This window comes from Poecilia mexicana, unplaced genomic scaffold (assembly GCF_051168715.1).
Source record: "Poecilia mexicana isolate PSO_F unplaced genomic scaffold, ASM5116871v1 scaffold_16, whole genome shotgun sequence".
NCBI classification, from domain to species: Eukaryota; Metazoa; Chordata; class Actinopteri; order Cyprinodontiformes; family Poeciliidae; genus Poecilia; species Poecilia mexicana.
Genome location: NW_028263385.1, coordinates 23,482,316 through 23,770,673, shown reverse-complemented (window position 1 = coordinate 23,770,673; position 288,358 = coordinate 23,482,316). Strand labels below are relative to the sequence as shown.

Genomic DNA, 288,358 nt, shown 5'->3' with positions numbered 1-288,358 from the left:
CAAAAGCTGGGAGGGAGAGACAGTGAGAAGAAAACCAAATATGCAACAGCCCTGAGCTGCAATAACTTTGAGGTAATTGTCTTTCGAGTGACCTTATCAGTCTCTCTCATCATTCTGGGGGGAAATGGGACACTTCAGTTCAGTTCCTTGAGGTTTGCAGATTTTCTTGTGCACAGCTTCCACAGTGGTTGAGGCCTTGAAACGATCCTCGGCATGAAAATTCTGCATTTGGGTTCCACCGGACTTGACACTTTTAAAAATCCCCGTCCTGACTACGTCCTCTTGTTCACAGGACAGTGTTCTGAAGGTCTCGTGTTTTATTCAGGTGCAGTTGCTGCTCCATCTAAAGTGTATTCTCTCGCCAGTCCTCTTTAACTGAACTCCAGTCTGCTTGTCTAGAAAGTCTGGCTTGTTTGGGGAGACGTGAATGCACAATCACACTCTGATACGGACTAAAAAAAGTAAACTGGTCTGCCTAAAAACCCAAGGTTCAAATGCATATGTGAATGGCAAGTGAACCAGAAACCATACCAGAAGCAGGAAGTGGACTAGAACAGGGCATTCTGGGTAAATTCCACCAAAACAAATGCCCAAGTCTAGCGTTGGCGGGAGAATTTGGCTTGTGGTCTTTTGCCAAAGACAAACAAAAATTCTGCAACCATTAAAATCTGATGCCACTTCATTTTTGTTTGTGTTCTGTGACGAAGAAAGTTGCGCTCAGTTGCGGGTTTCTGTCATTTCCTTCGGTGTTTCTTGGTTCAGCACCACCAAAGTGGAGGAGATAGAGGTTTTTCAAAGGGTTTGTTTCGTTCGTGCAGTGTGAGAGCAAACCACACTAGCTGAAAATACAACAGATGTTGCAATTTTCTGGTCCACAAATGAACAGAGTCTATCAGACTGTCGGGTGTGAAAACACCTTAAGTCACACCATGGTGAGGGATCAACCTGGCTTCCAAACAAGCTCTGCCATTTCACATGCTGGACCTACAGAGTCTGTGCATGTATTTTATCTCAGCAATTCAAGGCCTGACCTCTAGGTGGAAAAACCCCACCGTAGAGATCATCGGCAGTTCCCTTAAATGCCATTACACTAGAATACTGGAACTATATCAGATTGATCAGAAACAACAATAAAAATCCTTACAAAGGAGACACTTGATGCCAGTTATTTTGTTTAGTGAGATTGCTGATGTCTGTCTTTGCTCCAGACTGGCGAGTTGCCAAACTTTTGCTTTTATGGAAAGAGTGATTGCTGAACCTAGAAGAATTAACAGCTTATAGCTAATTATTTCTGCCTCATTTCTTGTCCAAAGATATAACATGACTTCAATTGAGAATCAGTGTAAGCTTATAAGCTATATTTGAAGATACTCAACATTCAATCTGACTGATCTTGAGAGATTTTAATAGCAAAAAATTTTAAGTTGTTAGATTAGCCAAACTGGTGAACACAATAGCTCAAGACTTGTAGCTGTAATATTCCACTAAACACACAGACTAAATACAAATCCACAGCACATTTTTCAGATGTTCAGTCGAAAACATTAAACCTGCTGTATGCACTCCTCTCCTTCTACTTCCCTGTTATAAACTGCTTTGTGCTGGTCTATCATGAGTCACATAAAAATCCTTGAAGAATGCTGAAACATGACAACAAAACGTGAAACCATGAGAGGGGTACACATACTTTTCAAGTAATTGGTCACATTCTGCCTGGCTGCTCTGGGTAAGGAGACTGCGTTGTACAGCTATTATACAGTTACATCTATCTTCTTTATGACCTGAGAAAAACCTGTTGAAAGCTGGTCCTGTACTCCTGCTGTGTCCAAGCTGTTCATCTTCTGTTCCAGCTGGTAGTGAGCGTCCACAACTGCAGCTCATCTCTCCGTAAAGCCGACCACATATCTACTCTGGCGTCCAAACTACTTACCAGCAAACTGTTGTTGGCTCCAGTGGTAAACGCTCACCACTGGCATCTGTCAAGTCGGTTTTGAAACCTTGTTTGATCTTGATTTAGTTGACCTTCGCTTTCTGTGCTGCCTCCCTAGGAATCGGGCCTGCCTGTTATTCTGCCACTAAAATCCCGTCCAGCCTCCTAAGCGCTCTTTCAGGCATGCTAATCTGTGCTGAAATTAAATCCCTGTGCAGATGCATCCTGCCTCTACGTCTTCTGCTGGATCCTCTTTTTGATTTTGACAGAACCCAATTATTTCTTATTACTATTTTCAGATTCATAAAACGTTAAAGACGATCGAGTGTGAAAGTATTACTCATCGTGACTGAAGTCAAAGCTGGATTGCAGTCTTCTTTTTATTTAATTTTTTATCTAACCACATGCGAGTCGTCTGGTCATGAAGTTACCCAATGTGTTAACCTTTGATGTCATGTTGCATCATGACGTAAGAGTTACTTCTTATGTCAGGTTCGAAATCAACTGGGCAGAGTAGCCGTGAACAAAATGGGCTCAGGCAGTTTGGGGGAGAAAAAATATGTTACATGTATATAGATGATGATACAACTTAGAGTTCTGATAGAATTTTAGATACAACATGTAATACTTTTTAGGGCTTTCAATTATTTATATTAACCTCACTTTATTCATGGTAAACATCTATCATGTTCAGCTATGAATATTTTGAATACAAGAACTGGCTGCTCATGTTGAATCTGTTTGCATGTTGATCATGTAAACAGACTGAAAATTATATAAAAGCTCAAAAATATACGTTCAGAGTTCGTTGTCGATCACAAAAAGATTTTGTTTGACGGCACTCAGTGAAGAAGTCTGACGATGTGAGAAGGAGAATTTATTATTGCAAAAGTTTAGATTGTCCTTTGAACCATTTCTAAACTGCTGGCAATTACAAGATCACCAATTTAAATTACAAATGAGTTCAACAGATGTGTTCCCACTTTGCCAAGGTGTGGAAAAAAACCCTCACAAATAGTTACCCGTAAATGAAAGAAAATTGGTTTAGATGTATGGGGAGAGCTGAATGTTACTGGAACACCAGTGTTTCATAGTCAGATGAGACAAAGACCGAGTGTTCAAGATTGTGATGACTTCAATGCTCTTGTGTGTCTTTGGGCCCTAAAAAACACAGTTTGTTCTTTCTTGTCTTACTTTTGGAGAACTACTCCTCTGTTGCTACCTGAGATCAGCTTTTGCCTTTTTTATTACATGAACACAAGGAAGTATCTGTAGTAACAGCATTGCCCATCACTCATTTAACTCATCGTAATGTGCTATTTTCTAATTTCTTATCCAAACTGTAAGCTAATGTGCAGTTGCCCACCTAAATCTTATGTATTATTTTAAAAAAAAAATTACCTGCCTTGTGTGCTGCTCTGCATCTCGGTGTGCCTGAAAGAATATGGCAATCTGAAGCCGGTTACATGCTGAATGGTTTAGATGCTGCAGTTCGTGCGGTGTCACTCTGGATTATACCTTCCACTTCCCCACAGTCCTGCTTTGAAGCCCTCCTGCTTAATGTCCTGCTAGGGCTTTAGCTCACATTTACCACGTCCCATCGCGTTAGTCTCACTCTTCCCCTTACCTTGTGGCTCGACTCAAGATGCTGCTGCCCAACTGTATTTTCGTCTGTCAGTTGCTTGCTTTGACATTTGATATTTCTGCTGCCGCTTTTTTTTTTTCTGGAGTGTGCGTCAGAGCACACGTTTTTAATTGTAAGAGAGTCTCGTCATCAAGGCTTACAGCTGTGATCAGTGAATTCATTTGGAAGTTCAAAGTGTTGCTAATGCTCTTGGCTCACAGCTTAGATCAAGAAGGAAGTGTGCAAACAACTTGACAAGATTAATGTTGCCACGTGGAAGGCAACATGTCGTTTCTGCTTCAGTACAAAAAAAAAAAAGGTATCACGAGTCTGGATCATGAGTCGGAGGATTTCAGCGAGAAACTTCAACAGTCTTGATCTGTGATTAAAAAAAAAAAAAAGTTTTCATAGGGCACATTTGTTTTAAAGTAATAGAAAAACTGCTGTTGAATCACCAAACCCAAACTGCAATGTCTTTTGTCCTCGTATTGATTTAAAAAGCTCTGCTTTGGCTGCCAACTGCAGAGGTCAGTGCAGGTCCATTAGAAATTTCCATTTCAAATCGGGTTTTCTCATTAGATGCATGATCCTACTGGGTTGTGTTGCAACAAGTGTTCCCTTTGGAGCTCTGTGAGAACAAAACATGAAGGTATGCGGGTTATTTTACCTTCTAAAACGATTCTGTGTGAAGATATTCAGTCAAGTCTCTGTTATAAATGGAAACTCATTCTCAATCGATCCACTTGGATTATAAAAAAAGGATTAAGGTTACTGAGCAGATATCACGGTTATGTAATGATGTATCCAGCTCATTAGATTAGGGGATACTCTGGTTTCACAGGACATGGATCTTACTTTAGTTTTTACAGGTTTGATTGGTTTGTTTGTTGCTCACATTATTATTATTATTATTATTATTTTATTTTCAGGTCTGTCTAAATCTATAAAGGTCCTGAGTAATAAGATGACTGATGAAGAGAGGAATAGGCAGGCACCCCAACAAACAAGAGTTACCCTGGGACATCTCATTCATGCTCTCTCACATCTGCACATGAATTATGTTAAATAATGTAACTGAGCTATAGAGTCAAACATGAACTGATTTGAACTTTGACTATGTACTCTAGAAGACTGTGTACGATTTCCAGAAGCTATTTAAAACACGTTCCTCTGACGATACTTCACCATGAGCTTTAGCTTCAAGTAGTGTTTCTCAGTCTTCATTGCATGTGATGTCTTCATGTTTATAAGGCTGCATGCCTTGATGAAGCACAAACAAAATCGGTTCCCTCACCTACTCGAGTATTTCCAGGTAAGATTTAAGACGCAGTTCAGAAAACTAGAGCTGCGTGACTGGAAGTCTTACTCCAGCAGCTGGAGTCGGTGGTAATTAGGTTCGTAGGTGGATACATTTCATTATGCCCACTGAGTGACGAGCCTATAAGCTCTGTGCTCCCATGTAATCCGTTCACCGCGCTGCCCATTATGACTCAGTCCCAATCCGCAGCACAGAAAGACATCTCTTCAGTCTGGCCGCAGCGGGCCGGATGAGCTGGGTGCTTTAGGCTGACTGACACCGGTCCAGTCTCCAGTGACCGAAGTCTTCTCAACCCAGAGCTGAAGTGGGCTTCTCTCCGGCTGAATATGGACAGAGGCTGTATGGCTAAGTTTCCCTTATTTAAAGATAAGATGAGGCTAACGAGTGTAATAGCCCCGCAGGGAGCAGGATAGTCAAGATAATGGAGATCTACTTGAAACATTAGGTATATTGGACTGGGCAGAGATTTCTACCTCGGGTGAAGTATGAACTGTTTTGCATTTTAAGCGACTTTAACGACTGTAGTAACATTTGTAAAACACGAAAACGAGATGTCATCGCCTCTGATTTTTGCTTTCTTTTTAGGATTACTTTCTCGTACATGCATGTTCTACTTCTTGAGGAGGGAACATAATGAAAAAAGTGATATCAAGGGACCCTGTGTAGTTAAAGTAAGTTCAGTCCAAAGCATCCCTCGTCTTTCTGTTCTCTAGCTTCGTGAATCTTTCATAAAGAACAAGGTTCCTTCTGCAAAGTCAAAGCTCTGCAAACAGTTTGGTGTGGAGACTTTCTGGAACACAAGTATAAATCTAAGATGAAGGTGTAGCTCACCAAATGCCAAAGGGCTCAGAGGGAAATGAATTATGAAGCACTTGTTCCAGGTGACTTCTGCCTGATTTTCCACCTCCTGCCTTCATTTGAGTTTTAAGCCAGAGAAAAGACTTGCTGAGTCAAACGGGTCTTACGTGGTCATGTTTGCACCGTTTATAAAAAAAAACAGAAAAGAGCCTGTTGCACAGCTCCCAACAAAACCGTTACAAACCATTATATTTTCTTTCATGTTATTCTACAAGATACTCCTTTTCTGAATTGTAATACCATTAAAATGGAACTGGAAACGTTGCAAAGACAGCATGGAAAACAGTCATTTCACCACATTATTATTATTATTATTATTACAACAGGTTTGACTTGAATTGTGACTTTTTCAAATAGCAACTGACAGTAATTTGCAGCTACATATAGTATAAATACATTAGTAAATATTGGCAGACCTTCACAGAAGCAGGCACAAATGGAAAGTAGCTAAACATCCTCTGGTTGATCACTTTTTGATATTAAAAAATCTTTTATCACAAATTGTGGCCCCTGCAGTTGTTCCACATATAATGTTGTTATACATATATTGCAAAAAAGTGTTTTTCCCATCATGGTCAGAGGCAAAAAAAGATAAAATAAATTCTATTCTCTGACCCATCATGTGTGCAACATGTTATTTTCTCAGAAAAGATGTGAATTCTGAGTTTTTGTTTCATAACCTACCTAATCGTTACTTGAGGTACGGACATAGCTTTTTGTGCTTTATGCAAAAATATCCATTTATCTTTTTTCTAAATTCATTTTCAAAGTGCATAATTATAAGCCGCATCTAAAATTACAGATTTGTGTAGAGATTCTTTAAAATGTGAGCTATGCTTTAAAGTGTTCAGCCTTCAGTGGGTGGTCATGAAAAGGCCAAACTATAATCTCCATGACTAAAATGTCATTCTGTCTTTTTTCTTTTTGGTTTGTTTTGCAGCAACAATAGTCTCATCATTTTGACACCAAACCTCCGTCTAGAGGAGGGATTTTGGAAAAGTCAATGAATCAGTGCTCTGAGCTGGACTTGCTCTTATGCCTCTTTAGTAACTGGCATTATATGATGGACTGAATTTCATAGAATCTGAATTCTCTACCTATGACTAGATCTGAACGTTACTGTGTGATTACTGTGTACTAGAATGAATCCGACTGATTTGAGTTAAATTCACACCAGACTAAATTCCATTTAACTCTCTGTTAATTAGACCTTTTTGAAAAGTGGCCCAGATCTGTCGCATCACTGTATCACAGTCTCTCTCTTTCAGTGTTTTTCTTTCTTCTCCGACAAACACTGAAGATATTGAAGAAATGCAAGAGTCTCACGGTGTTCTAGCATCAGTAACAAGTGAAATCCAGGGACATACTTTGCAAGAAATTCTTTATGAATGATTTAGTGCTTTGGTCCGTTCACCATGATCCTTTGGGGCCGTGCTGTGAGATTTGTGGACCTGCTGATTTCCACCCTTTGTTACATAAACTAAAACGTCCTATCAAACCCAGTGTTGCATCTCTTCCCTGCTGGATAAATACACAGACAAGAACACATCGAGCCTCACTTCACTTTTCTTTTGAAAAATAGATGTTTATAGACCTAATATAAAGACATTAAAATGTAGATTTAACCTGTTGGTCTCAGGTTGTCATTCACAATGACAGGGGTGTCAAACTCCAGTCCTCAAGGGCCGCTGTCCTGCAGTGTTTAGATGTGCCACAGGTAAAAAACAGTGGAATGAAATGGCTTAATTACCTCCTCCCTGTGTAGATCGGTTCTCCTGAGCCTTCCTAATGACCTAATTATTCTTTTCAGGTGTGGTGCAGCAGAGGCACATCTAAAAGTTGCAGGACAGAGGCCCTTGAGGACTGGAGTTTGACACCCCTGTCAAACGTCAACCAGAAACATCTGTTGTTTAAAAAAAACAAAAAACAGGCAGTTGTGATCTGAAAACATCCATCAACATTGCATGACATTTTACTGGGTAATTATAAGTAAGGACACTGGTTGATTTTGATTATTTTAAAAAAATAAAAGATGAGATAAACAACAATAAAGACAAAGTAAAAATGTGAGATCTGCTCATTTTGAAACTGTCCTATGTCCCACATGTCCTCCATGTTTTTATGAGGATTATATCAAGTGTTTTAGTATATTTCTAAATAAATGGTTCTGTGTATGGAGAAGTCAGACATAAAATCGTCCAATGGTAGCAGACCGTACACGACTCTGTTTAGTATCAGCTTTACGATTTTGGCCACAAAGGAAGATTTTGGAAATATGAATTAAAGATGGATTCTAATTTGAGCAAGTTTCAAAATAATCCACCAGTTTTGCAATCCCATCAAACTTATTTAACTCATTGTTTACTCGACTAGTTTTTGTCTGCTGTGACTTTAAATGCACGGCTGAGTGTACATATAAAAACACAATACACAAAGTAAGCAAGCAGCAACATGTGCATTTTGGACATTTTCTTTCATCAGTTTCTAAAAAGTTGTAAATAAATCACACAGTCTATAAATTCTTAACAAACTTCACAATCTGGATAGAAAAGAACCTTTTGAGGCTGTTTGTTGTTGCAAAAGCAGCCGCATGTGGAAAAAGGGGGCAGGAAAGGTAACTCAAGCTGCAATTGAATGAATTTGACAACTACCATTGGTTTTGTTACTCACTCACGCCAGTTAGGCGGACTAAAGCAGAGAGGAGAAAAGTGAGCATTTTTTTTTCTTCAATATCACGAGTGAAAGAGGTACATTTTGCATTAAAGTAAGAAAAATAAGAAAGAAAGGCAAAAGCACTTTTTGTGCCAATAAATACACGGTTGCACTAAAGCCACCTCTTGATAAACCCTCAAGTGGAGGCTATCAGTTTTCAGAGTACTGGGGTATCTGTGTTCTCACAGAGAAATCACAGTTATGCAGCATGTTAAATATAGTAATTTAATGATGGAGCAGAGAGAAATGGGGAGGGGGGAAGAGCATGTAATTCAAAAATATCAAACATTTTCCACAGTCATGGCAATGCTTGTTGATGGAGTGCTCATTGTATAAAGGTGATACGTTTTAGGGTGTGAAAATGTGTTATACGAAAAGCACAATCTTCACATTTTCAACTGGCTAGGGTTAGTATTAGGAGACAGCACATTTCAGACATTTTGTTTTATTTTTTGTTTTACATTTTGTCATGTTGCAAACACACACCTCCGCAGATTTTTACAGAAATATTATGTTACAGATCAAAGCAAAGTAGAAAAAAATAATAATAATTGCAAAGCGGAAGCAAAGAGGAAAAATGGTTGTGGGGGGGAGAAACTTTAAAAAATAAAATCTGAAAAGTGAGCTGTGTGTATTTGTATTCATTGCTTGGATGTAATGTTAAACCTGTGGAGGAAGCTACAGGTCAGGACTGACGGAGAGGAGACCTTTTAACCTCAAAGACTTGGGAGTTCTTCAGAGTTCACTGCATGAGACGAATGGTGAAAAACACCAGAGGAGACATGTAAAAAACATGAGTTTTATTAACCTAATGAATGCCTGTGCTCTTTCAAAGCAAATTATTTCTAGAATAGCACTAATATTAAATCTAAATCTGCCAAGGGTATGAACAATTGTGAACTCAAGTGTATATTTTTCTGTTTCTGATTCCCTGTTAAATTTTTTTCTTGTTAATTTATTATCCTGTTGGCATATTCCAACCGAAGCATATATTGGTTTACAAAGATGGTTTATTCATTAGTTAATGAAAAATATATAGAACTTCAAAGTCTCTCAAAACGGCATTAAAGAGCTCCTTCTGTGTTGATTTGTAGCACCAGGAAGCCATGAGCGAGTCGTCGTGTGGAGCCGTTGGAAGAGGATGTGTTCAAATTCATCAACATTGCGCATGCTTGTTAAGCAAAATGCTTTTGAACGTCTGACCTGCCAGCTCCACGGGACAAATGTCTTTTTCCTCCTTTTTGGATTCCAAAATGAAGACTTTGACTAGAATAGGGCATCACGCTGAGCCCTTTTGCCCTGTTTGTCCCATTTAAAGCTCGATAAAAGGCTTTAACTTTGACTGTATGTTGCAACAACAGCAATAGTGAATTTCCCCGGCCCACTGGGGCGTCTGAGCAGCGCTTTGATCACCACAAGACATCAGCCGCAGTGGGCATGTTCCCTACCTTTACCTCTGCCCGTTCTCCAGGAATATATTAGCATATTTTTGCTTTTAAAAGAGCTGTCATGTATGACTGCGTGGCTGTAGGTTAACAATATCCTCAAACATTTTTTTTTTTAAATTTATTGCATGAAATCAAAGACCGTTGCTTTTAAGCCTCCTATTAGAGTTTCAGCTTAATGTCATGAAAGCCACGTTTTGGTTTAGGGCAACATGCAGGGAAGCTCAGAGCAAACAAAGGACTTTGTGCTATTTGGTAGACCTCTGTTTCTGTTTGCAAAACTTATTGCAGCTAAGTGGGTCTTAATTAAAATTTATACGCAGCAGGTCGGACTGGACTTGACCTCGTACCCGCTGGCTGGACGCTGGCAACAAATGCTGTAGAGGTTTACATGTCTGACTCATGAATATGCAAACTCCAAGCACAAAATCTTTGCCCCAATGCACCGCCTTAAGCAATGTCAAGTTTATTACGCTTTTGTTTTGTGTGCGATAGAGCTCGGTTGACACACAAGGATAAAGGAGAGAACCTCCCCGGGCTTTGGTTATATTGGGCCCAATACTTGTTGAAGTGTTTGAAAAGTTTGGGAGGCATTTGGAACAATCGAAAGTTGTTCCTGTGCCGTCAGCGCAGCACAAAGCAGGGGAGGGGATTCCTAACGAGACTTCAGGTGGAGAAAACATGTCCAAATGTCAAGAACATCAGTGATTAGCTATGTTTTAAACACCTCCTTGGCATTTCATACACATTTACCTGTAAAAGAAAGGAAATGCGAGGGATTTCTGAAGATTTCATCACACACTCACAAGGTATGTGATTGTGCATACGCTGAATTTATTTGACTTGAACTTTCATTGCTGCGACTCAGCCGGAACAACTGAATTCCCTGACGGCGCTGTATTTCTTAAAGGTCAGTGTACATAAACAGCCTTAAGTGATATAATTTAAGCCCAAATTGGACATATTCGGAGCTTGATCATTTTCAGCACCGATATTCTCCTTTGCAGCATCACCGACAACCTCCACCCCGAACCCCCAAACCATCCAGACAGAGGAGGAAAATATTTACAGCCACATCTCACTGCATTTGCACTTGAGGACATTGCTGAATCATGCAATTATGGTTTGGATGAGGAAAGTCGATAAGTCCCCTGGTGGATACGTGCGGGGATGGCTAAGGTCACACCTGTAATCATGTGGGAGCAGCACTCTCCATTGACACGATGATGAGACTCCGCAGACAGCACTGAGACGGCTGCTGATTGCTCCTTATTGGAAGATTGAGCCGGGCTGACATGAATGCTGCTGTCGGACAGATGGAGTTATGCACCAGCAGTCGCATGTTTGCACAGGTCAAGCTTTGACGTCTTGCTAGAATATCTTGTGGATCAGATGCATCAAGGCCACCGTAAACAGGTAACAGTTATCGGCAGGAGGATGTGAGAAGGATTTTTTGTTGTTGTTGTCAAATGAGACATTTAGCTCCTTTTTCTTCAGTTGACAAAATGTGACCTTGGGGGAACAGTCGGTGCACTTGACCAGAAAATAATGAAATAAAACTTCATGACCTGGTGATTTGAATACCATTTACTTCCTAGACATGTTATGCGTTGAACTAAAATTGAATTAACACAAATATCCCTAACCTGCAAAATTTGCACATGCAAAAATCCATGTCCACTGTTCCATCACAGTTTGCAAATGTGTTTTCAAATTAAACTGGAGTCGCACTATGCTGCACCATTTTACTACCCGTCGGGAAAACCTGTGTCAGTTTGTGCTGGTTGTGGAAAGTCGGCACAACAATCTGTTAGTGTGAATGGCGCCAGGCCAGGAATCTGCAGGTGTGTGAGGGGAACCGACCCAACCTCAGTCACAGTCAAACAGACATATCTGAATTTAAATTTTTTTTTGGCAGAATCTGGACACAACTGAAGGTGTGAACTGATCACCGACACAGCTACACATCGACACCCAATGAAAAACAGAGGCTGGGGGATGGCAACGGCTGTGAGTTTTTTTTTTTTTTTTTTTAAGATTTCCAAAATTGTTTGCAAAAATCAGATGGCGCATGTTCCATACATAGTACTAAATCGGATAGTTTTCAAAGCATTTGCAGACTGAATGGTCATGTCGCACTTTAGCCAACTTTTATATCAATGATGTGAGACACATATCATAATTCAGGACCAGAAGAAGCCAAATGTGGACATAAGCATGACTGAAGCAAGCAGTGATTATTATGACAATAAGATATGAAAAGTCTGTCACTGAAATTGTCACATTGCAATTCTCCTGGTTCCAACTAAACATGCAAGCAGACTTCTCTCTAGAAATTGCAGTCAATGCAAAAGCAACAACAAAAATCGTGGTGACTGTGTCTGCAAATTAGCCTTTGGCCAGAGGATGTAAGGAAAGAGCAGCAATTTATTTTAAACTTCATTATTTTATCTTGTCCCTGCTGAAATAAATGTAAATAAATAAATTGTTGTCATTGAAATTGAGCATTATTTCTTTGTAAATTCCCATCCCCACACTTTATCAGGTCATTGTGCTGCTGTGTGGTCCCTAAACCCTGGTATATAAAATATTAGCCACGGGACGAGTGGCATGAAAATAGTAAAAAAAAAAAAGTGTTATATTTGTGTGGACAATACTACAGAGAATAGAGGCACTGAAAAAAAAATTCTCAGAAAATCAGAACTTTTCTTTCTCAGAAGTTAAAACACATTACTAATTTATATCGTCATATAAAAAGGAAAAAAGCTCAAAGACAAAAATCCCACAATTAAAATAGTTGTCGTGTTATGATTTTGAAGCAAACTGAAGGCTTATCAAGGATTAGAAATATAATAAGCTCATCAGTACTCATGTTCTAAGTTGTTTTTGGAAATACTCCAATCTTGAAGAATCCATTTAATTTTTTACAATGCTCTCCTGTTCTTCTCTTTACATAGAACAACTGGCTATTCGTTTCCCCATCTTACATAAACACATTTTGAAAAGATTAACATCATTTGCAGTTTTATCTCAGTTTTCATAAGATGAATGATCACATCAATTACACAATGTCCATAACAACTAATGGAAGCTTTTCTCCAATTCAGCCATCAAAGAGTCTCATTTTTCTGTAACCTGAAGGAGACCAAAGAGACGGATGATTAACCAACAAAACCACAAATGTTTGCCTTCTTCTCCTCCTCCTGCAGGCAGTGGAAGAATCGCAATGAAATGACGTTTTGATTAAATAGATTATCACCGGTGTTCTATAATGCCTTTTTAAAAGCTTGCAAATTATTTGTTTATGCACATAAACTGTAGTCTGCATTATCATTTCAGTGGAGGCATCTGTGTTTGCCTTTTCTCCTGGGCTCCAGACTGCACAGAGATTCATTAATAAAATCTGTATTCACACACACACACACACACACAAAAAGGTGCAAGCAAAGAAAGAGATAAAGATTTTTCAGAATTGGAGAACCCACCAGGGTGTTGCTGGACATATTCTGTTTATTATCTGGCGAGTCAGTCTGCGGCGCCACAAAGGTGCAAACATCAAAATCCGACTCTCGCCATGCAGGAAACAAAACAACAACAAAAAAACCTGCGAGTGAAATGTGTGTTTTTAGATCGTAGGACCAGAAAGAGAAAGCAGTAAATCTTTTAAGATTTAAACGGTTCTGTACCACTGACACGAGTTGAGGAACATGCTTGTCAGCTCGTCAGAAGCCGCCTTGCCAAGCTACAACCTTTCCTGATAGATAACAGCTGAAAATCACTTAAATGTACATGAAGAACAGGCAGCTTGGTTGTCATTTCTGCTTCAAAAATGTGCCTGTGTTCCGTTTGTTCGGGAGCCAATGCAAATCCTTTATCTATTGCACTAAAGTAGATCGAGCCTAACGGCCTGGATCTAACAAGCGTATTTGAGGAGCTGTTGTTTCACTCGGATGACAGTCCTCCTTTGATCAGAGCAATAATCTGTCTCTCACAGTCTTGGAGCTATTTACGGAGGGGATTTATTTCACTGGTTCTCTGTGTACAATGAAGCATTTGCTGCCAGCTCAGGTAGAGAGGGCCGTTTTCAGACAAGCGCTTCACTGAATATGCACTAGTGCCTCTCTAATACAAAGAGGGGGTAAAAAACAATCAAATAGTCCACAGAGTGTCCTCTGCATGCTTGATGGTGTGTGTAGAGCTGTGCTCAAAGAGTTAAAGTGGGAGTAAAACTTCCAAGCATAAGCACATACCTTTTTTTCTTTTACTCTCTCTCTTTCTCTCTCTTTTTTTTTGGTCAGCACTACAGCAAAAAAAAAAAAAACCTCAGGAGAAAACTTCTATTCATTTTCTATCGATAGTGGATGCAGCCGTGCTTTTATCCGCTCCGCGGTGACAACAAATAAAGTGGAAAAAAGCTGTGAGAGGGGCTTTCCGTTGGACTTGTCTTTGCTTTTTACCTCTCAGCTCCAAAGTGAATTACACCGGCACCGAGCAGCGTCTGGCAGGCCTTCAGAGAATCCCAGGCCGAAACAGCAGGGGTCAAGGTGTGAGAGCAGCGCCATAAGCACGACTTGAAATTCTGCCAGTGTTGCTTCTCCCACAGGCTTACTCTCACTTCTCCACTCTCTGCTGCTCCGTCTCTCCCTCTCACTTTCACATCTCTCTCCTGTGGACGTTGCCTCTCTGTCTGTCTGTCTCTCCCTGCCTCCCTCTCTCCCGTTTCTTATTAACACATCTTTCGCTTTCTCTTCTTCCTTTTTATCTCTCGTCTTTGTACAGGTGCAGGAGTCGGTGCAGTCACAGTTGATTCACAGGACAACCATCTCCACGCGAGTCGCACCAGAAGTTTGTTACTGTCCATGCTGATCATGGATTTTTTATTTTTTGGGGGGTGGGGGATTACTAGTATAAATGAGCAATCCCCCATTCTTTCAGCATTTTTTTTTTGTTGTTGTTGTTATGTTGCATTGTCCTTCATGTCCCCTCCCCCCCCCCCAACAGTTCAGAAGCGTGATTATTAGGTTATTTTATGTCTACATTTTTCTTAGGTGTGTGTGTGTTTGTGTGTGTGTGTCTGCATGTTGTTCTGTGATAAGCTGCAGACCAGTCCGCTGTGAACCTCACCTTTCAGCTGATGACTTAACCATGACCCTGCAAGGATAAATAGATACAAAGGATGGATGTTTCTCTTTCTTTAGTGCACTAACATACAGAGGCATATTATTTGATTTTTATTGCACCTAAACCTTTGGACTCTGACCTTTCACCTTCAAAGACACCCTGCTCTTCTGCTCACCTGATCTGTCCAGCTTAATCTAATGATTTAGTGCAAATTAGCTCTCAGACAAAAAAATAAAAAATAAAAATCTCAATGTCCTCGAATTAATGAGTGTTTTTCTGACCTTCCAAGCTGCGGTTATGTGAAAACAGTCCGAAACTAGACTCTATTATGAGACAAAACAAGAGATCAAGAAGGTTGGCCTCTTTATTTCCTGTTTAATTAGAATATGCTGTAATTATAAAAGGGTCAATGCGGAATGTTCATTCAGTCGAAAAGATGGCAGCGAAACTGCTCTTATTTAGTAGAACTGCTGAGTGTTGAAATGGATTGAAAGTGCAAAACAGAACCCAGGAGACAAATTGTTATAGGTGAGAAGGAAGATATTCTACAGCTCCGTGATGTGAGAAAGGAAGATCTGCGACTGGCTAACTTCAAGGTCTCTTTTCCTCATTGACTCTTTGCCGAAAAAAGAGTCAAAAAAAAAAATCTGCTTTTGATTGATTGCCCCAGTTAAGAGGGTGGGAAAGAACCTCAGAATACAGCTAGCAACCAACCGGACGCAACAGAGAAAATGAGACATTGCAACTGTTTGGCGCTCAACTTGTGACTAAAGTTTGTTGTGCGTTTTAGTTTGTCCATTTTGAGGGAGGCCTTGCAAGATTTTGCTTGCTGTTTTCTTGTATGTCTCAGACTTGTGCTTAAATGACAAACAATGTTATTTTTATTATTACCAAACCAGTTTTGTGTTATCTATCTGGATTTGGTTTCAAAGCGACCTGAAAATCAGAGCTAAAGTCAGGTGGGCAGCCAACAAGTAGTCTCTTAATGGTTCAAAGTTCAGACGGCTGACCGGGCGGGCCTAACAGATCACGAAGCACATATGATGGGCAGCCGGGAGGCCGACCCTTGGCTGAGCACGAGGCACATCTGGAGGGCGACTGGAAGGCCGCAGCCTACCTCCACGATAAAGCAGCAACCCTTTACAACCCCTGACTGGAGACCAATGGCGGTGAAGATGGCGGTCATGAAGAAACTTTGCTGGAGGCCGATAACGAGACTCGGGGACCCCCATCATCTCCAACTCACGTTAAATTTTTTTTTTAATTTTTGTTATGGAAATAAAACTAAAGTAGCTGATATTTGGCACAAATGTTGTCTTGCTAAATCCGACTGTTTAGGCAGGATAAACTTATTGTATGAAGCCTGAGTAGAATTTCATTTTTAATCTAATTTTTCATACAGCTTGACATTCTCAAATGAAGCTATAGATTTTGTACATCAGTATAGAGACCTTGGGAGTTATTAAAATTTCTGCTTCAACATGTTGATTTAGACAGATGGAGCACGACAATGTTTTGAGCCTTAGGGGAGTCTCTCTGTGAGTGTGTGTGTGTGTGTGTGTGTTTTATATATTTACTCCATGTGGTGAACTCAATAAGAGAGGAGCTGCCACAGAACAAATTCCTACTTATGCGCTGAGTATCAGCAGGTGCTTGGACAGCACTTACTGTACAAATTACTGCCGGAGGTCTCCATCAGAATTGTTTTTCTTTACCTCATGTAGCATGGTTACTGCTGAGAAAGCTATGAAACAAGAGTGGAGGAGTCAACATTAACTTCTAATAACTTAGTTATAAATAACAAATTAGTTATAAATAACAAATTAGCTTCTAGGTTTTTTATGCTTCCCACTGAGCAAAAACGGCGCATAAGGCACTGAAATGTTAACTATTGTTGCACACTGACACTCCTATGCACTCCTTAATATGTGTATATAAGAATACCAGAATTTATATGGGTTTTTTTTATCTCTCCATCCATCCATTGTTCAAACAAAAATAGATTTTTAAATATGATAAAAATCCAAATATGGAAACATTCATACTACTTACAATTAAAAGCATCAAACACTCACAAATTAACAAGAAATATTAATTCTTTGTAACATTAATAACTTAAGAAGTACTTAAAATAACAAATTAACATTTTTATTTCTTCTACAATCTCATAAGTTTACTTATTGGTTTAAAGGAAACATAAAATATCTGATACTTTACAAACCTTTTGACTTACTGCTGCAATTTTAATGCGAATGTTTGAAAGTTATCGGCTTTTTGAGTTTAGTGTATTTTTCCAGCAATGTTGACATAAAAGTTGATGTATTTATTTGTTGCTAGAACAAAGTGATTAAAGCATCTCAGCATCGCCAAAGTTTATTTCTTGTAAATGATTTTGAAAAGCTACTGATGAATTAACCACGATTCACACTGTTGATTCTATCTACATATTTAGTTTCTAAGTACTTTTGTATCCAATGTTTTTATGCTGCAACTTCGATCTTTTTATTATTTATTTATTTTTTAAATCATAAAAGATCCCATTGTGCACACAGGCCTCCTAATAACCGGGCCATAAGCTGCTGATTGTGATCTGAGTCATGAACTCCTCAGCAGGAGATCTTTGTTCATGTGCCATTATGAAACAAATGAAAATTGCTACATACTCTTTCGACATCCAGAGCCAAATATGTCAAGCACGGCTGGCTTTTTTGACTCCAAGACAATACATGTGTCGCTCTCCGAGCAGCCCTCGACACCCAGCTCCGCACGGCTGATGGTTTATTAGTTTAAGCTGCAGAAAAATCCAAACGTGAGTCATGAAAACAAATAGCGATTCCTAATGCACAAACGCAGTCGCCACATAAATAGGAATCCTTACTAACAGATAATATTTTATACACAGAGATATGTTTAGTTGGCTGAAAATCTCTATTTTTTAAAAGTTTCATCAAGGCAGGTAATTTACAAAACTTGCATTAAACGCTGCTTACAATGCCAGACTGCTCCCGTCGTCTGTCATTTGACAGGAGCGTGCCTCACTCTTGTCAGGGTAATAATGAATATCAATAAAATCTGGTCCTTAGGACTGTAAGTTGATTTCGGTTTGGGGACTGAAGAGCTCTGTTTGGAATATGCGGCTTTGACAATTTAATGAAATAAGAAGGAGCTTGGCCGCATACCAATCCCTGAAAGTGAGAGTTAGCAGCATAGAGAGGAGGAGGAGAACATGATTCTCTACTGAGCTGAAGTTCTTCAAATCATAGTTGAAGTATGTTTGATTTTCTGCTGCTAATAATCAAATACAGCCCATCTTCTCTAAAAAAATAATAATAATAAAAAAAAATACATGAAATAACCCTTTAGTTTCACACTCATGGGGAGATGCTCTTTCTTTCTGAGGTACAATCAGAAACCCATTCACGCTTTTGCATCGAAAAATGTTTCTCAAACTTGTTTTCTCGTTCCTCTCATCCTTTTACTTTTGATACACACGAGGGCCACAGGTTCTGTAGTAAAGTCAACAGAAAAAATAAATTAGATTTTTTTCTTTTTTACTAAACAGAGTTGAGGACCAAGTTGCACAGGAAAAACGTTTTGCAGTTGAGATCTTGATTGGAAGCTGAGAAAAGAAAAGAGAAAAGAGCAAAATGCGGTCTCAAGACCGGTTTTGGTCACAAGTGCTGCAACACTCACAATGTCTCATTTGATGAGATGGAGTTTTGCTTGTGCTGACATGGACACATGGATGCTCACCAGTGGATTTCACAATACTTTCAAGCCAAACCTGAGACAGTGACGACTCCGAGAACTGAGCAGAATGCGGATCTGAGTTAAATTAAAAAGTAGGTGTGATGTAGGGGGAATGAGTTGCTCTCTGTAATAACCATCACCCCCGCTGTCCAATGAACAGGGTCAAACTGTTTATTGTGCTATCACATAACTGTACAGTGAAAATTCCCCAAAAATGTCTTGAGGAACTAACTCTTAAGTTTGAAGTATGATGTCAAGCACTGGAGTGAGTGAATCAAACCTCCAGTTGTTGAGTGTTTTTTTATCGTTCGATGTTGTCTTTGAGGAAGCGGAGACGGTCAACCAGCTTATTTGGATTCTGAGTCAGTGTGTCATAAAAGTGATGGCGCTCTAAAACTATCGAGCATGTGAGCGGAGGCTGCGTGAAACAAAAACAAAAATTCTTGCACTGACAAGTGATTTGAAAAATTAGGACAAATAAAGCTTGTTCTCTGTGTAAAAAAACAAAAAACAAAAACAGACAGCTGTGTTTCATGTCCCCATAATAAAGAAAAGCTATTTTTTGTAAAAATTGTCATGTAGACAGAAGATTTTGTGAAAGCAAAGAAGAGAATTGCTTATATGCCTGTCAAAATGTTGTGTATATGCCTTCAGTTTCAATTCTCTAGGAGAACACGCCATAAGAAGATAATGTTTCAGCATTGCCTGACTCCATATTTGACACCATAGCATACACAATTTGATCAACAAATAAGTCAAGCTGCCACAGAGTGCCCCGGCTCTTGCATGTCATGAATACTGAATGCATGCCACTTCTACAGAAATGATGCAACCGCAACTCAATTATGGAAGTAATAATCCAATAATAAAATAAATATATATGTATATACTTTTTGTCCGGATGATTAAAACTGAAAATGAAATCTGCTTTCATAATAATCAGCCATTAATCATCCTACTACTTGGGGACCCTTAAAGCATTGATTTTTCATTTCTAAATAATGGAGCTGTTAAAAAAAAAAAGAAGTTAAAACAAGAAAATAAAATTACAGTGAATTTCACACCCTTGACCCTGACAGACGCATTTTATTCGAACCATAAGTGCAGCAAAAGCAACTCAGACACTTGTGAAATACATTTTTCAATGTGGATTTTCTTAGTTCAAAAATGTTAAACCAAAAATCAACACCAAGATAAATATTTGATCAAATTGATGATACGGTGTAATTTTTTTAAAGGCATATGTTCAGATCAGAATATCATATTCAGCATAAAATCATGACAGTATTTTGATTGCCTTGAGATTGGACTAGTTCATGTTGATTCTGACACAAAATGAATATTTTTAAAGCATTTTTTAATATAAGTGTAATAAAAAAAAAAGACTATTTTTGAAAACTTACACCAAACTCCATGCAAGATAAGCCAGGGAAAATAAAACTTGTAGGTCAAAAATGAAAAAAATGAAAGCTTATGAGACGTTAGCCATCCTTGAGCTCTGCCTTGATGAAACTGACAAACAGAAATGGGTCCAGGAGATTATTTTTATTCCAAAAATTAATGCAGTTGACTTTCTAAATTGTTAAGCAGAAAGTGTCAGTATGGGGGGGGAAAAAAACAACAACAAAAAAAGAAAACTGATGTGACCCTAAATCTCTGCCAAATCACCTTTTTAAGCCTGCAGTGCATGAATCCAGATTGAGTCTAATTGTTCAAATCAGTGCACATTGTGAAAACGATAACAATGTTTGATGATGAGAGCAACACCAAACATCTCTCTGTGTCATCAGTGTCACAGTTAGAGTGTGAAGACAAATAATTTGCAATTAAAGATTAAGCTGCAAAGAAACAGGGCTTACATTTGTGGGATTATATTAACCTGCACCCAGAACATCTTTTATGTTGGATGATTGAAGGTGCATCAAGTTAAGCATTCCCATTAATTTCCTGGTGCCTCGCAAAGGGAAATGCTAAATATAAACAGTGTGCTTCTGGAATCTGTCATCTGGGTGACCTGGAATATAACAGTGTTTTACAAAAAAAGAAATTAATAGCTAAATGCAAATTCCTACTTTGGCTTTTAGTAGCAGGAAATGTTTAATAATTTATGCCGGTATTTCTGATTGGACCTGTTCTATTTCAAATAATAGCTTGTTTGATCAAAGCTGCCGAAACATAACCTGAACATGAACGAGCCGTAGAGCTGAGTAGATAAATCCAATCCTCCACTCACATAACCATAGCGACGGGAAATGTTTTGGGCACCAGATATTATTCATAACTTATCAGAAGTTATTTTGGACACAGAGAAAGAATATGATCTGACTTTTGCAGGAATGTGATCGAAAGTTTTTTTTTTTTTTTGTTACATGTATTTTGTTTTCTCTCTCAAAGAGTTGAGTTTCTAAACAAAGAAACTAATAAAAATAGTAACTGAGTATGGAAATATCTGCAACCTTTAGTGAGAATAAAAAAAAAGAAACCAAGAAATCAGGAGGAAAAAAGACAAACATAATTTTTAAGACTGCCAAGGAAATGGGTCATCCTGTTAGAGACGTTTGGTTTATTCTGAATGCAGATTACCTTTTATTTTTGCTAGTGTTAGATTACGTGGCAATTTAAAAAAAATGTTGGGAGAAAACCTCGATTTACCAAAAATACAAGAAAAAGTCAACAAAAAAAAATTTAAAAAACTGGCATTGCATAATAACTTAATCAAATACATCAATAAATTCACATAAGCATGTCTGAAAACAGGGCTATTTTTTTTACAGGAAATAAAAATATATATCTTTATTTGATGTGTTGTTACTGTTCCTAAGAAGAGCTGTTAAAGAAGTATAAAAACTTTCAACATGACGGGGACTAAAGCAACGCAGGAAAGTGATGTGGATAAAAGTGTCCTGCTGCTTTTATGTCACTATGCAGTAATACAATTTATAAATATGATAAGCTGACTTTATGCCGACTGTTAATAGATAAACTTTAGCTCTAACCATCTTTATTTATAGCCTTATAACGTCAGTGCTGCATCCGAACCGCTGTCTTTCATAAAACCTTAGTAAAACATGGAAATAATAATAATAATAATATCAAAACCTTTCTCTAGTCTCACTGCCACATCTCTTCCTGTTTCCTTATAAGAACTGTGTTGCTTGAAAGTAAATGTTTCATTATAAACTTTACAGACATATTTATATTTGGTTGAGGAACAATAGTTATTCCTTTTGTTTTGACAGGATTTTTGTTGTTGTTGTTTTTAACAAAGGGTATTTGGGAACTGGTCTGAAGTGCAATGGTTCCTTCAGGAATCCAGTTTTAAGTTTTTTTGCAACCTTCCATAACTCAGTAAAACATCAGGGAGGGGGGATAAAAAGTAGTCCTCACACATAACACTAATACAGCAAAGCATTCTGTCACTTCTTCAGTCTTGGTGTTATGCTGAAGGCTGCTTATCCCTTTGAGAGTCCGCAATATTTCATCTCAGAAACATTCCAAGAATCAAGCCACTGCTGTCTGGAAGACAGACACATGAATTCGATCCTCTCATCTGGGCTGCTGCAACAATCTCTTGACCTACCCAGAAAAAGCTCTAATGGGGCTTAAACGCAGTTCTCACTTGAACCAGCACATCATTTCTCACTTGAATCTGGTTGAGTCTCAGATCAATTACAAAACTTTCACTCTTCCTCAGTACCTCTGTGATTTTCTTCCATTTACAGTTCCATCCCATAACTTCAGGGAAGAAAAGTCTTCTATATCCCCCCCCCCCAACCCCTCACACACTTACTGGTATGTTTGTTCCTTGAAACTGTTGCCCTCTCAAGAGTTTCCAACCGGGTTTAATGTGTTTAGTCTGCTGTAGTTGGTTTGATAAATCCTGTAGTCTGTGATCCCTCAGCAGGCAAAGTTAGGAGCGTGATCCCCAGTCTGTCAGTCATGAAACAGAAATGTGCTGAAGCCACTCTGCTGGAGTAAACTTCAAGTCTTCTCAAAATCTGTGAAGACTGTAAAGGTTGCGTAACGTATCCCTCGCTTTAATTTGACATAATATTCAACAAATCAGGCATAAACTCCTGCCGTTCTGCAAAGCGCTCCGTGACGCCGTGAACGTAGATTTGCCAGTAGATAAAATGTGGTTACAGTCTGCAAGTTAAAAGGTGCAAAGGCTTCACAGATAAATGATAGATAAATGATTTGGGTAAACAGGCTCAGAAAAGCCTGACTTCCTTATCAGTACATTTTCAATGGCATCTATCCATACATCCATACATATAGATGATTAAAAATTAATACATGGACACAGTTTACCTGTCAATATTTTTTACAAGGTAGTTATGAAGAGCACACCTATTCTTTTTAATTATTCATCAAATCGAATGTTTATTAAGAGTAAAATGTTACTATTCAGGGTTTGCAAACGGTTAAATTTCTCCATCTCATGTTTTCACAAACACTGATGCTCTCAGTTTACTTGCCCTTTTCGCTTAGTGACCTGATTTTATTCACCTCCATTGTGTTCTGGATCAACGAGGTAAAACTTCAGGAAAATAATATTTTGCAAATCACATTGGAAAAGGATAATGCAATTCATTTCCTGCTCCCCTCCGTTATGAATAAGTATCAGCCTCAGTCACAGAAGCTGTGGTTTGTTGTCAGCACAACCTGGGACTTGACTCATCATTATAATAACATGCAAGCTGACTGGCCTGGAAAAAAAAAAACAGTGTAAAGCGAACATGTCTCTAAATATCATGGTTGATGGAAGAAACTTGTCCTTTAGTGTCATTCCTGCATGTAAATTTTCCACCTGGCGCAACCTTGTGTTTTATGAATGTCTGCTCGTTTTATGTACAGCTGTAAAGCCAGGTTGCAGATCCCGGTAATGACTATGGATTCTCTGACACATTTGTCTGTTACTCGCAATTTCAAAACTCACATTTTTGCTCTTTAATTGTGAATCAGGCCTGTATTTGTGTGATTTTATTTTTTTTCTGGGATTCTGTGATTTGAGGTTTCTTGTTTCACATGTTGTGTCCTTATACATGCCAGTAGATGTCCAGTGATTATGCCCAGATAAAAGTGGATTGTACATTTTAATGGTTTGGTCTGCCAGAGGGGGAAAAGAAAAGAGCCATGTCGTGATAGCTTCTAATCTTTGCTCTCTGAAATATTTGCCATCCGCCAGCTCAAACAAAACTCGCTATGAAACTCCACTAATCCAACCTGATGATGTGTGATAAAATCTTATGGTTTTTGATATCTGCTGCTTTCCAGCAACTTTTAAAAATGGCTGCAAAAAAAAAAAGTGTTGCAGAGTATGAACTCAAACCGTACAACAAGTTCAAGGTAATGTGCAAGAGAACTACTGAACTATGGACAGCTTGTCGTCACATTGAAGATTTTTATATTCAATCAGAGTTCAGCACAATTGAGTGCGCATACTTCTGAAGTGGAAGGAAAATTATTTCTGACTATTGCTAAAAGGAATAGGAAAAGTGGGAGGTATTTACTCCTATGCCCCTAAATAAAATCAAGTCCAACCAACATGAGTAAACAGAGTCCAAATGTATTTTTTTTCTTCTTCTTCTTTTTTTAATTCTCTGCACAGGCACTCTTATTCTGTAAAAGTTGTCAAAGGTTTTCGTGGTGAAAATTAGTGACCCAACAGTTTATCAAAGACCATGAAAGAGCTTAATGTATGGACTCAGGTTATGAAAAAGTATGGCAAGATTTAAGCCTCTCACAGAACACCGTTCAATTCGTAATCTGAAAGTGCGAGGTTAGACAAAAAGTGCGCTGCTCAGAGAAGAGGGCAACTCTGGAGGAGCTGCAGACATCAACAACCCAGGTGGGAGAAACTCTTTTGCAGCAATGACTACCAGATTAGAAAAGTTTCTGAAAGAGTGGTGAGAAGACGAACGCCAGAGCAAACAATCTCCATTGTGGGAAATTTCTAAAGTTTTCTTCCTGTTCGCTGTTCTGCACTACTTTGTGTTGATCTGTCACAAATCATCACCACATGATTTACTGAGGTTGCCGGCTGTAATTTTGCATATTGTGAAAAGTTTCAAGCCGTATAACTAATTTGCAAGACAATGTGGCATCAGTGGAGTAAAATCTGCTGCATCCTTCATAAGAACTGGACACGGGCACATTTCACCAGCCTGGCCAGACTAAACAAATGATTCCATCAATCACAGAAAGGAGGAGACAATTTAAAGAAACACCTCTTACAGTAAACTACGCTAGTTGTGAGTAATGTTCAAAATTCCTCCATTTGTTCCCATCTATTTAACATGAACTTGACTTTAGGAAATGAAAGCCATTTAATTGTCTTCTCTGTCCTCCTTCACACCTTGTTCTGCTCTAAGCTACTACATCTAATTTCCACCCCGATGATTATTATGTAGTACATGCTAATAGAATAATGGTGCAAGAAGAGGAGAGTGCAGATGTAATTAGGAAGCAGTGGGTCATCTTATTTGCCCCGAGGAAGATGCAGAGTAGGGAATTACCAGGTCCGTAGATGACTGGGGAGAAGAATGAAGGAAAATGAGCTGAAAAGCTGAGAAGCGGGATATTATTTAAATTGGGTAGGAATGGAGAAAAAAAAAAGGAATATATAGACAGGCACAAGAACTAGGTTAGGAAAGAGAAAAGAAATATAAGACCTTTTTCTCTTTGACATTATAAAAAGAAATTTACGCCACAAAGGTCTGCGCAATAAGCTGCCTTCAGTTCTCAAGTTTTGAAGGAGAAAGAGACGGAAATGAGGCACGAGCTAGGAGTAGAGACGTGTGTGTGCGTGTGGGGATGTGTGTTTGTTTCTGGGTCCAACCAATATTTCTATAAAGAGCATTAGTCCGCCCACTCTGATACGTTCAGTGCTGTTTCTCTCATCATCCTGCACGGCTGGTTATGATCAAAAAACATTAGCAGATGGATCTCTGTAGTCCCACGTTGAAGTAAAATCAAAGCTGATGACGTTCTCCTGTTCATGCAAAGGATTTTGTTGTTTCAATTGATATGCTGTCCAGCTTTTCACAAGCGTCGATCTCTTATCTGAATATTTATTTGGATAATTTGTCGAGTTCCTACTTGGACGCTGAAAACATCAGCTTTGACAAAGTTCGATGGATTGTTTGGAGTATATTAAGTACAAAGATGTAGTTTTACAATTGGTTCAGAAATATTATTGAGTGATGAATTAGGCTGGTTGGACTCAAATGACAACTCAGACAGATTCCAAATATTTACACTTATCAATAGGTTGATTTTGCTGATTTGAATTACCAGAACAGACTGTGCTGAATGCCAGCCAAACCCCCCCCCCCTAAAAAAACAAAAACAAGGGACCCACCTGTATATGCTACATTTCTATACCTGTATATTTATGATCATTTCTTGAGGTGTGCACCTTTTTCTGTTTTCTAAATTCTAAATCCAGTATGTGTTCATCTCCACACGCACCAACAAATCCATACGGCGCAGAGATTCCCCCGCTGCCTCCAAAACAGCAACTGTGAGTTCAGTCCCGGGGAGACCGAGCAATGATCAAGGCTCAAACTACACGGATTCATACCCGGTCTGCTGTTTACCACAGAAAATATAACAGCAAGAAGCTCATGTCAGAGTTAGCCTTAAAAAAAAAAATAAAAAAAGAGAGATTTAGAAAAATATAAACATTTTAAGTTGTTGATTCACAGCAGCCCCAGAATGAAGCTTATTTTCTTTGACTAATGGCAGCAAGCCTTCACATAATCCTGCTTTATTCCACAGCAACTTTAATAAAATGTCTAGTTTCACAACTCCTTAAATGTACCTAGAAGGATGAAAGGCTGCATTAAGAGTTATTAACTAATGCTAACAACATTCAGGGCCTAAATTCGGATTTGTTGTGCGTTGGTGGTCTGAAGTTTCTAAGCTGCAAATTAGTTGCATGACGCTGACAACATTTGGGGATGAAGCGACGTTTTTTTGCACTGCGAGAAAAAGCTATTAAAGTATTTTTGCAAGTTTGTTGAGCTTTCAGTAAGACGGTATCTAACAAGGGCATAAATGGCCAATTTTCCCTTCACTAGGGAGCTTCACAACATGGATAATGAGGAACAAAAGTATTAAAATAAACGTTCAAATGCATTTCTGGTGGGAAAAATCAAACAGAACTCTGGTGTTTTATGAAATTCGTAATGCAACCTTAAGTAATCTGTTTTACTAAAGTTATTTTCCCCACACCTTCTCATTCCCACGGTGGTAAACAGAGCATTGTTTTCCCAACGTTAAGGCATGGTTACTCCTGTTATTCACCACTGAATTCAAAGTGACTCTGCCAATTTATTTTTGATATTTTCTTTTTTTCACACTGTTTGGTTTATTGTTGTGACTTTAATTAAAAGGAAAAGTGAATTTCTCTTTAATATTTTTCACTGAACACATGCAAAATAAAACATTTTTGACAGTAAACCTTACTCTCAAGAAGCAAACAGCCATTAGAAAAACGACAAAGTATTACTATTTTCCTGCCTTTAACAGGATGAATGACTACATGTATCAAGTCTTTTGAAAGTATTTTTACCCTTTGAACATTTTCACATTTGTCACATTATGACCTCAAACATCAAAGTGTTTTCATGAGACTTTACATGGTGGCGAAAGACACTGTTATGACCTAGGTCATAACGAAACTGAAGCAAAGGACAGTATGTGTGGTTTTCAAAAACAGATATCTGCAAAGTGTTGAATGCAATTATATCCAATGTATATAGCTAAGTAATTATGTGAAACTTTATTTATGTAGCTAATTATGTATTTATGTAGCCACTGACAAGCTATAAAAACACAAAGTATTTTTACAAGAGCCAAGAATACATAACATAATAAAAATCTACACTTTGTAGAAGCTGCATTTTCATCTGCTTCTAAAGGCGTTAAATGTCTCAGTTCTTCTTATGAAATGGCTCCAAATCAGTGGGATTAGATTTAGGTCTGAACTTTTACTTGGCTCTGTACCAGTCTCATGTCTTTGCCTGTCTTCAGCAGATTTTCTTCCAGAGTTGATCTTTATTAGGTTCCATGTAGTTTTCCCTCAAGAACCTTCTTATTCAGAACATTCCTACTGCATAAGACATACAGCTGGTGGTATATGTTCAGGGTGATATGTTGTGTTACCTTTTCAGCACACATGTCATTTTATATGCCCAAAAGCATCTTTGGTATCACCAGACCAAAATACCTTCTTTCTTCCAAGTTTGATGCATATTTCCTACATAGCTTGTGGCAAACCAGAAAAGGAGCTTCCTTTGGGTTTCTTTGTTTTCCTCTACTTAAAGGGCAGCTACTTGGAGTCTACAAAACTGTGGAAAAAATTTAACCAGCGTGATTCAAGAGGTTAAACACATACATGAGTTGTGCAAATGGAACATACTCGGCTGAAAACCACCAATCTCTTCTAATCGCCTCTGAAATCAAAGCAGGAGCTTTTCCCAGAAGAAGGAAGCGTGCGACCGAGAGGAGAGTCCACAGAGGAGATGGAGGAGGCAGATGCAGAGGGAGCAGAAGGGAGCAGCATGACAGAGTGGGCCAAACTTATCAAATGAAATCAGTGCAACGCTAATCAACCAGGTCACAAACCCTGAAGAGGCACTTAGTGAGGCTGGACCGAGAGCTCAGACAAATCTCAGAAGTTATTCAGTGCCTTCAGTCATTTGAACGTTCAGTGAAAAAACAGAGCTAAAAAAAAAAAATGTTTATATACTCCTGCTCTGTCTCCAACAGAGTATTCAGCAACTTTACAGCCAATTTCTTTAAAACAAAAGACCATAGACCAGGAGTTTACACAGGATTATAAGTTTAAGACTGAACCTAAATTCAGGCCCAAATAATGAAGCTCAATTTAACCGAGAGCCGTTTGACTTTACTGCATCGTTATTTACTGTAACAGAAAATGTACAGATGATTTGCTTCTGTTGCAGCACTAACAAAGCACAAGTACACATATGTTGTTCTGACTTTCATGTTGACTAACTTGAACATGTAGCAATAAATAAAAATGTCCAGGTGTGATTTTTATGCATTCTCTGTATTTTGTATTTACAGTAAAGAAGTAAAGAAGGTCAAATTTGCTCAAAGTGTTTCAGGTTTGGCACCTCAGCGTGTTGGTAGAATAAGAGTTAGGAAAGGAATGAGTTTTAAAATAAGAATATCTTTGCCTTAATTGTAATGCTTTTATAAAATTATGTTGTTGTTTTTTTTTAGTTTGTTGTTTACCCAAATGCCAGCTGTTTTCCGCTAATGTAGTTTATGTTTCCCAAGTTGTTCTGAAGAGTTCATAAAAGTGTAAAACACCTGCATGAGTGTAGAAGTAATTCAACTATTTTTAAAGTTTGTGTGTGTAGTTATTTTAATCACTGAAATAAGTTCTGTATGTTTTAAATATCACCATGTTTTACCTGTTGGGGATAAATTAACTCATCAGCTTAGCATCAAAGTTACAAGAGAACCTGTTAATTATTACTTAACCTAAAATGTATCATAGTGTTTCAGCAAGAAAACATTTTTAACACAAATTTAAAAAACTCGTATGATCCAGAGTTCTAAAAAACAAATACTGATTTATGTGTTAATCAGCAGGTGAAATAGAAGAGAAAATACATTTACTCGTGTTTCAGAGGACCAAAATATCTCTGGTGGTATTAAAAGCTCTTTGATAAAGTCTTTGCAAGACTATCATTAGACGCTTTGATGAAAAAAAACTTTCATGAGTGTTTTTTTTTTTTTTTTGGGAGAGAAAGCTGCACAGAGAATTGAACTGGGCTTAAAGAGACAGCCACATAAAAACTAAGAGTCTTTCTACACCAAAGACTAGAGTCAAGACAGACAACCACCATCTTATGCAGTGTAATATGACACAAACGAAGCACTGGATCGCAGATTTTAACCATTGTTATCATCGGAGTCGTTTTAGGAAGTGTGGCTGAACTGCTAATGAGGTAAGGCATGTAGGATGTGTCAAGGAGGAGCCCAGAATAGCGCTGGCCCATTTTAACATCTGCTCATTCTAACTGTTTGGATAATATTTGTGACTGACGGTGAGATCGAAATTACACTTGCAGCAGTACGTTTTCATTTTCTTCAGTTGCTACGTCTGAACACGCAGGATTTTAAGTGCATGACAGAATGTGTGTCCCTGCAGAAATAAGCAATTTGGCCTATTGGCTCAATTTCCTGGGGACTGGGTTTGAAATTTGGGCAAATCTTTTGCTAGAAAATGAGACTATTTTAATATATTATATCATTCAATCTGCTTTCATGAACTCGTTTTTGTTTCTACAAATGTAATAGAGTAAATTAAAGCCACCTCGATTAAATCCTTAACATACCGCTCTGGCCTCACAGTACATTTCCATTTCCCTCTTGGTGCCATAAAGACAAATATATATATATATATATATACTGCTCAAAAAAATAAAGGGAACATTTCACTTTAATTTTGTGTGTGGCTCCAAATCCAGGCCTCCATTGGTTAATAAATTTGATTTCCATTGATGATTTTTGTGTGATTTTGTTGTCAGCACATTCAACTTTGTACAGAACAAAGTATTCAATGAGAATATTTCATTCATTCAGATCTAGGATGTGTTATTTGAGTGTTCCCTTTATTTTTTTGAGCAGTGTATATACACATATGTTGGAATACATTTTTTTAATGAACAAAGACGCATGTGACTATTCTATTTATGAACAAACAAAATGAAGAGAAATTGTCTGTTTGCTGCCATGAAGCCTCAGGAATTTTTATCCCTGCCAAAAAGGAAAAAAAAAAGATACTTTAAAAGATTTTAAAGTTTCAAGGTAACCTCAATTGGTTAGCTGTTCATCAATAAAAATGGTTGAAATCAACCCTAAGGAATCTGATGAATAGGAAGATGGTGTATCAGTACTGTGATGAATTATGACTGATGCAGTGTCTTGTCAAATCTGTGTTTCAACCTCAGTCCTAGTAGTTACAGTTCTATTATATAATTTGCAGTATATCTGATTTTGTTTTTGTGGAAATGAACCACCGGTGTTGGAATGTGAAACTCAATGCAAATAATTTTGTTGACCTTCAAATGTCCCTGTTAATACGTGACAACAGAGCAAAAAAAAAAAAAAAAAAAAACTGTTATGACAAAATGTAACTAGTTGTTTTATCAAGCTAAGAGATCAACACATACATTAGTATCTCAGTACATGCTGAGAGTTGTTTATATTTTTTCATATGAGTGCAACGTTTTTATATTGCCAGTTTGGCAGATGGAGACCAAACCTGTATTGAGCCATTTCAGGTAACTAGATGGAGGCAAAATTTAACAGTAGGCAGCTACAAAGGGAAAAAAAAGTCACCAAAAATGAAAGTGACACAATAAAAGTGTTCTTGTTAAATTTTGAAGCTCATCTTTAACACATTGGTGTTATGAGTCACATGGCTGTTGGCTGCAGATGCTCAGGAGGTCTTGATTATCTGCAGCATACTTCAAACTGAGCTAATTGTTTCAACTTAAAACAGGTGTCAGTTTCTTTTGAAATAACTTTAGCAAATGTTTTGAATACCGCCATCGGTCTCCTTCTCAGCTCACGTATAGATTTGCTACAATAGGATCTCAGTACTTTGATGACCTTCAGCCACAGGCAGCAGAAGCCTTTATTCTCTCTGGTAAAATAGCTTCCCCTCTGTTTGAGCTTCACTTTTGATGAACTCTGGCCATGAGAAAGATTTTTTTCCCCCCCTCCTTTCTCTAAAGTATTGAATTCAGGTTTCTGCTTTTGAACCTTTTACACATGAAAACATAAAAACCAGTTTTCTACAGCAGGACTGCATTAGTATTTATGCTTAAAAACAAACAAATCTATTTGGACGTTCATCATTTGGGGGTTAAATCTTGATTTCTGAAAATGTGATAGTAAGGTGAGACAGAAAATTAACCGTCATACTTTTCAGCTTATTTGCTTGTATGAGTTAAAAATGGAACTCTGTTTTACTTCATGTCTATTTGCAACCTTAAAAAAAAAAGGCAAAGTGTTACACTTGAAACATTTTGCTTTTCATTCTGCAGTGGAATATCAATATCATCCCTGTGAGGAAAGCACATCATGTTTATGGATTTTCTTTCTCCTCAGCATGCACTAAAACCACTTTCTGAATAATTTCAAATGTCTAATTTGTACACCATTTGTTTGTTCTCTTTTCTGTCTGCTTCATAATTCCACACAATTTTTTTTTATTGCTTGCCTACAGTTTGTTTTGAAATAATAAATGAATAGCTGCCTTAAACTCAAACTTTTGAACATTTAAATGACCACACACACACACACACACACACACTCACAAACAGGTTGTGCCTTTGTGAAGCAGAAGCTACGGAGTTGTGATGTTTTTAAAATGAAAATTCATTTAAATGTACAGGTTGAGAAAACAAACGTGTTTTTAACATGGCGAAGAGCGAAAAGCAAACAAAACCATAAAGCTGAGAATTCATCCATGCAGCACAATAATTTCACTAACGTTGCCGTCAAATGGGAGACGAGTAATAATTAGTTTCTCCAGGTTCTGTTCGTGTAGTTCTACTGCCTCCTTTTCCTCTTACAGTTCATTCAAGCTTTCATTGAAAGCTTTGAATGAATCGCTTTGGAAAAACGTCCTGTGAACAGATTAGTCTAAAATTCAATTATTTGGAATCAAATACAGCATTCTAGGAAAAAAACAAAATTGACCAACTTTGGAAGTGAAGAGCTGGAAGTGTTATTGTTTGGGGATGCTTTGGACCGAGCGCCATGAGGTGCATGAGGAAAGGCTGCTGAGGATCTTGTTTTTGTTGCAATGGAGCAAATTTTAACATGAAGTCTATTTTTAATTCAGTGCACTTTGTAAAGTGCAGTGAGGAACCAGCAAATCTCCAAAGATATATATATATATATATATATATATATATATATATATATATATATGTATATATATATATATATATATATACATATATATATATATATATATATATATATATATATATATATATATGTATATATATATACATATATATATGTATATATATATACATATATATACACACATATATATATATATATATATATATATATATATATATATATATATATATATATATATATATATTTAAAAAAAAGGCCAGGATCCTTGTCACTGTAAACACACACAAAAGCTGGTGGATGTGTTCATTTATATGGCGTGAATAGCCACTAATACATTAAATACTCTTTCTATGGATGCAGCTCGTATAAAACATATAGCAGAAAATCATTTCCCTCTCCACAGTACAGACGTATAGCGTGATTTCATGGCTGCATGTTCTCTTTTCATCTATTTTGGCAGCTTCACTTGAACATGTTCAGCTGCCACCTGTTGGATTTTAGGTACAGATGAGTTTGTTTCTTCGTGAAATGTTCCGGTTTGTACACTTTCTAAATTTACTGAAATCTACGTAAATCTAATCAGTAAGGAAAAACCGTCCCCAGCTTCGGTCAGCAGTCTAGTACAGGATGTATCCGTGTGCAGTGGATGACGCATCCGGACTGATCGCTCTCTCACGCCCCACTCATGTAATCACCAGACATCTGACATTCAGAAGGTTTAATTAAGCTTTCTCTTTAAAAAAAAAAAAAAGGAGTGCTGAATTGCTTTACATTTACGCAGAAACTTAAGAAATTCACATCCAAGCGATCCACTTCCACAGTTGAGCATTTCCATCAGGTCTCAGAAATGCGATACGCAGCTTACAGCCACTCATCAATGTCTTGTTAATCACAGGCCTTCAATGAGGACTTTGAACAGTTATTTCATGCAGGATAATAATACAACAACCAACTTTAATTTAGAGATTACAAATGTGTACACTTATATTTGATAAAATAAATATCTGTCACCAAGTTCAGGAGAAACCACACAGTTTTCGAAGCCATTGGCGTCAGACTGGAAGTATATTTGATGAGTCGTCTTGGCAGAATTTGTGGAGCTTATTTAAATTAGTTGCTTCCCCAGCATAGATTTGGCTTTAAAGGACAAAGGATATTCGAAAAATGTCTTGTGGGGTTAAGGCTGAAGTCATTTCAAAAGTTTAATGCCAGCCTGCTTTACCTCTCCCTAAATCATTTTTTGATGTGTGCCTGGAGACATTGCCCTGTGTGGACATCCGTTATCTCGCTAAATGAACTTAGTAAGGACATTCAAGAACAACCCGGGACCCATCGAAGCTCAGAACTACCAAAAACTAGAAGATGCTGAAACACCAGTGAGCATCTTCATGATCGAGTGAGTTAAACATCAACATATACTGAAATGCAGCTGCCCATTCAGAAAGACCAGATATCTAACTATGGACATATGTGAGCGACTGAGCCTTTTGTACCACTAGAACGAGAAAATATTTGAGAAAATGTGTTTGTGTAGATATCAGTTGTTTTTCATCATATTCAGTTATCGATTTTCTAAATACTTGTTTTTGTCTAGTTTTGCCACAATCTTTTTTTCTGCCTACTTTTTTTTCTGTCTGCGTATTTGAATAACAAATTTAAGAAATTGTGTTCCCTACACTGGACGACTTTTTCTTTTTTTAATCACTCGTCAGTCAATGGTTAAACATTGGTCTTTCAGGGTAAGCTAATGCAGCATCACACCACTTTCCTCGCCGAGGGCAGGGAAACACATTTTTATGATGTAATTTCCCAGAACTATTGATTTCTTTCCTTCCCACTTGATATTTTTCCATTTCTGAGCCGAAGGAAGGATGAGCAAAGCGAACACATTAACACCGGCAGAAAGGACTGAGCTGGGAAAATAAGTAGAGATGGGATGCAAAGCTGTCAAGGCGGAAATACATACTTTAACCAGTGTTTCTATTACCAGGCTCAGGTATGGTATCGAACCGCACGGCTCGTTCAAAGTGCTGTTCTCTGACAGACTGGAGCAGCACACAGCCGCACTTGTTAAGCTGCTTTGCAGGACACTTGACTTACCTCAGCTTAAAAGCGTGCGTGGAAATTTAATGGTAATTCTATAGATAAAACTTGTAATCTTTTACTTTTGTGGGATAAATGTTTCATGCTTAAACATGGAGTTTTACACCCTGAAAATAATCTTTGAACTGATTGATTGTGTTTGTGTGTGCAGAGAGAGGCGTGGAGATTTACTTGCGTGACGCAGACATTTAGGAGTAGTTCGGTTTTAGAGAGGCACGGAAGTATTTTGCAGTGGTTTCGGGTTTATAATAAGAAGGTATTTTACTGGACACATACCATTTATTTCTCTCCCATACTGCAGATAAGATTTTGAAAGTGTGGACACAGAGCACCGAACGCATCACAACACACTTTCAATGCAAGCAGTTGTCTTCCATTTCTCTTAAATGTGGTTTTAAGGCATGGCAGTATTTCAGTCAGTGGAGGTATGCTTGGCATGTCACAGTGTGATTAGCATTCCTGCCATGAATACAAGATTATGTTGTGGGCTATCTGCTGAAACCTATTTCTTAATAAAACAGGAGCATATTTTTAATATTGCTTTCCTCTTTCTTTTTTTCTTTTTTTTTTTTTTGGGCCGGTGCACACTCACAATCAGCCTCAACCAAAAACAGGAGGGGTTTAGCTTCCTTTTTTTCCTCACAGTGGAGTGATTCAAAAAGGCACCCTTTGCTTATTCTGTCCTCTCTCTCAATCAGCAATTTCTTCCTTTGATCTTTTATTTACATGATTAAGTGTTTGTATAGCCAGGATTTTCATTCTGCATTTTAATGTGTGATGAGAGCGTCTTTGAAGTCAGGCTTGTTGCAGTGGAGTCACTTTGGTGAACAGCTGTCTTCGGTTATTGTTGGGTTTGAAATTTTGTGTGAATTATTCAATTGTAAAAAATAAAAATCAGGATTTGCCATGATTTTCTTTGTTTTGTTTCGTTTTGTTCCCCACAGCTTCCACAGGAAAATGGAAAAGCTCCAGGCATTTTAACCGGTTTGTCAGCTAATGTTTCACGATACTTTATCATTTTAGTAAACAGCTTGGTTTATTTATTTTTTTGGTGTCCACATATTTTTGAGGTGATAACAATTTCTTCTGTAAACTCTGCCTCACAAAGCTTGGCAGTGAAATATGGAGCCATGGCTCGTAAAGGATGTTCAGTAACTGCTTTACCCTGTTGCAAAACGAAATACAAAACGCAGATATAGTTCATACCATAACTCTGGCAGATTTAGATTTAAAGTTGTTTTCATTCCTCCAAGAAGTTTGTGTGTGTTGGGAAATGACACCTCCTAAGATAATTGAGATCCAGGCTGTTTCCTGGCCGAACCATTAATTCGATCTGCCTGTCATGAAGAAAAGTTGTAATATTTCTTGCTTGGTGAACAGTTGCCATGTCATTCCAAAAAAACAAAAAACAAACAAAAACAAAAAAAACCACACTTCATTATCACCAAAACAACTTTTGATTGTTGGACAGAGAACATTTTAATGGTCACCTGCACATTCCCTGTAGAGATAACTCAAAAGACTGTCATCTGCACCGTTTCTTTACCTGACAGTAACATATTATTATTGACTGTGGATATTTGTTTGCTTTCAGACACTCGTCTTTATTTTGGTTTGGCTGCACAAAGCAAAATTCCAGCATGATCTCTTTGGCTACTGCAGATTTGGCATTTGTTGTTCAATCTAACTTTCATCCAATCATCCACATCACTGCTTCACTTCAACTCACCTTGTTTTATCCTGCATGAATGTTGACGACTACAGCAATGTTGTTGTTTTTTAAAGTAAATAAAAACAAATGGACCCTAAAGATTAAAAAAAAGAACTGAATAATGAGGTTTGCAAAATGTCATTTTTAAAAAGCACCACAGAGAACAAAATAGCTACTTCTGTTTTTGTGCATATATGGATTGACGATGTCACAAGAAAAACAAGAATCAAGCAGATCAGATGTGTTGTGGCAGATTTTGAAGTGTTTGAGTTGCATTACAGAGGCAAGAGGTTCAAGTTTGTGTGTTTAAGACACAGTTTGACTCTGATTACCTCCAAGCAATGTTGGCTTATGTAGTCAACTTCTAAGCTATAGCAAAATGTGGCAATTGCAGTGATATAATTTTTACTATAAAGGGCACAAATGTGTTTTTATTACTATTTGAAATTTTCTGTCTGACTAATTCAGAGCATGAATGCCACTTCTAAAAAGAGTAAAATGCTTTAATGCAGCTGCTTTTACATTACTTGTCAGAACAGTGACAGACTCTGCATGCAGTCTAAGTTTACACTACCTTACCGTACCATAACAACTTCAGTCTTCTGGACTGCCAATTGGTTCTTCTTCTCTCTTGAATTAACTGGGACGATGGGGAAGGCTGTAGCCTCTGCAGCAGGAGCTGGCACAATGTAGCTACCTGGTAGGTTTGAGCTCATTATTCGTTTTTCTTCCAAGAAATATGTTTTTTTTTTTTTTTAAGAAATAACAGATGATGCAGAAGTTCTGAAGAAAACACAAATGGGACTTGAAAACCTTCCTAACAGAATGTCAAACAGAGCATGCAGTTTTATGCAAACTTGGCTTACGTCAATCTAAAAAATGGATCTGCCCTGAATCATTTGACAAACAGGTATGTTGTTTATCACTGTTGCGAAACTTTCCTGAAATCATGAGATGCTCTTAAGCAACAGCACTGAATATGTAAGTCAGCACATCTGACAAATCTGATGAGAAATATGATAAAAACCCTGCAAAGCAGAATACATACTCAGAAGAACTAATCAATGTGATGTCATTGTCAAAGCTTGGGCAACTTTAATTTTGATTAAATAAAGACAACAACAACATAAAATACATCAACAACTGGAAAAACTGACCTTGACACGTTGTTCTTTAGGTGACAAATTGTTTCTAAAGGGAGTTTGATTGATTTCACTGAAGAGTCTGGCTTGCAGCTTTAATGATGTGTACATTTGACTTTTCTGTACATAAATCCATTTTATTTTAGCTTATTTTTTGTAGTTCACTCACAAACATCAACTCGTTTCTGCCCATTTGCCTTTCCTTTCTTCTGTTGTGCATTTCTGGTTTTCAAGACATTTTTTTAGTTTTATTTTTTATTTATTTATTTTTTTTGCTGTGAGCCTGCTTTCCTGATGCTGTAACAGTGAGTTTTGATTACCTGGTGCAAATTTAAGACACAGTTGCCTGGACACAAAGGAAACAAATCATAAAACAATCTGCGTCTGTCCGTCTTCATGTAAAGTTTGATAGTAGATTTCACTGTTTCCACTGAATGTTTTCTTGATGGAGACATCCTTGGTGTGAATCAGCAGCCGGCAACAAGACTTTATACGTCCAGAAGAGCTCACTGTTGCTCTTGTTTGTTTTAGAAATGTAAATTAGCGCAGGGTTCTGTGTCGTTCATTCAGCACTGAGTTGTGTTATTTTAAAGTGTGCATTATGTAGCTCTTTTTGATAAAAAGTATAAACTCACTTGGCTTCCAAGAGTTGTTTTTTTTCCCCTTCTCTTCTCCTCATCTTTAGGAGCCGGCAACCTTTATTCATCCTTGTTCTGCTCTCCTTCCCGTCTGCCCTTCCCTGTCACTCCTTCACATCCCTCACTTCACATCTGTTTTCTGTCTCACACCTTTATGTTTGCCATCATACCTCAGTCAATTCCCTTAACCCTTGTTTTCTCTGAACTCCTCGTTCTCTCATCTCCCGTTCCCCCCGTCGCCTCCCTCATATTCCTGTTTCAGACATTTCCTTGAAGATAAAAAGCCTTAAAAATGTTTAATGTCAAACGCATGAACAAAGCATATGAGCGGGTTGAGTCAGCTGGGATCAGACTGCAGTTTTCCTAAAACCTAATGAGAAAGGAGAGACAAGCACATTGTGCGAAAACTGAAAGTAATAAAAACACAAAATGAGGAGGGGGGGCGGTTCCAAACAATGTGCATAATATTTTCATGTGTAATCGACATGCTGCGTATAAAGACGGTGCTGCTCAAATTTCATGACTGTCCCTAACTATAAATAGATCAGAAATGTTTTTGATGTCCCTTTATATCCGTATTTATTCAGAGTGAACAATTTTGGCATGACTCATGGCCCTGAGCTGCAGTGCTTAAACTGCGCTGATGATCATCATACCAGGCGCGTCGGGGAAATTGTCAACGCGCATTTTAAAATTTCATCCCCAACTATCAGATCATACCGTGAAGGTGTGCTTTTGTTTAATTGCTAGCTTAAAAATTACAGCTCGCAGCGGGTTCTGCGCAAAGGGAAAAGCCTGTCTTGTTTTCAAATCCCACTTCAGTCTTTCATTTTTTTTTTTTCTGTTTCAGCCATAATCCATTAATACCCCATCATCTTAAAGCCCTGGAGTGGAAGAAAGGTCAGCTGGTGTGAAAATGGGATTCATAGCTTCCACAAATATGAAGAAAAACATAAACTAAGACCGCACTGTCTTAGTTTCTCCTGAGAAATTTCAGATTTTAATACGCTGCAAGTCAGCGCACTTTATTAGGATTTTGCGCTGCAAACAAACAAAACTTAATGCATGATTGTGAAGTGGAATGGAAATATTTTACTGTTTTATGCATTTTTTTTATTTTAGCAGTTTATTCTTAACCTCAGGACCAATGCTCCATGTTTTTCCTTCTGTTGCTGTTCAGTTTTATTTCAGAAAATATAATAAATATAACAAACACTTGCTCAAGTTTCTTGTAGAGGTTTGTTTGAAATCGCAAGCTTTAAAGTTTTCTTTGAAGCATGTTCCAGATGCTCACACATAGATAGACCCTTTGCTCCTTTGACATACCCCCCACTGCTACCCTTCACCCTTGATTGCTACATGTAGCTGGCCAGGAGAAGCTGAATCCAGTCGTCAGGAAGTAGTAGAGTGTGTGTGTGTGTGGGGGTGTGTGTGTGTGTGTGTGTGTGTGTGTGCGTGTGTGTGTGTGTGTGTGTGTGTGTGTGTGTGGGATAGAGGGAAAAAGAGAAAGAGAGAAAGAGAGAGAGGGAGGCCACTTTCAGACAAATTCCACCCTGGTAAACGAGTCAGCTAATCCGACCCCTCTGCTTACTCTGTTAACGCCCCACCAGCTGCACTTTGCCCCAGAACTCCAAAAGAGAAAATAAACACACACAAAATGTAACTCATGCGTGAAGATTTCCTCTTCAGTGTGTACGCCGGGGCATATACCGCTGTTGCATGTGTTCATGAAGACAGACTTACGCTAAGGGCCTCCAGTGTTGGATACACACAAATCAAACGCTTTTTATTCATGCGCCCACATGCACACACACACACCTATTCATGACCACCATAACCACATGCAGCATCCATACATACTGTATGAAGACTACTACTGTAGAGTCTGAAATCTCCCTCTGGGAAGATTTTATGTTGGTGCGTTGCACAGAAACTTCCTCCAGCAGACAAGGTCTCTGCTAATCAGAACACACCGAGCAGACTCAAAAGGACAACCTTCTGGGGCCCCAGGGGCAAAATCAGAGTTAGTAGAGTCACTAGAGTCATTTGACCGGCTGCTCGGTTGGGTGTCGCATTATCAGGCTAGTTAGCTGACCATGTCTTGTTCAATTAAATACAGAGATCAATGCTTCAAGGTGTATTAAACAGATTGCTTCAGTGTGTGAGCCACAGCGTGTCTGTTTGCAAAAATATATCACTCAAGACTCTCTGAACGACAGACAGTATGGCACGCACATACTGTGCAGTGGCATCATGTTTAATTCGGCATGTATGAATTATCGGTGCAGACAAGGACACACAATGTTTCACGTAGATCGACACGAGGGTCAGGCAGGACGCCGTCTCATTACTCATCAAGCATCAAGTTGGAGCTGGCAAACGGAGTCAATACGGCCAGAGCCCAGTCTCCTGGGCCCACCTGTCGATTACACTGGTAAAGACAAGCTGCCTGGCGCCTCAATCCATCGGCAGCAACTTCCACCGGGCCTGTAGACACCTGAAGAATTCTGATACCAGGAGGGAATAAGGGACCTTCCACTTCACACTGCCGGATACGCAGCGGCTCGCCTGGGCTGCATAAACCATTGTGATAAACAGCTCTTCAGAGGAATGGAGCCGGTTGGGGGGGCAGAGGGGGGTGCACATGTATCTCTATGTGGTGGAGAGGCAGTTTGTACGGGCAGAATGAGCTAGATTGGTATCAAGCTGTTCAGAGAGACATGCAAAATGTGATTTCCACAAAGCTCTGAAGTATATATTTTTGAGCTACTAAGGACTTAATAAATAATGAATAAAACATAAATCTGAGAAAACAAGTTTCAGAGGAATTTATACACACACACACACACACACACACACACACACACACACACACACACACACACACACACAAAAATCCCAAGTAAATCCTAAAGTATCTCAGCCTTACAGTAAAATGTTCCATTTATCACGGTTCGGTTTCTACAAGTTGAATTATTATTTCTACCCGTCATTCTGCGTTGCTCTCTGAAACCTTATTATGCCACAGGTGGACACAATTTAAGGTATAGAAGGGTGAATAGTGGACACAGCTCACATTTTGAGCATCATCAACAAAGTTATAAAGAACATTTTTGTTGGTTTTCCGTTTTTAATAAATTTGTAAAACACTCAAAAAAAATCCACATTGTCATAATGGGGGATTTGTGTGTAGAATCGTGAAGAAAGTCATTCATTAATACAATTTGGAATAATCCTGCAGCACAAGAAACAAGTGGAAAGGGTGAATACTTTGCTATTCACCGTATGTTTTTGGATCACTTTGCTGCTGAAAGGTGAACCACAATCTCAAGTCCGTTGTCACCTCTAAAAGCTTTTCTTCTTTCAGCTTGTATTAAGGCACATCCATCATCCCACTAACTTCTTCTTCTTTTTTTCTAAATTGATGATTTCTGTTTCTTCCAGGACTGTGTTGTAAATTATGTATCATTCTTATGACTTTTGTTTTTTTTTTTTTTTTATGGTGAAAACCTGTCAAATTAATATTGAAATCATCTTTCTCACGCTGCTTTATAGTTTCAGCACCATGGACAGCTCATATGCTTCTGTTATGATGTTTCATCGCCAGCCGTCTTCTCAAACCTAATTTATTATGGACTCTGCATGAACTATGTCTCGGCTGACTTGTCGCTTATAAATCCTCCTAATAGAGCACAGGATATTGATTCCTATGAAGGTCATTTCAACCACAATTATTAATTGGGCAATATTTAAACACAAGATAAATGGACATAATGGATTTAGTCTTTATCTGATGTCAAACTGCTGCTTTCGGTTGGTGAAGCCCTGAATTCAAGCCTAAATTTGATTCGTTTTCACAATATCGATAATTGTCATCCGAGATCATTTGAAAACAGCTAGAAACACAGTGCAGGTTAGAATTAAGCCGTGCAGCCTGATCACGAAAACCAAAAGAAAACTTTCTGGGCTACATTCAGTGGAGTATATTGGGGAAATCTGACACTGAACAACACCCTGAACGCAGCATTCTCATGGCGAATGCTGTGTGTGGAAAAAGGTTTCAGTATCTAGATGCGAAAATCTAGAGAAATTACAAGGTTGGTGGTTGTATGAAGTACCGACTCATTTAGTTATCTTCTTTTTTTAGATAACAAAACCGGAAGAAAGTATAATACCACCATTTTTGTTCCTAACAAAGCACAAACATGTTTCCGGTTTCCACGTGGTTAAATGTTGAAAAGTTCAAAGGATATGAACACTTTCGCATCTGAATGACCAATTGACGTTTACATGTGAGCACTCAAGACCTCCTTACGTCCGTCTGCCTCCCCCACTTTTTTTTTTTCTTTTCTTGACTCCCCGATTCAAAGTAAAGGTCGACGACTCTTCCGAAGCTAGATGGCAGAAGAGCCACACTGCAGCTGAGCAGCGTTTCTTTGCGCCGTCATCATCCCATCTTTTGCATTGCAAATTACCCAGCCCCATCACTCCCAATAAGGGATCCGCTCGATCTCCACAATGGAAAAAAAAATAAAAGAAAAATCAGAGTTATGATGAGGATTGCCAACAAGGCGGCTTTCTGCTGCGCACCTCTGAGCGTCACCTAACAGTCCGCTTCCTCCCCTGACACACGCTTCCATATGAACTACATGCTACCATTTAACAGGATTCATTTCTCTCTAAAGGGTTTACATTCCGCTCATAAAGACGCCCCCACCCCCTCTCCTCTCCTTTTCTCCGCCACCCACACCTCACTGTTCCCACTTCATGATTTGTTACCCACAACCAGCCAACTCATACTTACACAGGACCTTCTCCCTCTCTCTCTCTTTCTCTCTTCTTCTTCTCTCTCTCCCTCTCCATCTCTCTGTTCCTATAAGCCCCCCTCCCCACCATCACAATTTTTTTTCTCTCTCTCTCTCGGACTCAGCTCAGTTCGATTGCTGATCGATAAAGGTATAAGCCTCCCTACTGCCTTAGCCGCTTTTATAGGGAATAAGGAGAAGAGGAGATGCTGAAGAGCAAGTGTGGGAGCGTGCCTTCAGAGATCTTCGCACTTGAAGCCCCTCTCAGCAGAGATGGTTGAGCCCTCGTCCAGGTTGCTGTGGTCCTCTCCTAAAATCCAGACTCGCTCACTCCTCTGCTCTCAGCTGACACAGCGCGGCGGGCGGCTCTGTCTGCTGCTTCTCCTCTGAGGAGAGAGAATCCACTTCCACCGGCCGACAGGACGAGAAAAAGCAGGCTGCGCTCCGGCTTACATGCTGTAGCTGAGAACATGAAGGGGATTTACAGGGACGGATACTACGGTGGATCTATTGAGCTGCGGGACGTTTTCAACAGGAGATGCGTTAAATGTGGCCGGGGGCACTTTGTTCAAGCCAAAACGATGGGGATTAGGACCGGAATTGTTTTCTGGAATCTCGTCTTTTCTCTGATGTTCACTTGTGTGAAAGGTACGAGCCACTGCAGCAATTTTGGTGTGTTTTCTAATGCGCTTCTCCGGTGCGTATGCGTGCGTGGACATGTGCGTGCGCGAGCGCCCGCGTGTTTGTGCGTGTGCAGGAGTGTGTGCGCACAGGCGAGGAGTCAAAAGCGTTAATGTTCCAGACGTGCCCAAATGAGACTACAGCCGCTGTTCTGGGTCGAGTTTTTTTCTTCTTCTTCTTTTTCTTTTCTTTTTTTTTTTTTTTTTTTTTTTAAAGGGCGCAGTTTGGCGGTTTTTGCGCTCAATGCGGGCTTTGACTGAAGCGCTCAATAGAGATTCTTGCGGTAGCCTACGCTTCTTCTAATAGCCTACGTGAGCTGCTTTGCTTAGTAGCCTAACTAGTGAATTGTTGTGGCTCAAGTGCATGCACTGCAGATTTCTATTCAGATTCTGACTGATCAGGAAGGAGGGGCGATTATGTTTTATAGAAGAGATTGTTTTTAAAGTATTTATACCTGATTTGCGACAGGCCGGTGACTCTGAAACCACGCAATGGCCTAGGCAATAAGTGGAACCAATTTGGCTGATGGTGTGATTCTCCACTGTGGGCAGGTGAAAGGTGGGCTACTTAGTATTCAGAGGGCTCTTTCTAAAGCAGCTTGAATGCTTGCTGCGGCTGATGGAAAAACTACCGGTTATGTTTCTGAAATGACATAAATCTTAAAAATGTCAAAAGATCATTGAAATGTCCCCATGGATTATCCACTGACTAAAATGTTCTCACTTCAGGAAAAATAATGATAAAATAAAATCTATTGTCTAACCAACTTCTTCCCCAAAACTGTAAATCCTGCTGCTTAGTCAAGACAGCGTCTGTCAGATTAAACAACTGTTGCTTGTATTAAGTCTAAGCAGGACGTCATTAAGACTGAAAGACATGGCAGGGGGATGCTTGGAGAAGAAGATTTGTGCTCGGGAACCTTCACCAAAATCATTGTATCAAATCTAACTAAATTTTTTATTTTATTTTATTGTGTTATTGATAATTGTACAATTGAGCAGCAATTACAAAAGATTACATTTTCTGCTGCTACTTCTGCTCTCTGTCTCTGGAAACCTTTCCACCTGCCCTCTCCTGAGCAGTGACACTAACAGCTCCCACGATGGGCCCTTCTTTTTTTTGCACTATTTACATATCATTAAAGATATAGATTTTTGTTTTTCCTTACAATTCACTCCAGGTGTCATAGGCCTAAATTACACAGTTTTCATTTAATCTGAGGTTGCTATGGAAACAAACAAACAAAACAAACATCAAGACTCATCCATTTTGGATCTTTACATGCGGAGGAAATGTTTCATAATCTCAAATATTGTTTAAATGAATTTCTGTTCAGCACAGGATAATCCAATTTTAGCTTGTTCAGTGAAAGCATTTTATAGTTTGAACAACATATTACAAAGTGGAATCCAGAGTTCTGATAATTAGTGGAATAGCCCTTTAATTTAGTACCAGGCTGGTAGCTGTGAATCAGCAGATGTCATCTTCATTATTAGTTTTATTCACTGTGCAACTGAATTTTTCAGAACAGCTGCCCCCTAATAGATCTGTACCCACGGTGGGGAGCCATATTCCTTCATCAAAATGCTCCCAAGTATTTTGGATGAAAACACCATAAATTAGCATATTAGGTTTACCAACACACCATGTATGATGTGTACGTGGTACGTGGAGTCTGGTTCATGTTCAGGGTTTTAGATTCTGGGACTACAAGTGTGATCTGAGCTTTACTTGATTATAAAACTATTACAATCTAACCTGATGAGGTCCACAAAAACACACAACAGATCTCACACCAAATGACAACATATTTATTTCACTCTGTGGTTTTTGCTCCTTTGTATAAGCTGTGCATCTGCATATGAAACTACAGTTATAGAGGTTCTTCTGAACATTTTAGAGGGGCTTCAGTTCATGTGTTCAACCAACTTGGCAATAGTCAAATAACAAAACCTAGAAATATTATGTCTCTTACCAGTCAAGAGGGGCCTGTGCATGCACTTCTTGTGACTGCTGGTGTGAAAAGACTGGAAATGAACCCAAAAGGAATGAAACATTCAACAACGGCTCCTCTAAAGCTTTTTTTTTGTGCGTCCTCTGAACATGCGTGTGCATTCAGATGTAAAGAGAATGAGAGTGCATGGCTACTTATCTGTTGCATGGCTGTATGTGATTCAGAATATGAGCACAGATATCAATTTACATGCAGATTTCTCTCTTTTTTCTCTCTCTCTCCCCCTTGCTGTGAGTAATTCTCGTGTCTGTCTATTGGGGGTGGATGTGGCGCCTACCAAGAATGAGCCAAGTTGAGTTGAGCAGAGTCGGGCACTGTGCTGTTTCATCACCACCCACATTGAGGCAATGTCAAACCTTGAGGCCAGTGCCAATCCTCCTAGTTCTGTTACTTATTAGGGAGGCAGCCAGCCGGGAATTGGCTAGGGAAGTAGGGAGAAACGAGGAGGAGGAGAGGGCCCGGGTCCCATTTTTTTTTATTTTTTGGGAAAACTGTGTAGGAAATATCGAGCAGCTGTTGTTCCTCTGCTCTGACAGTTGACACAGTGTTTGCAGAGATAAAAAGATATTGACTAGATCTGGCCCATGACTCACTTTTCCTGCTAAGATAATGATGCCATTAAAAAAAGATTCCTATGCCGAGATTGTAGAGTGGCATTTTTCTAGAGTTTCTTTCTCTCTTTTTTTTTTTTTTTTTTTTTTACCTCCTGTGTGAAAATGGAATTAGATGAGTTGGGATCCAGACGCACGCTTTCAATTTGGGGTTGACAGAAAAACTCCACAATAGAGATGCGTTCGAGATCCTGTTACTCCGGTTGCTGCTGTACCAGTAAAAAAAAAAAAAAAAAAAAAAAAAAAAGGTGCAGAGTTCCCATGAATATACAACCAGATCTAGGATAGAGTGGTTCATATCAAATTATGTTTGTGTTAGATTGGCCTGATCAAAGATCAGACCTAAATCTACTTTGGAATCTCAAAAATGAATATCCACATGATACTGTTCCTCTGATCATGCTATTTATTTTTGAGCTATTTTGGAAAGAGGAATTGGCAAACATGTTCAGATTCTTGATGTACAAAGCTGGTTGACACTAGTGACATTCATTATTAAAGTTACACTCTGAGGGATGAAAATTGGCACATCGTCATTAAGTACACAAGTAAATAAACATGGTGACTGATCACAGCTTGTCTTCCCACTCTTAATATCGTATTCATAAATAAATTATTCTCATTAGACTGTTTGGCCCAGGAGGAAGAAGAGGAGTGATCATATTTGTAGGGACAGCCATTCCCCCCACACCCTTTGGTGGCATTGGAAGATGAGATGCATTTAAGTCTTTTTTTTTCTTTTTTTCTTATGTTTCTGGTTTTGATTATATTCCAATCATTTAACACAAGAAAATCTGTCATATTTCCAGAAAAAGTACCACTTTGTAGCGGTGAGTGCTTTATTTAGTTAGTGGTCAGAGCTTCTTGCTTTGTGTCTCTGAATGAAAGCAAGCCTAGAAGTAGCTCAGTCATTATGCTGAAAGCAGCATAATGACAGCAGTTTGAATGTAAGTAAAAGGTGTATTTCTACAATTGAGTGATTAACAGCAGTGATATGATGAAACTGTCTGTCTGTCAGCTTCCACTGTTTGAGTTTTGTTACTGGAAAGGTTACCTCAGATGTGCTTTCAGTTTAAGACTTTTTTTCACTTAAACTTTAGCTTAGACATAATATCACCTGGGTCATCACTTGTTTTCTTTTTTTTTTTTTATTAAAGTGGGTGATAAATGGATCTGATCTGCTTTTGAAGGGACTAATTGGAACTAATCAGGTGGGTTCTGAACAGACTGTAATCTGGTCAGTGAGACTCATGATGAAGGCTTTATCTCAGTGTGATTATGTAAACAGTCTGTAAAGGCTACTGGGGCTAATCGGGATTACAATTTGTCCCTGTAATTATACTCTATCTACAAGGAATGCAAGGCCTTATCACCCATGCCTTCAAGGTTCTTGATCTCCACACTACTACCAGCAGAGCAGAAAAAAACAGAAACTCTGGTAGACAGAGAAGATTTCCAAAAGGAACCATAAATGGAGCTGGGACCAACATCAACCAGCCTCTCAAACCCATTTCCCTGCTCTCCTTATGGTTTTCTCAGAGCTGATACCTGCGCGCACGCTCCATATGGACTTCCAAAGAACAATTCGACTCACTCACTGGCCTACTGCCCATGCCTGTAGGCTTGGGCCAAGCCCTTAGATGTTGCTGATGGGTCCCAGTGAAGGTCAGATAGAGTTTACTGGCCTTGCTTAAGTCACTTTCAATATAGACAGCTCTCCTGGCGATGAGATATTGGCAATATCTTGTCTTCAGGAAGAGAAATAGCAAATAGTTTGCTGAGATTAAATGTAATAAGTTCACTGGAGTCTGCTTCCAGAGACAAGGCCACAGATTCAAGGTTGAATATCTCTTACACCTAAGGAGCCAGGAGCCATTGGTTTTTTTGAGTGGATTAGACTGTAATCTGCCAGAGGCATATCTGATAGTAAAAACATGTTTGCTTGTTTGACCTTAATCAGGCGTTGCACTAAAAACAGAACCGGAGAATTGTGCTGGGATATAGTCTCCAAACAAGAATGTGCCATGAATACAAAAAGGAAGATACGTCTTTAACCTTGATCACAGATAGCACACTAGCAACTATTCTAGATGTAAAGTAAAGCTTAAAGTGTTATTCTGTGTATTATTGCTTCAACGGAAAAAGAAATGGGTGTGTTTGCATGTGTAAGTGGGAGGAGGTGTATACGTTAAGAAGCAACATAAATAAAATCCCTGGGGGGACACTTATTGCTACCCGAGATAACAACAACAAAAAAAACACGTCCATTTTTAAGTTTATTACTTCACCTTTTACAAAAATATCAGAAAAATACAAGCAATACATGGAAAGGTCCACATTTTTCTTGCAAAGGATTCTGGCAATCTTATTAGAGTGCTTAACCCAGTGAAAACTCTTTGACATACTCGATATAAAAAAAAAAAAAAGAACCGGTCACAAGAAAACACTACGTGCGTCAACACTGACCAAATCAACACAGGAAATGTTTGGCAGACACAAAAATCAACCTTCTTTCATGGCCACATTACTCTGTGGTTGAAGTGAAGAGAGCATAACAGAGGAGAACAGGATTCTGGGAAGAAAACTGTTCAAAGAGTAATATTGTCAAAGATCCGTCTCTATGCTGGTTCCAACCCTGTGGGTTGCTCACAGAGGGTTGTGCAAAATATTGACATAAGCTTGGCCAATAGTTGTGCAGCTGCTGTATTTGCTCAGCGCAATTATTTCTTGACATGGCAATTTTGAATTTTGTACAGCTGAATAAATGTACTTTAAGATTGATTTTTTTCCCTCCCCCCACCCTACAATTATTCAGTTGTGAATTATACCACTGTGATAAAATACGGAATTATTTTAAGTCATCTTTACCCGGGGTGCCAACAAATGAGGCTGGCATCACAAATGCCACCTTATTACATAGCCTTTCATCTAGCTAAGAATTGCAGCTATTATGCGTTACGTTTTTTTTTGGGTTTTTTTGTCTTATTTTGACAACCTGTAACTATGCAAATCCATGCAGCCTCATAAATCTTCCACCACAGAGCTCACAGCTGCTCTTTTTTGTTTCTGTGGCTGCTGGCTGCTGTTTTGATGTGTGACAGGAGAGCAGGCGGCGCCAAGGCATGGTCAGAGAAGCAAAGTGAGCTGACGCAAAGGTAACCAAGGAGGGAGACTGCAGCTCAAGGTTTCAGTGGTTCCACAACACGTGTCGGTATCGGTTAGGATGATGGGCGATGATGACAGACACCATTGGAGACTCTCAACTAATCCTGTCGCTGTGGTTCGCTTTGTTTTGCAAACAAAAATCAGTTTTCCACAAAAAAAAAAACAAAAAACATTTGTTCTGCTTCTTTCCATGCCACTGCTCGTAACAATCAGTGTTTATTTTAATTAGTATTTAACCTTGTAACAACCAATAAATAAATAAAAAATATGAGAAGAAGTCATATTTCTGAATTTTTATTCCCAGTTCATTTTAATACAGGTGGAGCAAAAACAGTTACAATATATATATATTTTTTTGATTTGGTCTTAAATGATTGTGACTAGAGGATCATTCGTGTTTAATTTTGGAAAGGGTGCTTAAAGTTAAACAACCATCAATGCTCATCAGTGTTAGAGAGGCAGAACAAAAGACAGCGTAGTCTTCTTGAAATCAGGCAGGAGGAGGAGTAGGAGGAGGAAGGCACATCGTGTCGTCTTAATGGTTTTTGAGTTGCATGCAGATAAACATTTTGAAAGAGTTGCGATTTTTTTCCATCATCGAGAGATTTCTTTTAATTAGTTTGAGTCTTTTTAATTTTTTCTGCGCTCCACTGGAAGAAGGAAAGTATTTTGTGGCACTGTTAAAGTGTTTTCTCAGCCGAGAAAACAGCGTCAGACTTCTGCTGTGAGCGTTGAAAAAGGAAAAAAAAAAATATTGATCCGCTGTTAATGTGGTTTCAGGGTGCCATGCTGCGCACATTAGCCTTTCATCCCTGCCACTAGAGCCACATGTCTTAAAGCACAGGCTCATCCTACTCTGTCTATTTTCTGCTAGAAGAAAAAAAATAAAAAAATAAAAAAATAAAAAGCCCAGCGTGCGCTATTCACCTTCCTGCAGTGTTTCATTAGTTAGAAACGTAACTCTTTGCAATGCAGATTTTAGTTAATCTGCTTGGTCCAAAAATGCTTTCTTCGAATGCTCATATTTTCTGAGTGAAACAAGATACACCTCCGGTCATGGGAGTATAAACACGGAGATGCAATGTCACTGGTACAGAGGTTGAACAAGAGTCCAGGCAGCCACTATCATCTCACTGCAGACCACAAATAAATGTGAGAGCAATCATGGCGTTGCACTCCCAGTCCAACCTTTGGAACCAGTGAGCTCTGGCAGCGGCAGGTTAGAGGAGGAAAATAACTTCTTTTTTACTCTGGTACATATAGGAAGATTCCACTGAGGAGAAAAGCAAGCAGCAATGCAATTCACGCTGCTGCGTGTGATATTTTATTTGTGTAGAATGGGGAAATTGGAAAGAATCTAAAATCTCGTGGGGTGAAGTAGAATCTTTTTGACTGGAGTTTAAAGTTTTCTAATTAAAGGTGCCAGGAAGGCATGTTTGTGTGTAACGAAGCAGCTGAATCGAAGGCTATGTTGAAATTAGAATACCACCGACGTCAATTAAATTAACGCGCAATTTGCTTTTCAGGAAGTAAAGATGAAGAAAATCTTGTATTCATTTAAATAAGCAGTTTAGATTCCCTTCCCCAATCAGAGTGTGGATATTTCTGCGCTATAAGAAAATTAGACCTACATAAAGACTTTTTCTGTACTTCGAGGTCGTTGTGATTTATAAATGCAAAATAGGAATTTGTGGTGGCCATTGCAATGTTCAATTGCTTAGAGGCTAAAGCCTCTCTGGAGACAGAACAAAACTCCTGCTCTTCAAGAATTAGGAACACAGCTTCATTTATTTTCATATTGTAGAAATGTTTGCAATTATTGTAGAAATGTTTGCAATTTCAAGGTTGAAGGTTTTGATTCATTTCCAGGGTTCTGATTGCTGTCCTTTGGTTCCTGTTTGTCCTAAAATGACAAAGGAATATAATGAAAAACAGTGGGACTCAGGCTGCTAAAATCTGGGAACTCACGAGCCCACCGTTGTAGATTGTCTTGAATTTAATATGGTTGCGACTCAGACTTCAGTCTAGTGGTTTCTAGTTAAACCAGATGGAAACTGATGTCCCTCGGGGTTTGTATAGATTGCTAGTTTGAAGTTTACATACTCAGTAAGGACACGAACGTCACAATCATTTAGGAATAAAGCAAACATTAATTATTTAGGATGCCTGATCTCAACTCTACTAAAAGTTGGAGGACTTATTCTTCAACCATCCAATGCAGTCTTTACAAATACTATTGGGGCATTTACCCAAATATTACTGTATTTGTCTGAACATATTTTTGTTTGTATGCCAGTTTTTGATTATAAGTGGATGGAAGAAAACTCACAGTTAGCTTGACCTCATTCTTGTTTTTGAAAATTCATTGGGATTGTTTGCTGTCTCCAAACTGGAAAATGAATTATTCAAATGAACCATTCGTACACAAAGAATTTTGAACATTTGGTCTTTATTCTAATGTCTCTGGTTAATGAGATGCCAAGGTCAGCCATCAATAAAAAATGTTACCAATTTGAATGGTTTGGATTTAATTAGCTATCATTTCATTAAACATGATGCGATGGTCATAAAGACAAAGATTTAAAAGCTCCAAGTGAGAAAGTTTAACAAAAGAACATTTTCCCAGCTAAAGTCGACGCTTCGGGACCCAGATGGATATCTATTTGTACCGTGCATTCATTACACAACAATGTTCAGCTTTTTACCATACATTTTATTAATCTAAGAGGTTAACACAACTGCAAAGGAAGTTTCTAAAGGATTTATGGGTAACCATAGCCTGCAGGTTGAGAAAGTGGTAAATCTGCTGCAGCTGTTACTTTTTTTGCATGGAGGATCTAAATCTGCAGTTCTAAACTGCTGCCTCCATTACTTTTCCTTCCTGGAGGGGCAGCAGGTTGTGTACAAATGGTCAAACAAATTAAGCAGAATATATAAGCAGCTAAACATTAATAAGGGCCTGTTTTTAGCCCGGAACTGTGTTTCCAGCAAGCTGAACGAGCAAACATGTCTTTTTTCCCCCTTTTTTTCCCCCTGTGAACAGCCTTTTAACTGGATGTAGATGTTTACCTGGAGAGTAAAAACTGTCCAGCAATGTTTTAGCCTCTGCAGTTGCCTTCAGATAGAAGAAGATAGATTGCTTTCGGAGCTTCTTTCCTCTTCCGTTTTCGGGGAAAAAGGAAGCGTTGACGTTATTGTTTGTTTGGGATATTGGAGGCTAGAGAGACAAGCATCCTATTAGATGTGCTGTTGGCACACAGTTCTGTGTTGTACAGCAGCTCTCACAGCGGTGGTCTGGCATCAGTTGCAACATGGCTCACTAGCACTTTGAGGAGGTATTGGTGTCTAGCCACAACACACTGTATCTGTTGGGAAGTAGCTAAAGCGCCGGCAGCAAACGGACTTGGGGAAATAGTCATAATGCTTGGCTAGCCAGGCACACGACCTGCTTTATCCCTGCAGTGGTGAGTGATTGGTGTGTGTACTTGTTTATGTGCCAGCTGTGTTAAGCGTGGCAGTGTACTTGATTTTAGTATTTTTCACTTCGGTGGTTGGCAATTTAAAACCACCAAATGGAATATTTCTAAACCCCTTCTCCAAATTGCACTGACACACTCATGAGGTAATAGTGATTCGCTGGGAAGCCTCTTTTTCTGTTTTTGTTGTGCGGAAGCCCATTTCCCTTTCATCAAGCATGCAGACAAGCGTGGTGAGGGGCTGCGATTATGCACATTCTATCACTATGAAATGTGAGGGTGCAGCACGCTCATGCAGATAAAATCCTTTTCTATGGGGACATCAGTTTAAGATTTCTCTCCACTAAGGTTGTTGATGTGGCCATTGAAGTCGTCACTGGTGAGCTCCTGGTTTCGTGGGTGAAAAATGGTTTTCTCTTCCGTTCCCATTTTAAGGCGACGCCTCAGAACACGATTTTTCGAAAATGTAGAAAAGAACGTTCTTGGACCTCTGAAGCCAAGGTTTTCATGTAAAGTAACTTCAAAGTGCTGCGTGACTGTAGCCGTGATGGGACATGGTCCCAAACAACAGGATTTCAAAAGTATTCATACCCGTTTGTTAGGGTATTGGGTTGTTTAGGGTTTATTATTTCTATGTTCCTTAGTTTCTTTTCTTTGATTAGGTCAGCAGTGTTTCTGGTTCACCCTAGTTAATTTCTTTACTTATTGTAGTTTTATTATGTTCCTCATGTCTAGTTATTAATGTTAGATTCATTTTTTCTGTTTACCCAGTTTGTGTGCTCTCCCTCGAAGCCTGTGACATTTTAGCTCTGTCCTTCTCCACAGCCTACCTTCTCCTCTCTCACCACACACCTGCAACCCATTTCTTGTTCAGTGATCAACCTGCTCAGTATACATATGTAACTCATTCTCAGTCACTCCTTGCTGGTTCCTCCCATTAGTTTCCTATTAAACCCTGCTACTTTCCCAGTTTTTCCTGCTGACTTGTTGTTCTGGATTCCTGTTTTTGTTTGTCTCTGGCTCCCTGTGGGGTTTTTGTAACTTTTCTTTCATCATTTTCTTTTTCAAGCTGCCTCTGCCTCTGCATTTGGGTCCACTTTTCAACAGCACTACATGACACCATTACACTATTATCTGCATTTGGGTCCACTTTTCAACAGGACAACATGACACCATTACACTATTATAAAAATAAAACCACAATTGCTGTTCATTGATGAATTTATTTGGAAATTTACATAATAGACCAACACAAAGACAAAGCAAATGTTAAGTGAGAGAAAAATAATTTATGGTTACAATGCTACACACAAATGAAATCTGAAACAAGCAGTGTGCAGTTGTATTCTGACCAGTGTCATTAATCCTTTGCAGGACTTAAACAAAACAATTTCTAACATCATCAAAGCTGTGAAACTTTGCAATTAGGCTAGATGAGACTAAATGGAGTTGCCAGTATTTTTTTTCACTTTCCGATTCTTTTTAATATTTTTACAAACTGTTGTGTTTTTGTGCTAAGCTCACAATATTGGTGAAAAGGTGAAAACTCTGCAGTGTTTTTCAACAGTGAAACAATAACCTTTGCAGAAATGAAGCTCACCAGCTGGTTTGTTGACCTTTGCTTTGTTAAATAAGGGGTCCATGTCCCTTTGTTCTGTAGGTCCATGTCCCTTTGTTCTGTATCCAAGTTATACTGATGGATATCTCTATATTGGCTGAATCATTTTTTTAAGGTCAGGTGCAAATCAATGCACCATTATGTAGCCCAGTGGTAAACTGAGGTTACGGTAATTACTGTATGTTAAGGCTCATAGAAATCTTACACGGTCAAGACAAGATGCAAGTTAAAAGTAAATTCTTGTTTACTCAGGCATACATTGATGACAACTAATTGTTCAGTATCCTTCTTTCTGAAAGAAATACATTGGCATTTTCCTTCACTTTAATAGTTAAATAATACAAAGGTAACTATAGAGTAATTACCTTACTTGGTGATTAAAACTATCGTTTGTAAGTCAGCTATTGTGTTAATATTGTAAATGAAAGAAGTAGTAGTGTGACGTAAGCTGCACAGAGAGTTCGTCCAAGGGGGACTGGTGATTGGTTGAAAGGGGGAGGAGGCGGGAGGAATGAGAGGAGAGAGAGAGTCGTAAGGGTGGAGAACGGAAGCGCGACAAGGAAGGCAAAAAAAAGAGAATAGATTAAAAAAAAGTAATAAAGACAGACGAAACGTAGAGACAAAGGGACAGTAGGACGAGAGGGCACGAAAGTCAGGAGAAGTTGAAGGAGTTCAGTCGACGCTGGAGGGACGAGCCATCGGGACCGGAGCAAGTGGTCACGACGGACTTTGTGCTAAGCTAAGTGGGCTAACGCTGTAGCGCCACGGTTCTGCTGCAGCCGTTGCGGCCCTGCGAAGTTGAGAGGAGGGAGTGCATCTCAGCATTTCCTGTTTTCCCCGAATTGCAACGCTCTCAAATTGTGTTTTTTTTTTTTTCTCGTCCTCCTTCTGGGATTTAAACTGCTACTCCTCGTTGGTCACAAGCCTGCAACGTTTATTTATTTTTTTCTCCTGTTTTTTCCCTTTCCCCCCCATCACTTGGAGGTCGTGAGTAGACTTTGTTCAGGACGATATACTAGCTTGGACATTGCTTAGGGTGCCCCGGTCTTAGGGAATTGTGCCCATTAATAGTTTAGTTGGTCTGCCTTATGTGCTGCCTTATGTGAGAAGTATATGTTGTTTTTTGTTTCCCTAAATTTTAAGAATATTCACAGCTTACAGTTCAACTGGTGATTAACAGTGAGGGTTCCCTGTCACCTTAGTTAATAAAGTGAAGGTGAATAATTTTGCCTGAAATTCTGTTTCTCTGGGTCATATTTGTTACAAACTAGGTCAGTGCTATTGCCTACATAAGGGTGTACCTGATCGATGTCGAACCCAAGCACCCACCATTTTAGTTTTCCTCATAGAGTGGTTTAAGGTGCTACAATTATATTTTCCATTCGTTTCCTTTTTCTTTTTTTTGCACCATAGCCAGGAGAGGTGCAAAAGTCTACCTTAGTATATGTGACAGACTGTCACGACAACTCAAGAAGAAATGCCATGCAGAGCGCCATCTGATTAAGCATTCAACAACATCAGTCATGAGAAAGAGGAAGCATGAGGCAGGTGTGTGGACATAAGATAGTACACACAAAAAACATAAATACAAAAGCAGAAGCTTTGGTTGGAAAAAGTCATTAAAATCGAGAAGAGGAAGATTTGTTCTAATCTTAATGAAGTTTAAATGGTGAATTGACCACCCATGGTGAATTCCCAGTGCTCAAAATAGCACTCATTACTTGTTTAATCTGAAAGTATGGTTTAGTTATTCATGCAACTTTTTATTAATTTCGCCTGCACTGCTGTGAATATTTATTTATGTATGAACAATTTGCATACGTCTTTTCGACCTCATACCCACGACTGTTAATACTGTGATCCATTGTAGTTTTCCAAGCGTTATTAATTAGATCATTAATAAACACGCTCTCCTGTTGGAGTCAGCAATAGTAACAAGTTGTTTACTGCAAGACAACTTTAAGGAAGTCTTACCCTAAGCTAATTAGGCGATGGATATAAGCACTGGGATTTTAAAAACAAACAGCCAATGATACATATTAGCTTCTTGGCTTAGAAAATAAAATAGCAAAGAATTGTAAAGTTAACTTTAATAGATCGCTTTAAAAAGAAAGTCAAACATCATTGGAACTGGGTTTTTTTTTTAATACCTCTGTACTGCAAGAAAGCACTCGGTAAAAGCTCAGCCCTCTCCAAAAGTATGTGTAATAGGGCTTGAAACATCTTTGCACGAAGTCAGAGCTCATAGAGGAAAAGAGTTCACCTCACCCATTCTCAGCTGCATGGCTCATGACACATGCACACAGTGCCTTCAATAACTCAGCGTGTGTATTTGTGTGGAAAAAATGTCCCGGCATCGACCAAATGACTTTGTTTTGCCATATTGTCCATTCTCCTAGCACTGCAGCTGTTTTAAAGGGTGCGTATTATGAAATTGTCACTTTTTCTGTGCTTTAAAGGCATATGTATTTGGAGCACCGTATCATTGTTACTTCAAAAACTTACACAATGCACCATTCTCTGTTTAGGTTTATAATTTTTTCTGGATTTTCTACTCATTGTTGTTCTGTGTTGGAAATTACAAAAAATTAATTAGTTGCACTGTTTACATTGCAGTTATTTGCAAGTTGCTATTAGAAGATTTTGGTTTCATTGTTTAAGTTGTCCATTTGGATAAAACCTTTAAAGAGAATCCAGAGGAAAAGTAAAGCCCAGAGTTTATGGAACCACAATATGGCAAAAAAAAATTATTAAGTTAATTGGCTTGACTGAGATATATGTAAAGGCTGAGATGTTTCATACAACTTTTGAAGTTCTTATCACTATGTGTTTTAATAATCTTGTTCAGCTCAAAGCATTACAAACAATCTATGCAGACAAGATAAACGAGTGTTGAAAAATACAATTAAAAACTTTAAAGGGTTTTTCGTAGCATTTTATGTGATAAACCAAAACCTGAAAAGGCCTCCGTGGAATTGCATTCAGGCTCTTGAGTCGATACGTCACAGAACCAACAAATGTAGAGCCACTTATCTGGCGTGGCACATTTAGATACTGTCATGTTTTCTTGTTTTCTTTGCAAAATAGCTGAAGCTCATTTAGACAGAGAGCATCACTTTTCAAATCATATTTCAACTTTCAAGTCCGATTTTTAAATCTGGACTTGAAAGGATCATATGTCACGAATATGAATGTGCTCACTTGGTTAATAGTTATCTGCGTTCTTTTATCAAATAAAATAAATTATAGTATGTGATCCAAACCAGAAAAAAAAATGTAGAAAAACTCAAGGGTTATGATTATTTTTGTAAGGCACTGTCTTTCTTAGAGGACTTGGTCTGTTTCATGTCCTTATTTCAGATGTCGTGCTCAATTTTGAAGGCACTCTTCACTCTTCATAGTTTTGTTTATTTGTGTTTTCACAATCTTCCACAAAAACAGACATGAGGCCAAAAAAAAAAAAAAAGAGGGCAAGAAAGAAGCCAAGCGTCATACTAACCCTTCAAAAACATCCAGAAAGACGAGTTTTATTGGACTGCTGAGACCCGGTTGGATAATTGAGCAAAGCATATCACACTGATTTCATTAAGACCTCCGAAAATTGTGTCAGCTGGTGAAAACGGGGATAATATGTCTGCCTTTAAAGCAAAGCCCCTTAACAGTGCACCGATGACCTGTATCTTTCGTTTCTATTTTTATGGGCAGATTGATTCATGTGTCATCTGCAATAAAAAACAAGATATAAAAAAAAATGTGAGAGTGAGAGAGCTGGGCTCAGATATTCATGTGAAAGTGAGCCACAGTCTGCGTCTCCGCAGTTTTTTCTCCCTTTTTTTTTTTCCTCTCCTCAAATATGACGACATTTAGACGTTTTTATTTAAGGACCACAACACTCACCGCACTAATGTGTCTTGGAAATGTTCAATTCACAAGTTAATTAACACTTTGATTTTAATGTGCTATTTTGTTATATTAACGCAACAAATTTACAAACACATTTGCCAAAGTGGGTGTAACCATATTTCTTGAATTGGCAGTCGAATGAATTCTATTAACAAGAGCACCAAATGTTTTCACAAATTTCCTTTATTGCAGCGATTACTGAAAAACAAGAGATACTGCCAGATCAGATAAATTTTATCGCCTTGCACAGGACGGTACATACGACAAAGAGGGGAAAGATTAGTCAACTGACTGGACGGATAAAATTAATGCACTTTAGGGATGGCATAGGAAATATAACAGGATGGATATCCTTAAGTGCTCTTGTCCACTATTAGACTTAAACAGTTTTATTGCAGGGTGAAGATTTCTTAATGATTTATGAGGATAGTCAACAATACATTTATCTTAAGATGTGTTAAGATTTTAAGCCAACGAACTGAGGTGTATGCTAAACATCATGAACTCATGATAAATGATTTTCTTATATATTAACGTTAGCAATCGATCCCACATGCAATCCAGAATCATAAAGTTATATTGTTTTTAATTACAACAGCTGTTCTCCTGGTCAATCCTAACAGCTGTCTGAAACTATTTTATAAAGTAAAATCACTAATTAAATCAGACCAACATTAAAAATATCACTAGAAATCTGAGCTGTGACAAACGAACTTAGCTCAATCATGGACATCCTGCATGGAGCTTCATTTTCTCTGCTTCTCCACGAGTTTAGGGAGAATTTCCCCACGTGACTACAGATTTTAGCATATGACTTGAGTATATTCTACAATCATATCCAAATAATTGCAGCGTTAAGCATAAATATGACCGAACAACCACTTTTCTACCATGTAAATATTCAATAAACGAGAACCTAAGGTTCAGAGTACCAGCAACCAATCAGAGATTAGAAGAATTAATCAGCTTAAGCAAGTCTCTGAAGAAGTTTTCTATGTTCAAGCCACAGACAATTAAAAACACTTTTTTTTTGTCCACTGAGTCCTGATAGAAATCATTGGTGGACTTCAGTGGACAACAGACCCTCACACACAGCAGAGAAGAACAAAAGCTTATTTCAAGTAGCTGCAGTTCAGAGCCGAGGATTTAAACCGTGACAGTGGCCCTCCATTTATGTCAGATAAATGCACAGTCCAAAGGAGGAAGTTTAGAGAGAGCTATCGCCTCGCCATCATTAAGCCAAGTTTCAACTGGACAAAGCAGTTCCTCATGCTTACTGCTTCATCAATCATGAGCAGTCTGGGGTCTTTTAGCTCATAATAATTTGAATAGCAGTCAACGACTCCTCTCCTCTCCTGCTGAAAATAATCGTTATTCCTTTATAGCTGAATACAACTCTGCAATGAGTAGTGAACCACATATTGTGGGTCTGCATATTTTATGCCTTAGTGTGTGTAAAAGAAGGCAAAAGAAAAAAAAATGCTGTGTACATCTTTTTCATGCTTTAAGTAAACCTTAAACAACCAATTTAGTCTCAAACTAATTTGTTTAGGACTTGCAATTAAAATTATCCCCTCTATGATGCATAATGTATTTTCTTTACAAAATCAATCTTATTTTCCTTCCACGCAGCACTGTGGTTCATTAACTGGTTCATTCTGCCCCAAATCTTTTTTATTCTCCGCAGGCGGAAAGAGATCGCATTCAGTACTTGTGCCCTCACCCGCTGAATTAGCTGGAAGCATCTTCTTCTCGAACACAAACACATACCTGCAGTTCAGACTGACACAAATCCTGAGATGTTTGTCATCACAGAGTGGGAGGTGACTGTCATTTTGACTGGGAATAGCCCGGCGGGAATAATAATCTGTTATTGGCGTCAAACTTGTGACGCTCCAGGAATATTTCTGCATATTTTCAAAGGAACAGAGATGAAAAATTTGTAAATGTAAGCATTTTGTTCAAAAGGGGCATTCTTCTGCTGAAGCATTGTCAAAGTATTCATACGCCTTGAAATTTTTTTTTTTACATTTTAATACATTATAACCACAGAATTTTATGTTATTTACCAAAAAGTTTCACATAAGAGTGAAGGGCAAGGAAGTTTAAAAATTCAGCTCAGTTCAGTTATATTTATAAAGCGCTAATTCACAACAAATGTCATCTCTAGGCTCTATAATCATTTCAATTCAGTCACAAGTTCCAATTAATCCTAGTTATCAAACAGGAACTGAGATCTCAAATAATTATTACCGTATTTTCCGCACTATAAGGCGCACTGGATTATAAGGCGCACCTTCAATGAATGGCCTATTTTAAAACTTTTTTCATATATAAGGCGCACCGCATTATAAGGCGCATAAAATAGACATTACAGTAGAGGCTGGAGTTACGTTATGCATCCACTAGATGGAGCTCCACTAAATGGAATGTCAACAAAACAGTCCGACTCCGGTCGGCGAGGAGAGCCTTCCGCGACTGGGCCAGGGCGTGGCCGGATGATGGTCACCCTTCTCTGTTCGCGCACAGCATGTTCATGGAGAACATGGTGCTAAATGACCTGCAGACGACCTGATTATAGACCGTCGGTAGGTAGATAGGTCAGTCAAACTTTATTAACAAACCAGCGTTCTGACAACTATCCCAGCATGCACCGCGCGCTTCTTCTTCTTCTACGGGCGAAAATGAAGTCGGCGGCTGCTTACCGTAGATACTAGACCTGTTGTGGCTCAATATCGGTCCATATATAAGGCGCACCGGATTATAAGGCGCACTGTCGGCTTTTGAGGAAGTTGAAGGTTTTTAGGTGCGCCTTATAGTGCGGAAAATACGGTACATTATTCAAAGTAGTTTAAAATGATTCTGTCTAAAAAATACATTGTTTTCAAAAATATTGTAGAAATTAAAATAGGACGTATTCAACTCTCTTTACTCCAATGCCACTAAATAAAATGCACTGCACACGGTTATTTTCAGACATTTCCAAAGTCCAGCTGATCTCTGAAGATTCGACAAACTTAGTGAATAAACAACAGCATGAAGAAGGAGGAACACAGCAGACAAGTCAGGAATAAAGTTGTGAAGCAGTTTAAATCTGGATTAGCCTAACAAACAAAACCATAAACTCTGATAATCTCACAGAACATTTTCCAGTCCATCATCCGAAATATAAAGATCAATCGACATGAACTGCTATGGACTCCACCAATCTTGTCTTGTAGAAAATATACAAAAGTAAAGCATGTTAGAAGAAAATCATATCTAGTTTCATTTTCAAGCCACCATTCATGTATAAGACATGGTGAACATGTGGAAGCAGGTGCTCTGCAAAGATTTGGCTCTGAATGCAAATGGATGCTTGTTTGTCATATTTTATTTTTAAACAAAGGAAAACAATGCATCAGTTTCCTTTCACTTCACAAAATTTCATTATCTTTAATCAAAATTACAATAATAGCAGACACTGTCCCAACTCTTAGCTAAGTTCGTTATGCTATGTCGCTAGCTAGCCATCTCTACCTCGTGTGCCGTTGGGCGGTTCAACACAGCGCTCTGCAGCGGTTCTAAAGGCGAACATGCCGAATCAACAAGTATGCAAGCTTGGAACGACTTCAAAGTTATGCCCACAATGTTGCTCAGTCACATAAATCCTAGTGAAATACATGGAAGCATACAGTTCTAATGTGACCAAATGTGAAGAAGCTGGATGGAGACTTTTGCAAGCACTGTTTTCCACGAAGCCACCTGCTGAGGGCCTTTGTCTCTGCCTGACTCAGATAATTCGATGCCAATTTATATTTCTAAACCAAATGCTCCCCACTGTGCACCCACAGCATGTTGTTAATTTGGTTTCTAATCATTGTCTGGACAGTGAGCCACTAACACAGGGTCAGGAAGGACTCTAGAGATTGGGTTTCACTAAAACGTTAAAACGATAAGAGGTCAGAGCGCGCAGCTGAGTGGTGACAGTGGTATTTGAAGAAGACATACTGTGCGTCTAAGTGACAAATGAATCCACATCCCCTCTCACTTACAGGGAAGCACATGTTATCTCTATGCTGTGCTTTATAGTGAACGCATTAATGTTTACAGCACCGCTTTTTATAGATGCAGCTTTTAGGGAGCTGACAATGCGCGACACATTACAAGCTCGTATGATTCATAGCATATGAAAAGCAGAATCTAATTCACACTGGAGGAACAAGGAAAGCAGTGGAATTATAAGTCAGTTTTCTTGGAGGTAGAGTTTCAGCGCACGGAGCGCAAAGAGAAGGAGAAAGGCTCCAGAAACAATAGGCTGAGCTGGCTGTGAGAGAAAACGTTGAGTGAGACAGACAGATGTGAAGAGGAGGAAATAAAAGCAAAGCAAGACAGCTTGGCAACATTTGCAGAGGAAAGATGCAGAACTCTGTTTATCTAAGGATGAGAAAGTTGGAAGAGAAACGATTAAATTTTCACAAAGAGCATCTGCTCTGTTGTCTCATGGACATCGTCGCAGTCTGCCCCACTCCCACTGCAGAGCAGTTTACACAACGGGTTGTACCCCGAGTGCAGTTATCTGCCGTTCATTATTGTGCCTTTCAAAACTATTTACACCCCTTAAACGTTTGTACTGTTGTGTTGCAACCAAAATCTTTGTCATTCTACAGTCTGACTGACACAAAGTAGCAAGTAAATGTGAAGTTGAAGGATAGCAATACATGGTTTTCATTTTCCTAAACAAACACAAGTATTAATAGTGTACAGTCCTTGCAAAAATATTTATAACACCTTGAACCTTTTCACATTTTCATATTAAAGCCACAGCCTGTCAAAGGGTTTCTTTGCGATGTAGAGCAAATTTTTGTAAAGTGAAAGGAAAATTACACTTATAAATGGTTTTCAAAATATTTTGCATAGATAAAATAGATTTTAAAAAAAACAAACGAAAGATTTACATTGTCATCTGGACTTTGATTAGGCCATTACAACACCTAAATATGATTTGATCTTAATTTTATTGATACTTTGATTGTACCTGTAGGGCGTAAGTTGAACTTCAATGTCAAAGTTGCCCTAAATAGTAATTTTTGCAGGATTATCCTCCTTTGGTCTTCGTGAGGCTGTTTGTTCATTGATGTTCTCTAACAAACCTCCATGGTACAAGCTACTTCTGCTTAAATTAAGCTCTCTGCAGTAATTTCTAATTATGTGATTCCTTAAGGCACTTTGTTGCATTGGATGTTTTTAGAAGTATCGGAGTAAACAAACACCAAACTTTTCAGGTTTTTAATTGCTTAAAAAAATGAAAACCACACATTGCTTCCTTTCACTTTACATCTATTTACCATTTTGCATTGGTCACATAAAATACATTGACTTCAGTGAGTCTAACATGACAATAAGTGGAACTGCTCAGGGTTATAGTACTGGACGAAAGCCCCGCGCAAAAGTTCCAGAAAGTAATAATGTGTTGTGCTTATATCATCTAAACTTAAAGCCGCTAGTACTTTACTCTGTAAAACAGTCCATTTATCTCACAGGCTCCTATCTGCTGATTTAAAGACTGGCTCACTGAAACTCTATCCTACTGCTACACCCCCACAATGGTATACCACAGTTACAAAACCATGTGTCCACATGAGTCAAATCTACTGAATCACATTTATGCTCATGAATGTGTATTAAAGTTGCATGTGTCTGGTTTCATTTATTTTTTATTTGCCTGTTAACACCGTCTCACTCTAGCAGTAACAGCAGTAGCCATCCACCAGAAGTTGTCATATTGGAGTTGGACTGATTAAGCGTACCATGTAGGCAGGGAAATTCACAAGAGATAAGAAGTATGAAGCAAGAGAGATTGGTTAGCAAGGTGCTAGCCCGAAGCCAGAGTTTTTCAATGTCACATCACCACGGTTACTTAAGCCCTAAATGTAACTCACTCCAGAGGGGGCTCTGTTCGAATTTTTTGGGTTCAATCTTCTGCAGGAGCATCAATGGAGTGAAATTCTCTGTCGCTTCTACAGATTATGAATAAAGCAAACCTGGTGAATTGTACATTTGTAACGCCCCTGATCAAAGCTCTGCGCAAAAACATGAATCCTTAGGGGGAAAAAAATTACCCACATCAGCACATCCAGGTAGTGATACGTTGATGCATCAAATGCTACCTTATTGCTAATGAGATCCATTTTTTTCTTGATTTCATTCATTTCAACTCATTCATTCATTCTACCTAATTTCTATCAGTCTGCCCCAGGGCATCATCAGGGTGTGAATGTGTGCATGAATGGGTTAATAATGTAGAATGAAGCGATGTGAACCAGGGTCCTCTGCTGTCGATAAAGTGCTATACAAGTAAAGGCCATTTACCATTTATAATTACAAGGACTCACAAAAACAACATACAGCTTTTATAAATTCATTCTGACAGCCAGAGTAAGCCTGATGTATTGGTACTTCTTCCCACTTGTATAATAAAATAAATATAGGTTTTATGCAGTAGCATAACTTCACAGTGAGATATTTAGAGAAATCAAATATTTATGTTCTGTGGATCAATTAATTTATTGGAAAAGAAAAAGAAAAACAAAGCTAAATGTTTTCCAAAAAACTCTCCAGTGGGACAATCATGGCCACTAGTACATCTAAGGATTCAATTTAAATAGATGTATTTTTTAAAAGATGTTTTTCAAGCTCTTGGAGGTTGACTCATGTTTCTTGGATCATCTTCTTACTAACTCCACTGCTGTTTTTCTTGGAGTGAAAAGCAATAAACTGAAAGCGGTTCTATATTTGTCTTGTCACCACACACATTGAGCAGGTTCGTAAGGAAAGTAAAACATCTCAAAACCTCACAGTTAGAGAAGTACAACAAATAGAGGCATCTGGGGGTCAGCAAGTCTCCCTTTTGCTTTGTTTAGATGCCAAGCGGTTGTTTAGGAGTGATGCTAGAGTCCTAATATGTAAAAGGATTGGTGGAGTCTGCTAAAGTCTACCAGGACATTGTGATGTGGTGAAGGATTAGTGATCCTGTGGGCCTGGTGTTCCTCCAAAGGCTGTGGGAACCTTTTCAGCAGGCAATATCAGGTAATTTTAGATTAAAATATTATGTCTACAGTATATAAAGTATATTGGTCCTCATTGGGTCCTTTAGCATTCTAAGTAAAAACACTTGTATTAAATGTTTTGTTAGTGTGAGATTACACTACTGGAACAGAAGATTTATTTTCATGCTTTTCACAGATATTTAAATAGAAAGTAAATCAGCAAGAAATCTACTTCTGAATTTTATTTTGAAATACAGTCTTAGACAAAATCCTATATAGATGATTCTGCATGTTTGGTGAGGCAACATTGGTTTGTGGCGACAACCAGGCAAAGACAGATTTGGTTAAATATTTTTATATTCATGTTTATAAAAATTGAAGACATTTTTTTTTTTTTTTAAGAAGGCAGACATCAATATTCGAACAGCGTTCCATCCTTTCATCTCAGCCTCTATTGCCATGCAGTCTCAGCATGTGAGTGAAGTAAATTAAGTCTAAACTGAGACTGAACTACAACAGCGGCAAGCTGCAGGTGGGCTCACCTTCAAAAGTGAAGATGTTTTCTTCGAATTTCCATTAAAAGGCCATTTTAATTCACTGTGGGTGACATCATTAGGCCTGTGGAACATAAAGAGCTCAAAAACTCTGGCACTTTATTTCTGCAGGTTGCAAATACTTCGGTCGATGACTGTTTTGCTGACATGTTTATATATATATATATATATATATATATATATATATATATATATATATATATATATATATATATATATATATATATATATACACACACACACACACACACATAATATAAAATGATGATTCATGAGTTGTTTTCTGGAGGTGCAAAATGTTTGAGAGCACTTTTAGAGGGAGTGAAACCACAGCAACACAGAACAGGTTGGTTCTTGTTGGCCCTGCAGGTTTTACGTCAGAAGAGCAAAATTTGCCATGATTAGCCTGTTTGCTCTTTGGAGTGGAACCAATCAGAGCTCCGACATGGGATTTTTTTTTTTTTATGTCTTCAGCAGTAGTGTGTCCTAAAAAAAATCACAATGTGTGCCCAATGTTTATTACACTATATGGAAGATGAAATGTATGAGTGGAGCACACCAAAGTGGTCAGGGGAAGTAGCAATTATCAAAATAACAGATGGAGGTCTACACTGAATAGTTTGTCTGAGGTTCCAACTTCCTGTGAATCCTGTGAGTTAAATTTGAACAGTAAAATGCATAGTTTTATTTTGTTTGTTTTCATAAGTATAAAACAACAACTGTTGACAGGCTGGAAGCTGAACATTGTGGCAAAAGACAAAGCACTGCTCATCTCAAATTTAAAAATAAAACATTTTATCAGTTTGTAAAATGAAAAATTGCTGGCATCTGTGAAGTTAGAGGCCATTTTAGTTGCATAGCTGCCAAGTGATCTATATTCCCTCACCCCCACACCAATATTCCAGTGTGTGTGTGTCTTTGGCCAACTCTATGCAAAACATCCTTTACCTACCAAGTGTGAAAAGCTAATTACACAAGGAGTAAATTGTGCAGGCGAAGCCATGCATCTTAATTAAGATTGGATTTCATTAGACAACATGCAAGATAGACTAAGATAAAAACACAGGGCACAGTTTTTGCACTGTGACGCAGTGTGTACGGGAGCATGTCAGTGTATTGTTTGGTTTAATGTGCGAATATAATGGATGTGGACGTGTGAAGGGAAATACGATTTTTGTGAGAGCAGAATTACATACACTGCCTGCCAAAAGTATTCACAACTTTTCCACACTTAGTCAATTTACAACCACAAATGTCAATCAGCTTGATCTGCAACGATTCCAAATAAGGGACGTTTAATAAGTGAGCAAGAAAAAATAAAAATAAAACAAAAGAAAAGTGCATGCGGTAAGTGAGTGTGTTGCACATGATCTACAAAAATTGCCAGTGTAGTTAATTACACGTGCAAAAGTGATGGTGCTGGAGAGTGGAGTGATCGTAAAAGAAAGGTGAAGAAGAAAGTCGTTATACCGGATGCATATAATAATAATAATGAATTTAATTTAAATAAGTTATATAACAAGGTACAACACAACAATAAGAACATTTGAATATAAAGGTATATGTTTTTGACTTGTTTTGCAAATAAAAACAAAAAGTGTGGCATACATTAGCATTCCGCATGTTATTCTCTAATACCTCCAAGGTAAACTAAGTGCAATCAATTGCTTCAGAAATCACCCAATCAGTGACCTTTGGAGTCACTAATTTAGTCATTGTAAAAAAAAAAAAAGAAAAGAAGAGACAGCTGTTCTCCAAAGCTTTTAGAGGCTGTAAGAGAACATTAGCAAACAAACAGAATCGTGAAAACCCAGGGAAACGCACAGAAATAAGAAGAGACACATTTGTGGACAAATTTGAAGCAGGGTTAGGTTAAATGGCAACATTCCAAACTTTGAGCATTTTGGCACCACTGTTCAATTCATCTGAAAATAGAGAAGTGGCAATACCAAGAGGCTCGTGGTAACTCTTGAAAAGCTGCAGAAATTCACAGCTCGGTAGCAAGAATCTGTTTACTGCATGACTATAGTAAGAGATAAGCCAGTGAAGACAGAAAGCTCTATAAACATCCTGTATGGAGTTTGCTAAAAGCGATATAAGGGACATCAAAGAAAGCGCTTTGGTGGGATTAAGCTGAAACTGAACTTACTGGCTTCCTTGTAAAATGCTGTGTAATAAAAAATAAATACAATAAAATTGTACTCTGAACATTACTCTTAGCACAACATTCCAAAGGAGGGACATGTTGGTAGTAACGTCATGCTGTGGTAATGTTTCTCTTTAACAGCAACAGGGAAGCTGTTAAAGAGAAACCTGGAGGAAAATCAGGTTTACTTCCAGGTTTTTCTGTTAGATAGATCAAGATCTGTCTGCCATGTTAGATAATAAAGACATGCACACAAAAAAATTGCTGCCACAATAATAATGAAAACTTTTTTCAGTATTGCATCAGAGTACTTAAACACAAAAGCATACCAAGATTCGCTAATGTTTTTTTTTTTTTTTTTTTGCAAAACATTTTTAAAAACTTGTTTTTCTTTCACTTCACAACTTGTTTTGTATTGCATACAATCCCACTGAAAACATTGAAGCCTGTTGGCTATATTGGGATAAAATTATAAAACAAACTCCATAGAGGCAACACAGAGATACTTTTTCATGCATTTGGGTTGCTTAGCACATATGCCCATTTTCATCATCAATCCGAGTGCTTGGTTAGCCAAGCATTCGGATTAGCATAGTTTGACAGTGATTGTATAATGTCCAACCTAATACGTATGAGGGTATTGATTTTCAGCAAGCCAGTGCATTAAGGTGCAAAGCAGCTCTGTGTCTTGTAGGCGAACTGTTAACAGCTTCTGGAAGCAAATTGAATGGCCCGGCTTGTTGCTGTTCTCTGGAGCTTTCTGACATTCGGCAGAAAAATGAGCTGTAATAATGTATCTCGAGCTTTTTGTTTAATAAAGTACATACAAAAAAAATCTCATCTACAATTATGCATCTTCTTCACATTATCGCAGCAGCAGGTGTTCCGTCTTATTTCTTTTTTAATTTGAAGGGAGAGCAGAGAACGCGAGTGAAAACACAAAACTTGGCACACCATTAGCTGGTTGCCAGCTTCTCTTCACAGCTTCTGCCAGCTGAGAGCAATGTGGATTTTCCGAATAATTTGTTCTTGGTTGAAGAAATATTGCACCTGAACTTTACAGGGTGTAGGCAATCGTCTGAATAAAACCTTGTTTAGCAGTGAAGCCACACATGAATGTTCATTTTTGCCTTTTTTTAGTTTTTTGTTTTTTTTTAATTGCCCTCTAGGTTTATTGAAACGAAGTGCATATTTTCTCATGTTTACATCCTTTTATTATGAATTCAGTTCTAACCTGATTTCTGGTCTCTTTCTCTGCAGGTTTTATCCATACTTGTGGAGGCACACTAAAGGGGTGGAACGGGACTATAGAAAGCCCCGGATTTCCTTATGGATATCCAAACGGAGCAAACTGTACCTGGGTGATCGTCGCTGAGAAGGGGAACAGGATTCATATAGTTTTTCAATCTTTCGCCGTGGAGGAGGAATATGACTTTTTATCTTTGTATGATGGCCATCCGCAGCCGGCTAACTTCAGAACGAGGTAAGAAGGCGGCCCTGAAGTCAAACACCTAGAAGGCTGCATTTAAAGGCTGGGAGGCAGGAATGGTAGAGATGTGAGGAAGAAAAGTCTTCAGTGATCACTTCTGACGGAAAGGTCAACCTTAATGTACACATGACAGAGACTGTTTATTCTTGTCAGGGAGGTGTCAGGCAAGTCAGGCGTGCTCAGTGAGACGAGCATTGTGCGTCAGCCCTTCTCCGACACAGTCTGGTGTAGATGGAGCTGCCTCCTTAAAAAAAAAAAAATGTGAAGACCTTCATTGGAATCTTGCTTGCGAGATGAACAGTTTATCTTTAATTATATATTATTCAGCCAGGTGTACCGAAACAGTCCTTAAAATGTAGCGTATTGACTTGAGTTTTTGGATATTGCTTTGATGGTCTTAGGTGGTGTGTGTGGCAAATGGAACTTGAACAATAGCGTGAATAAGAGCCAGAGGCGTCTCTTTCATGAAGCCCGCTTTTAAAAGTCACGTCTTTTGATTCCAAAGCAAAGAGTCCTATCAACCAGGCCACTTACACCCCCAACCTCTGCATTATTTTTGAATGAGCATGCTGGTTTAGTTTCAGTGATTGATGGGTCAAACTCTGTTGTTACCGTCCTTTGTTCTAATACTTCACAGGAGGAGACAAAGGTGGAGAGAAAATGTGAACATCAAACACTAAAAAAACCTGCTATTTCTTTGCTTTGGTTACCGGATAGGCAAACAACTGTTTACTCAGTGTGCTTTCTGGATTCATACAAAAGCCTGACATTTAAGTGAAGTGGGGTTTTCTGGGTCATTGCATTGTCAAGGTGCCTTTTTATTATTTGTCTTAAAGATACTGTGTGTGTTTCTGTGAGGAAACAGCAAAGCAAAACTTAAATTGGATGACAGGGGGAAAAAAAGACCTTGATGTGCAGATTGAAATCTGGATTTTTTTAAAAATTGTTTTTATGTCGACGTTTAATTGTTAAAACAGTAAAAACGTATGCATATATTTTTGATCCAACTAATTAATGAGCTAAGATTTTGTGGTCACAGTACCCTGTTCTGGTATGTTGGAGTCCAGTCAAGCAGTCAGTGGGCTTTGGGTGGGTTTACCAGATGAAGCCAACAACAACAACAACAACAACAACAACAACAACAACAACAACAACAACAACTTGTGGACAAACAAACTTCAAGGCGAAAGATCTTGATGATATGAGATTCATATCTGTTCAATGTTTTGATGTGAGTTGGCATAGGAAATTTTACCTAACATTTAAAAATTGCAGTTCTTCACATCTAATAACTGTTTACTTGTCCAAAAAAGTAAAAAAAAAAAAAAAAAGTACTTAATGCAAATATTTATCTCCTTTTAACTTTTCACATTTTGCCTCATGGTTGCCAATGTCTCAGTGTGTTTCACTTGGATCAGTTACATTAAAATAATCAAATCTGATAGAGAAATGTAGAAGAATGGATTTTAAACCTGCCAGTAGTCAAAGAGTTCACGCAGTGAACTAAAATTGAACTAAAATTTTAAAAACTAAAATTCCAAACGTGCTTCATAATTTTTATTCTTCTCTTATCTTGTTCTTAACGCTACTGCAGTGGAGGTGGGCTGAGGTCACATGTTACTACAAAGAAGGACATATAGTAACGAGAGGCAATAAGCTGGAACAACCAAAGAGTTGAATCATTGTTGATACTTTACTTTAGGGGATGAATCACATCACGGTTTTGAAGAGATTGTGCTACTGTGTTGCATAATATTTTCTGAAGGCTTACAAAAGGCGTTGTCAACAGCTAGATTTAGCTCAATAAATCTGACATCTAATGTCTGTAGTCTGAAATATACAAGATGATTTCTATAATACACAGCTCTTTGTGCTGAACTCAACCACTACGTAGGAATTTTGTAATATTCTCTAGTAGGTGTGGGCGAGCAAGACGTAGCAGATGTCACACTGCCAAACTAACAACTAGTCAAACTATGGTCCATAAAAGTCTGGGGTTCTCAAACTCAAAAATCTCCTGGTGGCTATAGCGAGAGCTTTTCATTTTCTTCTGTCAAATGTACAGAAACAAATTAGTTTACACAAACTCTGAACTAAGATTTGTGTTTTTGCAAAGGAAAACAGCATAGCCTACTTTTAACTACTTATAAGTTTTTCATTTTTAAAATGTACATTAAGACAATTCCTGGCAATTTAGCAAAACTGGCACCACAGTAAAAATACAATCTGAATAAATTATATGTATCTATATTTTTTTCGTTTTTTCTGTTGTAATCAAACACTACAATGTACCTTAAAGATTCCTCTTTTTAATTATATTCAATCTGGATTTAATTTAGTGTTAATTAAAACCTTACTTACATTACACCAGCAAGAAGTGTATATGAAGATTGTTTTTGATACAAAGCTTAATCTAACGCTTTGATTAAAGTTGTGTAGTACGCCATCTGTGTCAGTGAGTGGCAGCACTGCGCTACTGGCGCACAGTCTGCCCAAAATGACAAGAAGAAGAAGAAGAAAACTGGAGAATTCCGCAGATTACCTAAACGCATCCCAGCATCATTTGTCAATATTACGTTTTTTTTTTTTTTTTTACAAGAGATTCACAGAGACGGTAGGAGACCCATTCTTTGCTAACGACAATAATTTAGTTTATTTACTTCTTGTTGTGCTTTAATGTTTATTTGTTGAAATTAGGCTTCAGAATTAATCCCTTTTCCAGCCCCTCTTGCTGTGTTAATCTTTGTGAGATCCATTCTTCCTCCCTTCCCCCCTTTTTTATTTATTTATTTTTTAAATCCTTTTTGTATTGGGTTTTTATTAGGATACCAGCTTACTGGTGCTAGGTTATTATTTTAATTGAATATCCCGCCCTGCTTCTCGTTATTTTGCACATAGTTTTCGCCTTGTGTCGCTCCTTGCACACCTGGTCCTAATTAGCTAATTATTCTGTCTCATTCAGTTTCCCCCAAGTCCAAGCACATCCTGATATTACTCTCTTCAATTATTTTGTTTTGTCATGTTTTTTTATTACTCGGTAATATTTTCTGGTACCAAAAACGTGCTCTTGCAATTGAAGCTTATTTTTTTTAAAAGGAAAAGAAAACAACAAAAAGCAATTTCCTTCAGTACCGACTTTTAAAAAATGGAACCATGTAAAATTTACAACATAATTTCAAGGGATAAAAAAGCTATTTCACACAAGAGGGACAGATGGTTGTCATATATGTTGAGAAGCAGAAACTAGTTTTGTGCCAAATAAAATATTCTTTAGACTTTCAAATTAAGCTGAGGTTATATGAAATGGACCGTAGAACTAAATTTATTTCCCAAGGCGATTGTGTAAATTAATTTTAAAAATACCTCTTTTGATAGACAAAATATAAATGAAGGCTATATCTACATAGACAATGCACTTATTTTTTAAAAAAGATATTGATTTGCTGAAACTGGTTTTGTGATCAAAACTAAGCATTTAGGCTGCCGTGTTGCATTTTCTGTATAGGATTGCATGTAAATGTGGGACTGTTTATTTCCTGCCTGAAAGGGATAATTTCATGATTGCTGTTGCAACCCCTACCGTTTGCAATTAATTATCCCCCTAACAAAAACTAGAAAAAAAAAAGTCCCAACGATGGAAACGTATTTTGGGAGCTTTTCCATCAAGCTGGTTCGGTAAAAACTAATCACTACTTTTTTATGTCTTCCACTGGTGGAAGCACTGAGTGAATCTTGTTCTATAGGCACAAAACTTTTGCTTGATCAGGAGGTATACTCATAAAGCACCAGCAAACAGATGTTGAAACCGCAGACTTATACAAAAGCAAAAAATCTGAAATGTTCCAAGTTTCTTATTTTTATGTAATCACCAATCAGGGGTGGTAAATGTCAGCCGCTGCCATTTTGAGCCAATGTGGCAACTGTTGTGGCCACTGCTTGAGTCCAACAGCTGAGAGAGAAACCTGAGCATTGTGCATTGCTATAGCAATAGTTACTAAGAAGTAGCGTGGCAACTGATAGTAGTTAACTAATCTGTTTAGCCAACTGTCTAACAATCGTTTTAATTATTCTCTATTTTCTATGAACACAAGAAAATATTTGTTATATGATTAAGATTGCTTTGTAATACAAATGAAATATGTAAATTTTCATGAGGTTATGTTCATATCCTTGAACGCTGCTTTGAATGTTATTTTAATCTTCCAATAACATGCATACTACTGTTCTTTTTTTAAATTGCAAAAATGTGTATAGCTGTCTGGCAGAAAGCATTTAATTCTTGATTTCATCCTGTTAAATCTGGCTTTATTTATTTTCTTTGGTAACCCAGACAACACAAATGTGTTTGGATCAAATGGTAGCTTGAGAATGACATACCAGCCTCCATAGAGGGTGGTAGAAAATTAAATTTTCGTCCCTGTTGTCATTGTTGTGAATTTGGATCTCAAAACGCTGTTTATGACTCCATTCATAAACAGTCACGTCTTTAAATATTGCCAGGTGGCATCAGTAAATCCCACCTGAAGCTCTGAAAATATCACTCCTGTGTGCTGCACAGTTTCTGAATATTAATTGGTGATCACAAATGACTGTTGGGAATTTTCTGAGCAGAATGGGTATTTCAAGATTTTCATTATGAAGAATACAAGGGAATACAATTAGCCAGAGTACAGCCAAAGAGGTAATGGACATAATTGTCTACTTTTGCCAATATTGTTTAGCATCTTAAATTGTTTGTTTTTTCCTTACTTTGCCATGTATGTTGATATGCAGTTTCCACATTGTTTTGGATAAAAAGAATAATGAATTGGACATAAAGACAGACGGCTCTTCCGCTTGCCCTTTCAGGTTAGCATAAATAGAAACCTTGGTTAAGATTAAAGAGCCCTTTTAATTTATTTATTGCATTAATTAATCAATTAAGGTTGAAATTCAGAAGGGAACATGACAAAAGCAGCTATCGTGCTTTCTTTTTCCAATGAATTGGACATCACCATAATCTACCTGATTGGCGTGTTTCTCTATTGATTTGTGTATTCTCTTTGCTCTGAGTCATTTCCACCATCCCCCTGACTATGTGATGCATTTACATTTAGCTAAATCCCTCATGCCTGAGAACGTCTAGTTGAATCGCTTATTATTCTGTCGAAATTATATGCTGAGGAAAGTGGAGTGGAAATAGTTTGGGTAATGATGTCTTTCATTTCACTGTTTCCAAGCTCTGACTGTGTTCTCATTATAATAACCCTTCCACTGCTGTTTTTCAGGCGACAAACTTGTATTGAATCATATGTTTAAACAAACATTTCAGTTTTACACTGCAATTTAACTGCCCATTCATATTATCATGCAAAAGTTTCTTAATTGGAGATTCTTTTATCATTGTGCTTACATGCATTTATTAAAGCTGCAATATGGCTTTTTGCAATAACTGGATTTTCACCATGTTGTGAAAACATGAGAGAGATAATTTGAGAAAAGATTGAGCTCCTCCTCCTCCTCTCAATGGTATAATTGCTGTCTGCATAAATGCACCACTCTGTGAAAAATAACCAATCAGAGTCAGCAGGAGGGTCAATCAATCTCATGTATGTGCTGCTCAATACGCTATTGGCGGAGAAACAACTTACTTACTATCGTACATATGAGTTGGATTGACAGCACTAAAGCCCTCCTCCTGGCTTTGATTGGTTGTTTCTAATGGAGCATTGTATTTGTGCAAATGACAGAAGGTTCATAGTGAGAAGTAAGAGGAGCTCAATTCCTTTTTTTTTCTTACTGATTTTCTCTCTCACTTTATACTGTCATGATATAGTGGAAGTTTTAACAGATATGTAAAACACATCTTTTCTATACAAGCTACATACTGCAGCTTTAACCAGACTTGACTTGTATACAATCAACTTAACTCTTATGTTAACAGAAATAAGCTTTTGCTAACAATTTTTAACGTTTTAACTCCACTACTTGTAAGTTTTTCCTGCTCATTTTAGAGCTTGTCTCTGAAATGGACTGTGGGTCCATTCCTCGGCTTATACAGGAACTATTGCTTTATTAGGCTAGTTTTAAAGAGACAAAAATTATCAATATTTTCCACTAACTTATTTGGACAATATTAAAATTTGACAACATAAAGATTCTTTTTCTCTATTTTTTACACTTGGTGTTCCCAAACTCTGATCCATGTTCTACAGCACACCAACATTGAGTTGTAGACGCCCTTGAGAGTCTAAAAAGGTAAAATTTCAAATTAGGTGAAAATGCCACTTAAGTAAATATGCCACAGGAAATGGGTTGTTGACCGGAATGGTCGACTGATTTTTTTTTTTTTTCTTTTTTCCAATCAGTAAATCAAAACACTACCATGCTGCACTGATAATGACACTCCTCAGTGCTGAGGGTGTTACTGAGTGAAAAAGACCCAAAGTGAATAATTTAGTATCAGTAAGGTATTTAAAAAGGCATTTAGAGAAAGCACTGATGTAAAAAGCATTTTGAAATGAGGGAGAGAAAATGAGAACATTATGATTTAATGCAATAAAAATGTTATGATTCAGGAAAAATGCTGCAACGTATGAGGTTTATAAACTTCTAATTGCTGTTGGGTTTTCTATAATGTGTTCTTTTATCCTTAGCTTGAGGCTATTGTGTGGGTCATTATTCACCTTAGTAACAGATAAGCTTTGTATTCTCATTTCTTGTTTCAAACAACAAACCAAAGGCAAGCACTATAATTTAGCTGGTTACTAAATTACCGTTGGCAATACCGACCATAACACTTTTTCTGTCGCATAGGTGACAGCATGTTGTTGCCGACACTCAATAATTAAAAAAACACGTCTAAAAGAAGCATGAACAAAATGAATCCCAAAAAGAACATTTGAGATAACAAATGACTCCATGAAATGGGAAACAAAGTGATTCAGAGCTAAAGAGCTAATGCAACATGGAACGAGAGACAGATGGAGAAAGACAGACACAGAGTTAGACAAATTGAGCTACATCATTTCCGTCTCCCTCTTCTGTTCCTCTATGGCACACTCCTTCCCTGACACACTAATCAGGCGGCGGGAATGTGTGACAGCTGCCTTTAGGGCTGATGTAGTGTGTTCAGGTGGAAGCAAAGGCTGCATCTGTCCAGCCAATTATTGGCCCTCTGTTCCCAGGCACATACACTCATTCTTTTGCCACCGCTTTTGCTGTGATTCATAAGCAGGGGACGATGTAGCTGCTCAGGCAGCTGGTGTCTCTAGACCCGCATTGACATTTCTGGTTGGTTTGGAAACCAATACAGATGTGTGACACCTGCTCTCTCTCGCTCTGTCTTGCTATTTTCTGTTTCTCTCTCTGAGTTACACTTGTAGTGCTGGTAATTTCTATTCATAAAGATGAAACGTTTTTTTTTTAGCCAGATTTTGTTGTGTGATCTTTTTTCTTTTAAATTTATTGAAAAAAAAAATGACATTGGATCTTGAAACTTGTTCTGGCACTTCAAAGTTTTTATTTCTTGGGGTTTTATGAAAGATTTTTTTTGCTTGTGTGGTTCTGACCTTGTGTGGCTCCTGTTGAAGCTGCTTTTATGACATGTCAAAGTAAACAGAAGGTTACTATTCTCTGACAAACACCTAATGACAGCTGCCTATTTTATATTTTAAACAAATTCTAGAGTGTTAACAGACATAGTATTATAATATAAATAAAACCACAGGAAGATACAGTAGGATACTTTTCTCAGATTTAGACTAGATCATTATGTGAAGGACTGAGGTAATTTTTTTCATATGTTGAAAATATTGCCTCACTGCCAACAAAGCTCTTAAATTTAAAAGGTCCCTGTAGAAGTTACCTTCTTGTCACTTCATATCATATTCAAATAAATGAGAATAATTTCAAAATTAGCTGTAAATCTTTGCCAGCTGAAAATGTTAAATTACGACTGCCGTAAGAAGTTAAAATATTTCAGTTTTGTGGCCGATTTCAATTTCTTGGACCTGTCGACACCAATTTCATCCCATTGGACTTTCACTTTTAGGACTACTTTTATCAACCTCCAAAATAATTTTTCTATCTTCTGCTCAAATTGAAATTGATAAAGGCTACAAAGCTGTCTCTCTCTGGATCACTGAAAATACACAATTACAGTACAATCATCTGGGGATTGGAAAAGGTGTCAGTCAAAACCCAACGGACAACAGAAACAGCATCAAGTTTAAAAGACAAATTTTGACTCCTGAGCAATTCATTTTTTGCAAGGCTCAAACTAAAAGTGTAACATGAAGCTAAATATTTAATTGATCTCCAAGATGAATTCAAAATAAAGAAACGCTATCAAAGAGAAAACAGTTCAGATTTACTGATGTGCGACAATTTAACTCATTATGTAAATAGAATAAGCCTTTTTGTTCTGAAAAGTTTATAATTAATGAATTGCTAATTGTTATGCTAATTAACAATTAGCACAATTAGTGTGGCAAACAGCAGTCTCCACAGTGTGTACAACTGTGAGTTTTTCCAAAAGCTTCCAACATTTTCCAATTAAACGTGTTTCATGACTCGCAGAGGCTGAAGTTTGAAGTGATAAAACCGAGCAACTGAGAAGCTGCTGAGCCCTCCAGTGAAAACAATGTTTCCTTTTCAACAGGTTCCTAAGCCTTTGTGTCTTTTCTGATTTCATCTTTAAATGTCTTTATTCTTAAAATAGAGTTATCTTCTCTGTTATAACTTTTGCACCGAAGAGTGTTACTGTTACTGCAAAACAAGACTTGACTTTTGAGTTTCTGATGGTCACTAATTGTGTTGCATGAGTTTGAAATAAACTCGTGCAACACAATCAGTTTTCAGCATATCCTTATATTTTATATCATTTCAGACAAACCTAGTCATAAAACCTACTGCTCACATTTTGATATACTTCCTCAGCTGCTTTAAAATGCTGCTTCATTTAAATGATAGAAATAAGTATTTTTATTTTGACCTCCTCAATTTAGCATAATTTTGTTGATTCTCAAACTCTAGAGTAATTTTTGTGCACACTTCTTTTGAATATTCAAATCATGAGTAAATCATGGTTCAAAAAGACAAGGAATCCATTGGTGTTTAATTGTTTGACATTTTCCATCTATTCACCTGATGATCTTGTTGCCAGAGCAACAGGCTGTAGTTGGCATGAGATCCTTTTGAGGTTTTTTTTTGTTTTGTTTTGTTATGTCAGACCCATGCTTAGATGAAGGGGTGGGGCTTGATTTAAAACATATCTAACCCCATTTATCCCTCTCATAATTGAAATCTTGCATTAAAAAAATCCATCTGGCAAATTAAAATTCTCTAATTGTGTGTTTTTAAGGTGGACATCTGTCCATATCTATACAAATCAACAAGCATACATGCATCTTTTGCAAGATGGAATCTTAATGATTTTATCTTCAGGACCAGTTTTGGTTTTTGCCATTCCCTTTTTTCCTCATCTATTAATCACTTCACCACATTTTTATGTATTTTTAAATTAATTTTACAGTTGTCTGAATTTTGGATCCTGAAGAGCTGTGATCTTGTTCATCAGACCAAATGTTTACTGTATGTTGCTGCAGCTCAGCATAGTCCTTCCTCTTCTGTATCACATGTTGCCATAGCAGCACATCTTTTTCCTATTTTGCACATTTTATCTTCATTTTCAGTCCACTCACAGATAATGCACGAAGCAGCTTTTTAAAAGTGATAACAGGTTTGTTAGTTGTTCATATTTTTTTTCTCTTTTCTGTTACTATTGCAGGTAAGGGCTTTTATTTCTGCCTCAATCTGCAATGCACTCGAGCTGGTGGGTGCCTTTGGCCCATCAGTGTGTGAGCAGGCGCCACACAACCTGATTGTCCTATTCTGTTCTGTTTTTCTCAGCCAGTAATTAGTCCCCCCATGGATCCTCCTCTTCAAACTTTGGGAAAGGGGGTAATTTTAAAGACTTCCAAGCTTCACATCAAACTATTATTCTTTGAAAATACATTACTTGAACTTGAAAAAAGTACTGAGGGTTCCTCCTACTCTTTTTCACCCCCTGCAGACACAGCAGTGAATTTTGTTACTAAAGTCAGGCTCTCTGGTATATGATGTGGCTTATAAATGTTACTTTTGTAGTTCTGAACCAAGGTCAGAGTGAACTTGTACATTGGTTCTTCATAAAGTATTTTTTTTTGCACACTCGCAATATCTACTAATCTGCAGCGTGAGATTAAAATTGTTAATGTTTTAATTTATATTTTTACATCCTCCCTTTAAGTTAATGCTAAGTTTGATTTTGTTTTCTCAGCTTGATATATGTGTGTTGAGCCTGCAAAGTAAAACATATTTTCTTTATAGCTTAGCATGTGATCAGTTTTTAAACGGTAAAAGCGGATGCGATTAGTCAGAAACCTTAGACAGTAAAGGGATACAAAGTGTCAAATAAATGGTGTCCTGCCTCTTTCCTTTGCTGTTTATCACATGAAATGCACAAACAATGACTCTTGTAGACCCCAAGCTTCCCTTCACTTTTAATTTAAACCAAAGTTCCTTATAAATTGAGTACAATAGTCTTTAGAGTGATTGCACATTGTACAAGGTCACACTTAAGTTATGTTTCCTGTGTTCAAAATTGCATCACTGCTTACCGCTGGTAGTGTCTGGACATGCTGCGAGTACCTGCAAAAAGGGTAATTATTTACTGCACAGTTCACTGTGCTGTAATTGGAAACTCTATTGAAGCTGTAAATAAAGCCCCCTCTCCTTTGCTGTCACTGTGAGGGTTCCTTTTTTCAAAGTTTGGCAAGCTACAGACATTATTTACCTGGCTTATTGTCAAGTTGAGATTCAGTTTCAAATGTGTTCAAAACCAGCAATAACAGGTAATGGAACATGAGGCAACTACTGCACACAAGTTTGACTTCATGTTTTGCAGCCCGGCTCGCTGCTGTGAAAGGTCGATAGAACATCAGCAGCTTCTGCTGAGAAATGGTCAGCTACACATCTCTTTTACGACGTCATGAAAGTAAATGGATTTGTTTGGATCTGCACCTAATTTGAAATGCAGCAATGAATCAGACTGTTACAATATAGCTGTGAGCCCTGAGACATCTTCGACAAAAGGGGAGGGTTCCCTACTTGGGTTCTGATAGAATAGTACTCTGGTTTATTACTGATTGTTACACTTCATCTCAGTTCTGAAAGTTTTTTTCCTTTAGATTGAACAATGCCATTATTTGTTATGAAAGGTTTGTAGATGTTTTTTTTTTTGCATAACTTTCTTCCTAAAGGGCAAATAGTGCATTAGGAATTTGCTTATGTTTTCAAACATGTTGCAATTATTGTTACAAATAAAAAATAGAGTTGCTTGTACAAGAAATGAGGTGTGGTATGCAGCTGTATTCAGCTAACCTGAATGAATACTTTTTAGAAGCACCTTTACAGCAATTCTAGAGTGTCTCTGTCACGTTTGCAAATCTACATGTTGATATGTCTTTTCTGCTAAATAGCTCAAGCTCAGTCAAATTGGATCGTGTGTTTTTATGCAGTCTGCAATTCTTGCTTGACTTTTGCTTGACCATTCTAGGACATGAATGTCCCTTGATCTTAGTAGTTCAGTTGTACTTCTGGTGGCATGTTTTGTGAACTTGTACCTCAGACTGTTGTTTTTTTTTTTTTGTTGCCATTTTAAAAACTGCCTTATAGCTCCATGCACCTACCAACTTCCCTGTACTTGTTGATATAAAGCATCCTCTGTGCATGATGCTGCCACCACAATGTTTGAAAATGGGACTATGTGTTCTAGCTGGTGTAGTGTCTGCAAAAAAAATGTTTTATGGAATATTATGCAATGTATTTGATTAATCTAACAGTTCATTAGGAATAAGGAGTAAAGCACAATTTCATCAATATGTATTGATAGTTAATGTGCTTACATTGTGTCTGAACTCAAACATTCAGAACTGAGATCTCCTTCTCTTGTCTGCAGGTTAACAGGATTTACCATCCCTCCGCCTGTTACCAGTTCTGATTCCATTTTTTCATTGAGGCTTACCAGTGACTTTGCAGTAAGCGCTCATGGATTTAAGGTGGCTTATGAAGGTAAGAACAGCATCATTTCTGTTCTTTGACTCCTACCAGAAGAAAAAAAGACAGCCTTTTACATGAAATAGGCAGCTCTGCATAAATGGCTCTTCGTTTAAAGGGAGAATCCATCAATACGGGGAAAATAGACCACCTATTCCTGAGAGAGAAAGGCGTGATCACACTTAATCTAACTGATTATCTCTGGGACTTTGCTCTTGAGTTATGGAACAGTTAGGTGCTTCAATTAGGCAAATCATTCTCATATTTTGTAAATCAACATCCCTGCCCCTAAAATCTCTGAACCTCATTTGCTACTCCAGAGGTGCAGTTAATATTGCAAAGCAGATGGCAATGGGAATTAGTTGAACTAATTGATGTACCAAGATATCGGTGTAGAAGCAAAGCTGTGGAGAACTTTCTAAAAATAAACTATCGCTCTCTGTGATCACAGACCTTTGATGCAATTGTTTACTCCCCCCATCAATGTTTGTATTTATTATTTCCTGTTTATATTGTTCTAATTTAATCTATCGTCTTGGTTGTTCTTCTACCTGTTTCCTGTTTCTTTGCCAGCAAAAGAACAGGTATATCTGCTATGTCAGAAGTCTTCAAATTCAGGCCTCAGTGACTGGTATTCTGCAACTTTTAGATGTCTCTGCTTCAACACACCTGACTCAAATGATGAGGTCATTAGTAGGACTTGACTGCTAATGACTGTTGATAAACATATCTCCTCGTCTCAATCACTCTCCCTCCCTCCCTCTATTTAGTGCCTTCTCCTTTCTTCGTCTACCACAGACTTTACCACTCTAAGACCTTTAATGAAGCCATTTGTCTATTTGAACATTCTCTCACCATGATGTATTTTGTACCATCTGTCTACCTTTTATTTTTTAAAAACCTTTAGAAATATTATAAGCTAATTTATAAGGTTAAAAAATACCACTATACAGTGGTTCGCAGATAAAATATTCTGCAAACATTTCATCTGAGTTGTGTCGTTATTTTGATGTGGGAGTCAGATTAAGGATTGAGCCAACGCTCTAATATGGTAATGATAAACCCATCCCATGTTCTGCACAGCTCAGCTTTTTAGGTATATCACTCATTCTTTAATCGTCTAGTGTGGCAGTACATTATCCAGATTGCAGCATAAATTCCTACAAGTCCCACTCCTCTCTAAAATGATGTTTTAGTCACTTGTGTTTGTCCTATAAACTAAGAATATGACATGATAATGTTGCATTATTTAAAGTCTTAAGATGAGAAAAAAAATTATTTCAGCAGGTTTGAGGACCGGCTGTTGCAGAAGCTTTGATTATTTCAAAAACAGTTTGCATTTGTTTAGGATCATTGTCCTCAGGGAAAAACTCAATTATCAAGATGTTTGACCACAGAGGTGTTGATTCAAAATGAATAGGTAACTTAAATTGCTTAATAAGAGTCTTTGTCAACAAACAAACCTGTTGATATAAATGATTATTTCTTATAGAAGAGTAGTGAAGTATCCATCTGGAACAGGGGTCAAATCCCAGCCTTGAGGACTAGTATCCTGCAACTTTTAGATGTGTCTCTGCTTCAATACACCTGAGTCTAATAATGAGGTCATTAGCAGGACTCTGGAGAATCTGACTGAATCACCAAGCAGGTGATTCAGTCAAGTCTTTAGGTGTATTGAACCATGGACACATCTAAAAGATGCAGGACATCGGCCCTCAAGGCCTGGACTTATGGAACTTGTTGTTTGTTACAAACATTTACTACTAAAGGACATTTATATGGGTAAGGGGAGGAGGAATTTCATAAAATTGACTTTTTCAAGCTTTATGACATATAATGTTATTCCTTTGTCAAAAACATATCTGGGGTGTTGCTTTGATTCTTTCATGCATGTTTGAGAAATACCTTAATCTCCTGTGGGAATCATTCAGGAGCGCCTAAACACTTGCTCTCACAAAGCTCCTCCTGGGAGCTGCTGTTTCCAGCCAGGCTTCTGCCCTTCATAGCACCCCTGTACTCCGATTCCCTGACTTGGCCCCTTCAGACTAGCAGCAGCAATTAGCAAACACCTGACGAAGCTACGAGTCTGCTCAGATTATCAAATGAACTACATCTCAGCCCATCACTCCTAAGAACTGCTCCAAATGTCTTAATAAAGGAGCACTCTGCTTTAGGTAGAGTGTCGCATCAGGAAATTGGCTTCTGTTACAGACAGATTCAAATTTCAAGTCATCAAAGTATGAAGTTAAATTTCTTTGAAGTCATATTTGATATCTACAACTGAAGGTAACAATTATTTCATTTTACTATAAAATAAAGTTAAATGTACCACCCACTTAACCAAATACTAGGAGGAGCATATTGTACTAAGAATATTTTAAACCTGTCCACCATACAGAAAATCCACATGAAATAAAACTTAATTGAACATCAATAAAACTTCTTATTGAAACGCACAATTTATTCTGACATTTATGACCAAGAGGGCACCTAATCTTCCTACTGACATTTTATGTCTACAAATTTTGCATAACCTTTTTCATGGATTACATTGTTGAATTGCTCCTGAATGTCTCATCACTGGTGACCTTTCACATTTGTTATGGGCACCATTCTGTGACCTGGTGATCTGTTGTTTGCAATCAGCAATTGATCCTTTTGTTGTAGCTGCATTAAGAAAATGTAAAGGTGAATAAGTGAACCGTTACTGAACTTGGGCTTTTTTAGGTTTATCATTTAAAAACACATGAACAGCCTAAGCTCACACATAAAATATTTACTGCTTGCCATGTTGACTCTCTCACTGCCTGCACTGTTCTTTTTATACTAAAGTGGTTAGCGTCATCTTTCACATGAATATGTATGTGCTGCTCTTTTTTATGACTAAGAATGTGTGATGCTTTAAGGGTGTTAGAGATGATTGAATCTTGACCACAATTGGATTTTAATCTTTCCTCTACAAGAAGGACGCAATGAAGGACATGTTCCAACTGAATCTAATTTCTCAATGGCCTGTCGATACATCAAGTATTTCTGTGAATTGAATTTACTGATTAGAGCCACTTTTGAAACTTTCTGGGTTCAAGAAAAAAAATGTTGCTTAAAAAATGTTGGAATGATGAAACTGCTTTTATTGAGGAGTTAGGATTTGGGGCCTCTTGTGGAACGCATCTAGGCAATGGAGGCTACTACTTAAATTGACTGAAGATATATATGACACAGCATATGTATGACATGCTTCACCTTTGGTGATGCTTGAATTTGTAATACAAGCATTGCAACCTCAGTCTCAAACGTGCTTGTCTGTTTTTAGGATACTTGACCCATAAAATATAATTTCTTTTTCCCCCCCAAATCAGATTGCTTGTGTCATTGCAGGTCGTCCGTTGAGCCAGAAAAGTGTCTGTCTGCATGTATGAGCATGTGTTGTTTACCAGCTGCTCTGCACTGTGATCTAACACAGCTTCAGTCAGTACACTTTTCCCCACCTGCATAAAAACACTCTGCTCATCTTAGCAACCAGTGAAGCATCTAGCTGGGAAGCCGGTCTACACTGGCTTCTCCTGTGGGGAAAGTGTGCTCGCAACACTGCGACTCCGTCAAACTTCCATCTTCTTCAAAGGCTACAGAGTCATTAGATATACAGGAGAAATAAATAGCTCACCCCAGAGAAATCTCAAATTGAAATTCCTCATTCACTTTTTCGCATAACTCGCCCTTACTGCTGCTATATAGAAAGAGACAAGATAGACCTACTTCTATTGTCTGTGTGTTTCAGTGAAGGGCTTTATTATAATCATGTAGCCTTTTGCTATTTTTCTTATCTGGACTACAAGTATGTGGAAAAGGCGAAATATGTTCATAACTAACTTTTTTTCCCCAAGTCTCTCTGGTCCAAAAAGATTAGACATTTAGGTGAAGGTTACACTATAATGCAACATATCATTGTTTTGTTTATTTAGCTTTACTGTAGAATGACTTCTGTTTGTACATCAGGTAATGTTTTGTGATACTTCTAGATTAAAATTGCTTTGCATGCATTGGTTTCCTATTTAATGAGAATGTTTTGCACATGAAACCATCCCCAGGAGTTTCTGAGCTGCTGTTTTTGCAGGATTCAGTTAGATCAAGAATTTATTTGGGGACTTCTTGACAGCAATACTTGTTTGCCGATGGCTAACACCGCATCTAAAACATTATTTCTTGTGTGGGTTCTCATAAAAATTGAAAGTCTGGTACAATATTAAGTACACGTTGTTATTCATGTGCGCTTTTTTGCCCTGAAGTTTAACACAAAGTTATACTGCATGCTGATACTACACAAAGCTTTCTTTTGTTTAGTTTCTTGAAGTGATCTCAGAATCATCCTGCAGAATAAATAGGTCACTGCATGACATGAATATGCTGGTTTTGTCATGTTGACTGTACGTTTTGGATGTTTGCTATACTAGTAGACCCTAACCATAACCCAAAGTCTTGTAGTTGCGAGGAAATGGGTTCTTGTCCAAGATTTTACGGTATGTGGCCCTGCTGGCCCCTCCATTCAAAATTTAAGTTCTTCTACACCCTGGAAGAAAAAGAAAGTAATAAATTAGAAACTCTTATTTCCGTAGCAGTAAACAAACTTAGAAAATCAGGATAGGATCAAATACCTGTTTTCCTTACTGCAGGAATATCACAATCATCAGTATGTGATACTGTCTCTGTAGACATCCCACAAAATTTTATACAGTTAAAAAACACACAAGGGAAACTAAAATCTTTGTCATCAAAAATAGCAAAACTATTACAATTGCATTATGTCCTTTGATAGCTATATCAAAGAATATTAATATTTGGGTTGTCCCAATCCGATATTGATATCAGAAAGTGGTTCGATATCTCCCAAAAAAAATCAGTATTGGATTATTTCAGCCTGCATCTAAAATCTCTGATATAAGTACTCTGCACCAGCTTTTACTCCAACTTAGCATTTATATCCAGCAGCACTTCCATCCCCCACGCTGACCCTTTGGTTAAGAAGAAATGGTTCACTTGATCTCAAGTTGTTGGAGACTATTGTTCTCTCTTTGAGTAATATCAATACGAAGCCTTTCCTAACATTCCCAATAACAAGATAAGTAGTAAAAGTATTTATGTGCTGATGTCATATTGGGTTAATATCAGTATTGGCCATTACATAAACCTGTAAATGTCATCATATCAGAAGTGAAAAAGTTGTATTGGGGCACCCCTAATTAATATGACTTTTCATGCACCAATATAATTGAAGAGGATGTGTATGTTCTTATTTTTGCTTTGTGGTCTTCCAAAAAATATTTTGTTTTTAAATTATTATTTTTTGCTAGATCTGCAGTGTATTTGTGTTGCAATTATTCACTTTGATAATGGACACTGTATTCTTTGACTAAAACCAGCTATTTACAATCAATTAAATAGAAGCTGATTAATGTCTTGGCTAGTTTCTATGTTGCTACCTCAGAGCACAATCTACTTGATAAATTCCTTCAAAAGGATATTAAGGCCATTTACATTATTCACAACATGCATTTTTCAGAACTGGAAATTCTTCTTATTGTTGCCATGTTTTTATTTACCCACGTGCAATCTGCTATAACTCCCTGCAACATCTGGCAGCTAAAATGAGAGCTATTTTAGGTACAAGGTTCAGAGGGTACAGTCTGTTTTTCAGCGTGAATTGTAACATTCTGGAACAGCAAGTTCTCTGTTGTCTTTTTTCCCTGGTCTGTTTGTGTGTTAGTTACTTTTTATTCACACTACAACAACACTGCTCATCAAACTAAAACATTAGAAACAAAAAAGGCTTAATTCCCATGGCTAAAAACAAACTATGCCAGAGTTTCCAATCAATTAATTGCTAAAGTGATTCACTGTCCTCAGAGTTTTAAAATGTTGTTTTTTTAGTGGATACATTTTTCTTTACCAGCAAACCAGTAATTATCTACCTGTATTTTTCATCCATTTTATGTTTTTCTAGCCAAACAATATGTTAAATCCATGTAATAATTTACCAGGCTTTTTGTGTTGTACCTTTATGAAACACCAGACACACAAATAGGTTTCATACAATGCTTTATCTATTGATTAACTTTCACTGGTTCAAAAAAAACAAACAAAAAAAACAAACAACGTAAGGTATTAATAATCAGAGATGGACTCTTGGTAATCTAGTTGTTTTGAATTTCCTTTCCTTCAAACCTGAAATAAAGAAGTACGTTTTTTTTTTTCAGTGACTATTCATGATTTGATTTCAGACTATCTTTGTAGTCTGAAATCAGACTACAAAGCCCAGGGGTGATTAGCTCCAGTTCTCAAGAGCCGGTGTCCTAATGGCTGAATTGTCTCATGAGTTATGAACTTGAAATAAATAATTTATTTTATTCACCTCTGCTGAAACATCTAAAGCATAAAGGTTACTAGCTCTTGAGGGCCAGAATTAGCTACTACTGTATAGACTAATCACACTTTGAGGTGATTGGTCTACTGAATTTTTGTGGGCTAGAAAAATGTCCTGCCTTAGGGAAACACCCCTGCAACATCTTATCTCATACTTTAGCATGCAGAGTTTAATCACCATATAAACCACAGTTTGTTTTTTTTTTTTTTGACATGTTGAAAATATATTTGGCTGCATGGTGACACCAACATGGTAAATCGATCATAGTGTTCAGAGAATTTTTAAATGCAGTAATACATAGTTCAACAATAATCTAAGCCCCATTGCCTCTTTTTGGCCCCACAAGCCAAAACTTCTCCAGTTCTCATGTATGATAATTGTTTTGATTGTTGCATGGGGAAGGAAATGGTGCATGCAATGTGGATTTAAAAATTATTCCTAGGAGTTAAGTGTCAAGGTTCCAATGGGGTATAAGAGTAAAGATTTTATGAGAAGGAAAAGCATTGACAATGGTGGGTTAAAAGTACAATAGGGCCTGAGAAGGAGCCCTGCAGTAGGACTGAATATGTTAAATGAGATGACTTTGTCTTAGGAGCGAGGTTCTCTGCACCAACGCAGTAGAACATTTATCTGCACCCTTTGTCCCAATACACACACAATACACAGAGCACAGGTGCATCAGAACACACATCCTGTAGTTTAAAGATGTGTAAAGACTTGCTGTTTCATAAAAAACTCTGCATTTCCTTATGTTTAGATTTACATAGCACACATTTGTCTTATATACCAACCTTTGTGGCAAGATGGGAAACACTGAAAGCAGCTGTAGGAACTGACTTATTTTGATGTTGAAAAGTTTTTTTCCTTCAAAGAGTATCTAGAGTTTGCACTTATATTCTCCACCGGTACCAGGCACCTATCTAGTCTGGACCAGCTTTGTCACTGCTCTGCAGATTGGCACCTTCGTACCAGCAAAGCTTTTCTTTGAAGTAGGAAGAAATGTTCTGTTAACGCAGTTTACCGCTGGATTCAGTTTGTGCAGTGCAGGCACAAAATAAGAGAAACTCTGACGTTGCAAAAGGAACTTTGAAAAAGTCTCTGTGGTCTGAAACCACTTTGAGTTGCTGGAGCATTGTTAAGGAGTTTATGTCAGCAGGAGTATGTCAGCTTTTGCCGTTCTAAGTTAATGAATAACTGAACTGCAATAATAATTTGCTCAAATTTATGTTAGAAAACCAGACTTCAAAGTCGGTCAGTGCAATTAACTTCAGCATCACTAACTCAAATATATACATTCTACATCTCTTTTGATCATTCGAACATGGTGCAGTGTATGCGTGTGTGAACAAGTCTTTTTGATTCCTGCTTTGTTGGTTCAAATAATTAAACACCAACAGATGGGAGATGTCAAAAATAATTATTTCACAAGTCTGCACAATTTGCTAAAGTGTTCAGTAACAAGTTTCTGGGGAACTGTGCATCAAAGGGTTTTTAGGTGATTATTACACATAAAGTCACATTTTTTGAGTTCCTTTGGAAAAATGAGCCAACTGTTTGATGTGAGATTTATTTTATACGTTCATTTTTATCATTAAGAGAATTGAGCATGGAGTGAAAGTCTGTTGTGACCAAAATTATTTTTAAAGAAAACTATTTGTCAAACATGACTCATTACTGTAATATGCACTCTGAGCCTCACAGGTGTTAAATGTTTGCTGACATGAACTCTTGTCAGCTCTCATTTTGCCCCAAGCAAAACTGTCAACACTTGGTGTCAGTTGTATAACCAGCAAAAGCTGAATTGGAAAAGACACGCATCACTGTACCTGGGGTTGGAATAACGGCTCTGCAGATTTTGTGGAGATTACTAGAAGATTTTCTAAAAGGGATTTAAATGTGTTTAAAGATTGTGTTCAGTCAAAGCAATAGAGGAATAAAAGGTCTTCTTTACTATAGAGTTGCACCAGTTTGACTTTTGCAGCTAATTTCCATGCTTTGCTAAGCTTTGACCTTGAGATTCAAATTATTCTTTGAGAAATAAAATGTATAAGAACAGTATTTGAAAAGTTTTTCAAATACTGTTTGTCAAGGCAACACCACAGTAGATGTGTGAGAGAGCAGCCTCTATAAGAAAGGGTTTTATTAAGTGAGAGTAAAAAATAATTAGAGTTTACTTTTTGTCACAATGCATCCCTAGCATCACTGAAACAGCAGTCTCTGTGTCTATATTCACTTCAGAATGTAGATCCCTTGCTTTAGCTCTGAGATTTCCAAAACCCTGCCAGCATTTCCAAATTCAGCATGTTCCATTTCAGGGTTTGAAAGCTCAAAAGGATAAAACAGAGCATCCTTGCTGTAAAACCTTCAGCTTTGCTGTTATCTGTTGGAATCCTGCTAACTCCTGCTTTGCCTCAGCTGGGAATGAACTACAGACCTGTCCTGACATCTCATTAAAAATAATTTCATTTTAAGCAACTTGTTGCATCCCTGCCTCCTCTGAACTGTATTTACTTAAAAGCTAGGTTTCAACCTTTTTCCCTAAGGAAGACCATCTGTACCTTGTAGTGCTTTTGTTAACATGACCAGTTGATACATTTTGAAAGGTGATCAGTAATTATGAGATGACTTTGGTGTAAAGCCTGTAAAGGTATTTGCATTGATTAATAAAAAGGGTGTGTGCCATTTTCAACATGCCATTTTTTAAATATCAAAAATGATAAAATTGCTTTCAAAGCCCCTTTACTTTGTTTTCTGTCTTGCGGCTGCTCATAAACAAGCTTCTTGACTGAGTGAAAATGTTGCATCTAAACCTGCCTGCAATATGGACAATGTTGTGCTTAACTGTTTGTATAAATTCACTAATCGATGTTAAATCTGTGACTCGTATGCAACAGACAACATGAATCCATCTCAATGAAACTGAAACCTTGTTTTTGTCATTATGTCAAGCGTTTCACTCGCAGCTAAAATGTTGTGCATGCTTACACATGCCGTACTTTGCTTTGATTAATGGGTAAAAAGCAATTTTTTGAAGAGACAAGAAATGAAAATTCTGACATTTTGAAAAGTGGGTTGGGACAAGAAACAGGTACTTAAACTTTTTAGAAGTGACAAGGAGAATACCATGTCCTTTTGTTTAATTGAAAAGACAACTTAATAGATTTGGCCATACTGATGCCTAAGACATTAGTAAATGGTTTCTGTTGCAATAAATAATTCTTCATGGCAACAGCAACCTTCAAGGTATGTTGTACAATATATATGTCTTAAAGAAAGTAAATGTATATGAACACAATCAAGACTTTACATTCTTTAATCACCGAAAAAACAAACATACCACAGGGTAGAGCAATGCTTTAATGAGCTGCCTAGTATGCTATACATTAAGCATACTGTTTTTATTCACTACTTCATATTACGCTGTTGCTAAGCTCAATACTTTCTACAAGGGGTTTCTATGAGACAGATGGTCAAGGTGGGTGTTGATATTTAAGGGTGTGCTATGTATCAGTCATGTCTTTGGTTTGCGTTACAGAGATCACACTGTCAGGGGCAGACTGGTGAAATGTAATATTCAAAGAACGCGTCCTTTTCAAGATGATAAAGATCATAAGCAGATTTCAAATTCTAAAGACAACCTTAGTAGGCACAACTCATGTTTGCTCAGGCTTAGAGATCATAGGAATAATCTATGCAAGACAGACCAGAGCTGCTATTTTTCTACAGAATTAGAAAACTGCTGCTCAAGATTTTTTATTAATTAGAATTTTCTGATTACATTGAGTTGCAGGAACACCATATTTGCAGAGTGAAGAAACGTGCTTGGGCCAGATGGGTATGGATCTCCACGGCTGTTTTGTCAGCTATATCGGTCCTTATTTAAATGTCATGTTCAGTCAGCTCTTGGCAAGTCAGCAAATAAAACATTTGGACCTGCACTTTGGGCAGTATATGCCAAAAAAGTTGTGAACTAGGCCTTTGTGTTTTTTAAACTAGCCTAAAGTAAAGATTGTGAGGGACATTGCTAAGCCTAAAGAGCAACAAATATTGATCTTTCCCTTTTACTGACAGTCTAGTATAGTTGTGCTGATTTCTAGATCACACAACAAAAAATAAAGTACCCTTAATATAATTGGGAAATGGCTCAGATGATGAAGATAATGAAGAAGTGAAGATTAATTTTCCCAACATAATTGAGGTGTTTTGGCTAGCTTGAATAAAAATTGACAGAATTTGTAGTCTGTAGCTACCAATTTACCATGATAACGATAATTGTACACGACGTTTACAAAACAGTGATTTTAATATTTTATTTAAACCACTTTGTCCACTGCCAATTTCAATGAGGTTATTGGATGTTTATTTATTTGTTGCCATGGGCTGGTTTTGTTTTTCATAGAGGATTTCTGACGGATGAAATGCCTAAAGACTACAATCAATTTCTGAGTCCTTCTCATTGGCGTTTATTGTATTTGCAATAAATACAAAAACAATATTGTTTAGCTTTTAACAACATGTCTCCAATCTAGTGAGTAAAGCAGTCCTCTCCTATGTGATTTAGCTGTCCAGTCTGAATTAGAATGCCCTTTATAAAACTCTTCAACAGTTTGCGCTCTCATTGTACCAAACCTGCCAGGTCAAAATGACAAATAACTTCTGTGACTTAAAAACTAGCTAAGTTAGCAAAAGTAACGATTGTTGACTTAACATGAATCGTCTTACTAATTTTGTCTTTCCTTCTTGACTTTCTTTTGTAGAGTTGCGAAGCAGCTCATGTGGAAACCCAGGAGTTCCTCCCAAAGGGATACGCAATGGCACTCAGTTCAACGTTGGCGACAAGATCCGCTACCGATGTGTCACAGGCTACGTCCTGGACGGACATTCACTCCTCACCTGCGTGACCAGCACAGCTGGAGTGTCAGTGTGGGATTTTCCAGTGCCAATCTGCAGAGGTGAGATTTTCTTTTATTACTAAAAATTAAAAGGAATGTGGTTGTTTGATCCTATACCTACATTTTACTGCAGCTGTACAATATGGTTTGAAAGAGTACTTGATGTCATTTTACATTAGTGTTCCCCTAAGAAATTTAAAACGAGGGGGTGACGAGTTTATTCTGACCTTCTCTTATTAACTGCTAAGTGTTAATTGCTTTTTAATGATTGACAGATTGATGGTTATGAGATTGGCTGACATATTAGCTCCTCCTGTACTAATGCATGGCACAACCCTTCATTAGAGCAATAAATATATTTGCAATCAGATGGGATGGAAATGTTTTAATCATGTTGATGGAGATGATTGGAGATTCCATGGTTTAAAAGGTTAATTAAATATTTATCTCTGGGGGACAACTAGCTTGAATATATGAATGTTTTCAGCCATAGTTTTTGCAGCTTTTAGTCTATATTTGACTGATAATGAGTGGAACACTTTTAATCTCCTGTGGGATCATGTGTTCAGTCATTCGTGATGCATGCTGCTGACAGTTCAGCTTAGAAAGCACCATAGAATAAATTCCCAGCATGCCAACAATGTCCATACATGCAAACATTTAGATATTACATTGTGTTAAATCATAACATCAGTTAATGAGTGCATAAACAGCAGGAAAATTGAGGAAAATTGACTCTGCATTACTTTAGTTACAGTATTATTTTTGATGCAGATACAGAGTTATGTAAATGTTTTCATGTGGTTCCAGAGATGTAGAATAACCAGGAATCTGTGTTGTCAAGCTCTTTAACCAGGCCATAAAGTATGCAGAATGAGAAGAGACACTTCAGCATGATGATGATTTCTATCTGACAGCTGGTTGATGAATGATGGGCTACAGCTTTTTAAATCATGCAATTTATTCCTTTCTGTTTTTAAATGAGGCCCATTGTTCAGGACTGACCCAGAAAATCCTTTTCTGCGTTATCTGAAAGTTATTTTGAAATGAAGGTGTTCTAAGATATTTCTGAATGCTTTAGGGCTCGTGGATGGACAAGTCCATGTCCATTAAACATAGCCGTATGTAATCATCACATTTTAGATTAACTGAAATAAGTTAATTTTTTCACTGGAGTTAAATCTGCTTTAATTCAACTTTGAATTAAAGCTTTACTTACTGTCTATTCATTTTGGTTAGCATTTGATTTCATTGTTTATTTTATTTGAACTGTATTAAATCCTTTTCCATGCTGTGAAACTTAAATACAGAATGAGCCACAATTAAAAACGTGGACAACGCCGTAGGTTAACCTTGATATTTATTTTAAAAAAGCCATTTTTTCATTCTTCTCAGATATTATGATGAATTTCTTAGTGTGAAGAAAAGCAAAGTTTAGCAAGCAAATGTGATGTCAAATAGATGACATGATAAAAAAATGGTGGTTTTATTTTTCTGTAGCCTTCTGGGATATATTTCAATGGTAACATTCTTTACAGCTTAACATTAGTAACTATAACAAGGACAAACTTTACAAGGCATGGAAATTATCCCTGGCTTCAAAATGAAAAAAATTGGAAATTGGATCTGTAATTATTCTTTTTTCAAAAAAATTAAGACAGCTCTATTTGCTAAACCAAAATATTGCAAGTTTAGTGTATTGTTTAACAGATGAAAATATGAAAAAGTGGAAGTAATTTTTTTTTCTTTAAAAACAAACTGATTTTTGTAGCCATCAAACACTTTATTTGGCATTGTGGGAACACCACAATTATTAATTGATAAGCATCAAAAGATAAAAAAGCCAACAGAAAGATGAACAGGTAACTGGACATCAGCTGTGAATAGTTTTATTAGCATTAATGTTGCAGAATAGAACAGGTTGCTGCCCAACCCCATACTTTGAACTATTAGCTACATTCTGCTGTTTAGTAAAAAAATAAATAAAATAGATTTATGTTTTTTGTCTTAACTCTATATGCATCTGTTATGTGTCATTTTGGTTTTATTGGGGTACTAATCTGGTAATATTTAATTTTTGTCCTCTAGAATTTGAGTCACTTCACATTTATTACTTTTATGGATTAAGAATGTTAATGAATGGAAATGGTGTGTATTTCTAAAGTTTTGAGAAAATAAAATAGTTTTCTCAAAACTTTACTTTAGTCTCAAAACTAATTGAACATTTTGAAAAAATAGAATGCAGTTATTTGTGGGGATTGAATAGTTATAACCAATATAACTAATTACCTTCATCATTCATAGGAATACTCAAATAGTAAAAATAAAAAGTACAATAATACAAATGAAAATGAAATGATTGGTTTGCGGCTATAAAAGCAAAGAATGAAGGGAAAATGTAGCGATTGATACAAAACTGAGAGGTGATCTGACCCAGAAGTTTTTGAAATGCATTAAGCTTTGAAAATGTTTGAATTTTAAAAATATTCTCTGTTGTGCCTTTTGCTTTTTCTCAAAAGTCATGCGGTTATTCCCGTGAAAAGCAGGCCAAAGCCTCTTCTTATCCATTAATTTAATTGTTAGCTGCTGAGGCAGTTTATTTAGATGTACAAATTCTTCAAACTAGAGGTTAAGCTTCAAAAGGGTCAAAGATTTCTCTCATGTTAATATTTAATGGTGAGAAATGCCAATACCAGCAGAGCAAATGCAGGATTTCACTTCACAATCGAAAACACAGAACAATGAAAATAGCTTGGCATATGTTTGAAATATGGTGGGCTTAGAGGCTGGAGAAAGCTGATGTGAATTGTTCCTTTCCATTTAGGGATGTTTCTGGCCTCTGTTGCCACAGGCCAGAAACATCCCTTCATTCTAGTGCTGCACAGCCACTGCTTGAGTCATAATCTCTCAGCAATATCTGGGCCTGCTCCTCTATGCAGCCAGATGGTCCTTTGATCTTATTTTCTCCGAGATCCTCCCTTCTGCTCATCACTGATTGTTTTAAGGTGAATACACAGCAACACAAATCCTGTTCCCCCCCTCCAACTACCATCCTTGGTGGCAACAACTTTAATTGTTCTGGGGGAAGTTTGGTCCTGTCTTCTTTGGAGAATTGTTTTAATTCAGCCACCTTGGATCGTTTTAAAACATGTACAGCATCTAATTAGGATTTAGATCTAACTTTTGACTAGGGCACCCCTTCAACATTTTTTGAGCCAGTCAAAGGTGGACTTGCTTGTTTACTGGCTTGAAAGTTGAGCTAAGTTGTGAACAACACATATGATGGAGATAGAGGTGTAGGGAAAATAATATGGCAAAGTGTAACAAAATAATCCTAGACATATATCTTCCTTAATTTCTACTGCATAAGCATAGATTCTGTGAAATTTATGGAAGGGAGACATATTATAAGGGAAGAGAAAAATGACACAGTCAATGATGAATAGGAAAAAAAATGCACAAAGTAAAATTAATGGCTACAGTGCATTCCATCACACCTCCAAGAAGTCCATTTTGATCCCTTCTGTTGAAATTGTCTCTTGACATTCATTAAACTATGCAATGAAACTGCAAACAGGGGACAGGATGGTAACATGAGAAAAATGGTCCATTAATATGCTGTCATTTTGGCTGCCAGCCACACTTCAACAGAATAAGAAAATTAGGCTATAGGAATCCTTTGTTAAAAAATCAAAACATGCAGCTATGCCATTTGCTGCCTCAGTGATAGAAAAACTTTGCAAACATGCTCTGAGTTTGTTGCAGGTTCTTTTATGCTGAGATTGGCTAAGTAGCTGACTACTAGAAGCCAAAATTTGACTAAGGAGCTGAATTTTATACATTTGGTTCCATGTCCATTAACACTGATTGTAAGTTCAACAATGAGATGATGGCAATTTAGATAATTAAAATGTCATTCGTGAAACAGAACAATATTACACAATGTTATTGTGTAATTTCAATTGATCCTTTAATTTATTGGTATTCATTTAATTCTCCTGTTCTTTTCTTGAGGCTCATTTAAACTTCAGAAAGGGGAAAAAACCTGATGGCTGCTATAATGTAATGAGCCACAGCAATGAGCATGAAGCAATATAATTGTACCTCTGCACCCAATACAGACCTGTTCCCATTCTTCAACCTAACTGGTATTTGACATGACATGCTGCAGAGCAAATGAGAGACATTCTGTAGAAAGTGCCACTGCTTTACATTAACATGGGTATTATTACAAAGGAAAAACCTTAGGTAGTGTTGAAAATTATACATGAGTTCCTTCCTTTCTATCCTTGGGGGTGAATATTTCAAAGTAGAAAGACAAGTGGTGTATATCTGATCAAAGTCAAGGAGAGGGAGGTTTAATCCCTCCTCAAGTAGCATTAGATTGCTGATGCTGGGGATGTAAATGAGCTCAACTAAACCAGTCCTAATCCTCACACAATCTTTTTTCCTGACACCATTTTTTTAAGGCAGACCCTTCTTCGTTTTTAAATCCAGAGCATGCTCTATCGATTTGCTAAGGAACATATTGCCCAACATTCAGTGCCTCTGCTCTGTTGATAAACAATATTTGATAAAACTTTGCCTGAGATTTTATCATGTAACCTAGAACAACCTGCAAAGTCCTACTAGAGTGAAGGTATTTAGAATATTGTCACTGCAAAGCGTCTTTAAGTCTCTGCTAGCATTTTGCATCTCATAATTTATAATACTATGCATGGCTGCTTCTCCATGAAATAGACAAGAAACCTGTCTTGCTTCCTCTGCATAGTTATGAGTTGCTTTCTACTTCAAATCATTGCTCTAATTTTCAGAGCAATTTGTCTTCACCTGTAGACACATTGAGTCTACAGGTGATGGGTTTTTTTATGATCTTTCATGGGCATAAATACGTTTTTCTTTTTTATTATTTGCAAATCTTTAGCCTAGCTAGCAAATTATTGGATGAATGTTGTTGGTAAATACTGTGCTTGCACTAAGTGGGCTGTTAATTAGCACATGTTTTTACCACTTGGGCAATGTGTTGCCCTGTTGTAACCTTTAGGATAAGTTGTCTTTAAATCAGTTTACCTGTAACAAAAGCTTAATATACTCCCACGGATTAAAAAATAAAAAATGCTGTATCAACAGCTTTATTACTTTATTTTGACTAATTATGGGGAATAGCACAAAGCCACTGCAGAGATGCTATAAACACTGTGAAAACATTCTTTAAGCATTTTTCTGTGCTTTGTGCTATATAAATGTCTGGAGACCTTTTATGTATTTTCCTGGAGCATAAGGCCATTTTATAATACCAGGTTATCTTCAGTTAGTATAAAAAATACTGTATCTATCAAATATAACTTAAAATAAATTTTACTTTCAATTTGACACAATTTGAAATTGGCCTCTGTCTCTTTAAGAAGCTCCTGCTCTTTTCAACACTCCATCAAAACGATGATAAGAGTGACTTGCAAGATCAGAAAGATTTGTAAACACAATATGCTGCTAAATATGCTGAAGGTAGTATCTGCTTCAGAACTTCCTAATGAGGCAAAACTAATGGGCTACTTTAATGAGTGTTGAATGTGTTATCACCACTTCAACATCCTAAAACTTAGATTAAATCTCAACTTCAGTTTTAAGATGGATTTAGAAAAAACTAAATAAATGTATTAACATTTTTCTGATATTAGGACCACCTTAAAATTATATTAGTATGACCGGCTGGATTGGTCAGTGCTAGATCACTAACTTGATTCTTTCAAAGACTTTTTGGGATAAATCATTCTTTAGCATGTTTATTTTAGCACAGCTAGTTTCCTCAAAAATATTAATGTTCATTCAAATATCACTGCGCTGGATGAAAGCATCCACCTTTCATTGCAACACCGCTTTAACTAGACATTGCCAGGCATCATTAGTCACTCTGTCGAGTCTCCACTGGTCCCTAAATATAGGCTTGTCAGAATTACAAGACTGTGTTTATTCTGGTTTGCAACAAAATGCAACTCAAATAATATATTTCTGTTCATTTGACAACAAGACTGTATCTTATATAGAACACTGTTATCTATTTATGTAACTAATAAGCTTTTCACTTGTCATGTGGTCAAAAGTGGTGGCAGAATCAAAATCAAATCTCATTGGAGTAAGTAATAATCTGATCTTCAGTTCTTTGTTCTTAATTGCTAAAAACAGTCAAACATCTAAACTCTGTTACTTTTGAACAATGCCATTTAGAAGTAGGCAATTAGTGATTTGTGAAAATGTGCAGCATCAAATAAAGCGACGTTGAGAAAGAAAATGGCTAATTACATTCAATGTTTGCCAGGAACTCTTTCTGTTCTGACTTTTCCGCAGAATTTCACAATCATAAGGTGTTAACTTTGTGATTCAGCTTGTGAATGGAATAGAAGATTTTCCATCTAAGCAAAAAAAAAAAAAAAAAACCTTAGCTGGTGAAAATCACATTGCTGATTATAAAACTGTGGTTTATAAAACATGGTCATCGTACTATGACCATATGGAATACTGCTCTTTTTTTCTGGAGCCATTTTACAGCAGAAATTTTGACTTAATGTTATTAACCTAGAGTGTAGATTTATTCAAAAGAGCAGCTTTCCAACACTTTCTAAACCAGAAAGTTATTAAAATAGAAAGGAACCCTTATTAGTGGGACTTAAATCAAAATGTCTGTTTTGAAATGGATTTGTTTGATAAAATGCAGATTTATGAACATGCTGACTGTGTCTGATTGATGCTGCTCATATTCATACTATATTTGGGTGAGTCAGACCACAGCATTCCTGCCAGATATCTACAGCAGTTGCTGCGTGTCCTTCATTGATGCCCCCAAAGCAATTAACTTAGCTCAGATTTTGGTAAGAATAAAAAAACAACAACAACAAAAAACATTTTGTGTTTAATTAGACCATTTGTTTACCATTAATAAGCTATAGTCTTAGTTATTTTAATATAACTTTTTAAATGTTTGTACTCTCTACTGGTGAGTTAAAATGGACAGCCTCAAGTTTCTAGCTATTGTTTCAGCTTTGTATTATGGGGTTGCTCTTAACAAAAACAAAAAACTTTCAATCTAAATACCAAATTTGTTTCATATGGCTTTGTGTAATTAAACCAAATTTTGAATGTTGGATATTTTCTACAAAAAAAAAAACAAAAAACAAAAAAAAACAAATTCTGTTAACACAGCAGCTTCTTTATGTTGAATGGTTTCACTTTGTTTGCCTTCCCAAGATGGGCTATGCTGAGACATGTTGCATTCATTCACTTTAGAGTCTTGACATTCTTATGTTAATGGTCTGAAGGATTTCTCCTCAGAAAATCAAAGCACTTCGTCTGTCCTTGTGGTCCATATGTGGATAACAGCAAATCTTCTCACGAAATTCCTTCCCTACAAGCAGCCTTCATGTTTCTATCACCCTCATTGTTTGACTTGAAATTTTCTGTCTGTTTGGCTCCTCCCTTTTGGTTGTAAGTACTTCTGTCACTGCTGGCATTCACAATAAGCAATATCACAGAAATATGACTTCACTAAACCCAGTGTTCATTGCTGAGAACTGGGTACAGATGATGTAAGCTTCCTCAAGTCTGACGGTCTAAAATAACGTTAAAATTCAACAAGTCAATGTAGGTTAGAATATTTCCTCCAGCATTTCCTCCAGAGGAGTACTGTAAAAAAACACCTAACATGTAGAACTCAATATCTGCATATTGAAAGTTTTAAGGAATCTTGTATCTAAATGTTAGGTTTGTTTGGTGCATATCCAGTAGTGGAGGTAAATTTGAGTCACTTTCTAACAATATAACTAAACAAGATCTTTTATCAGGTAACTTGTCTTGTTTGTCTTGTTCACTTTTAATTTACTCTTTTATAAAACCCACACTTTTTTTTAACAGTTCTGTCAAACTTGCTTTTAAGTTTAATTTTATCTCAATTGACTTTAATAACTTATTAGTGTCTGTGATGTTATGTTGGGAATATTTTACAGCACTTAAAATCAGTTTAGTTTCACTTGATGCAAATTACTCTTCAAATCTCAGAGGACTATTTAATTTGTTGTTCTAAATGCATTGAGGGTTATTTACAGTATTTATTCTGAGTAAAATTTATATTGCAGAGTGTAGTGATTTGAATTAATTATTTATTTATTCACGTACACTGATGCTGCCAATCATCAACGCATGAGTTTGGACTAAGCCTGCCCTTGATACAAGTCACACATATCTTAGGCATTCATGTGTCAAACAGTATCGTTTTCTCATCTCTGCCTTTATCAGAAGGACTTTGATCCATTGTCATGCTTCTGCTAATGTCTCCAAAGACTCGGATCAAAGCAAATAAATGCTTTGCTCGTCTATTTTCTCCCTTCCCCCTCCCCATCTTCGCTTCAATTTCATACACCCACTTCCTTGTTTCTGGACCAGTCATTTAATGCACCATTGGGGAATACTTTAAGGCTGGCATCTCTGACAGCCCTGAGTGCAGCACTGAGCCATCAAAGGTTTTAGCTGGCACAGTCGAGTGTCACGTATTAGTCTTAAATGATGTGAAAACTGTGAAAGCCCTGCCATCATTAGGATTCCTCAGAGGGGAAAAAAACAGATACAGGGATGTATGGATGTGGTGACTTCTAGTAGAAAGAGTGAGAGGAAAGTGGAAAGGAATCTGGAGTGAAAGAGAGCAAGCCACTGTTAAGGTGGAGTGCATTAACATTCAGCTGACGTTCCACACTTCCCACATTGGATTTTTTTTTCGCCAGGATTATGAGATGTGTTTATCACATTTTGTTTGTTGCTAGAAACTTGACAGGTCATTGTGGAAAAAAAAAAAAAAAAATCAATTTCTAAAAAGGAAAAAAACAAGGGTTTGGGGGGTTGAGGTGAGGTATTTAAGACTTCCTTTTCAATTTGATTGCATTGAAGAAAACTGACAGAATTAAAGTTCAATTATTCGGTCAATTAATTTAATTGATTATATGTTCTCTTGTTAATTGACGGCGTTTGTGTTAATGGTTCTTGACACTATAAATAAGAGTAAGTGAAATTAATTTAGTTTTCTGTTAACAGTTGCGTAACAAACCAGGAAGTTGCATTACATACAGTGCTTCAAGACACTGCAATGCTTGATGAACAAAAATGCGTGTGGTTAGATTGTTTATATAGCTCCTAGTCCTGCTTTCACATGTCTTTTTTTTTTTCTTTGATCTGGATTTATTCAAGTGGACAGTTGCAGATGTTTTATGCCTGCAGGCTTTGATTTAAAGGTCGGAAATAACCCAGAGTAAATGTATCTGTTCTTCCCCGCCCTGTTCTTTTGTCTTGTTGACTGACAGCCGAGGACACGTGTGGTGGCACCCTGAGGGGCTCCAGCGGGCTCATCTCCAGCTTCGATCTCCCCAGCGGTGAATCCCCTGGCACGGCCGGAGGGGGTGGTGCCGGAGGCCTGGGCAGCAGCAGGGAATGTAAGTGGACCATACTGGCTGATCCGGGCGACACCATCTCTCTGGTGTTCACAGAATTTCAGATGGAGGAGAAGTCGGATTATCTGGAAATAGAAGGCTCCAAACAGCCAACCATCTGGTGAGTTGACCTCGGAGGAGGAGGGAGGGTGGTTGGGACACAGTTGTATTGCTGAAGTTGAGAATTCAAGTATTTTTATTATGTGTGGTTCAGAGCAGGCAGTATGTTCGCGTAGTGTTGACATGGTGTGGAAATGAAAAGCACAGCCAGTGACATAAGGTTATGGATGTGTCTGATATGTTTTCAACATTTCTTGCAGAAAGACTTTCTAGAAAACATCATTTTTGTTTGGTGAAAGCAAATATTTGACATTTTTTAGACGTGTATAAACAAGAAAAAGCATGTTTTTAACATGCTGTGAAAAAAAAATCTAAATTTCATAAACAAATTTATTACTACCTCTGTCAGAATGTTTTAAATTCTCAAAATTAATTTTGTATTACAGAAGCATCATCTCACTCTGAGAAAAAGGGTAACTAGATTCTTATAAAATCTGACCTTTTAGTTGGAAACCAATCACATAATGAAGTTTGAATACCATTTTATAATCCCTTTAAAAATGTAATCGAAGGGTTTCATTAATTAAAACTAGTTTTAAAGAACTTCTAATTATTAATCCAGGATTTTATTTTGTCAATATGAGGCCAATTACTTATAGAATTGAGCTAAGGGGTTTGATGAGGAGACCCCTTTATTTTACCACCACACGTTGAGCAGGATAATAATGGAGGTATAAAAAAAATCGACACTCTGAGACAAAGGACTGCAGTAAAAGTGACATTTTGTCTCCATAAGAACCATGAGAAGCTATGTATAAGCCAAGCAGTTGTTCATGACAAGTGCAAGAAAAATCTTATTATGCTCTGCCCCTACAAACATATCTGTTGAGTCTGCTAAACTCCACTGGATACTTAAGTTGATCTAAGCAGGGGGTTTGTTTGGCTTTATAGAAACACTCCAGGTGAAATGGGAGGAATATGTGGAAAATCACTTCATGCTCACTGTCAATTTTGATGGAGGCTCAGTGATGATGCGAGTCTGTTTCTCCCTGAAGACCAAATTTGGAGTGCTCAGCATTATTAACGATGATCATCCAAAAGATGCAGTCAAAGCAACACAGAAATGGCTCACCAGACATATGCTTAGCTTTCTTCCACGGTCATCTCGGTTCACAAACCCATCAACAAATGTTCAAAAGCTCCTAGCTGTAACCTGGACAAAGTGCTGAGTTGTAGACAAAAGTAGATTGTATGTATTTAAAAAAGCTTAACAAGCAGTTAATTTTTTAACATGGCATTTTTTAGAGAGTAAGAGTCTCTTATGTAATTGTGAGATTGATTATGCTACTGCATAAAGATGAATTGATTTTAAACATTTTAGACTTTTTTTTACCAGGGCTGTCAACATATTTATGAATTATTTTGTCACTTGCCTTTATATAATTTTACTTAAGTTGCAAACCCAACCCTTTTGCAATTTTTTCCTTATAGAATAATGGTAATAATAAAAAAAAAACAGCTAAAATTTAAGGATTTTCTGAAAACTGTCCACCAAAACTATACTTTACCAGGGTTCAAATGACTAAATACAAGCATGGATTTGAACATGCACAAGCTTCTCTTTTCTCCTCCACAAGGAGAGCAAACTATACTTGCAAGCCTTTATGAGATTTTAAATAGCCTATAAATAGCCTAATACAGCCTGAAAGAAACACAGCTGCAGCAGTCAAAGTCGGGAAGGAATGCTTGCATGCCTAAATTGGTAAGCTAAAATCAAGAGATGTCCCCGAATTTAAAAGTGTGGGAGCTTATTTTATTAAATTAATCTGTTGCAGGGATATTCTTAAGACATGCATAACTATTATTTAATATGTTAAAGACTTTTGGTAACTCCACAGTTTTATTGTGTTTTATTGTTCGTGGAGCTGTATCTATCGTTTAGCCATGTAAAATATTTGAGAATAAAGCTAAATTATTATTTTCAACAAAAAAAATGTAGGTTGAAATATTATAAAATAAAAACACATGTTTTTTGTTATCCATGTCAGCTCTCATTTCTTTTGAGATGAAGATGGGTTTGGACAGTCTAACCTTTAAGCTTAAGTAGACATGTTTTTATCCTCTACACATCAAAGTCTCTCAGCTCCCCATCTTCCCAATAAATCATTGTTTTTTGGAATGTGCTGATTGTTTATTATGGATCTTAAATAATTTCTTCTTCAGAGCAGGGATAAAAAAAATGCTAATTGCATTCTTTAATACATTTTCACTGACAATGTGTTGCCTAAAACATTGTAAACGTGCCTCTGGTGTCTGCTTGATTTATGCAAATTTATAGAGAACAATTAAGCATTTTAAATTATGCCAAAATCATTGGCAGATTTCTTTCAAAGGCAGCCTTCATGTACGCATATATCTTGCTTTCTGAAATAAATTTCTGCACCTACTCCACAATGGGTTTAACTCCTAACTTTGGGTTAAGCTTATCCTTCTGCTTTGGGTTTTGTTTGAATATGAGCATCTGCCTGGAGTTTGGGATCCTCCTGGCCATTAATTATAATTCAGCCAACAGAAGCTCTAATCAATCATAACGGCAGAAGGGCTGTTGTCCCTGAGAGTTGTCTCTCATAGTCAGATGGAGGGAGAGAGAGAGAAGCAGGCACTGTGTCAGTGAGAGACTGAATCTAACGGAGAGATGCTGTGAGTGTGGTGATGACTGCTAAGTATTGCATGTTGACATGACTAAGAAGAGTGTGATGCAGAATTCATGTGGGACCGGACCACACTGATGTGGATTGGCAGTCTCTAGATGACCCTTTTCTCATAAGTGTATTGGCACTGGAATGAACAGTTTTAATGTTATAAATACTGTTACATTTTACATATTCAGATAATCATTGTCAGAAGCTTCTGATTACACTTATTTAGTTGCTCTAAAACCCTATTAATATTTAATAAAATTATATTTCTGTGTTTGCTTAAATCGTGATGTGATCGACTATTGACATGCATGTTGCCGGGTGGAAAGACATGTTAAATATGTTTAAACGTACAGAAATGAAGGAGATTTTTAAACTGAAAGTCCTGTTAGGTCTTTGAAGTGATGCTCCCCAGTTTTCCACAGTGTCTGTGACTGTAGGGATGAATGGTGTAGAATCCAGTGTTCTGATATGCCAGGAGGGAAAACATTACTTCTGCTGCTACAATTCAGCATCATCTACAATTAAGCATCATCTTTTATCATTTTTTTGTTTCAAAATATTTTAGTATGAACTTATAATCAGAAAATGAAGGTTTAGTGGTCAAAGAGTGCCCCCAAGTGCTCGCGTATTGTTTTCCCTGAACTGTTCAGAAAGTGGGTGGAGTTCTGGATGTGGAATAAAATAAATCTTCATCTGTGCAGACAAAGGGTTTGCTTAGCATACAATGAGATCAATGTTATTTGTCATTGCTAGAATAGTCAAGTAGCGCAGGTGTTCATTGACTTGCAGTTGTGCATGTTTGCAGTATATGTGACGCTCATGCTGCAAAATGTCTGGCAACCTGGTTTAGCTGGAGAACAAACTGTGTGCCACAGTGTGAAATGCACAAAAAAACTAATGCTTTAGTCTTTTCTGAGTATTTAAGTCATTGATGTCCATGTGGAACATAACATAAATGTTGTAAGTATTTTGGAAAACACAATAAACCGGATAAAAATTTAATTAAAAAGTAGTGGAAAGTCAACTGTTGCAGTTTTTATGTAAAAACCTGGTACTTTTGCATTAGGGAAAACTTTAGTCTTTAGTAAGGCTAAAGTTGCAGGTTGAGGTGTTTTTTTTTTTTTTTAACAAATAAAGATGTTACACATTATGTCTATTGATCAGGTACACAGGTTTAACATCCAGCACTTTAGTGAGCGAGTTTTTTTCCTTTCTGTAGCACCGTGCACTGCGCCTCATGTGATACTCCAGATAGATTTTACTGTACGCCCCTAAATGTCATAGGCTGTTAGACATAGTTTTCCTTTTAAGCCCTACGGTTCCCAAAGGATTCTATGAGCCCAAGTGCATTGTGGCCTGCACTTTAGAGAAATGGCTTCTACTTTTCCCAGGAAACAGACAAGCAAACAAGCCCAATTCAGGAAACCTGAATCCCTCATAGCTTTTGTTCTCTCTCTGTTTATGAATGTGTCTGACTGCATACAAGGCCGTAGGACTGCTAAGCATTCAAACACCGTAATGTATAGCACCAGCTGCAGGCAGAGACGAGCCAACTGTCAATTTAGCCTTGAGGTTTACAGCTGCTTAACAGTGATAGACAGTCTGGAACCATACACTCTGTCAGATTTATCGTTGCTTTTTATCCTTTTCAGGAAAATAAACTTAAAATGTGATCCACTTTGCCTTGTGGAGATAAGGATATCGGCGTAAGCCACGTGAACACAGGAGGAATTGATTTCAAATTATGAAACATTTAAAGCAGAATATATATATATTTTTTGATGGAGTTGAAAGTGCTGTAAAGTGCCGCCAAACCTTCCAGTATGCATAAGAAGAAATAAATAGGCGAACTAGGTATTACCCAATGTTAACTTCTTTCCAGAAAGTGTTTGATGGTATTATTTACACAACTAAAATCTAGCACCAGGGGACATGGATTTATTTTTTTGCTGACTCATCTGTGCATTTAGCTGCCTTTTCTTTCTATCAACTGAAATTTTTTTTATCAGATCTTGCCAAATGAGTTTTATTGATTTTACTGTTGCCAAGGTGTTGAAGGTTGATCTGAGGCTCCACATCAATCTCTTTGAAAGCAGTTTGAAAAAAAAAAAAAAGAAAAAAAAAACTTTTGTAACAAAAACCTTCTCTGGATAGGTTGAGAGGAAAAAAAAAAACAATGTTATTGTGTTGACCTTTAATATGATTGTTCACTTCTGTTCACAAAGGGCAAAAACAACAAGCAGTAAATCACATGTCAGTCATTATTTCAAATATCTGCACCATGCTTAAAACCTTGAAGGCATTGCAAATATCTGAAACATTTTTTTGTTGTTGCTTATAACAAGAATTTCAACCAGAAAATGTAATTATTTGGTACGTCTTTTCTCTAGTTGTCTATCGACCTCATTTTTCACCTCCGGTCAGGATTCAGTCTCTTGCAGATGTTTCCAATTACTTAGTGTATCATTTTTGGATGCTATAAACATATTCAGGCAGCTAGCTTTGGAATTGATTGTCTCCACAGCAGACAATATTTTGCTCGGCTCAATAATTATGAACAGTCCTATTCCAACAGCGCAGCTAAAAGATTGCTAGAGTTAGATTGCAATATTCAAAGGTTATGTAGAGCAAGAAGTGTCTTGCAGCTAAATTACCAACTTCAGTTAAATTATTATGCACGTTAGATTGCATTTCTTTGCTCTGGGACTTTTTATTGATCTTCCAAGGCAAAGTAAGATCCATCAAATTGTCTTTAAACGGCATGCCTAACAGGTTACAGTCTGGGTAAAATTGAGCTTCTGTTCTAATGAAGGGATGTGAATTGAGAATTGACTCAGGTGTTTCATATGAGCAATAAATGTAAGGAGTGTCTAGGAATCCACAGGCTTCTCAATGTCCTCTACAGTCACTGTGTTGGCCAACTAGCATCCACTGAGCGGTAATATTATACCTTCTAGGAAGAAGTGGGAGCAGCTGAAGTGATGTAGAACTCAGCCTTTATTATTACATAACAACTTAACCCAATTAATCCCTGCTTTAATTCCTGCTGACAGATTAAATGTCTGACATGGAAGGAAAAGTGTGTCCTAATTAATTTTGATTTTTACAGGGTTCTTAAACAGTCTTAAAAAGTCAAGACACGTTTGGTTTTCTTCAATTAGTGTGGCGTCTGGAAATCTGAAAAAAAAGTTTTTAGCTGTCTTCACTCATTCCTTTCTCTAAAAGACCAAAATCTGAATTTCTAAAAAGAAATGCTACATTTTTATCTATATTTAAATAACATGCATTTTGTTAAATTTACCACATTACTATTCAGTGTATGTATTTCTGGCATTACTTTTTTTTTTGGTTTTCTAGAAAAACCACAGATGCCCTGAAATTCACTGGCTTTTGTTTTTATTATTTATGGATTTTTATGGATTATTCAAATCCAGGTTCTTTACCTGTCAGTTTGGACTTTACTGTATCTAGACCCTTGCAGGTTGTTCAAATGCCATAGTTTTCAAAATGATATTTGTACTTTTTATTTTTTTTTACAAATAAAATTATGTTCTTAAAGATCAAAATAATCTGAATTCATCAAAGTATCCTAATTTGAGAATATATTTTGAAATCGAACTGATGTCAGTTGCTGCAGATGGTTAAAGATCACTGCAAAAGCAAGAGAGCGTGAACATCTTTTTGTCAAATCTGTCTGATTTGTGGAACACAATTAAAAAAATTAATTTCCAAAAAAACTGACTTTTACTTTTCTTCAGTGTCCAGAATGTTTTAACAACCATCTGAAAACTCTAGAAAATTGGTAAATACAGCTAAGCCCCAAATAATTCATACCCATGACAGATTTAGGAGTAAAATAATCTTGATTTACAAGCATATTTTCTGTGAATAATGTTTTGGAGAGACCAGAAGAAAGAAAAACCTGTGGAGGCAGCTAAAGATTAGGGTGTTGACCAAAAGGCCTTCCAACCTCAATGAATTCAACAACATAAGTCATTAAAACATCTTTGAAAACATGCATAAAGCATGTGTGACCCTCTTGCTTTTAATACTGGTCATCCTTCTACATTGTTTTATTTTTTATTTTTTAAAATATATCTGCCTCAGAAGCATATTTCGTGATTGAACTCAAATACTTTCAGAGTTGAATCTTCCAAGGATAAGAATCAGTTTGGACTTTACTGTATCTAGACCCTCTGCCGCTGTCAAAACCAGAGACGCCAAATCTGTCAGCTTATTCCTGAGGTTTCAGATGCTCTAAAATCAGTAAACACTCCTGAGTGCAATAAAACTTCTTCAGTGTCTGAAGAAATGCAACATTTCTCATGTTTAATTTTGTCCTTGCTTACATTTAAAAAAAATGCTAAAACGTACTATGTGGACTCAAAATATTGAACACTTTTTTTGCGTGGACTCTCAATGTGAGCATATTTATATTCCTTTGTGTCAATACTAAGACAGCAGCTACATATAGAGGTAGGCCTTCTTTTTATTATTGCAGGTGTTCTGCAACCAATATCAATGCCTGGCATATTTTATCACTGTGCACCTCGTTGTTTTTACAGGGAGATTTTCTCACTTTGATGCCTATCATGCCTTTTGGTGTTATTACACCCTTGCTTGTCATTGACAGATGATCGTGGTTTCCTTTCTCCAACACGTTTCCTTTGTGAAAAAAATATAGCTTTGAATTCAACCCATCACTTCCTTCTTGGGGTATAATCAGTGGGTCTCTTGGATGGAAGCAGCTCTATTCTATTGATTCCTTATCATTAAGACCTCTGAAAGAAGATGTCTTGTGAAAATTTAGTCTTTATTGCAGCAAACTTGAATGCAGTTTTTCTTCCTATAGCTACAGACCAGTGGCTGATTTTTATTATGCATGTATATTGTAGCAATATTAGCATTTTATCAATTACACATTGAGAAAAAAGGTCAAATTTATGTGAAAATTGATTACCTTTACATTCCCCTTTAGGAAGTGCCATTTCCATCATTTGTGATGGATAATGTGAACTTAAAACCTGATAATCAAAAATTATATTTAGGTCAGCAACTCAATAGAAATCTGGCATGCATTACTTTGTAGATAACCCCAGTTCCTCTCTGAGATGGTAGATTAAAATCCCAGCGAGAGAGATTTAAAATAAAACAAGAAGACATCAAAAGGAAGATGGCATGATTTTTCTAGAATTTGCCATACCCACCGACTGTACAAGTCCCCACATTCTCTCACTATTCCCACCAATCATGGCACTCGTCTTTCCTTTTCTCTAAATGCCACTTTCTATTCTTCATTTCCACCAGTTTGCTTGTCTCTTTGTCCCTGAGGTAAGAAAGAGGTAGTAAAGAGAGAGAAAATGCCAAAGAAACTGCATCAAACACATTTAGCATACAACTGCAAATGCCTAAATACATACCATAAAAGTTAAGTAAAGACACGTACACACCCTGATGAGATGTTTTATGTATTTATTTTTGTGTGTGTGCCATTTTGGAAACACAAGACTCATGAGAGTCAACATCACTAATGGCCCTCCTATGATGTGTGTGAAGCATCTTTTTAAACTGTACAATGACATTGTTGTTCTATTGACTGTAGTATGACAAGACGTATTGTAAGGATTTGAAGGCAATAAAAAAGCTTGTTAGCCCACCATACGAGAAGGCCCTTGGCAGCTTTAAACCTCGGAGATAATAGAGCATTTCCTGATCCTGCACCACACACTGTAAAGAAGCAGGGAGAAAAACTGAGCGCTCTTTAAGTCACACAGAGTTGTTTTGACAAACTGTTAAGACACGTTTAGTGACAAACCAACTTAGACTCAACACAAGGTGTTTTTCCTGTTTGGAATACTAACACAGTTACTGGATAAAAACAATGTCTGCATGCATTTGTCAATGATATCTCCTTAATAATGATGAGCAACTTCAATAATTTACCCCCCCAAAAAGAGAGAGGTATAACCTCATTTGTTTTTTTTTTTAATTGTTGTAGTTTACACAGCTTTGCAAAAGTGAAATTTTAGGTGGACAGAAAATCTTTCAGAAAAACTGGAATTTTTTGAGGGTTGTTTTCTTGTCTTGTTTTTCAGCAGCCTTCCTGCCTGAACTAGTAATTTGGGGATTCATGTAACTTTTGAGATTTTACACAGGCAAAAGAAAAATTGAGCTATATAACGATAAACTTTATTTGGCAGATCATATCTTTTCAATGTTATTACATTTGATTTGTTCCTGTTCACATACATCAAATTATTATACTAAATATATACAAAACAATATAATTAACATTTTCTCAGTGTCTAAGCCATTAAGCTGCTTGTCTTTGCCCAGACTAACTTCATGATACAATAAAAAAATACAAGTTGAGCATGTTTTCTTGTTCTAATAATTTTTATCAGTATGATGTGTGCTCATTTTTACAATATTCATATATTTGGAGAGCATAAGTTTTTTTTTTTGTGTCAAACTGACAAATGTATATTGTACTAACTGAAAATGCATTGTTAAAACAATATATTACACATACTAGAAAATACATTTTTTATCTTGAACTATGATAGCCTTTTTTATTTGCATAAACTACCTTGGCATCCTGTGTGGATTGTTTTTAAACATCCATCCATTTTCTTTACACCTTTGTCCCTTAATGGGGTCGGGAGGGTTGCTGGTGCCTGTCTCCAGCCAACGTTCCAGGCGAGAGGCGGGGTTCACCCTGGACAGGTCGCCAGTCTGTCACAATTGTTTTTAACCATTCCCTTAATTTGAACAGGTCTGGTGATGGAGTAAAACTGAAGCAGATAATCACATGGCTATGACTCAAATTCAAGTATATGACATGTTCTGTTATAAATGATTTTCACTTTCAGGCTGACTGGAAAGAATATTCCAGCTTCCGTCATCAGCAACAAAAACTGGCTGCGACTGCACTTTGTAACAGAGAGCAACCACCGCCATCGAGGCTTCAGGGCTCAGTATCAAGGTAAAACACAGTTACTTCATTAGCACACTGTAACAAAAGCCCCCCTCCTTGATCAGGAAGGATCATCGCAGAAAAAAGAAACACTCTGAAGGCTAATTACAAAACATGTTTTTGATCTTTAACTGAATATTAAACAGTTTGATTAACACCCTTTGTTGAGGGCATGCAGGATTTTTTTTCTGCCTCAGACTAAGATCGTCTTAATCAAATATTTGTTTAGTAGATACTGTATTCACCCTCTGGAAAATCCAACTTTATGAGCTCTATAATCCATTGCCCTGATATTTTTCTTGGCATGACTTTACAGTGTATGTACTACATGTGCTTGCAAAGCCTGGCCCCTAAAGTAGATATGAAACTATAAACTATAATGAATGCCTGGTAAATGTGCAACAACATGCTGTAAACCTAGGAGTTAAAACACCTTGGTGTATCCTGCCAAAGCATTTTTTTTCATCTGAGAAAACATATAATTTCAGATTGCAGAGATGAGCTTTTCACATTTCAATAAAAAGCCTAACCACCATTCTGTTTTGTATGTGCAGTGGTGAGACCTTGTCCTAGCACTTTTAAATTCAGATCCCTTTGTTTTAGTTTAATACACCATTTATTGCTGCTAGCCAGTTGTTGGATGATGACCTCCACTTGCATTGTTTAGCTTTTGTCTCCAGTGTCCCCTGCTGTCTTTGATTAGACCTCATTAAGATACATATTGTAGCCGTCGTTGGCATACTCTTTTATTCACCATGTTATGTCCCTTAAATAATTAATCTGATCTTTCCAATCAGTTATTATCCATTGTTTATACAAAATGACAAAAAGAAGAATAAGAAGGAAAATAATCAAACAAAAAACGAAACTTTAATTTTAGAATTGCCAATGCAATAACTAAAAAAATATGCTCAGAATTAGTAGTTTGACTTTGATGTTTGCAAGACCAAGTGTTTTGAAGAGAAAGAAACATTGGTACTGTATCTTCTCACATCTAATACTGTAACTTCTTTTATCTAATGAACTCTTTCCATTGCTTTCAACCAGTGAAAAGCTCTGGAGAGCTTAAATCCAGAGGGGTAAAAGTATTACCAGGAAAGGACAACACTAACAAACTGTCTTTGAGTAAGTCTTTTATTTGTCTTATGAAACTGTCGTCATTGTTTGGATTTTTTTTCTTTTTTTTTATGTAGTGCTTTTATTTCCGGGTCTTTGTTTCTTTCTGTCTCTTTCTTTGCTGCATCGTTTGGTAAAGGAATTAAGCTACAGTACTAGATTTTGCAGAAGTGCAGTCTCTTTTTCTTTCTTATGACCCATTTTCCCATGCTGTCCTGGACTTATTGTCCTGATAAAAATGAAGTCAACTAAATCAGTCCCAGTTATGTACATTGCACCAGGAGGGTAAACTGGACTAAACTCTGCCTTGTTTCACTTCATAAATATGAAAGCGATACACATGACTTATGTGTGGCATACACATACACACACAGCACCAGTCAAGGATGAGTGACCACTCCCTTGTCAGGTGATTTGTGTACTCTTCAGACAAAACAGAATGCATTGTAATAGCTTGCAGAGCTCAGTCATTAACATAAATCTGGAGCACTATTCCCTTTAACTCAGTGGAGTGCTAAAGACTTGGATGATAACAGGTTGTAATCTTTATTACCTTATGCATCATAGATTCAGCACTCCATGGAAACATGAATAATGCAGAGGGCTGTAATCCTCTCCATGAAGACAATGCTGTATATCATTAAAATACAAAGAGGAAATGCTTCATATGCTTTGTGGATTTATTGCCCATAATTGAACCCACAAATGCACCACAACCTGTAAAAATTAGGTTCAAAGCTGATCAACTTCATTTTTAAGTGGAAAAAATTTACTTTATCGAGTTTAGCGTACTTCACAATATTAAAGTTCTTATTACAAAGGTAATAATTCCTCCCAAACATTCTCTTTTTGACTCACTGCAGCAACAAACCTCAATGCCTTTTATTAGACCATTTTGTGGCAGTTCAGTCCAAAATAGTACTAACTTGTTAAGTGAAAAGAGAGCAATATGCTTTTAAAAATGTACAAAAATGTCTGAAAGGAATGTCATGCATATGTATTCAGCCCCCTTCCACTTTGAATAATTTAAATGAATACATGCTTTTCCATATAAACCATTCTATTGTAGGTTTTACTGTTCTCAGGACAGTGTCCTGCTAGAAGGTGAACATTTGTCCCTGCCTGAAGTTGTTTGCAGCCTCTAAAGCCAGGCATTTTCCATTCAATTTATAAAAGAAAAAAAAAGAAAGAAATTGTCACACTGTGACAGTGTAATTTAGTAGCATCACCTGTCACACTGCACAATGGAAAATGCCAGACTTTGCAACTTGTTGCTGCAGCAGAATCATTAGTACCAGCATTAGAAAGGCTCGACAGACATATCAGCCCAGAAAGGATTGAACTACAAGCCACTAGTGTTAGTTATTGTTGGAGGCCGATGCTTAACAGATGGAGGCGAAAGAAGGGAGAGCAACTGCAGAAACGCTTATGGCTGGGCAAGAAAGGATAATAATAGCACATCTGATGCCGCAGCAGTAACAGTACGTGATTTTCCCTGAAAAGTTCTGACCCTGCTTGACATTTGTCGTAGGTCATCCTTTCTCAAGGGAGCGCTGAATCGGCCGTCATGCTGCTGTCATTTTGAAATGACAACAGACCACCTATTCAAACTCCCAAACAGAGATTTTCTTCCATGAACAAAGATTTTATCTAAGCTGACTGTTAATCTTTGATTACTACTCTGTGTCAGCCCAGATAATAGATAAAGCTTAATTGTGCTTCAAACTTTAACTCTTATTCAATAGTATGAGAGTAAAAGGGATGCTGGCAAATAAATACATTTTTAGATTTTAGTCTTTTAAAAAGCTAAAAGACTAAATGTCTTGAGTAGCTGTATGACTGCTGATCAATATGTGATGAATTTTGTGAGTTTAATTCAACTAGATTTATTATCTTAATTTTGGGAGATATTAACTGGTCACCAATCATAACATCCACAAACATTTTACGTTGTTTATCTGTCTCACCCACCCGACCACCTTAATATCCTCTGTCTAAAACAAATTCTCAATGGCTTTTCCCAGTTAACCTCATAATTATGTTTAAAAAGTGTGACCGAGTGGGTTTTGTTTCTTCCCACAATCAATAACTCAAGGTTATTTAATCCCTTCTGGGCACTGATAGATTTTCCTTTGTTTTGATAGCTCAGGTGAAATTGTTTTATTTTAACTCGGCACTGGCTCCATCCTCAAAAAGTTGTGAATTCAGCACAATCCTATGAAACACATAATGAAACATCTCTTGCATTCAGAGGAGAGGTCAAATAGAAAAAAAATATATATATACCTTCAATGTGTTTTTTTTTTCATGGAAATTGCTTTTTTTTCTGAAAGTATAGAGTCTAAGGGAATCAAAGTGCCTCACATGCCCCATTCTTGGTCCTTTTCCCTGTTTAGTGAATGAAGGGGGGATCAAACAAGTGTCTAATTACTGTCCTGACCCAGGGGAGCCGGAGAATGGCAAACGGATTGGTTCTGACTTCAGGTTAGTCGACGTTTTTTACCTGAAGCAAACAAGCTACGATGTGGACAGTCAAAAGAGGCTAATAAGGATACAGGAGCTATTATTGGCATTATAATTAGCATGACTCCGTCCAGTCTCTTGCTAACCGTGTTAGCCTAAAATGTTTACGAAATGCCTTTTTTAATTATAAAGCAGTAAATGCTTGATCCTGTCGTCTTCTATAGGTGTGTAGATATACACTCTGTAAATGACAGGCACTTGTGATGTAAAACAAACAAAAAAAACAATGAGAGCATGTTAAATTGGCTTGAAACATTTTTGTACTTTTAATTTACAAATACAATAAAAAATAAATAAAAGATGCAATAATCCAGCTGCGTAAAAGTGCACACCCTTAAGATTTTGAGGTACCTCTCAGTGTCCATGAACGCAAGTCGTTTTTTTCTGGCACACATGCACAAACTGCTTATAGCTCTGCTCAACACCTTCCTTATTCTTGGAGATGAAAAGTTTCCACCAAAGCATCTTTAGGGTGGCGAGGTTGTGACAGTGAGCTGGTCTAAAAGGGTCGGCTCACAGGAGGAGAAGAAGAAAGTAGCTGAAGCGAATGAATGAGGTGAATACTCATCAGAAGAACAAAGCAGTTTTTGTGTCATTGTTCCACATAAGAGATAAAAGTTCCACACTGGACAAAACAACACATTTCTCCTTACTGTGTTTTTTAAAACCAAGTGCTGCTGTGGTTGTTTTTCTCTCTCTCTCTCTCTCTCTCTCTCTCTCTCTCTCTCTCTCTTTATTTTTCTTTTGCTTTTAAATGTTTACTGAGGTCTCAGATTCTGATGGTATCTCGTTAGGAAACCGCAGATTTTCTGAATCCATTTCAAAACCTATAATTTCTTCTTATCACGTCATTTTTACTTGGATTTGGACGTATAGTTAGATTTACAGTGATGGTGAATAGTTGAACAGTTCTTTATTTTTCTAGCAGCTCACTAAAGGTTTCTGTTTAAAACTGATTAATATTTTGAACTGTTCATAATTTAAGCTATCTTAATAAAAATAACAGTTTGTTCTGACTAAAATTAACTGGCATTGGGTGATTGTGTTGCAGCTCTGTGTTTTGTGTCAAACATATTACCTTGGAATTGTCACCTGTACTGTTTTTAGCTTTTTTTTCCAGAACCAGTCAGGCCTGTGAGTTTGCATTGGATGGAATGCTTTTGTTTTGCAGCCAAACTCATCAGTCCAGAAATCCAAAATTACAGGAGATTGTCACTTGCCAGTAAATATAAAACATTCCTGCAGCTTTTTTAGTGTTTTTGTTGGCCTCTTGGATGTCTCTCCGAAGTCTCCACTCTCATCCTTTGGGAAAGTTTGTAAAATATAATGTAAATGTATTAACTGTTAAGTATATTTAAACTCTTAATACTTCACAACCTGTATGCAAGTTATGGTTTTAGTTAGAGCTGAAAGGAAAATCGTACTTGGACAACTTACTTTTACTTCTCTACAAGTAATGGCAGTGGTGAATAAAAAAAAAAAGTAAAAAAAAAAAAAGACGTGCTGCCAAATTTGAATCTAAATATTTTTAAAGTTTAGTTGGGTGTGCACGTTTATGCAGAAACAGAATTGGAGCGTCATATTATTTAATAATTTTTCTCCCAGTTAATTTATTTGCTTTTCACTTAAACTGTCCCAGGACAGATGTGAGATTTTAAGTAGTACGTTTAGAAATATTTCAATAAAGTCAACTGTTTGTACATGGTAAAAACCTAAAATGTTATGAGGCGGTATGTACACTTTGGAGAGCTGCTGGATGTGCTCTCAGAAGACATTGCTGCAGTGACTGTATATGTCATTATCTGTGAGTGACATGAGATAAATAATAAATTAATTTTTTTTAATCAGCCGTCATCTTTGGAAAATTGATTGCCTTTCTCAGGTGTTAATGGTATCTGTTATCTTTTCAGCATCGGAGCAACTGCTCAATTTACCTGTGACGATGACCATGTGCTGCAGGGCTCTAAAACGATTACCTGCCAGCGCATAGCTGAAGTCTTTGCTGCGTGGAGCGACCACAGGCCCGTCTGCAAGGGTGAGCGTGGCTTTTCAAAGAGCTAATAAAACAGTTTGATTAAGGCAGTGCCTCTGGTTATAAGCTCTATGCAGATAGAGGAAAGTTCATTTCTGGTAATTATGCATGAAAGCCTCTGTTGCTGCACTCTTCCATTCCAAAATGCTTTATCCTGGTTTTCTGTGTTTCATATTACCTGGAGCACCCTTTAGAATTTGATTAATGGAAGTACAGCTAATAGGCCCTTTCTCTACTTGTGCAAACAATACATTATCCCTCAGTCATATTACAATGCAGAAGGCTGCAGTCTCTTACTTGGACATCATTTCCTTCAATATTTACACTGGGTTTGAAGAGGATTCTGGGTTCTTTAGCATATTACATTGGATGATTGATAATGTAGATACAAATAATAAAAGATTGAGTTCATGCTGAGAAGCATCAGTGCTCATGTGAATATGCACAAAGCTGAGCTGACAAGTTGTTCCAGGCATCTTGGAGAGATGTCTGAATTGGAAGATTTAAGGATTTTTTACCCCCCCCTCCTTGTAATCACAGACAGGCGAAACTCCGTTCAGGGCTCTTTTGGGGCTATAATATCTGTTGCAGAGATCCTTGTTCTTTCAGTCACTAAAGATGTTTCTTCATGATCCTGTTTGTGTATTTGGAGACACTGTTGAGCAGCAAACAATGTCTTCGGGAATGATCAGAGACAGTCCTGACAGTGTTGTGTGATAAGATTTTAAACATTTGGAAAGCCTGGAACTTTTGTGCAGTACTGTATCTTGTAAATGTCTTCATTTTTGTGATTTTGTTCTCTTGCAGTGAAAACATGTGGGTCGAATCTGCAGGGGCCGTCTGGGACATTTACATCACCGAATTTCCCCATCCAGTATGAGAGCAACTCCCAGTGTGTGTGGATCATCACTGCCAGCGATCCAAACAAGGTAGCAGAGCAAATTTTTATAGGTGTTAGTCTGCTTTATTTTATTCTTGATGTAGTAAGTACCCTCTGGTTGTTTTTGGTCTTGTTAAGATCCTGTGAAATGAAAGCAAATCATTTTTCTAAATTCCACATAGCTTAGCAATGTATTATTGAAATGGTAAACGTTTTCAGTTGCTAAGCAATCCCAAATTTTGCTAGGTTAAAGCAAAATATTTCAATGTATTTCATCAGGATTTGATGTCGCATGGACAGACTAATGCATAATTGTGAAGTGGAACAGAAATTACAAACATTGCTAATAAAAGCTGTAACGCCCTCAAGTTGATACTTTGTATTTTTCCTTGTTCTCAAAACAGCTGTCAGATTGGATCAGGATCATCTGTGATCATACATTTACAAGTCTTGCCTCCAATTCTTAATTGCCTTGACATCTGCACTTTGACTGAGCCATTCCATCACAAAGATGCTTTGATCTAGCTCTTTCCATTGTAGCTCGTTCTGTGTGTTTAAGGTCGTTGTCCTGCTGGAAGGTGTCTCTCGGTCTTTTGTAACCTCCAACAGGTTTTCTTCCAGGACTGCTCATTATTTAGCTACCTCCATCATCCCATTATTTATGACCAGGCAAAGACAGGCATCCTCACAGTAGGAACAATGTATTCTTGTGTGTCCCTTACATGGTTACCTGCAGTTATGCAGTTTCTTCACACCTTTACTTCTGCCCTGGTGTTTTCCTTGATCTTTATGTTTTTGTATTTTCACTGATGTTCACACAGAAACCTTTGAGAGCTTCACAGAATAACTGTATAAATACTAAGATTAGACTTCTTATTAATACAGTGTATTTCTGAGGGCAACAGGTTTTTTAGAGTTCATTGACACTGTCACATCAAATGTCTGCTGTGGATTTTATTTGTTTGACCTGCCAGTTGGTGGTTGAATAATTTACTTCATTTATTCAGAGCAACAGATTGAGAAAAAACCGTCAGGTGTAAAGCTTAACCCTAAAAGTAAAAGATTGCAGCTAATGGTCATAAACATCTCTCTACAGAAATCTTTCCAAGTTTCTCTGTTAAGAGTAAGTCGAATAATACAGAGTGTTTACTAAGTGAAATGACCAATAACCAGTAATCAACCAATGAAGACTCATTTAGATCCCTCTCTGACCGGCGGCTACCATAGCTTTGTGCCACTGTGCTCTCTCCTAGGCAAACAAGGCTTTTTCTTGGCAGTAAAACTTAGTCCATTAGTGTTATTATGGTAATTATGTTTCTCTCTGCATTGTAATGAGGCTGCTATACATGGATGGTGCGCAGACATTGTCCTCCCCCTGGCCAGAAAAAAGAGGGCCTTAGGATGAGCAGGCAGTCATCTTGTTTGTCATCAGCAGATGCGACTTTAGTGTCATGAACACATTCTTCCTGCCACTGGTAATCCAGGCAAAGTCCAGGCCCAAATATTGTAGCTCACTGGCAAATCTCTCTGCTGCAGACTGATTAATGTGATTATGTTAGCAGCTGTTGCCAAATCGATTTCTTAGTACGCTATCCTTTTTGATATTGTATATGATTTGTACATTTTGTTAAACTTGATATATCAACAACAGCCAAAAAAGATATGTCTGGGGAAATGCAGAGAAGCAAAATACAATGACTTAAATTTTATTTGGTGGAGTTTGATTCATGGTGCTGTGTTAAATGTGTTTATTCCTTTTGAATATTGTAGTAGAACAGTTATTTAAAGAGATGTATAGGATGCTAACACACTCTTTGATAAAGTCTTACTCTAGTAGCATTTTAAATTTCTTTTTGTTTGAATCTGAGTTTAGGGATGTTTAGTGCACATTTCTTTGCTGCATCAGAATATATGTTATGTTATGCAAGTATTTGAATTGTGGGCTTGGGAGAACTCTTAAGCTGTTATAGCACTGCTTGATCAAATATGTTGCTGTCGACCTTACCAAATGCATATGGCATTTAATAGACTTTTCCTTTGTAGAATTCCTTTCACAGTGAACCCATCTCCAGAAACATTTTCCCAAAAGGGAATTTATGGAAATGAGCAGCTCTGATATGGATTTCATATAAATGAGATGGTGACTTATCTGATAGTAGAGATGTATTTAATTTATTGTGGATATGCTTTGAAGGCATTTAACTATTTAAATACAACTCTCAGGTTGACTGCATGAATGGCTCTGTCTGAGCATTTTAGTGTCGCTGGGTGACTTACAAAAATTCCCAACAACCACATTAAATGGTACAAATCAAGACTTTTAGACATTTTCAAAGGGGTGCAAAATGTTAGAATAATGCTAACAGAATATAGTCATTTCACCTAATATTCATAAACTCAATAAATCACTATTTACTGTCACTACAGTAATTGAATCTAATTTGTATAAATTAAGGCCAGTATTTCTTGGAATTTCAAGACTTTTTTAAAGATTTTTAACAAATTTTTTCGTTGTGTAAATTACAGGTTATACAGATCAACTTTGAAGAGTTTGACTTAGAAATTGGCTATGATTCACTAACCATCGGCGATGGAGGAGAAGTTGGAGATTCTAAAACTATAATTCAAATGTAAGTAAGAAATGCTTTTGTCTTTTTTAGGCCAATCATTCTGCTTTTAAACTGGTGGAAAAATGTCAGCCAAATTATTGAGACATTTTCTGCTTTTGCAGCCACCAACAAGCTAAAGACACAATTTTGGCTGGATAATATTACCACTGGACATTTTGACAAATATAATTATCAGAAATGATAGAGTACATGTAAACTAGTTGGCATCCTGGCTCAGACTTGACTGTTAAGCACAGTCTCTGGATTTTATAGAGTTGAGGTTGGGCTATTCTTGAAATGTATTGCTACTCTGCTTCATCCATTCCCAAACCAGTTTGGATGTGTTTGGGATCATTGTGCTGTTAGAAGACCCTGCTGTGTCCAAATTTTAACTGTCAGGCTTTCCATTTGAGCCAAAGCTGAATAATTCATCTTTACCCGGTTTGCTGTCTTGTGCTTTAATCCACATATTTTTAGCGGTGCACTAGTATCTTGGGCAGTGAAACAGATCCTTCCACAACCCAGTTGATTCAGTGTTTATGTGTTTGAAAACCTCACATTAAACCCCCAAATGTATATCTTGTCACTATGGACATATAACTCAAGCCATATTTTGCCCAGCCACAAACTTTTTTTACAAAAGGCTTTTAAGAAACTGGCAGTGGATTTGAAAGTGCTTTTTTTTTTTTTTTGTCCATTGCTATTGACAATGACGCTAGGCATTCAGGCCCAGTTCATCCTGGGCCTCAAATTTGATGGTTCTCTTATGCTGAATCTCTTCTTCAGCATAAGAAACAAAACTACTTTATGTCTGATAGTGTTTGACATTTGAAACCTGGAATAATATGGTCCATTTGGACAAAGATTCAATACAAATTTCCATACTTCATTTCAAATGGATGGATCAGACTAGCATAAACCTTGTGAAATGGTCCTGATGCATTTCATGTACTGGTAATGCCCTAATACCAGTTTATGACATGTGGTCAAATATCTTGCTATAATTATGTTTGAAGCTTCGAGTAGATTGGAAAAGCATGTGAATAATGAGGTTTAAATTGTAAGTGAATATTTGACCATATGTATTTGGTGGAACTGTATGTACGTAGCCCAGGCTGCATGTGAAATTTTGACCATATGTGAATTTGAAAAGAATCATATTTGTTCAGCTGAAGCAAAATTTACAATTATTCCAACCTGGAAAAAGAATGATTCAAATGAATAATATTAAAGCTCCAAATTAATACGGCATTATGCCCATGTTCGCTATGTGTTAAGGGATTGCAGATGTAATACAGCATGTGAGTGGTATTGTGCAATGACATGAGGTTAGAAAAGTGTTGTTTGATCCCATAGTTCTTGTGTCTTATCTGCAGGCTGAGTGGGAGCTTTGTCCCCGACCTGATAGTAAGTATGTCCCATCAGATGTGGCTCCATCTCCAGTCTGATGAGAGTGTGGGCTCAATAGGTTTCAAGATCAACTACAAAGGTACACAAAGTTTAATGGTGATATGATTCTACATGGCCTTTGTCTTTGTGTCTGTCATTACCTTCGTCCCTGATACTGTCTGGTCTGTCTGATTTCAAAATCTATTTCTCAGCTTAAAGCCGACTGTTCTGAGAACATAGAGAATATCAAGAAAAGTTTTTTAAAGCTCTTAAACTGACTCAATCTTCTATTTTCACCCTCTATCCATCCATCCTGTTATCTTCCCTTTGCCTACAGAGATTGACAAGGATAGTTGTGGTGATCCCGGTACACCTCTGTATGGCTACAAAGAGGGCAATGGATTTTTAAATGGGGATGTTCTTCGCTTCAAATGCCAGTTTGGATTTGAGCTCATTGGGGAGAGGATGATTACTTGCCAAAACAATAATCAGTGGTCGGCTAATATCCCCATCTGCATATGTAAGTCTGGACTAATCTTTTTTTCTTATAACGGCAAATAAAGCAGTTAGTAGTACACTGTGAACATTCACAATAACTCTAAGCTATTGGGGGATTAATTACAGTGTTAACAGAAAATGTAGCACACAATTTGTAAAGAGCCCAAATGTGTATTTGTGAACTACCGTATTTTCTGCACTATAAGGCGCACCTTCAATGAAGGGCCTATCTTAAAACTTTTTTCATATATAAGGCGCACCGCATTATAAGGCGCATAGAATAGACACTACAGTTAGGGTTGCCATCCGTCCCGTATTGAACCTAAACGGTACGCGATTTGTTCCGTACTCTACAAATGTGGATGTGTAATAACAAAGAAGTGGTCCCCGAGTACTTTATATAGTAGGCTGCCCCAGTCATTGTTTCACTCACGGTGTTGGTGTTGTGATATTGTGCCCAACTGCTTTCTGAGTAACACAGACCAACCGACATGCTGCCGCCGCAGTCTCTGTCTCTCTTCCCTCGCCCCCTCCTGGCTTTAAATGTATAGGGGCTGGTCCCTTGGTAACCCTAGTCGAAGCACCCCGGATGAATGTCTAAAGCCACTTTGTTGACAGTCCGACTCCGGTCGGCGAGGAGAACCTTCCGCGACTGGGCGTGGGCGGACGATGATCACCCTTCTCCGTTCGCGCACAGCATGTTCATGGAGAATGTGGTGCTAAATGACCTGCAGACGACCTGATTCTAGACGGTCGGTAGGTAGATAGGTCAGTCAAACTTTATTAACAAACTAGCGTTCTGACAACTATCCCAGCATGCACCACGCGCTTCTTCTTCTACGGGCGAAAATTAAGTCGGTGGCTAGACTTGTTGTGGCTCAATATTGGTCCATGTATAAGATGCACCGGATTATAAGGCGCACTGTTGGCTTTTGAGGAAATTGAAGGTTTTTATGTGCGCCTTATAGTGTGGAAAATGTGGTAATAACATATGGGTTTGGGGTTGCACTGAAAGAAGAAAATGATTGTTTTCCTGCATTCATGTACAGTAAAAGGCAACATGTAATATGTAGTACTTCAACATTTGTCATGACAGTGTCCCTGTCTTTGGTTTAGATCAGGGGTCTCAAACTCCAGGCCTCGAGGGCCGCTGTCCTGCAGTTTTTAGATGTGGCACAGGTACAAAACACTGGAAGGAAATGGCTTAATTACCTCCTCCTTGTGTAGATCAGTTCTCCAGAGCCTTGCTAATGACCTAATTATTCTATTCAGGTGTGGCGCATCAGAGGCACATCTAAAAGTTGCAGGACAGTGGCCCTCGAGGACTGGAGTTTGAGACCCCTGGTTTAGATAGATAGAACAATATCCATTACACAGAATCCCTGTTTTGCAATTCTGTATTCTCATGCAGTTTTACTGCAACATGGCCACTCTCCATGCAGTTTCAGGTTTCTTCAGCTACTCCGTACCCATGGGAGCCGTGCTGTCTCCTGATTTCTGAGCTACTTGCACAATTGTGACATTGTTCTGCTGGAATCGCTGTGCACAATTCTGTTATGGCACAATGCACCCTTTAGAGAGCAATGTGGCCTGTTAGAGATGCTCTAAGACAAATAACTGTAGTTGCATCAGTGAAGTTTTATAAATCCTCGCTGTTGTCTTGTCCATGTTCTATCATACAGTCCCCTGTTTCTCCAACTTCACCGCGCCCATGGGGACAGTACTGTCCCCAGATTACCCAGAGGGCTACGGGAACAACCTTAACTGTGTGTGGCTGATTATCTCTGAACCTGGCTCGAGGATTCACTTGGCCTTCAATGACTTTGACCTGGAGCCTCCCTACGACTTCCTCACAATCAAAGATGGGGATCAGTCAGAAGCAACGATGCTGGGACGTTTTTCAGGGGCTGAGGTTCCTTCACACCTTACGTCCAACAGCAACATTCTGCAACTGGAGTTTCAGGCTGATCATTCGATGTCTGGAAGGGGCTTCAACATCACCTACAGCAGTGAGTGATATATTTTTTTAAACTTGCATCTTATATACTATTATACATAACATCTTTTAAAAAAGAAATGCATTGATGCATTATTCAGTACTTTAAAACAATGTGAAAACGTGCTTGACTAAATGGCAAAAAAACAACCTATATTCCTGATGCCAACAAAATATTGTCAAATGATGTAAATCATTATTTTGAAAATGGAGAAAACTTTCATTATCAGAATATGTTATATTTTTCTGTTGCCTCTTTTTATTTATTATTTTCTTAAATAACAGAAAATGTTAATAAGTATATACTCATATAAACCTGTATCAATGTTTGTTGTTAAATTTAAGTGCCACTTTCTGTACCTATTAATTTGGGATTGTGGTGATGTGAAAACTGTTCCAGCAATCAGAAGATGAGACACAGGTTAAACCCTGAAGAGGTCATTGGTCTGTCATGAGAATACTATAGAGAAAATCAACCATGCTCACACACCAATGAACTGCACGTATCTGACCGATGGCATGAAGCCAGAATACCTGGAGAAATTTTGTGGACTCACCTTAACAGTATGCAAATGTTCACACAGAAATGCCTCAAACATGAGACAAAGATGCTTATCACTAAATCCTCTGCACAACCTTATAAAATATGAAAACATCTTTAACCTGCAGCTCGGATTAAATGGACTTGTTAATCAAATCATTAAAATAAATCTTTATTCTCAATGCTGTGCTACATCTTACTAAAATCCACTCACTGTGTTCTCAAACATATGGACATTAACAAAGAATGGCTCCTTGGGGACACTTTACCAATCCGTAACTGCAGTTGCATTTGGTTAAATCTGGTCATGCAGTAAATCTTTACACACTTAATAATAATGTGCCTAAATTTGACTTTTCTCATGTTATCAAAAAAACAAAAAAACTGCGAGATAGTTCCCTGGTGATCCATAAATGTACATCAGAAAGCCCCCTCAGACTTATTCTTAAGACTTATTTTTTTTCATTTGTTCAAAGGGTTTTCCAAGAACAGATCTTGCCTTTGTGAATGTTTTTTTGTCTTCTTTGGCAAAGTCTCATCTAGCCTTTCTTTGGGCTTGAGACTCATGAATGGTTGGCACCTTGTGGTGAGTCCACTCGATCTGCTCTTCTCAAGTCCTTCCTTGATAGGAGACGTGGATAATGACTGCCTCCTGGAGGGTATTGTTCTCTTGGCTGGCTGTTGTAAGGGCTTTATTTTTTCACAGAGATGGATGCTGGTGCCTTAGATGGACACCCAGGACTTGTGTACGTGGCCGACCTCAATACTGCCTTCTCTTTTTCTCAGAATGTACCAAACAAAACAGCACTAGCTTTGAATAGTAATTGAGAGGCTGTAATTGCACAATCAAAATAAAAACAGGCTAATAAAAAATAACACCTATTTGAAAAGCGGAACAATTATGTTTATTGAATGGATTTAGATCCGAATTAAGTATTTTCAAGATGTAGACTGCCAAGAAAAATGGAGCTTGGAAAAATATGTCTATTTCAAGACTTTGTTATATCAATCCACTGAAGGGGAACGTTTGAAAGTGAGTCTGGAAGTGTATGGATTTTGTTTTTACATGAGAAAATATGCAGGGACACTTAAACACATTCATTATTTAACCAGAATATGAGAATGTTAAGCCCGTTTTTTATGTTTTGCTTCATTAATTAACTCAGTTAATTACCTTATATGGCTGAAATTAATTTATCGTCAAAGCAGGGGGTGTAAAAATAATTAGACAATACAAGTAAATATGAATCCATTATTAGATTACATCTGATTGTTAATACATACACTAATATTGTTCTGGTACAAAAATGCCTGTTTTTGTTTTACAAACAACCTCACTTCAGCAAAAATGAAACTTAATAGTCCAATAACAATTACAAAAGAAAACTGCCATCCCATTTAGTTTTCTTTGCTTTTGTTTATGCTACAAAACAACTTTGTTGTCTATTTTATATTCCACTGGTTGATGCCAACCCACAAGTCTTGGAAAAGAAGACTTTCTTATAATCCTGCTTACTGCAAGGGACTACTACTACTACTTTTTTTAAAACCTACAGCTAAAATTATTCTTTCTCTTTAAGCTTGGTTCCTCATTGTTGTAACCTTGCTCATGCCTTTGACGTTACATCTTGTTTCTGTCTTCTTCTTACAAGCTTTTGGGCATAATGAGTGCCCTGACCCTGGCATACCTCTAAATGGAAGGCGCTTTGGGGACGATTTCCAGCTGGGTAACTCCATCTCTGTGGTTTGTGAGGAAGGTTTCATCAAAACACAGGGAGCTGACACCATCACATGCCAACTAGAAGAAGGGAACGTGATGTGGAGCGGACCAATTCCCAAATGTGAAGGTACCGGAACAGACGAGTTAATGATTAAGTGGATTTTGGATAGATACATCAGCTGTTTAGTCAGGAAGGAGAACAGGGAAAAAAAGGAGCATCTGAGTGGGCTTTCTTCACCACACTCAGGAAACATATTTCTAGGAATTTGTGAGGTTATAGTAGTTTGGTGTTCAATGCTATATGTTCCTTTCATCTTTTATGTGGGTTCAAAAATCCTTCATTATCTTACAATATGTCCATGTTTCTCCTCCCCTCTCAATCTTTTCCATCCTAAAAACCCATTTTATCTCTCCTCCTCCAGCTCCTTGCGGGGGTCACTACTCGGGGCCGTCTGGTGTCATTCTCTCCCCGGGGTGGCCTGGCTACTACAAAGACTCTCTGAGTTGTGAGTGGGTCATTGAGGCCGAGGCAGGACGCTCTATCAAGATTAGCTTTGACAGGTCTGTATGACACTACTGAAACAACTCGGGCGTGGAAACAAACAAACTCACACTTACACAAAGACATATAGAAATTGATCACAGGCAATCTACTAGTATATGAAAACGCATACACTTCAAGTAAATACATTTGCACGTACAGCTTTTAACAAATACTCTGCATGTATTTGGCTTAACCTTCACTCTGGAAATCTGTGATAGAGCTCAGAACACAGATGTGGGTGAGATGTTAAAAGCCTCAAGTATTATTTTTTATCTTTCTTGTAATAACGGCAGATATAGCACCTTAATGTTCCTCCACATTTTTACATGTCAAAACCTCAAGCTTCACATGAAGCAATGGCAAAATTCTTAGATGGAAAATGATTCATTGTTTTCATAATATTTCCACAAAAGAAAACTCTGAAAGTGCCACATACGTTTATATTCAGCTGATTTATTTCTAGGGCCACCTTTTGCCACAATTATAAATCCAACTCTTTCATGGTATATCTGTTGCATTCATTGCTCGTTCTTCTTTACAAATAGTTTTACCAATGTCAAATAACTTAGAAAGTGTGCCTTTAAGAATCTACATTCACATTTTGAAGCAGATTTTTAATTTAATTTAGGTTTGGATTTTAATTTGGCCATTCTAATAAATGAATATCCTTTCATCTAAACTATTTCATTTATGTTTGTGCTTCTCTAAAGCATGAGCAAAAAGCTCATCCTGCTTATATTTATTATTTTAATTACTCAGACTTTTTTGCTTCTAGGACAGAAAGTTCATTTGATGGATTCAAAAGTCCTTAACTTTTGGTTTTTGATCGCTTATGTAGTGCAACGTTTTCCTGAGGACTTTATGGAAGAGCTGCATTTATACCGAATTAGACAGATATAAATATATGTAATTTACTATTTAGGTGACTTTTAAAGGCAATTAGTGTCACTCAAATTTACAGGGTTCAAACCACAAATGAATGGATATTTCATATTTTTTTAGTGAAAAGATTTGAAACCCTTGAAGGCTTTTTGGTCCACTTCACAAACAGGTCCTACTTTGTGTTAAGTTTTTGGTTGTAATGTGATAAAATATGAAAATATTAATTGTTTGAAATACTTTTTCAGGGCATTGTAATTCCATAAGGTTATATTGTTACAGATAAAATAAAAATCCCAAATCTTATTAGACTTTATAACTTACTATGGAGATTTACAGTTGTAGATTGTCTAGACAATTAGACACTTTTTAAAACCTTGTTTAGCATTATTTGTGACATTAATCAGCCTTTCTCTCTTTGCCAAAAGTGATTTCGGTAAAAACAAATCTCCACATCTTTCTTGCCAGAAGATAAAATAATTATAATTAAAAAAAAAAAAAAATCACTTTTGGCAAAAAATGACTTGGATCACTATTTAAGGAAGGTGACAATATAATGTAATTTGTGAAGATGTGCAGGCAATGCAACATTTTCTTGTAATATATGTTGCAACTCTAATTTCTTTGTGAACTTATTTGTACTGTTTTTTCCCCAACAATATTGATTCATTTTGCTGAAACCCTGCACTAACGGCAGCTGTTTGATGTGGAGACCGGCGAGTGGCTACAGATTCATATCATGTCATATTTCCAAGATGCCCATTGATCTTGTGCTGTTGCAATAATCAGCATGATTGCTTGCCAGTTATGTCTCATCTTTCATTATATAATTAGTCTTTTTGTAGCAAACTGTAGGTATTGTGCTGAATACAAACATTCCTTCTCTTTCTCCTACTAATCTTTGTTATCCTTCTACCCCTAAGGTTTCAAACTGAGCTGAGTTATGATTTTCTGGAAGTGCACGACGGTCCAAACTTGCTTTCTCCTCTGATTGGCTCGTTTAATGGAACCCAGGTCCCTCAGTTCCTGTTTAGTAGCAGTAACTTCCTATATCTGCTTTTTACAACTGACAACAGTCGATCAAACAGTGGCTTCAAGATCTTCTATGAAGGTGAGAATATAGTGCTGCTTTATCTGGTTTACCTAGAAATTGGGAACGTATTATGTAATTAATCATGCTTTGGTACAAAAAGGCCAACAGGATGCATGTAGGAGGGAGCACCAGGTGGGGAAGTGTTCAGAGGTTGACATGCTTGGAACCTGTTAAAACTGCTTTGCAGTTCTTCATTAAATAACTTTTTTTTTAAATGTAAGCTCCTCTTAAACATTATCACAAAAATGTTATGTTGCAAAGGTTAATTTACTAAACTGCGTACCTGAAGATTTGTTAAGTGGGCATTTCTATACAATGCATACACTTTTTAAAGTGTATGCATTGCAATCATAATAATGCAATCATGCATTATTGAAACTTAACTAAGATGAAGTTAGTCAAGTGTGCCCTGAGTAAATAAATAAAAAAAAATCGGAGGAAAAAAAATAATCTTTATTACATTGCTCAATGTCTTCCTGAAATACATGTTGAGTTCTTCTTGGAGTGTAAATCTAATTGCCGCATCGTTTGCATCATTTGCCCTGTTTTCATCAAATAGTCTCTGAAATGATTCATTAGGGCTGCTTGTGCAGAGCTTTTACCTTTTTTGTTTTTACTATGGTAAAGCTGTTTCTTGAGTTAACATTTTGCTCTTCCACCTGATTTCACATGAAGACGGCAAATGCAACTTGGCGTGTGGTACACTTTATACTGCCAGTCTTGCTAAAGCTGTCATTGCTACAAGAAGTAAGGTTAATTAGGGGAGCTGTATGTTTGTCATGTTTTCAAGTTACTTTGTTTGTGTGTTTTTCTGCTGAAAGTGAAACACTTTTTGTGTTTCCTCACTTGGTGCATCAGTGAATCAACTAAATCATGCAAGTTTCTGTTTGCAATTGAATAAAGGAGCCAACATAACTTGTTGACTCTGAGCCATCACATAGGAGCTCTGTGGTGGTAAATAAAAATTATCCTGCAAGCCTCGGAGCAATCTAGGGTAGCGAACTGTGGTGCAAAATGTAAAAGTAGGAATAAGTTTCAACAATATTAAGATTCTTGTTTAAAAAAAAAAAAATCGACCTATGCCTGCAGCTGAGACTCCAAGTGACAAATATCCAACTGTCAAAATGTATTCTTGGACTTTGCTTCTTGTCACGAGGAACACTTGTTTGTATGTAAAACAATTCTCATTGCTGCTGCATCAACAAATCTGCCGGATCAGGAGGGCATTCACTCTCGAAGGTGTACAATTTTAGGGAAATTTGTATGCTAAGCTTTCTTTCTTCCCATGTCATTATGCTTACACTGTTAGCCTTTGAAAAATCTTACAGTAAAAGATTCCAGGCATAGTGTGATTTATTTTTACAACAGTTTGCACTAGCACCATTACCCGTGTCATTCTGATTTGATTCATAAGACAAAGTTTGCTATTATGTCTGTATTATTGACTGAAAGCAGGCCACAAGTGCCCTTGTCTTATTATGTTTTGCTCTCAAGTGCATTTCTCTTTTGTTGATGAGGCCATTGAAAAGCAATAACAGTAAGATCATATTAGCTTCTTCTATTGCTATTTAGGACATATCTAATTGTTGGAATACCAAGGGAAACCTTGCCAACTTCATTTGTAAAGTTGGTCATATAAAAAAAATAAGGGTGAGTTATGCAGTAAGTAAACTGAGGCAGGGTAACACTGCATTGATTCCCTTTATGTGTAGGAAACCTAAATTAGTTCAGTTACAAAGCAACTAAAAAAAAGAGTTTGATTAAAATATTTGCAGAACAAGATATTTTGTGCACAAAATAGAGTTGCTTATATTTGTGGGAATTTTTTGAAGGTAATTTCTGCAACTTGGAGGCTAAAACCATTATGGCCAAGTATGTTTAAGTGTACTTTATCTGTTCAAAGGACATTATTCCAGAAGTCTAATCACTCATTCAGATGTAGCTCATCATATATGTCATAATGCCACAATGCTTTTAACAGAGTTTGTCATTCAACTGTTCCAAACAGGAAGGAATTTTATTTATTGAGCAACTTTCATAGATAAAAACCACAAAGTGATTTACAGATGAAACAAATTAAAACAAAGATATAGATAAAACACAATGAAAGGATAATACAAGCTATACATTTTCACATACTAATTGAAGCCTGTGTCTCTGTGGATTTCTCCCATTTATCTGAGTTTTAGACAAGCTGATCATGAAGTGAATTTGCTTGGATGTTGACTCTTCTTATGATTGGTAAATCTCGTTCATGTTTACTTCTTGTAAACACCATGTCTCATAACAGATTTTTATTTTTAGTCGTAAAAGTTGCTTCTTGAAGATATTGCTGATGTCATTCCTCTTGGCATCATCACACAAGCCTGTTTTCTCCAGACCTGCGAATTGCTAAAACTCCTGGTTTCATAGATTTGGTACATTTTTTGATTGTCAGTCAATCAAGTGTTAATTAGCAATACCTGGCTGCTAGTTATTGCTTAAATCCCATGTTATCAGCATTCTGTTCTTTGTTATTCAAAAGCACCTTCACTAATGACTTTGTGAAATCTTCTGTGAGTTTTTTTTGTATATTTGAGCTTGAATTTAATTATTTCAAGAACCTAGAAAAAAAACTCTTCATTTTTATTTCTTTATGCTTTATAAAACCTTGAATTGAAACAGGAAATGCTTTGTTTTCCTAATAATGCTCTCAGTGTAGACTTTGCAAATGCTTTCTTTAGAAAAATAGACTGACGGAGGTAGCTTTTTTCTGTGTATCCGAGCTAAAAATAAAAGTTCTGAAAAGGCTTTCTTAGAATAGTCTCCCTGCCAATGACCTGACAACTGCTTACACATCCGTTGCCAGTCATTTGCCTAAAATCTGCATATTTTTAGTGCATCAAAAGCAACCCTACCTGGAAGAAAGCCAAATGGAAGTCGTGAAAATCACAGGAAAAAATGGGGCCATCTTTTCCCTCCTAATAGAGCTGAAATTTCCACCAGGGCACTCTGGAGGCAAAACAGCCATGAAAGTACTTTTTATGAAAGCCAAGTGTAGAGGTCCAACATTTTCAGAGAACAGAAGAGAGTATATTTGTACAGCTTCTTGAAGGTCATAGCCTCAATTCTGCCTCCCCGAGAAACAAGTGGCCAGTAATGCTGAACACAACCTAACATGCACCTTTGACCCTTTCTCTGTAGGCTAGTTGATGGTTTATCAACAGTAACAAAAAACAACAGAAAAGGTGCAAACACCCCTGCTAAGTTTTCAGGCTTTATTATTTATTAATTTTATTGATGTATTCATATATTTCATGTATTTATTCATACCATAGCAAGAAAGTCAAATACTTAAAACAAAAGAGTGAATGAAAATATATTGTCCATCTATCTACATATATACTGTGTGATATACAACACACAGTTAATTTATAGTGCCAGAAAGTTGTTCTGTGCTTTTGTGATGTTTGAGGCAGCTATTAAGCAAGTAATATTTTTTTTTTATATCAAGGTTAATATTTGATTCTGCTTGGACATTATTTTATAATAATTCTCAGAGCTATTATGAAGGACATGTAATATTTGTTGTGATTATTATAATGCCAAATGTTTTGACACCAGAGTTTAAGTACAGGATTGAAGTTTATGTAACTGTAAAAAGAACACAAAAAAGTTATATTTTCATATTTGCGTCACAAAAGTTAAACAATATCTAATAATAAACATGTAACAGATTACATGTGTTTTTGCTTCTTTGTCACTGCATCAGTTGGATACTAAAGTCTGCAAAGATGATTAGACTAAATGCAAGTAGCAGTTTTTAAAATGATAATTTGGGGGCAAAAAGATGTTTCAACCAAATGTGTGAAGTAATTGCCTTCAAAGCGAACAACTGGTCGCTCTACCCTTGGCAGCAATAATGGCCGTCATGAATGTGTGATAACTAGCAATGAGCCCTTTGGCCAAATCTTCTTTCCAAAACTGTTTTAGTCAGCTAGATTAGTGGTTTGTCAACCATGACCAGTCAGTCTATTTAAGCTTATGGCACAACCCTGCAATCAGATTTAAGTCAGTACTAAAGACCTCTTCAAAACATTGCCTGTTAAAACCAAAAGCAAGAAAATTACATCTAATCAAGGTCTTGGAAAAAAACAAACGGCTCACATCACCTCCACCTTACTTATATTAGATGTAGTAGAAAGCATAAAGTTTTTTTTTTTTTTTTAATGAAAATCCAGTTTCATGTCTGAAGTCCACAGAGTATTTTCCCAAAAGTTTTGGGGATATTTTTTTTTTTTTTGGGGGGGGAGGGGACATGAAACATACGTTATTGTTTTTTTTGTTGTTTTTTTTTTTTTTTTTTTTTCGTTGTCAGCAGTGGTTTGTTTACCTTTGGAAAATCTTCCATACATGCATGTTTTGTTACAATCTCTATAATTTCACATGGGACCATGTTGGTAGTTAATAGCATTAATAGATTAAATCATATTTTCAAACTCATTTTATGTATTTAAACAGGACTATTTTTAAGAAGGTCAAATACTTTTCACATCACTGCCAGAATGAAAAATAGCCTTTTCACAGAGTCATTCTTACTTGAGCACTTGGACACAGAAATGGCTCATAGTAACGGGTAGCTCTTTCACAGAGAACCACAAAAAAATTCAGGAAATGTTGACTTTTTTTGCACTTTCTGAAACTAACCTCTCATAAAAAATAATAATAATAAAAAAATTAAACCGTGACATACTTGTGTTTATTATGTTCTACTAGTGGTCACATTGGACACTTACTCCTGCATGGATCCTGGCATCCCAGTGAACGGTTTGCGGTTAAGCCATGACCTGTCGATTGGCTCAACCGTGTCCTTCCAGTGTGACCCTGGATACAGACTGAGCCATGAAGAACCACTTGTTTGTGAGAAGAATCACTTCTGGAGCCACCCACTGCCTACTTGCGATGGTATGTTGAGACGAACGGTTCATATGCATTTCAGCACATGGATCAGTCTCATTACTGAAATACAAAAAGTGCAGCTTTAATTTATCCTTTTGCAACATATCTATTAAATAGGCTAACAACATAATTAAAAAATTATTTGTGAAAAGAAAAATCAATAACATTAAAATTCAAATGCTAATTTCTGCATGCATTATTAACCTTTTAGTTGCGAGCCCTTGTGTGAAGCATTGAGTTGCCTAGAGCAGCATTGACTATGCAAAAGGGTTCTTGTCAGTGCTTTATAACATGTTGTTTCAATCAGAAAAGACCCAGTTTTGGAAACACTGTTTTCTGTAAGGAATCGTGGAATGGATTGGGCATGTAGTGTACCGTAAGGTATTTGCCACACGTTTACCTCCTATACAAATTCAATACAGACCAATTGTTTGATTTTAAAATCCACAGCTAGTAATGACCTGGAAACTAAAGGACTGGTTCCATCACTCTTAATAAGATTATTTTATTTTGAAAATTGAAAATACATTTGATAAGCGATAAGCATCCAGTTGGTTGAGAAGCTGACGTCATTCTGGCTTAAGCAGACAACCAGACTAATAAAGCAGCTAATATCTGCACAACTACGAGGTTTACTTGAACGCTATTACTGAATTTAGCAGATGTAATTTCAGTAGTTTTTCTCAACAATGTATGAAAAATCAAACTTGAAGTAAATAAACACTATGTAACATTTATAACTGTAATAATGTTATTTTTGCAACAGTAGTAGTAATAATTTTTCTTATTTTAAATACAGGAAATTAAATCATGTTATGCGTTGTTTCTTTTTTTATATAGTTATTGCAAAACACAATATCTGTAGCATATTATCTGTAGTGTATTAACTCAAGATTATCTTGCCAATATGATAGAGATAAATAATGCAAGTCTCTCAAAGTGGAATTTCCCTTATAAATACTTTGGGGTATATTCTAGGTATGTCTGTGTGGTGCCAACTGGCTTGGCATGCTGCATGTGGAGTAATAATTTGCCTAGCATGCCTATCAACCTTTAATGACTTCATGTAATGTTGGCTCATTAATAAATTAGCAGTTTTTTTGTTTGTGAGTAATGGTGCAAGTCTGGATGTGTTGTGGTCTCTTAAAAACCCGGAGGGTGGAAGGAAGGACCGGGAGGGGGTGGGTACATGCAGCTGTGGAGCCCAAGGCTTTTTACTTCTCTCCCCCAAACATCAGCTGATGCATATTACTCTGATACTTTTATGCATGCATGTTGTTTGGAAGGCATCTGTGAATTTGCCTGTGTTTTCACTCTTAAAGTAGGAAAATACCATAGTCCCAAACACAACATGACTAGATAGATCTGAACAAATTCCAGAAATGCTTGATTTGACAAGCATTGTCTTTGAGCTGAAATGACTTTCTTGTTAAATCTCAGTGACAGCATGAACAAACATTTACGAGTTCAAGCCATACCCAATTACTCCACTTAACCTTCAGCCACATCTGGCATTCACCTCCCAGTGTCCATCAGCCACCAATGAGGAAAGAAATATCTCATTAACTTCCTTTGAGAGGATAAAATGCATTCTGGAAGTAAATTGAGCCAGTCACATCACTGTATCACGGCATTAGTTTTGACAGCATTCCTTGTCTTCACATTTTTACTGGCTCAGTCTTAAAGAGTTACAGCTGGATTATAGAACCTAACCATCGTAAAAAAGTTGTTAAACAGTATTTACGTCTGCTTAAGAGACACTGAACATCCCTGTAAAGAAGTGATTGTGACTGAGGTTTGTTAATTATATGGACAAAGTCAATGACTTGTGCTAGATGGAGAACTTGTCAATAATTGTTATGGTCAGATGAATTTAGCTGTACTGTATTATATGCATTAAATGAATTGCATTGCAATTGTATATGAATCCGACCATAACACTGAGTTGCATAAGAGGAAAATGGATTCCCTTGAATTGAATTCAGACACAACATGACTCAAGTTGTCTAGGCTTTTTAATGATGTTTTCTGATAATGTTTTTGTCAAGCTTAAGATTCCACAACAGTAGAAAACCTGGATGGATAGCTGACCTAATAAATGATTTAGTGTCCTGTGAAAAGGTAGAGCTGGTTTGCCAAGACGAAGAAAGAAAAACATTGCGTTGGCAGCTGCAGAGTAGGTGCTCATAAAAATATTAGGAGATTATATGACTTGAATACATTATTCATGCAAAATTGCTCCTTTGTCTTTAGGTGAAGGATTTATTGGTTCAATTGAACTTTCTTTTTCAGTAACACTGACTATCCATTATCTTCCTTTTTTATTCAGCATCATGTGGCGGGGATATCAGAGGGCCTGCTGGGATCATCCTGTCACCAGGCTTCCCAGAGCTCTATCCTAACTCTCTCAATTGCACATGGACTGTTGAAGTCAGTCATGGGAAAGGTAGGCAATTGCAGTTTATTCATAAAATGTGGTGTTATTTAAACATAGTTGTTTAAATACTGTTTAGAGTAGAACATTTTGTACAATTAAAATCCATCAATCTAACTATAAAGTTTATATTCAGAGGTCAGTCTGTCAAGATGTCTTTTATTTCTCATTTTTCATTACAAATTAAGAGTTAATTTATTGGTTTGGCACTTGCAAGAAGGCAGTGACCGTGGATTACAAGATCATAACCTTTTGTCTGAGGCCTTGTTCATAATTACTCAAAAAGCCAACTCAGCTTATTTTACAGTGCATGCGTTCTTTGTCATCCTTAACATTTTACACTTTCCCAAATACACATTTATATCTCTTTCTTCTTTCACGAGTCAAGCTGTATTATTTAACAATAAATTTTAAAAAGTTAAAACTACATCAGTTTCTATTTGTTTTTGCTGTTACAGTGACATAAGAAAATTAACAATAGACATAGACTTATTGATATTTCAATCCACAAAACTGTTTAAAATCAGATTAAGTTGACAAAAGTGTATATGAATTATTTGAATTATTTCAAAATCCATAAGTCTGATTTCCTTTGCTTGTAAATACCACTGACTTCTCAGCAAGAAACAAAATTAGCCTTATATTCTTCATCTAGTCCATTCTGTATTTTAATCATCATAATATCCAACATAGAGGTGACTCCTGATTAATTGATCTTTTGCCTTTATGCACTGTAATGAAATGATCAATCACTTCATTTAGTTATTATTCTAAGGGTCATCTGAAACTTCTTTTATCAAGTGAGCTAAATATTGGGAAGGACATTACATAGTCACACTGGAACAGATACAACAGATGGCATGGACATGGCAGCACTGATTGTGCTGAAAAGCAGCCAGTTGGCCATCACAGAGAGAATCAGGATGTTATTGCATCTGAACAACATTGTGTTCAGATGCAATAAATAAGAAGAATACATTTTGTCGGGTTTACATACCAACTTTCAACTAGGTTACATGAATCAAAACATTTATTCATAATTTGTTTTCTGTTCATACTGTATTTGGAAATGTTTCATTGCCATCAGTTTATTTTATTAATTATGATGTTATGCAACAACCTTGATGATACTATAATAGGTCTGATTTTGTTCCCCTACCATGCAGAATTATACTGTTTCACAACATCTACCCAGTAACAGCATTTGCCTTATTTATTTACCAGATGAGAGTCAGATTACCTTCCTATGTAATGATGTTGTTGATGGTTCTGTCATGGTAGACATTAAGCATATTTAATCTAGCTGTAAATGATGAACAGTAAAAGGGAGGTGGAAGAAAATGCTTCTCTAGGAAATCACTGTTCTAATGATCACAGACTTGCAATGAATTCCATAAATACATTTTAAATTGTATTATAACTAGAATACAATATTGTTAGTTTTTAACCCTGAGCCAAGCCAGCCATTTTGAGTCATTGAATATGCATGATTCTCTTCTCCAGAGCATGCATGTGGTGACAGTGGAACGCAACAACTCCTTTGTAACAGGAAGAAGCCTATTGAAGCACCTGGCCCAGTGTTGGTGGCTGCAAGCTGTGCATCCAAAGAATTGCCATAAGAACGATTTGTGCTAGTTTAAGAATAGTTCAAATTTGGTTCTCCACCATAGACATGTGAAGGAAATGGAGACTTCCTCATAAATTTTATATTTTCTTAAAATAGAAACTGTTTAGTACAGCACAATATATTTGATTTGTATGAAGCAGGTTTCTGTTTTTCAATGTGATGTCATGGAAAGTCAAACAACAAATGTCTAGTGACTCTGACTAAATGCACATTTATTTATTATGCTTTAGAAAATACATCAAGCTTCTTCAAAGAAAATATGACTTATTTTCCATCCTTGATCATAGAATAGACTGAAAACCTTTTTTAGACTAAGAAAATAGAAATTGTTTTACCATAAAAAATAAAAATGTTTGGTGCATGTTTGACGCCCTTTTTATGTTCCAGATCCACAAAAAATACATTTGGCATTTGTTTCATTAAAATATTGCATTTAATTTATTGCTGAGGAGGTAAAAAAAAAGTGTGTATTTAAGTGGGAGGAAAAAGTGGGATGTGCAAGGAATTGAACATGGACAAATTTGGCCCTTTTGAAAAAAGTTTAAATATCACTGGACTAGAGAGGTTTGAGAAAACGGAACAGGGCATTATACCTCACATGTCATCTCACAACATTAAGCATTCATTTTTACAATTCACTGTTAAAATTTAAAAAGGCAAATGCAAATATATTTGTTATGACTGTCCATTAATTAATTTTTTATAGTCTTTTGATCTTGATAAATATCTTACGATCTTTTACTTTTGTAAATTAAGAGAAGACCACTGATAAAAAAAAAAAAAAACTGAGAACCCTGCTTGTCTCGGAGCAAATCACATCCAGACTTCAAAGGCAAACTGATGATAAAAATTAATTATCTGGAAAAAACTAGAGCACTGATAAAACATGGGGGGTCAATTAAGCATATCTCAAGGCTGACATAGCAAGGACATAATGCTCATTTGGCAAGATGACATAACCCAGATAAGAATCCCTCAAAGATTAATTTACATAAACTTAAATATACAAAAAACAACAGTAATAAAACAATTATTGAATATATTTCTATATTGTAACATAATTGCTATCAAAATCAACCAAGATATGCATACTCACCTAGAAATTTATGTACTTCATTATTTTGAAATATGTCTGCAAAGTCCTGAAATCATCACATGCATTTGATGATTTTGGCAGAATTCATTTTACAAAACTGTGGTCATGAGGGCTGGTAAACACATTTTGTAGATTATATACAGACTAAATTAAAATATCTAATCAAGATACATTTTAAAATTACATGTCTATATATATTTATGTCACCATACTAACATAGAGATATTATATTTATGACATCCAAATGGGAAGAATGTCTCCAGCTCTGATGGTGATTTTTTTTTCTTTTCTTTTTTGTGTGCATATTCCTGCAACCCTCCAACTCTGGACTTGATTTTCTCCTCCAAGGTGTCCAGTTCACTTTTCACTCCTTCCACCTCGAGGATCACCATGACTACCTTCTGATAACAGAAAATGGCAGCTTCGCTCAGCCTCTCGCTCGACTCACTGGCTCAGAAAGACCTGCACCGGTTAATGCTGGCCTGTATGGGAACTTCAAGGCCCAGCTACGCTTCATTTCTGACTTCTCCATATCTCTGCAGGGGTTCAACATCTCTTTCTCGGGTAAGAAGGCATATGTTCTCTCTGTTTGTTGGAGAAATGCAAGCGAGGAGTATTTCTAGCTGTATTGAAGTGAATTTATTAAATAAGGATAGAGAATGAATCGTAGCGAGAGGGATACAAGAAAGAATGAAAAACATGAGGGGTTAGTCTTGTGAGACAGGATGCCAAACTGAAGAGCAGTGACAGGCAGACCGAAAAAGAGAGAGACATGCTAACTATTTTTTCAAAGAAGAGATGAAAAGCACCAAGCCTCTCTGAAGCCTGCATAAAGTAACATTTAATGGGTGTTTTGTTGGTCATTGGGCTGAAGGTAAACTCTGCCTCGGGGCTTGCTGGTAAGAAGAGGATAATTACCACACAGAGAGGTCATGCAGGCAGTAGGCGTCCGACTATGATAATAATACTCATCAAAGCACGTGGGCCAGTGACCTGAGGACTGAGGAGACTGCAGTGCAAAGAAAAATGGACCCCATGCCGAGACCAAGGAATGGATAATTACAGAGAAGTGGAAATAGAACTTGAACAGATAGAGAGGGGAGGTGAGACAGATGGCAGTACTGAATGAGTAAAGTAGATAGCGAGGGCGGAGAAAGACAGAGGTAGGGTGACAGAAGGAAATGCATAGTAAAGAAAAAAGGAGACAGGGGCTGTTTCATGAGCGTTCTTGCCAAATATTTGCCTGCTGTTTGCTGAAGTGAAGCATAACTTATGTATTCATGAATATTCATAAAGCAGTTGCTGATTGTGTGTTTTTGTTTTTTTTTTTTTTTTGTCCTTGCATGCTCTACGATTTGCATCTATAGATTTTCTGATTAGAATTCAATTTTTGACCTTTTAAAACCTTTGATCAAAGACTGCGTATTCTCTCAGGCCACATCCTACAGCAGACTCCCAGAATGCTTTGCTGGGCTCAAATCAATAGGCCTATGTGGTTATACATACAGCCTGTTACACTCTGTGTGAAGGAAATGTGGATGGCATTAAGCTGTTGCATCCACTAACAACAATACTGTTAAAGGGTTTGCACCCCGGGTAGCCTAGTTTTTAGAGCCCATCCTTCATGTGAGGTCTTAAGCTTTGGGCACGTATCCCAACTCGATGAAATGTCCTTGAGCAAGACATTTAATCCCTGCTTGCTGCAATATTTCTTTTTGTCGCTGAATGTACAAGAAGAGGAAAAAAACGGTAGCAGGATACTTTTTAGGAGCAAGTTTAACTAAAAAATAGCTGATCTGTATTAACATTTCTTAGATGGTGTTTGTATTTTCCTGAACAGATTTATGCATGCAATTATTTCTTTGTATCCTGTTTGCAGAATATAATCTTGAGCCTTGTCAGGATCCTGGAACGCCTCAGTTTGGCTGGCACACAGGTTCCAGATTTGGCATCGGCGACTCGCTGTTGTTCTACTGCAACACAGGCTATCGTCTTCAGGGGGCAAAGGAGATCGTGTGCTTGGGGGGTGGCCGCCACATGTGGAGTGCCCCTCTGCCAAGGTGTGTGGGTACGTGCTCAGCTACTTTTTCTTTCTTGTTTCTGAATGTACATTTTATAGTTTGAGTATCAGACAGGGTAAGATAATAAACGTATCTACAGCTCCATCATAAATGTTTGTACTCATCAATACTGTATTAACTTTGGGCTTTAAGCAGTACATTTGAAGGGTGAAATAACGCAACAAACATCTTCAATTAATCTTAACTTGAACTACCTGCATATGTTTAAAATTTGTGCACATTTTTGCTAATGAATAGAAGTTAAAAATTATGCAAACAGACTTAAACTTTTAGTTGACGATGCTCATTTCTTTCTTATGCAAGAAATATGTTATAGTCAGACGACACAAAGATGGAGCTCCGTGGCTCCTATGCAAAAAGGATGCTTAAACATGTTGATGTGTAACCTTCAAAACTTAAAACATTGCACTAACTACCAAGTACTGTTGGGGTAGCATCATGGTGTGGGGCTGTTTCTTTGCCAGTGGACCCTGGTGCAAAATTGTCAAAAATACTCCCTAAGTCATCAGCTACATGGTAGAAATTTGGGCACAGCTGGGTTTTCCATCGCCAATAAAAACTTATTTGGGATTGGCTAAAGCAAGGCAATAGTAAGCTTCTAGATTGACTGTGATTGTGTAATGGACTGTGTTTATAGGGTTAGTACCAAAAAAACAACAAATCATTCAGCACAGCAGCGATCTACCCCACCTCTTCCAAACGCTCTTTACCAAATATTTTGCTGATAGGAGAAAATCCACATTGTAAGTTAAATACAGTGAGTTGTTAAGAATATATCCTGTGTTGCGTTCTCTTTTTTTATGGCTCCAGGAATCTAGCGATTTCATATTCAGATATCTTTCAAATAAATCATAAACCTAAAGTTTATGGTGAATATAAGCAGTGCAGATAAAATTTAAACAGTCAGTTCTTTGCTTAGTGTCACTTCAGCTCTGACACTTCTGCCAACTAATCCTCTACTGTTCAACGTTGCAAAGGAATCACTCAATGTTTTTACAACAATCATTTAATGCTCTTCTCATTGTCTTCTAATGTGTCAGTGCCAGTCGATAATGATTTTTATGACTGTAGGATAATAATTGTTCATCCAAGAAACACAGTTAACTTGCAACTTTATCTCTTTAGGTAATGATGCAGCTAGGCAGTGTCTACTTCATCTCATTTGTTGTGTATATTGTTATATAATGGATGGTGTCTGTGTGTTTGTTTTCTCGCAGCGGAGTGTGGATCCACAGTCTCCAACAATGAGGGAGTTCTTTTGTCGCCAAACTATCCAATGAACTATGACAACGGCCATGAATGCGTGTATAGCATTCAGGTCCAAACAGGAAAAGGCATCAACATCACTGCCAGCGCCTTTCAGCTCGCACAAGGTGACATTCTTAAGGTAAACAATGCCTTTGTTTCTCTTTCTTACTTAAACTTGGATAACCCACAAAGCAACAGGGGGCCGGCTGTAGTTAAATTATGTCATTTGTGTAGTTAAATGCAAAATCTACACCACTATTGTGGAGCTGTTCTGTTAACAAAGAATAACTAGTTTTATCAAATGCATTTTAACATTTTTGGTCTGCACCACAGATGTGAAGCAAACCTGCCTTTCATCCTTATATTAACATCAGAAATGTAAAAAACTGGTGAAGCTAAACAGTTTTCTTTTGTATGTTAGAGAAATTTCCAAGAGTTTGGTTCTCCCTCATGTTAATCAGAGAAGATCAGAAATGGATCAGGGTGTACATGTACATTTTTTACCAGTTGCTTGTCTTGCTGAAGTATTTATACCTTCTGAACCTTTTTACATTTTCACACATAACAGTCAACATTTTCACTTTATTTTACTGGCATTAGTGAAATGTAATGAAAAGAATTATATATATATATATATATATATATGTATATATATATATATATATATATATATATATATATATATATTATTTTTTAAATTAATCTAAAGGTCTGGTTTTTAGCCTTTCTGATTCTGTAGTTTTGCACATTTAGGGAATCCCAATTTGTCCTTTTAAGACTTACTACCAATTCTCAATTAGATTCAATCTGAAATTTAACCAGAAATTATTATTCATCAGTTTGCTTTTAAAATAAGCTATATTATCATCCTAGTTCTTTATATTATCTTTGTCTTTTGCAGTCTATAGAGTTTTCTTACATGATTCATTTATGTTTAGCTTTATCCAAAGCTAGTTAAACAGAAGCATCCCCATATGTTAGTGTTCTGCCTCACAAATATTTGCATATACTCCAAAATATTTACCATTTTCTCTCATCTGACCGCAGCACATTCTTTGACATGACCCTGTGTCCTCTACATTCACTGATTTTCTACACTTCACAATCATTAATCAATAGTATGAATATGTTTTCAAGGCACTATAAATTCTAATAACTATGTTGGACAAATATGTATTCTAATTTGTTCTGCCAAAAACAGATTGAAAGAAGGGTTTAATATTGTGCATGCAATATATTTGAAATAACTGGTTGTGTTTAAATTGAAAGGGGCTCCAAAATCTGTCAAAAAAAATAACAAAATATATATATATATATTTTCAAAATCTCCTTGAAATGAAAATGTATCGTCAACTTCTATGTTTTCTGTTCTGGAATCTGAAAAAATCTCTTACTTGTATGTCTTTGATTAGCTGTATGATGGTAAGGATGGGACGGCTCCCCTCCTTGGGACTTACACAGGCACACTGATGCAAGGCCTCTCCCTGACCAGCACTTCCAACTATTTGTGGCTTGAATTCAACTCAGACCTTGAGTCAACGGCAGCAGGGTTCCGCCTCATATACCACAGTAAGTCACATTTCATTTGCCTGGAGGAGGAGGGCCCAAAACCCCGTCCAAATGAGTGAATTTAGCCTCATTTTAGAAGTCTGGCATTTCAAGCAGCAGAGTTTAAAAGAAGGTTTTAATTGACCCTCACCCTGCCTCTGCATGTCTTTCACTGTCAGGGTATCCATTAAGCACAGCGTGGTGTTGCTGCCCTTCTCCAGCAGGAAAATGAGCAATTTTCATTCCTTCCATTCTCTTCCTCTGTCTCTCTCTCTGTGAATTCCCTTTGCTTCTTTTGTTTTGGGCTCTACTCCTGCAATTAGTGTCCTTGTCTGCCTAACTGTACCTTGTTATACAGGTGAATTATCGCTGGGACTGTTTGGAGTCACTCTGTGCGTGTATATATGTTTGTAATCGGGTGTTTGGCTTTGTTAAACGTCTATTATTTTATGCAATAGGTACAGTTTGTGCTTTTTTGCATGCATGAGCGCATGTCTGAATTGAACATTTTCAAGCCAATAATAGACAGACAGAATTAAGTTTGACCCATAATTGGCTTGCTGACTGTGTGTTGGTGCTAAACATTTCTAATTTATTGTGGTGGCAAGAGGATGCTCTAGTGAGCCTGAATTTTTCCCTCCCAATTTAAATTGTTTTTGTGTTTCACCTGCATTTGAAAGTCCTTTTTTGCCCTTTTAGGTGTCCTATGCAGAAATCAACATTGCAGTTGTTAACAAGAACTTCTCTTTTGACCAATCAATAGTTTTGGACTAGTGAGAAAGAATTACTTTTTATCTTTTAGGTGGCTTACATTTTTAGTCTGTGATGGCTACTCCAATCTTGCCAGGTGCAAAAATGTTTTAAGATCTGACAAAGATAAGAAAAGGTTCATTAATCAGCACTGGGTGCTAATTTGCAAACACAAAATTAACGGCCGTCTGTATATAACTCTAGCTGCAATTAGTAACTGCCGTTTGAGTTAGAAAATAAAATTAATGGTTATGAAGAGACAGTGGGTAATAGGATTCCGTCTTTGTATTTTTTTCCCCCAGGATTGTGCACATGGTATAAAGCACAATGTAAGCTTGTTTGTGTAGTGCTGTCTTCCCTTGGTCTTTTCATTTAGGATGAATGACTCTTTTTAACATGGATAGGTCTGACTGATGTGCAAATCACCATCAGGGCAAGGAGAAGGTGGAATATGGCCTGCCTAAATCTTGTCTGAACATGAAATCTGATCATGCTTTCATGACTTTTCTACCCAAAGGACTGCGGTAATTTTCTAAATGCGAACATTAACTGCTGGGGATTTATACTGGGCATGACACTTGTAATACCACAGCACTATAACAACTGGCATGGGCACGGACCTCACTGCAAAAGAAGACTATAAATCAGTCCTTCTACATTTATGTGCAGCTAGCGCTGCTGCACAGCCAAACTCTTGCGGTTTCTACGTGGAACAGAAGAGCCCAAATAAAGGCCATGGCCATGTTCAGACATTGCAGAGCTAAAGAGTTACCACATCCTTCCCTCGTTTGTAGCTGTTATCCTGAAGTATTCCAAGTGTACAGGCTGTTTCCCAGTTTTAACCCTGCCCAGACAATTGAATGATTAGCTGGGAATATCTAATTTTTGTGTGTGTCCAAAAGGACTTTTTTTTTGCTGCTATACAAAGGAACCTCAAGACTACATCTTTGTTAAACTGGACATTACCTGCCATAGCCCTGGAAATGCACAACACTGGAATTATGACACAAGCTTTTCAGTATGCTTTCAGTATGTGTGTCTTCATGAAACAGTGATATGCAGTTTGTTTTTCGTAATGTTGATGAGGTTTACTGTTGTGTTTTTCTACCTTTCTGTTTGCAGGTTTTGAGCTTTCACATTGTGATGACCCAGGAGTGCCTCAGTTTGGCTTTAAAACTAGTGACCATGGTCATTTTGCTGGAAGTGACATATCATTTGGTTGTGAACAAGGCTACACTCTGCATGGCAGCGCCACACTCAAATGCATGACTGGAGAGAGACGAGCATGGGACAACAATCTCCCGTCATGCATAGGTAATCTGTTGTCTTTATCACAGCCTTTGCCTTGTTCTGCTTATCTGAATAATATTTACGTACAGTTTATAAAAATAGCCAATCACCGTATTTTTTTCTCTATGCATGTTTTACAGTTTTAGGGTGAGCTTGGATTACCAATGTCACTTATATTTGCTAAATGACAGCTGCCCAATTTGACTCGGTTACATCGCTCTTCTGCATGAAGGAATTGGCCAAAATTCTTGCAAACTACTCTAAGCATCTACTGGAATGTTTGGTTCAATCATGCAGTTTAAAGCTGGTGTCACCAAATAGTAAGGAAAAAAGTATGAAAAGTATGCCAACTTCCAGTGATGGAAATTTGAAAACTGTATGCATGTCTTTATTTTGTTGTTTGTCTAACAAAAATAATTTTGGCGATACTAGATGACCTAATTTGCAAAACTGTATAGTGATCTAATGTTGGACAATGAGGACAAAATGTCTATTGATTCACTGAATGTAAATATCTGTTTCCAACTTTATTTACTCTCACTATGTCATTTTGTGTTACACCCATCTGTCTATCTTCTACTGTCAGTGTCTTATTTTATCATTCACCTCGAGCCATCATTGCTCAGCTAGGTGTTAATCTAAAGGATTTATCCCTACATGGGTTCTCCTAATTGCTCTGTGTTGAATTAGTACACACTGCTTGCCATTTTATACGAGGATATAAACAGCTGCAACATTTCATTGTTAATCATTGATCCCTCTGTTGGTTCCTGACGCAGGCCTGGATGTATACAATCATTAGAAACCATACAGTGAAGAACTATGAAATTGATATTGAGCTTTCATTCTAGTGTTTGTAGGCTATGTAATGTGTTTTAATCAACAATTTTTTGAAGTGAAGACCTAATTAGATGTATGCATACCTTATTGATACCTGTATGTGAAACAGGTATGTGCTGAGACAAACAACAACAAAAAAAGACAAATGGAAAAAGCTATTACCTGCACACAGCTTGAGTCTAGAAGGTGCTTAGAATATATTGGTATCTACCAGTGATGGATAAAAAAATTATTTACAAATTCTCAATGTGGGGAGAATTTTCTTTTAAATGGCACTACTTTCTTCTGTCTGTTTTTCTTTTTCTTTTTTTTTTTTTTACATTGTTTGCTAAAAAGAATGTTAGGCAGAAAAAATAAACAACAAAAGACCCTTCTGAATAAGGTTATTAACTTTCTGTTTTAAAGGGGTGGATCACTTGAATGGTCAACAATAATTAGGATATTTTCTGTATTCAATGTGAAAAGGATTTTCCTTCCATTTCTCTAAAGTTGTATCCTTGCTCAGGTATTTCTACCATTGCCCCATGTTTTGGTACTGATTATAGCTTGTCAATGTAGCCATCTTTGTAATTAAATGTTCTCAATTGTAGCATGGATAGCAAGGTGGTAATCAGCTGTAGGACACAACAAAATAGATATAGATACATATATAATGTCTTAACCGGTCTCTCTTTAATATATATATATTTTTTTTTTTTTTTTGCTTGCAGCGGAGTGTGGGGGTAGCTTCAAGGGAGAATCTACAGGGCGAATCCTGTCTCCGGGGTATCCATTTCCCTATGACAATAACCTAAGGTGCACCTGGACAATTGAAGTCAGCCCTGGAAACATTGTCAGGTAACTCTTCATTCATGAGATTCATGCATCTATATTATGTGTAACTTGTACCCTAAAGTAGTATTTATACATTTTGAACTTTTTTCTAGTTCTTCCTGTTACAAACACTATTGTATTAGGATTATATATTACAAATGAATACAAAAGTCCATATTTTATGTTCATGTACATTTGTGTTCAGTTCTGTTTTTTCAGATGCCTCTAAATAAAATTTAATTTCCCAAAGTCCCCTTAATAGTAAATAGATTCCACCTGTGTGTAATTTAAGGTCAATCCAGTCAGATTAAGCTGTCATGTGAAGCTCCAGAGATGTGTTTGGGGAATTATAGTAAATCATAAACTCCCTTAAGACCAATGAACAAAATCGATAGCTGTGGGATACATTTCTGAAGAAGTAGAAATTAGACCCCACTTATCAAAACCTAACCAAGGTTTCAACATCTTAAAAGGTTTTTTTCAGTCCAATGAGCACAGCTGAAAATCTGCAAAGACTTGGTCATTCACCTAGACTGATAGGTGAGGCAGGGAGAGCAATAATCAGACAGCCACCCTTTATTGCAGGTGAAAATTCACCTTATTTTCACCTGAGATAAAATAAGCTGAATGGTAAATTGTCACCATTCAGCTTCTTCAACAGTAACCTTGAAGAAGCTAATGAGATTTCCTGCTCAGGTGAGAGAGCATGTTTGATTGGTAGCTGTTAGGAGTGCAGTCCACAAGTCTGAACTTTATGAAAGTTTTCAAGAAGAAAGCAGTTGTTGAAAGAAATCCATGAAGTACTATTTGCATTTGCCAAAACCCTGAGAGGGAGCAAACAAGTGCAAGAGACACTAAAAGATCAGACCAAAATTGTGCTTGTTTGGATACAGCACTGTCTGGCAAAAAAACAAGAGAAACGAAAGCTGTATGTCACAGTAAATACATCATCTTCATGGGCTAAACTTGTGGGGGCATCATCATGCTGTGGCAATCCATTTTTTTTTTTTACAAGGATGGATACGCTGGTTGGAAGTGATGGGAAGATAGATGTTTCATCAACAAGCCTGTGTAGAGAATCTCACTATTTGAAACAGAAATATTTCTTGATACAACCTAATAAACACCATGCCATCCAAATATTTAGCAGATGTTGGTTATACAGCTTGGGGGACTTTGAAATCATTTAGGACCTCAAAATTTAACACAGAGATTTTGCCTAAAACTGCATTGTAAGCCCATCTTTCATAGCTAAAGATCAGCTTTCCAAAAGATCCGAATAATATACAACTATTTTATTTTTTTATACATTTTTTGAGTCGAGTTGAGCTTGAAAACTTGAGGAATTTCCGTCACAGTTAGATGTCTTCAGAAGAGTTGGCCTCCAGCAACTCTTTCAAGAATGATTGGAAAAGAACAGCAATGGAGCCAAGGGACTTCAAGGGAAACGATAGCCTTTTTGTTCTGGTTGAAAGCATCTTGTGTTGCTTCATAATACACTCATTTAAGCTTCCAGGGTGAAGTAAACATGTTATACTTTCATAAAGTTGGTCACAATAATGCTCCTTGTCAGAGGAGCTGCTTTAGGCTATCACTTAATGGAATTGCAAATCATCTTCTGGTCTTTTGCTCTACTTCTTAACTTTGTCTGAAAGTGATCAATGATTCCAAAGGTTTGGTAAACTGCCCACAATCATACAGTCAGTATTTCAAGCTAAATTGGCCTGTTGCTAACACTTTAGTTTTGTTCTTTTCTATCTTTTTTCCCCAGACTGTTTTTATTTATTTAAAATCTGGGCTGTTCAAAGAAATACAGACATTATAAACTCCACTTTTTTTCTTTCAAATTCACCTCTTCCAGTCTCCAGTTTCTTGCGTTCGACACAGAGGCGTCTCATGACATCCTGAAAGTCTGGGATGGGCCCCCTGAGAATGAGATGTCTCTGAAGGAGGTCAGCGGTTCACTGCTGCCTGAGGGAATTCACTCCACTCTCAACATTGTCACCATTCAGTTTGAGACGGACTTTTACATCACCAAATCTGGTTTTGCTATTGACTTCTCAAGTAAGTATGCCTTTTGTAGTTTGTTTGCTCTTAGAGTTGTTTTAAAAGAGAAAATACTAATTTGCTTAAACTTACAGCAGTCCACGCAGCGGGATTGTGAAAAGGCTTCCTGTTTGCTATAATTTGTCACTGTCAGCATTTATATTGCAAAGCATCCCTTTATCAATAGCACGAGTGAAAGTGAAAGCTCAGAGTGTTTTACACTTCATTGCTGACTGTCTGCTGCTTGCTGCTCAGATATTAATGCCCTCCATGAGCTCTGCTAATGACTAGTCTAAAAGCTAAAGCACCTGCAAGAAAGTGGAAAATGAAAGACTGTATAGAAGATAAGTTGGAAAGGCCTTCACTTAAGCATAAAGGCATAGCTGGCTAATGTAAATATCATTTATATAGAATACAGTGCACAAAATGGACTTGATTTTCTTGTTGCATACCAAACTCGTGCACTGTTTGGCTGAGATGCTTATTTTCAGATTAAAATAAAATTAGTAATGCAAAAGTGTAATTTTCCACCGACAGTACACCCACTCAAAGATTTTCAAGTGGCAGTTGAGAGTTTCACTAGAAATCCATGCAAAGAGTTTAATGCGGTTTTAAACTTTATCATGTTTTTGAAACACAGTTGTTCTGTTTGTCATGACAGAATTAAGCATTTAGGTTTACATTCTGTCTATTCTAGTCATGTTTGTTGCTTTGTGGTCTGCATTCTCATTGATTTACGTTTGTTTGTTCCCTATGCTGTTCTGTTTGCTCTTTGCAGAATAATTTGACAATCATCACACCTGATTTCTTACTGGTCATTTAGGCTTTCAGTGTGTTTAGTTTTTGACTTGCACCAAATCTACATAATTTTTGCCTTTGCTACACAGCTCAAGTCCAAACTTGTGTTCTTTTGTTTTTGTATAAAAACAGCAATTAGAACATGATTGGTCTTCAGATTTTTAGTTTTTGTAAATCTTTGACTTGCTGATGTCATGTTTTGCTTATTCTGACTTTCCTTTTAGGAACTATAACATACGTCTTATAGCAGTTTTCAAGATACGGTCATTGTTTCATAATAACACTTTGCTCTACATTCAGCAATTTCTAATGTTCATTGGAACATGTTTAATGTTTAAGCTTGACTGAAATTAAGATTTATTTCATATTTTTGTAATTTCACAAATTCCCTTTCTCAAAGTAATTAGAAAAAATGTATTTGTAGATTTTGTGGAGACAATTATTTGAGTTATTGTTTAGATATCTTGTGAATATGGAATGTCTGCATTGATGACACACAATCCCATTAAATGTGTCTTTATTAATGTATGCGCCTTTTAATTTCACCCTTAAGATTATTCAATTTTTTAAGCTAAATTACAATTTGCTATGTAAGCAACAAAATTATATAAAACTCACTAATTTAAATTTAAATCCTTAATAGTCTTTAGAGGTGGAATATATGAGGGAAATATTTTTTTTTTCACTAGACCCTGAGCTGCTGCACAGCTGTGGACTGACTGATATCAGCCAGTAATTTGCTCAGTGTTGCCTATATTTTCAGCTTAACAGCTGTCTACTATGAGATACAAGTCTGGGTACATGTGTTCTTCACTGATTTCCTGCACATTTGATCCTGAAATGCATATGCTGCTGTATTGATGTGTCACATGTGTGTATGTGTGTGTTTGTATGTTTGCCCTTCAGGTTCACTGGCAACAGCCTGCAGAGATCCAGGTATTCCCATGAATGGCAGTCGCAACGGAGAAGGGCGGGAGCCCGGCGACTCCGTGACCTTCTCTTGTGATCCGGGATATGAATTGCAGGGAGAGAGCAGAATCACCTGCATCCAAGTGGAAAATAGATACTACTGGCAGCCCAGCCCTCCAAGCTGCATCGGTGAGGAAGAGGGGCGATAGTGTGACTTGGAGAGAAAAGGATGGATGTGCAGAGGCGATAGAGAGGAGTGTATGGATTGAAGGAGGGAGTGAGGGAAGGTAGGGGATCAGAATAAATGAGAAATAGTGAGAAGAAGAGGTGAGTGAAAGTTAGTTTAATAACAGACTGCAGCTCTCCCTCACTGGTGTCTTTAAAATACATGAAGGTTAAACAAGACTCTTCAGATGTCTTTGAGCTGTTTCCAGCTCTTATGTGGACAAATCCACTTCAGTTGCCTGTTAAATACTGAGGGCTATAGTCTCCTGTCACATTGACTTATTAGAGCTTAGCTGCTAATTACTTAACAATGCAATTAGAAATAATTACACCAAGTAGTTTAATGGAGTTAAAGTTGCTGGTGGCTTATCTAAAGACAGTGGTATTCTGCTTTAAAAGAACCTTGTTGCATTTACTGGTATTGTACAATCATTACAAATCCTTTAAAATTGTAAAGCTGCTCTTATTTCAGTGTAAGAGGAGTTTACAACATTCAGCCGCCATCAACGTCTTTTTGGAATTTTTTGGGCTGAAATTCAGCAAAAGCTTGAACCCTAAACACCAAATTACTGTATTAAAGTTGCATAATAAGAATGTTGTTTTACTTTTTTATTTACCTGGAAAGACTTTAATATATTTTTAGATGCATATAATATGTAAGAGTACTTTGAACGTGTTAAAACATACTTGTTCGCTCTGCATGTTTGTCAGATACTGTGACGTAAGCCTGAAATTAAGTCACATAAAAAACAAAAACAAAGATTTTAGACTTTGTCTCAATATTTCCAGACTTGAATCTCATAAACACGAGATCCTCACCTGCATCTCATGTTCAGGTGTGGAAGTAGGCATTAATGTAAGGGCCATATCGCAGGTTATTCAAAATAAATAGCACTGACTGTTTAATCAGAAATATGATTTTAGTTTCTGTTTGTCTTTTGTCTCAAGATATTATCACTTTAAAAGTAACTGACAGCTGATTATAATAGTTTTATTTTCTGAACATTTTTTGTTAAATATTCATATGTTAAACTAGTCATTGTGAATGTCTAACCAACTAGAGATTATGCATATAATGAGATACTCATTTCATTTAAATAATTAGAAAAGCACCAATTTTGGCCTATAACAGAAGCCCAGCAGATTATTCCGCTGCAAAGATGTCCACTGAATGACCTGCTGTCCTCATTTTTCTAACCTCACCTCAAACCAAATTCTGCTTGCCTAAAGACTTTACAAGAGGACAGGAACATTGAACAACTTTTTGTACCCACCGTTTTTCTTCTACTTAATTCTTCTTTCCTGCTTTGCCACTCAAGCCCCCTGCGGTGGGAATGTGACTGGGTCTTCTGGATTTATCCTGTCTCCAAACTATCCACACCCATACCCACACAGCAAAGACTGTGACTGGCTGATTGCAGTTCACTCCGACTACGTGATTTCTCTGGCCTTCATCAGGTAAACTGACAGTGTCATAATTTAAAGACAGATTATGAATAAAGCCATCACACCATGTAACTTAAATAGAATAAGCATGAATTATACTGGTTATTGCTATCATTCAGAAAATACTAGTGTGAAATGAATGTCTCAGGGTCCGCTCTCCCCTTTACCAATTTAGTGCTGAAGTCTTTGCAATATATAACATAAGAATATTGAAGACAAATGTAAAAGTTTAATCTTTCTGCAGATGATACCAAATATTTAAGAATTATATGTATTCTGTCTTTTGAGGACATGGCTTGCTGGCTTGCAGAAAAGAGCTTTTTCCAAACCTGTTATGTTTGCAACCTGGCCGTAACTCAATGAACCCAGTTCGCCTTGGGTGCACAGCAGCTCAGCGTGTGCCATGGAAATGCTTGTTTTCTGCTGTGGAACCAGCTAAGACATAACTGCATGGAGAAAAGTTTGAAATGTGTGCTATGCAGAGGACCGTGTTTGAGTCCAGGTGTATTTGGAGATAATGGAATACTGAATTTTCTCAGTAGACAGCTGGAAGACATTCCATCCACTTTGCTCAAACATGGTGACACTGAATTTTTGGGTGAATACTTTATGGCAGAAGCGTGATATGAGTGCAGCTCATTTCTTGTGCTGAATAAAACCCGGACCACGACCCTTACATTATTTATTGCAAACTAAGCATGTGGCCTGACTCCAAAAATTTCATAGGACTACTTCTTCTCACATATATTGTTTTTTTTTCTTTTCTTTTTTCTATGAAGACATGCAAAACAGCATTGGTTTATCCTTTCAGCACCATCTGTCTTCTCTCACTTAAGTAGAAACAAGTCTCCAGAAATCTTTTCTCCAACTTTTTCTTTCAAAACGAACCGCTAATAAAGTTACCACAATCCAGACTCCCTCTTGGGAATGCCAAATGAAAGAATGGAGATATGATTTTAAATTGGAGCTGCCTTGATCTAACTCAAACGCAATTATCTCCAAGCTATTTACATATTTGTCATAAACCATGCTCATTATTTTGAAAACAAATGCTCCTCTCCCTCTTGGTGCGGCGTATGATTTGATATACAGCGCTACAATATGAAACGATCTTTTCACACTGCATTGCCATCACCGTCTGGGAAGATTTTGTGCCACTGCAGTGTCACAACAATTTAATCTCCTCTCACCTCTCTGGTGAGATATCTTCTTTTTTTATATATATCTCTTTGTATCAAGGCACAAAACAAATCTCTTGGCATGACTCACATTTTGCACAGCAATACTTACTCTCATTTTAAAGCCATCTCTTAATGTGCATTCTGGTCGCTGGAAATTAGCAAAACAATAACTTTTGTCTCCTGTCTGTTTTTGCTTCTTTTTTTCGCAGCTTCAGCATTGAACCCAACTATGACTTTTTGTACATATATGATGGGCCTGATAGCAGCGCTCATCTGATTGGCAGTTTCCAAGACAGTAAACTTCCAGAGAAGATTGAGAGCACCTCCAACTTCATGTACTTGGCATTTCGAAGCGATGGCACTGTGAGCTACACTGGGTTTCACTTGGAATACAAAGGTATTGTAATTGCCTTTGCAAAGTGGGATTCTGCATCAATTTTTGCAGAATAATTTTCTGTGTTGGCGCGGGGGGATTTTACCGTGATGAATTATAAATGAAGGAATTTGAATTTAGAAATGTTTACGACTATGTTATTTAGCCTTGAATTTATCCCTTTATTTTTACTTGTTTACCAAATGAATACACCATTAGTTTATGGAGTTTTAATTATTCTGGCGGATCTCTTGCTTTCTGTTTGATGGTCTACATTTATATTAATTTATGCCCAAGTGCGAGCTTACTCGTGTTTCATAGCTGTTCCTCTTGTAAAAGCTTTGTTATTTTGATTGACAGCAAAACTGCGGGAGGCTTGTTTTGATCCTGGGAATGTAATGAACGGCACTAGAATGGGTGCAGACTACAAGCTGGGATCTATGGTGACATTTCATTGTGAGGCTGGGTACCTGCTTCAGGGCCACTCCACACTCACATGTGTCATGGGCAACAGCAAGAGACCAGAATGGGACCGAGCCAAACCTACCTGTCAAGGTAAGAGGCAACATTTCAGCTGTGAAAGCCCTGAAGTGCTTAATTCTTCACTGCTAGAACCAGCTTCAGTACAAAAAGTACTTTAATGTCATGACTTTATGTGGATAAAATGGGGACTTGTAGTTTATTTAAAATACTCATACAACATTAATGCACCACAGGCATCCTAAGCATGCACTGTACGAATAATGTATTTCCTTCTGCAAGGGAATGCACAGAGCAGTCTTGTCAAACATATTAGCATTAACTTAGATGAAACTCCTCACAGACATGGATCACAATCAGCTTATAGGAAAAGCTCCTTTCTAGAAAATTAAGTCAAATGCATTTGAAGACCTGCAGCCAATTTGCCGTATCAGATTAGAAAGCTGTCTTTTAAAACTTGATAACGTATATTTTGGGCTTTGTCTCTTCCAAAATGTATATTCTATCCATGGTGAAATGTTTTCCAGCTCCTCTTGGGGACATATCCAAGATCAAATTGGGTGAGATGCAAAATCCCTCCAGCAAATTCTTGGTGTTCTCTAGGGTACAGCATCCAAATCACTGCAGATGGCTTGCCCACCTGTCCAGCTCTTACTTCATTTTTGTTACAACATGAACAAGATTTTGAGGAATTTAAGCTCCCAATGTTGATGCAGCAGCTTAGCTCCAACTTGGAGGACATAACACTCTGTAGGTCATTACACTGGCCTGAAACCTCAGTTTGTATTCCACATAGTTCCTGACTTTTCTGTCAGAGAGAGTTCAGTCCCACGTTTAGTTACAAAAAACAAGTTTTTCCCACTTTTGTTAGGCTTGTACTTTAGATCAACTCATGTTAAAGTCATGGTCTGAGACATTTTTTCATCATGGACAAGAACATCTAAAAAAATCTGAACATTTTATTAAATTCCACATTTATAGTGTCTGTTTTTTAGAAAATGAACATAATTTATTATACAGATTAGACTAAATTTAAATAAAAATATCCTGTAACGAGCTCTTCATGCATGAAGAGGTGGTCTATTATTCAATGAGCAGAATCTGCAGTTCAGCATTCAGTAACGGAAAATAGATGTCCACGTCCTTTTGTTAAATTTAAAAATTATAACAGCACAAACCCAAATGTTTGATGCACATACGAACATAGAACAAAATCTGTTCTGTTTGTGCTGTTCTATGTTCTATGTTATGTGTTTTGAAAGTGTTTAGACCAATAATTTATTTCAAAGGAGATGTTTACAGAAACTCGTCTGCATTACATAATAAAGAAAAAAAAATAGGATGAATTTAAGGTGATGGAAGAAACTACACAGTATCTCCCCCCACAGTTGCATCATTTAATGCATTTTTTAAGTATCATATCTGCTAAGGTTAACTTAGAATTTAGCTCCTATTTCATTGTGAAATGGGATCACCCACTTTCACACCAGGGAGAAATTCATTACCTTTACAGTTGGAACGTGCGAAACTTCACTAATCAGTGCTGAAGATAAGAGCAGAACTAAAAGAATACGAGCATCTCTCTGCAACGACTGTCACTCAGAGACCAAGTCTGAAAAGATCCCCTAACCGGGCTGAATGTCATGCACCAATGTACTGAATGTCGAGTGACTCTTCCATCATTTTATTTAGAGATAAGCTGATGTAGTTGTCATTTTTCATCTTTTAAAAGGTTAAAAGTGTACTATATTTTATGTCAAACTGCTGCATTCTTTGCAAATATTCACTATTGTATATGTTCATACCCAGTTATGTTTTAAACCTGTATCAAAAAGGACTCTGCATGTGTTGTTGACATACTGGAATAGGAATATATATATATGTATATAATATTTTTTTCAAACAATTTCTAACGATGGAGATAATAGTCTTTACCATTATTACATTTATAGTATTCTAATGAATGAAAAGTGTATACATTCTTAACCACATATCTCCTTCAATGATAAGTGGCACACTTCTTACCCACATGGAAATCCTTTTGCATATTCTCAATGCTTTTTTGCACATTTGCACTTGGATTTTCTTCTATAACTGTCTCCAGTTGTTCACAGTTGAAAGAACTTTCTATGACCACTTAGTCACCCTTATAAATAAATTTTGACATCTCTTCTTTGTAAAAATGGAAGTGCAAAATATTCTGGCACAACCAACTCTTTCATGGGGAATTCATTACTATTTTATGGTCTATATACACGATTTGGCCACTAATCCATTTTAACATTTTGCTTTCTACCATGTTCTTTTTACCTTCATGTAAGGTTTGCATCAGCAGTCGATGTCTGCCAAACACAAACACAAGGTTTTCAGCAGGAAATGGTCATCTTTGAATCAAGATAGCATGGCTTTGGCCATGCAACACTTTTTCAGACACCAGTCAGAATGCCCCGCTTTTTAAACAGGATGAATTCTGCATGGTGTTGAAGAATTCACTGGTGTGATTTGAGTTTGTTCAAAGGTGCTGCTGAACTTAAAGGCACAGTTAAAGAAGATTTTTGATATGAGACTCTGTGAAAATTAGCTACAGTTTTACCTCTAGTAGATACCTCTCTTTAAAATATTCCTCTGTATAATGACACAGTGTGTGATCAGATAGAAATAGAAATGGCACAAAATAAAGAAAATAAGACCCACTTGAAGTATGCATTGGAATCATACTGAGTAGAAATGGAGAGGATTTTATACTTTTATATGATTTAAAAGTACAATATTATTTCACAGTATTTTTTTGTAAGATGTGCTTACAAACAAGCTTTCATTTAAAATAAACATTAATACATCGTGATATGCATGTTGATCCTGCATTTTATAAGATAATCCACCTTTTTAGGCATTAATCCAAACTGACTCAATCTTCACTTTGCTTAAACTTTCAACCATTTATAATAAAACATAAGTTTCTCATCACATTTGTGTCCCTACATTTGTTTAATTATGCTCTAGCAGTTTCCTTTTCTATGAATATAATTCACATTTAAGTGGTGATGAGGCTCTTTAAATGTAATCAGCTCTAAGTCTTGGAACGCTGAACATCTTTATTCACAGCTGTTCTCTGGCAGACTCTTGCACTGAAGATCTGATCTTTCTTGAAACTAAACCTCTGAGACTTTAATCTTAAGTCAAAGTTTAAATAATATCCAAATTTAATTAAAAATTTAACTTTTTTTCTGAGCATCTAGGGCAGGGGTGTCCAAAGTCGGTCCTTGAGGGCTGGCATCCTGCACGTTTTAGTTCTCTCCCTGGTAGTAGTAACAACCTTTTCAGCTTGTCAATGTTCCTCTTAGGGCTTCTAACGAGCCATCATTTGATCCAGGTGCGTTAAACCAGGGAAAGAACTGAAACATGCAGGATGCCGGCCCTCCAAGACCGACTTTGGGCACCACTGATCTAGGGAATTCTAACCAATCAATCAATGAAAGCACACAAAACTACCTGAAGTAAGTCTAGTCTCGTGCTCAGCTGTTAGAAGAAAATCACTGCAGCATGAAAACTCATTTTTTTAAGGTCTCTGTTAAACTCAGCAGATACCCAGAGCAATGGGCTATTTTCTAAGAGCAGTTTTCTTAAATTCCCTTTCTCATTTGTTCATCAGCATAGCATGAGCGAGTGTCCCGTTTGCTATCGTCACATATGTTTAATTTCATGCTTCTTGCTTCTTCAAAATTCAAATATGACTAAATTGCTTATGGATCACTTTAAATAACTTCTTCTAAATGCTTCTTGCGTGTTTCGCTATTTGAAGCGGTGGCACCACGTGTACCATGTGTAGGTCGAGTCGGTCCAGAGCAGCTGGTGACAACTATCCATTGACAAATGAGTGCATGTTTGTTTACTGTTGAGGGTCCCATACCTGATGGCTGCGTCCGTCAGGTCTGACATAAGCACATGAGGGAGCCTCTTGGCAAATTAGGCATATCACGAGGAGCTTAAGATGAGATTCTAGAATGCGATACAAATGCAGGGTAGATTTAGTCCTATATTACTGAGTTATTAGCCAAATGAATACCTGTTGATGGTAATATGAGGAAGTATAGTAAATAAAAACATGCAGGAGTATGACTGGTCATGTTTGCAAAATGACAAAAAGGCGGTTAATGTAAATGAATAAAAAAGTAAATATAAGTAACTTATGATTACCAAAAGAAAGGCTAAGAAGATGCCCAAACCACATGTTTAATTATACCGCCAATGTCATGTAGAACAGCCTTCCAGTGTAGTCTCAGGTTTTTATCGGTCCACCTCTGACTGGTATCTAATGCAAAACCTGGGACCATTTACTAATTCTGTTTAGAGCACTGCTCTCACAGCTGCAAAATTAGGCACCGTTAATCTTAGGTTTTAGAGTTGTCCTTTAGGTATTCCTCTGTTTTTCTTTTAACTCTCTGCTTTTGGTCATTTTGTTGAAATGTCGACATTTACTTAGGATAGATCTGTTTGTGTATAAATCCTATTCTGTGTGATTTGACCAGACTTTATGAATAAATAATAACTCATCTACAGCATGTTTGGTTTCACACCATCACGAAAAAAGTGTGTACCCCTGTAGGATCGACTCCTCCAGATAGATGCAGCTCACCCTGTACTCATAAAAATGTCTCTAAAACATTTCTCAAAACCGTTATCACTGTGCTGGCAAGAATATTTGTCAGCAGCTTAACATAAAAAGGATTTTTCTTTTTTTAAACTCTATTCTTTACCTCTTATTTTGCATTTTTCCATATAAAACTTGCATGTGGTTTATTCTCTTTCCTCCCAGGATATTATGACATGACTGTTTGACATTAGTTAAATTTGCCTTTGTGTTTCTTGTTTCTTGTCCCTGTAGCTCCCTGCGGAGGTCACTTTACTGGTTTAGAGGGAACCGTTCTCTCCCCAAATTACCCACATAATTACAGTAGAGGTCAGAGCTGTGTCTATGACATCTTTGTCCCGGGAGACTTCGGTAAGCATTTTAAGCATTATTTGCATGAAGTTCTATAAAAATGTTGTTGATCTGTTTCTGTCCATTTTTATATGGTAAGGTTGTAAAGGGGTCTGTTTACTTCAGACCTGAAGCAAGAATATTTAACTTCCAGAGATGATTTTGTGGAGGGTTTTGTGAAGTTTGTCTAATGAGGATCAGGTACATTATATGAGAAAATACAAGCTTACTGTCAAATGTGATTCTTTTAGAGTCAAGTTGGTGGAAAAAGTTGGTTTATGACAAATTAAATCTCTATTGGTACATAGTTACTTTGAATGTGATGTGTGTGATTCTCAGTCACTGTTCATCATGGATTTGTTTGAATCAGAGCAAACAATTGTAAATGTTGACATGAAAAACGGTCTTCCCAGCAGGAGTAGTGGAAAGATAGGTCAAACCGCAAATATTTTGTCGAAATAGATGGAGCGGAGGAATTGTCATCTGATCAGGGCATGTTTGCTTATCTAAAATTTAGCAAAGATCCCATGAAGACCTTGACATATTTCTGCTCAACAGTCCCTAGTATTCATAATAAGCTGCAGAAATCCAGGCAGCTTTTTATTCACTAAACCCCCGCATTCATGAAACACGCATTCATCCCTTGTGTGATGATCCTCTCCGACTGTTTACATCTTTTGCTCCCATCTCCTGCTGCTCCTGGTGTCCGGGAACCCACAGGTCTTTTTTAATAAATAATGCATCAAAATGCTGTCTTGCCTAAACTGCTGGCACAAGCTTAATGGTGTGTGGAATTTGCCAAGCAATATTCCCACCTGTGCCTCTGACTTTTCTTTTTGGGGATGTGCTGTAGAAACCGAGGCTATTGATGATGAGCAAGACAGCTGTGATGTGGCTTGATTGAAATGCTCTCTGAACAACCGAGACTCGCATCCCAGTTGGAGCAAAGTAACAATGTTGGGTTGAAAATGAAAGCATGATGTTGTGAATGTTTATAGCACACGCTCTTATTTAGAGGGTAGTGCATCATGTTTTTTCAATGAAGCCAAGACCAAATAAATGCATGGTTTTGAAGGGGGGAAAAAAACCTTCTTTTAAAGAAACTATTTTGGTATTTTATCCTTCAATAAAGTTATGAATAACATAAAAATCCCATTTATCTGCATTTTAGAAAATAATATCTATTTAAATTCAATTGAAAGTTTGAGTTATATGGAGTATAATTACTCAGTGATATATTTTAAACATTTGCTTCTATTAGTTTTGATTATTACTGCATAGAACTAATGAAAGCCACAAAGTGGTTTTTGAATATCATATAAAACCACTGGAAATGTGTTTTTAATCTTTGTCAAGTTAATGCTTCCTCTTACAAAATCAGTAATCCAATGAATGCCATTGCATAAGTGCTCATATCCAAGCACATTATTAGAAAGTTAAGTGGAAGAAAAGTGTGGTAGAAAAAGGTACTCGAGTAACGAGGGATAAAAGCTACCTTGAGAGAATTGTGTTTAAATCCAAAGGACATGAACCAGAGGCAACGTTAGAAGCCTCTTATCTGGGCTAATGCAGCAAAGAATTGAACTGTTAATCAATGACTCAAAGTCCTCTTTTCACATGAAAGTAAATTTTGCATTTAATTTTGAAATCGAGGTCCCAGAGTCTGGGTGAAGAGTACAGAGACACAGAATCCAAGTTGTTTAAGGTTCAGAGCCTCCAGTCATCTGCTGCTGTTTGTCCACTGATTTTATCCGCAGTCAGTGCAGCCGTCTACTTGAACATATTGAAGCACTTCAGGCTTTCCTCTTCCGACGAGCTTTATTGTGCCTCTAACTTCATTTTCCTGCAGGGTTTGTGACATTGCCCACACTGGCAAAAGTACCAATCTCTAGTTTAGAACACAGCGTCCTCACTGCTTGATTGGCCAGTGAAATTGCGTTGGCGAAACTACTGTTTCATAGACAAGAGACATCGGAACCAAAAATACAGAGATGAAGCATCAAAACAACCTGAGTTTTTCTAACACCTCGACGAAGCCAGGGGCTGATGTCAATGGATATACTCTTCTGTATCAAAAAATTGTTTTCTTCCTCTTGGCTTTTGTATTTATTTTATTTTACTCCATTATGTGAGTCTTTTATAGCATAAAGGCCTGAGATCTACATACAAACCAGAGCAGTAAAGTTGGTACTTTTAACCTCCAGATAGGGCTCTTTGAGGAAAAATTATTTCCTCTCTGTTGCAGCTCGACAGTAGACAATCAGCTTTAGGCAGTATTATAAAAGGAATCACATTTCAGTGTCTCGTACACAGGTGATTGAAATTTGTAACCGCCCAGGGTAGAGTGTCGGATGCGTGTCATATTCTGTCCTTCATATGATCTGTGGCATACCATAATCCTTTGAGACATTGTGTCAGCTTGGTTGCAGTTCCACAAAAAATATCATCTACTGACTCGGCTTCAGTGACCTGAGGGATATATGCAGGGTTGAGGGTTAAATCATTATGTGAGTCTATTTCTTTTGAGATCACAGTGTTTTTGGAATAAGTCTGCCAACAGATTACATGATCATTTCATAGCATAAAATTGTAATGCAAGCTCTGAAGCCTTTACTTTGAGTTCAGTTAGAGTTTCCATATCATTTATTTAGCTTCACCAGACAACTCACTAATCTCTGCATGTGTTCTTTAAGGTTGCAGATTTTCTAAATTGGAGATCATAAACGATGAAGAAGCAAATGAGATTTTAAGAGTGCAATTTGTGTTTTTTTTCATAACATTCGCTACTCTGGAAAGTTAATAGACAAAGTATACAGTATTGCATGGGAAATCATGGCCTTCAGAGCTTTTACTAAAAAATGAAAAGAAACACAACACTTTCCCACTTGTATGTTGTGTTTTTGATATTTTTTCCATAAAAATTGGACCTAAAGAATTACAACTTTGGTGCTTTTTTAAAAAAATATATTTTGGTCCCAAGATGATGGTACATCGATTTCTATTTTACATATTTAACTACGTTCTAGGTTATTTGTAGCTATTTTAGCTTATTATGCTTGTGTCTGTGTCTCACCCTCATGCCGTCTTATAAAATCTACATTATATTGGCCTCTTGTAATTCCAGCCTGTATATTGAACTTGTTACAATAATACAATGCTTAATTATTGTTTTTATTGCTTTGGTAGTGTGTTATAATTGTTTTATTTTATCATGACTACAGTGGTTGTGATCAGAGGGCCAGAGTAACAAACAGCTTTAAATCTGTGCTTAAGCGTTTGTGAGACCTTCCATTGAATCATAAACATATCGCTAACTACAAAACAAGATGATCCAAGATCCAGCCTATAGCAGGTTTACTTCCAGAATTTTCCTGTATTAAGCTTGTAGAAAACTGCAAATCTGGCTTTTTATGGCTCCACTATGTCTTTATTTTCTTATCCGCCTTTTTTCTTTTTTTTTTTTTTTTTTTTTTATAAAAGCACAATTTGAGGAAGCATGTCTGATAAGCATACTGTCAGCAGATTATCCCACCTGAATTGTGGATTTCTGCAGCTTCTCCAGAGTTACTATGCACCTCTCTGCTGCTTCTTTGACTAATGCAGTAATAGCTGTCAGGTTAGGGCGACAGCCTTGGCCTGGTAGATTTTCATTTTGCCGAACCGTTATTATTTTCAGATGGAGGATTGAACATTGCTCTGAGATCTTCAAAGAGCTGAACATTATTTTCTAATCCAATCATTCTTAAAACTTCTCTAAAACTATTCATAATCAGTTTGCTGTGGTCCTCAAGATGCTGCTTGTCCACCTATGCATTACATTGTGTCGCTTGATCACATAGAATCCCATTAAACTTGCCAAAAATATAAAAAATATTTAAGGTATAAATACTCAACACTGTATGTGTATTTACCATTCTGCACTTGATGGTAATTCAAGTCATGTTAAAAAGGTTTGAACAGTTGACACATATTGTCAGCATAGAACAAATACATCATATTTGCTCTTTCATGATTTATTGTTTAGTTGGAAATAATCTGTCTTATTTTAGACAAATATTTAGACTTATTTTATGAAAAGATTAATTATTCTTTGCACTTTTGCCACTTTCCGTTTGGCACTTCTTGTAAAAATATGTAATTGTGCAAAACTCACTTTTGTTTACACCAAGTCTAGCAGTCACTGCATGACAATTTCATCACATCCAGCAGAGTGAATAACCACTTGGCAAGATGGGAAAATGAGGTTCAATCTTGTTCTGTGCAATGTTGCACAAAAAGAAAACAAATTGATGGACATTCAGAAATGACAAATGTCAAACAGTTCTTTTGCCATTCTTGCATTTAGTCCAGGGCATTTGTTTGTTCACTTGGCCTTCTTTATGAACGTCAATGGCTTCAAAGACAGACTTAATTCTGTCAATTAGTGGAACCTTCTAAAACAAAAAATTGTAAAGTAAAATCAGGTTGTTTAAATTTTTTTGTTAATTGTGTAGAAATTTTTTCATGGAATATCGCAGACATTACCCATTTATGTTCAAATTAAAGATAAATGTATTGCAGGTGTCTATAATCTTTCGAAAAAAGTTGATTATTATATGCATTGTGGCATAAAATAATTCCCCATTATTAGTTTCCTCGACTTTTAACTTGAGTCAAATCAACTATTTTCCAAAGATTTTCGACACCCACAAAGTTAATTATGGCTCAAACTGAACGTTGTTAGAATAAACAATGCATCACAGATTTCTGTGCAGCTTCACTCCAAAGTTGCCCATGTTTGTCACAATGTTGTGCCTAAACTGAATTCCCTACCTTACCCCATGCTTGATTTCAGAAATGTTTTTGCATGGCAAATGACTACTTCAAGTATCTTTTTAAGCCTTTTTGTCAGCTTTTTGAAAGTTTCATTTCACCCAACTCTCTTTGGAAATATTTCCCTAATGGACCCAGGTGAATTAGATTTTATAGACACATTTATTCACCTCTGTTTATCTGCCTGAGGCCTTTTATAGCTCCAGCGTACATGTCTATAACGACAACATATGCATAATGGTTGCTGCAGAATGTGTCAGGAGGCAGGACAGGAGCGCTGACTGATTGCTGTAATAAATCTAGGCTGTAACAAGACGGACAGAAAATGAGCAAGAGAGTCTGTTGAGACTGCAAGGGGGTACCACAGTCAAACAATAGGAACGGGAAATATAGATCTTGTGGAATGCAAGTTAGATGGAGAGCATCGTAATGAGTGAGAGATTTATAATGAACAAACACAGAAAATGAGAAGAATGAGACGGAAATGGAGTACTGCCGAGTATGATCATAAAAATGGTGACCCCGGAGGCTAGCTGTTGACTCATCAGTGATGTTTGCTGAGGAGTGAGATTATGCCCCGAGCAACCCTGGCACACACAGAATAACACTTCTTTGTCTACATCATTTTATGATGTATACACCTTCTTCTGTAAAATAACCTGATAGGAAAAGAGAGCAATTTATTGCTGCAGTATAGATGCTAACGGTGCTTTTTGTATGGTTCTCCACAGGTATGCGTCTGCGGGTGTGTAATTATACATTCTGCCTTTTGTTAAATTTCTGTGTCAAACAATCCCATGAGTGACAGACCTAACTGATTTTGACAACCTGCAGTTTTCAAGGTGATGACATTCTGGCAGCTTATCGTGTCAGCGCGTTGCCTTGTGTTGACTGTCAGAAACAATCCTGCAGAAAATAGCACATTTCGAGTCAGCAAGTGCAAATAATAGTAAATACGGAATATAAAGAGAAACAAGTGTATGTAAAACTGCAAGAAAAACTGCCTCCATGTTTTTTATCTCCCCATTTCGGTGACCAACAGTTTATAGATTAAATATTGTGAGTTATTGGTCTGGATTGAAGCTTATTGGACTAGATGCTGCTCGTGCCAAAGAGTAGTTCCATACCTTCTGCCAAAAGGTGTATTACAATTGCACTGCGATAATGGGTCTTTAAATATATATACGTCTGTGCCGTTGTACGGGCCCCTTGGTTTTTGTAAATGAGGTATGTGTATGCTGTCACCGGCCAGAATCTCTGAGGGCCTGTGCTGCCACAAAGCAAATATGACAGGTTCCTTCTCCATAATTCATATCCAGGAGAGCAAACATATGCTTCCGTTTTTTTTGAACCTCTCACCAATCCACTATGCTGTGAGTGTCTTTGACACCTTATCTGAGCATTGCCTTAAGGCACATGTTACTAATCCAGTGGCTCCGGGTCAAAACGGACTTGCATTATGTTCCAGTTGGATAATGATGGCCTAAGCAGTTGCATTTCGCAGCAGTTCTCCTTAGCTTTCCGCCATCGTTTCATTTTTTACACTCTTCTGAAAATACAAATATTCAGTGAAATAGGGAGCTTTTAATTTGACAAGCTGAGTTTGGTTATTTCAGATGTCAAAGAGTTCATTGGCTTCACTTTAGGAAAAGGGATATATTGCAGCTGTGTACTATTTATGTAATGATTTTACATTTTAGTTAGTGCAGCAATTAAGCTTGAAATCCTAATGCACATGCCTTTTTCCTTTTTAGCTTTATCATGTCTTGTCTGAGTCAAGCTTGGGGAAAGGACGAAAAGTGGACATAATGCAAAATAATGTGCCGAATACAGCAAGACAAAAATGGTTCAGAAATGGCGGGAGCAGTAGAACAAAAAGTTGAGTTGTTGATCTGACCCTCAAATTCCTCAGATCTCAATCCAACTGAGACTCTATGGCAAGTGCTAAAGAAACACATTTGATCCAGGGAGACTCTACTGCACATCATATAAGGCTTAGAGGATCTTCTGCTAAGATTTTGGTGCCAGATACACAGCACACCTTCTGTGATCTGGTTCCTCGACAGATTATGGCTTTGTTGGCAGCAAAAAAGGGACCAATACACTGATAGAAAGATGGACATAATGTTATGCCAGATTTGTATAGCATCACAAATATTTATTTCCAATATTATCTGTAAGATTGAAGGGATTGGAATCCCATCATTATGTAACAGTTCCCAGTTAGATATCCAAATATTAATCTCTATATGTTTTTCCTGCCTGTAATTGAAGATGGAGCAAATTATGCACAGAATGCATAATCTGTCCAGAGGCCTTTTCTATTTTTGCTAAAATGATCTGAGGTTTATGTGAAAAAATTACACCGAAGAGGAGTTAAGTGGTTATTTAATACCTATACAGCTGATGAGTCATAAATATAATACACTCTCAGTTCTCTTACATGTACAAGTGAATCAGAAAGTAGGTGGATAGTCAGGATTTAAACATCTGCATTTCAAGCAAATATATTGTTTGCTTTACATATGGTAAACATTATTACATTACCATATTCTTTCTTCGTTGCCTCTGAATAAGATTCATACTGAGTAGATAGGGTCTAGGCATCATTGTATCTATAAATTTCTACATAACGGTTATTTGTCTTTAAATAAACATGTTTTTTTCCACACTGACTTTCTGAGGAGAAATTATGAGTAGTTGGTATCTCAGTCGCATTGGGAGACTCGCTTAAAGAATCCCGGCCATCGTTTTATACTGCAGTGAGTTTGCATGTTCTCCCATGCTGTTCACGGTCTCCAGCGTGAAATACACTCAGAATGGGTTCTTAAGGCTAAAGAAAATAGCTTTGTTATATTAAAAGTTCACCAAAAATATTAACAATGTTCTGTAGCATCAGAACTGAAAATAAAAACCACTTGAATTTAAAATCATTTCACTTTTTTTTCCCTTCCTTTCAGAATCTTAGAGCAAGACAAACATCCAAATAATAATTCCAACCATGAGTTCCATTTTTCTCTTTTTTCCTGTTTGGCAGGGATACAAAAGTTTTGTGAACAAGCATAAATTACACACAGCATAATCCATTTGACCATGTTCATTCTTTCACAAGATAAAAGATCAAATGCCGCGGGAAGGAAAAAGACATAGACTGAAATAGACTTTGCAAGATTATGATGTCATTTCTCTTCTTGCAATATTGTAATGATCATATCTGCAGCATGTGCCCTTGTTTTTGACAAGGGCTTTTTGAAAGGACTCCATAAACAAAGCTGAAATCATAAAGATAACAGATGAAAAGTGCAGCCAAATTTTATTATGCGTTACAGTTCAGCAAATCAGATATCTGTTCCTTTCTTGCTCTCGCTTTTTCTTGAAAGGAGTTTCTGTTTTACTTCAGATCATGGACTCAAATAATAGATGCAGGTTTAGCTATCTCTTCAGATCAGTCACACATTCTTACTTATCAATTATATGATTCTGTTAACATGGAATTAAGTATGCATTAGGGGTGAACCAATTGCAGTTTTCTGGCCGATCGCAGATTACCAATATTTAAAAAGCCTGATCTGCCGATTCAGATTTTGAACGATATCAACTTTTTTTTGTCTGAAATGTCAGTCAATGTAGCAAGAAAGTCGCAGAGTTAACAACAGTGGGGTGTGTTAACTGCAAACATGCAGACATGACCTGGTGGGCAGATCTGTCAGTCAAACTTCTCATGACAGAGGAGAAGAAGACAGTGGTTGATTTCCAGACCTCGGCTGAGGTAAATAAGATTGTGGAAAAATATTTTCCTCATGTGTAAATATTGGCCAATCACCAATCTCCCAAAATGAAGGACAAAATTCATCAGGACAAATAAAAAATATTGCTGGTTTTGGCATCATCTCTGGGAATAAGAAGGATTTATTGATGTATGAGCCTGGAATTATTTATTACAGTTTTTATCTTAATACAAACATTTCCACCCTCTGAGTTTAGATATATTTGAATATGGCTGATGAAGATAAAACAGTCTTTAGTGACACAACTTGTTTAAATTAAAGCGAAACTCATGGAATACATAAATTATGTTTACATCACACTAAAGTAAAAGTAGAAAAAGTCCTTCACATAAATAATTTTGCATCACACACTGTGATTGTGGAAGTGTTTTGCACTCGCATTGCTCATCTTAATATCATCTGAGTGCTGCTCACACACTTCACCATGTATTTGCTGATCAGATAGACCCATACAACAGTCGGCACGTTTTCAGAGAGATACGTTTCTGATCCCAGACCAATAGGGCACTTAAGAGATGTGAAACGTTGGTTGACAAACTGTGGATGTGGTGGCAAATATCTGCCGTCACTGTTTGTTTGAACTTTTATTTAACTACAACCAAGTTTCTACGCTTAGCTGTTTTGAAGAAGTTTTTTTTTACAGTTTGCTTTAGATCAATGTCTTTGAACTCTTACGGTTTTAGAATTCACTCTGATTTATTCCTCACGAATGCCAACAAACAATAGAAGACTTCACAACATTTCTCAGAGTATGAGGTCGAAGCAGAAGTATGCATACAATGCCCAACATCAAATTCTGCCACGTCTTTGAAGTATGTGTGTTCTCTATTCTTTCGATTTTTGCGTTTGTCTATTGAAATGCAAATGTGGCTGTTAAATTGCATCAGTGATGCATACATTACTTTTTCAAAGATGTCAACATGTCATTGTTTTAACTATTTTTAAGGATCAAGAAAAATCTAGTCCTTGAAGTTTAGTGCTCCCTGTGTGTCTTCAAGTGGACGAAAAAGCAAAACTAAATATAATTAGCAAGCAGGGTGGGATGCTGGTTAAGCTGGTCATCATATTGAGTTGAGACATTTTTTTATCAGTTCATACAGTCTGACAAAAAACATTGTATTGGACAATGATAATATCTGTTCTTTACTGTGATATTTGCGTTGTAAACTTAATAGAAGTAGAACGGTATGTGTAGCATATATGGCGTCTCGGACATGCAACACACGACTGGTTTTGGATTAAAAGCAGAACTGAGTAACACTTTGCTCATGAGCATGTGTGTATTCAAGCATTCATGTCTGAGGTTACATGTTTTTGTTTACAAAGCAATAACATGTGAACTAATCAGTTGAGCACTGGAGCTGCTCTTAAAGACACAACCTTCTCTTATTCAGATTTGGTAAATCATTCTTAGAGTTAATAAACACGTTTTTTGTGTCTTGTGTAAGTACACCTTGTTTTTCTTTTGCTTTTCGTTGTTTCTTTGGCATCTTTAAATTGGTCAGTGTTACTTTGATGTAATTGAAAGTGACATGACAAGAGATATGCAAGGCTGCTACCAATGAAAAGGGAGATTAGCCATATGTAGTTTTTAAGTATAACCTCCTTTTCATTTTGCTTGAAACCAGCCTCTGAGCAGACTTTCAAAAGGTGGTAAATTGCTTCCAGAGGATCCTAATGTGTTCACACTACATTCAGTCATTCAGTCATTCATTCACACATTTACACACACATTCACACACCAATAATGGTGAGCTACTACATTGTAGCCACAGCTGCCTTGGGGCAATCTGACATAAGTTAGACTGCCATGCACCGTTGTGGAAAAATACATTTCCTGACATTTGTATTGAATTGCAAATTTTTAGTTTTTGTTCATGGTAGTATGTTCTTCTCTTGCAGTATTTTTCTATTCTGTATGCCAAATTTTTTCCCACAGAATAAAAATGCATGTGAAGATACACAACACAGAAATAGAAAAATTCCATGCATCATTTTTTGTCTTTGTCCTTGTCCTAGGACTGACGGATAACCTTTCCAGTATTTACCCCACAGTTGAGGCTGTATGACATTTGAAATAAGATTTTAATACTTTCTCTAAATTAAAACATGCAGCAGTCTTTGTTAATTATTAATCTTTGTTAACTTCATCTTTTTCAGCCATTTGTACACTGTGTAATTGAAATTGAATAAGACAGAATTCATTTACGTTAGATGAAAAAATGAAAAAAAAGTTCATAATTTATTTCCATAACTTATGCCTCATAGGAATAAAATGTCATTTCTGTTAGAGTACCTGGTATTCGGCTGAAAACAATCATATTGTTGCCTAGAGCATCTGGTGGAGGCATGTTCTTTTCCATATGCCAGAAATGGCCTAGTGTAAAATATTAATGGTGTCATGATTTTGGGGGGGGTTTCTGTCAAATCTGTCAGGTTTACTTGCTTCAATCAAAGTCTGGTTCTGTACTTGTAGAAATTTGCTGGCATTTGAAAGCTAGAATCTATTGAAATTATACAATGCATGGAAACTGGACCTGATATTGAACTTGTGATAATTCATTCAGTACCAAGTTTGCAAAACGTGGGGACGAATAAAAGAGACACACACAAGGGACGTGCAGCTCATGTTGCTTATTACTCAGCATGATTTAGGCTGCAGTTTTTGCTGTGAATTATTACCATTCATACAGCACCTCTATGTGCACAGGCATGCACGGTTGCACAAATCCAGACATGTGTTGTCTCTAAGGTAGTGATCCATTTTGGCAAGTCTGCTCATTTGGTTAGGAAATCTGATTATTTTCAAGGGCATGTACACACTGATATAATCTGGAACGCTTCATTGGAAATATTTATACAAGACATTGTTTAAATAATCCCTCCTTTGTTGTTGCAAGTGCTTTCTCACTTTTTAAAATGAAAGTAAGATTTAATCATTAATTTAGTCGTAAATGGTAAGATCCTCATTTCCATTTTTATCAAGTAAATGTTTTTCAACTTAATTATAGTTGAGGTTTGAGTTTGAATTTGTTTAGAAACCCCTGCTGAAAAACTCATGGACAGAAGCCGATTCTATGTTAGCTTGGGCAATGTGAATGGCATCCACTCTGGCCATTCATCCCTTCAGTGATTATCTTTTCTAGTCAGCAAATATGAGGAGACACACATACATTTGCTGGCATGTATGTTACATGCCAGCAAGTCACAGCAAAGCCAATCATTAGAATAGTTTAATTTTCTTGTTTTGCACATTCACTTTTTTTGGCATTAATCCATCAGTATGCTAAGGTTAGCTTTGTGCTGTGTAAATAGAAAACAGATTAACAAATTTAATTAGACCATATTTGGATGAACACGCTGGCAATTGCTTTTCATCATAAACACATCATCAGACTGACTCAATTTTTGTTTAGTTCTTAATGACAGCACAATCTTTGTCATCGCCTTCATTTTCATTGAATTTAAAAATATCCTGGAATATCCGGACAAGACGATATCATAGTAAGTCATTCAACGGGCTGCTTTACACATGTACACTTAGTAGGAGCTGCTTGCTCAATCTGTTCAGATGCTTTTGTAAGTTCTGGTTGTTTATGCTTTCTGCTATCGTCTTGTTAATGCTTAAACCTGTAATCTCATGTCGATCCTTTCCCTATGCGAGTTGTTACATGGTTGTCAACTGACAACCATGTAACAACTCGCATAGGGAAAGGTTTCACAAGCCAGGATTTACCAGGTCTGACCAGCCTCTGCTGGCACCACATCCTCCTCAGGTCAGTCTGTTACAGTTCTGTCCCTGTCTTCACTTAGATGTCCACAATGTACAGCCGCAGCCTCGATTGTAGATTATCATAAGATGCTCTAAGAGGAAGTAGAACTGTAGACTACACTCTAAGAACATGGCGTTCATTAGGGGTGATGGTGGTGGCAGTGCTAGGAGTTTGCCCTGCATTTGGTGGGTTGCCGGTTTGATTAACGTTCCTTTTGCCTTTGTTGTTGTGTCCTTTTGCAAGACACATCACTCATCTTGCATGCTGGTGTTGGTCAAAAAGGCCAATGGCACATTGTTATTTTATTCTCAAAATATGCCACATAGACGAAACAAAAATTGTATGCAACCTTGATAAAAAGTAGTGTTTTTTTTTCTGCTATAAGTAAGAATGCAGGTCTTCTATTTGATCTTATGGTGTTTATGGACAGTATCTCAAGGTGGAGCTGTAGAAATAAAATGCTGTCCAGTTTGGAAATCACTGGATCTTCTTCTCACTTTCTCTCATGATGATGATTTGTTGGTGTGTGCTGGAACAATAGGCAACAAGTTTCCAGTGGAATCAAAAAATAGGGATCTTTGCTTTAGGTTCAGAAGTTCAACCATCTCAGTGACTTAAGGGATCAGAAGATGGTGTGGAAGATCAACAAAGGTGATTTAGTCTTCCTGTATGCATGTGTTACTCAGCACTGTTGTGGTAAATTATACATGGAAGAAAGTTAGATTGTGGGGCCACCTCAATAGTAATACTGATCAAAGCTCTTGAGGTACTGGCCCATCTGTGTTTCACCCTTCACTTAAGACAATAAAATATTGATCATGACCAAAATAATCACATTTTTCATACAAGCAGCTAAAGCAAACTTCTGCCTTTAGGTTCAGACTCAGTCAGTAAGGAACTTGGCCTGTCTAGAGGAACCCTGAGTAAAGCTACATTTTCTATTCCATATAAAAAGGCGTTAGCTGTGGGCACCTGCTCAGGATTTCTCTTGGACAATTCTTCTTTCAGATTTTCTGGGGAAATCCTACTGGGAGAAGCCCTCAGCGCAGAACAAGAACTTGTTGAAGATATTACGGTTTTGAAATGCCTAGATATTGCATTCCCCTATTACAGGCTGGAGAGTGTGACTGGTGAAAAGTATGCTTAGGTTTTCCTCTTAAACATTGTAAGAACCACATTGATGGATGGAATGAGTTTGGTTGATCACAAATATATTGTTTGATTGTTTTAATGTGTAAAGCTTTAGGAATACACAGAAAGGAAGTGTGTTTACAATTTGTCTGTGTTGTCTGAAGGTTATTTTCCATATCTTAAATGTCATGGCACAAGAACATCACATTGGTATTGTGTGGGTTTAATGAGGAAGAGGGACAAATGAACAAAAGCTGTGTAAAGCTAATAAAAAGTATCTTATTTTAAGGGATAGAATAAAATCCAGTAACCTAACACACAGTCAGAGAGATGAGTTAGATAATTTATTGTAGTTTTCATATTATTGTGGCCTGCATACCAAATGTGTCTCATATATATATATATATATATATATATATATATATATATATATATATATATATACATATATACATTCAGCTAAAGAATTGTAACAAATTGTCTATTTGTACAAATCTTAATTTACAGACTTTGTTATTGTTTAAATGATCCAGAAGTCAGAGTTGAGTGAATTAATAAATAAAAAAACATGCTCCTAATTAAAGGAACTGGATTTAAATGAGAAAAAACGCAGCCAAAGTTGAAAGAAAAACTTTAAAAGCTTTGATAATGCCGATATTGTTCCAAAGCATTTTAAAGAGATTAACAAAATATCTCTTTGGAACCAAGAAGTAAAGTCATGATGACTAAGTCACTGAATGGGAATGGCCTCAATACCCAGGAACAGAGCAAAGTGTTTTCAACTGTATTTAGCTTCTTATAACTCATCTAATACATAACTCATGTACTTTATAACTCATTATCTTCTGCAATTTGTCTTTTTCCATGATTCTCTTTTCAGTGCTTTTTGGTCAGTTTGTGGTGTTTCAGACTTTGCCCACTGATGTGGTCGAAATCTATGACGGACCTTCTACAGATTCAGCCCTTCTCTCGTCCATATATGGATCTCACTCAGGTAGCCACAACACCCAGACTTACAGGGTGGATAATTTAAGTTATTTAATTTTCTACTTCATATTGTCATTAGAATTTGACTTAATTAAAATGTTTGTTTTAAAGTAGAGCGAGCACAAAACTGTTGTCTTTTAAATTCCAATCAAATCACTTTTCCCTAGACAAATGTAGAACGTAAACAGTCTCCTGTTCTCAAAAGACAGGGTGACCATCAAGCTCAACATCTATTGTCTTTGAATCGGCTCCCAGAATCAAGCTATTAACATCTGTCTTGATGGCATCTCCTTTGTGTTTCTGATTTAGGCGAGACGCTTCCTTTAAGTTCAGGAAACAAGATAACACTCAAGTTTACTGCAAATGGAACAGACACAGCCAAAGGATTTCATTTTGTTTACCAAGGTAAGGTTTACTTTTTTCTCCACTTATATAAAGCATTTATCCTTGCTGCTATTACATAAAGTCAGCAGAAGAGAGCCAATGGATGAGGCTGGGCATAACTTAGCAGAGCAGAATGATGTGATGTCAAATAGCCTGTCTTGGCACTGAGGATGAGAGTGACAAATAAAGTGTGAGAAGACTCACAAGAGCTTTCTGTATCCTTCTGCCTTCTTTGTCTTGCCATCTCCTCTTCTCTCTGTTGCCTGTCTGCCTAACACACCCACCGCTCTTTGGCTTTCTTTCTTTGATTCTTGCTACCTCCCCTTTTATCCATAGCTGTACCTCGGACCAGTGCCACTCAGTGTAGCTCAGTCCCTGAGCCCCGATTTGGGAAGAGGATAGGGAACGACTTTGGCATCGGCATGGTGGTGCTCTTTGAATGCAATCCAGGCTACACACTGCACGGCTCCAACGCCATCAGGTGCGAGGCCGTGCCCAATGCCCTGGCCCAGTGGAATGGCACTGTGCCCACGTGTTCTGGTAAGCGCTCTCCCCACCGAGCTCTCGCTACGCTCCCCTGTATGTGCTCAGACACACACAAACACTCGGAAAGAGGAGACGTTATAAAGTGACCTATGTTTCTGATGAGACGAAAACTAAGATGGTAGCATGAATATTTAAGGTACTGATAATTCTTATTTTCTACAATTTACTGTAAGTTTTGATGCATAACTTCATTAGCTTTACTCAACTGAATCACTGCTAACATTTTGGTATGCTTAGAAAAAGTGTTGCTTAGACCTTCTGTTCACGTCTGTTGCGAAGCATCTGAGAGGATACTTGATGTTTTAATCGTAAATTTATTTTCAACTAATTATACTAATGTATTACCATTATCATGGTAATTGTTAAAAACACTGACTTTCATCCTGACTACTGCAGTGCATGAGATCCCACGATCTCACTGCTTTGCGAGGGAGATTGTAAGATCTACATGAAGTTATGACCACTGACAGGTGAAGCATTTATCATCATGGCTCACATTTGTGGATGAAGGACATGTTAGGCTAAAACATTTTATTCATAAAACTGACTCCATCTAGACGCAGAAAAAGTGGACAAGGATCTAAGTGAAGGGGCCGAAATGAACAGTAGTGAGTCAATGACAGGGTTATGGATGGTCAAGGCTCACTAATGCAAATAGAGAGTGAAGACTGTCCCAGTGGTCCGATTCAACAAATGAGCAACTGCAGCTGAAATCACTTTATGGTTCTGATAGAATGCTGTCGGATTGAACAGCGCTTTGCAGTTTGTTGCATGTGTGGCTACACATCAGAAAGGCTTTTTCTCTGATGGCTGTTGGTCAACAGGATAATTTCGTACCCCTTAACAGAAAAACAGTCGAGAATTATTTAAGGTGCAGAACAACACATTTAAGTTGTTAATTTCTGCAGTTCTTGATCTTTCCATGCCGTCTTCTACTAAGACCTTTTGGCCAGTAAGCAAGGAACAGCTTCAAGGGTCTAGAGGAGTCTATGCCTTAATGGGTCAGAGCTGTTTTTGCAACAGACTCTATTTGGCAGGCTACCATAATGTTTCTGTTATGATTTCAAAACTTGATTATATGTATGGGGGTTCTGCCATAATCCAAGAGCACTCATTTTCAGTCTGAAAGCAGGATTTGATGTCTTTTATTCTTAGTGGATGGTGCACAGCCTGCACCACCCACTGGATGTAGGAAGTTGGTTGGGTGACCAAACTCCTGCCTAAGATCAGAAGGCTGTTAATGATCAGTAGCACACAGCTGGCAGAGGTTTAGTATACTAGGAGCAGAAAGCTGATGTCGTTGTTTCTCCCTACATCCAGTGGGTGGCGCAGGTTGCTACAATCATAGTAGCCACACAGGCACACCCGCTAGAAGTAAACAAACGCACCCAGTACAACACTTTCATTCTATTGGCTGAGATGTTGCCAAGCGACTGTCCCAAAAGACGTTTCCAAAAGCGAGCAGAAAGTCGGAGCAGAGACCAAGTGTAAACACAAGGAGAAGTCTTGATTACAATCATAACAAGTTTTGAGAAGAAAGAAAGATATGAAATCCTGGTTTCAAAATAAAAGTGTAAGCAAAAGTATTATGTGTTTTTTTTATATATTTTGTCTTTTTCTATTCTTGAAAACAAGCAAAGATAGAAAAAAAAATTTCTTTTTTTCAATTATACAATAACAAAACAAAAACATTTATTTACATACAAGAAAATAACAGTGGCACTTCAGTTTCTGAAAAAAAAAGTCAAATTTCTCAGTAAAACATTCCAACCACTACCTCAAGAGAGGTGTGTGTAATTGTTAGATTTGATATTTAGTCTCAGATACTGAAAATTTTACTTTTTTTAATCTCTGGTAGAAAACATTTGGCAATAGATAGCAATTTTTAAGCTCTATAGTTGTATCACCCAACAACTTATGTGAATATCTCTTTTCATATGTTTGCTTGACCAGCCATCCTAGAGACATGCATGTAGAAGGATGTCGGCACATACTTGTGCACTCATTATGTTCTCACTGTAGATGTGGTTTTCATTCTCTCTCTCTGTACGTGCTGGTTTTCCAAAGACGTGCAGTTAAAAAGCCATGTTTCAGTCTCACAAAGAAACCCACACAGCCGCTTTGAAAAAATGCATAGCTATGATGAAGTGAGGCAAAACCTATTGAAATACGGCCCCATGCCAGCAAGCAAATAATCCAAGACGGTAAGTGCATGAGATTTCAACCGAGGGTTCATCCGAGTTTCCTGCCAAGCAGTGAGGGAATAGCCATGGCACGCGCAGTTTCATTTCAAACACAGTGATTTTTATTTCAAGATTGAATCTGGCTGCAGCATCTCCCTCAGCGACAGTGTACTCATTCAGAATAACGGATATAATCTCATAGGAACTTGAGAAAAAAAACAAAAAACATACTATAGTAAATTACTCAGGCAGTCTTTATTGGATATGACAGCATCAGGCGTTGTTTCAGAAGACAAATTTGCATTTCCTCAGCCTGTTGTAACTGACCCGGCACAAGATTCAGCACAAGTCTGGTTTTGATTTCACAAAACAAAGTTATTAGATTACAGTTCTTTAGGTGAATTTGAAGAAGAGTTTGGTCTGATTAAATTTTCTTCACCTGAGTGCATTCATAACGCTCACACAGTTTTTCATTTGGAGAAACTGACTTTCATATATTGATATTTTTATGTCAAAGAAATTGGGTTGAAAGTACTTTACAGAGGTTTTAAAATGTAAAGGAATTGTATTCATGCTGAGAGCTGTCGTGTGTAATAATTTATTGTAGATTGATAAGATGAACTGAATCATACAGCCTTTATTTTTAGTTGTTCTCAGATAAACTAATAAAAGTCAACAGCATGATAAACATGCAATATAAAGTTTGACTTTAAAACAATTCATCACTGTCTAATCGTATAAAACCTCACATATTTCTGTGATTCATGCTTGGCGTGCCCAAACCGTGGAATTCACAGTTGGTTGAAACACTTGTTTGAAGGTGTCAACAAGTAAACAGAGTCGCACAGTGCTTGTTTTTAAACCAGTGAGTCTTGTTCTGAAAGAGCCTCACAAGACCAATTAAAGTGTCTCAGTCTGGGGGAGTGGAGGAGGGTCAGACCAGAGTGCTGCTCCTGATGACACGAAATATTTGGAAAGTTTCACTAATAAAAGAGGAAAATGACTGGGACTACGCCCGACTGACGTTCTTTTCTTTTTTCTAATAAACAATGCTTCAATTGTTCTGGTACAAAATATTTTAAGTTTTTATTTTTTCATTTTAATGGATTGTCATAGGAGCATCTTTTGCCTTTTTTTTTTAAGTTCACAGCTTTGTTGTTAACCTCCTAACGTCATTTACCAAAGTGACATTCTCTTTCAAGAGCATACTATATGGTTGTGTTTTGAAGTATGAATTTCTGTACCATTTCCACATTTTATACAGTTGGGTCATTGATGTCACAAGAGGCTTTTAGGATGTGTTACTAGAGAACGGGGATCAACAGCAGGCACAGACTGTTGAATTGATCGCTTGGGCTTTGTGAACAATGCAGTGGATAAGTTACTTTTGACAGGTTCCAAAGTGAATTCTGAAACATTTTCAGCTCGTCTGTCAGACGTTGTTCTCTCAGCAACAAAACTCGTATGAGGAAGAATCCAATAAGCACCAGACTGAGTGAGAGTTTGTGCTTTTGTCAGTTCTGCTTTATTTGTTTGAATCTCACTTGTTTTAAGGTCATCTGATTAGATTCAGTCTGAGTTTGCCTTTTGTAAGTGACATATGCTGCCTATATCACCTCTACAAATTATTTGCCAGTGGTGTGGCAGTGTATACGCAACTTTGAAATATATATATATATATATATATATATATATATATATATATATATCCACAGATTGACAAAAACACTTGCGCATAGCAACTGTTTTTCAGTCTGGCTACCAAGAGATGAACGATCGTTCATATCTTTTCAGTCTCACGGTCACTACAGGAGACTGGGCTACATTAGTGTTTTAAAGTATGTTTATAATTAATATATTTAGACTGGAAATACAGAAAAATACATCAGATTAGTTAAAAGTGGTGTAGAATCTGAAAAAGCAACAAACAGGCTATTTACATTTTTCCAAACTAGAGGGAACAAGTCTTGTGCTCCTGCATTGCGTTGCAGTATTATTGGAGGATGCAGACGTTTTGCAGGTACCAACAAGGATTATTGTTAGGAATTGCTTCGTAATTGAATAAATTAACCATGCCATATGGTTCTCATAACAACTTGGCTTGTTGTACATCTTGGATAATGAAACCTGTCTTTTTCAGTTTGCACCCATCCTTCACAAACCGCTTTTAAAATATTAAGTTATCATCAAATTATTCTTAATTGATGCAATATTCTCTCATATGTCTCAAACATTTTGCTGCAGCCCTACAGGATACAAACAAACCCCAGTGAAGATTTAAATTGAATAAAACCAGAGGAAAAAAAGAATAAACATCCTCAGCAGTACTTTACTCAGTTTATGTGCCGTGTTTACTTGACCTTTTTTTGTCCCTATGGCCACATGGTTCTTTTAGGTGTATACATTTGGCAGGAAAGACACTAAAAACTGTACAGTTAGCCAATGTAATGGGTTTAAAACTGGAGTGACGTTCTGTTTTGTTTTGGTTAAAATCTTTACTGAACTTACTGGATGTGGTACAGATTGTTCTTATTTTCAAAATAATGAAAATACCGTTGCAATAATCAAGAAAACATAAAAAAATAAAAAAAACAACTACGAACCGTCATTTCTAATTCTACTCTGAAGACATACAAGTATTAATAGCCCAGAAAAGATTTTTGGCTAAAAAAAAAGAAAAAAAAAAAATCAGATTAATCATCTTTGGAGTGGAGCTTGCAAAAGCCAGACAGACATTTCTCAAAGACCTCATGTGCCTCCATAAAAGAAGCACATGTTCTGCCACTACTCTTTCAATATGTTTTGACATTAAAGAGATCTTGGCGATATGCCTGTAATTTTTTTAAGCTGTGCTGGATCCAAGTTGCACTATTTCTTAATAGTGGCTCAACAACAGTAGGCTTATAAGGACTTGATTATTATTATGGAATATTTATGACTCATTAATCTAAGGGAGAAAATGTAATTTTTGTGCATTATAGAAATTAATTTTATTTCACAAAAATTCAAACACATACACACGCACACAGGCAATTTTAGAACATACACCTGTTCAAACTACCTATTAACGCAAACATGAAGTAAGCCAATCACATGGCAGCTACACCAAAGCATCATGCCCTCTAGATATTGTGGAGGCAATTTGCTGAAGTCAAGAATGTGGATAAAAGCAGATTTAAGTTACTTGGAAGGTGGCATAGCTGTTTTTGCCAGATGGTCTGATCTAAGTATTTCAGAAACTACTGATCTGCTGGGATTTTCACACACAGATATCCTCAGCTTTACAGAGAAAGGGCCAAAAAAGAGAAAGTGTTGTGAAAGGCGGTTGCTGAGACAAAAATGCCTCGTAGATATCAGACCTCAGAGGAACTTGGGTTGACTTGTTCAAGATGACAAAGCATTATTCCCACTCATTCTTTCCCATTTTGATAGTTAAACGTTGGTAATAGTCATGTGATCTTTTGATATTAAATAAAAAACAGCTAATGTTCACAGTTACTAAATTGATTTTGAATAACAGTTTACTTAAAATAACTGAATATAAGATTACAACTTTCTTAATATGGTCAAGGAGTCTTAAAAAAAATGAAATGATATCCTTAAGCTGTAATGTGATCCTAGAGTTAATATAATTCAGCAGTAAAATTCATGTCAATATGCCTTTGCAAGAAGCTGATACTGTGATATTATGAAAGTGTGACTTTCCAATTTGTGGCTGCTTGAGCTGTAGAACAAAAGTAATTTTCTCAATTGTGTCAGTCAAGAGGATAAGAACAAAGTAGTCACTGTGGAGCTGCGCTCTAATTGTCTTTCTGACAGAAAAAAGTACCACCTAGAGAAATACTGGTATTATGCCAACTAATTATTGAAAATCTGAACTTTTGATGAGACAATCTCTCCATTACTTATTTACTCATGAAAATCAAAACAATGATTATTGCAGACCTGTACAGGGTAAATCAGGTTCAGGTGAAGATAAGCTCAATATGTGCTTCAAATCTGCACTTTGCACCTGTCAGGAAAAACCTGTGGAAAAACAAAACTAGCCATTGTTTAGGATGTTGTTTTCTACAAATGCTTAAATGTCACAGTGTGAAGCTATGTCAACATGTCAAAAACTACCTGTGGCACTGCTGACAATATGTAGCACACCAACATGTTTTAGTAGTTCAAATAAATATGTTTTGTTCTGGGCTTTGGAAGACTGAAATTTCATAAACTTTTAAATCTGATGCAAAGTAAAGTTTTAAATGTTCACTTCTGGGCAGAAGAACACATGACTGTTAATCTTGTTATAGATCCATTAAAACTGATTTTTAATACTGTCTGGATATCTATCTTGTAAAAATCAATTCATTAATGTTTCAGGTTTTATATTGTCTTATCGAAGTCAAAGTTATTATGCCTTTTAGAAGATGGAAAGACCATTTTACAGGAATTTGCAAAACCATTCTTTTTTTTTTTCTTTCTCTTTTGTCACTTTGAACCAGAACTTCAAAGTATTTTGTTGAGGTTTTCTGTGATAGACCAATGCGAATTATACCAAAATTATAAAGGATAAGGAATGGTTTTAAAAATTGTCGCAAATAAAAATCTGGGAAAAAATATTATGCCTTTGTGTTCAACTGCTTTAATTCCCTTAAAGTCCAGTACAACAAAGCCATGCTCAGAAGTCACGTAGTTAGTAAGTCTTGTTTCTATTTTCATCTCTGTATAAATACAGCTGTGAAGGCCTCAGAGGTTTTTAGAGAACATCAGTGAAGCAACAGCATCACAAAGGTCAAGGAACACAGCAAACTGGTTGGGGAGAAAGTTTTACATAGGTTAAAAATAGGGTTAGAATATATAACAATATCCTGTGTTTTGAGCATCTCACAAAGCACTGTTCAGTTCATCATCCAAATCAGAAAGGGTATGGAACAAATGCAAATACAGCCACTTACAAGGTGACCAAGGAGGGCATTAGAAGCAGCCAATAGACCAATGGAAACTATGGAGAAGCTACAGAGACTCGTAGCTTAAGTAGGAGATTTGGACCATCAGTCCTGCACCAAAAACTAAATAAATTCCCATATTTATTTAGCCACAAACCATTAGAATTAGGTGTTTTGGTAAAATGAAGCTATAGTTGAAGTTTTTGGCTTACATGCAGAACATTATGTTGAGAGGGTTATTAATTGGTAGCGATATCCCACACACAACTTGGAGTTATAAGATCAATGAAAACTGCTTATATAAAGTATTAATTAATGAATGTAAGCCACAATTTGTATAATATTTTAATGAAATGTTTAACATTATTGACATTACCCGTTTAATTTCACAAGCACAAACTCTCTCACTGTGATCACTACTGAGCTATCTCTTCCCATTTTCTGTTTTTTTTTTTTTTTCCCCCTATATTTTGTCCTTTCTCCAGTTCCCTGTGGTGGAGTGTTAACTGAGCGTCGTGGCACCATCCTCTCTCCCGGATACCCTGAGACATACTCAAATTATCTGAACTGTGCTTGGAGAATATCTGTTCCTGAAGGAGCTGGCATACAAGTAAGCAATGTTGTTTTTTTTTTTACACTTAATAAAAATAAAAAAATTAGGAAGAGATTTCTTTATTTCCAAATGGGCTACGTATTAGGTATGTGCTGTTTTACATTTGTATTAAGACTGTTTTCTTATTCAGATCCAGGTTGTAACCTTTGCTACGGAACACAACTGGGACTCACTGGACTTTTTTGATGGCGTGGATGGCAATGCTCCAAGGCTTGGGAGCTACTCGGGTAAATTTGATATAGCTAAATTTTAGTTGTCAGTTCCCACTTGAATTTCAATCAGATGTCACAAAACTCTAGGAGCAGACAGATGTGGTGATGGGGCTGATGACATTTGGCATGTCCTTTGAGAAGGCTGTCGAAAAATCCAAGAAGTCAAGAGAGAGGAAAAAAAAATCTCTTCTCTCTCCCACAAGTCTGTCTTTGCGGCAGATATTTTCATTATACAAGCCCCAGTTCAGTCAGGAATTTTACAAATGTAGCATTGTCACTGGGCACGCATTGATGAAAATTGTGCACTTACCACATGGTAACCAACAAGAAGCAGGCTATCCCATCATTTTAGATGCTAAATCATACTATAGGAGGGACTGGTGCAGCATAATGACTTCTGCTGCAATATCCATTTTAAGAGATGAGTTGTCAAAATTTTCAAGAGGTGAATATTTCATTTAGAACAAAGCTCTTTGAATAGTAAAATAGCTCTCTTGTATAGCTCCAGCAAGGCAGAGCAGATGTGCAGAGTGAAAAGGTTAAAGCGTTATAGATTGCCAGGAATCAGTTTTAGCCTGGCCTAAACCAATGAGCATTATTGTCATTACGCTGGATGTCAAAATCTGCTGGCAAAGTTACAGACGTGCAGCTGAAATTGAAAAAGATGTCCCTGAGATCAGAGATGCCAAATCTCCATAATTGTCTGTCGTAATTGAAAATGGTTTGCCATTTTGGGGTTTCAGGATTTCATTTAAAATGTTTTACAGTCAAAATGTGGTGTGCTCAAATGACTTGGAAGGAAATGTGATCCTTACCAGAGGTAGGCTGGTGTTGGATTCTTTTAAAATGGTAACTTTGAACAATGACATGGATTCACTTTATTATATCACTAAAATATACAAACAAGGAAAATTTAGATGTTTTTGCTTCTGAAGCATGAAGTCTAAAATCCATTAGAATGTTATTTAAAAGTCACACTACATTAAGGTGTGGCACCTTTATCAGTAAATAATTTGTGAAATGGGTGAGGAATAATTGAACAAAAAACTTAGATTATTTGAGTCCAGCTGAACAGTAGAATGGGTGGTGCAGTTATGGTGAAACTTCATCAAAAACTTCACGAATCTTAAACTGTGATTTTGTACAAAAGGTAAAAAAAATATTGAAATGTTAAAATGTGTGTCTTGTGACCCATTTGCAATTTGATATCAACTAACATGTAACCTGCCTGGAAAAGTCAGAAATCACCACATAGCCCTGAGGATAGCATCCAACATGGCCTCCACTCCATGCAGATGTAGTGAAGTTACATTCTACATTGGAAGTCCTAGGCATAAACTTTTTGTTTGCTGTTCTCACTCTGAAATTGTGCTAATAATACTGTGCAAAACCCTTTTTTGGTTTTGGTTGAGTGTAAATGCATCCTCTTATTTTATAATACAGGCACAACAATCCCCCAACTGCTGAACAGTACCTCCAACAACCTGTACTTGACCTTCCAGTCTGACATCAGTGTATCTGCTGCTGGTTTCCACTTGGAATACACAGGTATGAGAGATGACATGTCTGCTTGTTTGTCACTTTGTCTTTGTTCCCCTGCTGTACGTTGCAGCTGCTGCTCAGGGCTAAAACACAAAAGTGATGCTGCTGGTCTAGAAGGCACAGTGAGTCGTTGATAGAAAAATTATGAGCTAGGAAATAGAACGGAGAGTATATATTTTTTACCCTCTGTATAGTTTAATTTCCAGTCTCTGTGTCTGCGTTTTTTTCTGTTCCAGCCTGGCATTCTCCAGTGCTTTTGCTTTCAAATTCGTGCATAGCCTCAAGTTACTGGACTCACATCCCTTTTCATTTACGACCTGAATTTGCTCATCTCTCAGTGGGGTATTCACTCGGAGGCTTTTTTTTTTTTTCCAAAAGGAGCTTTGTGTACTAACATTTAAAGAGTGTGGCTGGTCCCTGTGGAGTGACTCATTTACTGCATCCCCTCAAGTCAAAAATTTGTGCAAATGAGAATAAGGGTGATTCTTAATAAAACAGTCCACTGTTATCGACATACTAAGTGCTTTTCTTTCCCTTGTGTATTCCTCAGATGGATTTTTTCTTTATCTGCTTCTGCAATTTATGGTCCTATGAGATTTTTTTGTTAACAAGGTACATTTAAAATATGTCATTGTGACGTAAAAGTCAACTACTAGCAGTGATGTAAATGGACAGCAGTTCAAAAATCATACCCAACAAAAAAAAAAAAAAAAAAAGACTTACAGAGGTTTGTGGTGTTGAAATAACGAATACCAGAATGACATAATGGGACTTTCCTCCTAACACTCCTGCTCACACAACAGCTGATCTCAGTTCAGCTTAACAGATTCCACAAATTTACTGCTGGTGTGATGACACATCATCACTGAATCTGCCCTTATTGTCGGTGAGAGAAGTCCCTCAGCGACACACCACTGTTAAGAATAACTTCATCACCAGCATATGCCAATCCGTTCATCTTTGGTATTCCTGGGGGATATTTGGTAGCAGGTGTCTACCTCTTCTCCTTCTTCCTCACAGCATCGGTGGTTGAGAATCATTTCGGTGACATGTTTCTCTGTGAGCTTTCTTTGTGCGATTTTACATTTAAAGTTGCTGCAACATATGTGCAAGGACCTTGAATTTATTTTTATTGTGAAATTTGAATTCATTTTCATACTGACATGAAAATTGGTATCTCCTCTTTTTCCCTTCACTGTGCTTGTTCAGGTGCATGTTTTCAGATAACTTGAGCCTCTTGGAAAGTGACTTTGTTTCCATAAATATTTCTTCAACTCAGTGACATAAATGTGTGTCCAAAATGATATTTGTGTCTGTCGATGCTTAATTTGTATCAGGGAGAAAATATACCCCAGAGAATAAAGAATTGAATTATTTGGACTTTTGGACTGAGCCCAGAGCCATAAATTTCTCTGTCAATGGCTACATTTATCACTTAAAATAGCTTTAGCTTTTGGATCTTTTGTGACTGCGAGTTGATGCTCTGAGGAAGCACAGGGGAAGAGAGTTTATGAAGTAAGAGATCTGGGGTTTATTGAAAAAGTCTTGAATATCAAAAGAAGACATAATTAGAGAGGTTTCCATGTTGTTATAATCTTAATTACTAAAATGACAACGGATATCTAACGGTGTCCCAGAGGGCATACTCTCCTGCATGTTGTAGTTGCGTCTCTGCTCCAGGACACGTGATCCAAGTGATTTCACTAAACCATCAGCAGGTCCTGCTAATGACAACATCTAAAACATGATGCATAATTTATCTTGAGGATCAGGGATCTGGATCACTGATCTGACATGAACTAAACAATAATATTGTCTCACTAAATCACACGAGAAATAAAAAAATAACAGGCTTTGTCGTTTGGAAGGGACTTTTAAATAAAAGAAAAACAACTTTAATTGAATTGCCTTCAGAAATAGTCTGTTGGGATTGATGTTTTGGAATTAGTCATTTGGCAACTGCACCTGCAAGCAGAACTAAAAATAGACTTGTAACATATGTTTGTGAAATGTATTAAATAAATTATTTAAAGACAGCAGCTTATTTAAAATGATTCCAATGAGTCAAAGACACGATTGTCAATATTTTAGATTCATATATCTACATTATTGCAAAGATAAAGAAGCACTGTGTGGTACATACATATTGTGTTTTCTCCCCCTCTGTATGTAACCATGCACTAATGTAAAGTAAACATGACCTTTTTATTATGTATGTTTCATTATACAATATTTACATCCAAATACACAAATGCACAAATACACAAAAGTTAGGAGTAACTTTTGTACACTTTTAGCTGCTGTAGCTTTCAGTGATTATCAGCCATATGACCTTGTCATTCTCTTGCACTCATGTGGAGAAATTCTGACATAAACCTCTATTCAACATTTATTAAGCTCTTTGAAGCTCACTGACATTCATCTGCACTGAGCTGTCAAGCCCCACCACAGCGTTTTAATCACGTTAAGGTTTGGACTGTGATGGGACCATTGCATCAGCTTGATTCTTTACCTTTTTATAAATTCTGTTTTAGATTTCCTCCTGCCCCTGGAATCATGACTCTGTTTCAGTTCTCTGACAGACAGTCAAAAACTCTGTGGTGTTTGGCATTTTAACATACTGACACTGATTCACTGTGCTTTTGTCAAATATGTTGCTGCACATTATGGCTTGTTTTCACATTGGTCATTGTTGCAGAAATCTTGACATTTCTAAGGATTGACAACAAACCAAAGCAGTGTGATATGAAGCAGTCAGATGGTGCTACCCACTGTCTTATGGCCAATAGAAGTAGTAACATTCAATAGCACATAAACAATTTTACAATTGTAATAATTGAGACACATATGGCACAAATATGTATTTGACCAACAGAACCGTTCTAAATTACTTACACCTTACTGATATTTACTTAGTTGTTTCCTTCTACATTATTTTATCACTGGCTGGAGTTGGAGACTCCTGGACTAAGTCTATTGAGTGTTACTGTATGACAGTGTGACAAATGTTCATAATTTTCAGAAATATAAATGAAAGCCTCTACTGTAGATGTTATCTTTATGATCTATGTTACTGTGATGACACTACAACTGACTGAAGTTCAATATAATTATCCATAAACACTCAAGCACTTGGTTTAGAATATATCGATAGTCAAATTTGTACTTTACAGAGCAAATGTTGCACTAAAGTAATGCTGTGGCAAGATATATTCCAATAAAGAAACAATGTTCACATATTATGATCATGTCTATTTGGAAAAAAACACTTTTAGCTCATTTTAGTATAAGAACCCCATATCAATTCATCACAATTGTAACAGATCATAAAAAACACTTTTTCATATATTTTTCCACAATTTTTAAAATTATTTCCCCTTGATTAGTTCAAAGGGCTATCAATGACATCTGATTTTAATATGTTCATATCTGGGAAAAATGTGGGATTAAATGGGTTTAAAGGTTTTTACACACCCTACTTTGAAACATTATAGTGCTCCAAATACTAAGCATAAAAGCAAGAAAATGAAAATGACTACATGGAATGGCTCGGACCCAACCAGAAGACCATCTGTTTAAAAAAATAAATAAAATCCCCTTTGTGTAATTGCTGAATTCCAGTGAGGCCAGTCACAGAAACCATGTCTATTGCCCATTGCCACATCTTAGATGTAGAGCATTTAAACCACCATTCCTAAGGCCCCCTTCACACTAGATTAGACCACCCCATGGTCTCCAGGACCTCCATGACTGTCTGAACATGCCGAATCTAAGCAAATTTGTAACAACAAAAATAAAATTAAAAGAAAAACCACACTTCAGTTTCAAAGTAATCTTAGCTCTTTGTGATCAGAAAGAAATGCATCTGCTCCTTTCTAGGACATTTTATTCATATGTCATAAGTATCATCCTGGGATGATTTCTATTTTTAGAATATGGATTGCTCCCCTGTTTAAATGGAAATCTGACTCGATCTTAAGGAGAAGGATTGGATGTTTGTAGAAGGAATCACCATCAGTATTTCTATCATCTTATCACAGGGACAGAATGCAGGTCAGGGTGTTTTTTTGTTTGTTTTTTTATGGAGTGCTTCCAAGTTTGTCATCTACACAATAATTGTATCCTGAGGCTCTGGAGCTCTGAAAGTGTTTTTAATAAACTGTGTTGTGACAATTATAAAAGTATACTATAAACCTTATGAGCCGCTACTCACTTCCCTTTTCCCCTCATCCTTTCCATTCCTTATTTCTAAATATGACGCCAGGGCTTTTTTGTTTTCTACAACATGACAAATACATTTAGCATTTGCAAGAACAACTTGGAAAAACTCCCAACCCCCTTCGCTCCCAGAAGCTATTAAAGCTGAGTCCACGTGTCGTTTGATGGTGTCCATGCTTCTCTCTTGCCTTGGAGGCCTACTTTGCATAGTTAGTTCTTCCAGGCTTCTTCATCACGCACTTGGGATCATCATAGACTGCCACCTCAATATTAAACCACTACAAACTCCCTATTGAAATTTTGAGCATGCCAAGTTTCTGATTCATCCCATAAGAACTCTCCAATTTCCTAACAGAACCTGTTCATTTTCTGATTGAATTAAATGTTGAGGCTTCCTTAGTCCAATCTAGTGCAAAATCAAAGAGGTATGTTCTCAAAATGGATCCAAATGGATAATGCATTGTGCCGTATAGCCATAATTTAAAGGTTTTCTTTTGTATTTATTTTAACATATCTGTTAGGGCCACCTTCATTAAGGCTTTGTTTGTATTAGTTCTTGATTTTATTCATTGGTTTTACATCCAAGCGGGATTCCAGAACTGATTTTCTTAAGCTTTTTTTAGATACAACTATCTTGTGATAGATATTATCGATAGTACTATGATCATTATTAAACATTCTCAGGACTTCTTTATGCCTTGTTTACTATAATATTCTATTTCTTTCTAAAACTATATTAAAACCAATTTTTGAAACTATAATAGCTTGTCTATTAGTCATCATGCCAATGAAAGCTGACTGTAGAACCTAAGAAATAAAATCAATAACTAGAATTAATCAGTAATTAAATAGACAGAAGGTATCAATCTCCTTGAATAATGGAGGATCAACAAAAGAAGCTCATATGACTAAGAGTTGAAGAAAGTGATGCTTTGTCTCCATCATTAATACATAATATTAATGTATTAATATAATTTAAAAATCAGACTCATTTTATTTCCAATTTGTGCTATATTATGACCATATGTACGATATCAGTACTCCTCTAATTATAAAGTTAGATATATTTGAGAATAGTGAATTATTAAAATATGACAATGTTAGCATTGTTGCTCCGATTCAAATTTTATTGAATTTTGACGCAGTTGAGAAAGAAACTTGCCTTGTAAGCTGCGTTATCTTAGCCCTTGTGTTTAATAGCAGCTCAAACTGTATTTTAAATATATTTAACTTGAGTTATATTCGCCTCCATGTTTATGAACATTCAGTCTGTCGTAATATTTGCTGTAATGCTTTAATTAATTTTCTTTCCTCAGCGTAAAAACCTATGTTTGCAAAGTCTTCGCTTTCTTGTGTACCTGGTAGATCTTCTTAGGTTTGATTTTTTTTTTCCTTTTTTTTTTTTTTGCATGCCGCCTCCAGCTTCTTATTTTGAATGCCAAACAGTTCTTATTATCTTCCCTGGTATGATACATTTTAAGCGGTTAATGTAAATGTTAGATTTATGTAGGCTTAGTAAATTTGTGAAAGCAAAAACAAGAACCAAGTGAAAACAAAAACCGATAAACTCGTTTTTTATGCCGTATTCTCCTTTGGCATGGCTGCAGTTTTCGTGACACACATGGTTCAGAATTAATTAGGTAAATACAGTTGGCAAGCCTTCCTGTTTAAATACCAATTGTGTATAACAAGGACGGGACTCGGTCCAAACAGGGCAGCTCATGCAGGGACACGTCAACTTTCTGACAGCAGGGAGTCTGTTCCTGCAACAATGTAAAGGTATTTGCCAAAGGATACACCCAGTTTCATTGGAACTTTTGCCATATGTTGGCGGACACTTGTTCCTAACTTAAACAGCGGTTTAAACGGTGCTCCTGCAGTTAAATGCCAAATTACGGAAATGAGTGCTGAAAGGGAAGTGCTTTACTGCAGCCGGGGTTTTGTTAAAAGCCTCCAGACAATGTGAGTAGGTCTTACAGGATTCCTTAGTTGATTTCTAATAAACGGAACACATTCAGGTTCAGTGTTTCATTATTTAAAGCACAGAAAGAAAATCCCAGCATTATCTCGCAAACACATTTCACCGTTGCCTTTGCTGTTGGAGTAAAACATAATGTGCTGCTTTATGAAACAGTTTGCCTCTTTTACAGTACAGTGCAAAACGAACCACTGTCTGTTCCGTGCAGTGTGGACATATGGTAATTACATTGAACTGTTTAATTTATAGCAGCTTTGTACTTTGATGTTACACTTGCTTCTTGGCTGCCTCATACTATGACAGCAATTTCACAGTTTTGTGACTTGCAAAACCAAATCTCCTTGATAATGTGTAATAGTCTTATGTGAATCCTAAGTTGAAAGAATCCACATTGTTCATTTGCAGCAGCTCTTCTTTTACTGAATTATTGCATGGGGATGCTTTCATGGACCTCAATGCTCTGTGCCTCTTTAGGTTACCATCACCTCCCACACAAATATTCTAACTTCCCCTAGGTGTTGAGTGGAGTCATCACTTGAGCTATTTTCCGCTCTGATGAGTTACCTTTCTGTTCTGAATATTGTATGGCTATATTTGCTCCCGTGTTTACAGACATCCATCCATTTGGACTTGTTGACACTCTGAGTGGGTTTGAATGAGAGTGTACAATCATGTGCATTTTAATGCCCTTCAATGGTATGTACATCTGTTGCTAGTTCCTGCAAACAGAACAATAGAACAATGTTGTTCCTGTGTTGTTAGCAAAATTTAGTCCAGTTTTCATTTGTCATCATGTTTTCTTTTACTTTCAGAATAAATTGAAAACATTTATGCATTAGTAATAAAATGTTGACAGTCACAACAATGTTTTGGTTGCAGAACTTTGCAAATTATACAGTTTATGGGACATTATTATTTATAAAACTAAACCAAATAAAAATAAATTGTACCTGATTTACAGCTGTACAAGATGAATTTTAAGTTCGTTTTTTTCTTTTTCTTTTATATATATATATATATATATATATATATATATATATATATATATATATATATCAAAATGCCCAAGTGCACTATATCACAAGATTTTTTTTTTTGATGCATCCGATCAAAATCAACATCAGCTATGTCCAAGTTGATATTTGAGATGAGAAAAACCACATTTTACTGTTGTTGGATTATTAAACCACTCAATAAATTATTGCAATGATTGAGATGTCCTTATATGAGCATTTCTGTGATAATCCATCACTGTTTCCTATATATTTGAGCCAGAAGTGGTACCCCACTGTGTGCATAAAAGAGATGAGTATATTCAATAGAGCTGCAATTAAACAATTTAAATGCTATATAAGTTATGTTTGTTTAATTAACAAACATAAAATTATAAAAGTTACAATTTTCAACTGTTTTTGTTGTTTTAACTTAGAGGCTCGAGTGGTTACTATTGCTGAAGCAACCTGTCTGTGAATTACCTGCAGAATGTAGACCGATACATTAACTCCAAAATGTCTTAATCCTACATATTCCATAATATCTAGACTTCCACACTTTAAAAATAAATTAAAGTAGAGCAACATTGTGTAAGCATTTTGATCTCCTTTAGAATATTTGACATGTCTTTATAGTAAACGATCATCATAGTTGATGTTCTTTACTTTGTCACAACTACTGCACCAGAGAGTGTTTTTGTTGGCAGCTCTTATGTATTGTTCATTCACTGACAGGAAAAGATCCCTTTCCTTCCTATTTTGGTCACTGACTGATTTCTTTGTGCATCTCTAATGTGTGCCTATTTTAATGGAACATGAGTCATTCAAATGGAAATAGAATTACCAATGTAGGAATAATAAAAATGCTAAAAAGTAATCTCATCTGAAGCATTATAAGGTAGCAATTTTAGAAAGGTTGAATGCAAATCTGTGTTTCTGATTCTCTGTCTGTGTAACAGCAAATGTAGGTTTAATTTACCTAAAACGTCCCACACTTATGTGACCTAAATCATAACCATTGCTTTTAAGCCAAAAGAACACTTAATAAGTCACTTCTGTACCTGGGAAGTGACACTGTAATCATTTTGTTCAAATCCAGCTTAAAGCTTCTGTCAAGCATTACTTCAGAGATCTCTTTGTAATTTCGCTCTGATTGCTCAGATCACATTTGGCTAGACTTTGTGATTACATGCACAAAGAATGGCTTTATGCTTTCCCCTGCTTTCTAAATGGTACCACTGCTGTAATGAGAAGGATAAAGAAACGAGGCTTAATTGTTGCTCAATTATAAGTACATTTGATTTTAATGAACCCTGTTGTCTCCATGGATGGAAACAGATTAGTTACACCCTAAATATTTCGGTGACATTTACAATGGACTAAGCTGATCAACTTTCTGTTTAATTTGTGTTGTCCTATGTGATGCAGAAGAATGATCGCTGTCCACACTTGTGTGTTGTGACTCTGTCATAAGCAATAGGTTTGGATTCGTGCCCAGAGCCGGCGCCTCCCAGTAACGGCCAAAAAGTGGGGGATCGCTACACTGTGGGCGACATGGTCTCCTTCCAGTGTGACCAAGGCTTTTCTTTGCAGGTAGGTGAAATCATTCATTCAGATTGTTGTTTCTTCGATACATGGTGGATGAATTATATAAAGTAGTAATTTTAAAAAAGAGCCCCCAAGGATGAGTCACTTTAGGCAGTGCTCCGGAAAACATCCATGTTGGTTTAGAAATGTGGATGAATAAGTAACTATCCTTTAATTTGCCGTATGCATGCAACCTTATTTCTAATGCTCTACTTTGCTTTCATGTTTTCCCTCCAAAATGTCAGAGTTTAATGTGTGAATGTGTGCATGATACAGAGCGGCTTTAACCTTTTCCCCATCCTTTTTTAGCAGACACATTATAGTCGAAACGTTTTGAGCTGTGGAACTGTCCAAGGCCACAGGCAATGGATTGTGAGAGCAGTCGCCTTACTAATCCCACACTGATTTTTCTCTTCCTGGCTCGGCCATTCACCTTATTTCACATTCTCTCTGGGCCAGCCAGCAACTTCTTACACACATCTTCAGACTGAGTGTCTGAACTAGAAATAGACTTGAGGACATTCTTGAAAATGGAGCACTACAATAGCCGAATCTTTTGAGATGAGTTGTGTTGTTTTAAAAGAATGCATCTATTCTTTGGGGAAAAAACACCTTTAGGTATAATATTGGTAATGTAAGAACACTTTTTTTTCTAGAAAATGTACCATGTAAATGTATTTAAAACAAGAAAATATCACTGCTGAACAGTAAACTTGAGTAGGTTACCTCTTTTCTATTAGGATGGGCTATTTCACCATTCTTTTACAGTTAAAGCTGCCTCTTGTATTTTAGTTAACCACTATCCATTTATGCCATTTGACATGGCATAAATATCTTAATCTCAATGGATTTTTGCGGCTATCTTTACAAAGAAACAGTGGCACCAGCATCAAAACTTGAATAAGCTATATATGTAACACTTTGGCACCAATTCTATGGAAATCTACTTGTGTATTACAGCAATGATATCTGATATTGTTAATAAATGTCATGCTAAAGCAAACAAATACAAACATGCCTGCTGCAGCTCATGAAAAACTGAAAAACAGTGATTTACGTTGGCCAATTCTAAATCTTGCTTAGGATTACTTAGGACTTTCTGCTGTGTCCTGTTTTGTATTAGTGGACATTTTTAGAGTAGTTTCTAAATGTTTTTTTTTTTTTTTTTAACAGGGTAATGCCTATATTACCTGCATGCCTGGCCCTGTCAGGAGATGGAATTACCCCGTACCTCTGTGTATAGGTAATGTTTCCTTCTATATATTATTATGCACAGGATTTTAATGAAGTTCAAATGTGGGTTTACCGCAGCAAACAGACCCTGACTTGTTTTTTTCATATTTTTCCACTCATTGTTTCTTGCTGGCTCGTTAACACTTAACTCACCCCTCCCGTCATATACAATGAAACATTAAATCAATGTCCTAAAAAAAAAGAAAAGTGGGCTTTTTTTGTATAAAACCATGCAGTAATTTTATTGTTAGGGATGATGTTTGTGTGCTGTTGATTTAGAGGGTAGATGCTCTGCTTTCCACTTGAGTTGAGAATCAATAGGACTTTGCTTGAATTCTGATCTCCCCGTTGAGACTCTGTTGTCGCCCTGACACTTCCTTTGATGTCGGCTGCCACCATGATGGAGATTAAAGATTACCAAGGCAGCACTGCATATTCTCTTTTAACACCCCAGTGTTTCTGCCCACCATTGTACATGTACTCTACCAATGGCTGAATCCAGTGACTAACTACAGTGCCAGCGCGTACACTGCGTTCCTCGTGTAAATATTCTCTGCCTCTGGTCTTCAGAGTTAAGCAAAGTCATAAATCCCAGCTTTGCTGTTGACAGCCATGTTCCTAGCTGCACACGTTCACTTGTTGGTTTAACTCCTTTGTTGTTTAATGCACATAAACTCACTCAAACACCCCGGGATCAGTATTCATTTTGTTGCTTATGAGCCCACATCAAAGCGTTTGCGTGCCCCTGCACAAACAGTACAGCATCCTTAAAAGTGCCTCTCCTCTCCTTTTCCCTTTACTTCCATTTCACAAAACACAAGTAGGTCAAGCAGGATGCCCCCACTACCAAAACACATTTTTTTTCCCACTATATTAGTTTTTTGCTCCTCTTGCCTTGGCTCTTAAATCCTTTAAAAACATCAGCAATACAGGAAAATGATTTAGCAGGCAGCTAATAAAATTATATTCACCTTGCTGTTTGTGTAAGGCTTGGTAGAGTGAGAGAGAGAGATGACTGTAACCTTCACAGCAAGCTAAAGTGTTCTCCAACGCAGTCAAAAGAGCCCGGAGAGAGCATAGAGTAATCACATTCACTCCTGAGCAAAACAGTGTTGGTGTGTTGAATATTGTTAAATTCATTTATTACAATTTAAAGCCCCATCAAACAAGGATAGGGCCCAAGCATGTTTGCATGAACGGCCTTATGGAGCAGCTTCTATTTAGTCCAGAAGAGACGTAGCCCCAGTAGAAGAAATGCACAATTAACACAAAACCATTTTTCTTTTTTGTTTTTACACAGCTGGCCCACCCACATCCCTTTTTTGTACAAGTCCTGAGCAGTAATGCGTGAAAAGGAATTTACACACACACACCCAAACATTAAGGAGATATGCTCTTTGCCTTTGATGCATATTTAGCTCCCTAGTCGTTGTTTTTCTTTGTTTTCCCTTTGAGACGCTCTGAGGAAAAGTGACACGTTCTTTCTCTTCGGTTGGTCTCCCTCAGCCCAGTGCGGAGGCTCCATGACAGACTTCAGCGGCGTCATTCTCAGTCCAGGCTTTCCAGGGAATTACCAGAGCAGCCTGGACTGCACCTGGAGAGTTCAACTCCCCATTGGCTTCGGTCTGTAACCCGCCCACTATCCCCCTCCTGTTTTCCTTCCTCTACCTCCTTTTCTGTTGTTTTTTTTGTGCTAGTCCTTATGTTGTTTGTGCCTATTTTCTTTGTTTTGTTTATGCTTCTCTCTTGTCTTTTCCCTTTTTTATTGTGCTAAAAACAAGTAAACGGAACCACTCATGATTGTGCTAAACTGTGGAAGTAACAGTCAAACTTTAGCTCATTTACTGACAGAATAAATACATATGTGTCTACTTAACCTAGAAATTTAAATGAATATGTCTTTGTAATTTTCTTTGTTGTATTCCCAGCGACCCCTGCTTATTAATCTAATACTTAAAAAGCTGTTTTAGATCTCTTCTGCTAGATGTTCAACTGTTTTATTGTCAAAATTGGGATTTTCTGTACCAAGTTGCTCACCACTCTTGCTGCTGAAAGTTACTTTTTTTAGATTCTTGTAACAGTCAGGTTATAATTTGAATGTGACATGACAGATTTGATGAATGGATGGAATATAATAAGCCCTTAATGCCTGGTCAGAGTCTCAAAGAAAAGCATTGATGCGTGGATTAGGGTAGGAAATTACTATTTAAAGAACAAGCTTTTCATAATTGAAACTTTACCTTGTTTGAAAGATTAGAGTGAGAGAGAAAACCTTTCAGTAGTGCTGTGAGATGACATTTATTGTTCTTCTACTGAACAGAAATCAGCTGATAACACTTGAAATTGTCTTTCTAATGGTGTGATGTAATCACTGTGTCACTGATATTTGCATGCAAACAATTTTCCATACTGTCTAAGTTCAGCCACAAAGCGTTTCCAAGATTTACTCATGAAATCTGAACTAATATGTCAGAAGATGTTAATCCACAATCCTTCATTTTGACTTTAACTTCCTCTTTTTTGCAATTTAGGGATCCACCTGCAGTTTCTGAACTTCTCCACAGAGCCTGTTCATGACTATTTGGAGGTGCGCAGTGGGACTCTGGAGACAGGGACAGTGATAGATCGATTCAGTGGCCCTGTGGTGCCCAATTCTCTCTTTAGCACCACGCACGAGACCACACTCTTCTTTCATAGTGACTATTCCCAGAACAAGCCTGGTTTCCACATTGTCTACCAGGGTAAGAACCAAAGATTGGTTTTGTTGAAATTGGTTTTTGTAATATCAGCAGGTGAAGTGGAAGAAGGGTAAAAAGCTGTCATTTAGATGGACCTGAAAGGGCAGGATGACAAAAGGGTGACAAAAATGAAGAACTTTGATTCACCATGGATGTCTTCTAAGCCATAAAGTTTATGTTCTTGAAATTTAAACTTTCAGATGTCTAATGATTATTCTTATTTCAAAGAAAATCTTTGATGGAAAAAAATTGTTGTCCGTGATATTCTACTTTGTATCTTTAAGTTTTACTAAGGTTTTTAAAACAATCAGCTCAGTCATGTTATTTGACATTCATAAAGTACAATAAATGTGCTTGTACTGTGTATAGTCTCTTGGAAAAGTAAAGTTTTTTTTTCCCAATTTGTTGCATTAAAAGTTCAGTCTTCACATTTTTGGGGGCGTTTATGTAACAGACCAACACATAAGCAATGCACAGTAATTTAAAATGTATTTAAAATTAAAAATCTAAAAAGTCAGGTGTGGTTATCAAGATCAGCATTCCACATTATGATGATTCACAGTGGGTATGGTGTAATATGTGCAGTTTTCCTCCACACATGCCATATTCTCCTGACTACCAGGTACAAAAATATTGTCCAATCACGTTTTTTTTTTTTTTAATCCCACAGTCTTTGTAAGGTAATTAGAATACTTATGCACTTACTTTGTCTCTTCCCATAAAATGTGTTATTACTGATGAACGCCATTTTTATGAATTAGAAAAAGATGTGTACAAAAGTCCCACCCCTTCAAATGTGGTATCATTGAAAAGCCCTAAGTGTCCTCTCTAGATACCAAAAGGAATTAATTCAGTAGAATGCAGGGTGTGGGAGATATTCAAGTTTAGAAATGTCCTCTGCAGAGGACAAAAATGAACTACTGGTAGTCAGGAGGATATTAGATGTATGGCAGTCTGAAAAGTTTAATTTTGCTAGATGACCAGAGCACATTTTCCCATCTCCCTACTACATTTCTTACTTGTGCTGTAGAAAACTTTAAACACAAATTCTTATGACTTTAAACAATGATTTTCTACTCACCATTTTCCCGAAAAGGCTAAATTTATGGGGTGCATCACCAATAATTGCTTCTCCTTCTGAAATTTTGTGAGCCTTTTGGGTGGTTCTCTGACTAATGCACTTGCCTAGCCAGTCTGTTTAGGTGTACAGCCCTGCTTTGGTAGTTTTGCAGTCGTGTCCTACTTGTTCCACTTTTGATAATGGATTGAACTGCACCCACTTGAGTTTAAAGCTTGGTACATTATGGCATTTATTTTGTGCACATATATCCACTTCGCAGCTATGCACTTCTCCCAAAAATACAATTAAAATACATTGAAATTTGCGGTGGCAATGTGATCAATGCATAAAAGTTCAAGAGCTATGCAGTTCACTGCACGTTATGCCGTGTATAAAAATTTGCCCACTAACACCTTCTTGGAATTGTACCTACAGCATATGAGCTGCAGCGATGCCCCGACCCACGTCCATTTCGCAATGGCATAGTGATCGGTCAGGACTACAGCGTGGGCATGACCATTTCCTTTGAGTGTCTGCCAGGTTACACTCTGATTGGAGAGGCCTCCCTCACGTGTTTGCATGGAGTCAGCAGAAACTGGAATCACCCCATACCTCGCTGTGAAGGTGAGGCCCTGCTGTGACTTTCAAGCTGCATTTGTGTCTTGCTGTTGGTGAATTTCATCTACAGAAACAACTTTAAAGAAGCAGCACTGCATCTTCTCGGTTTACTGTATCAGTCTCTGAAAGCATGATCTCCAAATTAATGCAGCTTTATTCTGAATTAAAAATGTGTTTTTGTGAGTAACCTTTAGTCTGGCAGCTTCAAACTTTGTGGTTAAATATGAAATAATCTGAGAAAATTATATAACATCTTCAAAAAGGGACTGAAATGGGAGCATGTGTCATCCTGTCATAAAGACCTACAACAGAAATATCCTTGAAGTGATTCTTTAAAAAAAATAAATAAATAAGGGGTTCCTATGACTGCTTGTAGTCATATTCTTTATTCTGGGAGATAAAAGCATCTGACTCACCAAAAATACCAGCCCTTTGCTAAAAAATAAACGACAGCACATTATAGTGATTTGTGGAGCATTTGCAAATCCTTTACAACAAAAGCTGAAAAATGCCTGGGTACATTGTAAATCTCAAAAAGTCTACTCAGATGTCACTCTGGGGTGCCCAAATATCTATCATCAGTTAAGCGAAGCAATGAGGAACCGTTCAGGTGAATATCAATCAATCTCAGTTCTTAACATCTGCAGCTTTTGCTTTGCTCCTTTCATAGCCATGCATTTTCTTTTCAGTTCTTTGGGCAGTATTTTTTAGCTTAGATCATGTCAGAGAAGGTTTTATTTTCAAAGTTATTTGGGGTTATCAAGTTGTCAGTGACATCCGATTGGGACATTCCCTCTCTGTTGTCTCAAACCACGTTATTATGGCTTATTTTTATCAACAGTTATGGACAATACGGACATAAAAGCAGGTTTTACAACTGAAGGAAAAGAGTGACTTTCTATTTTTTTATCGATCATCTTTATCTACCTCCCCTCCCCGCAGCTCTCTGTGGTGGGAATATAACATCCTTGAATGGTACGATTTACTCCCCTGGACACCCTGCCGAGTACCCACACTTCCAGGACTGCATGTGGACTGTCAGAGTCCCTCCAGGATACGGAATCTACATAAATTTCTCTGTTATCAATACAGAGCCCATTTATGACTACATCACAGTTTGGTGAGTTCCAGTTCCTCCTTTAGTTTAAATTTGTTCATTGTCATGCTGTGGCTCACACAAAACATTTGTTTTCTGTGAGCCTTACAGTTAAAGGCAGCTAGTCTTTCCGATGCACTAGCACTGTTTAGGAGTCGAATAAAAATTTTACAATGCTGGTTAAAGTTTTTATCTCCCACATTTCTTTGAAATTGAGTCCTCTTGAAGGTGAGAAAGCTCGTTTTTCACTGCTTAGGTTTGCCATGTTCTGAATGTTATAGATGTAGTCCATCACTCATGGTTTTGTTGATAGGTATGCGTCAACACTGTCAAAAGGGGAGTTTCATTTCCTCTGGAAGCATGTTCTGATTCTGCATACTGATACCATCACTGTTTTAAAGCCACACTTCCGGTGCTACCAGGTTGTATAATCTGCAGTGAAAATTGTTTCTACTCCCCTTTCGACATTTGTTTGACCTTAACCTCCGTTTGTACAGAAGCCGTAGAGAACTTGTATTCTCTGATGTTTTCATATTTGTCTGGTTTAATGTTCGGTCATATTGGTAAGAACGAATATGTCTGCGATATAAACAGATATGCAATTTCTGTTTACACAACTCTTTTAACCTTCATCTGCATTTTGTACAATTTCCTGAAATGTGATTGAATATAGGAGCGTTGGTCAACACGGCAAGTAAGGTTGATGTTGGTGATACAAAAATTTATATGCATCATTCCACACAGACAACAGGTTTCTTTTAACCTTCTTGCACTAAAAGGAAATAAACAGGGCACTACGGTTTTATTCAGATTGTCCTTTTTTGTGTGTCTGTTCATATCAAATAAACTTAAAAAATTAAATAATTTATCCCTATTGGTCTTAGAGAGTTGAACAATGTCAAAGTCGTTCTATGGTTGTAGTATAAACAGTCATTATGAAAGCAAACTATCCTTTTTCAATGTCAACTATGTAAGACCACACAACACAGACGTGTTATTTTTATTTTAATGAAATGCATTATAATAAACACTGAAATTAGTAAGAACACAAAACACACAGTGAAAATCAAAGTGACAAAACTCAAAGTCCAAAGTGTCATGATAGATGAGTTACTCTCCTTTAATTTCCACACCATGGTTATATTTTGTACTGACATTCAGCACTGGCAGTGCATAGCAACACGTGGGGAAGGGGAATTAGTTTATCATTCTGTTGTCCATACAGCTGGAGAAAACTGATATCACTTAACGAGTTACCTTCCCTCGTATCTCAGTAAATTATGTATTGTGTAATCGTTTTTTTTTTTGTTTTAAAACCAAACCTTTTGAAAATGCTGTGCCATGACATTTGTAACAATAAACTATCTAAAATGCCATACAATTTAAAATGTTTTTACTTTGTTTTAACCATTACTTTAAATAAAAGTTTTAAGACGAAGCTGGAACTTAGACATTCGCTTGCAATTCATGTTTCTGTCGCGATGCAAACTGAAGTTGCACAGAAGGGATCCAACAGCTGACAAAGTGCTAAGGCCAGAGGCCACTTGGACATGTTGTGCTCACAGCTTGTGCTGTGACACTGCGATTAATTGAGCCAACAACCATTCAAAGATTTTGACCCTGCTTGACATTGGTGGCCTCATTTTTTTCCCTCCCCTGTTTTCCCTCCCCAAGAGCAAAATATATTGTCACAGAGAATGTGATTAACCGAAAGAAACCAAAGGGAGCCCGAGTTCCCTTGTCTCATCAAACTCACAGAACTTCTGCTTAGCAGTGGACATCCCAGTGAGTGTTGCTCTAAAAGACAGAAATGTGCATCAGCACAAAAACGTCTGGTTGGAGCCTCTTGGGATGTTTGTTGGTTTGTAGAAACTTCTGCTGATAACAGACAGCTGTCCAGCGGTAAGCAATGCTACCTTCCCTCTGTCGCTTTACCAGCTGCCTTCCACTCGCTCTGCCCTTCTTCCTTTACCTCCCTTGTAGCCTGTCTGATGAGTCGTAAGCCTCAGGCAGTTATGGAGCTGTCCCCCTGGGTGATAAAGAATAAAAAAATGCCTCACAGCACTGAGGTCACCATTCATACTATATGAAGAGAATAACTACTGGTGCTACTGGTTTTAAATGAAAGGCTGCATAAATAATCTGTCCCCTGACGGCAACATTTCATTTTCTTGCTCGACTACAGCCTCCAATTTTGCTGATGACTCTGAAATGAAACTGACATAAGCTTTTTATTTTTTTAAGTACATAAGATATTAAAGGCACACATACATACAAGAACAGTAATTTGTGTACATCATTTTGCTGATGATGGCTAAAGTCCCCTGAAAGAGCCAGTAATGAAATCTCTTTCCCTACTGAGCTTTTAGAATAGTATTTTCTTCCCATTTGAATTTCTGTGTCTGTTGTGAAATAAAGAAATCACCTCTGAGTTGTTCTTAATTCACTGTCTAACGGGGGTTAAAGATGCCACCCCTCCACTCCTCCTCGTCTCATTAGTAGAGGTGATTCTGTGTTTTGGAATCAGCAGCTAATGCATCCCTTACAAATGGCTTCACTGCTAATGGCAAGGTCTCTTATTACCCCAAAGCAATCCACCCATTCATTCAGCTATTCATTTGGAATTGCAGACACTGTTTTGTTGTTAATTTGGACCTTTGTTGCGACTTTGACACAAATATATTTGCCGATACAACTAATTAGCAAAACTCTTTAACAGTGTAAAAAGCAAATAGAGATTGATTGATTCTTTTATTTTTATTTTTTTAGGGAGGGTGTTTTGGGAAGTTATGGAGCAGATCTTAGTTGTTTCTTTCAGAGAGAAACTTTTGTATGACCTTGTAAAACCTGTCTCTGTATTACTTCTCTCTACCTTGGTGATCTTGTGATCTGTTTACCAACAGAATACATAATTAGGGGTTTACCTCAGGTTTCCTCTGTCTGACTTGCCTGAGGTGACCCCTTTGGAAAGAACCCCAGAGGCACCCTAATTAAACGTCTGTGTTTCCTTGAGTAGTTATTTTCAGAAAGAGTACTGAAGCACCTTACTCTAAATTCAGTGCCAGAAAAATTGGCTTCTGTGAACTCTGCCGGTTTCTAAAAATTCACATTTTGACCGTCACACCTGACTTCATTTTCAATGTTGCGTTTTGGAACTTGCTATCATTTGGCTCAAAACATCATTTTGATCTTAAGCAGATTTTGGAGCATCATCTACGCTGCCTTGTTTTTTCATTTTATAACATCAAATTTCACTATCTTGTTAGAGTTTTGTTTAACTTAAAAAAGAAGTGTAAATATCTATTCATCCCCTTCACTTTGACACCTTACAATACAGTCTAACCAATAGACATCTGAAGTAATCTATTTAGTAAGCAGTGTCCTGTTGTTTGAGAGTGTTGTGAAGACTAAGTAAAACACCGCACAGGTCAGTGATAAAGACATGGAGAAGTTTAAAGCAGCTTAATAGAGCATGTTAAAAAACATGCTCTATTTAAAAAATAGTGTCAAGTTTTAAACATCTCAAAGAAATTTTATAATCCATCATCTAAAATAGAAAGTATGGTCCGACTGCAACCACATTCACCTGAACTGAGAGGTGGATGGAACTGATTGTAAATTTTAAATGGGCTGTACTCGTATTGATGGCGCTTTATCAAGTCCAGAGGACCTGAAAGAGCTTCACATTCAGTCATTCATGCTCACATTCATACACTGATGAGCAGGGATATCATAAAAGAAAGCCTGTAAGTAATGACTCATAGGGAGTGTATATAAGTGCATGCCATACTTTATCTGTGAAAGAATATTGAAAACCATGCGTTATTTTCATCCACTTCAAAATGATGAAGTGGATGAAATGGACTAAACTTTTTGGTTGTCATGTGATGGTGTGAAAAGGCCTAGCAGGTATGAACATTTTTTTGCAAGGCTCTGTATATTTAAACAATTTCACACAAGAGTACATTCCTGTGAGCATTAATCAGCCTGCCAATCTTCTTTTCTTTTTTACCCCACAGTCATGCAATGGTTTAACTGTTTCAGTGGCTTTAATAGACCTTACATTTTGTTTTATACATTATAGTTATGCTAGGAAATCTGGTGTGAGCTAGTATGAAAGTCTAGTTTATGTGCAAGTGAAAGCTTCCATTATCATCAAAGTTTACACACATTATTGTGAATCAATGAAGGATAAAAAAAAATCCAAGTATTGATGCACCAAACAAATGTATATTTTTCCCATCTTAAAAAGTCATTAATCCGTTTTATGAGGCGCAGAGGTGAAGCACTGCTGTTTGTGTGTGTGTGGAGAAGGGAGTTGCTGTAAAACTGGGTAGAGAATATTAAAGAAATAATTTGATTTTGACACAAATAGCATGGCTTGAATTAGAAACCGTAGACATCATTACAAGTTTTTTTTTTCTTTGGATAACTTCTTGATGTCAATTTTAAATTGCTCTATTCATATCCTATTATAAGTCATTAATAATGATTTATTTATTTTTGAATGATCAAACCTTTCCACTTTTAGGTGCCCAATACCATATTTATTTAAATTTTCTAAAAAAAAAAAAAAAAAAAGTTCAGTTGATGTTTTTTTTTTTTTCTTCATCAGTATGCATCATGGCTGAAAGGCATGTGGGGGCATTTTATTGCTTTTCCCTCTATGAGCAACCTATAGCAAACTTCTGTTTGTGAAACTTTTTCTCAAACTGTTGGGAGTCTGCTGATTCGACAAGCCCGCTCGGGGATAAATAGACCTGCTCTTTGATCCCAGCTACTATTTATTCAGAAATCATCTCTGCTCTTGCCCTCCATCCGCCATTCCTAACCTATCCGTATCTCCATATCAGGGACGGACCCGACCAAACTTCACCTCAAATCGGCCAGTTCAGTGGCACATCATTGCAGGAAGGTGTGTCCACCACAGCTAATCAGGTCCTTATCAAGTTTCACAGCGACTTCAGCACCAGCGGCTTCTTCGAGCTCCATTATTATGGTAACTTTCCCTTTGATACCAGCAGAGAACACGTTTCTTTGAGTTTATTCATTTGATCCTTAATATTCCCCATATTGGAGTGAGCAGAAGCTGATTGCTCATTCTTCTCTTATATGTAAAATTTCTTAATTTCCCTTTTTCTTTTGGCCTTGTCATTCTTTTTATTGTATTTCTTCCAGTTATGTATGGTGATAAATGATGGATGACTCCTTATGTCTGTTTTTGTCTGCAATATGAAAGCGTCTTTTGAAGGGAAGTTGATTAATAATAAAATGCACCCCATCCCTGCTAAATTAGTTATAGTTTTTGATGATTATGAACAGTGATAGGCAGCAATTTATGATCTAATCAGCTTTCGGTATAATGGAAGAGAAAAGATGTGTGAGGCCAAATAGAAAATGTGCTTACGCTGTCTGTCTCTATATGCTTCTCTCTCCCTCTTGTTTTTTAGTGCATACACTCTTGTTGCAGAGTTCACTGTTTGTTCTCTCTCCAACAGCTTACCAGCTGAGAACTTGTCAGCCACCCCCTCCCATCGCCAACGCCACTATCCTAACCGATGATGACGAGTTTGAAATAGGTTTGTCTCATTTTATTTTGCTCGTTTACAGGCTGGGACAATGTGTAATAGAATCAGTTTTCACTTGACAAAGGTGCATCTGCATGGACAGCCGACACAGGACAGAACGAGCAGGCATACACGCATATGAAATCCTCTTCATCTAAAAATAATTTAGATGAAGAATTTTGACTTTTTCTTGCAGTTTAAATGTTTTTTTTATGGTGTCTTTTTTAATATTGTTGATGATCTGAAACCTTTCTGCTCTGCATGTGTATTAGACCAAATGCATTTATCCACATTAATGAACCCAGGCAGGTATTTATTGTAGCCTCCACCATCTTTTTCTATCTTGGGTGTCTGTGTCTCCTTCACTCTGCTCATCCTTGTAAGTGTTCCCATCTATTCATGCTTCATGCATTAAAATATTAGTTTGAAGGCAGGGCTAATTAGATGTACTTATAAGCTGTTTGTGTTTTCAGTGCTCAGAAGTAATTAGTAAAGTGAAGTGGAAGTCATGTGGCCAGTGGCTGACTTACTTTGAGCCTTTGAATTTGTGTGTAGTTTTCATTTTTAGCGTGCGCTGGTGTGCAAGTGTGCGGCTGCGTAATTTAATGAAGTGCCTTAAGTTCTAGAGGATGTCAATCTTCATTAGGAAATGTGCAGTTGATTACTGTTTCCAGCGTTGATGCTGAGGAGAGCTACCGACATCCCTGTGTGCGAAAGCGCATGTCGGTGTGCTTTCATACGTCTGTGGCTGCGTGAGTCGACGAATTGATGGATCTTTTTCTCACATCCAATTTTTGCCTCTTGCGTTTGTATTTGCACGATCACCGGCGTAAACGACCCCACAGGAGACATTATCCGGTACTCTTGCCAGCCGGGCTTCACCTTGGTGGGCAGCGAGATCCTGACCTGCCGACTTGGAGAGAGGCTGCAGATGGACGGGCCGCCACCAGTCTGTCAAGGTTGGTTTTGCGCAGTGCATGTTTATGGGTCACTGAATATGTTTTTGCGAAGGTGTTGAATGTTTTTATGTTTGCGCCTGTGTGCTTTTTTATTTATGTGTATGTGTAATCATACTGTTATGAGTGCACTTGACACCACTCTGCCAGGGTTGGTTGCAGTCAGCAGCACTCACGGTTGATGCATCATTTAACAGACAGACAGCCAGTAGGCCGCCCTCCAGCAGTATCCTGGTGGCAAACTGCATCGCTGTTACCAGGATCGGGATTTGCAGGTTTTTGGAGTAAAGCCGGCCCAGCCCTCTGTAAGAATCCAAATGTGACTGCTGAGACCAATTAAAGATCAACAGGTTTCGCTATGATGTCTTTTTTCATCTGTGAAATCTCATAACACTGAACTTGTAATCCGAGCATCTTAAAAATTCAGCTGACTTATCCAGATCTGATGTTTATGAAAGAGGGTAGGATGCAGGTTGGGTGATTTGGAATCTTTTTACTTTTTGATTTTCTTCTCAAATTCTATTTTATTCCAAATTTGAGTGGGTTTATTTTAATACACGAACATCAAGTAAAGCTGTACACAATTGCACTGAATCAAAAGTATTTTTTTTATTTACTATAATATTAACATCTTACTCACATTTAGTAAGAGGTTGTGCAAAAAGAAAAAAAATGAATCTCGTGAAACATAAAATATAACAGTGCCTTGCTAAGGCACTTACATTACAATTACAATAAATATATATATTTTTTACATAAAATAAAACATATTTTATTATGATGCTATGTGATTTATCATACAAAGTAACAAAATATATTAAAATATAAAAATATATTGCGTATTTGTATACAACCATCCTGAATCAGTATTAATAGTCATAATTAGTTGTATAATTATTCATTTTTGCTAGGAATATATTTGGAGCAGAGATCCTAAAAAATATTTGTAGTATGCCACACAAGGCTTGTCTACATTTATTTTCAGAATTTTTCTAGTTACCTTTAAGAGTCAGGAAATTGAAAAAAAAGAAACTGTAGCTAAATTCTTTTTTGGTATAAAGATGTTTTATTTCATCTTGGCGACTAAAGCAGCAGGAAAATGTGAAGGAGGTGCAGTCAAGTGGGAATACCAGGAAAGTGAATTTTCCCAGCTCATGTATCAGAACTCTGCCAAAATCATCCAGCTCCTATTAGCTGGACCTCACATAGTGGTACTTTTGACAATTATGCACACTCAAATGTAAGTGCTAAAATGAACCTGCCAAATACACATAGCTGCTGCTAATTCTTGATGTCTCCTCCTCTCTAAGAAAATGTTCAAAAAGGCAGGTATGAATAACTCAGCAGAACACATACAAGTTGTGACAACATGGATATCCTATAAAGAAAGAATCATGCCCTAAACTGAGAACCTGAACTGCAGAGCTACTGAAATACACATTTAAATTGAGCACCGTCAGTGATATAGACTTGTCTGTTTATATGTCAGATGGCCAATCATCTGGTTCGAGTTTTCCTAAAACTGGCCTCCAGGATCACATTGGCATAGTTAGCACACTTTTAGGGTCGGTAATTTGTTGCTTGACATTTTCATGGATCACCTAATTTTTACTCTTAAGAATTCATTACATTTCCTTGCATTGGATATGTTATGCCCTTGTGCACCTCCAGCATGAAACTAATTGCTCTCCTTGGGACATGTGAAGTTAAACTTAATTTGAGTTGACCCGCTATTCACAGGCAAGAGACTGCTACTGCATGCTTGTAACGAGGGCTTTTCATCCATCGCCCGCTTGCCAACAGGCCAGGAAACAAAATTCTCTTATGCGTTTTGATTCCGTTTTTACTTTTAGTTGTCATTTCATGCCTTAAAAACAACTCTAAGATGCCCTTGTTTAAGTGTGCAAATTTATGCCTAAATATCCCTCATTTTTCAGAAGTATTTATTCAGGCTCTGTCGACAAGGAGGCATATGAAGAATGTTATATACCAGCTTTAGTAATGCAGTCATGACTGTATATGCAGTTTTTTCCAAATGTATTCACACCCCTCAAACATGTTCACATATTACCACAATAAGACCCCAGGCTTCACTGTATTGTGTTAGGATTTTATGTGAAAGATCAACACGTCAACACAAAGTAGTACATAACTGTGATATGAGAGGAGAAAAGTTTAGTATTTTTTTTGTTTTTTTTTAAACAAAAATATTAAAAATGTTGTGCATTTGTATATTTACTCTTGAGACAATACTTTGTGGAATTTATTTTTACTGGAATTACAATTGCAAGTCATTTTGGTTGCATCTCCGACCTGCTTTGTACATCTAGAGTCTAAAATCTGTGCCTAGCATACATTCCCAAGTCTTGCCACATGTTGTCAATTGGATTTAGGTGATAACTCTGACTGTAATTATATTTTTTCTTTAATTACCTCCACTAACTCTGATCAGTGTTACTGGCTCTTCTGAAGAACAGCCTCTCTGCATTAGGACCAGACCAGTTTAGCATTATAGAGTTCATGATAGGTGTAATAAATTTGCATTCAGCTAAAAAACAATAATTTGCTAATTGAGTTAAGAGGTGAATATTTGTGTTTACCTGTAATTAAATTACTGTATTTTCCAGAGATGAATGAAATGGGTACAGGAACATATTAACCGTGTGAGCAGTCCTCTTTTATGTGCTCTCTATGTGCAACCAGACGACCCCCCCACCAAAAGCTTGTATGTTTTTTTTTTTTTTTTCAGCTCTCAGGGTAGTTTCTCATCCATATTACAGTACTTTATAGGCCTATCTTCTGAAGTAGCAGTATTGAGGGGGTTTGAAACATTTTAAGCCTCTCATGATTCATTTTTTAATCCCTGCACCGAAAGTTAAATTCAAAGAATTTAAGCCCCAACAGGGCTCACTGGATTCCTTGGTGTGTGTGTTGCCTGGCAACGTTAGTTTATTAAACAAGTAATGGAGAATATAAATATTATGAGTGCCGCTCACCTTAAATGGGCCTGGTTGCAGCTTTGTAGATAGTAACATGTGTGTCTCCGTGGATGAAAGGCTACTGTGAGGTTATCTATGTAATTTGTGGTTTTACAAATCAGTTCTAACCATGCAGGAAACATTAAATGTAATTTACAAACCTTTGGATAAACTGATTTATAACTTTTATATCTATGCAAATGAAATGCAGACTGTGGTTTCTGGTTTTCTTTTCAAGTTATGTAATTTGATATTGTGGTGGTTTCAATTAACAGTTTCTGTCTCTCCATAAAAGTGATGTCACAGATAAATATAAAGTTCAATGATAAGAGGCATAGTGTGTATTTAAACATATTATTTCCAAAGTATTACCAAAATTCATCTGGCCTTTATAATAAAAATAGTATTACAGGTATCTTAAAATTCATCACAGTCTTTTGGTTAGTTAAACATTTATTTCTGCAGACAACCACTATGTCAAGAAAAAAAAAGGCCATAACACAAAACTCACTGAATACTGAGTCATTATTTTTCAAACATTAATGCTGCTTCTGCTTACCATTTCCTGGAATCAACGGCAGAAATAGAAATGTTCAGACAGCCAGAGTAGCAATCCTGTACAAATACACGCAAACATACAAGCAATCTAAATGATGGAAGGTCAAACCAACCCAGGCTACTATTACATCAATGTGTCATGCCTACTTTGATGCTTGATCCAGTCTTGATTTAAAAGTCAATCCAGCAATTAGTACACCATACGGAGATACCGTTTTTGTAGAGCAGATCGGCCCTGGCACACAGGCAGCCAGCCTCTCTGTGTGGTGTGTTTGAACTGCCATGAGAGGATTCATGGTTCCAATCCCAGTCATACTTCCAGTCATTGACTTTTCAAAACGTGTGTCACGGGATGAATAGTTATATTTGCTGTATTTTTTATTTTTTTTGTAATGCTAATCTGTAGTCTAATTGTTCATCGCAAGTCGGCATGTGTTTTTTTAAAAATGGATGCACTTTATGTTAACATCTCAGTTATGACAGGTTAAACAAAATGTTTTTGTTTTATATCTTGCTGTTTTGGATGTTAAATTTTAAAGTTAATAGCATGGTGCCAATAAAAGCATAGTTTTTTGTTTTTTTTAATTCATGAGTTTGTTTACAGTTTCTTTCCTGGGAGAAGTACAGTTGAGCACAAAATTATTCATATATATGACCTTATTTTTTAATATTTAAACTGTAATTTGTAGTGAACAACTTATGTTATTTTCTACTATTTGTTGAAAAAAACAAGACATTCTAAAATAAATTGCACATATAAAGTCTAAAAAACAGCAAAATGTAACACTCAGGATTTTGTGATGATTGAATTTCCTGCCTTACTGTTATATGATGTGCTCCAAGCTTTTAATATTGTGGCTGTTACCTGCAGGCTTAATATTATCATTTTAAAAGTAATTTTAATAAACAGAGATGTTACCACAGCAATCAATAAAATCAGTTACTGTTTAATCTCTAGTGACTGCAGAGGGCTATTAGTGTGTTGTTTGTATTACTGTGTTGTGTGATTTCAAGTTTTTCTCCTACTGGGTGAGGTCATGACCCCCAGATTCTTTTCGAGCCAAACGTAAAAAGTTTCCCAATAACTTCGCAGCTTGATCATTCTCTGTGTTATAGTATTTTCAATATTTTCTTCTTTTTCTTCTCTTTGATATATGTCCACGTTTCTCCCCTGACCTTTTTATCTGGAGTAGTTGTTCACATTAACCTTTTATATGCACCATGTTATTTCACTACCAGCCTTCAAGACCAGCTTCTAGCACCGACAAAGCAAGAAAATAAAGTAACAGGACTGTCATTATTTCTCACATGCCAGCCACCAGGAAATGAAATACGGACACACACGCTCGCGCACACAGCATTCTCACACACATCATTTTCCATGAAAAGTGAATGTCTAACCTGCTGACTCTTATTATTTGAAAGACTGATTTTAAAGGAGCCCAGTGACAGCATCGGCTTCAGCCTTTGGTGTAATATCACTCAGTTTGCTAAAATGTGATTGATTCATGACTTCCATGTGTAATTTATTCTTCCCTAATAATTTAGCTTACCCTTTCTCTGTTCCAGTTTCTTCTGCTTTATTGTCTTCTGTTTCTCTTGTTACTGCTGATTGTGTTTGTGTACTTGTGCTTTTGCGCATGTTTTTTTTTTTTATTCCTGTTGCCCTTCCTCTTGTTCTAAAATGAATGTTGACCCTTAACTCCACATTTCTTTCTGTAGTGCAATGTCCAGCATATGAGGTGCGCTTCGACTCAACGGGGGAGATCTTAAGTCCTGGTTACCCTGAAAACTACTCCAATCTTCAGACGTGCTCTTGGCTAATCAACGTAGAGAAAGGCTACAACATAACTCTGAACTTTGAACTGTTTGAGACTGAAAAGGAGTTTGATATCTTGGAAATATTTGATGGTAAGTAACAAACATGATCTGGTCTTATAAAGTCAAACAAAGCATTTGGTGTAGGTGTGCTTAGTTTTTTTTTTTTTGCTTTTACTTAATCCTAGGTCCCAACATCTACAGTCAGAGCCTTTCAACACTCAGCGGCGACATAGAAACCCCGTTCAATCTGACAACCACTGGCCACCAGCTGCTACTGCGCTGGTCCACTGACCACGCCACCAACCGTCGCGGCTTCCACATCAGATATGTGGGTGAGTATCAAAGTATGTATCCTTCTTATAATCATATTCTCTTTTTTTTTCTTATAAATGTTATATTTAACTAGACATGGGGCCAGATTTACTGAACTAAAGAAATTTAATGTGTGGCTGAGAAGTATAAATACTGCAAGTTGGGAGTGTACAGTTCAAAGGTTAAACATTTTCCTGATTTGGGAATGCAGGCAAAACCACTTCCTTTAAGTATGATGTCTAACAAGCTCTAAGATAAATGTTAATCTTTGTTTTATGTCCAATGTGTTATGTCATTGGCTTAGAATTACACAAAACATATCACTGATGGACAGTTGTTAGTCTAAATTGTAGCCAAATAATGTGGAGGAAATCAACTTGCCTATCCTACCCTGGTAAATTTCCCTCTGAAAAGAGTTTTAGAAATTCCAATCAATGATTTCAGTATTCAATGAGAGTTAAGTTGATGTTTAAAATGTAATTGTTTTTTTGTTTTTTTTACAAAGTGATTGGTCACGCTGTAATGATTGCATCTGATGGTGATACTTTATAAAACATAAAACAGGCTTTCACCAACAGAACAACGGTTATTGTGATTTAACAATGTTGGAGCTGACGGTGATCTTTAATTATTCCACTGAACAGCTTTTCCATATGGCCCTGGATCATTTTCCTACTGAATAAATAATGTTCTACTCTCTGTTTCTGGTAGAGTTCACCAGATTTCTATTTAAAATGTCCTCGTATTTCAAAGATGGTGTGTGCTATGTGGGCTTTTGGAAGGCATCAAAGATCCTCCACCATACTTAGTGTTTATTTCTGAGAAGGTCAGACTTACTAAAGCATACAGCACTAAATAAAGTTCATGCAGGTGTGGTATTTTATGCATGTTCATATTGGTGATGGTCGGACAGAAACATGTTTTTTTCTTGCATCAGTCTTAAATATTCAGTTAGCATGAGCAGTTCTCAAGGCTGATATAAAGACTATGAAACCTCAATATATGACTTTTGAAGTGGTTAGCTTTAAATATTTTAAATGGAAACTTTAAATGACTAAATGGAAGATCTAATAAGGTCTGATCAAGAAGTTGTCGAATGTATCAACAGCTGTGCTGATCTTGATTTTGTTAAAAACAATTCTTTCCTTTCCCCCTTCTGAATAAATGTACTTCACTTAAAAGTTGAACTTTCTGAATATTTTTTGTGTTAGTTTGTGTTGCTCCAGTCCAAGAGTAATTGATTTGGAGGCTTTTTATACATGCTACCAGGGGTGCTAAGAAATGTGTCTGTGTAGTCTGGCATTTGCTAAAAGATCTATAAACAGCTACAATTCAAGGAAATTAAAGCTTGTTATTATATAATAAGCCTCAAGATTTTCTGGCCATTCATCAACATTACAAATCCCCGTACTGGAAAGCAAAGCAGAACAACACATACTCCCTCACTCCCCACCTCACTGCTCCCCAGAAAGGGAAGAGGAAAATACAAATGCTCAACACAAAGGGGGAAAAAAAGCAGGACAGCAAAACATTTGGATGAATCAGTTTAGCAGGATGTCCAAGGTTATTCCAGATTTTTCTCAAGTACAATTATTTTGGTTTGGCAAATAGTTTTCATAATAAAATCCAAAATTCCTCTTGAGCAAATACACAAATCTCATATTTCACACTTTGTCTTCCTATTTTATCTGTTGAGCAGATTCTCATGAAAAACATTGCATTCATGTCCAGAGCAAATTTTAATCGGGATCACTTAGGTTTAGCCTTTTTTTTTATCTGCTTCAATTTAGTTTTTAAATCAAATGTCTGACCAAACATAAAGTCGGTGCCAACACTCCCTTAAATGCACACAAAAAATGCACGAGTTCAGGGCTTTCATGCACTTTGCTTCATTGCAAACCAAGTAAATCTGGACCAGTTTCAGACAACTGATGCCCTTCATAGGTTTATGATTTTGTGAATTTGATTTTGTGTATTTGGTGGTTTTTGTTCAGATAAAAATGCCAAAACCTAATCTCAGATTTAGATTTAAATAAATCTTCCCTGTTTGCTAGCATGTTCTTTCGATTGAAAAACTATTGTTTTGGTCCGTTTTTGATCTATCTTTAAGTACTGCAACATTAAATGATCACGTTGGCTATATTGCCAAGGGGATGTCAACCCTTACCTTAAGTTATAGACTTAAGTAAAGCTTTTAATATTTCCAAATCCATCATGTTACGTTACATAAACCAATTAAACACTCAAAGATAAGAGTGTTTATCTCTTAAAGAAACTTGTGTTACTCTGTACAGCCACCCTGTTATCTGCTGAAAGTCTTGCTCTCTCTCACTCTTTTGCAGCTTAAAGGAACCACAATCATTTCAGTTGAAATGCAGTTTTCTTTCAGTTTCTAACATTTGTATGCTTCCTCTGGCTTCATACTTAAACACTGAGCTCATGCTAAAATGATCTAACTTGCTGTCTTCTTCCCCTCACTAATAGCTACAACATCAAAGAAGGATGTTGTCAATATGAAGAGATTATCTGTGGTACATTCACTGATCAAAAAAGACCAGATATTTGCATTTTCAACTTACTGGAACAAAGTCAGAGCTGATCAAATCAGCCATATTCATCAACCAAAGGGTTTCTTGATGGGTTTTCTGCATCAAGGACTTTAATAGTGACTTCTACTGAAAAGACTATTATTTTTAAAATACAGTGTGAAATTAATATTCTATTGTCTTTTACTAAGGTGGTCTCTTTTTGCTGTGAAATATTTATTGAACCATCTTAGCTGCAGCTTTTTTATGTGAATACAATATGACCACATGAATTTAATCAGTCTGCTGTGATTACACAGAGATATTATACTTTGAGGTCTATCACTGCTTTTGAAAACACATTTCCCACAAATAATAGATCACAATGGGAGATGCTTTCATGAACAAAACACATAAGGCAGGAAGGAAGTCGCTACCAGGCCTGCATGCTGTTTTGTACTCCCCAAAGTTCAGAGTGTTTTAATTCTTAATTGACTCTTTAATAAAGCAAGTGCTGCTTGGAAAGAATAGCACAGACGTCTTTTTCTATTTGAAATGCATCAGTAATAGCGCAAAAAGCAGAAAAGAAATAAATATTTTAATATTTCTTTCTCTATTATATTTAATACACAAGTGTGTTTCGCTGAAAGCAAGTTAGTGTGATGAATTTTGTAACGGGAACTCTTTTTTGACTTGATTGACTCTAATAGGAACTGATTTCAACTCCAATGTGTCTTTTCGTCTTAAATCCCCTCTATCTCCCAGCAGCCATGAAGATTTTAAGAAATGGTTGACAGCCATTGGAATGCACAAAGCTCTCCCTTGAAATTTCTGTCCCATTGGCCATTTACTAGTCATATTCTGGAAATCAAATTATTATTTTTTTTTAGATTGATGGCCTCTAAGATGAGGGAAGGGAATGTTACGGTATAAATAACTGCAGGATGCATCAAGACTGTGTGTACTGAAGCAAATTGAATATGTGCATGGCCATAGGCTAGCAAGGAATTTTAATAATGTGATTTTGAGGGCTTCCCTTGCTGTTTGGTACACAGCCTGAGTGCTAAAAAGATGTGACACTCCTAAGGCATTTCCACTCATTATGAGTCTGCATTTAAAATGGAGCTTTGGCGTTATAAAAAAAATGTTAACTCGAGTCTTTCTCCAGACGTAATTTGTTAATGTCCCTGTTCTTTTTCTCTGATTTATTTATCTTTCTTCCTCTTAATGTCTACTTTTCCACCTTCTTTCCTTCACTCTGTCCTTATTCTCTCTTCCGTTGGCTTTCTTTTGCTTTCCTGCTCTCCACTGTGGCTTTATCTCTTCATCTATTGTAGCGATGTATTGCAGTACCCCAGACTCCCCGCACCACGGCTCTGTAGTAAGACAAACTGGGGGTCATCTTAACAGCATGGTGACGTGGGCTTGTGACAGGGGGTACAAGCTGATTGGGAAAAGCACAGCTGAATGCAAGAAGACCTCCTATGGCTACTACGCCTGGGATGCACCAGTCCCTGCATGTCAAGGTAAGCTCATCCTACCTGGCTACTTTGTTTTTTTTTGTTGTTGTTGTTTTTTTACTTGCAACATTATCTAGCTGCTACATCCAATGTTCTGGTGATTGGCTCTACAACCCTGTCCTTTTCAGGTGAAATGACATGCACTTAAAGCACACAAGAGTCTCAGCTCAAATCCAATCCCCGTGTAGTTAACGGTTGAACTGAATCCAACCTGACTGAGAGCCAGCTTCCTGTCAGGTGGAAATTAAACAAAAATCAATCTTCGCTTCTTTGTCAATTTCCACTTCCTTAAATTACTTGCTAACTTGCCATCAACACGTGGAGTCTGCCGCTGCTGGGTCTACCCTCACCGAACTGCTCTCCTTTATGCACACACGTCAGTGTTGGTGTGTTTCCTGTGCCTCGTGGCTGCGGCCACACTCAGACTCAGGCACACACTCAAACAGTTGTAAACACCGACAGATGGTGTCATCAATTGCTTTTTATCTTGACGCGCTGAAATCAAAATATGTATTTCAGATAGATTTAAAAACATTTCACACCTGTGATTGATTCCATCAGTTTGCTAATTGGGCACATCTTTGCCAAAACACGTAGAGCCAAGCATCCCTGCAGATAAACTGATATATTCATACAGATGATGCCCATCTGGTTATGGGCTTAGATCCCAGCAATTATATTCTAGTGATCTCAGAGATGACACAAACATAAAAATGTTATGTCGTCAGAGGAGAAAAAGTTTACTACTCTTCATTGGCATTTGTTGAACTCTAACCATGAAGATACAATAGATAACCAATCAACATTAGTTATCACTAGCCAACATAACAGATCTATCTACCATCACTTCCTTTGACTTGACACTGATAAAACACCTTAAAGCTGACCAGTTGAAGCTTTCCTTTGCTTCTATATCTGAGAGAAAAATGGCCCAAATCTACTTTGTGTATTTCTGTGTTTTGCTGTGTCTGAATGCTCCTAGTTTTATAGGTTGGGAAAAGTCTGTGTTGAAAGTGTTATTGATTTTATTATGATTTTCAATTACCTACTGCTTCACACTAAAACAAGAAAGTAAAGTGCTTTGCATATTTTCCCATTTTGTAACATTACATCCACAAACCTAAATGTAATTTATTTGAATTTAATGAATTCAGCAAAATAGCACAGAACTCTGGGGGAACTGCAGAAATCTCTGATTGCAGACCCCTATTAATCACAGCTGAAGAGCAAATATTTGAACTCTAAGTTGAGCATTGTTAATATTAAGTATTAATTATCATAAGACTTACTTTTGATCTGCTTGACTTTAAATTTTATTACTCACTTGCACGTGTTTTATTTCTTCCCATATATTTTGTTTTTCTCTGTTTTCCAACATTATGAGCAGGTTTTCTGAGGCCAAATACATGCATACTATAATCAAACAAGTTAAGTGTAAGAAGCACAGACTCTCTCGCAGCACTGTTATAAAAGCAGGTGTTAAAGCTGGATGGCATTCTGTGAAATGTAACACCTTGAAATAGAAGTTTTGACAGGTGCAACTCATTTTGTTCATGATATAGCTCAGTTCCATTAAGTGCTTCACTAAGCCCACCGCATTGAGGTATCAAGCACAGTACCGGGGCTCTGGCATTGACTCAATTTACTTCAGTGCAGATGCTATTAATGCTGCTAATTACACATGAGCTGTCTCTGCCGTGATATCTTGAAGGGTCTGCGATGAATGAGGTTGGCTGTCAAAATTCTACAGTGGCTGGTTGGAGCAAGTTGAGCAATTATATCTTGTTGAATTTGTACGCCCTGAAATTGTTATCCTTGGAAAGTAAAAGAAACGACTTCTTGTGTAAATTATAAAACCTGACAGGGCTTGTGTGCTACAACAGCCTTCACAAAACGAGTGTTTTTTCTGTACGAATGTTAAGCTGTCAAGCCGATGCACCTACCTCACCCGTTGTAGGCTGCTATCTAACGCACGTCTTCTGCTCCGCATAAACATGTGCCGACAATGGTCCTCTTGCCACCTCTAGCTGTGTCATGCGGTGTGCCCATTGCGCCAGTGAACGGAGGTGTGCTTGCTGCTGATTACTCTGTCGGCACACGGGTGACCTACTTCTGCAACAGTGGCTATCGGCTGTCCTCCAAAGAACTGACGACCACAGTCTGCCAACCAGACGGCACCTGGAGCAATCACAACAAGATACCCCGATGCATCGGTGAGTGCAAGAGGCTGCTTGGAGTATTGAAAGGGACAGGGAGGATGGGGGGTGATTTAGGAAGACATGGTAATCTCAAAAAACCACATGGATATGCAGTGAGGAGCTGAGAGAAGATGATAGGAAAATATTTTGTCTGAATGAGGAATGTACATAAATCTTACTAAATTTATTGAGAGCTATAATCTTGATAAACTTCCCTGTAGTTTCCAACTTCCTGAAAGCCACTGGAGTATGATAGTTTAACAAATCTGTCTGTCATATAAATATGGAGTAAGTCCTTGAGGACAATGATTTAAACATTTATTAAAAAAATAAATAAGTAAAACATTAACTTGTTGCAATATGATGAGACAGGTGAATAATAGTTGAGAGGAAATCTGTTGTTCACAGCGGGGTACAGGTTTGATATTCCAGTGCACCTCTTCCAAGTTAGAAAGTCAGAGCAAATCGTGATTGACTGTATTGTTTTCATCTGAGACCAATGTTTATTTCTGTTTGTGTTTATCTCGCAGTAACAAATGGAAACAGAATTTTAAAAACCCTATTGGATTAGAATGTGATTTTATTTATATATTTTTCTTGGATTGTTTTATTGCTCTCCTTCTAAATTTGTCTGGAAATAGAATTGTCTTTCAACCTACTTTACCTTCACCCACCAGTGATGACGTGCCCCAGTCTTAGTTCCTTTTCCCTGGACCACGGGAGATGGAGGATAGTCAACGGTTCGCACTATGAATACGGAACTAAAATAATTTTCACCTGCAACCCCGGGTACTATCGGGTCGGCCCCGCCCACATCCAGTGTCTGGCCAATGGAGCTTGGAGCTGGAGAAGTGAGAGACCTCGGTGTAGAAGTGAGTAGATTTTAGCTTTCCAATACAAAAACTACCAGCAATAATGTACAGATTTTTGTATCTATGGATGGATTTGAAAGAAAAAAAAAAAAACTGTCCATTTTAAAAAGAAAACTGAATTTTAAGGTAATGAAAAGATTTTGAATTTCTTGTAAATACTCTCTAATCCACACATAATCAACATTAACCATTAACCATGAGCAGATTATGTTATTGAAATTCATTGTTGTTTGTTGATTTTATTTTGATTTATCGATTCACCCCCAAAAAATAATGTTTCAAACATATTATTAAAAGCACCAAATAACCCATTTTCAAAGCAGTATATTAAACATGAAACCATTTTGGAACAACTCCCAGTTATTTTATCAGCTTCATGATTTAATTGATAGAAAATATCTCAGTTAAAATGTTCATGTAAGATTGATTTTTTTATTTTATTTTTTTTAGAAGATAAGTAATAAAAATAATAAAGTCACTGTAAACATATCTCAGCTATAAAGGTTCAGTAAACAATTTACCAAAATATTTGAAGAATACATATCATGTTCATATTTGACCTAAAACATTATTTTATTGATTTTCTTTTGTGTTCTTCACCTATTCTGGTCCCAGTCTGTGTAGGACACTAACATCTTTCTGCTGCCATGAGGACTCCTTTTTTTTTTGTTTGTTTTTGTTTTGAGGCAAAAGCACTGAGTAGCTTGTGTAATGGCAGAACAGGATGCCAGCAAGTGTTATTAAAGATGTTTGGACAAAGGAAAACACCATCATTATCCTCCCAGTGAAATAGTACAGGTCAGCTTTTAACACATTAAGGTCGGTAAGATGGGTGTAAATCACTGTGCTCTCCCATTGACTCCAAAGATGTAAGCCAACTTCTAACTCATCCTTTATTCTGTTTCTGCTGCTCACTCTTCTGGGATGTCCTCCATCTCCTTTCCTCTCCTTTGTACTATCCTCTTCATCTTATTGCAGTTATTTCCTGTGGCGATCTTCCTACTCCTCCTAATGGGAAGAAAATCGGGACGCAGACTACCTTTGGAGCATCAGCTATTTTCAGCTGTAACCTTGGCTATGTTTTAACTGGATCTACAGTTAGAGAGTGTCTTCTGTCTGGCCTTTGGAGTGGGATGGACACTCAGTGTCTAGGTAAGTACGTTCTAAATGTTCTTGACCTAGGTCAGAAACTGCTGGCAAACGTCTCAGAATAAATAAGAGCATTTCTGATTGGGTCAACTAGAATAGAAACAGATGGGGAAGCAGTTGGTGGATATAATTGTCTCTGTTACTAAGTGCATATGGCCAGTGTCAATAAAAACTCTGGAAGATGTACATATTTTATGGTCCACTATTGACTTCATATTTGCTCTGAATGAGGCCTCTGTTACACTTCAAACTGTTGCAGAGCCTGCTGAGAAAATAATGAAAGCTTTGTGTTTCAAATGTTCAAGCACCTTTAGTAACAACCTGCAGATAAATAGATTACTTTAACATATAGGCAGCATTAATGTTTGTGAAGTTTATGATGTATAGTAACAGTCTTTCTGAATTTGTGGAACATCATCCAAGAAGTTCTGGCAAAGTTTACCTCAGTAAGTATTTAAACAGGAAAACACCCTGCAGCTTTGCATACCAAAGAAGTCCTAGCTTTTTCTGTTTTTCCTCAAGTTACAGCAACTCATTTCTCTAAATATTATTATTGGGACATTGTTTGATGAACCAACACAAAGGAGCACATACTTCTTAAGTACACAGAGAAGACACATGGTTGTCAATATTTGTTTTAGTCTTGAGAACTCTTCTAATTAGTAGAGATTTCTAGCCTATGTGTCATTTGAACTCAGTATAAAAATACTCGGTAACACTTTATTTGAAGGGGGGTGAATAAGACTGTCATGACACTTTCATAAACATGACATAACACCTGTCATGAACATGAATAAGCCTTCATGAATATTTATGACTGTTGTCATAAAGTGTCATTTGGTAAATTATGACACTTTTAATACAAAGTTGACATTATTCAAAATGTCTTTATGACAACTTGACATTAACCAAGAAATCATTACTGTTCAAACTTTACCTTTAATAACATAAAGTTACCTAATTTGACTTTGTAGAGTCAGCTTCTGACAAACGAACATGTAGTGAAGCTCTGTGCCTTATAAACTAACATTAAGGCAAAGAAGATGGGCAAAAATGTTTCAATTGAGTCAGACATTTGATGTTATCTATGAAAAACCACAGAGAAATCTCTGCTGAAACCAAAGTCTTTTGCATAACTTTAGGTAGAGTTGCTGCCATAGATGTTTTAATGCTGCCGTATAGTTGCTCATGTGCAAAACTGGTAGAAGCGTATCCTTCAAGTTGTAATTGCAATTAAAAATTGTGTAAGAAGTATTGACCCCCGGGCTGGGGTGTGCTGAATACTAATGCATGTCACATTTATAATGTTAAAAATCATGTATTTTCAACTGAACAATTATACACTCAGTTATTTGAGCATCAGTAAAATTCCAATAAATGACATTAGAATATGTCATTATAATGGGAAAATAATTTGAAAACATTTTAGGGTTATGAATTCTTTCTCAAAGCATTGTTCATAATTAGATTATCTGAATTCAATGTCATGTTGGAGCCGAGCGTTAAGATTTTCTGGCCACTAGTGAACTTAGTCCTTTTTGTAGTTGTGTGGCACCATTTCTCTTTGCTTGTCTCAAGGTTTGATCAGTTCATTAAAAGTGAAGCACCTTTTGCTTGGCTTGTAATCTGACTGGTGAGGTTAACATAGCAGAGCACCTTCTGGTAAAGTCGCCTACTTCAGCACTATCTTCACAGAAATCTCGTTGCTCTCATTTGGAGTGTGATAATAAAATGCTCCACTGAATTTCTCAGTGCAGGAATGAATTAGGGAAATAAGGTTCTCCAGGTTTTAAGTGGCAGCAGAAATGTCACCAAGTGATTCCTCTTCTCTAAAACAAGAGGATTTATTGTGGCTGCAAGCAACATGATTATGTGCACAGTTTTTTTTTTTTTTTTTTTTTTTTTTTTTTTGGAATTGCAGATGTCCACCTTTCTTTGTGTTGTAGGTTGGACAACTAAAGTCAAAGCCAGTGTAAATTTTAATTTAACATTTCAGAAATAATGAGCTCAAATATGCGTTTCAAATACAATACATGTTATGACTAAACTAATTTAACCTGTCTGCATTAAAATTCATAGACCTTTTAAAAACATGCCACCTCATTTCATTTTCTTACATTGTTGTCAAAATTGTATTTAAGTGTTAAAGTGCAATCAAAATTGTGTGTATCCTTCAGCTGCCATCTATTAGTAGCAAAGCCGCTTAAACTCATTGTTCTCACTGTTAGAAAGCCAAATTGAATCAATTCACCACATGAATGACCGAGTGCAATTGCATTTGTTGTTTTCAAACTAATTTTATTTCCTGGTAAAAGGTGGGCCACCTTATTAGTGTACATTTTTGTTATATACCACAAATGCCACATTCTACGTAATTTATTTTTTCTTTCTTAGGAAATGTCCTATTTGTGAAAAAAGGAAGCCATAAATTGAGAGAGGAAAAATAACAATGAGCAGGAACAAAGGGTAATGGGCTATTTTTCTTTACTCTTCTGCAGCTGGTCACTGTGGCATCCCAGAGCAGATTGTGAATGGCCAGGTTATTGGGGAAAATTTTGGCTACAGAGACACAGTGGTTTACCAATGCAACCCCGGGTTCAGGCTTATTGGCTCCTCTGTTCGCATCTGTCAGCAGGATCACAACTGGTCTGGACATCTCCCAGTTTGTATATGTAAGTACATTATTGGCACTTCTTCCTCGTAATGGCTCACCTCGAGTGTGTGGGTCTATGAGTTTTTATGTTTATTTCAGATGATAGAATGTATATTTATAGGTTTAAAAATAGGGGATTTTGTTTTGTCAAGATCCACCTTTGGGCTTGATTCCTGATCTCTGGTTTTGTATTGCCTTGATCTGCCAATATATACTATAGGCGATTTATCCTACTCTTCTGGAACAATGCCATATACCCATTAAGTACACAAAGTGGATTCGTAATATTTATTTCAAGTCTTCACAACAAATTTGATCTGCTTCAGACTTCATTAAATTTGACTTCTTCCAGTCTTACTTTCACACCAAGGAATGCTGTTGTCAGATGGTTGGGCTTTGGGATAATGCAATCACTGATTGAAAATTATCTGATTTTTTAAAATGTTTTCTTCAGTATTCAGGGCTGATCAAGTTGAAACTCACCAACTGATTTATCTGTGTATGTCACATCTTTCTTACCCCAAAGTCTTCTATTTTTGCTCGAAAGACTCTAAAATCAGTAGCCAAAACGTGAACAGCTAATGTAATTTTCAATTTTCAGTATAATCATATTTTAGTGCACTGAAATTTTCCATACAAGTTGTTCGTGACTTGGATTCTTATTCCCTCATTACCCTCTGAGTTTAATTATAAGTACAGTGACAGTTGGCAAATTGTGACCTCAATAATGGCATGTTGCTCCTTTGCTACATTTTATCTTCATTTTTTTTTTCTTTCCAACACGTACCTTTTTGGTGTTTCTCAACTCAGCTGTCACTTGCGGCCACCCTGGCAGCCCTATTTATGGCCGCACCACAGGCGATGGCTTCAACTACAATGATGTTGTGCGCTTTGCCTGCAACAAAGGCTACACCCTGGAGGGACCCTCTACAGCTCAATGCCAGGCAAACCGCCAGTGGAGCCATCAGCCTCCGACATGCAGAGGTAAGGTCCTCGCCACGGAGCGCCTGCTGAATTTATAAATACTTGCCAGTCTGACAGCATTTAGGTACCAGAGGGACACGTTTGCACTTTGATAGTTGAACTCTGCCTTCTTCACCATATCTGCTGTTGGCGTTGAATGTACCGTTTGTGGATGTAAGAGAAACCAGTCTCAAGCTGGGAACATATGTGAAGGGTTTTGATTAATTAGATGCAGCTTTAACAGCTTATTTTGCTATCAGAAATGGAGCATATTCAAAGAGCAGAGTATTACATCTACTAAAGCTGTTTGTTTTTTTTCTTTGGATTTCTTTCCATAACAAAGGCCATGTTTATCTAATGCTTCCCTACTTATGTAAGGCTAGCCAAAAGGAAAGCAGGTAGCTGCCAGATAACAGAAATAGGATCCAGGCTGGAGCAAGTGCTAGAGCAGAATGAGAAAATCTTTCCAGGTCTTCTGGGATTATCCTGTTATCTGAAGCTAGAGTAGCCACAAAAATGATTCATCCTCCAGATGTATCAAACTCATTCACAAATCAGTAGATGGTGACTTGTTGCTTACCCTGACATGGGCAGCAAATAGGTATTTGGCTACATAAAAAAGTTGCACTAAATACTTACAGTATGCAGGATCTTAAAACTTGTTTTTTCAACAGATCATCATGTAATGAAGCTACAGCATTAAAACTAAAATATATCAGTAATCCTAGATTGTATGGAAACTGGATCATCCTTCCAGCTATTTCGTCAACAGTTTTTTTTTGTTGTCAAATGATATAAAATTCTTACTTTAACAGATTCAAATCTTAGAATATAATAAGTGACATAACATTGCACATATCCTGCTACATAACATATTTGGGTTTTCTGAGCTTTGTCCATGTGTGATCTAGACAGTTTTATGTGTTTTTGCCCCATCATACCAGAGAACAATCCTTATGTGTACATGTAGAATAAATGTACTGCACATAAACTTAGCTCTAGGATTATGCTACAAACATATGAGATTCAGATGATGCAGTCCTGATGGTTCTTTTTAGTACGAAATCACCCATTAAATCAGAGGTTCCCAAACTGTGGGGCGCGCCCCCTAGGGGGGGCACCGTGTCATTGCAGGGGGGGCGCGGGAAGCCGTCTGAATGAAAAAAAAAAAAAAAACATCAACACTGTATGCGCTGGGTTTTTACCTTAGAATGGCCAACTCTCTGTTATTCCTATGTCAATTTGATACAATAGAGGCTTCCACACTTCCCATATTTGTGTCCTCTGTCACTTTTATCAGCAGTTAAACTGTTTAATCCGTTGTTAACATGTTGTAACCTGTTTTTCCGAGCCGCCTTTAAACGCGCTGGGTTTCCACCTGTGAAGGAGACCTGCTGCTGCTGTGCGGAGCTACGTAGGTTTGTGTTAGAATCACGGCAGCAAACCAGCAAAACGCAAAGAACTTTTCACAGTTTTTCCCTCCAAACTAACCGACTGAGTTGAGAAAAGCTGTTGGATGCAGGTAATGTTAGCTAAAAGATGACTAGCTAGTATCAATACAGAACCTTAAGCTTAACAAGTACCTTGAAGGCTACCGATGTTGGTGTCTATTTTCAGCTACCTACATTCATTTTGCCCCCCAAAAAACTTTGGAATAATTTCACCTTCATCTAATTTCAGCTGAACCACCTTGTCAGTAATGACGTCTTGGAGACTTCTTCTGTATTTAAAATAGTTGCTTTTGTCTGACAATAGACAATATATGTTAATTTGGTTTTCATGAAGCAGCATGAGAATCTATTATTATCAGAGGTGCCAAATATAGCCCTTGCTTACCTTTCATTCTGTTCATTAAACAAAAAAAGCCACTGTTTAGGTCATGTGGACAGTTTTATTTTTAACTCGCAAGCTTGCTGACAGATAACACTTATGCAAATTAGGATCCAAGTAAAGGATGCAGTGTGAACAGTTTCCAGGAAATATCCCTTGTGAAATGTGTGAAGGGATTTAGGCAGAATGCCACATTAGTATTTTGTGTGTCCTTTTTACTTAATGTTTTGTTAAAGGGAAATTATTCCTGACAAATGGCTGCTTCATAGCAGCTTGATATAAACAGGGTACACTAATAACAGAGATACATCTATCATACTAAATTAATCAAACAAATGGTTAAAAAGCACATTTTACAGAATACATGTTTATAAATAAAGTATTAACAGCATTAGTAAGGCTTTTTGTGGGTCTAGATGTGTGAAAATGAGAGTTTGTATTCTTTGTTTTCTTAAATTATACACAATGGCAGACCTCCCCCTCTAAAAGCTCTGCCAGGCAAATGGCCTCTGTGTACTGGTTTGCCCTAATTGAAATTATGCAATATGCATGCATTTAGGGGAAAGCCTGCCTATGTTTATGTTTATGTATGTAAATTACAGCCAGAGTCAATTACAGTCCTCGAGACCAGAAACGTTCGCATTACACATTTGGAAAAAAATTCAATAAATAAATAAAGGAGTGTCGACTAAAAGCTGATGGTAGTTTTGTTGCTGAAGAAGAAAAAATAAAATTAAGTAAAACGGCTTGCTCCATGCCTGCCTTTACAAAAGCTGTGGAGAGAAGTCACATGTTTGAATGAATCATGAAAACCTCTTGCTATATCTAAGCAAAACAGGTATTCTGAATGTGATTAGCTTCCTTATAAAGTCAAATGTGCTTTTAGTTTTGAAGAGTACTTAAGTCATCATTATTCATATAAAAATATGTACATAAAAACAGGAAAATATTTATTTTGTTTTGTTAACGTCTGCATTTGTTGTTTCTGGCTGAAAAGAGAAAAACTACTTTTGTGCACATTGCTTGCATGCTGTGGACTTGACAAGGGCATTTGCTCCTGCATGTATTTGATGCACTCAGCTTTTTAAGTTTGGTACAGAAATGAACAAAACAGTGTGGGCTAAACAACTGAGGAGATTGCACTGCCTTGTGAATTCACCCCTCTGTCTTGATTGTCTACTTGCATTCGCAGTGGGCACCATATGCTTCTCTGTGGCATTGCAACAACATAGTTATGGAAACTGTCTAGGACATAACAGCACGTCTGATAAAGTAGTCCTCTATTATGATGAAGTTTTTCCTCTGTACATTTATTTTGGTGGAAATATGTTTTCACCAAAAAGATAATTGTTTTTTTTTTCTTTTGGTGGGTTTTTATTTTTATTTTTATGAACATGGTTAAGATAAACAAGAAATTCTGAAGTTAAGGGTTTTAATGGCATGTATTTCTTTTTCTTCCCAGTGGTTAACTGCACAGATCCAGGCATCCCTGCTAACTCTATTCGAGAGAGTAAAATTGAACATGGAAACTTCACATTTGGCAGTGTTGTGTTCTACGACTGCAACCCTGGATATTACCTGTTCGGTTCATCCGTGCTCACCTGCCAGCCAATGGGCCACTGGGACAAACCTCTCCCAGAATGCATTGGTAAAATGGACATTTCTTTCACTAATGGGACACTTTTATCCTAGTGTTTCTAATTAGATTGGTAATCCTTGTTCTGTTAACTTTTGCTTCCAGTTTTACAGGTAAAAGTTTATAAGTCCTCCACTTGGTAATATCTGTTTAAACTTTTGAATCAGTTCTTATTATGCTTCTCCAAAGCAAAACACTAAACTTAAATCAACTCTGCAGTGTGAACTTCAGCGTTTTCCTTGCTGTGTAATTCTGCACCCACACCCTGGGTTATTATGCATTCTGTTAATGCCCGAGTCTACCAACAATAATCACCTATTTCTATTGAAATTATCTGAAGTATAGCTCTACATTTTCCACACAGGCTGAAATAGCACTTAATTTCATGGTAGAGAGACGAAGCTCATCATTTATTTTATCAAATCAAATCCTAATTAAAGAGGCACGCAGAAGTGTCTATCACGTGTTTTGAAACTTGCTTCAGGCATCATTGACGATTCGGTTATGGTTTGTGTTTACTGAATTACAGAAACTTACTTCGCATTAGGACGACTCAGACCAAAGGCAAACAAGCATAGAAAGTAGAAAAATAATATAATTTGTTTATTTTTTTTAAACAAAGCTGTAAATAAAGAACAAGCTTACATTTTACAATAATGTTTCAAGTTATATGTGTTTCTTGTGTCTGTTGCCATATGTATTGCTTAGCACTTTTTAAACAATCCTGATATATATTTTTTTCTGCTTTCCATGTTCTGTATTAAAATTAACAGTAAACTCCCATCTTACCTCAATCCTTCCCGCATCCCACTCACCCCCAAAAAAGAAAAAACATCTGAACTGAGATATTAGCAAATCCCGTAAGCTTGCTGATGCACAGGTAAGCAGATACAAGTAGATCACCTTTAAGTGCACAGGACATATTTCAATCATTGAATGAAACCTCTGCAACTGATCAATGTCAGTGAATTGTTAGCAATTAATTTCTCATAAGACCACATAACTGGTCACAGACACATATAGCCAGGGAAGCAGTAGTCACAACCTCAAGTATGGCAAATCCAGTTGCTTTTAATGTTTGGCACCTATTAAATATGCATTATTTCACATTCCATCTCCACTGTTCCATTGGTATGTGGAGCCGACAGCTATACAGACTTTCATGCAGCTTGTTATATTGCAAAACAAATAAATTTATTTAATAAACAACTAAGAAAAGCCAAAAGATCAAGGTGACTGCAGTAGATGATGCACTGTTTCAGTTTCTTCTTCTTGAAAGAAAAAAACTGATAGATACTACAATAAAGCAACAAGTCTCAGCTTTGATGTCACTTTCTTAGTGCAAAAGAACCGAGGTTGACACTGCTGTCTGAACACGAACAGTAGTACTTAATTTGAAGAGAGTTGGGGGTTTTTTTTTCTCCCTTACGAAGCTGTGTGTAGTCTCAACTGAGATGGTGTTTGGTTATTCTTGAGCATTAAAAATCCTCAAGAGAAATACATTTACCTTATAAATCTATTGAAAACCATTTGCACACTCACATTATGACCATAACTTAGCAGGAGTGCATATAAATCTCTGAGTCTGAGAGGTCGGTTTGTGGTTAGACTAAACCAAATAAATCAATGAAACAGTCAGATGTAGTGAACTAAAGCAAAGTGCTTACAAAAAAACCCAGATCTGGTTATTATTATTTAATGCAAGTATAAAGGAACAAACACATAAAAGTTGCTGACGTGACAGTCAGGAGATTTTTCAGGACAGATATCAGCTAACTTTAAGTCTGACTGAGCAATGTTAAACATGTTTTTTATTAAGGTGGAGATAATATCTTAGGGATTTTATAGCTGCTAAGGATTTTCTTCCAAAATGTAAAATGTCCTAAGTGCGTCTCATAGTCTGTATAATGGGTTGCAAAAGTAATTTTTTCTACATTTTGCCACAGTACCAACTCAAAACTTTACTTTATTAGAATCTGGCCCTTATAGAAGAGTTGCAGAAAAACTAAAGTTAGAAAGACAGCTTTACTAAATTCCATTCATATTTTGTCAGAAGAATACATCCAAGCAGAGAAGTACTGGAAGGAATTGGATTAAAGCAAATTTGCATGTTTGAATGGCCCAATCAACTTGTAGTCAATTTGTAGCATGACTTGAAAACTGATACCCTGATGCTGTCTGATGAAAGCAACTGAGCTTGAGATGTTTTCCAAAAACAAAAGGGCAACAACATTTATATAAAAATGTGCTTTTAATTGTAATTACTTGTAATTGTAGCAAAAAATGGTTCTATCGTGACTGAATAGAAACCCACCACCATTTTTGATCAATTGAATAGATTTTTAATTTGTAGAAAATGTTTCTCTACTCTACACAAATCTGTGGGACAAAGTGTGACATTTCAAGTTTGAAAGGATTGAATAATATTGCAGGGCACCATAATTGTCATCTGCTTATGAAGACGAAACCTTCAGCATAACATTTTGCTCTTACCACGTCTCCCTGACAGTAGTGTAACCTTTTGCAAATTAAAAATTTTACTTGACAATGTAATGACCCATCCAGGTGTTCTTTATATGATTTAACTGAAATGAAGGGCCATAGGAACAGCACTCTTTAATGCCCAAAGAACTTACAGTGTGAACTATAAAATCTGATAGTCTCATGAATGTGTGCTCAAATTACTCTATTTAAGCAACTCTGAAGCTAATTCGCAATTCAAAGCAGTTTATTAGAGGGATACTTGCTAAATTTAACAGAGCTTCCCTGAGCTTTACTGTATCATTCTCTGTGCTGTAAGATGGAGTAAGAATGTTGAGGTTTTTTTTAATCTTCCTCCCACAGAAAATACTGTGTGCGCGTGCATGGGTGTGTGTGTGTACAAATAAACAGGATTTATTAAGTTAGTCCTTCTGCTGCTCCCCTCATGCAGAGGTTGATTGCGGCCACCCAGGCATGCCACCCCACGCAGCGATCACTGGAGAGAAGTTTACTTTTGGCTCCAGAGTGCGCTACTCCTGTCGCGACGACCGTCAGCTCATCGGAGATTCATCGCTTACTTGCCAACTGAACGGACACTGGAGCGGCCCACTGCCTCACTGCTCAGGTATGCTGAACCACACAAACATTTTGTGGTATTATACACCCATTGCAAAAGTTTTTTTTTTTTTTTTTTTTTTTTTTTTTTTACCTCCCATTGAACAAAATGTCAATTGTAATTCTTAATCTGAGTGACTACACTACTAGTAGCTGACAAAAAAAGTATCAATGGCTCATTTCATTTCTCATTTAGTCTCTAAAAATGAGAAGAAAACAAGTTATTGAATGAATGTGCAGCAGAGAATTTCCATACTGCCTGAAAGATGGTGACATCTGCAGTCAGCAGTCTAATATTTTAAAAACCACAGCTAGAATTGAATAAATACAATAACCTAAGCACACATATTTAAGAAAACCCATACACAAAACTTATGACAACTTATATTGTTCTGGGCAAGAAATGTTGTCAAGCAACTTTGTGTTTTGTTATTTAAGGTACTATATAATGCCTTATTCTACAGGAGTAGTAGTGTACACCCACTTCCAAAGATGAATCCAATTTTTATAGCCGCTGTATAACATTCAGCAGTGGGCTACTGGTGACCTGCTCCTCTCTGCTTCTCAGCTGGCACAAGTCCTAATTGCTATCTAGTTCCTGCGTAGGTTTAGGCTCTACAGTTATGCCGGCTCTCATTGCTTCAAGTAAATTGACAAAATAAAGGACAGTAATGCTCATTGTTTATATGTGCGATGAACAGGCTGCTTAGAAAACAATACAAAATGTTCATTTCAAATCTCTCGTTCCTAATGATATCTGAAAATACAATGTACAGAACTAGATATCTGACAAATTACAATTCACTCCTCACCACTTTCTAAATGTTGAACAAAATAACAGTGAAATGCATTTGACTCTGTCATTATTAAAATTTTAAATAAATAACTAGAGAAAAAAAAGATTGCAACTGATTATTTTGGACCAAGTATCAAAATAATGGACAACAAAAAAGTCTAACGCAAACTCTGCTAATAATTCAATTGTATAGTACAATTTCTACTTAAAGCTGACAAAGTAAAAGTTTACATTATTTAAATAGTAAGTGGTGATTAGCCACTTTTGCAAGTCATACGCACATTAGATGCATTGGCCACGTACAGCATAGCTTCATTAATTTAAAATGAAGTGCTAGCAACCCACTTTAACCCTGTTCATAACCTAAAATATTTGCTGATACAAATCAAAAGGCCACTCATGAATGAATAGAAACCAAAGTGATATCACTGGTTTGAGACTAAACTGAAGCTAATTGGTTTAGTCATTTGATTGAAATGTGGAACTATTTTGCTGCTCACTTGATCTACTAATCATGTCGTATTTAAAAAAAAAAAAAAAAAAACTAAATCCAGATATCTCCCTTTAGCTGTAAAGATTGCATTGTAATACTGTCTAGCTTTTATCAGGAAACTGTTCCTTTACTGACAGAAAACCCCTAAAAGGCACCAAAATGAAGTCACAACTTGGCAGGTTTGACAAACACTGCTACAATATTGGAAGCCCACCTACAATACTGAAAGCATTTCTCTGCATTATTAGAAAAAAATTTGAGCTCCAAAGAGACCGTGCCAATTTAATACCATCAAATGCTGCACAATGGACTTTTCTACCCTTTTTTAAAGACTCCCTTCTGTCTCAAAATATTTGACCTTTTGCTATCCACAAGTTCACTCTCTACTCTAAAAGGTTTTTAACATTTCCGAACTGGCTCTCCTGTGGTTTATCTGATGTCGCTGCATTTGGCGGAATGAAAAAGACCAAAGATGGTGAGCCACTGCCAAACAGCAACTACAGACCTTTATTCTTCAGTAATTCAGTCAAAGGGAGTCTTCATCTTAAAATAAATAACGGATAAGTGGTAACATTGAATCTGAGTTAGCTGAAGAGGATCCTTTGCAAGTATAAATCCTTTGAAGTCAACTCCATAACCCGTTTAAACATTTTAAGTTCCAGTTTTTCCTTTTGACATTTTTATAAAGTAAGAAAGAGGGTCTTGTAATGTGGAGCTCCCGACCTACAGCTTACCTCCACCCCTCAAGCCCTGTTCCCCCTCATCACACTTAAACGATCCTGACCATGAAAGTAGATCTTTTTATCTGAATCTTCACTTGGTTTGTTAAACTAGCTGACCCAGAAGTAATGTTTGTAAGCAGACTTGAGGGGTAGTTATTCTCTCCCTGTCAAAGGGCAGTTCAGTTTCTCTTCTCACTTTGGATGTTTTGGATTTACACAGGCAGTTTGAAAGTAGAGGATCTTAAGACTCTAAGGATATGTACTTGATCGTATCGGTTCAAATCTGTCTTACTGTCTGAGCTGTCCTCACATTTCTTGCTGGGGTGTGACAGCGGCGACAGAATGATGGGTGCCAAAGACATGTTAGCGTCACCGAGAAGCAAAGTTTGGCCTGCGTGATTCTGTCCCACCAAAGACTTACAGTGGCAAAAGTTGTTGAGTACTGTATTCTGGCTGTAATAGAAACGCGCTTTGTCTCATGTAAAATTTCTGCATGGGACAGAGCAGTTCTATCGACTGTTCTTCTATCCTCTAACCTGCTTTGTTCCATGTAGGATACCATGTTTGTAGGAAACAAAAACAAATAGACAAACATGGAAGTTTCTTTCAAACTTCCATGTTTGTAATGTTTTGTAAGAAAATCCGAGTGCTTAACATTTGCATGAATTACTTTGACATTTACCTTCCCATTTTAATATTATCCTGCAGTAGATGCACCCTGTCAGGATAACCGTTTTTCCAAATGGCAGGCTGATAGTTTACAGTGTTGACTTTGCCTCCCACAGCTCAGTCTAATCGTATATCTAAGGGACAGATGAGAGATAGTGGTCCACTGGAAATATTTTCATCCTTTTAACCTGCAGGATGTGTCAGAGCTCCAGAATGAAACTAACTTGCTCTCTGACTGAGGGTTTATTCACATCTAACACATTTGGTCTGCTTTAAAAGGGACCTGTTATGGGAAATTCACTTTTAGCAAGTTTTTGACTTAAACCGCTGCTGCATCTTTGGAGATTGTGTGAGAGGCACAACTTTGTCTGCTTCTTATTCACATCTGTTTGCAGCTATTTTCATTTTTGCAAAAAAAAAAAAAAAAAAAGTAATGCAGATGTTTAGAATGCCCTACAGACCTATCCTAAGCATAATAAGTTCCCTATGCTAAATTTGTTCACATTTAGATGGAGGTAGGCAGTCTTTAGCTTTATTGGATTAGTGAGACTCCAGTCAGGGGACTTCTTGACAAAACCACCAAAATGTTTTTTGAACAAGATCTTATGCCTGAAGTGGTCTGGTGACGATTTGCACTTCATCAAAGTACAAACCAGCAGTGAAGGCCTGCTGGTTTCAGACCTTCACAAGAAACACAAGAACTTTTTAACTTCAGTCAAGTTCACCGTTGTCAAGCTTATTCAGCTAATTCATGATTTTCTTTGTGTTTTTGAGTTTGTCACTGCTCAATCTGTCTTAGAAGTACAATTCACATTTCAACTTCATTTGTGTGTGCGCTGAAAGAAATGCTTTCACAAGGAGAGTCTCCTTGTGAAAGCTCAATAATTTCAATAATGCGCTCTGTTGACATTGCAGGCTTTCTTCAACTGCTAATATTCAGTTCAGGTAATAAATGGAAGAATTTGTTGAAATTTGTTAACCTTAGTAGCACTGTGTGAAAGACAAAACCACTATTCATTTAAAATGTTGCAGTCATTAAACTCCAGTAAAAATGACATCTTTTGCGCATTTATCTCATGTTATGTTGTCCTTATAGATAAAATTAATGCACGCCTTAAAAATCAAATTTAGAAGTAATAAAATTTTAAGAACTTTTCTTTATTTTCTCAACTCTTACTATAAAAGTAATGTATATAATCCAGAATTTCTGACTCTTTTGATAAATGGCACAAGTGTAAAAACGAGCCAATAATCTCAATAAAACGCTGATGTAAAAAGAAACAGAAAAATATTCCTAACTGTACCACATTTCCTAATCACAATACAAAGTTTTCAGATTGTAACATTCCATTTGACCTTATTTCCAATCTGCCTGGAAAATAGATCTTCTGAAATTGATGTAAGAAGATCTGGTTGAGCCTTGTGATTACAACGGGCAACCTTTAAGAAGCTGTACTCATAAGTGTTCAGACTGCTTTGCTTGTCTTTGGAGACCTAAATATTATTAGAGTGATAGTTTTAATGTTCTGGCTTTTCTTCAGAATGTAATGGATTTTTTTTTAGGTAAGAAGTGAAGATGAAGCAGAGCTGCTTGCGTTTTTTTTTTTCTTTTTTTTTGTCTTTTTAATCACCTATCACTTAAGTTAAGAAAGGCTTTCCATTATTAAGAAGATTAGATCAACATCCTGCTGTTTTGACAGATGAGTCTTTCTTATAATGATGATGAGCAATTCTGAATCTTATCTCTCTGTCATTCATTCTGAGTCGTGTGCCAATATAGCCCTGCTGCAGCCAGCTGTCTTATGAGACAGAGTAACCGCATGTGCTTTTACATTAAGCATTCAACTTGTCTAAAAACCAAACAGATTTGATACATTTAATTAATCGTGTTCAGAAATTCATCAACTGTTTATGTTAAACCAAATTAATGTATTGACTTTGTTCTAAAGTATTGAACCAGCCAATGAGAAATAACTGTTTATACAACGAATGCGCTGAGGACATTTATGGTTAATAATTATTTAACTTAGGATAATTTGCATAATTTGTTTCACAGTTGCAAATTAACTCTGTATCAAACTGAACATTTTAATCAATGTTGAATGTGAATGCATCATCTTTAGAGATTATACCGCATCAGCACTTGTGATTAACTAGGAAATCTGCAGCATATGATGGAGAGAAGAAGCCACTGTAAATCACCTGCTTGCCACTAAAAGACGTAATGGATTCACACTTGGCAGTAAACAGCTGTTACAGTTATAGCAGAAACTGGAGCCACACAGCTGGAGCTCATCTGTTGCTTACAAAATTTAAAAACATTGTGGCGCTAAACACATTTGGGCAATGAAGTTAGTGCAAGTGTTCATTTTTGCACATAGTTTTCATCAATGTGGAAGATGGCCAAAGAACAGGAAGTAGACCTTTGTGTCAAGTATTATAGATGTTTTGTTCCACTTTCTCCCTTTTTTATCGCTTATACTATATTGTCTGCGTTTATCTGTATTTTATCATTGTCATACAATAATGTGCAACAGACTTTAGCCGGACTCCTGTAATATATTAAAGTCAGTATAAAGGATAAAGTTTTTAACTTTATTTCTCTTTTATTCCTTTGTAAATTACATTACACTTATCAAAAATGCAATTTAATATACTGGTACCTAAATGCTTATTTTTTATTTTTATTTTTTTTTCCCATTTTGTCACATTCCACAATTTAAAGTTTTATTTTGACAAATAAAAATCAGAAAAATGTGGTGGAATGTTGGGATTTAAACTCTGCAAATGCAGCTTATCTGTATCCTCTTTCTTTCTTCCTTTATTTACTCGTTCCTTTTAGAGAATATTAATAAACAAAATGACATATGCAGTGCAGGAATTAAGTCTGGGGAAGATTTAAAGAAGAATAAGGTTATGAAACAATATACCTAGTGTAGCCCATCATCTGAAAATTGGAAAATTGTAACACTACTGCAAACCTGCCAAGACATGGCGGTCCACCTTATCTGATAGGCCAGGCAAGGAGGGCATCAATTTACAGAAGAGTGTCAAGTAGAAAGCTCTTGGTGAAAGCATTTCATTAAAAGGGCAGTTTGTCGAAGACATGAAAATCCTGTGGAACATGGTACCCTGGACAGATGACACTAACTTTATCTTTGACTCACTCTACATAAAAAAAAAAAAAAATCTAAAAAAAAAAAAAAAAACGCTATGTGTATTTGAAAAATACTGCCGGATGGTGTGTTCACACGGAACACATCATCCATATTATTGACCAATAGCACAGTGCGTTGGTGAAATTTTCTTTCATGCAGACTTTGAATGAGTTCGAAGTTCATGAGACGTAGATGGAGCTAAATAAGGGAAAATTCTGGAACAAAACCTGATAGAGGCTGCAAATAACATAAAACTTGGGCAGAGGTTCTCCTTCTAACAAGACATTGACTGCTAACATACAAGCAGAGATGCAGTTTAATATTTTAGACCAAAACTTTTCATGTGCCTACATGGCCCAAAGTCCAGACCCAAAACCTGTTGTTAAAACCTGCAAGATGCTAAAAAACATTTGGAAACACTAAGACTCCTTCTACCTTACATTTGAATGCCCATTTCATGTTGGTCTATTATATAAAGTACAATATTTAATATTGTGACTGTGAGGTAAGAAAAATGCAAAAAAAGAGTTTGACTTATAAGTATGTTAGCACTTTATGGAAAGGGCTTGACATTTTGAAAATGGCACAGTTTAATTCAGTAGTAACAACACAAAACAACAGGACTCTGAATTCCTCAGAGATCCAACCTGGCATCGGCAGTAGCTCTCATCCATGCAGCCATTCATGCATCTGTCCATTCCCTCATCTTTTCTCCCTTGTTAATTAGTAAGATGGTGCATCAGACTGCTTGCCAAGCTGTTCCCTTTTTGTTCTCATCTGTTGCATGGCTGATTTTAAGACCTTATTATTTCCTCACAAAGGGATCTTGGTGAATGGACATTACCTGATATTCAAACCAAACTCTGACCACCATCCCAATTAGCATGATTATAGCTGTCCCATTTCAGGCGAAAGAGAATAATGAGGCACCGACAGCTGCTGTAGGACTTACAAGAATCTACTGGTACAGCTGTACTCACTAAGACAAATGCATAGTGGTGCTCATCACGCTCCACAAATGTATGCAAGTACATGCTGGGAGATGCACAAACAGCTCAATCTCTCCGAGCCACACCAACATATGCAGCCGTTCATGAACACTCAGCACCAGCCACAGCCACGTACGAACCTATCCGCTTCTGCTGTGAGTCATTGACCTGACAAATGCAGTTTGTAGACATATGCGCTGAGGGATGTGTGTAGATGATATAAGGTTTGTGTTTGTGCTTAAAGACTTTGTCAACAAGTCCAGTATTACCACAGCCATTTAGTGCTCTGTACACAGAAAGAGCAGCAGCTAAAGTCCCTTGGGAAGGAGGGAAGGACAGGATGTTTTTGCAACTCAAGAATCGGTCTTAAGCCTGATATGGTATAAATCTCTCACAAATATCTCTATATTTCTATATCTGTATATTTGGATGTGATAAAATTGTCTTCTCAGCTGCTCAGCTGTTTTTTTGGGGGTTTTTTTCGTTTATATCTGTCAGAATTGAAACGGGAACCGTTATATTTTTGGCTGGTGTTATGCGCTACTGTATGTACTTTTGTTCTCTCCCCTGAGGGTGACCCCATTGAATACAGCCCCCACCCCGTAGACTTTCCCTGGCAAACAAACCACTCAACTGTTCATCACAACATGAAATCTTCAGCACTGCCCTGATTCCATACCTGTCATCTTTATTTTCTCTCTCGTTTCCTATGGCTTAGAGTGTGAACATGTCCTATTTCTCTCATGCATAAGAGACGGGCTTAAAAGGAACAAGAAGAGAATTTATAAAAGGCACATCGGCGTCTGTATCTGATTGAATACGTAGTCAAATGTAGCAGATTGTGCAAGGTTGTGACTCTGAAAGTGCTTAAGTTCCTTCACAGAAAAAAAGTGTGGGGATAATTCAGGATAATGAAAATGCATTTACTGGTAGCTCCAGAGGTCACAATGTATTCATAATTTCTTATAACCACATTTGGTTGTCTCTTAATGCTGGCTCTGCTGATTTTTTTTTTTTTTTTTTTTTCATTTTTTTATGGGCAGAAAAGCTTCTGGTGTCAAAGCTGAAAGACGCATTGGTCTGCCAGGTCGTTGGCATGGTGACAAATGGTAAATGTTCAGCCTTTAAAGAAGTCCTTTTAACCTTAGCACTTCTGAAATAAAAGCTCCACGCCTGCCCTTGGGTGAATTTTGCATTGTATCACTGCTTCCTAAAGGTTCAAGTGACCACACCAAAACTCCCCATACTTTTTTGTCTTCTTGACAGGAAAGAAGCCTATGTTGTAAACTCCTGCCATGTGCCAATTTAAAAAGGATCCATCTGTGCACACACGCACACAAACATGCGTGCACAGCTAAAGTGGATGGACTCTTCACTCTCTGGGTTTCATTGCTCCGTGTCTGGTTATCTCTTGTTGCAGGTGACTCTTCAGGCACCTGTGGGGACCCCGGCACACCTGCCCATGCCAGCAGAGAGGCGGGGAACTTCAAAGTGCGCAGCAAGGTGCGCTTCACCTGTGCAGTGGGACACACGCTGTACGGCTCAGCAGAGAGGATCTGTTTCCCCAATGGGACGTGGTCTGGCAAACAGCCATTCTGCAAGCGTAAGGAGACTTTAAAATTTCTGTGGGATGTTTTGTATAAATGGTGTGAGAGCAGAGAGGAGTCATGAAGAGAAGTAACAAACACAATTCTTCACAGATAAGCACTCCCACACATGCCCACCGAGATGCATTAGTTGCTTTAAGGCTGGGCATCGAACATCACGACTGTTTTTTTTTTCTTCCTTCTTTTTTTCAATGTTAAATCACAGTGCTTTTCAAAAGTATTCAAACCTGTTTTTGATATTTTAAGTGTTGTCACTTTACATGTTTATTAAGATTACATATTGTTCTATTTGTGTTGGGGTTTTGTACGTAAAAGTCTTAAAAGTGAGGCTAATTTTTAAAACAAACCAAACATGCTAAAATCTTTTTATGGGAGAAAGAATGAAGATTCTTTCGTTATTTTGTAATAAAATATTAAAATTAACTGAATGGATACCTTTGCTGTATGCTCAAAAGTCCAAATGAATGTTAGATTTTCACTGTTTATTTTTGATCTGACGGCGTCATGACTGTTATTTATCTGTGTCTCAAGGTCTGAACTCTCATCTGAAAATATGTCTTTTTATCGATTCAAACAAGTGAAATGCAGCAACAGTTCAAAGAACAAAATAAGCTGTTGAGAAGCACTGTGAGAACAGGTTGACTTAAAATGGAAATTTCTCGACAGTCAAGGTATTTTCTAGGAGGCTGCACAGCATTTATAAAAAATTAAAAAGAAAAGTGATTGAATGTGCCTAAAAACAGAAAAAAGTGAGGCATTTTTTTGGTGTTGTACCAACATTTTCTCAGCTGCGACTTATGCAAATTTTAAATAGTACCCAGATCCAGAATAAACAGACAAACACTGCATGCAGCATGCTGGCTGCATTAAAACAAAAATGGTTTGCAAAGAGATCACATCATCAGTGCTTCACCAGATGGTAAAATATCTCGCTGCTGGAGTCAGAGTGTCTTCCAGACTCCAGCCAAAAATGTCATTAATTCCAAACACCTGAAGCCACATTTTGTTTGGATTGTGATAAATGAATCATTGTAGGGATTCTAGATATCAACTCTCAGAGGGCCAGCTTCACATCTTGCATAAATTACCCCCAAGGGTCAACCGGATATTGAGGCAAATGTTTGACTGGATCCCCCCTCCTTTACTTACTATTGGCTTAGAACAGTTTCACAATCATTTTTAATATCACCGGCCGATGTATGGTCTCTCTGATCTCCTTTACAGTGCACCTGTTTTTTATTGCATCTTCATTCCTTCTTGTGTTCATTCTGTCTTTTTCAATTCTTCTCTTTTTTGTCTTAATCTTACTGTCAATCAGCCTTTCAAAGTCTGTCCAATTTTCCATCTCTCATTTCTCTGTATCTTACTTGTTTTTTTTTTGTTTTTGTTTTTTTTTTTGGTCCGATACCCTCCTCCTTCCTTTTTTTACTCCATATCTCCCCACCCCAGGCTTTTTATCCTTCCATCTCCCAGCTGAAATCCTGATTTAAAGATTGTTTTAACCATCTTTCCAACTCTGGGGGGGAGGGAGCAGGAATTCACTGGAGCCTGAATGAATTTCATTGCTCTCTGTCTGTGATCTAAAGCCCTGTCTTGTGTTAAAGCCCATCCATCCATTATTCACAGCCCTTTACAGCACATGGAAAATGGTGACTGTGAATATTCGGCTTAATAACCAGCTCAAATGGCCATCAAGGATGACTTTATGTAATTTCAAATATTAAGAAAAAAAAATGTATGCTTGATTTTATATTTGTGCACACAGAATTACATGTAATGTGTTTGCAAGCGTAATTATGAGCTCCTGAGTGCATTTACAGCACTGTTTTATAAATGTGTTGAAGCTCTGCAGTGCGAGGTACAGTATGTGTCCCAGCAATGTGTTTGCACAGTGATACATTTGTGCGGATGCATTAAAATCAATTGAGAAATCACCACAGCAATAACAGCACGTCTGTCTCCTACAAAGAATCAGTATTTCAGATTTTCCAGGCAATTAGGTGATTGAGAGAGCAGATCAGTTTTGTAATTAGACATGATTTGCAGGAGGAAAAAGGTACATGAAACAAACTGATTTCTTTCCCACCCTTTGGGGAAACATTTTGGTGGGCAGAATTTATTTATTTTTTTTTTGCTTTGACTCTTAACTTCTTTTTTCTTGAACCAACACCTGGGTTGTTAGTTCAGTCATCATTAAAGTGACTTTTGCATCTTCACGCTGTACCTGCAGAATGTAATTATTGTTTCTGAGCTGCAGTAGGCATCACCACTGAGAGCATGAAAACTGTACGTTATTAAATGGGGCTTCATCGGGATTGCTAATGTATTTTGTCCATCACTGCATCATCTCTGGTTATTGGTCTCTCTTCATAAAGCAGTGATGTATAGATTGATGGGTCTCTGCTGGTTTGTCTCACAGAGAATTTAAGACATTCAAAAGAAAATACAGTTTATCAGATAATACAGAGGCACACAAAAATAGTGATATTTTTATAACCGTGACTTCCAGACTATAAGCTGCTACTTTTTTCAGAAACTTTGAACACTATGATGCAGCTAATATTTGGGTTTTTGCAAATCAGTTTTTAAAGGCTAGACTGCTGTCTGATGATGAGGATAGCACAAACTGAAGAGCAAATTTGCCTTGAGAGGACAAAGAAGACGACACAGGGGAAGTGTGTGTGTGTGTGTGTGTGTGTGTGTGTGTGTGTGTGTGTGTGTGTGTGTGTGTGTGTGTGTGTGTGTGTGTGTGTGTGTGTGTGTGCGTGTGTGTGTGTGTGTGTGAGGCTAATCAATTCCAACACTAAGACAACTTAGCTACTGTATGTTTTTTTATTTATTTATTTTTTCCTAAGCAGCCGTTTTGCAGGCACGTATCTGTGTATCCTACCAATACGTATTTCATTAGAAGTTAAATAACAAAATCTGTGTCTCATCTTTCTGTGCAAATGTCTCATATTTCAATGTGGACACCTGCATCTTATAGTCAGTGTGGCCTTTATGTGTACAATTTGTATTTATTGTCAAAGTTAGTGGATGCTGCTTATATTCAGATATGCTCAGTAGTTCAGAAATTACGGTTGAATTCTCTCTCTCTCTTAATTTACATTTTATTTGCTTTTAAATTTTGTTTAGACTCCCATAAATTACAATAATTTCCATGACTGAAACTGATTGTGTGTGAAGGAGAGAGAACTCCAAGTTTGCTTTGCTAGATCAATGCATAACACAGTGTCCATCCAAGACCAAACTGGTGATGTCAATGTTTCCAGCTTGAATTTCAATTCATAAAATGAATATTTGCATGGATATTCATCAAATTTGGTGAAGGAAGTCAGGAGAAATGATATTTCAGACAAGTAGCAGACATTTTGTCCTGCAGAGGGCACAAACATTGGGAGGTTTTCTGGCTATACAATATGATGATGCATGCATGTTGATACTAGCTAGTTACGTCCATCTGCTTCCAGTAGACTTGTTCCAGTGGTAATCAGACTAACTAAAGGAACCGAAAGTATTTATCTGACCAACACAAAAACAGCCTTTATTTCACTGATGAGTCTTTGCACGCACATAGCAAAGAAGGAAGGAAAAAAACTCTACGACAGTTCGGTCACCTTGAAGTATTCTTGCAGCCACCTTGGGGGCCTCCAACCCCCAGATTGTGAATCATTGATATAGAAAATCCATTACCATTTTACACCTCTGACCTTCACATCCTGTGTTTCCTCTCTTGCATGGCAGCGGTACAGTGTGCAAATCCAGGTACCCCAGCTCATGGCCACATTTCCCGTGTGGACGGCACGACTTTCTCCCACTCCATTGTGTATTCCTGTATGGAAGGATTTTTCTTGACAGGATCACCCACTCGCCAATGCCTGGCAAATGGCACCTGGTCTGGCTCAGCTCCAAACTGTACAAGTAAGTATTGCACAGATGCAGGAGTGTTCGGCTGTCTCCTGGTCATTTTGACTTTGCGTAAGAGTCAAGGCCATGCTTAGTATTTACATTGTGAAATGCACAGTTAAATATTCTTTCTGAAATCACTGTGAAAACGTTCAGCGACTGGTATTATTGTATATATGTATCGTATGGGTTATGCTTTGCCATAGTCATTAGATGTATATAGATCAATGGAGAATTAATACTGACAAAGGAAAAAGTTGTAGAAAATCTGGGTTTTGATGGTTTGAATGCATACCAGGTAAAAATTAGTCATATTCAACTTATCTAATTTTGCAAAACTGGGATATTTAGTTCTTTTTGCATCTACCACCAAATATTTGCAATTTTTGGTGAGAAGAGAAGATCTGATTTTATGTATTTATTTTTTTAAACTTCCCCACCTCCAACATTCAATCAGTATCAAGCTTTTGGTCATGGTTAAAGCTGCGCTCAGCTAAAGATTGGCTATTGCTACTGTTGCTTGGACTTCTCTTGCTCACATTTAACTTTAACAAAACTAACAGAAACTGAGTCAGTCTATTCCTCACTGTTTTAAATTAACTTCAAATGGAAGCTGAAGAAGTTCATGACGGAGAGAAAAGGATAATAGGCATACATGAAAACAAGATATAATTGTCTAGAAATTAGTTTTAGTTTCGCACTGCTTTAGCCATGTTCAGGATTGTTTCCTTTTCAGTTCTGATGCAGGCATTAAGTACATCCTTGCCAGCTGCTGATGAAGCATTGATAATAGTGTGTTTTAGTTTTGAGTTCAAGAAACTGTGTATCGATACAAGTAAATGGAAATAAAATCACCTGACTGGAGACTTAGTTTGAAATTCTATTCATTTTGCATATTATCTGGAACAGGCACAGTTCCCTTTATTTGTGTGAAGCAGAATAATCAAAGCCAATGTGAGAATAAATGGTTCGTTTCAGATGATTTTCTTCTTTGTTTGCTCTAAATTGAGGCAATCGGAGGTTTGAACTGAGAAGCTAAAATAGATAATACTGTTGGAAAAACCTAAGTCTTGGGACTAAAATATCAAAGCTGGCATTTTTTGTGGTCTTGACCTGAGCAAATAAGTCTCTGAGTAAGTAAAAACTATGCCTGTCTATATTTAATTTGTTCCAGGATGACTCTTGGAGAAAATTACATTGTTCCTCTCTCTGAAAATAACCATATTCGTTTCCCCCTTTTCCTTTAGCCTATTATTGTATCACAAGAAAGATAAATTGTATGGGCATAATTTTCAATTTTGGAGTAAAATGGCTCTCTGGAGAGATATGCACAGGGAAGAAGGCAACGGAGAGTAAGATTGAAAAGTGGATTGAATAATAATGGTCAAACATGCAGGAATCCAGGGGAGCTTTTCTTTTTTCTTCACTTGAAAGCTTGCTCATCACCAAACCGATTCCCCTTTTAACTATCGGCTCACATTAAAGTTTACTGGTCAGTTCAGGGACATCAACACTTAAGATGCTGGGATTGGCTCAGTGTGCCTTCATTAGGGAGGCAGTCATTTTCATGGTTCACGGAAAATCGATCATGTAACTTAGCAGATCAAAGTCACACAAGATTTTCAAGGGGAAAAAGAAAAGTTTTTTTGTTTTTTTACACTTAACTCTTGCTTGTGTATACACACTTTTATAAAACATGTTAGGGAAATAACATTTTATCAAAATATTAAAGTCATAAAAGGATAAAAATGTCATATGAAATGTGAAAAACATAGAGCCTCTTCCTTAAGTTTTTTTATGATGTTCTGTGGCTTTGTTGATTTATGTCCACAATCTGTTTCATATTATTTAGTACTTAGCAGAACAGACAGATGTGAAAACCTCAGATAATATCTGGATTAATGGATTTAGATGTCACCGGGTTCTAAACTAATTTCCACAATGATCTCATCCTGTAGACTACTGTTGATGCATCCTAGATAGCTAAAAATAACACGTATAAAACAACAAAACAAGACAAATCACATTCTCTGATGGAGCTTAAAGTGCTTGGGGTTAGGGTTAGTGTTAAAGTCATTGTGATTTAGCATCAGTAGAATCCCTAAAACACATCAACACAATCTCACCAGCAAGCCATATTTCAGTGCAGATAGTTTGAAAACCATTTGTGAAAATTGTCTCATTTGCTAACCTTTTTACCTGTTTTACAATTTTTGTTGAAAGAGTTTGAATTTATACTATGTCTTTTGTTGGCAGAACATTTGTGTGATATGTGTAAAATGTTCCCGGGGTGAAGTTAAATTGCATAAAGCCTATTTACATTGTGCTGTTTATACTGTATACCTTTTGCAAAAGCTAAGCTAAAATGGAGGTGAATGGTCTGAAATGAGATAAACTCAAGTGGTGATCTACTTCTAAAAGCTCTAAGTGTACCTTGGACTGCTGATATAGTAGATTAGCAAAGTATAAATCTTTTTAAGAGTAAATGTTTGTGAGTGTTGATCATCTGGGCATAAGTAGACACAACACTTCCTACAAAGGCTCATGTTTTTAGTGGTTGTAATTTTTTACATTTGCAAAACAGTTGTGGGTTTCAAGGGCTTTCTTCACAAAGCCCTTGAAAAGAAAAAAATCACCTCCAATTGTGATGATGAGCAGGATAATGCAGGATTTTTTAAACAGGTAAATAGGATCAGAAATGCAGCTCTTACTTCAGCACTTCATACTTGGAAAAAATAATCAAGGATTTAATTAAAAACCGATGTGTGATTTCATTGCTGCTGGCAGGCCTGTAGGCCCAATCCAAGCAAACACAGGAAGGCTGAAATCTAGAAACAGCACTTATGACTCCATTTCTATATAAAAATTTAAGTTGTGTAATAACATTAAGGATGGATTACTTTAGGCATTTTGATGGATTCTCATTTTGTTGAGAAATAATACATATAATTTTACACAATTGTTGTAAGGCATCAGTTTTTATCTCAATGGCAGTGAAGTTATTCCTGGCTTTCAAGGTCTGTATTCAAACAGTGCTGCTTTCACTCACTGAAGCTTGCAGGACCATCAGAAACTGTTTAAATGCAAGTAAATCTACCAATACTAAACTCTCCAGCCTTCATTTTGTCCTGAAAGGCTGCTTTTATAGATGACAAAAGCTTTATGGACATTTATAAAACCTTCAATAGCCTTGATTTTTCAGGGTACCTCACCCTAGCTTTGAAACAAAAGTTTTTTTGTTATTTTTTTCATGCTCAGAAGTGTTACTGTGACTGAGATCTTTGTGGGCAGGGGATATCGAACACACTGGTAAACGACTTGCTGTCATAGATATAATGACTGTAATTTGCAAATGAGAGACTTGGTCATCTGTTAACATAGCTTGTACTGTTTTCATATTCTTCTATAAATTTCATGAAGCTCAGGCTGGAAGTTCAAGAGCAATCCCTCCCTTTGATACTGAAAACACGGGTTGTGTAAAGCAACATATTTGCTTTAACAGAAAAAAACAAGCCACTGTTACTTCATAAATGAACAGATACTGTCCTGCGTGGGTGTAAAAATATGCTCATGTATGACTTCTGCGAGAGACGCAAAAAAGTAGTTTACTACCCACACTGCCTTTGCTGTCGAAGGAAAAATCAGATACGGCTGACAGGTTAGTTTCTGTGTGCACTGCAGGCATATTATAAATGACTGCGTATCAAGCATCAAATAATTGCCAATTGCAGAGCCATTTATTCTTCTGACACACAATACAGGATGCTGGGTTCAGGAACCTTTTATGGAGGATGCGGTGTTGGATTGATCCAAAGAAACAAAAGGCACCCAGCACATAGATTTATAGAACTTGTGTCACGCAAACACATACTGTAAATCTAAAATCAGTGTTCCTGATTTTCTATAACTAATTAGCATATAATTTCCTGCTTCATAGTGTAAAAAAATACATGTATATAAAATAAGATTTCTCATTCAGGAATTTTATCTGCCAAGATTTACTGTATTTTTATTTTTTTTTGCTCGTATACAGAAAGCAAGTCATTTCCAATCATGATCAGCATAAGTGTCAAACTCCTTGTGAGCAATTGAAAATAAACAAACTGATTTAGGGGACCAGAGTTTGGCAGAGACAGCCATATGCAGAAAACCCTCCTGCCCCAGAATGTTTAAGAGGCATCCACAAATCAGAGCCTGTGTGTGATTTAACAAGTAGCACACAAAAAAAGTGAAGTCAAAGACTGACAACTATAATTTAATCAGCGATGGCGCAGGGGTAAGACCTGACAACATAGCCGTCCAACACTTAGCCATCTGCTTGTTTTGAGAAAGCTGAGCCAAGAGAAGGAGCCAAGAGCAAACATGTGAAAAACACTACTATTTTTATTTCAGCTGGGCCCTCAATTTTAATTAGACAAATTAGATCTACCATAGGACATTTCCAATTAGGACGTATGGGGAAAAAAATACTGTGTAACTGCTGCCTCTGTTATTAAAAACACAGACATCTCTCACTTACGTCAAACAGCGCAGTTGAAACTGAGCGTTTTCGGTCCTTTAGTTGAATTTATGATTGCTCTTGCTGAACTACAAACTGTGGTTATGTATTGTCATTACATATCAGAATATTAGATGACTTCTTAAACCGTGGCACAAGTATCTATAGTGACACTTGGGCCAATCAAAATAGAATTTGGTGTTCATTATTTTTGGGATACTTCAGAAAATTTTAATTGTGATGTAGCCCTGTCAAACATCACTAGCCAGAATGATGTGTTTGAGAATACTCTTCATTGCATCATTACAGCCTTCTAAAAATAAGGAGTAGGAGTAGAGAAAGTTTCAAGTACTCCCTTTATTAACTGAAGTTGACAGCAGTAAACCAAGAACAAGTCCTAATGCGGTGTTCAATTTATCTAGTCTGAAGTGGGATCTTGGAACGTCATCAAACCCAGCTTAACGGCGTACCGGCTCCAAATTAGGAAATCTGGGGGTTTTGTTATTTATGCGTTCAGTTATTAGGCTAGCCACTCAAACTAATAACAGTGTATTTTATTACTTCTTTAGTCAAAGTGAGTCACAAGTGGCACTACTTTAGCTTTCCCACCATGGCTGTCTGTTTTTTTAACACATCCTAAAATGTGAAAAGGGAAAAGTCTACTAGCCTTCTTTCCATCAACTTGCCAGCAACAGGTTGGGAAGGAGCGTCAATATTGAGAGAAAATTCTGGGTTACCCCGGCTCTTTCTCTCAATAAAGGCATTGAGCCAGGGGTCTGCAACTCTAGTGCTCAAGTGCAGTAGGGATGCGACTTTTGGATGCATCCTTACTCCAACAAATTTTAAAAATTGTCATTTAGTGCTTTGTCTGCTCTTTTGTTTTGTAGTTGTTTTTTAAGAACGCACCAATCTATTTGTTTGGCACTTCATCGTGCTCCTGCTGTTTCTCCGATTGATTTATGTGCTTTTCATCCAACACACTCTGTTGCACCGAGAGCTCCTTTGATTACATGTTTAAGGTTCTGAGCAATAACTCCCAAACCCCAAGTGCCGCACTGTGGCTGTTTGGATTTGGTTGTCCAGTTGCATTTCTGAGCACTGACCGTGAGGATTCCAGATATTAAAGAGCCGTAATTCTTAAATCCCCTCCTTTTATGTCTTTGCATCTTTGTACTTTTTAATTTTAAGTTTCCCAATTAAGGGAAACTTTTCAAAATTCCATTGAGCGTCCAGCACTAATCCTTTGTTCACAGCATGTGGAATAAAATAATTAAAACATTTTAAATTATTAAAGATTAGCATTCAAGTTTTTCTGGTGAGTATTATTAATGCTATACTTTAACTGTAGCTATCATTTTTTATCCTGTGTTTATCCATTGCTTTTTTTTTCACTTTGCTATTACAATGGTTTGATTTGTCAAATAAAACTAATTGATGGAGGTTAATTTGAATGCCCTATCTAAGGCCGAAATTATAACTAAAACGCAGTTTTACCACATTAGTTTGCTAACTCTTCTATGTCCTACTTAAATACGCTGCATTAATAGAAGGTAAATAACTTCTTGTCATAAAAAATACAGAGTTGCAGAGCAACATCTCCCATAGGTCAACAAATTGCTACATTTTTTTTTCCAGCAGCTGAATAATGACCTGTCAAAAGCACATAAAAGGCGACACCCAGCGCAGCACCGCATACAGTATGTTGAAACAGCGATGAATCTGTTAGTGGCTCACAGCTGCTCTAAATCACTTTTAACCGCAGAAGTGACAGACTGCAGGGGAGCAATTAGCACTTCCTAATCATCGCAGCATAATTACCACCTATTCATTGATAAACATCGCCGAACAAAATTCTACCATTCAGCCATTCTGTACTCTTACAATATATACTGTTGCTAAAGAATAAGTATAGGTGCTGTTCATAATTTGATTTATGTAAACCATTTCTGTTATTTACAGTTACACAGCTCAATCAGTCAGATACATGTTTAAACTATCATCACAAACTCCGTCTATTTGCACCCGATAACGAAAAATGGAAAAACAAGAGAAAGATTTTCCACTTTCTTCTGCATTTCTACAATGCCTTTAAAGTTATTTAAATTGATTTCATTGTTTCATATTTTTATTATTGCTGCCAGTCCAAATAAACTTTGTTGTGCAGGCGTTGCTAGCCGACATGTGCACATGCAGGTGTATTAGCTCAAAGTTTCACATGCACGAATTACACCCGTCACTCGCCTGGATGAGGACAAGACACTGTCGCATCATCACACAAGTTCGTTTTGATATATATATAGAAATGTATGTAAGAGGCTTTGGAACCTCCTAAATGTTTTCCATGGCTTTCATCTAGCATAATCAATTTTCCTATTAGTCTTTTCAGTGTGTCATAGGCAGAAGAACTTATGTGAAAACAAATGAAAACTGTATTTCATTATTTTTTTCACTCAATACATTTTATTCACTCTACAGTTTTCAGAATAGGTTCTAATGCAACCTGTTTGTTTCTGTCGACCATTGACAGTGATCACCTGCAGCGACCCTGGCATCCCAGCAAATGGGCTACGATTTGGTGACGACGTCACGGTGGGTCAGAATGTGACGTTCTCATGTCAGCCAGGATTTGTGATCATGGGAGGGGAAAGTGCCATCTCTAGGACTTGCACCAACAACGGGACCTGGAGCGGAACAATGCCATCGTGCCAAGGTAAGCCCATTTTGTTCTGCAGTCGACTCATACTTGTTTTGCAATGCAGTCAATCTTGATAACCATCAGGCTTTGTTACAACAACCTTGGCACACTAGCACAGCGTCACATTAAATTACTACTTGATGTTTGATAAGATTAGCAACAAAGGTGACACAGGACTTCCTGTGTGTTCAGGTAGAGGTGGAGTGTTTATTTCATGCACTGGCCCTTGACACATTACATCAGATGTCTACAAGTTCACAAAAGTCAACAGTTTGCAAACAATGAGTGCCGTTATTACTAGAAACCTAAGTGATGTAACTTTTTCAGTTCGAGGAGTTTTACTGAGCAGGAGAAAATTAAAAATATCTGGTCTTTATCGGGGTCAAACGTTTGTTTAAATGTAACTCGAAGTGTAAACATAAAACAGACTAGATTCTTCTATTAATAATTTAAAACAAAATCACAAAAAGGTCAAAATAAAATTGCTGCATTTGAAGAACTACCAGCACTAACTTCAAGCAGCCATCTTCTTTTTAACTTCGGTTTTGTTGTGAAAGAATCCTTGAGAAAATTGTTTCTGTTCATTGAAGTCTGTGCTGAAATGTTATTTCCAGTTTATTCTACATTTGTTTCCGTTATGTCAAAACATCTCTGCTTTGGTTTCATCTGTCTAAAGGGAATTATTCCAGTCATTTGTCATGATGCAAACCTAAGTTTTGTACCTGCATTATTTTTAGAGGGATCTACTTTACAAAGAAATTATAAATAAATTTTTTCCCCTCATTGTCCTGTCATGAACTCTTCCATTGAACATGGTAAGGCCTGGAGAGTCAACTTTTCAGAGAATTGCACAATATGATGTTGGAGTGAATTTGCCAGTTAATTTCAAGCCTGGAGAGATTTGCAGCTGTCTGCAATGTGTTTGTCTTGTAATTAATCTTTTGCACTGTATAATGATGGACTTAAATATTTCGCAATTACCTTATAACCCTTTCAAAATTAATGAGCAGCAACAATTGCTTTTCTACAGTCGTTTCTGATGTCTGTCATCCTTGGTACTGCGCCTGCACACATCTGTTGCAAACTGGCAGAATGTTGCTCAAATTTTGAGCATTTTTGAGGTTGCCATCAATACCAGAGGTCCTAAATGACGCGCTTCAGGTTGGTGAAGGCGACATGGTACGCTGTAACTAAATGGAGAAAAACTTAGAGCTTTTGTTATTCTAGAAGAAATTGTGAAGGTGTTTTATAATCTCAGAGTTTTAGACTTGTTCGTCTCGCACCTCAAACTAAAGTGTTAAAGCAAAATTTAGAGTACTTGAGGAAACATAGCAACTCAGATTTACACTGAGAGTGCAGAAAATTAATAAATAACATAATGCAAGAGAGCCATCTAGTAATTGTTTAGATTTTTAGTCCATTACTCCAGGTACTTAATGTTATTTATAATATCAAAATTTGAAAGGTAAATTAAGCATTTTTTGTTTTATTTTCAGCTTTATTTTCAACTTCAGATGCTTAACTTGTCTATCATAAAAAAATTAATAAGTTGCATTTAAAATGTGCATGACCTGGTAATAACCCTGTCATTTAAATGTTACGTCCAGATAGAAAAACCTATGAAATAAAATATTACGTTTCTGTATTTAGACAAACAACATGGATGTCTCTCAATCTGCAATTAAATAATAAGTTATTGTCTCCCTTTGTGAAAGTTACTGCACATTCCAGCAGTGGTAGAAAATCCTGTAAGTGAGCTTAGTAGTTTTACACCCATCAGCTCTACATCAGTCTATGATTTATGATCCCAGAGTGGAGGCATAGATTAGCATTTCGGCTGCTGACACCATAAAGTAGGTGTTGCAGGAAAGATTAACTCGTGCAGAAAATGGTTCAGATGTACACCGGGAAATAAAAGAGCCTACAAGGCAAATGGTGGCTTATTGTTGCTAAGGAACTGTTTGGAGGCTGCTGTGTCAGTGACTGTACAGAGAGGCAAACTGTTATTATGTTTGCCTCTTGAGAAATGGCAAGGGACAAATTAAATGTGAGAAAGGAGGCAGAGTTTGAGAGACTATCATGTACACATACAAACCTAACAACTTGTTGGAGATATGTACGCATAGAATGGCTGAAAGTTGTTGAAAATCAAACACAGGCTTGCTTTTTTACCCCCTCTACCTTTAGGCTACTTGTTGTTTTTCAGCTGCCTGTGCATAAGATGCAGCTTGGATCCTAAATAGCCATTTTCTTTCCTTTGCTCTGCCTCAAGATTTAAAGCTGCACGCTTCTCATTGTTCTCAAGCTCCTCATCTGCCCTTGCTCAGGCGTTTACAACATCCAAACTGACAGCAAGTTGAATTATTTCACTCGTGTTTTTCATTATTCACAAAACCTGTTCCATTGTATGCCGAAGACGCCTGATGAGTTGATAGTTGCCCAACTGCTACCCACATCTGTTTAAACAGAGAGAACGAGAGAAAGCGAGGGAGGCTGAGCCGGTGTGTGTGCTACATGTGCACAGGCATGTATGTGAAAGTTTCTAAATCTAACCTCCAGCTGACAGCTCCTGCTGCAGCTCTTACACTCTGCCCTGCTCCTGCTATCCTACCTGGGGTTGATTTGAAGAGGAGGTAACTCTGGACTCTAAGCTTTCCTGTCACGCACACCACGATGCATTCATACAGTCAAAAGACCTCTTGCAGCTATGGCCTTCTCTCTCTCATGCATACATATTCACAGGCTCTTCACACTTGCCTGTGTTTTTTTTTCTTTCTTTTTTTTCCCATCATCACCGCTGTCCGTAGTGCTGTCCACTTACGTTGACCTGCACACATTAATAAGTGACCCATAGGGTCGCTGCTGCCTCTTCTCTCACTCTCAGTTCTTCAGTAGCAATTATTTATCTCATGAAGTAAATGAATAAAAGAAAGGCAGAAGGGAGAAGTTTGATTACTAAGTGTGTGCTCTACATCCTCTTAACTATTTCTCAATATGGATGAGATATTAAGGCAAAACACAAATATTACGAGGCCTTTTCTTCCTTTATCTTCACTGTAATTTAAAACCATCTATAACAAGCGATAAGAATCCAGTCGGCTAATTGCAGAACTTTTTTTCTTCCAACTTTTTCCAAAGCCTACACAGCAGCATGTTTTAGAAGTGCATGAGGGAAATCTGTATTTCTCTTCTAATCAGAAGACCGGCTATTCTAGGAGAATTGTTTGCCTTTTTATTTTGCACGACTGGCTTGAAGTTAAAGGTGCAGCAGTCAGGCAGTTTGAGCTGCTTAAAAGTGATGGGAAGCTGGGCATCTGTCATCTTGTCACAGATTGGGATAACGTGCCAAAGGAGTACGAGCTAAAACGCTGGCGGTTGGGGGGAGTAGAAGGAGGAAAGACATACAGAGACAAATGGAGATTCGAGGAGACAAAGAGGTTTTACTCTGTGCATAATTTTGCACATAATGTGTGAACGTCAGTTCTAGCTGCTGAGTTTGTGTGTGATGTGCATACACACAGACGAGGCATCCAAAGTGTGATCCCAACATAGGATCAGTCTGAATCCTAGGTTTGGCATGTTCAGCTGAGAGCAACTAATGCTCTAATGCTGCTTAGAATTACTTTGGAAAATGGGGCCACTCTCTTCTTCTCATTTAGTTCTGCTTGCCACCCAGACCTGAAGCTTTTTTTTTCTCCTTCTCTGTTTTGTGTCATTTCTAAAGCTGCACTTATGAGATTAGAAAGCGTACCTCTATCATCAGTGTAACCTACCTACTAGAATAACCATTTCTTTTTTACTTTGACTTCGCCACTGTTGGATTTTTTTCTCACAGATCTACTGTAGGAGAATACAGGTAGTCTGATGTACAGTAACCACCTTTCATAAGTGTTATTTTTTTCCCCAGAGCTTATTAACGTCATCACAGTTAATTACACCACGGCCTGAATGTCTTTCTAAACATAGCATACCTGTGAAGCATATATGCTGTGTAAATGTCCGTATGGAAATGGAGCTGGAACTGCAGCCAACCAAGAACAAAAGACGCTTCCCCTTTGGAGACAATGAGTGAATATCCCACTGTGGTCTGTTCCATATTCATTGTTACTCAGTCTTCAGGAAAACAAACAAGTAAGCAAAAAATGTGGCAAGAACGTTGTCCCTTATAAAAGTCGTCGCATCCTTGAATTTTTTCACAGTTGCTGTCATTTTACAACAATAAACTTCAATTTAATTGATTATAATTTTTAAGTAAGAAACCATATTCTTTTAAAGGAAGAGATAAATAATATGCATATATATGAGAGATGCGGTGGATCAAATTTAATTTGCTTTCATGTAAAACAATGTATCATCTTCCTGATAATCTGATGCATTTTTTTATTAGGGACAAGAAAATTGATTGGTGATATTTACAGGATGTATGGAGAGGAAATACACGGCAACATTGGAAGAAATCCTGTTAGAAGCTGCAAAACAATTAAGATAAAAGTTTACCTTACAGCACACAAAACAGTCAACTCAAGCATATTCATGTTTGAATGGCCAAATCCAGTCAAAGTTGGACTTGGCTATTCAAATTGTAAAACTGTGCCAAGATTTGAGCATTGCTGTTCACAGCCTTTTCTTATCCAGTCTGACTGGGTTTGAACTGTTTTGTGAAAATCAAAGAATTTTAGTCTGTAGAAACTGTGCAGAGCAGACAAAGACATCCTTCACAATTTACAGCTGTACCTTACAGCAAAAGATTACAAATTGTTGTTTGTGAGTGCCACTCTTTTCAGTGTTTTACCTATAGAGAAATATATATACATAGCATATTGTTTCCCTTCCTCTTGAAAGCTATGGATTGTTTTGTGTTGGTCTGCAACCTGAAACTCCAATACAAGACGATATAATTCAGAGCTGGAGCTAAAACACACTCATTCTTATCATTCTAATTAAAATTTCATTTTCAGCTATCAGTTAATATTTGGACTGTAGTCTGTTTTCATTGAGTTTCAAACCTACAAAAGCTTCAAATGTTTATAGATAAAATAACTACCACGCCATACACAGTACAGCATGGGGTAAAGATTGTAGTCATGTAATGGATTCGTCATCCGCTGATCTTAGGTAAACCTGCAGAAAGGATTGTCTCCTCTAAATAATGTTTACTAAAGCTGCTGGGGATCGAACTCTGCTCATCTGCAGTGAGACTCATATTGCACGAGGATAGCTACAAATTTAAAGAACTGCCATAATGTATTCACATTCTTAAAACCCATATCCAGACTGCAGCCCCATGGGCCCATGTGCCAGTGTGAGAACTAACTCAGAGCTTTATTATGCATTTATTTATTACATTTGTTGAGCAGAAAGTTTACAGCTTGCAGAGCCACAAAATGTCCCCAGATTACTCACAAATATTCAATAAACTGTAAACAGAAAAAGGGAAAAATTGCTCAGTCAAAACACAAGTTTCCATTTGGTCTAACTGTACAGTATGTAAAATGGTAACTCGTTCCCATTTGATGTCCTTGAACTATTGCTATGCTTTATCGCACTTAGTTTGATTAAAGTTTAGGTAATATGCTTTTTTGTGGAAATGTTCTGAGGGAAAGAGAAATAGATATAGATTATCACCATTTTAACACCTAAAACTTTTTATAATCAACATAAACATTTATTTAACATCGCATAAAACTACAACATCAAGTTTAAAGCCATATTTGTCTGTATCCATTAAAGGATATAGACAATGCAGAGCATTTGTTGTCCTTTGGTACATTTTTAAATTTAAAGTAAACAGTTTTCATCAAACTTCCCAACTGGATCTGTATAAAAACTAGCATGTGGAACACATTGAAATGTTCTTATTTCCTTAAAAAAAGTGCCTTATTTCTCAAAAAGCTCCCAGTTTTTAGGTTTTATGCACAGAATCATAATGTGGTCTCCACAGGCTGCCATATATTTTTCACCTTTTTACTTGTAAGCATGTTCTCAGTTATAAGTCAGTCTGTTCTGAAAGCCGGAAGCATCTGTCTGCTTTATGGTTAAAATGTAAAGTTTCCCAATCAGTTGTTTCACTTTCAGACATTGTTTTTCTGATGAAAAGTAGAAATGTAAATAGTAACTAAAGTAGTCTAAAATGTAATTGTATGTTCTTCTTTTGTTTTGGTTTTATGTTCCAAATCTTTCCTAATCCCTTTTTGACTCAAACGTCTCTACGGTATGTGCAAACATGGACTGATGATCTAATAATAACCATTAATATAACACCTGACAATAATATAACAATTTCTGCTAGTTTTTAATGTTCTCACAGTAAATTCAAATATGTTTTTTTTATTAACCTAGCTTGTCAGATTAAAATACTTTTTTGAAAATACCAACCTTTAAGAAGCTATTAAATATACTTTGCAATAACATTTCTGAATTTAAAATTGGTTTTATTAGTTCAATGTAATATTTTAATCTTAAATTACATGCTTTTATTAGCTATAAATGAAAGATCATAATTGACAGAATAAAAATCTGGAAATTTCAGTCTGTGTAATTTATCTGTATAATATGTTTCGCTTGATTAATTCAGTAACTGACATAGTATTCTAATTTAACTCAACCTAACTGTATTAAAACCACTGACATAATAATTGGGCATTAATATAGTCAAGTTTTTAAAGCACTAGTCATAAAAAAATTGCCAATAACCTCATACGTTTTATTCATTCTGCTGCTGAACTAAAACAATTCTTTGCGATTGTATTCACTGTAAGTGATAATGTAATAATACATAAATATGCTGAATTTCTTGGAAATAGGGTACTTTTTGCAGATTTTGCGCAGTTTGCCTGGCCTTTGCCTTCCTTTGCTATTCCACTCTATTCAGATTTTTCCTACAGCTCAGTCTGGTCTTCCTCCCAATTACTTAGATTCCTCTGGTAGAAACTCTACTGATCCAATCAGTGAACAGAAAACGTTGTGAACAATGACGTTGATTGTTCTGTTTTAGAGTTGTAGCCTGCCTGTAGTTTTAGCAATGGCAGCAGTGGAAGTGAAGGAAGCCGTTCAGTCCTGTTGGACTTCCAAATATTGGATCAACATTAACAGCCGTCTCGTTCCAATTTACAGCGCAGGCAATTTCCGGCAGGCTTCAAACTGGCGCATTACATAGATCACAAACAAACGTTAGTGATTGGATAAAATGTAAAATTGCAAAAAAGTCCACATGTCCAGGAAGCAATTGTTTCTCAATAGCTGACCCTCTGTACGTAGCAACGAATAGTGCAATAGGCTGGTTTTTACCAGGCCAGGTCATAACACATGTCCATCACCCCTAGTGATTATATTCATTCATGTTCCTACAATATTCCTTAACTATGGAGAATTGTTTGTTGTACACAATATAATTATAATAATAATAATAATTATTATTATTATTATTATTATTACCAACGAAGTCCATTGATTGGTTCAGTTGCTTTTTGGCAGATTGTTATTGTTATTATACTATTGGCTCAAAAACATTACTGCATTCTTGTTTTTTCTTCTTCTTCTTATTATTATTATTATTATTATTATTATTGAATGAACACAGACCATTATGCTTGCTGTTGTTACATTACGGGATGCTACATTTCTATTAATCATTATTTGACAAGCTTGTAAATGTGTGCCGACTGTTTTCACAGTGGTGACCTGTCCTACTCCACCGTCCATCCCCAACGGGCTGCTGGAGGGCTCCGTCCTGGAGTGGGGGTCCAGTGTAAGTTATGGCTGCCTACCTGGGTATGAACTCTCCTTCCCTGCTGTGCTTACCTGCACAGGAAATGGCACGTGGAGCGGAGACCTGCCTCAGTGCTTGCGTAAGTTGCTCTTTTCTACCTTAATTTCTACCTCCTAACAGGCTAGTTATGACAGTAATTACAGAAATTTGCAGAAGACATTTCTTTGTGTATAGATTGAGAGTGTGTGAGTGAGTAGGAGTTCTGCCTGAAAATGTTTTGATTTCTCCATTTAGTTGAACTCGGTCAGAAAAAAAATGGAACTCGCAGTTCCATGTATATGATAAAAATACTAAAAATAAAAGAAAAGGACTGTGTTTCACCTTGTGTACCGCATTTGACCAAAATTACCAACCTTTCTTTTTGTCATAAAAAAGTGAAATCAGGACTACAGAAGTTCAGTCAGCAAAAGTCATTCTGTTCTTCATTTGTCACTTGGGAATTTTTGACAAAGAAGGTAACATTTTATTTGTCCCTTGTCAGCAGTACACAGCTCTTGCATTTTTAATATATTGTGTTGCTTATCTCAGTCATTGCTTTAGCATCGCATACCTTTTTGTAAGCACGCTTTAAACTGCTTGCAATTTTCAATGATTTGTTTTTCTAATTAATGAAAGTGTTGTAATCCATGAATAATAAATATAAGTCAGATATGAAGCTAGAGGACAAGGTGACTAAGCTAAGCTGTAATTTCCAAGGAATCTAAAAGTCAGAAATGTGTATTTTTCATGTTGCTCTTTCTTTGTTTTCTTATGTTTTTCAAGCAAGTTTTTGATACGCTAAAGCACATATGAATTCACAAATGTTCATAGTAAAAATGTGAACATTTTGTCATTACTACATAGAGTAAATTCTCTAATTTATATGTAGATTAAAAAGAAGTGAGTCTCCTTCTACCCTCAGGGTGAGAGCTGCAGTGTTGATGGAGATGATGATCTGAGCAGACTCATGACTGAATTTTCTTATTCTCCCTACTCCATTAATATCTTCTCAGGGATGTCTTTGCAAGTGTACTAATAACCTCAGTTATGCATGACTGCTCAAACAGTGTCTCACTGCCATCTGAATCAGTCATGCAATGTGTCACAAAGAAGTGAAATGTTAAGTGGTAAAGCACTTGCATGCATTTGTTCCTCTCAGCGTTAGGACTCTTGGATGTTGATCACAAATGAAATCTCACTTATCTAAACACAAACGACATCAAGATGTTTTTTTTTAATGACTCAGGCGTCACAGCGTGAGCTGCAGTTGGGGGCTGTCTGTTGTTTGTTCATGTCAAGTTCACAGCAGTATAGAGACTTAAAGAAAATGTGAATTTAGTTTTGATATCGCATAGAGTTAACTAATACTGTATGGCTTAATGAGTTACAGTAGTTTGACTTTCAGATGAAGACGGTGAGGTAAACAGTTTTGTTGTTTTCCAGTAGCTGTCATTAAATAACAACAAATCAAAAAGTGTCAGACTGTGACAGAAGCTGATGAATGTTGGTGTATCCAGAGAAGCGAACACATTCCCATGAGGGAGCTTTTAAGACACAGATAACAGATTGCTCTTGTTGTTGCACAGCAGCTAGACACACTATACCTTACAGTATGTAGCAATTTGCTCATGTATGGTGCTTTGGGGGAAAAAAATGGATACCATTTTAGATTTGTCATGTTTTGGCAACAAAGTTAAACCTGTTAGTTGGATTTTATGTGGTAGTCCAAAGCAAAGTAGTAGAGGTAACTATAGCCAGGAGAACTAATTGTATTACACTCCACAGATCTGCCCTATTTAAGAAACACACACACAAAGCTATTGATGAAAGACAGTAGGACATGGTTCAAGTTGATTTGATAATGTATAGGTGCTAAACACAAGGCAACCCTGAACAGTTTCTGGTGTTACTGAAAACTTTCGGAGAGCTGTGAAAGCACATATTCCTAACAAGTAGCAGGTGCCTCTGTTGGCGCCTTCCCAGTCCCAGTGCTGAGTCCCATCGCCCCTTCTCAACCAGAGCCAGACCGGCTCCCTCAGGATCAACAGTACAAATGAATCTTGCAGGTGCAGAGCTGCCACTGGCTGAACCCCTTACTGTCAGACGGAGATATAAATATAAAATAATCTTTGTCTGAAACAAATCACTCCTCTAAAACAAGTTACTGCATTTCTAACTTATCAGTCAAATTTGTTTGGTGAAGGGTCCATCTAAAAGTCGATGGTCTGGTCTTGTGCACCATCTACAACATCAACTCTTAATAAAATGAGCTAAAATTTGTGGTTCTTTTGTTACACAATATAAGTAGCTGAAAAGCTGTGAAGGTGAACACTGCAGCTACGAGTGCAATGTTTTGTCTGATTAATATATTATTCTGCCCAATCTGAGTTACTGATGTCCATATTTGTCCTTTAGAAAAGCCTTGTGTTTACATCCAGTTTACTTGTCATCTGGTCATATAATGGATAAGTTTCCACTTGGTAAATATACCATGTCCAGACACTGTCCACCTCAATTATGATGAGCAGTGACATCCCTCAACACACTGCAATCATTTTTCCACATGAGCACCTTCTGAACAATCTCCTGTGGCGATGTGAGCAAGCAACCTTTTTCTGTTCCCGTCTGCCGCTTAGTGCGTCTGAGCACAGAACTGTTTTTTAACCCGGTAATTACATTTAATAGCTGCACCGGTAATAACACAGATGCAGGTTTTGACAGTTGTTCCCAGCTGACACAAAATGAGTGACTACACATTAAATATCACTGCGCTCAGTAACCAAGTTTCTGTAAAGAACTTGACTCCTCTGCTGCATGCTTAATGTGGCAAAGAGGTGATGAATCACTTTGGTTTTGCGCAAGCAAAATACATAAGAATGGGAAGCGGTGAACACGGGGATATAAAACGCTGATTGTGTGTGGTGTGGACGAGGTTATTTTCTATGTATTAGAATGTCAGTAAAGCACCATCTGCACCAGTCTCAGGTGAAGAATGGCGGCGAGCTAAATCCTTGTTATTAATGCAGACTATGTATAATGACTGTACTCTGTGCATTTTGTGTTTTATTATAAACACATACATTTGTCATGGAAAGCCTGCAAAAGCACTGAGGTAAAATATTTTTTTAGATTCTGGACTTAACATAAACATCCATAAGTAATGGATATGAACTATGAACTATCAAATAGTTGGAAAGTTATATTAATGTAAATATTAGTTTAAAGATAAGATTTTCATTTTACATTGAAGGTTTTTGCCGGAAAATTTAACCTGTCCAGTTTATCGATGTTTCTATTTGAGCAAAAAATACATTTTAAAGTCGCAGCTTTGCTTTTTTTCTTTCGTGCTCATTCCTCACATAGCAAGCCTGCATCACTGAGTGTTTCACTTATGATTGTAATTCATTTTCACCTCAGAGCATTTAAATACAGCTCAGCAAAACTGTGAGATTCTGCAAACACAAATCTTTACTTGGAATTTGCAGCCAAACAGGATTAAGATGCATGTTCATGCTCCTACCAGCACACAGAGAAGAGCTAAATTCAGTGTTTGAGAACGCCAGTTTTTAGTTGTCTGCAGGGATAAGTCTGTGATCCCAACTTTGAATCTGTGAATCTGGCCTCTGCATACTGATGACTTCAAAGCATTGATAATTCATCAAGGAAGAGGAGAGGCAGGGAGAGAGAGAGAGAGAGAGAAAAGTTTGACGCGTCTCCATCTCACTCTTTCTACACACATTCGTACACGCATACACACTGGCACATTAAATATGCTGAGCTTGGTTTGGCTTGGGGCCATTTTTCTTATATATCCATAAAACAGAACATTATTTTCCTGTGGCTTGAAGTTTATGACTGATGTGCATGTCACCTGTTTGGCCTGCATTGTCAACGCTCCAAGAAATACGAACAGAATACTAAGCTTTACGGTGCCATTTGAGATGGGACAAGAATTGTTTTCAGATCTGTCTAGAGGTTTGCATATTTCTCTCACCAACCCAGAAAAACCGGTCAGACTCGGGACTTGAAGCACAAGGCAGGGTCTTACTGCTTCGATATTCATTTTCCAAGGGAGCACATTGCGCTGGATAAGAAGACGTTTGAGATATTTTCACTTTAAAAGTTTATCCAGCCATTCTTGCACTGTGTGGATTTTAATCTCTCTTCCTAGATATTGGCGGTATCACGGATTGGTTGTGGGAAGACCCTGTTAGTTCATGAGTTGTAGGAGGAATGCAAGGAGGAACTTATCTCTGTCAGCAGACCTCCATGCAGCAGCACATGTCAGGTCTGGAGGAGCAGCTGCCTCATTATTAGCTTGATCCTGCGGTGCTCTGGCTGCGTGACTGGATGCTTTGACTCTCTCCCTCCCCTCTGCTCTCTCTCCCACATGCACCAAGTATATCAGAACCACCGACGGCTAACAAGCAACATATACTGATCACTGGGGTCATTGGGGAGTGATGGATGGATAAAATAAGGGGGATGAATAGAAAGAGGCATTTGGAAGGCCAGAGGATGGCTCACTTGTCCTACCATCAAACCCATTCAGCCTAAACTATTTGAGCCACTTTTATTGGATGTATATAAGCAATAAATTGACAGAGGAGCAGTGGAAATCCATCAGGATTCTTCTGCTGAGGCTATAGCTAGAGTCCCATTAACAAAGCAATGTCATACAAGAGGCTTAGAGACAAGAGCGGCAGTAAATGGTTTCGGTTGAGTTGACCCCTAGGCCCCTTCAGAGAAATTAATATTTCACTTGCTAATTATTTTGATCTGAAATTTAGAGCCATGACCTTCCTCAGCTCCCTCTATGCTACTAAGATGAATATTCATACACCTACTGTAACTACTCGCCGATGAGACTGATTGCTGGAAACAAAAGTGATTAGACGTGCACAATTCATCCTGCGACAAGGATGTCCACGTATCTGCCCACATTTGTAAAAATGGACTTTTTACAACCCCGGTAACGTCAAAGCAATTTGAATAATTTCCTCTTGGAAGACATTCCAAATCATATAGGAAGATGATTATTGTTATGGTTATATAAATGGGATAAAAAGAGAGCAAAGCTCTTAGCTGAGTGAAACCAGTGTAGGTGCTTGGTCTCTGATCATGTGTAGCTACAGCAGAAGCCCACACAGTTTATTATTTCTTAATTAAAGCCTCTCCATTCAGTCACTGTCTGCAGTTTTCTTATGGAGAACAAGGTGGGAAACATCAACGTTAAATTCAGAAAAAGGCCTGAGCTTCTTAACTAATCGGGGTTCGGGACTCACCATCGCCCCTCACTGACGAGCTGAGACTTATTCAGGAGTTAATCAAGGTTGACATAACAGCCAGCGCAGTCAGCATTAAGCCTGTTAACCTAAACAAATTGTGTAGCTTCAGTCCACTGAAACTATAACCGCTGTTGAAAGACAACCTGTTTCTTCACTATCAGTTTTTTCCAACAAATGTAAAAGCTGAATGAGAACAAGGTCCAATTTAAAAACATTTCAGGTTCACAAAATTATGTTTTCTTCTGATTACCTATCAGTAGCGCAATCCTGAAAAAATGGTGATCTGTGAAACATCTTAGACAGCGCTTTGTTCATCCTGGGTGTAAGACTAAAGTCATAAACCTGAATGTGCATGAATTGATTAGAAAAATTAGCATGTGTTTGGCTTGTTTTCAACGTCTGGAGTTATCGCAGAGAAAGCAACACTGAGGTCACATTCACAGATATGGGTGGTGCTGAAGTGAACCAGGCGTTTTACAGTGAGGATCACTTCCTCATCACAGTGAAGCACCAGAACTGGGAGAGGCTCACCTGTGCAAATTTCAGCGTCTGAACACATGATAACCCCACCAGCTGATTATCTTCATTACTTGGCAACTTGACAATTTATGTGTTGATCCTGTTGGGATCATGTATTCACTCGCCGTCCCTTTGTTCCTCAGGGGAATAGTATTTAATATAGTCTGCATCGTACATGTGTTTCACCTTGCTCAATTAGTGGATATAAAAAAAACAAAAAAACAAAACTAGTGTAAGGAGAGTAAATGGAAAAAACCCCTCCACTTATAGTTTTCTTAATATTCTTCCTCAGAAAAGACCTGTCACCCACTTTTTAAGTGGGGTAGTGGCGAATTGATGTTTCTCATGCTTACGGTCACTAGCATCCTCTATAACGAGGTTAGCCACAAATGGTCAATGGTATAAAAAAAAACACCCACCAAATGATTGATCCAGGGATATTAGTTGAAAGTTAAGTGGAAAGAAAAAATATGGTAGAAAATTATCCAAAATTAACAGGATTCATTGTAGTCTTACTAAAATTGTGAAAGAAAAATCTTCATTCACTGCCATGCGCAGTTACAGTTTTCTAAAATGCAAACTCAGCCCAGTCTGAAATTTTGGAGCATTTAATGCTGATAACCGTAATAGAGATGCAGGTTTCATTTTCCAGCAGGAATCGGTCCCATCCACACTGCCTGTAGCGCCAATAAGTGGCTTCAGGGCCGTAGTACCACTTTGCTTGATTGGCCAGAATAGTGACCTGATCGAAACCCCTCTGAGGAGCTACGCCACACCACATTGATGGAGTAATTAATGTAAAAGGATTAAATCCTGAGTTCACTTCCCGCAGTATTCAGACCAATATAAAAAGCAGCCTATGTTTGAATTTTAGATGTCCCTTTATCTGTCACAATTTTTTGTAAAGCTAAATTTTCGTTTAGGATCAGTCATAATTATCATCAAAACTACGAAATGTAAATTCTTGAGACGTATTACTGTGTATTTAATGAGTCTATAGCATGAGTATCTCCGGCACAATAACAAATTTTGCTGGACAGTAAATTGTCCCAGAAGTTATTGCAATAAACAACAATATTGTTCTTTTGAGATCATTTTCATTTCATCATTTCGGTAATGGTATAGAAATGAAATAACTCATTCTCAAAGATTAATACATTCTAATGAACATTTAACTCTGTAACTTGAAGACTCTTATAAACAAAACTTCAAATAAAATGAAGTCTCTGTGAACAAAATTGTCTTTTAGAAAAGGGTTAGTTAAGACCAAAGAACTGGAAGACTGGAGACATTTTTCATCCATTTTTTGGTGGAAAGGAAAGAAAGAGAAAAAGGGGGAAAAACGATAAATCATGCAAATGGAAATTATTGAGTTTGTTTTAATTTATCATGCGATTAATTGATTGATTGCTTATTGCGACAAGACTAAGTGTGAGATTTACTTTTTGAATTGAATTACTAAAATACATTACCTTCTCAACAAGATTCTTATTTATTGAGACGGACCAGTTTGCTAAGAGAGGTGTAGTGATGATGAAGAGCTCAAACATCACTTCCTCTTCCTGTTTCCCTTTGTTTTTATACGTCTACGACATCACTTTGTATCTGCAGCCAAGTTCTGTGGAGATCCCGGCGTGCCTTCCAAAGGACGGCGAGAAGGACGCAGCTTCATATTCAAGTCAGAGGTGACGTTCAGTTGCAGCGCCCCCTATGTGCTTGTTGGAGCGACAACACGCATTTGCCAGGAGGATGGTACTTGGAGCGGTTCTCAACCTCGGTGTATAGGTATTGCATTTCTTCACAAAATGGTCATTCGTTGTTTTTGTTTGTAATAAAAATCTGTTCATTTTTACTGTGACTTAAATTAATAACCATTATATTATAACCATTAAATATTTTTGCACAAGAGCAACACACAGTGAGATGCCCATCGGCTCAATTCTTAATTCATGACGGATGGTTTTGATGTTGTCCGTTGGCAGTATGTTAACGTGTTTTTGTGTTTGACTTAAATGGTGGAGAGAAGTTTCATCACATTCAGATAAGAGCCAAATTAGTATTCATTTTACAACAAATTTCAGAGGCTCAAAATTCATTGTGAAAGAAATAAATCATTCCTAGATGATTCTGCTCACGTTTGCAAGCCACTTCAGTTACTGTCTGCCTGTACAAGCCACTCCTGAGAAAAATGACTTTTTGATTATCAATCTTTTTCTTTCTGTCACTCTGTCCTCTTTGCTCCCTTGCAATCCCTTATCGCCACAATGGTTTCTTGTTGCAGAGCCTACGAGAAGCACATGTGAAAACCCAGGAATACCTGAGCATGGCTTCATGAATTACTCTACAGGTTTCAAGGTAAGATGACGGGGAGAAAAAACTAATTTAGTGACGTCTTTATGCACTTAAGCTCTTCAGATGAGTGCAAAACAAACAAAAAAAATAGTATGAGAATAGACCAGCCACTATCGGCAATACTAAAGTTTAATTTTTTTTAGTACGGCCTTACAACTTGATTTCCAGCCATCTGAAGGCTGAAATATTGGCAGTTCGGTCTATGAATCTTCTAACAATTCAAACCATCTTTCAACAAGACACTGTAGGCAACGCTTTGGCTGGTAGCTCTGTCAGCACTCCTCAGCAGGGATGGAAACACATAAACCTTAGGTTCCTTTACAACTTTGGCTCAACTTTAGACTTTGTTTTTACAGAAGGATGCCCATTTTCTCTACTGTGAAAGCCATATACAGTGATGATAGGGTGAAAAAGTTATAAAGCTCACCTCGTTTTTCTGTTTACGCTATGAGAATCTTTTTGATATGGACAGATTCTGATGGAGTTATGGGTAAAATCCACAATTTATATAATAACATATTACTGCATTTTGAGAAAATTTTTACATATGCTTCTCAGGTGGTAACAGAGATGAATTTAGTGTGATTTCCCAACTTTCCTCAATATTGGTGCTATGTTAATTTGTTTATTTAAGGATCCTCATTCATCTCTACAACAATAGAGACTGTTCTTCATTTTTCACAAACATTACAGTAAAATCGTACTTTTAAAATGTCTAGTTTTAAGATTTGCATGAGACAAGAAACTGTAAAATTTTAATTGTCAGAAAAATCTACATTATAATCTTTGTGTGCTTGACAGCACCCCTGCCAGCTCTCACTCTACATATTTCACTCTATTTGCACGCTTTTACTTTCCGAATGTCGCAAGTTGAGTGTAAACAATTTCTTCACAACATTCAGCAGAATCACTGATATGAAAAGTGTCACAATAAAGGCAGGAGCAGCTTACACGGATTAGTGCTTGTAATGGTATGCGGTCTTGCATCGTTCTGCATTACCGAGCAACTTTTACCCACATCTTGACATTTTCCAAATGAGAATAATCTGTCTTCATGCTGTCTTTAAGGAGTGGACTGGAATGGCTACTGAAAATATAAACAAAATTATTTAAACTCTAGAAAACAGACAAGCCCTTCTACTCTCCATATCAGATAAGAAAACAAAACAAAACAATAAAAATAGGACATCAGCTTCGGAATAATTCTCCCTTTTACCACAACACTCTACAGATAATCATTACTAAGGAGAAAAGAAACATTTAGTGTTCAGTATTATTTCCAAGCTCTTTAGATTTGAAGCTGGGAGCTTATTGGCATTTGCATCAGGGTATTGATTCCTTCTCTGTTTGTTGTCTGTTTGTGGCCAGGTGGGGAGCAGAGTAGACTTCCAGTGCCAACAGGGACACATACTGCAAGGCTCCACAACACGGCTGTGTTTGCCGGATCTTACCTGGACCGGGATCCAACCTACCTGTATCCGTAAGTGCTCGCTCTCTATGCTCTCACCGTATCTTCAGATCGCTTCTCCTGTCATTGTTTGTCTCCAGCCCCTTCAGTCTTTCTTCACACTATTTATCTGCGCCGCTGGTTACTCAGAGGGTCTCTTTACGCTCGTGCTCTGCCCTTCACCTCCTCGCCCTCCCCGTGCCTTTGTCAACGCAAAGTTCTCTCATTCGCTCAGTCCTCACATAACCAGGGACCTTCCAGTAGATTGCTTCTCGTACCTCAATCAACCTGTCATCGTTCTGAGACTGAAGTGTTGGCCAAGATTACAGTCATTCTGTTTGAACAAGCTGAACTGTCGACCAGCATCTCACCAGGGCCGTGCAGTTTATCCCATTCACTTTGCCAAGATAAGTGGTTCTCCAAGTTGTGGTGTAATTCGGTATTTCTGTGAGATCCCTTTCTGCTAAAGCAATTTTTCTTGAGCTTTTCCATCTCAAATCGGACCAAAATTGTCCTTTAGCAACCACTTGTAGTGTTACCATTCAACACAGACAGAGAGACAGACTGATAGGATAGATGGACAGGACCTTCCTGCTGATGATGTGCCTACTTTCCCTGCATATGTAAATGGCCCAAAAAAAATGTAGGCGTTCAATGTCATCAACGTGAAAGTTTCCCCATGTGATACATTATTTCTTGTTCCAAGGTGTCCTGAGCAATATGTGGCAAAAAAACGTCAGTTTTATCTTGCAGTGAGACTTTTAAAGTATCTCTGTGTGTGTTTTATTGAAATAAGAAGAAGTTTCAGAGGGATTGTGAAACCTTTCATTTTTGCTTGCTGCCTTTTTATTGTGCATAAACCCATTGACCGGTTTATTGGGTAGAGCCAGCTGAGGCTAATACTTTGTATTATCACATCCCTCCACTGAATCCCTATATTTACTATATGGTCTTTTTACAACATATTGGTTCAATTTCAGATTCATTTTAGATGATGTGATTCTAGATGCTAGACTATTAAAGCATGTTACGCTTATAGTTGTTTCTAATACTATTTTAATGTACCTTACTTACGACATAGCCATGCAGATGGGATTGAGGTCTTGTACATATACTGGAAAACAAATAAAGCCTCGTATTCTAGGAAAAAGTTTTCAGTCTTCCAAGGGTTTTGAGCTTTTCCTCATGTGGTAATGCCTTCTAGAGGTGTGATAAATTTGTCATTCCTTCTCATTTAGTTGTGTTTTTGGTTGAGACTTTGCAGCATTTTAGTGTCTAGCAGAAATTGAGGGCTTCATGAAAGCTATATACTAATATAGGAGGAAAAAATATTTTGGTTTGTTCTATTCTCAGCTCTTCACACTTGTACTTTAAACTTTAAAAGTTTGTAGCATAAACTGATGGAAAACTGCCCCTTTTACAGTTTCTTCTTTTCTTATTCCGTCTTTCTGCTTAGAATAGAATAGAAATATTCTTTAATGTCTCACAACAGGGAAATTTCTGTGTAACAGCAGCAGTGACAGGGAGAAACGGCAAATAGATTAATACAAAGAGAGAGCATAGGAATATATATATATATATATATATATATATACACACCAGTGAGGTGCGGTGAGGTTCAATGCTGGTGAGGCACTGACTTACGATTATAGACACCATGCATGGTATTGGACGTATGGAAATTTCGCGCAGGCATACAACGCTGGGGGGCAAAAAGACTAATCATTTACATGTCATCCATAGCCGCGTTAACTCAGTAAAACTTAGAAATGTAGGTATTAATTTCGTGGAATGATCCACAGCAAAGGGAAAGAGCGAGAAAGCACTTTCTCCCTCTGTATTCGCCACGCTACATGCAGACTCGTTGCCATAGCAACTGACAACAATGCCACTTCATGTTTTAGGATTTAACACCAAAAAAATTAAATTAGCTATCACTTCTACTTTACTGAATTACTTAGACATACAAAGTGTAGCCCACAAAACGCACATTTCATTAAAAAACTAAACAAAAACATCTTGTCTTACCTTTACTTATCAATGAACTCCATGCACTGCTAATTCTGGACAAAAATATCCGTTCATCCAAAGCCAAGTCTATCTTCGGCATGTCTTTTCTACTCCATTTAAGAATCATCAAACTGTCTTGAAGCAAAACTTTCAGCTCCGGTGTTGGTCTTTAATTATTATCTCCTGCTTCAATTGAAAATCCACTTTAGAAAACTGTTAAAGTGTAGAAATGTAGTCTTTCATGTTGACGTTGCAAGAGAGGAGAAAACAAATATATCGCGGTACTTTACTTATTTACTGTGTGGCTAGCTCCATGGCTAGCTCACTGTGTCTTACTCTGCAGTTGTGCAGTCACAATATCTGGGATCATGAGTGCCCCCTGCCATGAGGCAAGAGAACTGCCTGCCTCACCTCGAGTCTGTTCTCTGCCGTTTCTGATCGCTCCTCCACACAGATGTATATAATGTACAGTGTTTAAAATAAACACTGTACATTATATACATCAGCTAAATTATATACATCAGCTAAATTATGGAAAATCAGTCCATATATTAAATGTTTATGTTTATATATATATATATATATATATATATATATATATATATATATATATATATATATATATATATATATATATATATATATATATATATATATATATATATCCTCCTGACTGCCATGAAAAAAAAATTTGTCCAATCACCATTTTTTTTGAATTCCACATTCTTTGTAAGGTAATAAAAGGTTTTATGCACTTACTTTGTCTCTTCCCATAAAATGTGTTATTACTGATAAATGCCATTTTTATGAATTAGAAAAAGGTACGTACAAAAGTCCCACCCCTTCACATGTGGTATCATTGAAAAGCCCTAAATGTCCTCTCCAGATACCAAAAGGAATTAATTCAGTAGAATGCAGGGTGTGGGAGATATTCAAGTTTAGAAATGTCCTCTACAGAGGACAAAAATGAACTACTGGTAGTCAGGAGGAGATATATATATACACATATATATATATATATATATATATATATATATATATATATATATATATATATATATATATATATATATATATATATATATATATATTAAACTGCATGGATATGGAGCAAATCTAAAATTTAGTATTATAGTGTACAGATATTATTAAAACAAAACATTTTGACAAGCAAATGTGCATCCTCTGTGTTACGTAAAAAGAAAACTTTGCTTGTCAGCCTTTCACTTGACAGTTCATGGCTCATTTCTCCTCCACCTTTTTTTGTAAATGAATGATTCAGGAGGCCGGGCAACTCCTGACTCCTTAATGGCATTTATTGCTGAGCTGTGATGAGCTCTTCAAATTAAGGAGCAGTCAGAGCAAATTTGTCTCCATTTAAATCCAGGTAAAGTATGTGGCAAGTGCCTAAATAAGGTTTCAATCTAACCAGAAAACCAGCATCCTGTGAGTTTAGAAGTTTAAACAACTATATTAGACGTTGGATCTTTGTGCAGAGACGAGGTGAAGACAGTCTTCTTTCACTTCTGCGAAGATCTATTACTGGTTGAAGTGGCTCGAGTCTGTGCAAGACATACTGTGCCTGAGGACTGAATTTTCTTTCTTTTTTCTCTTTTAAGGGAACGCGCTATAACACAGGAGTAAAATGGAACATAAATTACTGAACCTAAATTTAAAATCTGAACCTTTGAAATGGAAGCCTCTTACCATCACTTTGAAGTTGTTGAACATCATTTCTCTTTATATCCCCCAGGGCAAAGGTTGTGCAAGGTAATAGCACTCTCATTATTATGGAAATACAAATCAAGATCCAACTTATGTTGATTTAGGAGCTTGTATTACAGCAGCCGTATCTTAATGCTTGTACCTGAAAACGGACATCAAAAAGTCAAACCAGTTTGTCTGTCATTATGCTATTTGTCATCTGAAAAAGTATGTTTTTTTAGACTTAGTAGTTTGCATTTCACATTTCTGCTAATAGATTATTAAAAAAAAGAAAAATGAAGAACACTTGAATCCCCCAAGGATTTTGGGCATTTTTATCAGGTAATTGGTACATTGAACTGCAATAAATGAAAATTTTGATGGACACTTTTAACTTGCATCCCTTAAAAGCAACAGTAAGTGCCTACCTTAACATATATAAATAGATCAATAAGACTTAATGTTTCCAGGTTCTATACTTTATGTTTGGGCTTCTGTGCTTGGCAGGTGCAGATTGTTGCTAGGTGTATCTGTCATCTTAAATGAAGCACCCCTGGAGCTGCTCTCTAGCATTGCTCCATCACATGTAGTGGCTTGACAATGTATTGATTTTTTCCTCTGCCCTTGTCTTGTCATTGTTACTGCTGAAATTATTAGAGAAAAATGTATTTGATCTTCTCTAGATTCTACTGCCACTGCTTGAGAAATTTAGTGCAGTTCTATGAAAAGTAATATATTTCCTTTGGTTTTGCTTTTTGTGTCACAAAACGTTTCAGATTATTATGGCTTTCAGATTATTAAGCAAATTTTGACATCAGAAGACAATAACGTCAGTCATTGCAAACTACTAATTATCTTTCATTTATTAGAGGTGGGGAGAAACCCAAACCAACCTGGCCTGCATGAAGACATAATTGTTCCTCTTGTTGTATCATGAACCAAGGACAAAGAAATTGCTTAGATCAAATTAATCTGACAACATGAAGCAACACATTTTGCCTCAATTGAAAGAAATTCAAGAGCACCAGCAAAGCATCCTCACTGCCACATGGATTATAAATCTATGTCTAAGGCTTTGGGTGCCAGCGGACCACAATGAGAACCATTAGTCACAAAACATGGAAGACTGATGAACTTTCCCAGGAGCGTCTGGCTTACTAAAATAACTCTTCAAGTCATATCAACCAGTCTTCCAAAGGGTCAGAAAAGATCCCAGAATATATATGAAACTCTGTAGGCCTCACTTGCTTTAGGCTAGGTTTGCATTCATGATTCAACAACAATAGAAAGACTGGATGAAAGTGACATAAGTGGGAAAGTTCCAAGGTGAAAATCACTATTGAGCTGAAGAAACACATTAAACATTTCACATTAGCCAAAAAACGGGGGCTTGATGATCCCCAGAATCTTTGGTAAAATATTCTGTGGCCTGACGAGATACAAGCTGAACATTTTGAAATGTGTGAGTCCTATTGTGTCTGCCACAAAAACTAACAGAGTTTCAGAAATTGAACATAATGGCGACAGTTGCACATTGCGGTGGCAGTCTGATGCTTTGCAGTTTCATGACCTGGATAACTTGCTGCGATTTATGCAACCGTGATTTTTGCTTTAGCAACAAAATCCTGAAGCAGAATGTTCAGAATTGCCTATGTAAAGCAGTCATTAGGTGAGAATTGGGATGCACCCTGGAGGTTCTCAGTCCAAAGCAGGACATCAGAGACACACTGGGCAAACAGCAATTCATGCACATATTCAAAGCCTAGGTCAATTTAGAGAAATCTATCAACCTAACATTTATTTTTTTGGACTCCAGGATGCCTAACCGCTTGGAAGAACCCTCAGGGGAACATATGAGCTCTATGCAGAAAAGCCTTGGGTGGGATTCAAACTGAGGGTCCTCTTGGTGAGAGGCAATAGTCCTGAAAGTAGTTTATCAACAAAATTTGACCTTTTGGAGAAATATGGGGGGGGAGGGTGTTCGTAAATTTTAGTCAAAAAATCCAAATTTTGTTTAAAAGTGTAAAACATCACAGAGGTTTGGGGTGGGAACTAACTTTTTATTGGCACCGTACCATCTACTGCATGAAAATTAAACAGTTGTTCTAAAGTACGTTCATCCTTTTGAAAACAGTTTTTATGATGAATTAGATGTCTGGTTTGCCAACTTTCACTTTCAAACACCTGGTTGCTAAAGTATGAACGCGACGTCTCCACAAATGGCCAAACATCCATTATGTTGCTTGCTAGCACTAAAGTAATATCCAACAAGAGCGCTTTTTGAGTCACAATCCTCTTCCATAAAGTCTAGAAATTGCGTTTCATCCTGGCATTCCTTCCGCATCCTATTTCCACTAATGTCATTAAAATGCCATGAAGGACCGATTTGGTACTGTGCAGCTGTCTCCCATTTGACAGCTGGCAGCATGCACTTTCACTTGCAAGCATCAAAATTATTTCACTATTTTCACATTATTGTTGATGGCCCGAAGCCCGAATGTTCAAGCCTGCAGTGTTCTTCCAGTTGGGGCGATTTGCATATGGTTTCATTTGGTTGAGAGAGTTGTTGTTGGAAAACATTAAACTAGACAAAAATCCACTTGAGAGAAAATGAACTTATTTAATATGGTCTATGAAAGGGCTGTGTTTTGAAAAGGCAGCTAATTCAACTTGTCAAGATTTGCCTTTAGCCAAAGCTGTTTTCCCTTTGAAAGAATAAAATATTTTTGTCATATTTGATGTGAGCTGTTAACTCAAAAATTTAAAAAAGTTAGCATATGATGTACTGAATAAAAGAATACTTTGACACAAAATGTAAAAAAAAAAATGTGAGGCAGGAAAGTGCTCTCTTACCCTATTCGGTTATTGCATTTGCAGCTCAAGGTCCTTTTAGCAGGTCTCTTGGCGAGCTTTAGGCACCTGCATCTGGACTGTTTATCCCATTTCTCCTGAGGACCCTGTCAAGTTCCATCAAACTATCTGTGAAGAAAATGTAAACCGCCATCTCGATGCAACAGCAGAAATGATCGGTGGGATTAAAGTGAAGGGTTATTGTAGGGACAGAAGACGACCTACCCAAAAGTCTCTGTCTTTTTTTTTTGTTTGTTTGTTTTGAGGTTATTTCCTTGGTAAAATGAAAATACATGCATCATTGTCATTGTGTGGGCTGCTTTCAGAGCTGTCATTGTTTTATCAAGTCTGACCGTTCTCACTGCTCATTGAACTGAGAGATGCTTTCATATCCTGGTGATGATGATTATTTTTCAAAAATGCATTCAGGCATTTGCCCACAAACTTTGCACTTACTCAATCAGTTAGAAGATGCGTTCTGATTAGGTGCGATTGTCAAATTAAAAGCACCTTTTTGAGAACAAAAACTTTTCATTAAGCCCACATTTCAAAATGTTTTTCTAAAAGTTATTTTTTTCCTAAAATGTAATAATTGTAAAGACTGTAGATTTTAGCAGCTGTAAGTAGAAATATTCATAATTTACAGAAAGAAAGACTTGAAAATATCAGTGTGTGTGTAATTAATCCATATAATGTGTTTCATTTAATAAATTAAGCTGCTGAAATAAATAAGATTCTTGGTAATGTTCCAATTTATTTAATATGATTGTATTGTATGAATTTAATATGCATTTCAATTTAGTCCAATTAGACTGGTCTAGTAATTTATTGCTCTCTACCTCATTTATCTGCAGCATAACAACTCTAATGTACAGATTTTTACAGTTTCTTGCAAGAGTATTTTCTTATTTTCTTTAAATAGACATTGTGTCATGTTACAAACGACAGCCTCAGTGTATTTTATGCACTGGAGATGCTTTGTGTACATTTACTACTTTGTTTGCTACTGAATGTTACAATTACAAAATTAATCCTTTACAATTACATTTGTACAGGAGAAGGGTTGTGTGGGTTTCAGCTTCTTTATCAATTACACTGGCATGTATTTGAATTCAGTAACTCAAATACATGCCACTCTGTAAAACTTCATTTTCATGCAAGTGTAGCTGTATGTCTCTTCCATAGACATACAGCTGTCTATGGAAGATCTACAGGCTGTAATTTCAGTTTTTTTTTTTTGCAAAATAACTGAACCTCTGTCTTTGGGTTTAGATGTAACCACAAACATTTGAGTTTGAGCCCATGTAACCAGAGCACCTTTAGATGAGTCCTGTATCCCTTTCTTGACTTGTGGAACATTGCGAAATCCCCAGTAACACTGTAACACGACAAGTTCAGGATTTGCCTTCTTCATTTTGTGTCGTCCCATAGGTTTAAGATAATGGTGAGTCCAAGAGAGGCTAACCTAAAACACTGTACATGTTTACTGTATATGAACTCTAAATAATAAACCGTTTAACCATTGTGAAGTTTACATTAGGGTGTTATTCACACAGATACTTTACACGGACAGCGTAGGTAGGATGCTGTCTGCTGCCAGTGGTCTCTCTACTTGAACTACATCCTAAGAAAGGAATAAGAACCGTGTTTCTCATGAGAGCAACTGCAGACAAGAAAGGCAGAATAAAGATCAATGAATTAGCATTAATTCATACAACTTCAATGTTTTTTACTGTTTACACCACTTTTATTGGCTGGTCCCTCTGATCCTAAATGCTTTGCATGTTCTGTTTTCAGCATGTCTTTCATTCAAGAAGGTCACTGGTGTCCTCCATTCTCAGTGCCAACGTGATCACCTCAAGGCAGACATGATTCACCTTTACAATAATTTGTACTTGGTTCTAAGCTCTCTAAGTTTAAATACTTTTATTTTAGTGGTGCATTTCTAAACCAATAAAATTTGCATAGCTAATTTTTGCACGTTTTGCTATGGAAAAGGAAAAGAAACACAATGTGAGATGGAGGAGTGTTTGTTTATTGGTAAATTATGCAAACACTAACTGGTTGAACTTCATAGAGGGATTTAACTTTGGTGTTTTTATTATGAAAATTGCAAATCACTGGCTTTGACAGGCTCCTCTATCAGTCCAATCCTTGTTTTTTAAACCTCAACTTCTCTCCCCCTTCCTCATGAGGACTTAATTACATCCGTCTATCTTTACACTTGTGTTTGTGTGCAGGTGTGTGTGTGTAAGCCTCACTGTGTACAGAGCGATGTGTGAATTTGGCTCGCTTGTTATTTGTGTCTCCCCGTAGATGTGTGTAATAACACATTTGCCCTCTGCTTAATCTCCAGCTCACTCCTGCAAGCAGCCAAGGAGCCCAGCCAACGCTGACGTTATGGGTCTAGACCTGCCCTCCTACGGTTACACCCTGGTGTACACCTGTCAGCCAGGTTATTTCCTCTCCGGGGGTTCAGAGCACCGCGTCTGCCGCTCTGACGGCAGCTGGACGGGCAAGGTGCCTGTGTGCAGAGGTACGCTGTCGGCAGAGGTCTGCAGGGGCAGATGATGGAGAGGGTGGTGAAGTAAAACTAAAAATGTTCAGGGGAGGGCTTTGAATTGATGCATACGGTAGGATGCAGAGAGTGGGGGAGTGTGTTATTATACTGGATGTGTTGTAAGACTGTTTGGATGTGTGTGTTTGTATTTTTCCAGAAATGTTTTAAGTTGCAGCTGTAAGAAAATAAGGGAAAGCTTAATGCATGCAGGATGTTATATATGTGTTCCTGCAACTTTAAGCCTTGCAGTGCATCGCCACATCTCAGTGACGATGCATATTTATGTTCATTTGCAGTTGGATCTAAATCCCAAGAGAAAATAGTCAAACCCGTGCCAGGGACACCGAGCCCTAAGATGAAGGGTGGGTATTTAAATACATGAGCTACTTGTGTAAAAATGCTCCAGACATGCTGAGTTTTGGAGGAAGCTAAATTTAAAGCTGCTTACATTGGTAACCATTTTATTGTTTGTACTCTGCTTTGTTTAAGATGTGCAGCCATGTTTGTGCTCTTGATAGGTGAAGTGCTCTGACTTTGGCACAAAAAAAGAAAATTGTAGAGAAAAGCTTTCTTTCACTGTTATCCTGTTTCAGCTTTCAGTATAAATGAGTTCAATAGTTTGCAGATTAATGGACTTTGTTTAATTTCTTTAATGACAATACTTTCTAACTTTGCACCCCTTTATCATGGTTGCTTTTAAAATTTAAAGTCATCAAGGAGGAAAAATTACTACAAAAGGATAATTACGTGCAATTAGTGCTAGAGTTGTTATCAGGAGGGAATATGAAAAGGTCACAGAAGAAGCAAGATCTTTTTAATTAGGAAATATCAGTGCAAGATGGTAATTAGCTTACCTCTAAATTGTACTATACTCTATGCATGTTACTGGTAATAGTTTTTGTAATGGAAATAAAGAGAGAATTTGCCTCTGGGACACAGAAGCAACATAAACAAAACAAAAAAAAACCTCATTTGTGACATTTACAACATCCTGACAGATAATTTTATTTTAATACTGTCATTTGTATGACTTTTGGCTAAAATCATGCATGTAATTTCAGAAAACTGTTCTGCACTGTTACATCATGTTCATATGACAGGAGGAACTGTGTGAAGTCAATGGACTTCATTAGATACAGATTTCACCATTTGGCATGTGACTAACTTACTTTCATTGTGTGACTGTAGCTAGATGTTTTCATTATATTGCAATATGTCTCCTTACAACTTTAAATAAATCTGACCTATTTTTCTTGTAAAATGTCATCTCATGACATTTGTGTTAACTTACATGAAAGCAACAACACTGAACTAAATCCTGCCATGTCAAAATATGTCATTGTTTTTAGTTAGGCAAAATAGTTTGCATGCACAAACATTTGTCTTATTATTCATTGTTACTGTGGTGAAAAAAAATATTGTGATAAGAATTTGTTATTATGTTAAGCACTAATTAATTATGTGTGAACCCTAAAAACTAACAGGATGGTTTGTTTCTAACCTATTTTCAACCATTGTTTCTAAGAGATAAATAAATGTGTCACTTACGTTTCACAATGGGATTTAACACAATTGTTATGGTTTCTTTAGCAGCACAGTTAAACTACAGAATGCATCTTCAGTTAAACATTCATTTAAGAGCAGTAGTTGTTATAAGAGGAAATATAATCTATCATCTGACTTTATGTAATGATAGATTTAATGGTAATTATAGAATTAAATACTTTGCCACTTGTATCATCATTGCAGCAAATATTAATAGTAAAAGTTGTTTGTTCTCTTCACAACTACATTCTACAGCATCATTATTAGTATTGCAAATAATTCACTCGATGCATCAGCAGTCTTAATGGTTTTATGCAACTTTTACTACAAAGGTAATTTCCAACTCTTAAAATCTATTAGAAAGTGATCCTTCTAACCATGACTTTGTTTTCTGTAAATAAGTACAAGTGGCCACCATCATGTACTTCTAATTGACAGCATTTCCAACAATAATCGAAATAATAATTTGATATTATACAACTTGAATGGAAAAATGATAAGCTGTTGGATGCTTGAAAGCGATATGCTGTTCACATCTGGTTGTTTCCTTCCTGGCTCTATTTTCTAACAATGTTTTTCATTGTTTCCCTTCAGTCCCAGACGATGTGTTTGCCCCGGATTTCGTCTGGAAGGGTTCCTACGACTACAAGGGGCAGAAACAGCCAATGAGTTTGACAGTCACCAGCTTTAATGTTACAACTGGAAAAGTCAATGTAACTTTAACAGACAGTAGCACAGAGTTTCTGCTCTCTGGTGAGTCATCTATAAATTATCTGTCTCCTGCTTCCTACCCTTCACCTCCCCCAGCACCTCTCTGTATGTCACTTCCATTTATTTTCAGGGCGCCTTGTGTCAATCAGTCAATCACCAAATGATCTCATGCATGAGACTGGAAATTAACTATTGGCTTTAAAGACGGATGAATTAGTCAGAACCGACTGTCTGCCCACTCAAGTGTTTTAAACCTGCTCTCTTCCTCTTTTCAATTTGTTTTTTCTTTTCTGCGTGTGAAACTTCTATGTTCCTCAGTGTGATTTTTGTTTTGCATTTTAGGCTCAATTTGCTGTTTTAATTACGTCTTTTTTACTTCACGTCTTGTTTGCCTTTTTGCTTTACGCCATGTAGGTGTGTACAAACGCCAGGAGGCACGGTTAACGCTCTTGCTGTGTCAGACGAGAGCGCTGACCTACAGCTCTTTGGGCAGGATTACGGATGAGTCCTGGGCAATGGATGGATTTGTGAGTATACCAATTAGGAATTTTGAAATGATACCTGAGAGCTAAATACTTGTTTTATTTCTAATTAGATTTGTTACTTTTAAGTTGATGTTTCAGGCAGCAAAGCATAATCTGTGGGAGAAAACGAGGCTTTCCTGGACCTAATTATTGCAAAGTCTTCTAATTACAACTTTGATATTGTTTAAAGCTCTGCAAGAAAGTCAGAATCCAATTAAAGTGATGCTCATTTCCGTACTCACAGTGTCTTTAGATTTACTTTAATCCAAATTAGCAGTACGCTGAATGCATCGCTAGCTGCTTATGAATATGTTTTTTGTTCTCTGTTGCTGAATAAGTGTCAGGCATAAAGTTGACATCTGACAGGCCTGCAACAGCTGCATGACAATTCTAGTCAGAGCTGTTTTTTTTTTTACAATAATAAACTTCAAGGTCCAACAAATAAAACCTTTTGACAGGCAACTGCGCACCACACTGAGCTATTGATGGTATGCTGCACGACTCCTATTGTGGAATGCAATTTAAAAAATAACAAAGGTGTTATTTCACATTTTAGAGCAACAAAATGTGTGGACTATCATACCTTATACAGTATGTCTGCGGTCGTTGATAAGGCGTGGAATATACTTCACACCTTTTCAAGTGCTTTGCTGAAGCACACTCCAAATGTACATACTGCTTTTCTCAGTGTTGCATTGTGTTTCCCTGGTAGGTTTCGGCTGAGCCTGAGGGTGGCAGCTACGTGTTTCAGGGTTTCATACAGGGTAAAGACTACGGACAGTTTGGACTACAACGACTTGGTAAGCAACTCCGAAAAATACCCCAAACTCCTGCCGCCATCTGTCACTCATACTCATGTAGCAGAAGAAAGAGAAGGAATTACATTTTAATCCAAAAGTCAGTTTTGTTTATTATTTCCTCATGTGGAAGTTTAAGCTTCATTCTGGACACTCTGTGTGAGTTTGTTGCTTGGTGTCATATTGTGAGCAGTGTATATTGGTTTACTCTTAATAACACGAGAAGTGACCTTAGATAGGGGTCACTTCTCCATGCCCCTTATCCCTAACAGCATGCTGTGTGCCTAGAAACATATCCAAACAGCGTATGCTTCTGGGCAGGGAACCTGTTTGCAAATCTACAGGCAATGCTACAAAATATGTGAAGAAACATCAGTGTTTTTAATGTTTTCTCTCACTTCTTTATTTAAGAATTATTACATTCATTTAGTATAGATTGATTTGATTTTAGTTGGCCATTAGTTCTTGGAGTGTTTTTAGCCACTGCTGGACGGTTCCTTTGGGGTTTTTTCTTGTCAAAAACCTTTCCATTTCTGCGCTTCCTGTGCAAAGCAGCTCAATAAATTTAACTGGCGGCTTGATTGATTGATGATTGAAAAGCAGATTAGATTTTATGATAAAAATTGTGATTGGAAATTGATTAACTTTTTTTTTCTTTGGCATTCTTTTTCTTATCTTCCCTTCAGCTGTTAGGAGCCCCCCACACCTAGCAACCTCTGGAGGCCGCACCCCTCATATTGAAAATAGTGACATTAGTGTGACTCCTTGGCCAGCAAGCTCACTCTGCTAGCCATTCAGTCTCCATGTTCACCAATTTACTTTGCTGGAAATTTTGAGATTTTAATCTATTGTTGAGATTTTAGCTCAGATATTTATGACATCTTTGCTGTAAAATATTTGCAAAGTAGCTATTAGTGTTTAAATGTATTTATGAATAAACAATAGTAAAGTTGCCATTTTATGAAGAAAAAAAAAAGCTAAAGTTAAACTAAGACTGTGTGGTTTTAGTCTGATTTGTGAAACTTTTATTCTGTGTTATAAAATAAAACCAAAATGGATTCTTAGTTTTCCAAAAAAAAATCATTCCTAAAACCTTGTACTCCCTTGTGGAGCTGGATGTCCCGATTCTTCTCCTCGATATCAGTGATCTTTTGCTCAGACATTGCTCTAGTATCTCGGCTCCCCGGGGCTGATGCAGTCTCTTAACAACCAAAGCACTTGTCAACTTGTCCTCACAACACACGCGAGCATGACTCCGATCCTGAGTGCGCGCGTAACCCACTAACATCTGCTACCCCGGATTTCACCTTTGCTCTTAAGAAAGCAGACCATTTTCCTGGGGCAATTCGAATGAGTTGTGACATAAAATCAGACATCTAGCAAAAACATGCGTTTGAGTGGCGAAGGCAAATTAATTCAGCTTAGCTAGTTGTCAGATGCAAGCCAGATGGTTTGTTGGCAAGTTAGATGCTACCGGCCTCGAGTGTTGACACAGCTCTGGAGCACAAGTCGTTTTACACCAGTATCACAATTTTTTTTTTTTGACAATTTGCTGGAACATCTGCTCATTGGAAATCTCCTAAATTAAACAAGCCGGCGTAACGCAATTACTTAACAGACTCGGTCCTTTGCGTCTCTCCAGAATGATTTTAGCAGGGAATGTGCAAATAATAATAAATGGATTTGTTGATAATATAACAGACTAAAACGTGGTTGCTGTCTGTTGGTCATTTTTTTAATAACCAATTGTTTACTGCATGATGACTTGGTACTCAATAACTAAAGCAAAAAAAAAAAGAAGAATGATTGGAAATTACAGCACATGCTTTTCACTGAGTCAGATTTACCTACAAACTCTCTGGACGTGGTTGGGTTTAATAATGTTGTGCCACAGTGGGAACATTTGCTGCTTTTTTGTTCCCAATAACTGCTGTCAGCCATGTCTCATTTAGCCACATTCATGCAACAGACAGGAGATTATCCCCTTCAGCATCATTGTGCTTCATTCCTTTGTGCTCATCATCTCTGCTGTCATTATCACATGATTGTTCTCAACTCGATTATCACAGTCACAGCGATGATTATCAGTGTGATCAGTACGGCTGGCTTTTTTTTTTTATCAAACGGCTGCTGAGTCTTGTCTGCATGATGATCCTCATCTTCATCACCGTCGTTGTCATCATCCCAACCAGATATGTATTCTTCTTTCATCGCCGTAATTTCACTGTTTGCACTTTATGGTGTCATTAAATGTGTTGCACACTGATGACTGGGTTTAAAATGTTTTGTCTTTTCGTAGGTTTGACCCTGAGAGAGAACGTCACGCTTGCGGACCCTGAGACCAACGGCTCCACCAACAGCAGTTCTGTTGCAGTCGCTATCCTCGTGCCTTTCTTTGCTCTCATCTTCGCGGGCCTCGGCTTTTATCTTTACAAGCAGAGGTAGGCGACGCTTCTGGGGAAATGCGGAATACGAATTTGCTTTAGTTGAACTTTTTAACTGGTTTCCACAAATCAAGTTTTTTCTTTTTAGAGATAACATGGTTCATTTAGGATCTGGAAAAATTTGGAAATATAAAGCTTCAGTTCAACAATAGCAAATGTCATCTCAAGACACTTTAAAAAATCATTTCAGCACAATCTTACATCATTTCTAATTAGTACAAAGTAGTTATCAAACAGTACAGTAAGCTTAGTTAATAATAAATATTATTAATATGAATTGGACTGAATTTAAATAAGCATGGAAAAATAAAGTAATGAAAAATATTTTTATTTCCATTTTTATTTACCCCTATTCATCCATCCATCAATCTGTCCATCCATTGAGCCCAATATCTGTTTGTTCACCTATTTATTCATCCATCAGTCTGTTCAACCAACAGTCGTTTTTCCATCCATAGAGTGATTTATTCAACCATAAATTCACCCTCCTTCCTTTACGTTCTGTCTATAAAACCTGACTTACGATTATAAATTGAAATTTGTCTAAGAAGGACTGTAAATATATGAAATTTGAATCTGGAAAGGTGTAAAAAATTGGCATGATAAATGGTCACGATCCTTGAGTTCAGCGTTCACCTAAAGGAAAAACATGCATTAGAATAATATAGGCGATGCACTGAGGCCAGCGCACACAGCCTGCGGTTCTGCAGTGGGGCTCCACGCTGAAACAGTCTCACACTCATGAGAGACTTCAAAGCATGATGCAACGTTAGTCAATGCATTACCATCTGAATGGAATTACACAGCGGCACACATCAGTGCATTTTAATGAGTAACGCTTTAGTGCTGTATGTATTTTGCTGAAGGTTCATGTGCCGCGTGCGCAGGGAGACATTTTGTCTTATTTGTAGCCATTAGTTCTCTGAACAGTTCACACATGCAGAGTCTGTGACATGCAAATTTCGCTCACAATATGTCCGCCACCACCGAGACGGCACAGGGGCTACTCGGGCTGCTCTTCTCACCAGCAATTACCTCACAACCTTATTTACCTTTAGCAGCTGTCCACGCCAAGATAATAGAAGCATGTGAGGGGAAAGTAGAGGCTGTTAATTGGAGGCATGTCTTTCTGCTAACGTGCAACCTCTTTTTTTTTTGTTTTCTTTTGTTTTTCGTTCCACAGGAAAACGGATAAAGCTCAGTACACGGGATGCTCCGTCCATGAGAACAATAACGGACAAGCCACATTTGAGAACCCCATGTACAACACAAACACGAAAGCTGCGGAGGGGAAAGTCGTCCGCTTCGATCCCAATCTCAACACCATCTGCACCATGGTTTGATGTCTGCTAACGCATAGAGATGGGTGGAGAATTAATCATAGAATTGTTTTTTGTTTTTCTTCTTCTTCTTCATTGAACAGTATACACAGAAGACGCTTTTTCTCCGTTTTCGGTTGGCACGCAGCAAAAGCAAGAAAATTGCTCAGTTGCGTAAAGCACAGTTTCAGCTGCAATTAAAGTAGCTGATGGCATTCATAAGAAGGAAGAGCAGTAGGTTTCCTACCTTTTCAGATCTTGTCTTTTTGCACTCTGTGAGTGTTGACTCCTTGAATAAAAGAGCTTCTGGCATAAAGATAAAGCAAGTATTTTCTGCTCAGTTGTATAAATATAGAGCCGTTATTTCACAATACCAAATAAACACTTGTTTTTTAAAGAGATAACCTAGATCTACCTTCTTTTTTTTTCTGCCTTCCCCCTTAGTCCTAATGGAGATTATTTTTAAACACGGGGGAATAGGAGACTCTCAACTGTGAGTTGATCAGTGTAATCTATTTTCTATTTTACAAATGGCTGGCGTGTTAGAGGAGCTGCCGCTGCAGAAAACTAACCGTCTCCCATTGAATTGTGTCAGTGCTGTAGTCTGCTCAAAGTTATACGGTCAATTATGCCTCTTAATTGGATGGTACCTCTTACTGATGAGATATATGGCCGGGGATTTAACTACAGAAGTGCAGTACAATTTTTGAGTGCCACTGGGAATGCTAGGGCTTTTATTGTTACAGTGCAGCTTCTCTGAAAACAGCAGAATGCATCTCCCCCACCAGTGGCATAGTCTGCATTAGGTTTACGATCAACTTGGGTGCAATTAATTTGTCAGAAATAATTTAACCATGACCGTTTGAAATTGCTGACTACCCTAATAGAATAGTGGGGGCAATTTATTCATTCCTGTATGTTAGTCATGCATTTTCTGATTTTGTGTCTTTGCTCGTAAACTTCCTGTGTTCCAAATGAACTAGAGTGGATAAACCCCGGCCTTGAGCCTGTATGTCACACGAATCTCAAAGTAGGAGTTCCTTGCTTGTCCTTTACAAGCGTTTTGCTTTTGGTTTTTAATAGCAAGGTCATGAATCTCTAGTGTGCACAGACCCTACATCCGGCCAGGTTTGCCCAGAGCTTTACTTTCTGTAACTTTAGATGTCGTCACATGAATGAAAAAGTGCATCAGCAGGCCGTTTGAGGTGAGATGAAGCTCATTATCTTGTTTATTGCTCTTGACAAATTTCTTTTGCCTTATTTTAGAGTAGCTGAAAGACAGAATAAATGCACCCACTAACTCATCTCTGGTTTTCCCAAACTAGCTTCGTTTTCTTTGGGAAACTGTGCCTTAGACAGAAAATTCTTGAACCGTACTCCTACTCTAAGACGCTCTGTGAATATACAGCCTCAGCTCATTTTGTTAACCCTTTTCCTGACACAAGTCATCATTTCAGTGGCTTACACGGCCATCAGCTTCTGCCAACAAATGTACAGTACATGTGAACGAATTTGCACACTTCGACATGAGCCACCGTCACTCAACAGTTTTTTTTTTTTTTTAAAAAGAAAAGAAAAATGAGTTTAACACTGTCATCACATTTCTACATCATTGCAGTGCCTTGAATACTGTATAGGCATAAATTTCGAAGGAAAACCCCAACACTTAGTTTAGTAAAGCTGCACACTCATGTCATCTATCTGCACAGTTTGCAATGATTTAGTGGAGTGATGTCAGATGGTTTAAGTAAAGAAGGCTGAATGCAGCTCATAGTTTCATAACTGTGCATGTTGGCAAAAAGTGATCCTGTATAGCAACTGCTGCTACAGTACTTTATACCACTATATTGACTCCTATCATTGCTATTCCATTTTGTACATTTATACAGTTTTGATAACTTGATGGCACTCTTTGGCGACGTCTTGTGTTATCAATATGTAATATATTTTGAGAGTTCACTTTTCCCATGGATGAGCGAAGAAACGCATCTGGTACTCGCAGTATACAGCGAGTCTTGTATCCGGGGGACTCCAAATGTAGAATGCTTTTAAATGTGCCACACAATTGTTATCTCATCCAAGAACCTGTGTATGTGAATATGTACATATTACCAAATTTTTGTAAAGAGATCTATTTTTTATGCAGATAAAGCATTTGTAAGTTATTGAATATGTTGTGTAAAATTTCACATGTAAATGTCATGTAAGATCAAAAAGATTTTGTATTTTTTCTTTATCAGCAATGTATAAATCGTTAATTTATATATAAAACATGAAATAATTCAGTCGTGTTGTTTTTATTCGTATTTGTGAATGGACTGTGGCCATTTGGCACCATATTTTATGTTCCAAGGTTTGGTTTCCAAACCTTTTGGCCAATATGGACCAGACTTGCCCTCTTCTTGCATGCTCTTCTCAAAATTTTGGAAATTACTTTTCTTTTTTTTTCTCTTTTTATTTTGCTTTAGTCCACGGCCCTGCACCAACAGACCCACCACCCACAGTTGCATTTAGCAGTAGTTAATATGTACAAAAGTGAAAAAAAAATAAAAACAATCTGTCAGATAGTGTCACAATATATAAAAAATACCAGCCATTAAATTATACAGCAATAATAATGAAATGTAAACGTGTGGCAAAGTCTGTAGCTCATCCATTTTA

The 288,358-nt window shown here is 37.2% G+C and overlaps 1 protein-coding gene across 1 annotated transcript; it reads left to right on the top strand.

The window, feature by feature from the left end:
* Positions 1 to 68,895: 68,895 nt before the first annotated feature.
* Positions 68,896 to 287,982, top strand: LOC106931503 (CUB and sushi domain-containing protein 3-like). The gene is given in 71 exon segments (XM_088014026.1): positions 68,896 to 68,911; positions 69,468 to 69,765; positions 81,752 to 81,864; positions 93,025 to 93,219; positions 102,501 to 102,569; positions 102,609 to 102,747; positions 112,261 to 112,383; positions 113,419 to 113,489; positions 115,877 to 115,964; positions 117,914 to 118,038; positions 118,843 to 118,964; positions 121,442 to 121,545; positions 122,901 to 123,013; positions 123,251 to 123,433; positions 125,094 to 125,420; positions 127,601 to 127,795; positions 128,091 to 128,229; positions 130,015 to 130,202; positions 134,940 to 135,128; positions 137,452 to 137,568; positions 140,628 to 140,843; positions 142,159 to 142,347; positions 143,578 to 143,747; positions 145,021 to 145,177; positions 147,029 to 147,220; positions 148,747 to 148,873; positions 150,711 to 150,913; positions 152,600 to 152,791; positions 154,147 to 154,285; positions 155,664 to 155,851; positions 156,188 to 156,382; positions 161,193 to 161,309; positions 175,673 to 175,786; positions 176,089 to 176,184; positions 176,500 to 176,703; positions 184,312 to 184,436; positions 184,570 to 184,666; positions 186,095 to 186,199; positions 194,856 to 194,974; positions 196,142 to 196,211; positions 197,708 to 197,824; positions 198,733 to 198,942; positions 200,435 to 200,623; positions 201,560 to 201,737; positions 206,567 to 206,712; positions 207,212 to 207,292; positions 208,126 to 208,239; positions 213,495 to 213,683; positions 213,779 to 213,937; positions 217,768 to 217,956; positions 219,978 to 220,163; positions 220,826 to 221,020; positions 221,999 to 222,172; positions 224,668 to 224,841; positions 225,633 to 225,806; positions 229,078 to 229,263; positions 232,184 to 232,357; positions 240,595 to 240,777; positions 244,526 to 244,702; positions 251,713 to 251,895; positions 259,554 to 259,727; positions 267,046 to 267,219; positions 267,716 to 267,789; positions 269,155 to 269,266; positions 278,154 to 278,333; positions 278,654 to 278,719; positions 280,497 to 280,655; positions 281,028 to 281,140; positions 281,850 to 281,937; positions 284,234 to 284,375; positions 285,562 to 287,982. Coding segments are annotated over 71 exon segments (10,749 nt in total). The 3' UTR covers positions 285,722 to 287,982.
* Positions 287,983 to 288,358: the final 376 nt, after the last annotated feature.